Genomic DNA, 280,439 nt, shown 5'->3' on the forward strand with positions numbered 1-280,439 from the left:
CAGGTTTGTCGAATCGATATTCTCCTAATCAAAATCATTCTTACAATTTTAAAGTCTCCCTTAATGTGTTTTAAACTTCAACTTCAGGTCTTATAAGCAACCTTCATCAAAACAACAAACAGTTCGATCTTTCGCAGAGAAGGAGCTAAAACCTTTGAAAAGAGAATCCCTACGTCAGTCAACTGGATCCATTCCCATCGATGAAAAATTTCACTATTTTCCTGATGTGACATTACGGTCTTAATTATCACATTTAAAGAAGGATATAATTTCGGCGCGGCCAATCATGGCCCCTCTAACCGCACAGCCCATCTAATTGCTTATGCTTCCTATCCATTGAAATGATCGCAAGATTTGGAACTTTACCTTACTGAGCAAAAACCATCGATCTCAAACGTCGTTTACTGAACACTTCCCTCTTTTTCCTTTGTAACAATACATCTCAAACCATTGAAAAGGATAAATTTTAAGCCAGAAAATCCAGTGGTACAGAAAGAGAAGACAATTTTAAACCAGGTCAATCAAGTACTATTAAGTAACAGCTATTTAAAACGATATTCAAATTGCACTAATAAGTCAGTCTTCTTCTAAATGAATACAAAAGAAAGAGAGGAATCTTATCTTCCATTTTCTTTTAGATTTTTTCAGTTTCTCTTCCTTAATCTTCATTTCCTCTTCTAAACGAGCACCTTCTTCATTCAAGCCTGCAATCTTGCGATCTTGCATCTCCAAAGCACGGGACATTTCTGCATTAACATGTTTTTTCTTTGCAAGCTCTTCGTAGACATCCACAAATTCTTTGTCATTCTTCAGCTTATTCATCAGAATTTTCTCACGACTTTTTGCCAAGTGCCCCATGATCAAGCTCTTTTTGTCTTTTGCTGAATGCAAGGCCATCTTAAGACGGGCAAGACGAACCTGCTTGGTGTTCAGCTCTTCCTTGAAACTTTTCCTCTGCTCAACAAGTTGCGCTTGTAAGCATTCAAAATTTTCTGAGCTTTGCCTATTCGTTTGGTGAAAGAAGAGCAACTTGCCAGCGTAAGTCTCATTGGCCTGGGTCAACCCAATTTTGAAAAGCTCCAGGTTCATTGCTTCTTTGTTCAACTGAGAGCTTGCTTGGTTGAGGTCAAAATTAGCCATTTCCGTGTCAAACTGGGCCCCTCTAACCCTATCGTTAGATATGAGAACTTGGCGCCTTAACGCATTCATCATGTTGATATGGTCGTTCTAAAAGGATATAACAATTTGTTAGGCGCACAGCGGACAACATGTAATTCAGACGCACAAATTTCCAAAATGTAGATTTTACATGTTAGAAGGTGTCTATCTTAAGGGAAGCACAATTTATTTTTGGAAAAATTTTCATAAAACGAAACGATCAGAAAAACCTTATTGCGATTGCAGAAAATATCGCATGAAATATAGAGAGTATAATGATTGCAAAGTTTAAAGATTTTCTAGAAATAAGAATTATGGCAAAAGTAGCCATCAAGGTTAAAAATTGTTGAAACTTGATAAATAAATAGTAGAAAAACATGATGCATATTGCTTGATGAAATTTCCACAGATAGAACATTTCTGTTAGAAGAAAATAACTATTTTTGATATCTCATAACTTTGCTGAATTTAAACACATGAGGATGTAGATCGAAAGTGCATGAAAAACATGAACATGTTACGAAGTTGTGAATAAAACAGGATTACAATAAATGTTAGACTTACATAAACCATTTGTGAATAAAAACCTAATTTCTTATTCGTTATTCTTCTCATGTCTTGGATCCTATCAACCATCACCGCCTTTCCTCCAAAAGAGATGAAAATGAGGAAACATTGTCATAACGCATCCGTTTGTAGTATGGTGAGAACGACATTTTGATAGAAACTGCCCTGGTTACCATAGCCTCGTAAATCCGGGGGAAAAGTATTGCAGACAGCAGCGGTGGCAAAGAATGAATTTTTGTGAATAGTTTATAACTATATTTCTGAGTCTGAATAATGGAGACTGCGGTACCCAGGGTAGAAAGAAACAGACATAAACGAATACATGAACGAACAGAGAGTAAATAGAAACGAACACAAAAAGAGACATTAAAAGACTGTCTGTTGTACGGTGGCGTCCGTTTTGAAGTCGCCCTAGAAGGCTTTAGCCGATGGAATAGAACCCTGGAACAAATTTGTCCGTTTTTTAAAGACATCAAAAAATGAAAAATTTTACTGCGTACACATCGATGGGCTGTCGGGGAAATGACTTACATTTAGATTGTAATCAAATTAAAATAACCCAACTGAGGTAAAAATATATCACAATGGGAGTAAACATACCAAATGTTCTTAAATAAAGGGAAAAGAGTCAATAACTTGCAAAGCAGAGTTGAGCGAGAAAAGCTGAATTTAGACTCACTGAGACTCTCATGAAAATGTTATCAAAACTGGACAGGAACATGAGTGCAGATACCAGGCTTTTGAGCATTTCAAAGTTCTCTATTTCTTTTTTTAATTTACTTATAAAATCGTTTTTTGATAAAAAATTGTAAATCACGAATATGGCTAGTGCTAGAGGGTAGTGATGATAAATTGATTCTTCTGGCCGTTCTTATAACGTAGTATAATAGTCTTTGTAAGGTATAGTTTACGGTATTTTGTTTGCAACTTTATATATCGAATATTTATATATATAAAGCTTGCGGCATTTTACTGAAGGATGATTATTTTAAGTCGAGAAACGAATAAAATTACCTTCACCAAAGAAAAACCTTGAAGTTGGACTGGGAATCTCTAACAACAAATGATACCAACTAAACTGTTAACGGTTTTTTACAACCCTCTTAAGAAACACTTGGTAGTATTTGATTGTGCGCCACTGAAATTAAAAATTCTAGAGTACATTCATTTTATTTACTATATTTCTTTCATAACAGTTGTAATTACCTGAAAAGTTCTGCAAGTCTTTAACTTTGCATGTGACTCTTCTAGCTGGTCAACGTTTGGTACTCGACTAAGGTCGATGATTTCTTGAAAAAATCGCCAGCACAACGACCTTGCTCATAAGCTCCAGTTTTAGTAGCAGCTGCAACTTTGCTGTGAAATGTTTTGTAGAAATAATACGAATTCGAAGAAAAAGGTTGATGAAAAATGTATCACACGAGCTATTTACAGAGAAAATCACACATGACGAAATGAATTAGTCTCTATTGATAGAGAAATTGACTGTGACGATGGCTTTGTTTCTTCGATAAAAAGAGGGACAAAAAGCCTAGTCTTGCTATTGCTCATGCAGGGGAACTAAGATAACTCAATGAGTTTGATGAATAGGTCTCTGAAATAAAACTGTTGTTTCATCAGTTCACTCTTTAGGTTGGATGATACTATTGAAAAAAATCAGTGATGGCATGAATAAAGCAAAGAGGAGCGCAAAAAGGTGTCCATAAAAATCGCAAATTTTGGAGCAACGCGGTTTTTAATCTTGGGTGTCATTAGAATGCTTTTTAACCTATTTAGTGACAGCAGTTCAAAAACATGTTGGACGAAAATGAACGAATGTGGTTAATCGCTAGTGCACGACGCTCTTCAAATGACCTGTCCAAAATATTGCGACATCAGGATTAAAAAAAGCAACAACTTTCTGATAATGCTGCTGCGATGACATAAATCCACCACAATATTCACCCTCGGATAGTTTGGTACTGTACGGTACTTCGCCATCACTTCAAGGCAAGTCCTCTTCATCGTTAGACGGGATAGTCTCCTCATAGTCACTACAAGAAAATAAAATCTAGGTCGAGCAGCAATCAAATGCTTTAAAGATTTACTCTAAATTCATAATTTTTTCTCTATAACATCTCGATAATACCACAGTCTATAATGCAATATCAAGTCAAGGCTGAATATCAGGGATCTACGAGCCTTATTTAGAAACTCATTGCAAAAGCCATATAAAGCCATTTTAAAGCCACGGAAGACTATGCCTGTAAGTGTACGGTGCTTAAAGATCCGTTGAAGAGACTGAGGTACAGACTCATGTGCTAGCCTCCGTTCTTCATCAGAAGCCTTGCCAAATTCGTAGTACTTGTCAGCATCTTCATAGTTTGATTAGTGTAAGGCAGCTCCAGCACTGGACGACTCTAAGGGTCTATTGCTAGAAGAAAATCGTATATCTCGAGAAAATAAACTAGAAACTACATATAAAAAACCAAACAAAAATGACTCACTAGCATAGAGATAATGGAACCCTTAAACTGGTTAACACGATGTCCCCGTCTAGTCGTTTTAACAATACTTGATTTACTCAATGTATATTTTGCTTCAAACTTTTTACGGGTAAAAAAAAGATTTAAAGGAAATAAAAGAAAGGAAACACGCAAAGACGATTAAAGTCCTTGACTGTTCAAGAAATCTTCCTGTGGACCGCCAACGACAATCTTTAATCATTCTAAAGTTTAAACCAATTAAAAGACTTATAGCTTTTAGCAAGATCTTCAACCCCAACAATGAAGCCATGACCGTACACGAAAGTCACTTTGGCATAGTATCACTTTGGCAAGATATATATAAAATCTATCTGATTCTGAATCCAATAAAATCAGAAACAAAATCTTACCTTGGAGGTTTTGCAGTGCAGTTCTCTAAGGCAATGGAACACCCAAAAGCATGACCCTTTGATCGAAGGTTTCCACCAAGGTATGGTTTTTTGAGTCAATTTTCTCTAGATGGTCTACCGGTTGGGCAAAATATTTCTTTGCTTCGTATCAAAAGGTCTCTTTTTGTTGGAAATAACTACTTTCAAAGCTTATCTCCTCATTACGAGAAAAAGTAAAAAATTTTCATATTTGCTTAAGCAATTTACTATCTGGCAGCTATTTTTACCAGCCCGAGCTAAGTTTTGTTCATTCGAACACAAAATTGTAACAATGCGCTTTCACTGCGGCGCTATTGTGTGTTACAAGATCAATCTGATCTAAATAAATATACATATAATATAAATAAACATAGATCTTCTGTGGACCTTATCTTCAGAAGCAAGATTACATTCCAGGAATGGGCGCTTTTTTTCAAGAGGTAATTTATTCGGGGAACTGTATGCGGAAATTTACCGTATCGTGGTTCACGGATGGCCCAAGCCGGGCCCAACTGCTGTACGTAAATCAATAATTACTCATATTATTGTAAGTCTGTTAGAAAGTGCATAAAACAGGGTATCTAGGTGAAAGTCTTTGAAACATTTAAGATTCATCAGCCATAACATTAAGTGTAGAACAGAAACGACTACAAAAATGAGGGAAGTTGTTCGGAAAAGGTGAAATCTACGCGGAAGATCAGTTTGGATTAGCCATTGGACATCAATTTTGCAAACTGTAAATGTTACTGCACCTTGAGACAAGTGCATTTCATATTCGATTATCAGTATTTCCGAATTGGGCCTAAACGGCCAGATACTTCAACCGACTTCGTATTCTCTCATTAGTATGCAAAACAGGTGTTTAGCGGTTAATTCATATAAGCTTTAACTGCGAGTTATACGCATGGGCGGACACAAAAAGATTCTTATAAGCAAAATCCTGAACTTCAAGTTATGAAAGAACATGTATTATAGGTAGGCAACAATTGGCATGGTACAACTTAAATAAAGGCGTGCATCGTTTTGACGTGCAAGTTAGAAGAATTGGAAGGAAATATGAACATAATCTGGGTGCTTTATATTCTCAGCTATGTAAGGGCCGGATATAGCGAGCACAAACGCAGTAAACAGGTCTCAGGCCAAAAGGTATTGCTTATAAGCTTGGACGGATTCCGATGGGATTTTATGTCAAAAAATAAGAATAAGATACCCAATATGATTCAAATGGAACAACAAGGTGTCACAGCTAAATACCTTCTAAACGTTTTCCCAACAAATACGTTCTCAAACCATTACAGCGTTGTGACTGGACTTTATCCGGAAAATCATGGAATCATTGACAACCAAATGTATGATATAAAGACAAATGAAAAATTTAGCATGAAATCCACGAATTCTAAGTGGTGGAACAAAGCTGAGCCAATATGGATAACAAACCAGTTGAATGGACACGAAAGTGGGCTTTGCTACTGGCCTGGGTTCAACGTAAAAATAAAAGGAGCATTGCCAACATATGCGCCAAAAATGGACAAATATGCTAATCCATTAACAGACTTTCAATCGAAACATATGCCCCCAACAGAAAGGATTGACCTGGTATTAAACTGGCTTAGCAAGCCAGCTGTAACATTTGCAGCCATATATTTTGAGGATCTCGATTCACAGCTTCACGACTCGGGAACAGAAATCAGTGATAACAAATTCGCAGATATAGATAACACCTTTGCATATCTGAAAAAGAAGCTAAAGAGTCTATCTCTAGAAAAAAACGTCAACGTGATTGTTGTTGGTAAGAACAATGTTACTTGTGTGTAATCACTTGTTTGATGCATCTTACGGTATGGTAATACACAGGCAGTAGTTTACAGTCAAAGATAAAAGGAACAGCTTGGTGTCCATTAATTAACATAGAGATATAGCTCAAATTTTAATTGAGAAGTATATAAAGTCTGACTTCAGTCGCAAACGATTGACGATTTGCTTTTTGACATTTACAATTTTTAAACACTGACATTTACAATTTTGACATGTACAAAATTAGAATTTCTTCAAGTAATTGCGTGAATTTCAAAGTACCGCTTTAAAAATCAGGCTAATACAACAAGCCACCGGTGTTACTGACCAATTCCAATCCACATCTGACCTGAGACCATTTTGGCCATCTTTTAGACATCATCTATCTTGCCCTTCTTCAATATGTTTCATAAATTAAGAATAAAAACTCCTTTTAGAATGTGGCTAAAAAAATTTTCCCCTTTTTGAACTTAGTGCGGGTATAAATTCTTTCTGCTTTTCCACCTCTAAAGTACTAATTTGGTAGTGTTATTGGATTGTTTGTGCAAATCGTTGTTTGGAGGAAAGTTGAAACCAAAATGAACAATGTATAAAAAACGTTGAATTGGTCGTAGATCCAATGCCGTCAATCTATTTCTGAAGGGCGTGATTCTGACTTGGGCGTGGTTCTATAAAAATGATACATTTAGTTGCTTGTCATCTTCTCGTTGCAGGGGATCATGGAGGAAAAGATGTAAATCATAACAAAATCATCCGATTAAAAGATTATTTTGATATTAAGCAGTATATTAAAACGGCATTAGGAAAAACATTTGTATCAATTTATCCGAAGCCTGGTCAGTTGCAGACTGTTTACAATCAGCTTGTGCACGCCCACCCAAACATGACGGTATACCGCAAATGGGAATTGCCTACTTACATGCATATCAAAAACAGCGAGCTCACTGCCCCTTTGCTCCTTCTTGCTGATCCTGGTTGGATTATAGACACAGGCTTTGAGACGGGAGTTTATTTTGAAGGAAATGAGTTTTACAAAGGAGAACATGGCTATGATGTTTTTCATAGGGATATGAATCCGGGTTTTTTCGCGTTTGGTCCTTGCTTTAGAAAAAGGAAAGCTATTGAGAAGATGGAGACAATCGATCTGTATCCTATCGTGTGTAAAATAATTGGGATTACTCCACACAAAAATGACGCATCAGTCGAACCTATGAAGAAATTACTGACAAAACACTGTCTCTAATATTGGCAGCTGCATTTTAATAGCAATACAGAGCTTGCTGATTCAGAGGCTATCGAAAGACGTTCTGAGACTAGAAGTTGTAAGTACGCCAGAATAAGGCTTTAACTAATGGCTCTAGCAGTACAGTGCAAGTTTTAAGAACAACAACAAAACATATCCTATGATTATGCGGGAACACATAATTAGTATATGCGACAGAACAAAAGAGAATACACGACAGGCCGAGATACTTTGCTAGCGAGGGATCTTCGCAATTTTGTCTCAATTCCTCGGCTTATGCCCTTTTTGATCGACTCAGCACGTCACCCAGCATTCATCAAACATTTATTTTGCAAAAAATATTGGCTCGTTTGAACTTTCAGATGGTCGTAAAACTAGCTCTAGGTCGAAAATTTCGGCTGCTTAAAGAAATGTCAGGAAATATTGGAAAAAATATTAATCCCTGACTCTTAAGGATGCATTCATTTTTATGGAAACTAGTACAGGAATATTCGTTACGGATTCGGGATGCTACATCAGAAAAAATGAAGTTATTGCTAAATTTCATTAGCTCTAAATTTACATTTTACCTTACATCAAAACGTGATTAAATTAAAATATTTACGTATTTTTCAACATATCAAGTATATGAAGGAAATACAACAATATTAATAAAGATATACAAATAATTTTTTAACGATATGTACCAGTAGATTTCATCATTACACTACACAAAATCCCTCTTCAAAAGCATTACATAATAAAACCCTTTTGCATTGCCTTATACAGTCTCACGCACTTACCTGCAATACTGACATCACAAGGCAATAATGAACCCTTAAAAAATTCATAAATATTTTCTAACATTTGAAATACTATTGAAAATAGCAAGAGCTATTGAGTTTCATTGCAATTCAATACGTTGAGGAGCTAATATTATACTTACAATGCACGAATGTTTCGCTGAATTTAATACATTTTGCGAAAAGAAAAGTTCATTTTACAAATTGATTACCTGAATATCTATCACCATTATGGAACCATATAGCGAGGGCCAACCTTCAGTCTTGCATATGGCATCAATAATTACAAAAATACGATTTAGACTATAAAATGGACAATCTTATCTGATTTGGCATTGAAGGCATTTTCTTCGTTATTCGGCTTTTTCAACGCGCTCAATCAGCTCGTGCAGTTGCTCTGTTGGAAAAAGATCAGCACATTAAATTTTGAAAAAGACATTTCGGATATTTTCCATCTTAGGAACGAAAGCTTGAGATAATTAATTTTCGAGAAATATTCAACTTCTACAATATATTTTAGAGCTTTTAAAGAAATGTATTTCCAATAAATGCAGGGAAATTTCCTAACACCTGCCAATTCCAAAGTAACTTGACGAATTGAAAAATGAAAAAATCACGACACACTTGAAAAAGTCGGTAAGACCATTTAATTTTACAGTTAGAATGCACTACCTCGATTAAAATGTAGAGGGTTCTTCATCTAAACATCTGAATATCGACAAAAACTTTAACGAAAGTATCTACACTCGCAGCTCGCAGAAGTGGCTCTATACGTCTATTGAGGCATACCTTGACTTAAGTTCTCGATGGTGCTTATCTTTGATATAAAAACCTCTTTCATCTCTTTGGCTACATTCAACGACTTCATGATATAAAGGAATGTCCTGTGAAATAAAAAACATCTTGCATTAACACGACTGACTCGATTACAATGACCGAACTGGCAAAGACTGTATAAACAAAACTATGAAGCATCTTTGTTGTTACTGTAGCATTTGATGCTTTATAAAGGCTGCGTTCACAACGATGCAATTCATTAGTTTCGCAATGAGAGCTGTCCGATAATCGCATTAAATTTTAAACTCTGAGTTGCAACTTAGAGCCGTCCTGTTATATACAACAAAGCGTGTACAGCCCTGCCAGCAAGGAATCGAGCACTACATTACACTACATTTTTGCCATAATACAGAGAAGGCCCGGTATTAAAGTTAGATTCTAGAGGAAAAACTAGGAAATATCTCCAATCCAATCAACATTGCATCCAAGAGATAAAAATTCAACATATTATATAAATTGGTTTTTTACTATGTGGTAGATGATAACTGGGGTATAGGATATAAGATTCATAAAAAAACGGTCGGTTATAGTCACACCAAATGTAGCTTGAAAATCTTTGAAAATAAGCCGAGTGTGACTGTAAACAGAGCATGAATTGAAACGTTTTGCGTATTTGGGTCTAGACATTATGTGAATGAAGTTTTTCTCACATCCAAAATAGTCAAGCAAAGATTGTTTACCCGAGATGAGCAAAGGCCGAATATTCTTCGTTTTGATTCAGTTCTCGTTGCTGTTCTTCATTCAAAGACCGCCAAGACCTGGAATTATGAGTTATGTTGTAAATAAAGCATCTCTCCAATTACAAAGAGTCTTATCTACCTTTTCCCCTGACAAATACTTATTTGGTGGTACAAAAAATTGCTTTGAAAAAAGCAAACATATAAGCAAACAAACATGAAACTATAATGGCGACATGTTTTGGATTAATGGCAAAGCCTGATCTTCGTTCCATCTAGCAGTTTTGGAATCTATCTACATAAACACAAAAAACCGCTTTTGTGTAGACAAAAGGAGTTCGCTTTCACCTCAGGACTCCATTGGTAACATTCTCAATAGGCAAGGGGCACTGATTCGTGCTCGCGTTTTTGATTGGCCTATTTTGCAGCGTAGAGTTTTCGACCTATGTTCTGACGTTCTATACTCGGAAGAGTGTCGAACGAAAAGCTTCAGTATACTCAAATGTTTGCTTTTTTTAAAGCCATTTCTAACAAATACTGCAAACCTCAAGGTGTAATATAGATGGCTACATAACAAATAAATTTCTAGTCGACTTAAACAAGAAACGTAGTGCGAAACGCAGGTATATGGAACATAAAGCACTTTAAAGTGAATGAGACATTGTTTAGGGGAGCATACACAGGGCTTTAAAAGGTTCAAAGTTTTTTGAAAAATGTGGACTTCCAAGAGATCAGAAAAATAAGTGGTTCTCGAAAAGTTTGCGACGAAACGTTTCTTTTGATTAAGGCTCATGAGAAACCATCGAGTCTGGAGGTAATCATTATGAAAGTTGTTGTGACAAAGTTTTCTATTGCGTATAACATTTTTATTATTTTCATACAAAATTATTTGTTTCAGACAGTGGAGTTAAATGACCATTGAAACCAATTTTATACTCGCTGATTTGAGGTAACAAACGGAATGTAAAGTGACGGAAAATTTAAAGAAAATAGCTAACATCTACCCAAATTTAGGTCTCTTTTGCCTCTCACTATCGACTGCGAATAAAAATGCTGATGTCCAGAATCGCATGGTTTTCCTATTAATGAAGAAAGGAAGGAGGATAAAGATATTTGGGCAACATCAGCAAAACATGATTTATATTGTTGTAAATTGGGTTCCAAAAAATTTCTCAACTCGATGTTTGCATGTTGTCTTCTATAAAAAATAAAACATAAGCTATTATTTCAAATCAAAATTTGCATGGTTGACAATTGAAATTTTTTCCAAAACGGCTGCGTTTCAGTGGAACAATATACAATAATACTTTCAAAGAGAATCAAAACATCAAAATAAAGTTGCAAAAGTAAAATGGAAAAGTAATTTACCAAATAGCTTGATCCTTTAAGTATTCAAAGACATATAACTTCGACGGAGTATCAGATTTCTTGGGTGAATCATGAGGAACTGTACAAAAATGAGAAATTTGTCAGCTTAGTTTTTGAATAGATTAACTTAAATTAATCAATCACAAGTCCCAAGGTATTTGATTTTCCCCCTCGGCTTTCATTGGCTAACCATTTGAGGTTCATGCTGATATATAATGTCAATCCTATAGAATTTCTAGAATACATGAGAAATCTAGAAACTTGATTTAGAAAGTAAGTTGTGAAGTTTTTCTCTTCATTTAAATAATGATAGGATAAAATGAGAACATTGTCGAGTATTACATTAATGAAAATGGTTTGTTGCTTTAACTTTACATCAGTTACAGTGAATCAAATCCATGACCCATAACTAATTAATGAGTGAATACTCATCAATGAAGAATAACACTTACGTTCTGAAAATGAAGACACATGATAATATGTGAAAGACATATTCAGCAAACTTGCTGCTGGTGCAAAATCATCTGCAATGTAACATCTGAAAAGAAAGGAAAAGAAACTTACTACTAAGAAAACATGACTTTCTTTTCAACAAATGAGTTATAGAGATATAAATTTCAATGCAGAGTCAACTTACTTACGCGGGCAACAGAGTGTTGAGAAAAGTAGGAGGGAGGCTAAAACCAAATAGGAAGGGGCTTGACTGGTAGTCCATTTCTAAGTTTTTCAAATTCATGGCCAAAAGTAAGAGCTTTAGCTCCCTGAGGCCCCCCTGCTCTGTTGTGCTTTTACTTGAGTGAGCCAGTAAATAAACTGGATAGCCAATCTGCACAAAGGTCAAGGATAGCAAATTTACAGGTTCTCTAATTCATCATTTTATCAATGTTCCGTTCATTGAAGAAAAATGGTATTTAATTAAAGTATGCTTTCTACAGAACTAATGAAAGAATTTGAGATATCGAACTTATCACAATCATTTTGAAACTTACAGTGGATGACATTTGATTGTATGGTTACTAAGTCATGTATTAAAATGTTGCAGCAGAAAGCAAGCTCTGATTGTGTGAAATTTGTATAATGGTAATTAATAAAGGCTGCCATAGTAAATACTTGGCTTTCTTAGAAAATAAAGCTAATAATGTGAATGACTGTGTTCATATACGAATACTGATATATTCTATAAATGAAATACGTACTCAAATAAGACAATTGCATAGTACTGCACTAAGCGGAATAATATCACTTCTTCTACTTCCTTAATCTCCACACGCTGCAAATGATACAAAAAAAGGAACTATAACAATATGGATATTGCAATTGAAGAACTTTATGTTTAGGTACAAAGCATCAGGACATTTTGGTTTTCATTATGTTCCTTTTAATGAGACCATCTTTTGTGTTTATAATTTCTTCCTTATAAATTATTTATTCTTACTAACACTTTGAATCAAAGTGACTTAAAAACTAAAAATTCATTTTGGAAATTTGTTTAGAAGACAGGTGATAATAAAATCTTCAAATCCATGCCTGCAGGAGATTTTATTAAATGTGATAGACATTGATTCTCCACATGGCTTTATTTTGAGTTTAAAGCAATAAAAGAAAGAAATTTCTTTGAGATTAATGAAACATAAAAATCAAATGACGTGATATTTCCTCAATTGGCCAGAAAAAACTATTTTTTATCTAATAAAAAAAAGGAAGTGATGTCTACATGAAACCAAAGTACAAAAAAAATACGATTTATATAAATGCTATTTTTATACATGCAAGAAAAGCAAATCTAATTTAAGAAATAATTAATCAAAGTTCAAAGCCCTCTGATTTAAGAAAACTCTTTGCAAGCAACGGTGGTAATTCAGGTGATTCACTTTAGTTTGTACATAAACATTATATGAAAGAAAGTGTGCTTTTGAAATGTTTTATAGACAAAGAAAAACACCTGGGCATCCATGAGCCTTGCAAACCAACATCTGCCTTCATTGTGCTGTGAAACAAAGATTCAAAAAGTTAGAGCATATTGAAGTATTTAATGTATAAAAATAAAATTCCATAGAAAAAGACATTTTGCTAAACTACTACTTTGCTAAAAGATTTTTCATAATACAGGCCTTCCTAGGAATAAATTAGCACAAGTGTGTCATTTTGCACTCTTAGACTGTGGTAATAGTGTGATGGAGTGCTTTTGATGTTTTGCCTGATTTCTACAAAAGTTCAGTTGCATTGTTTATGGAGCCATTAAACCTCATTTCTTAACTCATTTCATCAGTTCTCCCACAACTTTGACAAAAAATATATGTGGTTTTGACTAAAGCAATGTAAGGCAGAAGAAATATTGAAAGTAGTGTGTGTCAGGTTTTTAGCTTTCATTTATTTCTATTAGAAAGATGTGTCTGGTAGTTGATCATGTCATGTTGTTAATCATATCTTTAGAGAAGTGTTTGAATAAAAAAAATTGAGAACTTATCAAGCTGTGTTCTAAGTTGAAGTAGGGTCTCTTTGACTGTGATAACCCTTGTTAAGCCTGTGGCAAATGGGACCAAAGATTAAGATTGGCACACTTTGTGCTGGGCAGTTGTCATTGCATTGAAAAAGCTTTTTCAATACTTCATCATCAACATAGAAACAGCCATAAAGAATTCATTCTATCTCTTATCAGAAGGTAAAAAGATGCGCTCTGCCTGGCGAGCCTCTATGAAGAGAGGATATAGTGAAGAACTTTACAGTCCTCAATTAAAAAGTGCTTCCGCTTGTAAGGAGTTATCCTTTTCTGCCGGGATTTTTGTCAATTGGAATGAAAAGGGAAGGAATTACAAATTAGAAAGAAAAAATAAAGATTCTCTAAGAAATTGAGATGACATATCTGATTATAAATTAGAAAATGGTGTTGCCAGTCAGTAAGCAGGCTGGTCACATTGGAATTATTTCAAGGTTTATGCAAACTGTGGCTAGTAAACTGACTTGGCAAATTCAATGTTCTAACGGTGCACAAAGCTGTTTTTACAATTTTCAAATTGGTTCACATAATATATTTATGTGTTAGAAACTGGTTAAGATGTGGCAATTTGAGCACAGGCTCTGCCCTGTCAAATCACACTATTTTTGTATCTGTTCTAAATTTGATAAACCATGCCAGAATAGCAGCAATATGTAAACTTAATATCATTTATTGGCCATTGCTCATCCAATTTGTATCATATCTAACTGATATTGCATATTTAGAGATAATTTGTGTTATTCTATTCAGTAATGTGGTACAAAATTAAAAGTTCTTAAAATATATTTTTATGGCGTCCACACTTAATAACTTCATTGTCACTACTCTCCAATTCTAAATGCATCGAAAGTTTCGAAAAGTAAAGTTTCGAAACTAAACTAATCAAAACTAAAGAAGGGAAAGTTTCGAAACTAAACAAGGAAATATTTAAAACTAGACAAAAGAAAATAAGTTAATGAAGCTTGTGTGTTCAAGGCAACACCAGGAACAATTTCTTGAGTAAGTTGAAAGCGAAAATAAAAAGTGAAAGCAATTAATCCATAAATGTCTAGTAATAGAAAGATCAGAAGAACTTTCATCCATTTTGGAAGGAATTTTAAGCAAATAGAAGGATATTTTCAAAAACCTAATCCAGTAAAAAGTGGAAGCACTGCAGATTTAACATAGTAAATAACTTGATTCAAAGTCATTCTGTCGCTTTAATCATGGTTTCCATTAAATCGCAAAGTGTTGCCAAGTGTCAAAGAGTGTCGCAGAATGTCGCAGAAGTTTGGTTCTGCAACACTTTGCGACGAATGGAAACTGCAGTACTAAAATACTGCAAAAGATTTCTATCTCTGCGACACTCTGCGACACTCTGCGACACTCTGCGACACTCTGCGACACTTTGCAACACTCTGGGATTATTTGAAACACCTAGAACAAAAGAGTCACACGATGTTGTTGCAGCAGCAGAATTAACATTCTTTTTAAAATGGTGACTTTAAACGAAGGAAACATGGCATGAAAACATGGCAAATGAAAAAACGCCTGCACTAAATGTCATGAAATCGAAGCTTCTGCACTAAAGTGTAAAAAATTCTATGCGTGTTTCGCTTATACAAAAAATTTGATCCAAAATCTTGGCTTCCTTCTTTTTCTTCTATTTAAGACCCAAATTTTGATCACATGCCTTGCCTAGGAAGGCCTGTAATAAAATATGATAGAACGCTGAAAATCATAAATTTCTTAGCATGCATACCTGACATAGCAAGCCAAATTTTGATTTTGCTTCTTGAGTTATTGTAACGCTGGAATATTAATGGCCAATTTGTTTTAAGGCATTAATGAAAAAAGTAAAATATCACTAAGTGGTAAATATATAAAATTTCTACCACAATATCAACTCTATATGTGCCTTCACTTAACAATCTAAACTCTGCAATCCTTCACTTGTATACAAAATGTATTAGATAAACTCTGTGTTTTAAAACATGTACTCCTAAAAACATTTTATAAAAACACTGAAAAGGAGTCTACATTTACCTTTCTGAAAACACATCAGCCACAAAGCGTCGCATAAATTTTTCACATTCTTTCTCAAAGTGATTAGTCTCTCCATTGTAATCAATGCAAAAATCTGTGAAGAGATTTATAATATACAAACAGTGACAAACACTATGAATTGGCAAATATAATGGTGCCATTTTTCAGAAAATACATTTATTGAACCTCCAAAGTTATGTGTTAAGTATTGGCTAATTCATTTACATACCAATCGTAAAAATTAAAAAACATTTCTGGGATGAGAAAAACCTTTTGTCAGTTACAAAAGACTTGGTAGGGGTGGGGGTGGGTCGATTGACTGCAAACATGGAACTGAAGTCTTGTTTGGTGGTTGACCTAAATGAGTACCACTTACTTTTAAGTTGATCAGTTTGTTTCCCCAGTGACTGAATGTTTTTCATTTCTGCTTTCAGCATATTGATTACTTGACTCTCTCTGCAAAAGAAGAATAAATACAATTTAATATAAAGAGACCAAAGCCTGAAAATCACTTATCTCTGTCATGACTTCCCATCACAACTGCCCTTTGAGAGGAAAGGACGGACTGACCAACTGGACCAACTTTACTTATTTCAGAATACAGGGGAATCTCACGAGTAGCTGTTGGCTAAAATGGGTTTTAGCCATTTGAAAATTTCTGGAAACTATGTTTGAAAAATATAAATGAACAGATAAAGGCACCAAGAGGATATTTCGATTTAGGCCTAAACAAAGGCAATAAATATTTACCTTTATACAATGAGTCCTTTTGACTGCTGTTAACAGTGAAATCAAACTTGTTTACAAGATTGAAAATAGAAGCTCATGCCCTCAATAGGTTTATGAGTATAGTTCCTCAAAAAACACCGTCTCGCAAATCTTTAGTCTCTACATCATATAATATGCAACCGCATTTGCCGTCATCAAAGATGCAGCTCCACCTTAATCAAGATTGCCACCTCTAGGGGTTTTTTCTAAGAAACTTTCTTGTTCCGCTTTGCAGCAAGCGATCGTCTACTTCACGCCTACATAATTTAGTTCGTCTATTGCCATTTATCTTCCCTATACTGAGTTTAAAATTTTTTATGGTTGACAATTACGCTAAATTTGTTGTTCTTTATACAACCTATCATAGAACAGCCTTTGAATTTGCAGTTGAGTCGATATCTCCAACATTGGTTTCAGTTTTGTTAAAAGTTTTCTTAATACCCATTGTGAGTCGTACGAGATTCAACCAGATTAATTTCGAATCACATGAAATTTGCTTATGACGTAATACGTGATCAAAGGACTCTGTAGCTTGGTTTCCATATGATCGCTGAGGATATCTGCAGTTTTTCAACGACCACAAACGATCATATAAAAACCGCGTGTCGAGTTTCTAGTGATCCCCAGCGATCGTAAACGATCCTTGGCGATCCAAATACCCCATCAACAATCGACTAAGGAACAACGAATCACGTTGAAGAAAATGGGGGCAATAACAAGACAATGTTTAGGGTCGCTTAGCTGCAATTTCTGCGTGAGTGTTGAAACACTAAAATCCTTTCTGATATCGAAAATTTCTCTGACTCAGAATCGATCCTTTCGTCTCTTACATTCATCTATTTCCCTTTTCAACGTCGTTAAAATCGTAAAAAATAGTAATGTATGAAACTTTATGCTTCTGGTCTTTGACATATAAAGTCTCGTGTCTTATCTACCACATTCAAGGACCTCTGGGGATATTACGTACTGAAGCAAAACGTTATGCGGTGCTAAGCATGCTAAAAGCCCAAACAAACAAGCATTTCATTTCTATACATTTCGGTAATGCCCCCCCCCCCCCAAATTATCCCATAAGTTATCAGAATGTGCTGTAGTCAGTGCTATAGAATCTTTCCTACCAACAAATCTTTTAGCGACCTTTAGTAGATGTTAGCTAGTTATATACATTTCTTAGAATTACAAGAATTTCTTGCTTTCCCTTATCAGACTTATAAGATCTGCAAGGTTGATGTAGAGAACTGGTTGCAAATTTTTGGAGAATGTAATATTGTACACATGACTAGGAATGCTTTGCAACGTATAATTTTTTTACACGCAAGGTTGTTTGCACTGTTAAGTTTGAGAATACAACTAAAGGCAGTATCAACAATACTGGCACGAAGCTGTCTTGACCTACCGTACCCCAGATTTACAGAATACAGCTTGGAAGATGCCCTGCTATTCACTTTCCATCGAGCCTTTAAAAGACTGTAGTACAGAGTATGGTTAAGCTTCTGTTCCGTAAGACGTTGTCCTCATCATGTAGGTTGAAGCAGTATATACATAGCTCTTATCAAGGCTATCTAGCCTTATTTACGCTTTTACCAAATACTTTCAAACGAGTTTGCTGTCAGAAAGAATACAAACAGAATCATATTACTGATCACTGGTTGTTTAGTTGAGCTGCCCACATTAAGATAAAATTTCGATCGATAAACTAGACGAAATATTGATAAACTAAGGAAATTGGATGGTGCTTCGCTGCCATAGGCAATAGGATCCATTGTTATATGATATCAAGCGTGGCAAAATGTGACGTGATTTTATGGCATTTTCGAGCAAATTTGAATTTATCGCCTTTACATACTTACCTATTCTTGGTTAAGCAACATCATCAGTAATGTTGTTTATCTCCACAGTTGTTTTTTCTGAACAAATTCCAATCGAAAAGTATAGTATTTTCTAAGCAGGTCCACCACATTCTCGTCAATCCAGCACGTGTTGGATACTGAATGGGACCAGTAGCCCAGGCGTCTTTTATACTCAAAATTCACAAGTCTAGACCATCTAGTTTAATCCAAGTGCCAATCAACCTTAGTATTTCGAAAACCACTCGATTTTCTGGCAAGAAACTTTTCCATTATTGATCAAACATCATTCACCGTAGATAGTAAAATTGTTATCCTGATGTTACTAAAAGTTTACTTCTAATTTTAGGAATAGTTTCGGCATATCGTGAAAACGGAAAAATATTAAAAATTGCAAAGCAACGAGCCTGAAAAGAGCTCTCCAGATTATAGTAGAATATTAACACAAGTTTAGTTTCGTATTTCAGATTAAAAATAAGATCGAATTCCGATTTTTATCATACCAGGCAGGGCAAAGCTTGAATGGTTGTAAGCGAGATTCCCCAACGACATCCACCACAGGTAATACTTGGAAAATATCATGCCTTTGAGGCTTTTGTGAATCTCAAAAAATTGATCATTTTACTAAGCTGGACCCAGAGCGATAACAAAACAGATAAAGAGGAGGGTTATTAAAAGTTGCAAAAACAGTTTATCACAAAAAAGATCGATTTATATAAAGGACCATTGAAAACGATATAAACGTTATTTTCAGCGGCGATCTTCTACTATTATTGTTTCTGGAGGATGGCCATCTAGTTCAACAAATATGTATCTGAATTCAAACCTTCCTCTTGAAATCTAGAAAGATAGAAATGTAGCGTGTTATCATCAATCAACTGTATTTAGCACTAATCGGGAAACGTTATTAGGTATAATTATGATCATAGGCGAAATTTGCCAGCACTGTTACAATACTCTAACGAAGAGAGGCAGCTAGGAATTAGCATATTAAGTTTCGCATTTGTGGATATTGATATCAAGATGAGTTTGTCACTTGAACGTGAATAGAAGCGTCTAGTAAAAGATAATCCGCTCCAAAATTGCATTTGAACTTTCCTTTTAAATAATGCCGCTTTAAGGGGGGGGGGGGTGTACTTGGGCAAACTGTTGTTAAACTTCCGATTGCAGGGCTGAGAATGAATCCCAGAATTTTTAACAAGAAGTGCCAGAACTTGATGTTGTGTTGGTGGCTCAGGTAGTAAGTATTGTTGTACTTCAATGGGAAATGAGGACAAGGGTTGTATGAGGTACAATCACAAAAGTGTTTACCAAGATAGCTTCTTTTAAGGGACTTCAGCTTAATGGCCAAGCCTTTGCTTTTACAGAAAGGAAGCAACAGTTAATTGTCTGTAGCAAACAAATATCCTCCGGATTTTATGTTTAAAAGACCTTGTTGACTACTCAATAATTTCGACAAAATCTTGGGTTATCAATCTTTTTGTGGTACCAACATTAAAAATGACATTGAAAAAGCAAATATATTTAAAAATATACTGAAGCTTTCCGTCCGAAACTCTTTTGAGTATAAAACGTCCGAACATAGATTGGAACGTCAAGGCATATCAGAAACCCAAGCACATGATTGAGCAGCCTTTTAACAATTAGCAAAAATTCTGCAACAGTGACTTTGGCTTGTCACTAAATCTAATATATAAGTCTTTGCCCCTCGCCCTTTTCCAATCATCTGCAATCTATAGCCTGTATCGCTCTTTTATATTCAGCAAAAACCTCTCGATTATTGACGGACTGTTACAGTCTACGAACAACTTAATGGTAATCTTAATAAACATTAAATTAAACAATCAAATCTTACTTCTTTAGTGTCTACATGAACCGTTCCTTTTCGTTTGCTTCCAGCGATGTAAAACTTCACTCGCATGTAATTAACACCATCTACGATATATTCTTGATGGCTGAAAAAAACCATCATCAATGACTGAAAAGTTAATAAAAGAGAATAAAAATCAGCTTGCTTCGAAATGTTTTACAATTAAAGAGCAGAGGCTAGATGTAGGGCTCTAAAAAGAACTGCCTTCGGGGCCATTCAAAACAAAATATTGTTAGTTTATGCAAAATTAAAAAGTACAGATTGACCCTTAAATTCTTGATGATACTTGAACAGAAAATTTTAGACAATATTGTCTATACTTGAGACCATTGCTCGACAAAAAAATGTTGCTTATCTTTTTTTTAAAATCTATGAAAAATTTGGCATCGTAGAGATCTGAATGCATCGATCGTTCAGAAGATGGCCCTCATAAACCAACTAACGATGTTGTTTAAAAGGATAACAGAATCGATATTAGTGATATCAAACTAAGAACATTTTGAAGAATTTAAGCAAAAAATATAACTTTTCATTTCAATGATCAAACATAAAGAAGATTTTACGTGACATGTCTTCTCCTTCCCCTTGAAGTCTCTTCGCCGTATGCTTTTACTGGCTCTCCAATGGCGTGCAAAACCTGACATTAGATAAGTAAAGATGCTAAATAACTGGTTGAAACTCAAAACAACTTAAAACACCGTACCAAACCAAACTGCATTACAACACCAATCACATACCAATCATGCTCTCAAAGTATGTTCACATACCAACCATACCTTGAAATTATTATCCACAATTAAGGGTTTCACCAGAAAAATTCAAAATACTAGGGAAACCCTGGTTTGACTGCTGTCAGTATATTTCATATCACTTTTAAGGAAACATACAAGACATAAGCAAGATAATCGAAGTTACAATTTAATCTATAAGCTGGGGTCGATCCCGTAGAAACATTCTATGTGCAGATTCACACTCCATAATCATTAACTACAACATTATGCAATTGAGGATGTCTAGGCGCGTGGTAGGTTAACTGGAAATCACGCTGAAAGATGGACCCCTTTTGGTCACTTTTTCACTTACGAAACCTATCATAACAGGCTTGGTGCTAAGTTTTCTGACCCTTTTCTGAAAGTGTGCATCAGAATAAAGTGAGTAAACGTTTCCACTATTGAATGTAAAATAACCTTATAAAATTATATTGCACATGCGAAATGTTTATGTTATGTCTTTCAAAAACTTTATGCTAATCAAAGATAATGGGACTCTTTGAGAAATTCAAGAACAAGACTCTCGTTTATATCAATTTTTCAGGTATACTAGATGTGCAGACCATCAGAATTAAAGAAACATTAGATATGATAACTGATAACAACATAACTGATAAAAAATAACTCTAAATTCAAACTGCAAATTATCTTGCTAATTTGTTATACACTAAAGTGCCTGTCTTTCCTTAAGGATGGGCCTGTCTTTCCTTAAGGCTGGAAAATGAGATTTAATTAAAAATACTCACTGATGCATTTTGCTTGACCACTTTCAAAGCTTTTGAGTAAACAGAATTTGGGCTGAAGCTAAAGAGGAGCTCACTGAGAACATACCAAATAAGAACACCTGGGATGAAAAAATATGGGTCATATGAAAACCACAAAGAAAACTGATATCAGGGCAAAGGAAAAACAAGAACACCTGAGAGAGATAGCAAGAACTACATTGAAAAAACTAAATCAATAGCAAAGGATGCTTGGAAACCAAAACACAATACTTGAAACTAGTGTTAACAAGAAATACATAATAATTGACTTTCAAAAGGCAATTTTGTGTAAACATCCATCAAAAAGAATACAGACACATGAAGTGAGCAATCAGTCCAATAAAAGTTGAGGTATTTGCTGTTTTAAGAAAACACAAAAGTTCCATAAACAAATACAAAAGTTTTCTTATTTAAAAGGGTGAGATCTACACAAGATCATTTGGTGGTGTCAAAGAGCTTCTGACATGGTAGCCTGGCAAATTGACAAGCCAACATTTTCACCAAATAAAATTGACGTCAAATTGAAATTTTTGCAAGGCTGAAATTTTCACTCTATCTTCAGTTGAAGAAATTTGATGTGTACCAGCTTTTTTTCCACCTGCAACATTTCTAAGCAAAACTGTTGCTGCAACAAACACAGAAGAAAGAAGAGCTAATGTCTTATCTACTTAACAAATGTATCTGATTAGATTTGGAATTTTTTCATTCTCTGTTTATCTTCTGCTTTAAGAACTCATTCAGTAAGTTCTCTCCTTCTCTCCAGTGAATAAGCAATTTTGCATGAAAACAGGATTATATTAACAGAGTACCACATTTTCTTTAAAAGGCATTGCATTTACTTGATTTCTGATTAAGAGAACTATCAATACAGTTCTAAGGCTCTTACAGTGCAGGAACCTGTACATTCCAGGATTACTGCCTCCACACCCCCTCCTCCCTAACAAGCTTTAGGAATGCTACCTAGTTCCCGTTCTATTGGCTTCTTCACATCAGTCTGTGCCTTCATCTCTGGGACAGGTAACTACACACAGGGAACACCTGAACTGTTTCTCACATTTTGTTTTGTTTATATATACTTCCATATAATTATCATGTTGCTGATAGGCATCAAAACACACTTAAAGATCAAGATCATTTTCAAAAGTTAACCTCTTGGAAAATGCACAGAGTGTGTATAATAAAGGCAATTGGCTTAATAAGCTGAGCTATGGAAGAAGCTGATCTCAAATAGGAACACCTCCAAGGCAGCAAATGATGACATGAACTTGATCATAAAGAATCTTTGGTGAAAAACAATGTGATTCAGCTTTTATATAGAATATGGTGGGGTCCCCTAACAAATTTTTATAGCTGCAAACCAAATTATAAAAAAGCAGGGGAAATATATATTCAAAGATGTGTACAAATAATGAAATGTGATACAATGAAAAAATTAATGATTTGGCAAACTGCTACTGATTTAACAAATTTATTGCTTAGGTAACCTGTAACTGCAAATCCAACGAGAACAATGCCCATGTAGCTTGCATCTTTACCAGCTTGTTTCACTAAAAAGAAATAGTGACGTAAGATGAGATTTTCTTGACAACTTCTGAGCTTTGTAAAACTTATCAGAATTGTATGTACATAGAAACTCAGGTATCTTCTGAATACATAAAATGTATTCATTCACAACATATGGAGATTTTTTTAGTGCATAATAAGGCTTTTATCAGTTTTTTGCATCTGCATTTCAAGCCAAGTATCTCTGCATGGTTTTGCTTGTGCGGCTAAGAATCAAGGGTGGCTCACATTTCTTTAAGAACCTCATTTGCTGTGGATTATAAATTAGGGTGGCGTTTAATCATTGGTGACTTATAACACAGAATTATAATTAAATAAATACAGCATTCAGGTTATAAATAAATTCTCAGAGAGTTTCAAATATTTCAAAATTTCAAGAGGTAACCCAATTTAAGTGTATCTTAACAAGGTCAAATGCAGATAGCACAATGTGCAAAAACAAGTGATAGTTTCCAGTAATAGTGTTCACCAGAAACTTTTCTATAACATGGTTGAAATTTGAGCTTGTGTGCCTGACTGGAAACTTTGCTTCTTGCACAGCAAGTTTATTTTGAAAATCTGTAAACTGTGCACCAGAAATCACTCACATTTAGAAATTTATTTTGGTAATAATGTAAAATGTTATCAAAAACAGGCAATAAATTGCAGCCGCGTGACATAGTTTCCAGTCTGTCTTGACCTGGCCAAATTTTATATGTCAACACAGTTTGGCATGACTACACCCTTGCCATGCCTTTTATTGGGATAGTAACAGGAGGAGCCTAGACTGCAAAGTGTGACAGTTCTACATGTCTCATAATGGGGCAGAAGGTTGCACACCAACTTAAAAATTGGTGGAACTTCTGCAGATTTGAGGCTTGGTGTTAGGAGTGCAACTATTGGTCCATCCACGCATGTCCTGCAAAACGCTCCCTTGTTAGGCTGGCTACACCTCAGTGGCGGATTTAGACCGGAGCAAACGGAGCAGCTGCTCCAGTCAGAATTTTCTAAATTTATTATAGTGCCTGTTTGATATTAACTTAGCTCTGTTACTTCATAAATCATCAATTAATACTTCCTGATGCCCCCCCCCCAAACAACCCCTGTGGACTAGATAGGTGCCTTAGAGAACTGGTTTACATTTTGTCGTCTGAGTTGCTAATGTGTTGACTGTGGAGGAGATGTTCACAATTTTGCTCCATATGAAATACGTCATGGTCAAATAAACCAATCAGACCACTGGATTTCGCTCGAGTTGATGAAAATTTGCTCCAGGAAGTGCTGGTTAGCCAATCAGACTACTGAGCAACTGGAGCAAAATCCAGCTCTGCGATTGGTTTGAACCCGTTATCGGGAGCAAGTTGGAGCGCACTCTCTCGAATTTGAGCTTTCGTAACGTTCTGTGTGTAACGGCGCTTCGAAAAAAAACTGACGACAAGGATTTGAGTTTTTTGAAAGAGAGACGGCAAAACAGGTATGTTTACTAACGTTAATAATGTATGTCGTTTAAGGGAGCCCTCTTTTTGATGCTATCGTTGTGAACGTTTATAAACCCAATGAGATAGGGTTTCATTTAGGCCTGTAAGCAAGTCATGTTATTCAACAGATTACTTTCTCATCACAAAGTTATTTGGAAGTAATAATGGTACAGATGCTTTGTCTTGATCGTTTTGTCTAATCTAAAAGCGCAAAAGGTCCTTATGCCTGGGCCGCTGGGAATACTTGTAGGAATGTAGCTAGCTGTAATAGAATCAAAGCTCTTGTCAGAGGCGAGGGGCAATTCACTCTTTCAGCTGCCAGTCTCCCTCCAAACAAAAAGATTTCTGAGGATTTTTAAAAAGAGCTATAGGGTTTCAATTGTTGATTTGCCCCTCAATCAAGAGTGTTTGTCTCAAGCACGGAGCTCTGCTCTGAATTCAGGAGTTTTATGTAATTTTAATATTATGATTTTCTTTGAATATACGAAGAGAAAGGAATTGGTATCAAACGTTGCTAATTTGGGTGGGTCGCTAATGACTGATATAATATAATCGTTTTTCAATACTCCATGAAATGTCTTTCAAACTAATGTTTGTCTTCCTTCATCTAAGAGATAATAAAAGCTATTCACAAATGCAGCATGTGTTGATTGAATTCGGACCATTAGCATTTTTTAGTATTACGATTACATAGACGAGTTTTTGAAACTGATAAGAATGACACTTCTACCGACGAACAAACTGCTATTTCCGCGAAAAACCACCGCAAAGGAAACTTTCAAAGGCATCAATTTGATTAAAGGGCACATGTCGCTTTAGTAATCGGCTAATACAACAAAAACGTTTAGTGTGAAATTCCATTCTTTCGTGACTTGTCATTTATACGTCATGAAATTTTACTGCCGTGAAAAGATAAAAGATTCAGTTTAGTTTATTTTTTTAAAATTCCGAGTTAGTTGCATGTTTCGGTTGAGAAAGAATTCCGTCAACTAAAGTACAGTTTCAAGCGGTTATTTTAACAAAATTTTAATAACCTCTAAATTGCTACTAGCTTTATTTAAAAGTTTGTGCCAGTTAGAAATTTTATCTGAGATTCGCATGAAATTAAAGTCGTTTTCAGAGAATCTAAAGGGCGTGGTCATAAATTTTTTTTCGGGGGCTCCGCCCCCCAACCCCCTTACGTTTTGCTCCACTCAGTATTTTCGCTGGATCCGCCCCTGCACCTTCATTGGTAAATTTGAGCAGTTGAAACCAAAAAATGCTACAGTGCAAAAACAGTTATCCATCTTAACGAAAATAAACACAGCTGATAATTTCGTACCTTTTGCGCCAACTGTGAGTTGACCATCCTTGTGCTCTCTGGCTTCAACTACATCCTGAGAATCAGAGCCTTTTTTCAACTGGAATAATGTGTTGGTGTTAGCTGTGGAAAATCTGCTAAAACCATATGAGTATGTGTGGTCTATGTGCTGTTCTATTAAAACACCAGGAATTGTTTTATTATACGTTTCATTACCATATGAGGTGCATTTCTTATAAACAGCCGAACAAAGTGCAGACGATTTTCTTAACCCGTAGTTTTGATTAGTAGCTGGATGTAGTCCATTTTTCCATGCCAGGAGGTCTATTTTTTCAAGACTCTTTCTTTTACATGTACTCAGATATTGTATTAATCTGCTTCTTGTTTCTATAGACTGGCGGCACGCATACATTTTACCATAACAATTTCAATCTCGATGGTAATGTTTTGTGCAATGGTGCCTTGGCCTCCAACTTCCAAAGAAATTTTTATTTTACCTCGGGGTCATGCGGAGCCTCCTTTAGACTACTGGTGTCAAGATAAGCTTATAAAATCTACCTCATTGCAATGGATTCTTGTCGTCGTGTTGCTTTGTTCCTGACTATTTTTCGTATTATTACTCATTGCAAGATTCACCGAATCTGGTGGAAGGCAGATCCTCCCTTTTATCTAAATTTTTATTCGTTTTAGCCGGCGCTTCCGGTCACCGAAAATGTAACTTTCTACAAAGGCTCCCCAGTGTTGAACTTTTGAAAAAGCTGACGTTTACGTTTGGATGACGTTTAAGTTGACGTTTACGTTTGAATGGCGAATATACACTGTGCCAGAGTTTTGATGCAATTCATAATATCATAATACCCAGTCCCATAATTTTTTCCGTAATAAGAAACCCTGTTCCGAGGCACATTACATCAGGTCCAGTAGGAAACGGTTTACATAAAAACAGAGGATCTCGACTTGTATGGACAGAACAAGATCGTTTTCTCTCTTGGAATCCTCAACTAAATAAGAGTTAAGCGCCCGCTGATTGGTAAAAAAAGAGGACCAATCAAGTGCATCCGTCTTCCTCTCACGTTGCTTTCGATCCAGACCTGGACATAAATTTTTAGTTTACTTTCTGTCATCATCTGTCATTTATACTCTGAAGAGTGTCATATAAAAAGTACTTCAGTATCATATGCTCTGCTATTTTGTGCCATCTTCGAATTTTGCATTACCAAACATTTATTTGATTAAAAAATAATCATTATATACATGGACTCCAGACTATAATCATAAGCGGATTTCAGAAACAGCTCCACCTCGTCGTCTATCCAAACAAAAAACTCACTAGTCCTTGTTTCTGAAGGTTTCTAAGATAAGATTTTCGCTATGTTCAATGTTATTATCGTGGAGCAGTATTAGTAAACAGAGCAAATGAAAAATTGGCACCAAGGTCCATGCTCATAGCCAAATTTCAATTGCTTTGGTTTGGTTTTGTGATATTTTTTATATAACACACCTAGTGTGGATGGAATTACTCTTTTACAACGGATAAAAATAATTGCGTTTTAAAAGATATCCAGCACCGTGTGGAAGGGACCGAAGCTTTTGCGTTTAATCCTGCATTAAACCTCCGGGGAAGGGGGCTTACTTTTCCAACATCAATCGGGTGCTAGATGGAGAAGGGCCCATTCCAAATATATGCTACTTAGAATCCATGCCAACCGGTCTAAGGTATTCAGGGGGTTTATTTTTTTTAAATCGCCTTTGAAGGAGGCATATACTATACTTGAGGGAACTATGTTCCAGGGGACTATAATCAGAATAGTGTTAATGTAATGCTTGCTGCTGAAGTTAAATGGTTAGGAAACAAGTACAATAGGCTAAACGCGTCTGTGAAAATCACCTTTTAATTTAGTCTGACATTATAAAAACTAAGTTCACCATAGATATGATCATATTTCTCAAAAAGACCCTCAACTTGAGGCTTTTCCCTGCCATCTCCTCTAAGATATTTCTGCATCCATTTTGATATTAAGTTTTGCACGCAATCCAGTGTTAAAAACAAAATGATAGTTAGGCAGACAAGGGAAACCAGCAAATGATAGGGAAAAGAAGCATCCACCCCATTGTGCATGGAGAGATGATATGACCCTGCTCTGGTGTTAGGAAATTGAGTGATAGAAAAGAAAGTTTAACAAAAGCATCTTGGCTTGATCCTCGATGCAAAATTCAACTTTCGATGACACATTAGGAAGGCAGTTTGAAAGGCAAAAAGAGGCATTGGTATGAAAAGATGTCTCACCAAATATGTTTCTAGGAACGTTCTGAAGCATATTTATAAACTTTGTGCGAAACAACAGATCGATACGATGACATTATTCTTAACAATAACGTTTAACTAGAAATGACGTTGAATATCACTAAATGGTTAGAACAGACCCAATACCTGACAGTATTGGCAGTAGCAGGTGCGTGAAGGACTGCAAGCAGTCAAAGGCTTTGTGATGAACAAGGCTGGGAGATTATCTATCAAAGAAGGTGCTACAGACGCTTATATCATTTCTGAAACTTGAAACAATCTGCACCTTAACATATTTATTGCAATTGATTCCATTGTGTGAACAGCGACATACATTCTCCGCTCACTTGTGAACAAAGATTATGGAGAGCTCCTTTTCCTAACCAGCTTTTTTAACACACTTTCTGAGCTTTTGTAGCGGTTTGTACTTGATATTTAATTTAGTAATGTCCGGCAACATGTAGTGTGACGTTCGTATTGTCCTGTAAATTAGCTTCCAAAGAAGAACCCAAAGAATGATACATTCTCTTCAATAAGATCTTTATTCTCATATATTCATTAATCTTCATGCATCTTTATTCATCTTCATTATCAATCTGCTTTATCCATAAATGAGATAGCTAGTGCAATTTCGATTAAGTGAAAATCAAACTCAAACTACTTCAGGCCCACAAAAAACTTGACATCTAATGATCGTGACATTGTTGGGGTAAAGAGGCTTACAAAATGCGCTTAAAATTTAGTTCATAATATTGACATCTATTGATGAAAACGAGCATTTTCTCCTTCACTGTACTTTGTTTGCAGCTAGAGGATCTCTTCTAGCAGCGGAGGAACTTGACGTAATGTCTTCTCTCATTGTGGATAGTGCAGGTGATTGTATTGTGGTTACAGTTTACTTTCATTATATAATCAAGATTCAAATCAAGTAAATTAACAGAGAAAAAGGGCACCTGCATGTTTTCGTCATGTTAGTATCAATAGTTGAAGGCGATGACAAATCAAAATGAAGTACTGCACGTCAAAAATGCTTTGGGCACAGAGATCTGTGCTTATACTGTACACACATGTAGCCATTGCAATGATGTCAATTGTTGTTGGCCAGCCAAATAATAGCAGTGGACACTTGTCAGAGGTTAAGTGTAGTTCAAGGTATCGTAGCATAGTATTTCACTACGTCATTCAGTAGAAGTTTGCATAAAGCGACTGAGGACTTATCATTGGCAGCCTAAATAGATTATATTCTGACATAAATCATGATAATTCCAGCCTTTAAATTTCTCAAAAGGATTACCAAATGAAGGGGGGTTCATAAAAAATTGCAATTTAAAAGAGATCTTTTCTACAAAGAAACTTTAGAAGAGTTGTTTTCCACATCATTGTCGTTAGCCAAATGAGATTATGACAAAAATCATAAATGCTTAACTTATCCATTGAATTTCGATTGAATTACTTTTGCAAATAAAATAGATCATTTTATAGATATTTTTAAGTGTAAAGGGGGATTAGCCAAGTTAAAAAATGTAGACAAAATTTATAATTGACTCATTAAATAAAAACCATTCCAAGTTTCAGTCTCTTTGAAACTTTTATCTGAAATAAACATTGCTTACCAGTTTGCTGAAATGAGTTTACTGTGAAATCAGGATCAAAGTGATTGATAAGCAAAGGCAAAACAAACAAAGCAGAGCTAACAGCAAAAAAGCTTTAATTCGGTCTTTTTCCTGCATTAACTTCTCAGTATGGCTTGGTTTTTGAAACAGTTGTAGCCAGATTGCTGTCTTCCTGGTGAGGGGAGGGGGGTCTTGTGCTGTATCAAACTATTCTATATTCCCAATACATGTTTATTCCAGGATATAAAATTAACCTTGCTGCAATTTACGTGATAATTATCGCTAGTTTCGAGTTGATAAGAAAATGATTTATTGCATGGAATAAAGAAATTCGGCTCTGGATTTTTTTATGTGGAGATACACTCTTTTTTTACAAGAACCAGTCAATTTAAGTTCAGGCCGACTGTTCTTAATCTTATTGAAAATCTGAGGCTGGATTGTTCTTTTTTGTTCTTAAATTAGTAGGGTGTAAGCAGTGTGATTGCTGGCCTTTTCGCTCTAGGTAAGTGTTCAGGCCTCAATTGCCAAAGAAGTGAGTGAGACAACCTTCGTTTGCCGACAAGTTTGAATATTCACCGAAAAAGCACCCACACGTCGCAAAAAACCCTCATTCTTGAGATAAAACATTGTTCAAAATTGCATTTTGCAGAAGCTCAGCCTCAGCTTGTTCTTAATGGCTCTTAACTTTTGACCAATTTTGAGGCTCGTGTTCTTATAAATTTGTTCTTATAAAAAGGAAAGAGTGTATCGCTTTTTAATAGGAAATACCAGCAATAATTAATAATCATAACCATTAAAAAAAACTTAGTTAAAACACAATTTGCTTTTAGATATGATATGGCAGCTGGTGTTGCGAAAGATATGTTTAACAATGTTTCTTGCGAAGTGACAGTTCCTGAATACTACCGAGTCTGCAAAATGGCTTTGACAATCTGGAACTATGACTTGCCTCCGTACGTTTACACTTCGCAAAATGGAACACTGGTTGGAATTCTGCCAGGTAAGCTACGAGGTATCTGAGTTGTGACATCGTAAAAACCTATTTTCAAACTTTTTGAATATTTGGTCGGGTAAATCATTGTGATTTTGGTTTGCTCTTAAAATATTTGAGGCAGGCCAAAAGAACAGTAATCTGTACTCTCAAGTTCCTAATTGTAGGGGGAGGGGGATAAACTCCATTTTCAGAAATTTTGCATACCCATTTCTATTTATTAACACCCCCCAAATTATTTATTACATGCAAAATTCCTATTTAAACACCCCCCAATTTAAACATAATTTCGGAAAATCTAAGCATTTTAATCTATTATGACCCTCCTCCCATTTAAGGGTTTTTTAAAAAATGCCCACCCCTACCTCTTTATTAGACCCTCTATAATTAGGAACTTGAGAGTATGTGAGATAAAGGCCTATCACCACAAACTCCAAAAAATTAATTTTTGATGAAGCTTGAGTCTTGCATTATTCTTAAATTATTCTTCTTAAATTTTCGAGATTTGGAGCCTCAATAATCTAATATACTTTATTCTCCTGATAAAAAAGTGCGTAAAATACAAGTCTACTGTGGTTTATATTTTTGCCAAATTGCAACAGATCTAACTGATTCTGAGCATTTAAAGGTACCTTATGGCTATTTATGGCTGTGTGACCAATATTCAGTTATTGAAATTGGTTTTTCGACTTTAACACTTAGTCAGTATAAGGAACAATGACAGCATAAGTAACTTTTTGCGAATCACGCCTCTCTTTTTAAAGTCGGTTCTCTTACTTTGAAATTAAATGATGATTTTTACTTACAATATTTGATCATTGTGACCTTTTCCAAGCATCCATAATTGGCGCGAATTCGGCGGCTAGTGAGGTTACCCGACACCAATAGAGCATCAATCTCATACTGCAATTATAAACTTGTTCGGGAGACCAAACCTAAAGTCCTCTGCTTCGAAACAATACCGTCTTAAACCAATCAGTGTTACAGGGTCATTGCACATGCGCATTAATAACAATATTCGCACAACGGTTCTGCCTGTGACCACGCAACTCTCGAACTTCCTGCCAGGGCTTCAAGTGATAATACGCATGTGCAATGACCCTGAAACGGGGGCTAGTGCTTGTCTGGAAGACAGGCATGATTCATCTCCCGAACAAAAACGACGAAATAAATCGGCTACGCACATATCTATGGTCTATGACGCAGGCTAATTTATGCAGTTTGTTCTACAAGACATTGATTCTTTGATAAATTTTCAGCCATACTCAAAATTTTGGTGAAAATCTGTTGCTTTGGTTGTACGCAGCTGAATTACCAGAAGCCGTTCAAGACAATGAAGGAGCTGACGTCAAACTTTTACAACAAATCCTATTACCAAATTTTAATGCCAGCCATTGGAACCAAAGATGCTGCTCTCTACCTTGGAAAACCGTATGTGAAACTCATGAACAACCCTGGTGTGGCCTACCTTCAAATAGATGATTCTCAAGAGCTAATGCTAAAAAGGCTCGTCAGTTCGCTTGGAGACACGTTGCCTTTGCTTGCAATTATTGTGCTGCTGACCATCGAGGGTGGTGTCATCATTTGGCTTCTGGTAAGATGCTAGCTAAAACAGAGAAGAGCCAACTTTTGGCATATCAAAAATTTATAGAATTGAAAGCTCTCAAGACGGGGAAAGCTAAATTTTAAGCGGGGGACAGCAGAAACTGGGCCAAGTGGAAACAGTGAAAACAGCGAATGCATTTTCAAGTAAAAAATTCGCCGAACAAAACATAAACTGGCTTTTTAAAGGTGGGCTTAGCCCAGCCTCACAAAAAATCCCTATTTACTTTGACAAAAGAAGCTGAGCTCTCCTAAAACACAATACTATGTAGAAATATTGGAAATGTTAACTTTTTACCAAATTCATAGTTCATCAAGGACCACAAATATCAATAACCATATCCAAATTAAGGTTAACATCTTTTCTTTAAATTAATCTACCAAAACCAAAAAGCCAGTCTGTTCTTTTTTCGTCCCTTACAAGGATACAAGACAAAACGCAGAGGAATTCCCTCGGTCATTCATAAAAGGTTCTCTTGAAGGCTGCTGGTGGGCTTACGTCTCCATGACAACTGTCGGGTAAGCATAGTTGGTTTATCCTGATTTAAAAAATATCAGTAGCAATTATTCAAGTCATTCGGTACAAATATATCACCCCTAACTTCCCCAATGCTTATCTAATAGATTTGAGCCCCTAAAGGATATCTGTTACAGTAAAATTCCATGCACAATAAGCATTAAACGTTCAGGCTACCAATGAATTTGATTGTTCCCTCTCCCCATTATCATTTGGGTCACCTCTTGTGTATCACTATTTAAACAAAATCTGCAGAAAACACATCACGTTTACACACCCCTTGCGCACATTTTTATGTGCATTATTAAGTATTTCACGCCAAAGCAATGCTTTAGAAAATAAACATTAACCTAATTGTGAACTCTAACCTAAATTTCATCTTTCTTAGTTATGGTGACAAGTCCCCGCGCTCGTTTGCTGGTAGAGTGTTTGGTGTGCTGTGGATAACCTTGGGAATTGTCATTTCAGGGTTTTTCACAGCTTCTATTACGTCGACTTTAACCTCGGCAACAATTAGTGAGAAGACAAGCCTAAACGGCAAAAATGTAACGTTATTCCTTTGATAGCCCTATGCCTTCAGTTAAGAGAATACTGTCAGAATCAATTCATCATACTTATCTAATCCTTAGTATATCATGTTATTTCTAAAAAAATCAGAGAGTGATCAGTTACGAAATGTCACATTACTAGACATCTTTTAGAAATAGATGTTCTTACAACGTATACAGATGCAATTTTAATGGCAGGACAGGGTAACTTAAAGGTTTTGAAAGGTATTGCATCGTGTCATCATCTGAAATGATAATTCTAGATTTAAATATTGATGTTTTAGTTGAAAGGTAATTATAGGTTCTTTATTAGGTTGGATTTTTGGAAAAGATTACATATGGTTTTGAGCAGAACATCATCTACAGGGATGGCGGAAAAGCAACTGGTAAATAACAACATTTCTTTTACATAACATGAAATGATAAAGTACACAACACAACATTATGTTTAAACATGATTAACAAATTTATTCAAAAATGCTATCCAAACTACCTTTCAAACCTAGAATAAAAACTTCACAGCCTTTTTCTTCTTTCTCTTGTTAGGGCTTTTCTATAGGATCCCCATGCATGGAAGCCATGGCAGGTGGCTCGAGGGGGGTTTAGCCCACCCCCTTACAAGCTTGGGGATGTAACTAAACCTTTATTTTGCTATAAAATTTCCAAGAATGAACCATCATCATCTTTTAGGGTCATTAGGCAGTCTCAATGATTTCACATACACAACAAAGAGTCGTGTACTGTAGCACATGTACTGGCTGTCATCAAGGATGTGGGTGTGGTTACCAGATGTTTACTACAGTACAGCCCGTCTCTAAACTTTATATTTACCATAATCCAGGCTCCTCTATCAACGGCGCTATACGGGAATAAATTTACGTGGGCTTCCTTGTTTTATCCACACTTTTGGCAGGAGAAAACTAGTCGTTTCTGGTAAAATAATGTTGCACAAATTGCTAAGAAAATATTCTGAAAAAAGAATGTTCTCTTGTTTGGGATTAACGATTTATTTTGTTTCACGACACCAGCTCCGTAGTATTTCCTGGGTCCTCTATTAATGCTTGGTTCGAGGGCCAGTAGATTCTCAGCCAAAGGAGAATTGGGGTTTTACTGAAAGCTCTATACTTAATCCTGGTAAAATGCAGTTTTTTGTCATAATTCTTCCAAGCATGTCATTGTGATCTCAAATACAGTGAAATGCAAGTGGATCACCGGGTTTTGTACCTCTAACCGATCATTGTCTATAATACTTTCTTGCCGGATTTTATGGATTCTCTATGTCAAAAAAACATTGTACACCCTGGAAGGCATAACAGGGCAATGACCAGGAACACACTGACATACTGTAAGGCCTTGAACACACCCCCACCTCCGAAAAGCCCCTCTCGATTAAGCCCCTACTGTGACAAAAGCCCCCACCTCGAGCAAGCTCTCTTGGGCTGAGGTATTGTTACGACAGCAATAGCTTAGGTATTGCGGCTAAAAGTAATTGGAATGATATGAACGGATACTTCAGTACGATTATATCGTTTAAACTTTTTTCAGTTGAGATTGATTTCATGTTATTTCAATATGCTTTAGGTTATCAAAAAGTGTCTGACCTGATATCTTCATTGAGGAGAAGAACAATTGACGGTATGCATTCTTACTGCAACCTTTCACAAATACAGTTCATCGAGTAATAAGACAAAATAATCTGTTTTACAACCAGGAACTATAAATTAACGTGCCAATATCAAGCCTTGTATTGTACAAATTGCTTGTATTCCTCCTGACTCGAAATTATCAAAGCTTGAGAATAATTCTCGCATTCAGCCAAAATATATATAATTTTTGTATAATATAAAACTTATAAATATAATCGAAAAGTTGTCTACTCCTCTTTACGCAAATAGAGTTGAATTGCTTATTTGAGTACTTTGACTCTCCCTCCACCCCGCCCTCCCAGAAAAAATATACCCTTCTTACTTGAGACGCAAGTTTAAGTAGCTACGAGGTAATTTATCAGAGACGAAAGGTACGAGGCAAATGGAGTTGCTAGAAACACGTTAGCTGAAATGCAAATTTGAAAGCTCAGTTTTGTATAGTTCGTCTATCTGTGAAATTTGTCTTTTCTGTAAAACTTTTTCCTTTCTCTCTTATGCTTACTGGCCCGTACTGTGCATTTTTTCGATTCATCTCTAGTAAATTCTTTAAATGTTTCTGTCTCCATTCAAACTCTTATTTATGTATCCTTGCTATATGGTTGCTTCAGACACTTCTTATTACAGGTATTCTTATGGATAGGCTGATATTGAGATACCACTGGAAACAGTTTCAGGACTCTGGTATCAAGCTGGCAGTAAAAAAAGACGTTGCAAGCACAGACATCAGCTTTGGCATGATATTTTCAGATAAAAGTTTAGGTTACTGGGCGCGTTTTTTGAGTAACTTTCAGGCAGTAAATGATGATACTCAGAGTCGTATAATGTTTGATGCGATAGAGAGCATGGAAGAGAAGGTATGCTTCATTTCTTTACTCAATTTAAAGAACCGTAGGCTAAGTTCTCCACTTGTTATCTACCGTATTTCCTCTAAAGAACGCCGCGGCGTTTATTACAAACTCAAAATTTTGAATGCGGCGTTCAATAGAGGGCGGCGTTTATCAGAGGGCGGCGTTTATTAGAGGAAATGCGGTATATGCCCCTGCTAGAGCAAGAGCTTATGAGAACCTCCCCTCAATACACATGCGCCTCGTCCTAAATTTTCCGTTTCTCTATTTTGCATATCACAGAAAAATTTAATGCCATTGCTTGAAATTTGCAACATGATTCCAGGTAATATGATTATACAGGAAAGTAAGAGAAAGTAAAAGTAAATTTAAAAAAAAGTTCTCTTCACTGTTATTGTACGAGAAATGAACCGAATGGAACTTAGTGGCGTCAAAGATGGTGGCGTAACGGATTATTCAAGTTACTTTTAGTTAAGAAACCCAAGGGCTTCTCTTTTTGATATTTTGCTTTGAAGCTTATACTCTGGATTAGATAAAACAGTTGAAGGATCCCCATCCCCAAAACTGTATGATATATACTTCAAAATAAATTGAAAGTCTGTTTATTAGCATTTGGTGCTTTATAATTTCGGGGCTCGAACTGACAAATCCCTAGGGATGCCTCCGTTACGCCACTGATGGTGATGAAAATTCCCATGCTGGTATTTGTGAGTGTGTTCATAAAATTTTTGATATGATGACGAAAACAAAGATCAAGATGATGACGTAAAATCGATGGCTTGATAATGATAATAACGAAAACCATTATTGTTATTATGGTTTTTAAGATTGTGATCTATGGTCATAATCAACATGGAAAATTTGGATAGGACCCACAACCCCTCTACCGTCTCTTTAAATGTGCTCATGATCCGCTTCCTTGACTGAGAACCTGAATTTTCAAAAGGAAATAAGAGTCCCCAGTATCGAATGTAAACATATAATGTGATAAAAAGCCTCGAATTTTGTAATTTCGAGGCCAGTTCGTTTTCGCGATGACATTTTGCTTGATCAACAATTAGACACGAGTGATATTTGCTCTATCTTTTTCCTAAAATCATAATCGAGATCTTGTAACACCTTGAAAATTTTGAATAAACTTGCATTAGCCCAATAGGGGATTGAAGTCAGAAGTCAGACTCAGAACTTTCAATTCTCCTGGCTTCGCCGGGGGATTCCGGGTTTTGCTTGTTTTTTCAAATGTTCTATTTTCTTTCAACAGAGGTATTCTTGCATTAGAAATTATAGCACTGGCATCCTTCGTGACAATTTCTTTTGTTTGTTTTTAGAATTCACAAAAACAATTTCATGAAGAAAATTGAAACAGTTACTCCTATTCAATGAGTTACCTCATTTCGATGCAAACTGTTCCTTTTTTAGAGTGATTATTTGATTCAGATTTCTCGGCTTGCATCATTTTGAGCCCTTTAATGTCTTACAATGAATTCAAAGTAGCAAATTTTCACTAGTTATGCAAAATTAGCTGAATTAGGGGTAGCGGATTGTTTGTTTGATAGGATTGGCATCAAAATGACATGCAGTAGACCTCTTTTCTTGCTGCTCGACTGCTAGAAGGAATTATACTCAATAAGTTTGTTATTTTTTCCACGACATGTGAGAACAGCATTGGACTGGCAAGGTCATAAGTACTGGTTATTTCAGAATGATGTGACATGCTGTGAAGATAGCTGAAGATAGCTCGATTTACTAGATGCGTGATAAATTCTTAAAGTATCATGTTACTTAATATTTTCACTGTAACATTTGTAAATTTTGAAGAAACTTTACACAGGTAATGACTTGTATATATTTTTATATACTAACTGATCATTATTCACCCGAGATTATCAAAAATTCAACATTAAAAGATTGATTATGGTAATGTGGCTTCATATATTTTTCTAGCTTCCAGACGAGCCTCCGGAAACATTGGGTTTCGAAAATGGAATATTTGGATCAGCTGTGATTTCCAAGAATGTACTAATAACACTGTTTGGCTGCTGCGCCGTAACGGTTTTGATCGGCCTCGCAGCTACAGTTGTTTATAAGCTATACAGACAAAAGAAAAGAAAACAAGGAACAGTTCAAAACACTGAACTCGCAGTATTTAAAAATGGTAAGAATTGAATATTTTACTATCGTATCATTTATAGTTTATGTTTTCTTGGCACAAATACCAACTCATAGACATAATGGAAGCTCATGAACATCTTAAATTCTATTTGATAATCTTTATTTTATTTGGCTTATGTTTCTAATTGATCCATGGGTTTATATTTATTGCATATAGTCTATTGGCAACTAGACCATCTTATTCTCTAAACGTCAGTGACACATTTTTGTCCTTTTCTTTTGATGAAATACTTGAAACATCCAAACATACGAGAGTTTAGAAGTAATTATACAGATTAATGTCATCTTTGAAAAATATTTCTTACATCTCTTGCGAAACCAACCACTTAAACGTTCAAAACTTTTCTAGGCCGATTGGAAGATAGATTTGAAGACTTTTCAAAGACTGTCGAGAGAGCCGTTCTTAAAGATTTAAGAGAACAAATTGAGCAGCTACGAGAAGACATACTTGAAAAACAATTAGATGTTACATCCAGAAAATAAATTTTCCAAAGTGAACAAGTAATATTATTGAGTCAGGGCTTTGCACATTTGCTTGATTGTCTGCACATAAACAATGTAGTTGGTAAAAATATGGCTTTGACGAAATTAGAATTAAAGTTTTCTAGGTGCATAATTTATTTCTCAAACATTCTTTTGAATGAGACTAATGAATGTAAAAATGGATTCTATACTAATCATATTACTATTTATAGTATATAGTTACTTTTTACGTTCTGTCTATTTATCTAAGCTGTCTACCTTCGCATTGCTCATTTCAATTTCAGACACTGTGTCTGAAATTCAATGTTTTTTTCTAAGAAAATTGTTTCTTCCGCTTTGTAGCAAAGATCGTCTACGTCACGCCTGTATTATTCAGTTCTCTTTATTCTCCTTGCATTGAGTTTTAATTTTGCTATGGTTAACATTCACTCTAAATTTGTTGTTCCTTACACCACCTATCACAAAGAAGGATATGAACTGCCAGTTTAGCTTATGCTTTTAACTTTGTTTTCAATTTTGATAACAGTTCTTTTAATACCTATTGCATTGGGGGCATAAGAAAAGAATCTTCCCGATACAGTGTTGAGAAACCTTGGAGAATAAATCCCAGAATTTTCATTTGTGGCACAGGAAGTAAGAATAATCCCAATTAATAAGGAAATGAAATAAAAGAATTGGGCTATTTGAGGTACCATCGATGCATCATCACTAAAATGTGAAGCACCCTTTGGTCTTAGAAAAAGGGGACAACAGTCTTAGAGCAAATAAATTTTCTCAGAATTCGAGATACAAAAGGAACTGTGGACTATTTGAAACTCCACAGAAAAGGTAGCTTAGCAACCACTGTACCATTTCACCGAAGTTTTCAATTCAATTGAACTTTTACAGATTTGCTTATCTCAATTAGAATTTTTCCATACTTCCTGCACCTGAGAAATAACCAAGATATAACATAGCAGGGCAGGGTAGGATAGAACTAATCAATAGGGTCAGCATGTCATAAAAATTAGCTCAATGGTGCAGTAAATTTGCTGCAATCCTGACTTTGGATTGTCACTAGATCTAGATAGGAAATAAAAGGCTTTTTCGTTTCTACATACACTGCACCTATGCCATAACCACTCATCAATCAGCTGCAATCTATGACCTCTACCGTTCTTCTATATCTAGCTAAAACCACTCGATTTAAAGGACTGAAACAGAATACGAACGTTAAGGTAAACTTAAAATGCTATCAAGAAAACAGTCAAAGTTTATTATTTTATTGTCTAGTTGAAACGTTCCAGCGTTGTAAAACGTTAAATGCATAATTGACACCATCTACAATGTATTCTAGATAGCTGGATAAATGACAGTCAGTATTCAAGACTAAAAAGATAACTCAATTGAAGAAGAATCAGCTTGCTTCGAAAAATCTTGTTATACAATTAAGAAAGATGTGAACAATTTTTTTGCAGTACAGAAGTTGAAAATGGCTTTGGAAAAGCAAACATTTCATAACATAATACTAAAAGCTTTTGCGCCTGACACTCCTTTGAGCATAAAACTTCAGAATAAAGGTCCGAAAGAAAACGATGGAAAATATATATCCAATTGTTAAATACAATAATTACCAAAAATTACCACTGGAGTCCAAGAGAGACAACGACTCTTTCTGTTATAGAGTTTTTGAGCAATCTGGGTTATCTTTCGTCTGACACTCCTAACAGTATAAACGTCAGAACATAGATCAAAACACTACTTTGGGGAAAGTATATGCCCAGTTGTGGATCGAAATAGGCCAATCAGAAAAAAGCAAGCACATGACGGGCATTGTTGTCCAATCAGTGACGAATTGCCTCTATCTTAATTTACCTTCATTAACTGTCATCTTCATTAATGAGATAGCAAGTGAAAATTTGATAAAGTAGTTCAAACCTAGTTTACTTCAGGCCCATCAAAACTTGACATGATCGTGACATTGTTGAGGTAAGAAAACTCACAAAACTACGCTGAAGATATGAACATACATTTGGGCATAACTTTGACTGCCTGTGTCCAATTTGCAATTGCGTGCGCGGGAAGAGGAAAAGAAACATTTTCTCCTCCTACGTTGCCCTTTGTTTGCAGGGTGAGGATCTCTTCGTAAAATGGAAACTCGATGATGCAATGTGTTTTCACGCTGTTTAAGGTAATTGAAGTGTTGCAGTTTTAATTGAACACACGGTTATTCATTATTTACAAGATTTTGCTGTTTTTATTTGAAAGTGCTGATGGTAATATCACAGAATAAGGTTCATTTGTTGTTTTTCAAGCAGTTTCTTTTCATTACTTCATCAAGATTAAGCTACAGAAAGTTAATAGAGAATTAGGGCACCTGCATATTTTCATCATGTTGGTTTCATAAGTTGCAGACGATATCAGATAAGGATGAAGGGCTGTGCGTCTAAAATGTTTTGGACACAGAGATCTGTGTTTATACTGTACACATATGCAGCAATTGCAATGATGTCATTTGTAGCTGGGCAGTCAAATAGTAGCAGTGGAGACTTTTCAGAGGACGTCAAGTGTACTGTAAGGTATCATAGCATTGTATTTTAGGCATTGATTCCACTATACCATACAGTAGAAATTCGCATAAAACGACTGAGGTTATATCATAGGTAGCCTGAAAAGATTCTTCTTTAAGAAATGCCTATATAATTTTCAGCCTGTAACTTTCTTCAAAGGGTTTTCAAATGAAGGGGAATTCATAGAAAGTTGAAATTTAAGAGACATCTTTTCTACGAAGTAACTTTAGAAGAGTCATGTTGTTTTCTAAACCATTATCGTAAACCAAAAAAAAATAGCAAAAATAAAAAATACACAAGCTTATCTACCATATTAAGATTGCATTACGTTTGCAAAGCTAAAAGGTCATTTTATAAATATTGTCTGCATTTTAGGTAAAGAAGGATTAGCTAAATTTTTGGTAAAGTAAAGGAGACAGCTGCTCCTCTTTCTTTAGTAGAACGGGGGCTTCACGGGGACAGCAAATTGCCTTTTCGAATAATTGGTTTTCGAGCAATATAAGTTCATATCAATATTTAAATGTCAAATAAATCTAGGTGTCAAGAGTCTCTTGATACCTATGTGCATTAGGATATAGGTACATTGGGCACCAAATTCTCTCTCAGCTCATTCCTTGTCACCGCAGATGTCTAAAATACTTTATCCCGAATTTAACAGACTCTGGTAGAAAATGTAGCATATAGGATAACAATATTTTCCTTTTTGATAAAAACTAAAAATACATTTGCAAAGCAATTAGGGGGAAAAATTCTCGTTGATCATTTCTCTTTAACCTTCATGATCATGCTGAATCATAGACGTGGGGATCGGGGGCACAGGGGCACTTGCCCCCTACTTTTAAAAACTTGAGGTAAATGCCTCTTCGCAGCTTACCGAGTTGCCCTTTTTGGCAAACTACAAGATCAAAAAAGTGCCATCGAAATGCTTAGATGCTTTACGAAATAGGCATACTGAGTAGGGGGGGGGGGGGGCTGTCCTTTTGGGGCCATGATCTAAATTTTTTCTTTGCAATCTGCTTTCAGAAACACCAAAACAACAGACTTGATAACTTGGAGATACTGTTGGTATCTACTGTGCTTTTCTAGAGGCAACACCAAGAGCTAACGGCAAATAAGCCTGCATTCGGTCATTTTTAAACATCACTTTCTCAGTATGAATTGGTTTTTTAAACAGTTGTAGCCAGATTGCTGCTTTCTTTGTGTTATATCAAACGATTCTATATCTTCTTTCTACCAATACCAGCTTATTAAATCCTATAAGAATGATCTTGCTGCAACTTTTGTCATAAGTAGTGTTAGTTGAAAATTGGTAAGAAAATGATGGGATGGGATAGAGAAATGAATTAACAGGAACGATCTTGAGCACTTTAGCTCAGCAATAATTATTTATCATAACGATTTTAATAACTAAGTTAAAACACAATATACTTTTTAGGTATGATTTGGCAGCTGGTGTTGCAAATAATCTCTTTAAAAATGCTTCTTGCGTAAAGAAAAATCCTGGACACTACCAAGTCTGCAAAATGGTTTTGACAATTTGGAACTATGACTTGCCTCCATACGTTTACACTTTGCAAAATGGAACATTGGATGGAATTCTGCCAGGTGATGCTACTAGTAGTCTCTCAGGAGTGACGTCATGAAAGCTTGTTTTTAGAATATTATGTATTTAATGGCGGCTTGAAAATACCGTGAGTTATCGTTCAATTCTACATGTTGTAAGGCAGTTAAATCTGTTATAGGCAGGCTAGGATATTGTTGCATGAACACTAGCTCAATTATTGTAATTTGGCTCTGGTTCTGAAATTTGTGAGCCAGGCAAAAGGACAAAAATCTGCATGTGAATTTAAGGTTTATCACTGGTTAAATTTCGGTTTATCACTTGCAAATGACTCTGAGCATTTGAAGGCACCTCAGAGGGATTTTAGTTGTAGGAGCATAAGTTCAAATTTCTAAAATTGGTTTTTTGACTTTCTCATTAATTCTTTGCTTTATTTTTAGCCATATTCAAAATTTTGGTGAAAACTTGTTGCTTTGCTTGCACGCAGCTTAAATATCAAAAACCCTTCAAGACCATGGATCAGTGGATATCGAACTTTTACAACAAATCCCATTACCAAATTTTGATGCCAGCCATTGGAACCAAAGATGCTGCTTTTTACATTGGAAAGCCATATGTGAAACTCATGAATAACCCTGGTGTGGCATACCTTCAAATAGATGACTCGCAAGAGCAAATGCTGGACAGACTCTTCCATTCGCTTGGAGACACATTGCCATTGCTTGCAATGATTGTGCTATTGACCATCGAGGGTGGTGTCATCATTTGGCTTCTGGTAAGTCGCTTTCTAAAACACCCTCAGTAGCACCCCAAACAGGCATTAGAGACAGTGCTGATTTCCAAAATTTCCAAAATTATAAACTCTGTCGGGGATCAAAAACATCGCGACAGGGAAGGGAAAACTTTTGGCCATTAAAACATTTTAGAATTGCAAGCCACTCAAGACGGGGAAAACAAAATTTTTAGCAGAGGAAATACAGAAACGGGGCAAAAAGATTTTCCCAACTCAGTCATGAAGAAATACAGTTTTTCTTGGGTCACCATTTATCTCAGCGAAGAACTGTCTAAGGGCTAGTTTCCATTTGATTCGCTGCGCGACTGAGTGAATGGAGTTTTTTAAACATATATCGATTGGCCTAATTAGCAATGGCGTAACTAGGGGGAGGGGGTGCCTGGCTGTGAATTTTTTAGGGAATGTAATCATTTCATTTTAATTGAATGAATATGCAAGAAAAGCAATAATTATCATTATATAACCAGCTTCCTTCTTCCATTTAAAATTAATAATAGTTTTACCGTTTGATTACGTGTGATAGCTTTTTCATTAAATTTGGGTGTGCTTGTAATGTCCTGTGTATTTAAGATGATGTCCATGTTTTTTATTAAAAAAATTAGAAGGTGAGGTTCCAAGGTCAGTTCTAAGATCTTTTCAAAGCTTGTGAGGCCACTCCCACACTTTGTGGGTCCCCCATCGTCCAAAAACCCAAGCTTGTTTTTTGCTCGCTTCACAATTTTATCCTGACCCATGAAAAATTGAACCCAATTGAAAACATTTTTGGTAAGGGCACTGAGAATAGGACCATATTCTATAGAAAACGACAACAAACTCTTCGCTTACCGTATTTATAACATTACAAGATTTGATACTTTCCTTGATTTTGAAAAAGCATTAAACTATGAAAGAGTCTCTATACTTGCGAGGCAATCTGCTGTTTCGCAAGGGTACATCCTGAGCAATGTTCTTGGATTTAAACACATATGAGCTTTTGTTAATAACAAAGCATGTAGTATTTCATTTTTTGCTACTGCTTCTTTAGAAGCATTTTGCAAAGCCCCCTTCTTCTAATAAAGTATTAATGCCTCTGTAAAAAGTAAATATTGCTTAGTATGCGCAAAGAAAGCTATTGCTTGTAAAAAGTGAATACTGTACCGAGATCATAAAAGCTGAGTTTTAGTCTCAAGTTTCCTCGGCTATTTTTAGACATAATACTCTGTAGAAATATTAACTTTCTACCGAATTCATAGTCCATCGAGGACCACAAATATTAATAACCAACATCCTTTCTTTAAATTGTCTAAGCTACAAAAACTGATAAATCAATCGGTTCATTTTGTTTTCGTCCCTTACAAGGATACAAGACAAAACGCAGAGGAATTCCCTCGGTCATTCATAAAAGGTTCTCTTGAAGGCTGCTGGTGGGCTTACGTTTCCATGACAACTGTCGGGTAAGCGTGTTTGTTTATCCTGATTTAAAAAATATCGGTAGCACTTATTCAAGTTATTCGGTAGAACTTTATTACCCCTTATATCCCCAATGCTTATCTATATAGTTTTGAGCCCCTAAAGAATGTCTCTTACAGTAAAATTCCATTCAGGCTCCCATTAAATTTGTTTGTTCCTTCCCCTCCATTATCAATTAAGTCACTTGTTGTGTATCATCTGCAAAAAAATTATATCACACGCCTTTTGCACACATTTTTATGTTCATTACTAAATATTTCACGATAAAGCAATGCTTTAGAAAATGAGCTTTAATCTAATTGTGAACTCTAACCTAAAGATTTCATCTGTCTTAGGTACGGAGACAAGTCCCCGCGTTCATTTGCTGGTAGAGTGTTTGGTGTGCTGTGGATAACCTTGGGAATTGTCATTTCAGGGTTTTTCACAGCTTCTATTACTTCGACTTTAACATCAGCAGCAATAAGTGGGAAGACAAGCCTAAATGGCAAAAATGTAACGTTATTCCTTTGATAGCCCTATGCCTTCAGTTAAAAGAATACTGTCAGAATCAATTCATCAGAATCAAATCAGAGAGTAGTCAGTTACGAATGTCACATTACTAGACATCTTTTAGAAATAGATGTTCTTACAACGTATACAGATGCAATTTTGATGGCAGGACAGGATAACGTAAAAGTTTTTGAAAGTATTGCATTGTGTCATCATCTGAAATGATAATTCTAGATTTAAATATTGATGTTTTAGTTGAAAGGTAATTATAGGTTCTTTATTAGTTTGGATTTTTGGAAAAGATTACATATGGTTTTGAGCAGAACATCATCTACAGGGAAGGCGGAAAAGCAATTGGTAAAAAGGACATTTCTTTTACAAAAACATGACATTATGAAACATATAATATAACGTTATGTCTAAATTTAAGCAATCTTTTTTGTAAATACCGTAAATTCTCGAATTGCCCCCCCCCCCTCGAATAAGCCCCCACTGCTACCGTAAGTTCTCTAATTTGACCTCTCAAGTTTCAGTTTCCTTTGCGTTTTATCGAATTACCAAGGAAATTCATACTTTCGGTAAAAATCAATTAAATGCTCATATTCTTACTTACTCAAAAATTCTTACTTAAATAAACGAGGTCTTTTAATAATGTCTTCTTAATTTCTACAATAATTTTGCAAGCCCCCCCCCCCCTCCATTCGTACAAGCCCTCCTCTAGAATAAGCCCCTATCCAAAAATATCAAAAATAAATAAGCCCCTAGGGTTAGCCCAGGGCTAGCTTTGAGGATTTTCGGTGAAATACTTTAAATTTTTCTTAGTCTATTCGAAAATGCTATCCTAACCAGCTTTCAAAACTAGAATTAAAAGCCTAATCGCCCTCCTTTCTCAACCTCTTCTTTCTTTTCCTTGTTAAAGCTTTGCCATAGGACAACCTAGACGCTATGATTGGGAGTTCAAGGGGCTTAGCCCCCCCCCCTAAATGCCTGGATATTGTGCAATTTTTCTCATCTTTTAGATTCTATAAACAGTTTGAATAATTTCACATTTACAACAGAATGTCTTTAGCATAAATACAAGTATACTTGGTTTTATCATGGGTGTGGTCTTGATTGTGGTTTTTAGAAGTTTCCTACAGCACAACCCCCTTCCTAACTGTATAGGACGGCACCCCTACCCTGAGGCCCTTTTCTAGCTTTACCGCAATCAAAAGGAGGTATTCAGGAATCAATTTACGTAGGTTATCCTGTTTTATCTAGACTGTTGGCAGCATTGTCAAATATATTATTTTGCCAGTGTTTATAGATAATCTTTGTCAAAAACATTGTGTACCCAAGAAAAGATCATAGCAGGGCAATGGCCCGAGATACACTGACATACCGTGAGTTTTTTTATACGCCCCCATCTTCGATCAAGCCCCCCACTCTCGAAAGAGCCACCACCCTAACGTAATTATTTTGAAAAAAGCCCAAACCTCGAACAAGCTCCCATGAGCTGAGGTACTGCCTTGACAGCAATAGGTTTATCTCAATTTATTTGCATTTTGAAGATTACTGACCAGCCTAGAAAAGAGGAAGAAAATCGACCGGATACTAAATGACCCCCAACCTTCGAATAAGGCCAAACCTCAAATAAGCCCAGATCCAAAAATAATTTTTGTGAATTTTTGAGCCCCCAGCGGCTTATTCGAGGATATACGGTAGCTTCTTTGTTTGTAACCCAAGTCTCATTTTATGCAGATATGCGACTAGAAGCATTATGTCGTTTTAAACTTTTGTTAAGAATAATTTCATTTTATTTTAAAATGTTCTAGGGTATCGAAAAGCGTCTGACCTGATAACATCGTTGAGTAGAGGAAAAATTGACGGTTTGCATTTTTACTCAACTTTACACCAATACATTTAATCCAGTAATAAGCCAATATAATCTGCTTTACATTCAGAAATGAATGTGCCAATGTCAAACCATGTATTGCACAAATAGCTTGTATTATTCCTCACTCAAGATTATATAAGTTCGAGAATAATACTTGCACTCTGCAAAAAAGATATGGTGTTCGTAGGTCTAGAAGTTGTTCATTCCTCTTTATGCATATAGATTTGAAACTTTTGTTTAAGTACTAAGACCCTCACCCCCCAAAATTACCCCTTAATTATCCCCCCTCCCAAATTACGCCCCCCCCAATTACCTGACTTACCTAAGGCATAAATTTACAAAGGTACGAGCAAATTTATGGTATAACTCTCGCATTCCTTTCCTATACTTACTAGCCCATACTGTGGATATTATCGATTTGTCTTTAGTAAATTCTTAAAATGTTTCTGTCTGCACTCAAATTCTCATTTATCAATCCTTGCTATATTGTTGCTTCGGGCACTTTTTGTTTCAGGCATCTTGATGGATAGACTAATTTTGAGATACCACTGGAAACAGTTTCAGGACTCTGGTATCAAGCTGGCAGTAAAAAAAGATGTTGCAAGCACAGACATCAGCTTTGGCTTGGTATTTTCAGATAAAAGTTTGGGTTACTGGGCAGATTTTTTGAGATACTTTCAAGAAGAAAATGAGGACACCCAGAGTCGTATAATGTTTGATGCAATAGAGAGCATGAAAGAGAAGGTACGGAACGTGTCAATATTCACTTGAAAAACCAAACAAAATTTGTAACACTTGCTAAGTATGCGAATTTCCTGCCTTTGCTTTAGAATCTTTCCATTTTCTTCTTACCTACCTACTTACCTACCTACCTACCTACCTACCTACCTACCTACCTACCTACCTACCTACCTACCTACCTACCTACCTACCTACCTACCTACTTACTTACCTACCTACCTACCTACCTACCTACCTACCTACCTACCTACCTACCTACCTACCTACCTACCTACCTACCTACCTACCTACCTACCTACCCAATTTCATGTAATCATTTTTCGTACATAAAAACGAAGTTTTGAGCGTAGCTAGCCTGCATGCAGACCCCCCCCCCCCCCCCCCCCGCGTTTTTCTCCTCCATAGAGTCTGGCTAAGCATAGTCCATTATCAATTGACACATTATATTGTACGAAACACAAACTAGTATATTTATGGAATCGCAAGCTTCAGTTCTTTAGTTCTATACAAACAGCAGTAATGTCATCTTTTCTGAACTTTCAGCAATATTTGGCGATGTCTTTTGAACGACCTTTGCAAATGGCAAATTGAAACAGAAATATTGTCCTTTGCATAGGAATTCAATGAGTTACTTTAATTCAATATAAAAAATCTTTGCCTTTGATTCTTGAAGACTAGCCAGATCAGCCGAATCTTCATTAAAATCTTTGCCTTTCGATACGAACAAGCTTGGTAAATGAAAACTTATGTGGCATAATACAAGCCAGGACAGGTAACAGTGATAAGCGTCTTCATTTGCTAAATTAAACGAGAAAAATTTGTAATTTAGCGATCTTGGATGGTCATGATTCTTTTTTGATTGATAATTCGATTCAGGAGACTCTGCTTTCAGCCACTTGAGCCTTTCCCGTGGTAACCGAATGTCTTCTTTCTTCATTCAATGAACCACAATATCGTGGGTGCTTCTTAATGTCTTACATTTAATAAAAAGTAGCAACTTTTTATGCAAAATTAGCTGAATTAGGGTAGCGGATTGTTTGTTTGATAGGATTGGAATCAAAATGACATGCAGTAGACCTCTTTTCTTGCTGCTCGACTGCTAGAAGGAATTATACTCAATAAGTTTGTTATTTTTTCCACGACATGTGAGAACAGCATTGGACTGGCAAGGTCATAAGTACTGGTTATTGCAGAATGGTGCGACATTGAAGATAGCTCGATTTACTAGATGCGTGATAAATTCTTAAAGTATTATGTTATTTAATATTTTCACTGTAACATTTGTAAATTTTGAAAAAGCTATACACAGGTAACGACTTGTATATATTTTTATATACTAACTGATCATTATTCACCCGAGATTATCAAAAATTCAACATTAAAAGATTGATTATGGTAACGTAGCTTCCTATATTCTTCTAGCTGCCAAATGAGCCCCTGGAAACTGGAAATGGAAATGAAAATGGAATATTTCGATCAGCTGTGATTTCCAAGAATGTACTAATAACACTGTTTGGCTGCTGCGCCGTAACAGTGTTGATCGGCCTCGCAGCTACAGTTCTTCATAAGCTATACAGGCCAAAGAAAAGAAAACAAGTTCAAGGCACTGAAATCACAGTATTCAAAAATGGTAAGAATAAAATATTTCACTATTGTGCCATTTTTAACTTATGTTTAATTGGCACAAAACGAACTCAAAAATGTATTTGAATCTCATGAACATCTTACTTAAAATCTACTTGATTATCTTTACTTTATTTGGCTTCAGTTTCTAATTGATACCATGGGTTCATATTTTTTGCTTATAGCCTATTGGCAAATAAACCATCTTATTCTCTGAACTTCAATGACACTTTTTGTCCTTTTTTCCCGGGGGAGGGGGGTGGTTTTTACAGTAGGCAGAGGACGGGGGTGTGCCACTTTGAAATATGAAAACAAGTATAAGATTGAAAGTAATGACACAAATTAATATCAACTCTTGAAGGACACTTTTTCATTCCCTGCGAAACCAACCACTTCAACCTGCGAAACTTTTGTAGGCACATTGGAAGATAGATTTGGAGACTTTTCAAAGACTGTCGAGAGAGCCGTTCTTAAAGATTTAAGAGAACAAATTGAGCAGCTACGAGAAGACATACTTGAACAGCAATATGATATCATATCCAGAAAATAAATTGGCTAAATTGAAGAAGTAATATGATGGCATCACGCACGTAAACAACGTAGTTGGTTAAAATATGATTGTGACTTATTCTCACAGAAAGTTAAAAGCTTTCTTAAATATTTGATTTAGTTCTAAAACCTTTTTTCTGGCTGTAACTAATGATTGTAAAAAAAATCTATAAACTGTTACTATTTACGTTCTATCTATTTATCTAAACTTTATACCTTCGCAAAGCTTATTTAAATTTACAAAAATTTAATTGAGAAACCGTGTTGCAATTCAATGTCTTTTTCTAAGAAACTTTCACGCCTACATAATTCAGTTCGTTTATTCCCATTTATCTTCCCTATACTGAGTTTTAAATTTTGTTACGGTTAACATTTACGCAAAATTTGTTCTTCCTTATGCAGCCTATCATAGAGCAGCCTATGAATTATCAGTTGAGCTGATATTTAATGACTTTTGTTTCAATTTTGTTAACAATTTTTCCTAATACCTATTGTGAGTCGTACAAAATTCCACTAGATTAACATCGAATCACATGAATTTTGCTTATAACTAATATGTGACCGAAGGACTCTGTAGCCTGGTTACCATATGATCGCTGATGATCGCTGATGATCGCTGATGATCGCTGATGATCGCTGATGATCGCTGATGATCGCTTATGCTCGCTTATGATCGCTTATGATCGCTGAGGATATCTGCAGATTTCACCGGTGGCCGTCACAAACGTCCGCTGGCAAATTCTTCCATACCCGGTAAGAACAAAAGACATTCCAATTGCTAACGAATTTGCTATGCCTAGATAAGAAATAGCCTTGACGAATTGCTGGATGCATACATTATCATAAAAACGTAACCAAAAACCACAAACATTTAAAATTAGGGTAAGTTCAACAAACATAAAAGTTTTGACAGATACAATTATATCTTGCCAATCGTCATCAGAAGGTCTTCATCTTTTCGTGTGGCTGACTGTGTCTCAAAGAGAAAAAGATGTCTAGGCAAATTTCTGCGATTAACAACAGTATGCTTCATAAATTTTTCCTTGTCAATCTCCGCAACAATCACCACCAATGAAACAATCTGCTTTTTTTCAAATAATGACGTTACATTGGATAAAAACAACAATTAATGTATGATCCTGAGGCTAGGTCTATTCATTATTCACAAAATTTGGCAATTTTCATTTCAAGTTACTGAATCAGGATTATTTATTGTTGTTGAAGCATTTTCCTTTCATTAATTTTATCAAATAAACCAACAGTAATTCGATAAAGAATTAGGGCACCTGCACATTTTCATCGTGTTGGTTTCATAAGTTGCAGACGATATCAGATTAAGATGGAGTGCTGTGCGTCTAAAATGTTTTGGACACAGAGATCTGTGTTTATACTGTACACGTATGTAGCAATTGCAATGCTGTCATTTGTTGCTGGACAGTCAAATAATAGCAGTGGAGACTTTTCAGAGGACGTCAAGTGTACTGTAAGGTATCATAGCATTGTATTTTAGGCATTGATTCCACTATACCATACCGTATTATCAGTGCTGACGAGAGGGGGTCAGGGGGGTCACTGACCCGGGGGCCCTTGGCTATAGGCTTCCATAAGTAATACCTCAATTAAAAAATTATAAGTGATAATCTTCTTTCTCTAATATCACAAACTGTCAATAATAGAAACAATAAAGGCAAAAGTCTATGAATGAAGTGAGGTAAAAGCAGTTTAAGTATTTGACGGCTTGAATGTTAAAAAGATACTGTATTTTTCTTAGAGTTTCTCATCTTCGTGGGCTTCGGCTGAAGAAGTTAAAAAGCTTCTGAATGTGTACCAAATAATGTGATTACAACAGGGCAACATACAGCATTATGAACAATCATTGCCAAAAGTACTTGGAACACCCAACAATTTGCTTTGTGTTTTTATATTTTTCAATTCTTTCCCCAAATACTCCTATTTCCGCACCCCCTTCTCCCTTAAACAATGTTGATAATTTAGAAAAATAGCATTGAATTAGCAGCAAAAGCGTACTTCCTAATCTCCCACGTCATTTTGTAGTAAACCAGAATTGTTCAAAGGGGGAATGAGGAATAACTGAATTTGCCCTTGAAACTAAAGTTAGTGCACGATAACTTTTGGCAGGCATTGTACGTCATACAGAATTATACTTTAGCACGTGCAACTGTTTGCAATATTGTGTCGAGTTTAGTTGACGAATTGAATGTTTTCCATTTTGTAAGACTTTTAGAAATTTCTAAGAAACTTTCATTTTTATGCATTTTGATGGTGGTGAAACGTATAGGTAGCCTGAACAGAGACCGCAAAAGCGGGGGAAGGCTTTAGCCCCTCCCCCAACAATTTCCAAAATGTACTTGAAACCATACAAAAATGGCCCTGCTCTGGTTTTTGCCCCCTCCCCAAAATGTTTTTGTCCCCTTAATCTGTGATATGCTGCGTGGTCCTTGAGCCTGAATTAATTCTTCTTTAAGAGATGCCTTAAAAAATATCAGCCACGAAGGATTTATCACAAAAATGAAATCCAAAGTATATCTTTACTGCAAATAACAGAAAAAGTCAAAAATGATAAATACGCACACTTTTTCGTGAAATTTGCAGTATTTAAAGACCATTCATAAAGATTATCGGTTTTTGTAAATAAGAAAGAACAGGTACAATTTAGACCCTACTGTAGACACTATTAAGGCTCAAAATTGTTGAAATTTAAGAAAAACTTAAGAATAATGCAAGACTCAAACTTCATCAAAAATTAATTTTTGTCTGTTTGAGTTTTTTGGAATGCAAAACAAATGCAAGTTATATGTCTTGAAATAGACGTATGGTGTCTGTTGTAAAGTAAGGACTGCGCCCACTGATCAAGCGGTCTGCGCCATAATGATACTGTGCAGCAGGGTGCGCAGCGAAATAGAGCGCACACGTCAGCAATAGAAAGAGAACCGTAAAGAGATTGGAACACGCGGTTATGGATGAAGGTGTGGATTAAGTTAATTATTTGGTTGTAGATAAAAATTAGCATTTTTATGATATGACATGGTGTTGTTTTTCTCTTCAAATCCTGCAGAGCTCGGCCAAAGGAAAAAGTTTATAACAGAGTGATTATAAAATACGATATAAAATTACACCTTCTGTCAAATAAATTTAAAATAATCTTAGGCTCAACGTAAAAAATTAAGAGTCTCACAAAAAGTAGGTCTTCTCTTAATTGATAAATCCTTTACTGGGCCCTAAATGTTGGTTTTTCGAATGCAAGCTTTGAATATTATCTTGTAGCAACTTTCCTCGCTAATATTATTTGTTGCAAATGGGTAAGAAGTTGATGTATGTGATAAAGAATTTAGTTAACAGAGAAAATAATTGAGCACTTGGGCTTTGCTATTTCTATGCATGGACCTTGCTTTTAAACAGAAAAATACAAGCACTGATTATTTACTGAAGATTAAATCAACTCAAAGACCACGGAAAAAGGGGGACTGGGGGCAATTATTCTAAAAAAATTCCTTATCTAAAGCATAAAAAGATTTGCCTTCCACTTGGCTTTAGCATGCTTAGAACTCTCAAAACATTTTGGCCCCTTTAATATTTAGTATGATCCAAGTTCTTTGATCAACTTAGCTACTCTATGCTATGTTTTCTGACAAAAGAGATAATTCACACATAATGCATTTTAGGTATGATCTGGCAGCTGGTGTTGCGAAACATCTCTATGAAAATGCTTCTTGCCAAACGACATCTGAGTACTACAGAGTCTGCAAAATGGTTTTGACAATTTGGAACTATGACTTGCCTCCATACGTTTACACTTTGCAAAATGGAACCTTGGATGGAATTCTGCCAGGTGATGCTACTAGTATTCTCTCAGGGGTGACGTCATGAAAGTGTTTTTAGATTAATTAGGTATTTAAGGCGGCTTGAAAGTACCGTGAATTATCGTTCAATTTTTACATGTTGTAAGTCACTTAAATCTGTTGCAGGCTAAGATATTGCTGCATAGGCACTGGCTCAGTCATTGTAATTTGGCTTTGGTTCTGAAATTTGTGAGCCAGGCCAAAAGAACAGTAATCTGTATGTGCCCACTTTTTTATTTAAGAATACCAAATTTTTTGCCGAGCCCCAAGATTCCTAATTTTCTTATTTTGAGCCTAGGATTATTCTTGAATTGAACTTGGATGACATAAGGTATAACCGGATTGCATCATCGTTTTTGTTTATTTTAACACTCAATATCACTGACTTTATCAGAAAACAGCCACGCCCAATTCTAATCTTGTAACAAATGATTTTTTTTGACTAGTTCTTTCTCTACATAATGTTGTTACAATCAGTCTTTAACAATCGTTTTCAAGAAGTTGCATATAAGCGGACACTACAGTTAACTGATAAAAGGTCTGTCAAAATCTGTCTCTGTAGAACGAGATGAAAGGAGAGAAACCATTCTTTGGTCTATTAAGAGAAAGAATTTTGAAATAGAAATAAAGCTTAAACTGTTTAATGTTTGGAAACATTGGGAAATTAAAGTCTTTCGCTGAAGAGAAAGAACTTCAAATTTGTCACAAGCATGTCACAAATCAGCCATCATGAACCAAAGGAGCTTTTTAGAAGCTGATGAGTTTTTTCTTAGCAAGGAAGCAGAATTTATATTCCTAGCTTTATCAAATCTACGAAGTCTAAAACTTTTCTAGAAACCATTAATTATTTGCTTTATTTTCAGCCATATTAAAAATATTCGTGAGAAGTTGTTGCTATCCTTGTACGCCGCTGAAATATCAAAAACCATTCACGTCAATAGACCAGATGATGCTAAATATTCATAACCAATCCCATTACCAAATATTAATGCCAGCCATTGGAACCAAAGATGCTGCTTTTTACCTTGGAAAGCCATATGTGAAACTCATGAATAACCCTGGTGTGGCATACCTTCAAATAGATGACTCGCAAGAGCAAATGCTGGACAGACTCTTCCATTCGCTTGGGGACACATTGCCATTGCTTGCAATGATTGTGCTATTGACCATCGAGGGTGGTGTCATCATTTGGCTTCTGGTAAGTCGCTTTCTAAAACACCCCCAGTAGCAACCCCAACCAGGCATCAGAGATACAGCACAGAAACTCCCAATATGGGGTTCGTCACAGACATCGTGGCAGGGAAGAGCAAAAGTATATAGAATTGGAAAACCTTTCTCCACAGGGAAACAAAAGATTCAACGGGGAGAGCAACAGAAACCTAGGGAGGGGGGAGCAGTTTTTGGTGGGTCAGCGTTTTTTCTTGGCAAGAAAGGATCATAGCGGGTTCGCTACAAGGGGTTTTCTTAACATCTGTCGATTTCAAAAGCAGAGTTGGGGTACTCTGAGTGCGGATCGTCTCTAGTGATTCAATTACTTTGCATTGAATGAATTCGCAAGAAAAACGATAATATTTTAGCTCTGCCCTTACAATTTGACTCAATGATAGCCACAAAAGGTTGGGGTGAATGGCCATCGATGAAAACTATGTAAATTGGTGAAAACACCGTTAGTAAAAAGCAATTTTGTTTTAAAACGCTATATTACTTGTAAAGTCCTGTTCCAGGACCAGTTTCAATATATCTCTCAGACGTGTGAGGGTTCCGCCACCCTTAGGGTCTTCAAGTGTCCCAAGACCCAAGCTTGCTTTTTGCTCGCTTAACGATTTTACCCTGTCCCATGAAAAATTGAGCCCCATCAAAAACATTTCTAGTAAGGGCACTGAAAATAGGACAATTTTCTATAAAAAAACAACAAAAACATTGCCCTTGGATACACCGCGATAATATCCAATTTTATTATCTGTGCCTAGTGTTAAACTCTTGGCTTAGCATACTTAATAACCTTACAAGATTTGATTCTTAACAGAGCCTTTGATTTTGAAAATGTATTTTACTATGAAAAGGAATCTATTCTGTTTGTGAGGCAGTCTGTTGTATCGCAAGGACTCATACTGAGCAATGTTCATGGATAAAACGCACACATGCACTTGTTAATAACAAAGCATGTACGTGAATATTTTCTGCGACTGCTTCTTTAGATGCCTTTTGCGGAAGCCTTCTTGTTCTTATAAAAGTCCTCATGCCTTGGTAGGAAATATTTCTTGGCATGAGCAAAGAAAGTTATCATGACAGCTGAAATCTTATCACAAGTTTTCTCGGCTATCAACAGACAAAATCCAAGAGCTTACTTTACAGATTTATAGCACATCAACATCTTCTTTGATCAATAATCAAATCTAAGATAAGCCTAACATCATCATCCATAAAGACTGAAGTCAGCGGCCGAAATTATGGAGGACATGGGCATGGCAGGTTCTGGATGAATTGCGCCCTTGTCAGAAAATTCCGGCTTTCGTCGGATTCTTGACGAACGTTTAACATGTCAAAACCCTATGCAAGTTGTGAGGAATCCGAATGATATGCAATAGGTCTGAACCCCCCCTCTCCCCCCCCCCCAAAAAAAGTGAGGAATCCGAATAAAAACCTGAACTTCCAAACGTTTTGCTAAATTTTTACGTCATTTAGACAACTAATCTTCCAGAACTGTTTCAACCATTCTTTTACTTCTGTTTTCATCTCTTACCAGGATGCAAGACAAAATGCAGAGGAATTCCATCCGTCGTTCATTAAAGGTTCTCTTGAAGGTTGCTGGTGGGCTTACGTTTCTATGACAACCGTGGGGTAAGCATAGGGCCTACTACGTCTTTCTTTGTCTACATAATACTACAGTCTGATAAAAAAAGATGATGTAATGTCACCTGCCTGGTAGCCCTCAAAGTTTTGGACCAACCGAACGCGCTTCTGCTCTCTTTTTTTTATTTTGTCATGTACATATCATTTCCAAAAATTCATGTAGCAGCCAAAATTCCTTGATTGAAGCTAGATTTAAAATTAAAATGGTTGCACTGCTTTAAAAACAGTTAATAAAACTAACCCGAATCCTTCAATTTTCCTTTTTTTTCCAATTTTCAAGCCATTAGGCACTAATCTATCAGCCCGAAAAACAACGAGCGTATATAGCTTGAAAACCCCAATAGCTATCTTTTACAGCAAACTACCAAAACATGAAAATAAGCATGAAATTGGTATGTTCTCTCTCTCATCCCCCCCCCACCCCACCCCTAATGTCATTTCATTGCACAACAATCTGTGCCGTTTCGAGCATTCCATGCTAGAAGTGTGCTCTACAAAATAAAAATTTATTTTAACCTACACTGTAGATGTGAATTAAATTATACAAAATATTTGAATCTTTAATCTAAAAATGTCATCTGTCTTAGGTATGGCGACAAGTCCCCGCGTTCGTTTGCTGGTAGAGCGTTTGGTGTGCTGTGGATAACTTTGGGAATTGTCATATCAGGGCTTCTCACAGCTTCTATTACTTCATCATTAACCTCAGCAACAGCTAGTGGGAAAACAAACTTAAATCGCAAAAATGTAATTTTGTCCTTTTCATAGCCTGATACTTATCACTTCAGAAAAAATTATCAAATCCATAAAACTACAATATAGGAACCATACAATACACTTTTTATATCTTACCTTTAAGGAAAAACTGATATTCTTATAACATTATAGATACAATATTGATAGAAGGGTAGCGTTAAAGTTTTTGAAAGTATTGCTTTGTGTGATCATTGGAAATGATAAATCTAGATTAAAATTTTTAAAAATATAAGTTATTTTTAGGTTGGATTTTTGGAAAAGATTACATATGGTTTCGAGCAGAACATCATCTACAGGGAAGGCGGAAATGCAACTGGTAAATTAAGAAAATGGTTTTAACTGCAGCAATCTCCATGCTATGATGCAGCAATTTGAATTCAAAAATGTAGCATAAATTAACATTTTCCTGAAAAATGTCTTTTCCTAAAATTTTTCCTTGCCTATTCAAAAATGTTATCCCAGACTACCTTTCAAATGAAAAACCAACAAAATTCGACCTCGTCTCCTTCACTAAACCCTTAATCTAGGGTGCCGTAGAGAAGGCTTAGGAGGCTCAGCTCCCCTTGGAAAATTTTAGAGAGGTTTCGAAGGAAAGGCACAGCCCCTTCTTTTAACAAGAATGTGTATGTTTGGTTGGACGAGCTTCTTTCCTGGCAAGATACTTATTTGTTTTTCACGAATGAGCAAATTTTGTCAAATTTTTAGAGCCGGTGAAAAGTTTAGAGCCGGAAGAAAATCACATTCACAAAAGAAACTATTTAACAAGAATGCACGTGTGCAGGGTGTGACCATTAGTGTAATCTTTCATTATGCTTCTAGAAGTTTCCTACAGCACAGCCTCCCTCTTAACATTTTACAACGGCACCCTCTACCCTCAGCCTTACACTAACATACCCACTTGTAATACAACAAGGTGAACCAAGAGTTTTCTATCAACGGTGGTATTCCGGAATCAATGTACGTGGGCAAACTCGTTTTATCCATAATGTCGGCAATAATTTTAGTGGCGGGTTTTTGATTATCAATTAAGATATGTATGTTCAAAGAGGTAGAATGCTGGTAGGCAATTGTTACATATCTTTCTAGAATAGAACCCCAAGAAACGTTTTCGAAAAGAAAATTTCCGCTTGTTCTGGATTCATGATATAAACTTGTTTCAGGGCACCATCTCCGTAATATTTCCTAGGCACTGGGCACGATATTTTGCAATAATTTTTGAGTAATAAGAAAACCATTTAGGTTTATGGGTGCGAGGATGTACAATGAACTACCGCTAGAAATTCGTAAAATTGAGAGCTATAAAGAAATTGAGAAACAACTCAATGAACATTTTAAATGATACTTATCTTAAAACTATATCTGTAACTTTGGGGGTGAATAGTTTAACTTCCTCTTTTATATATATATCTGTATTCTCATTATTTCAAATATTTAGGGTAATAGCATTTAGCCCTGTATGGAGCTCTGATGAAGCCCTGTACGCAGGGGCGAAATATTAGTATGCATTTTATCTAATTTACTTTGAAAATTTATCTAATTAAATTGATTTCTCGTGCTTGCTGTCCGCCGGAATTGCTTTGTTCCTGTATTTTATCTCCATATTTATACTCATTGCAAGATTCATAGAATCTGGCGGACAGCCTATCCGGCGGTTCTTCTTTCGCACACATTAATAGTATTTAGGCGTAGAACACAGGTCATTAATAACAGCTAATTAACACGTTGAAGTGTCTATCCTGTATAAATATTCGTTTTATTATTATTATTATATATAATTCTATATTGTTAATGAATAATTCAATTAAGATCTTAAAATTTTCTAGGGTATTCGAATGTGTCCGACCTGATAACTTCATTGAGAAGAAGAACAATTGACGGTATGCATTGTTACTGCAATTTACTATCCGTGCAAATTATTCTGTGTTGGCTAAATTAATCTGCCTTGAAAGCAGAATTTAGGCCCACTCTGCTACTCTAAATGGATGGGGCGAATGCCCAGGGATAAAAGATAATGCATCTCTTGACGTCGCAATGGACACTAATTAGAAAAAACCACTTGATTTTTTGCACTGTACCAAATTCGATTACCTCTATGATTACATTACTTTTAAATACCTGAACCACGTACGCACAGGTTACTTACATTAGCTGTGCTGTGTCATATTTCTTTTTGCAAACACTTTCAAAACACTGGATCTTATCAAAACAATATTTGAGAATTCTATAAATGCTTCTGACTACATTCGAACACTGATTTACAAATCCTTGCTTTAATGTAGCTTTGGAGGAAACTTCTTGTTTCAGGTATTCTTATGGATAGGCTGATATTGAGATACCACTGGAAGCAGTTTCAGGAGTCTGGTATCAAGCTGGCAGTCAAAAAAGACATTGCAAGCACTGACATCAGCTTTGGCATGATATTTGCAGATAAAAGTCTGGCTTACTGGGCCCATTTTTTGAGTAACTTCCAAGCAGAAAACCTGGATGCTGAGAGTCGTATACTATTTGATGCAATAAAGAGCATAAAAGAGAAGGTAAGGATGCTACATGTTTTTACTCAACTGAAAGACCCACAGGCTTGTTTTCCAATTATATCTATAGCCATTGCTTAAGATATAACTGGAAAACAATTATATTTCCAACTATGGCGATTGCTCGAGCTGGAGCTTGAGAAGCCCTTCCCCGTGCCTGCAATGCAATAAGCCTTGATTGTTTTCCTAAATCTGTCGCATAACACAGAAGAAACTCATAATCGTTGTTCAAAATTTTCAACATTAGTCCAGAACATTTTACCATCCTTACAACTGAATTTAATGGCCTACAAGTATAGAAGGCCCCCACTGACAAAATGCATCCTTAAACTATACCGACAACAATGCAATCTTAATCGCCTTTTCTAGCGTTGTCTTTTGAATGCAAATGAAAATTGAAACAGATATATCTTTGCATAGGAATTCAATGAGTTACTTTAATTCGATATAAAAATTCTACACTTTTTAATCTTGAAGACTAGTCAGATTAGCTGAATCTTGATTAAAATCTTTGCTTTTTGATGAAAACAGACTTTGTAACTGAATATTATAGGTCGGAACAGGTGCTAACGATAAGCGTCTTCTCTTGCTAGAAGAAAGGAGGAAAATCAATAATCTAGTGATCATAGGTGTTCAAATTTCTGAGCACAGAATTTGATTCGGGAGACTATGCTTTATATGCAGTTCCATACAGTTAGATTTATATGCCACTAGATCATCTGTTACCAAATTCAAGCATAATTTATCCACGTTCTCAGAAATTTTCAGGAACTTGCCATTTTATCCAAGATATTCGGATTACTTGTAAAAAATTGTCTTGATAAGCTACATGAGAATTTCTACCTTTCCCCGTAGCACCTCGCTTAGTTAGAGCCTAGTCTAATAGAATACAATAACAACTTGTCATGGGTTACTTAAGATGACTAGAATTAGAAGCAGTGGATTGTTTTTTAAGAGATGGACATCAAATTAATGTACTGCATGCCATACTCTGGTACTCGAATGTTATAAAGAACCATACATATGAATAAAACATTGATAATAAAACACTGGCAATTTCAGAATGATACAATATTAATCACAGCTCAAAATACTAGATGTAAAATAAATCTTTAAAATATTATGCTATTTAACATTTTTTCTTGTACAGTTACTACTGAATATTTTAATATACCAACTGATAATTATTTAGTAAACTAAAGCTTTTCGTCTGACACTCTTCAGAGTTTAAAACGTCAGAACATAGATATTTTCAAAGCCATTTAGAAGTTTTGTACCACCAAAAGATTGCTTGGTAATTATTTATCTGAAATTGTAAGTTTAGAATAATTACTTTAGTTATTGTAACATGACTTCCTTTGTTTACTAAAGCTGCCAGAAGAACCCCAGGAAACATTGGAATTTGAAAATGGAATATTTCGATCAGTTGTGATTTACAAGTATGTACTAATGACACTGTTTGGCTGCTGCACCGTAACAGTGTTGATCGGCCTCGCAGCTACAGTTGTTCACAAGGTATATAGACAAAAGAGAAGAAAACAAGCAGCAGTTCAAGGCACTGAAATCGCAGTATTCCAAAATGGTAAGAATTGTATATTTCAATATCGCATCATTTTTAATTTATGTCTTATTGGCACAAAAACCAACTCATAGATATGTTGGAACGCGACAGGCCTAGGCAGGGTCACTACAACATCTTACATAAATTCTATTTGATCATCTTTTTTTATTTGGCTTATGTTTCTAATTGACATCATGGATTTTTTTTATTGCACATTTCCAGTCTATTCGCAACTAAAATATCTTATTCCCTTTAGGCCTTTTAAAAGATAGATTTGAAGTCTTTTCGCAAACTGTCGAAAAAGCCTTCCGAGAGCAACTTGAGCAGCTACGAGAAGACATACTTGAAAAGCAACATGATATCATATCCAGAAAATAAAATGGCTGAAACAAAGATGAGTGCATCAGAGTTTTGAACTCTTGCTTGCTTGCCTGCACGTAAACATCGTAGTTGGTAAAAATATGATTTTGACTGAATAAAAATTGAAACTGTATAAAGGTATAATTTAGTTCTCAAACTTCTTTTCTGACTGTAACTAATTAATTATGAAAAAAAATTCTATAAACTGTAACTATTTACGTTCTATCTATTTATCTAAACTTTATACCTTCGCAAATCTTATTTTAATTTACAACAGTTTAATTGAGACACGGTGTATGTCATTCATGCTTGAAGGTACCCCTTACTGTCTATCTCTTATTTGTTGTACTGCCAGCAAAAGAACTAATATTTTTAATAGTGGGTAAGGGCAGAATCAAGGCAGCAGTCGACAAAATGCATAGTCAATTTTCTTTTTCTGCATCCGTTCTTTATGGACTCGAAGGGAAGAAGAAGGCAAGCTCATTTTATTTAAAGACCCTTTAGATGAGCTTTCAACCAGTGCAATAATAAATATTTTATTGCTAATATTTGCTTTGATGAAGCACTGAAGTTTGTTGTTAGTTTGCTTATGTTGACAATGTCATCACATCATTTAAATGACAGCATGTATGCATTAGCATTAAAGTAGCCCTTGTACTTAGCCAAATTAAGCTACCCTTTGTCACCGGTATTACGTCGGATGGCATTCAGATGTGGAATGGTATGCTTAATGGTAATATATAATACAGCAAACAAATTTGATGTAAATCCCATTGAAGGTTGATCGACCACAAAACTCCTGGTACTCTTTTAAGCAAGCAAATACAAAATAATTTATGTTAATTCATATCTGTTTGCGCAACAGGTAAAATCAAGAAGCAAAGTAAACTAGAATTTTTGAGTCATGTGTGGAGCATACAGTTTGCTGATTGGCTATTTTGCAAACTCTGCACACAATGTTTTAGCCCCATAATGGGTTAGATTCCACAAATTGATAATTGGTCACATGTTGACAGAAAATCCAGAAGAAGACATATACAAAATTTGCGCGAGTTGCTATTATGCTATGTCAATGCTTTCAATATTTGGAAGCCAGTTTTAGCCCACTAGCATTCTAGCAACAATGGACCATTGCTTTGTATTGTACGTAATATGGCACCTGTCTATTCTTGCTTTGCTGGTAATAGCTGCAGATCAAGTAAATCTAGCAGGGAAGTGTGAGAGATATATCTTTACGCATTATTACAAGGAATGATGCACAAGCTATACCTTTTTTTATCCAGCTTTTTGTTGTGTCTTACATTAGGGAAAGGACACAACTGCACCAAGAAAACATCTTTCAATGAAGAATGCTCCATAAGGTAAGAGCAAGTTTGATACTATTGTATGCAGCTGCAGCTGTGGCGTATGATACCATTACTGCAAAAGCAATAATTTAAAAGCGAAATTTCACTTTGTTTGCGTGCATAAACTTTTCAAATATAGCTAGTTCCAATAAGCCAGATTACAATTTGTACCGGAAATCTTTATCATTTATGTACAGTCTTTTCTTCTGCGTTGCAATTGTGTTATATTTGAACAGAGATTTGTTGATATCGACGGGATATACTCAGTAAAATAATCGTTCTTTCTAAGTGAACAAGATTTTGAGATATCATTTAAAAAGCCACGATCTTTTATTCAGGTATGACTTGGTAACAGGACTTGCGAAATCGGTTTTCGATGAAATGAGCTGCGAGACTTGGTACAATAAACAGTTCTGTATTTGCAATAGTGATTTAACTATCTGGTACTTCAACTCACCTCCATACGTGTTTACGTTGCCAAATGGAACTATGGATGGCATTCTTCCAGGTAATGCTCTTCTCTAGCTTAGAAGTGTCTCAAAGCGTTGAATACATACGAATCTCATAACCCAGCTTTCCTTGACCCGATGCCTTTTGCTACAATATATTATTTGGTTTTTTGCATTCTTGGCCAGTCATTTTGATTACAAATGAAACAATTAAGACAATTAGATTGCTGAATTACCGCGAATACTTGTTGCCAAATTGTCAACTAATTCAAGAATCAGTATTGATTATGACGAAAATTATAACGAAAAGCCTAAATTAACGCACTCTAAATATGACGCTGACTTTTACAGACAATGCATCAACAGCAAAAGTTGTCATTACTGCTAGCCAACATGTTCAATGTATTCCCATTTTTTCATACCAAACTGCATTCGAAACTGTGATTATTTCTTAGGAACAAATCTTGCTCAAAATGATCCAATGTGGTATGAAGTTTCTAGGAGTTTTATGGTGCCCTCTATAGCAAAATGTATTCCACTATGTAATCTATAGCAAAATTTTATTCGCCGTATTGTACATCCTTTTTAGCAATGTTAAAGCTGGCTTTGAAAGCATGTTGCAAGAACTGCACACGCCTGTTTTATCAGAAACCATTCAAATCGATGGTGGAGCTGTCGAAACAATTTTACAATGTTTCATATTACCAAGTGTTAATGCCAGCGATCGGCATCAAAGAAGCAAGATACTACTTTAGCAATCCGTATGTGAGATTGATTAATAGTCCTGGAGTGGCATTTATCTATCCTGATAACATTGGGGATGTCGTCATGAACAGGCTTCTCAAGTCTCTATATGAAGCATGGCCCCTGTTTGCACTCATTTTGCTGTTGACTATTCAAGGAGGAGTCATCATATGGTTGCTGGTAAATCATTTTTTGCAAATATTGCACAAATTGAAAGCTTTTAAAATGCCCTTTCAAACAAGGCTACCATTGCTAAATCGTCTCACAGGTTTTGAAAATATTGCCGAATTCTTATAATCTTCGCATGATTTATGACGTCATCGATCACGTGGTATCAAAGCACAATTTTTTGGTCACATCTTCGATTCTGAATCTCCATACATTAAAGTATAAAAAACCGTTGAGACCATCTCGGTTAGGTGAGAAATCAGATTTTCACAGCTGTAGCCCTGGCTTTTCGCCGGGTTTGAAACAACCCGTTAGTCATGGAGGGATTTATCTAGTGCCTACATCGATCGTTGTTCTGATGTGCACTAAATATGCAAATTTTGCTTAACGCTTCTGTCCTAGAGCCTACTTACATTAGAAATCTAAATATCGCTTTCTGAGAAGCAGGGATATCAGAGTCTATAATCTACTGGTTATATGCAAGTTATTGTTGCGTCTGGTACAGTGTTATTTTCTCCATGTGTTTCGATTATCTTTCTGAGTTTCTATTGGCTTTCGAAAATGCAAGCGAAAAATTTGATTGGCTTAAACATTTTCTCATCCCTATCCTGCTTATTGAAAATGTCTATCAAATTTACGATATATACTGCTTGTTTCCATTGCTCAGCTTCTAACTCACATTTATGTAAGTTTTGACTGCTGAAAATGTCACGTTATTACTTGAGCATTCCTATGTTTTGAAAATTATGTATTTAAGAAACTGTATAATAAAACGAGTCGATAACAGGCTCGTTACCCTCTGTTTTTTCAATTAAGTCCGAGCACGTAATTGATTTTATTTGATTTTCAAAGGATACAAGAAAAAACCCCGACGAGTTCCCACAATCCTTCATTCGGGGATCTCTTGAAGGAAGCTGGTGGGCATACATCTCCATGACAACTGTCGGGTAAGCAATAGCCATTCAGTCAATTACTCTGGTCATTTCAAATTTATATCTGGTCATAGCCTTAGAAACAATTCTTGAACTTCTAATGCAAAGGATTGAATTTATCCAAAGAGCTTTTTGTCCTCTTTTATCTCTTTTCTGTTTTCTGATTTCTTTCACTTGCATACAATGTTGGATATACGTTTTTTTTCTTCTCCCTCCCATTATTCTTTTGTATCTTCTAATCCCTGGCTATTTCAATCCTTGCTCCAAGTCCAGTGTATTCTGATTTCTGATTCATTGGTAACTCTTCAAGAGATCTTTTTGTTCTCATGAAAGTTTTCTTTCGTAATTCCACTCTTAACTATAGAAAACTATCAAATGTAATACTGCACAGACACAAGCTGTTCTCTAACGTTGATCAAAATGTTCCAAAACCAGCGATAAATTCTTGATAATTTAACGCAAGTTCGATCAAGTCAACTAAATATATCTGACTCTGACATTGTTGAAACGCTATATGAAAGTGCTTTAGAATTTTTATTATATTTCGACAACACTTACTGTTTATTCTTTCCTAGGTACGGTGATAAGTCTCCGCGTTCTTTTGGAGGCAGAGTCTTTGCTGTATTCTGGATAACAACAGGAATTGTTATATCAGGGATTTTTACAGCTTCTATTTCCTCAACTCTTACCTCAGCAGCTATTGGCGAAACAACGAAAATAAATGGCAAAACTGTGATTATATCATATTTTTATATACCTAATGCATTTAAGAAAATAATATCCTTATAAGATTTAACTGATAATAAATTTGGCCAAATTTCACAAACAGTTTTGTTTTAAGGCACAATACGTCTGCAAATGGTTGTACTTATACAGTAAAACACAATCGAGGGCCCCGTTTGTATAATTGGGCATAACCCGAGAGCTTACACACTTGATCCTAAGATTAAATATAGACAGTCATCGCTATAATTGTTATCAGACAGAAAAGCCCTTTATGTGTAAAGTATTTTGTTTTGTCATAATACAGGTTGGATTTCTGAGGCATGTTGCAATCGGGTACGAAGAGAACATAATATATAGAGACGGTGCAAACGCAATAGGCAAGTTTTTATGATATACTTTTTATGATATTCCTTTTCAAAACTTACTGGTAAAAACTATCAAAATCTTTCCAGAAGATAAATTTTCAAGTCTACTATTATAAGTGTAAAATTTTGATGTTGCTTATTTCTACCAAGATCATATTTTTCGAAAATTTCTTTAGGGTATCGGAACATATCTCACTTGATAAATGCTTTGAAAAACGAATCAATCCAAGGTTTGTAAATTTTATTGTAAAATGCACTTCATGATTTCTTTGATATCTTTTACTGCGTTGTACAAAGTTTCATGAATACGTCTTTGGGATGTTGCATGAAAGGGAAATTCTGGGTTAAATGCAATTATTAGTAAATATGTACTGAAAATGTTTGCAGTCATATTTAAATAAAGTCATAAAAGCTTGTATATCTACAGAACAAGACGGTAGGGCTTTCAGTTCGACAGGCAAGGGGCTGGCCATTATGAGGCTGATTTTTAGGCAGGACATTCAATGGCAGCCTCCAAATAATTTACCGAAAATAACTGGGCTCTTGAAAGCCCTGCAAAGGTAAAAATATTCTCCCTGGTCTTTTGGTAAATACAAAATGCAGACACCGGGCCCTTGAAAAAGGTACGGCAACTTTGGGCGGTAGGCAAACTTACCCAGCAAAAATTCGTCTCATCTCATGCTCTCTGAAAGTGCCTTAGTTATTAATCTCCTTTCGACGACCGCATGCCTGTGCCAAACAGGTTTTGTAAGGGGCCTAAAGGTTTATGATATTCCAAATATTTGAGTGCACACGTGGTACAGCTACAGTTAGCTATTAGCACACTGGATATAAGCATAAGCGTACGGCGGAATTTTTACAGGGGGGGCGGTAGGATTTTTGCCCGAGTACAGAGGCATGCATATATTTATGAGCCTGTTGGTGATAAGGAGCTTGACATGAAAAATATTTACATTACGAGTTCTTTTTTACCTAAATATCTAAAGTAAAAATAGTCAGTTGAGAGTTGAGCAAACCAATTAGAGACATGTTTGGTGAACATGCTATCCTTATCGATTCTTCTATAATGTCTACTGTTCAGATCTAAAAGTTTGATGTAATTTTCTCATAGATAAGGGCAGCAATGTATAATTTTTTCCAATATTTTATGCAATATCAATTAAAATACTACTTTTAACTCTTGAATTCGACTACAGTGAAAAAAATGTGAGTCCCGACCCTTTCTATGTCCAAATGTATCAATCATCGCATTCATGTCACTTTTCAAAACTTCGTTTGAAAATTTCCTCTCGATGCTAAGTAGTGCCAATGTGAATCTCTCAGCCGTTCTTGGTCCATGGTTGATCTGAGATATGTTTTCAGCCGTTGAAGGCCACTGAATGATCTTTCAGCTGATCAATATGTTGCTAGAATCGTTGCTAGCAATGATGTTGTTTCATACAGGAATGGCAGTATTTGATGCAAACCTTCTTGAAACATCTTCTGGACAAGCATTGCTGCATTATTACCATAAGATTCAGAATCGCTTTGCTTCTTGTAATTTTCAAAAACCATCTTATCATTTTTAAGGCACTTTTGGTCGATTGGATAATGCAACGATATTGACTCGTAGCTTTCAGTCTTTGGGTTATTTGAAGTCATTTCTGCCCGACTATTTGCGGAGAATTTTTGAAAACTTGCCCGACTGACATGGTTTTTCGAAAACTGGGGGGGCTATCGCCCCCCAGCCTCCCCGGCCCGTACGCTTATGGATATAAGCCCTCTAAGACTGAATGTTTGTTTTCAAGATAGCAATTTACCCCTTGCGCCTATAAAGTTTATGTATGTTGATATAATAAGAATGAAAGGATAACCAAGCAATTAGAAGAAAAATCTTGCCACAACGTCCAACCATGCTACTGGTTTATCAGAATATTAGAGAGGGTCATTTAAACCTCAGGCCTTCTTCCAAAATAAATAACGTTATGTTTCAGGTATCCTGATAGATAGATACACTTTAAGATACTACTGGAAACACTTCGCAAATTCTGGTATCAAACTAATAATAAAGAAAGATATCAAGAACACGGACACTGGCTTTGGATTGACATTTTCTAGCAAGAGATATGAGGACTGGGCACATTTTTTGCGAACATTTATCGAAGAAAACAAAGATGCCGAAAGTCGCCTTCTTAAAGATGCAATCAGTGAGATGGCATGGAAGGTAAATGAAAACCCACTTTCAATTATTATCTCAACCACTAAAGAGCTTCCTTTTTAAAAAACTAATCTTCAGACACTAGAAGATTGATGTTGAGCTTTTCTTCCGTTTTTCATTGTGTATTACATTTACTTAGAAGCTCCCTTATATCCATCGTTTTCCTGGAAAATGTTTGTCTTAGCGCTTGTTTTGGAAGTTGGTTTTGAATATTTTCAGTGCGTAAGACTTCTTCTTAAGCCATCAAAGAAAATCAACAAATTATTACGACGAAATATGTGTTATTCGCCAGATTATTGATGAGGCCATTCCACTCTGTTGCTAACGTCCCATTACATTATAGCTACCAGAGGAATCTACAGACGATACGGATGTCACAAACAATGCACTTGGGTCAACCTCAGTATATCAAAAAATGTTGGTAGCCATGGCTATTTCTTGCAGTATAACTGTGGGGATAGGCCTAATAAGTACAGCAGGACATAGGCTATACAAATCAAAGAGAAGTGTGCCAATATCAGTGAAAGATCGTGAAATGTCGGTGTTTAGCAACGGTAAGCGCTGATATGTTTCCAGTTTCAAGACAACGCTAAAATTTACATGCACCATCATAGACGTAAGAGCAGGAGGGTGCTGGGGGCATGTGTCCCCACTTTTCAAAAATAGATGTAGAGTACCTTTTTTGGAGCTCACAGAGTTGTTTCTTTTTTGCCAACATATGCCCACCACTTCTAAAATGTTTGATTTGTTTATGTGCATCATATAAGAATAATGCGAACATCTCTCTAAATTTTGTTTTTTATGCGATTGACCGATACCAAAGTGGCTTAAACCACTGGCCAACCATCGCGCCTGTTGACAAGCCAATTATTGATTTGCGAGAGTATCTGTCAAGTGCCTTTAACCATACTCTCACTCGATCTCCATCTCTTTTATCATATTTATTGACAATCAAACTTTTGATCCCAATGTTTTTATATATTTAGGTACAATATCAGCAAGGTTTGATGAATTCTCAAAGGAAGTGGAGAGCAACGTCCTTGAAAATCTTAGAAACGAAATTGACAAACTTCGAGAGGATGTTGTGAAGAGATACAAAGATACTAAATCTTGAAAATTTTAAGCATACTATACACATTCTCACCAGAAATTTATAGTAATTGCGACTAAACATAAACAACATTTGATCTCGCGATTCAAACCCAAGAAGTATTTTTCAAAACCTGATCATCAATAGTGGCTTATTGAATCAAAGGGCCTACAAAAGTCATGTTGTCAATCTGAAACTTAATTACCGCTCTCCTTCACTACTTTATTCATCAATAACAATTCATATTACCAAAATTTGGGAGTTGATAAATGAGAAACCAGGCTTTTCATTCTAGAATGTCAATTTAAAGGCAGAAGCCCCAGATTCACATCAGCTATTAGTTGCCTAAACCCTGACCTGTGCCAACAAATCAAATCTTGCTTACTTGCTTATCAGATTGAGCATTTGCTAATGCTAAAAAGTAGAATAATCTATGCACAAAAACAATGCTTTGCTTTTTAAAGATTAGAGAAATGAATTAATAAACCACATGCTACACAAGGCACTTACCATTTAGTCTTGTTTATCGTTACTGTCTTTGCTACTGAATCTTGAATGAAAATCATAAGACACAGCAATTGCTTCCTCCCTCAATTTTTGTCTCCTTTTATTCTCTGCTGACTTTTTCTTGTCCCGCTGCATTCTCTGCCCAACACTACTGTCTTCTCCCTTTATCATATACTCAAGCTTTTCAAACAAGATCTTTCTGGCAATCTTTCTGTTCTCTAAAAGTGATCTTGTCTGATGACACTAGCAAGCAAAATGAGTCAAATTTCAGTCTTTTTTATGAAGGATTCATTAGGGTTCTGTAATTATTTACAAATGAAAAAATTGCTTTGAAAGAAAACAAAAATTTCACAACACACTGAGAGTTTTTTTATCTAACACTCTACAGAGTATAAAATGCCAGGATAAAGGTCTGAAAGAAGACAATGAAAAATATATACCCATAATGGATCAAAATAGGCTAATCACAAAAATGCAAGCACATGACCAGCATAATTGTCCAATAAGTGCCAGGTGCATACAGAAAAAATAACCATTGGAGCACAAGAGAGAAAACATACTTTTTCTGTCTACACAATAGACGCTTGTTCGTTTGTATGTAGATCAATTCCAAAACTATTAGAAAAGGACCACTGGACTCTGCCAATTACCTGCAAAATGTCATCATTATAGAGTTTTGCAGTAATCCAGGTTGTCTAAAAGGCGTTGTCTGATTGCAGAGTCACTAGTTTTTACTGTGTTTTTAGATCTACAAGGTCAAGGAGGCTGTTCTCTTTGAGCGACAATTTTGTTTCTTATTTTGCATTGGAAGGAACATGTTGTTTTGTCCAATCCCCCCAAGATTCAAGATAATTTTTTCCAAAATATAGTAACAAAGGAAGATGGCATGTGTCTATTACTGAATTTGGCAGGATTCCTGTGATTTTCACACCTATAGAAATTTTAGAAAAATCATAGTCTCTGTGCTTGCAAATTTGGTTATTGCTTTTATGGACATTATTTGATATGATCTGATCACCTTTACAATGATTCCAGTTGGTAAGTGCTTCAGCTGAACACAGTTGCTTGATTTATTGACTGCCTGACCACCAGGACCACTGCCTTTAATAAACGTTTCTTCTAAGTCTTTTTCATTCAGAGTAAAGTTTTCCGTGGGATAGTTTGCTGATATAACGTTCTTGATTTCAATAGAGCCACTGTTAGTGGGCCTAGGCTGGACATGTCCGTTATTGTCTGTTACTGCTTTATCTTTTTCGTGGTTTTCATCTCCAAAAAGTCTTAACTGGAATGCACCAGCTCGATGAAAATTTTTCAAACAGTACAGTCTAACCAGTTTTCTCAGCAACATGTAACCAATTTTCCCGGCTACAATATATCATCAAGCAACATTTCAACTTTTTTATTGACAAACCTCGTTTGCATAACCAGCCTCTGTTTCAGTATAGGTCACATTTCTGCACAAAATGGCTACCGGACCCACATCCCATGTGTCTTGTGGTCTTGACCTAGCATGCACTCCCGATATCAGAGCTGCTCTGCAGACATCTAACCAGTCTGGGTATGCATGTATTTATTCTAAATGCTACAGATTTTTGTATTTTCTTGTTCGTTTGACTTCATCTTTATAAAAAAATTGTCAACTTATAATAAGAACTTATTTTGCTCAGCTTTGTTGATTAGAGAAATGCACGAAAAACTAGGGCATAGAAATAGTAGGAGACATTTAAGTTCCCATTTTGTTTCAAGGGTATACTCTCCGTTTATTTTTCTATGAAAATTGGATTCGACTGATACCGGAACATTCTACAAACATCATCAGGTGAAATTCCCATTTGAAAGCTTATAGGTACCACTAAGATCATAATGTCAATGGTCAGTAGTCTACAGAGGTGATACTTCGGCCGTTTTATCAGCAATTGAAGCTTAACAGCATTGTAAAAAGAAGCCAATAAGCCATAATACCACAAAACTTTATCTTCTGAAACAACCACGTAGCTGTAGATGTCGGCAAGGGTGGGCAAACTAAAGCAAGAACCATACCTGAGAGGGGGCAGGCTTTTAAACAAGAGGGCAGATATATAACAAACAGATATATTTGGACCAAATCAAGCTGACAGAATTATAATTATGCCAGCTTTTCAAAATATCATTGTTGTCAAAGTTTTCATTTGTGGGGCACAGTCCCCCCCCCCCCCCCCGCTTCCCCCCCCTGCAGCTATGTGGCTGTTCTGTAACTTACTGGCCAGCCTGCAGAATATGGCAGTTCTCTATGAAATATCGTCAAGATATAATAAGGAACTAAGATAGTCTAAAACAGAAGTGATTTTTAGACATGGAAGTGAGCTCTTGTATAAAAAATTCTTTAACATTAACTAGTGTATTTTTAACTTAACTTCAAAGTTCTTTTGGCTTTTTGATAGAGGGAATCTAGTTAAAATCATTTTCTTTAAATTATATCGAGATCTACCTAAAAGTGTCTCAGTTACGGTTAACAAAAAGGAACTAAAATTTAATAAGCAATAGTTTCCTGACACACAAAGAAGCTATATTCATAAACTAGTTGAATTGTTAATCGTATTATCTGACCTTTATTAGTTTACAGCAGGATGTGCATGACAAAACATAGAGTCAAATGATACTTAGTTCTTAAAAAGTCCTGAACGTTTCTTTTTTAGCAACTTGCTCTGGAAAAACTGCCTTGTTTCGATAGGTAGCACTTTGTTGTAGGATTTATAGGAATGATTTTCTAAAATCGGCACATTTATCCCTAGGCATAAATGACCTAAAATATTATGAACGCTTTTGATTTTGGATAAGAGACATAGCAATCCCTCACATTAATAGAATCACATTTCTATTCATGCAGTGGCTATCATTAAGAGCAGCCAGCCGTCACACAATAAAACCATCCAACGGCTGTCTACTCCTAGGTACAGGCTGTTGCATGAATAGAAATGCCATTCCATTCATGCCGAGGGGTTGCCTGGCTAGGAGTCAAGGACTGTCTTTAAAAGGATCAACCATTGACCAAAGAAAGAAAAATTACTCCATATAGTTTGGGTTTTAGTGCTCCATAATAGAGAAAATACAACCTTTGACAAATCATCTTTGATCAGATATGGCAAATAGAAATTTGTATTTCCAACTTCATCGCCACAAATCCAAGAATACTTGCTTGTTTGAAATGAAAATGTTGCTCCTATATTAAACTCCGTAATGTAGTGAAAATACCTTCTGGTATGTTCCATCATATTCCGTCATAATCATTTTATTCATTATAAGAAAGCTATGTTAACAAAAGAACAAATGAAATGCTTTTGGGTCCATAAGGTCACCTATATAGCGGATGAATAGAAAAGCAAAATTATTAATGAGGCCAACAAGCAACGGCCACAAGGCATATTTTTTTCAGAAAATCTGTGACGCATAGCTGCTGTAGAACATAAGGTCAAATCCTACACATTCATGGTATTTGAAAACTATGAGCGTGGCTGTTTCTTGATTTTGTGGCAGCCAAGAGATAGGATCAAAGCAACAAAAGCGTTTTGAGACAGAATACAGAGGTACAAGCAAAATTATTCAGATTGGGTCAAAGGACGACAGACTAGACTTGGAAAAGAGGCCATTGTGCTCATTGAATTATCTTATCTCAGACTTTTCTTTCTCTGGAAAAAAACTTGCTCATAGACTATTCATACTATGAGCGGTGCTCGCCACCCCTGGTTTCCAGCCATTTTTCCTTTGACAACTTTCCTGTTTTGTACGGTTTTGTATGCCCTTTGCAAAGTGACGTTTTGATATATTTTTGAACTACTGTTCAAGTGCTCAAACAATAGATTCTTTTAACACGCATAGCTGAGAACAATTAAACTTGTGACCAAAAATAGATCGTGAATAGATCAAATTGTCACTTTGATCTGTTTCTGTTTTATTTGAAGGTTTGATTTCATCTGTGCCCCGATTGCCCATCCTCGTTTCAAAAGAGAATATGAAAAAGATGCTCCCATTAGGCCTGGTGCTTTTACAAGATCCGATCTTCTTCTTCCTGGGTCAGGTTAGTCCTATGATCATTTGTTCATATTATGTGAAGTTACCCAATACAGTTGCTTAACTGCATAATCTGTATATAACTAATTATAATTGCCTCCCATCTCTTCATAATATGCAAGAAATTGTTGCCATTGAAAAGTCATCTTTGTGGATTTGCAAAAAATTTTGCTATATTTTTGCTAGTCGTGCCTTTTCGTGGATAATTTGATTGACAAAGTTTAGACACTGGATGTAAAGACTACAGTCATGATATCATTTCAAGCCCAATGATTTATTTAGTGGTTGGACAGTTTTAAAAATTGTGTATGAAATTTTGCTTCAACTTGTTTTGCAGCTAATTTAGCATCAAAGTCCACATCCAACTTTACTTTAGCTTGTGCTGCATTTATCCATGGTGTATGACTCAGTTCGGGCAAAAGCCTCATGGTATTAGAATTAATGGGCTAATACTTTGGGGCTTTAGTGCCAAGCAAAAAGCCGCTGTAGCAAAAGACGAATTTGCTTGCGTATTTGGCAGTAGCCATCCTCCATGTGTACTGCATAGATATCATTCACCCAGAACTAGCCAGATAGTTATGACTAAATTTCAAATTTAATAAGAAAACTTTCAAAAGGGTCACTAGCGTATTTGGGGGCTCTTAGGGTGAGTGCTCAGTTTCTCAAATTCAGCAGGCTGATACAAATATTATTCTATGCCCAGCCACCCCTGTTACAGCCCTAACTAAAAGGTTACAGCCCTAACTTAAAGTAGTATTTTTTCATATAAAATTTATGGAAATGTTTCTTGTTTTGCTCTGCTTTTGCATTACTCCTCTGTGAAAAAAGCACATTTGAATGTGCCCTTTTAAAACAAAGTAGAATGAGACAGTTTAGAAATAAACCCAAATATTCAGTAGATCTGTTTGAAAAGCCAGAAAATGGTTGAACTGAACTGTTTTAACAGAAAATTTCTTGTTTGCATTATTTTCCTGTATAATTTTTGATCAAGATTAAAGTGATGAAATAAAGTCAAAACATTGTGGATGTTATCTAGAAAGTTTTTCAGGAGGATCTTGATGACTTTCCTTTTTAGTTCCTGTTGTAAGATGAGCTATGTGTTGCCTCCTTAATTGTAGTTTCTTGTTATATGTAGTTCTTCAATACATCTAAACTAGAAATATAATGTTTTTTATTTTGCAGACTGGAGTAGTTTAGTAGTAGGTAAAGTCTCACCTTGGATTGACTTAGAATCAAATGACGAAAGGGTGCAAAAAAACTCGTTAAAGGTACATTCAAGTTTTGACTTAGACTTTAAAATGTGAGCCTCTTCAGTTGGTGATTGTTTAAATATCCTTGTTTTATTTAACTCAGATGACATTTGTTAATGATGTTGGAGGAAATCTTGCTAGAGAATTCTAAATGATTCAGCAACAACTTTTTATTTGGTGTATGTGCCTTTTTGCAAGCGGGAAAAATTAAATTAAATTAAATTTTCTTGGATCTAAGCTTTTGAGGCTCTAGCTGCCCCACTTGTGTTCTATATCTAATCATTAAAATTTTGCACAATCAAACACAGCATTAAAAGTAGACTTTACAGCCTATCAGAATTTTTATGCAAGGAAATTGGTTCTTGATAATGGTGTATATTTTTCTTAGATTCTTCTTCAAGAAATATCATTTGCTTGCCACCTCAGTATGCCATCACTGCTTATCAAACTGAAACGACCTGACAATTTTCAACTAGCTCAAGTTTTAAACAGCAGTGTACTTGGTTCCCATCTACAACAGGTCAGTCAAATTGAAATTGTATTGTTGAAGATTTTTTTTAAACATAAAACTTTCGTTATCATTTATTTTTTTGCTAGCACTTGAAATTATAAGGTTTTTTTAAAATGGTAATATCTCATTGAGGTTTTGCAAAAAGGCAATGTTCTTAAACATTTAAAGCCCCAGTCAAACGAACTGAACATTTGCAAGTCTTGCTAAGCTCTGCTCAGCTCTGTCACGCTCGCTGCTCAGTACAGAGTGGTCAAACGAACTGAACATCCCACTGAGCAAACGAACTCAACATTTGCAAGTCTTGCTAAGCTCTGCTCAGCTCTGTCACGCTCGCTGCTCAGTACAGAGTGGTCAAACGAACTGAACATCCCACTGAGCAAACGAACTCAACATTTGCAAGTCTTGCTAAGCTCTGCTCAGCTCTGTCACGCTCGCTGCTCAGTACAGAGTGGTCAAACGAACTGAACATTGCACCCAACAATTCTATGAGCAAAGAATATGACTAATATGTGTGCCTCCGCAATGAGAAATAATAATTTTTCGCAAAACTGTTGCAAATCAAAAGGCTTTCTTTATGTTGTCAAAATAGCGAGCTTTCATTACACGATTAAACGGTTTTAGTGAGCCAAATATCAACAAAAACTCAAGGTATTTATGGTGCAAAACCTGAATTCACCGTGCAAGTTAGGGAAGCGCAAATTGAGCACCACTAGGGCCACTGGCAAGCCCGCGTAGCGGGCTTCGTTGGGGAGCTAGTCACTTCTAAACAACATCTCGAACAAAAGAAGTGTTTAATGACTCTCAATGTTTTTGATCGCCGTCAAAAATCTCTGGGCAGGACTGAACAGGGCTGAACAAACCTGAGCAAGTGGTCAAATGAACTGAACTTTTCACTGAGCAGGCATGTTGAGCGTTGCTCAGTGAAATGTTCAGTTCCTTTGACCGGGGCTTAGGAGTGTTCTCAATGTTTAGGTCATGTGACAAAATTAAGCAAGTTACTATCAAAATCTTAGAATCCACTGCCAAAAATTTTGTAGCTGTATTTGATAAAATTATACAGAGGTAATAATCTTATGAAACAAGTGGATTTTTGTTGCCAAGCACTGACGTCACATCAATACAAACATAAATTTGCCCCTTTTTATTGTTTTAAGGTTTGGGTGCAAGTTCCAATCACTTCATGCCAAACAAACAGAGATTTTAGTATTATCAAAGATGAACCAGATGTACGTATTTTTCTATGTAGCTGTATTGTTCAACTGAAAACTAATGAATCTTTCCTGAATTCCACCTAACAACAGCAAGCATAGCTTACTGGATATTAAATGTATTTTTAACGCCGTTCCAATTCAAATCAATTCAAATTTATTTGTATACTACAGAAGATGAGTACTTTATTAAATCTGTTATAGACACGACTCAAGAAAAGTATGGACTTATCTAGCTTGGGCCGTTAACAAAAGGTACAATTAGAAAAAGAGCAAAGCAGTAATTACAATAGCAAAAACAAGGTTGGCTATATACTCAATAAACTGGAACAAGATAATATAGCCTGTGGATTACGTTTCATTTTTCTCTCATTTAATAACTCTATTTTGACAGATTTGTTCTTCGAGTAATAAGGTAAAATTTCTTTCTTTTTGTATCTTTTATAGGCCTTGGGAGATTATTCCATAGTTTGTGCCCCCTAATTTTGTAGCATTTAATCACCCCCAACGCTTATTCGGTTTACTTTTCTGAAAATCATTTATTTGCCGGGTTTTATATTTATGTCTACAGTTATTTGTTTTCATAAGGTTACACAGGGCTTGTGGCACATTTTCATTATTATGTTTTATTCCATGCATTAGCTGGAGAATCTTTAAGTCATACAGTTCTCGTAGTTTTAGGAAGTTTGATAGCAAAGCTACAAGTTCGGCAGCTTTGATTCTTAGTTGCACCTTAGATCCTAACTAATAGTCGCCTTGATTATATTTGATAAATAACAATCCTCTCTGTTTTCTAATCTCAATTAAAATCTTTAAAGGTCATAATAGGTAGTAGCAAGAAAGATGACACCTGGTGCTGGTAAGACAAGAAGATTTTTTTTATCATCTTTTTATCTAATTTTGTATTTGATTATTACAAGGCTGTGCATTCATTACCTTTCTTTGCTTTTCATCAAAGCCTTTTATTTAATTATTTGCTTTTGATCTTTCAGTTGTTCAATTTAATTTCACACGTGGTACTGCTATGCAATATAGGTGACTTTTTATCAGTATAATGTTGAAAACTACCCGTGTAGTATCGCAAAGACGATAGATTCAAACTTCATTGATACGGAAGAAAGGCGAGCCTTGACGGAAATTAAATTTCTGAAAAATCACATAAGTTTCTTAATGCAAAATTGGAAGAAATTACGGGAATGCATAAAAAATTTATTGAGGAAATATGTTTAGCAGTTTTTTTTAAATTAGACATTGAAACTCAATGACAAAAATATGGCCTCAAAAGCTTTGAACAGGTTCAGAAACGCTATTTCTCTTTGTTAGGTGGAACCAGCTACGTTTTCTGTGTGATCAAAGCCGGAAAATTGCACTTGGTATGTTGTATGACAATCATTTGAACAAAAAGTGTTTTCTCTTATCTTTGTTTAACTTCAATATTGAGATATTTCTTAGAAGTTCTTAGGTCGATAAATGCATTTTCATCTAGAACGTTTTAATGAAGTCTTGTTTTAATAAGTTGAAATGTTTTGCAAATATATTTGCCCTTAAAAGATGAAAATATATGCTCTTGCGTGCTCTGCAGTTTCGTGGTAAAAGATGCCCACAGCTTTGTAGAAGTTTAAAGGGACTGGTGGAGAATAGTTTTCAAACCCTTCTGCAAGGGTCTTTCATTTTCAACTTCGCATAATCAATAAGTGTGATTTTGTTTTCGCAGATTATCTTTATTCTGTAGGGATTTTTTCGTACGATTTGACCAAATCAAAAGACACCAGGAAGATTCTGTACTCTCTTATTTTCGCCAGTTTCTTGAATATTTGCTTTTGCTTTAACAGTTCTGGAGCTAAATAGCAAAGAACTTCCAAGTCAGGAAGAACTTGACAGATGGTTTGCAGAGCCTGTGAAGGCAGTTAGCATCCCAACTAGCGTTTTCCTTTCAAATAAAAAAGGTTTGTGGTCTGATTTCATGGTCTTTTATTCTTGTTTATCTTTTTTTGATACGTGTTTAAATTTTCGTTTTGCTTCATTATTATTTTCGATGTTTGAATGAAAGGTTCCAAGATTTTGAGAAATCTTCTTAGTTTTCAGGTTAGAGTATGTTATAGAATTTTTTTCAATAAAACTGCAATTTACAAACATCTTTCATGGCTAACCTTCCCACTAAACTGGCAGTTGCTTCGTGGATGTTTTTTAGTGTACCTCATCAGTACAATGATAATTACATACATTTAGCAGGTTCCTTATCTGTGCTGTATGTTTTGTAGGATATCCAGTTTTATCAAAAGCTTACCAGGAATTTGTTCGAAGGCTGTTTAAGGTAATACATTTTTTCAATGGCTGTAGCAACTTACTTGGTAGTGTCATTTCTAGTTATGATATTAGGTGACACATAGAGACAAAAGACTTTCGACAGGTAATGAAGTTATTGAGTTTCTTCTTGGGTCGTAATGTAAGTCTAATAGTCTTTAAAGTGGCATTAACATTTTATGTGCAGTGTGTGCAGTGTATACAATGGCATTGAAATGACATTTTAACATGTGGCATTGATATGTTACAAATTATTTTGATACTCTTTTGACTATAAGAATTTTTTGTTGTCTTACAGTTAAATGTACAGTTTATCATATCTGGTACTGCACAAATGAAGGTATACAAATTTTGAAGTATTCTTGCCATATCTATTTTTCACAAAATAACCAGAGAAACAGACTTTTCATAGAACATATATTTTCACTGTTGCTTTCTCCATTTGATATTGAGTGTCATATGCTTAACTTTTGCGTATAAGCATTAATTTTTTCACCAAGTTATCTGATACACAAAACAATTTTTAAGAGAGGTTTTAGTGGTACTTTTGGGAAATATTATAAAATGGATTTGAACAAGCTCCTTTTTTGACAACAATTATCTTTGAATTGTAGAATATTTCTTCTTATTACCAATACCTTGACCATCTTTATTTGGTAAGTGATGTTTTATCTATAACAGGTTCTGCATTTGTTTCATTTACAGCGTGTTTTTGTTTGATATTAGAACTCAATGGGGAAATTTCCCGCTGTGTTTTTCATTGAAATAAATTGTTGTTTGATGTTTGATGTTGGAGCTCAATGGGGAAATTTCCCACTGCACTTTGCATGGAACTAAAACTTCATTACAGGACATCTCCCAAACAACAGGCAACGCAATAATAGAATCCCAAACAGAAAAATGGCTTTGTATCTAATGTATTTTTCGTTCTGCATCCAAAAAGCCTTTAAAATATAATCTCTTTGCAGTAGACAATAACCCAAAAGGATCCGCTGTATGGAGATTTCACTGACTTGCTTGAAGAATATTTACAGATTTATGGTGTTTGTCATCTAAAACTATAATTAAAACGGTGTTCAAAGGTTGCGGGTTTTTTATGCTGGTGTCTTGTCCACATAGTAGCTAATTTAGGGTTTTTAATGTAGCTGTTAGCTCGCACTCCACATTCACACTCATGAAAGATTCGTGTTTATCTAAACCTATCAATCATCTTTTCCTAGTATCTACAAAGCAATCAGCTTCCTAATCCAACTTCACTGATGTGACACCTTCAGTAACAGATTCCCCCCCCCCCCCCCTAAACTTTGAATACTTGTTTTATACAGTATTATAACAGTTTTATATGAATATTGAAAGACCAACATAAATTAGAAGAAACTTCCTGGTTCACGTAGTTTTTATTGGTATTTCTTGTCAGACGCAACCACCAGCTGATCCAGTTGCACAGTTTGCTAAAGGATACGAAGATTATCTCCAAGCACCCCTTCAGGTTTGTTGGTATTCACTGTTCGTTTTTAACTTTTTGCAGCTTTAGTTTTATCTAGTCTTTTTGATTGGTTTATTCTTCCTGGAGTAAACTGTTTTTGGGATGGATGAATATTCAGTATACAGAAAATGCATGTGCAGTGGTGGTTAATTTTTTGGGGGAGGGAGGTCTGTGAAACTTGCATTTTAGCTTTCTAGAAGCTGTTATTTCCAAAAAACCTGTCACGATTTGTAAAAGGGAGCCATTGCCCTACTGGCCAAAATGCCACTAAGAGAAAAAATAAAAATATTTTATTCAGCAAAGTCCAAGCAATCAAACGGTGGATAAGAGTTTAATGAGGCCATGCTTCTATCGAATGAGCCAAGCCAAAAATGAGCCAAGCCAAAGTGTTGCTTCCATGCAAACAATTGATTCATACCTTTACCCTCAGTGCATGATATTCAAGCTTCTTTCATCTTCGTTTCTTTAGCTACTGCTGGTTTACTGCCGGCAGCGTCAAATCTTTCATTAGCAATTAAAAGATACATACCCATTCAGTCATGTATACATTATAGTGAACAAAGATTGATGGCAGGCTGTCATGTTGATGCATTTTTGTTGTACACTATTTGTTAAAGCGTTTAATTGTAACCTTTGTGATTAATTTGTAGATTTACGATATCGAATTAACATAGTTAAACAAAATTATTATACTCTGTGTACTTATTATACTCTTTATAAGTGTACTTATAAATATATTTTTCAAGTTAATGCCAGACATATTGTTATTTTATTTTTAAAGGATCAATATTACTTTATTTCTCCTGCTTGTTTATTTCTGCAGCCTTTGATGGACAATTTAGAATCACAGACCTACGAAGTATTTGAAAAAGATCCTATTAAATATGCACAATATGAAAAGGTAACTGGTGTGATTTCGTAATTAAGTTTGGCTTGAACATTTCCCAGAATTTTTAAAAACCTTTCTTCTTCACAAAGAGTTTTTTTTCTCGAAAACTTTATTTTTTATTGGGGTATTGGTTATAAAGATAATTGGGAGACCCTGTATGCTAGGGCGAAATGTAAGTCATTTGTTCTTGAATGTTGGTATAACTTCCTCTTTATTTGTTAATTTTTGGTTTTTCAAATATTTCTTTTTCAAAGTTTTTCAAATTATTTGCATTGGATTGCTCTTCGTTATATTGTGCTGCTTCTGACTATGTTCATGTGCTGCCCATTTTAACTCATGTGTGCATTTTTTTGTTATCCTTTTTACCCTTTAGGCAGTCTACCATGCCCTACTAGACAGAGTTTCAGATGAAAAGAAAAATGAAGTCACCAGGTGAGCTAATGCAACAATTTACTTAACTTACCGTTACCTGAGTCGAATAAGCTCTATATTACATATGTATTCATTTATAAACGTAAGTCAGAAATATCTGATCACCAATGAAAAATAGATTTGTAACAGAAGTGCTGAAACCTTTTCTCCTTTAGAATTGCCAACCAGGCAGAAATGATTATTAAAGTTGTCAGTGCAGAAATTATTATCTTTGGAGTTGGAGGCACAAAAATAACGATTTGAGCTTACATTCCAGCATTCGGAAGTTTAAATTTTTTTCGAGGATCAAGCATTGCATTAATTTCATTTGTTCATTGAGCGGCCAAGATTGGTGACCATCTCTGGATTATAGAATGTTTCTTTAATTTTTTTAAATTTTCTCAAAACCCATCAGCAGAGTCTGCGTAGATTATGCGTTGTGTTCAGTGTGGTAAATGCCTTTTGTGTGCAATCAATTACTTTGGAATGATATTTTCATTGGCCAAGTAGTTGTGGATGTGAATTACAGTGGCTATATGAATGTATGTAGCAAGTAAGTGAAAGATTTGTGTATCGTTTTCACAGTGTCATCATGGTTGTTGGTGCAGGGCGAGGCCCTTTAGTGCGAGCATCCTTCCAAGCAGCAAAAATGGCCGACAGAAAAGTGAAACTTTTTGCAATTGAGAAGAATATGAATGCCATTGTAACGTAGGTTATCTGCTCTGCTGCTGTCTTACTGAGTTTTGATTTAGGTTTTGTTAGAACCTTGCAGAACCTAATATCTTGTGCAGCCCTGCTTCAGTTAGGCGCTATGCTTTTTCTTAACATCTCTGTGTAACAAGCACGGAAGTCCCCTTTCGAAAAAATTGAATGACTCAGGCATTTTTTCATCCTCTGCAAGCTAAGAATTTTGGTCACCAGTCAGTCTAAAGTTCCGTTTTTGACACGACATAACAATACAGGAAGTTTTCTAGAGTTTTAAACAATTTTTCCTATTTGACAACAGGTGCTGGAAATATTATTGCAAATTTTACCCATTCCTTGCCATCCAAAGACAAATTAGGCTACCCTTGTCATATTTAACTGCTATTTTCTCACGAAGAAAGAACTATCCGCACTTGTTACACAGGGTTGTTTTTGTATTTTTTGTAATTTTTGAGTGCCATCTTATACGAAATCAACTTGAGTAGATTTAAAGTTGAGATAAAATAGCATTTTCCCTCTATTACTCGTTCCACGTTTATCAACAATTATAGGTCATTAAAGTTTGTTGACAGTCGCAATTTATTTGATTCACTGGCCATTCGGTACATGTCTGGAAGTATTTAATTTTGCTTAAAATTTTCCTAACTAAATATTTTTGAAAGTTGCAAGAGATGGTATTTTAAATTAACTTGTGTTTACTTTGAATCGTTTTCATAATACTTTGCTGTAAAGTAGGCTTGTTTTTATTAGTTAAAGTAGATATTTTGGAAAACTTTATCTTTATTAATCTAGACTTGAAACTCTGAATGAAGAAGAATGGAATGGAGCTGTTACAGTTGTGTCCAGTGATATGCGAGATTTTAATCCTACCGAAAAGGTGTGCTTCCAACTCATCTATCTTGAATCCTTTTTCTTATTGAATAAGCTGTTACAAATTACCTATGTAAAAGAGAGATTTGTAATTGTAGTTTCAACTGAAATTCAAAATAAAAAGTTTCTTAATTAAATGAGCCGTTGTTATATTTATTTATGCTATGAGCTATTACATTACTTTAACAAGACTTTTAAAAAACTACAAATTGTCATTTTTAGGCAGATATTTTGGTCAGTGAGTTGCTTGGTTCTTTTGGTGATAATGAACTCTCTCCTGAATGCCTTGATGGCGCCCAAAAATATCTTAAAGGTATGTCATGTTTTTGTGTCATCTAGCGACTAGGTTCTTTGTTATTTGACAAAGTAAATCTGAAAAAGATTTTGTAATTATTACATAGATGTTTAACTCGAATAAGATATCAAACAAAATATATTTATGTTAGCAAGCTTTTAAGCAAAAGTGATATAAAGCCTGATTATTTTTATCCATTTCAGTTTTTTCTTATCTCAAATATTTCAACTACTTTCTGAAGACTGCGTCTAATTTGATGGATAGTTGAAATTCCCGCAAGCAACATAAAAATTGATAATCAAAATGAAAACTGAATATGCTCTTCGTATTCATAACCTATAAACATTTATAGTTTCTTTGCTTCTAAAGTCGTGGGCTGTGATAGGTCACTTTGATACGATTTTTCCCATTTGCAGAGGATGGAATTAGTATTCCATGTGAGTACACGTCATACATTGCTCCTATGATGTCAATGAAGTTGCACACCGAGGCTAATATGTGTCGGGAACCTGGGAAATCTATTGAGGCAAGTTATTTTTTTATGAATGAAACGAATCTTTCTTTTACTAAAATATATTTCTTTTATCCCCGTTTGTACCTGTTTGAAGCGAAGAAAATTTTAAAAATAACGCTTAGGAAAAGTTAGAGATAATGGTAATTTTCTTGAGAGGCAAGCCTAAAACAAGGTCTCATTTGAATTGAGATAAATTAAGCCTTTTGCATTGGATAATTTCAAGAGGGCTCAAAATGGCAGGGCCTTTTTTGCATTCTGAGAGTTCTTTCTCCTCCAACAATCGGTTGAGGGTAAGCATTTGGCTATTACCAAATGAGTACTGGGAAAATGTATCCGCGTTTAGAGTATGGAACATAAATCGTTTGCTCTTGCTTTCCCAAATATAAGGCGGTTTGTCCCATTTTTAAAATTGTTTAAATGTGATAAAGCTTTGCTTCTGCTAACGTAAATTTTCATCTAACTTATCTAACTTTTTAATTTGCGAAAAGTTTTCAAACCAGGATTGCTGCCAGTAGAGCTCTTAGAAGGCAGTGAGACGAAATTGAGCTTTGGAAATTTCAACACCAAAAAATTAGAAAAAAAACAGCAGTAGAGATTTCTGTGAAATTTAGGAAATTTTGCTTCAGAATAGACAAAACTTTATTCAAAGGGTTTTACATCTTGCCATTATAAGTCTGTATACAATTTTTGTAACAACAGAACTTCAAATTGAAATTTATGATAGCCAGTTGGTATGTGTGAGAGTTTCGTTTATAAGCAAACTGCTATCGTGAATCTTCACAGGCGTTCTGCTTTTTATGAAACATCTGATTTTACCAGGTCCACCTTTTGACCGAATGTATGGTGTTATTAAACAATGAAGCAATAATAAAGTTAGCAACCATGTTTCATATTTACAGGCATCATTTGAAACGCCATATGTCGTGCGGCTACAGAATGTTAATGTTGCAGCTGAACCTCAGAGCTGCTTCAAATTTGTGCATCCTAATCCAGGTTTGTTTCTTAGTGATTTTTGTTTATAGTTTCCATCTGCATTGATAAAAGCAAATATATTTCCTGTCCATAAAAGGGAAAACTCTGAATAAATAAGAGCTATAGTAACAATTTTACTTCTGCCATTTTTGGAAAACAGTTGGTGAAAATTATATTTGATTTGCTGTCACCAATTGGAAATGGCCTTCTTACTGCAAATAAGTTCGGGTTTCACAATGGCAATACGGTTATTAACCAGTTTTGTGTTCAAGAAATGTATACACCAATTAATTGTATGCAATTGTATACAAATGCTTTTGAGCATACACCAAGTAGGTAAGCGTGAGATGTGGTCCGTGATCTATTCCAAGTATTTGGCAAGGTGTGACTTAAAGGCCTATCGTGCAGTTTCAAAGCAATGGAGTGTGTGATGACCTTCTCAAATTGTTTAGAGTTTTTTAGTCAATAGAAAACATTATGTCGTACAGAATGGCAGAAACTCAGAACGGGTAACATTATCTGCTAGGGTACCGCTGGTCTATTTTTCGGGTCCGTAATTTTCTCTCATCGGTATCAATGATCTTGTTAAAAATGTTGAGTGCGATGCTAAAAGAGTCTGCAGCTTTATTTGCCTTGATTTCCAGGATTTAATTTATGTCAAGTATGGTCTTAAGATTAGATATCACGATAAGAGTTGAGAGAATCAGAACTCTGTAGCACTTTCCATGTATGTATCATTTGCAGCGGCGATTTTAGGGCATTTTTTTATTTTAAATTTTCTATTTTTTTGCGGGACATGGCCCCTTTGGCACTCCTAAAACCGCAACTGGTCATTTGCAACAATATCTACAAATATCTACAACTTTAAAATGTAAAGAAATATCCAACGAAATTTTTAATCTAAAAACGTTAAGATAAACACCCCTTATTACAGTGGCAGGGATAGAATTGAAAGGACCGGCTGGCCTTATTTTCATAATAGTCTCTTTAGTGTTGTTTGTAGAACGGGAATACTAAAGGAAAGAGGAAATAACAGAGACTGCATAAATATTTCAATACCAAAAAGGTCCTTTGTAGAAGACGTTTATGTCATCTTTCTATTTGTTTACGAAGAGGATGATGTGGAGATTATAATTGTAACAAAGAAATGGACATTTATAACAACTTGAGTAAAGAGCTTAGATCGATTATAAATATTATAATGAAGCTTAGATGGAACTGATTTTCCATACAATCTTTGAAAGTGATGAACAACTTATCAAAACCCCCTCGAATGAAGCCCCCTAACAATGTCAAACATTTTGCGAGCATAGTGGAGATTTCTTCATCGTAAAGGCAAAGGCTACTCAGTGTCCAAATACTCTAACACTCCTCTTAAGCCCACTCACCAACAATCTGCAAAACTCAAGCGCAGGCCCGCTGAGAAGGGGCAAGGGGGCAATTGTCCTGGGCCTGTAAGCCCTCTTGTAATTAATCTGCTTTTTTAGAAATCATTTCTGTAACAGGAATGTTAAACAATGCTTTACGAATATAAATTGATAAAAGATAAAGAAAATTCTGTCCATTTTGAATCCATATTAATCGCATTTATGGTTTATTGCTTTGGCTAGGAAGGAGCTCAGGCATTGGGCCCACCCCTGGGCCAGTCGTTGCTCTTGGCAGCCCTGCTCAAGCATTTATGAAAAATTGCTTGAATTTCCACCCCCCCCCCCCAATCATCGTTCTTTTCGGAAATTTTGGGCTTTTGTTGGATAATTGACTTTTGGCTTGCAGAACTTTTCCTGCATTGCCACTTGCTTAGTCCAGTATATGGATTTCTCCTTAGTCAACTTATTTATTATGTGAGATTAGATATCAGGGATTCATTTTTGAGTTCCTTATACAATCTGTTTCTATTTTAAAGTTCCTATTTAAATGTTGTATTAATTCGAAATTTTCTTTAAGCTACAATTGTGTTTGTAAAAATGTCAATCATTTTGTTTGAATTACACCAGGTGATCTGAAAAAGTACCAACTGAAACAATATTGATTTCAGTTTCCAAGTGCTATATGTGATATGGCACACTTTTTATTCAAGGATGCTGCATTGGGTGGGAAAGTTTGCTCCCCCAAAATTTGGTAGGATGGATTTTTCATTATGACAGAAGTTTTGTTGTGGGGTGGTACTTAGTGCTTTGAAATGGCTTGATTACAAAATGCCATATTTTACCAGATGTTACAGCATATGTTTCAACTCAACTAGGATTATATTTGAAATGATAAAACCAAAATTGAAGCCCCTATAACTTTGTGTGTGTTTTGTTGATGTGTTTTTAGTTTTCTGGCATTTGTTGAAGTTGAATTCAAGGGTCAACCAGAGTTTAACCAACCGGATGCCTTTTCCTGCTACCATTGGCACAGAATAACATACATTTTGAAATTGTTTTGATTTTAAATCTAGAAACAAATTTTAAATGTTAACTATGTCAAATTTTATATTGTAGATGTTCCAATTGATAACACCCGTTACAAACGAGCAAATTTTCAAGTTGCAACTGCAAATGTTATTCATGGAATAGCTGGCTATTTTGATGCAGTTTTATACAAAGATGTCATGATAAGTAAGAACTATTCTAAAAGCAACTAACAAACATATTATGGTTATGATTGATATCTCATTACATAACAATGTTTGAACATGACACATAGAAATTATAGGGTACAGTAGCATGACCTGCCTAGATTGGCTTTGCTAGAAATGCCCATATGGTAAGAATGAATTGTTCCCATAAGAACTTTTTGTACAACTGATTTATATATCAAGGGACTTCTGTTAAGTAATTTTCATATTATTCTCATAATTGCTAGTCATAATCGCCTCTCCATGACTAATATTGGACTGTCTTATCCGAGTGAATGAATTTGCACTGAAAACTTTGTCACAAGAGGTAACAGTCTATATTTGTGTTCAGGTAACAGTTCACAAACATTTATGTTCACTTATTTTTGCAGTTTTGTCATTTTATTAACATTATATTCCAGGTATACACCCAAAGACACACTCTGAGGGAATGTTTAGCTGGTTTCCAATCTTCTTTCCCATCAAAGTATGTAATTTCAAGGAGGAGTTATAAGGCTCATTCAAGCACCCTTGTCATCATCAATCAATGTCACAATGCTCATCAGACTTATTATATCATATTTATTACTATAGTAAACATCCTTGTTGTCACTTTTCAACGTTTTATTTTCTTTTTCATAATAATAATCTAGAACCCATTTTCATCAAGCATCATCATCAACTTCAATGTCATCAATCATGTTGTCATTGTCATCATCAGCATCATAATCATAAAATCATTCCAATCCATCCATATATTTTGGATATGTTTCCCTTTAAGATATTAAAACGGCACATATCTGTTCAAATGCTTTTATCTTGAAGGAGTTCCAGCACAGTTGTTTTAAGCTATAGTCTTGAGCTGAACTCAAATTTTGCCTGCTACCACTAAGTTTTCTTATCTAGAAATCCTTGATATGAATTTTTCACATGCATTGAATGAATACTGACTGCAAAATTAAGCATTTTACATCTCAAAAATTTTTTTTTCATTTTTAATTAGAATCCAATGTATGTTCCTGATGGTGCTCTAGTTAGCATTCATTTTTGGCGGAAAATTTCACGCACTAAAGTCTGGTATGAGTGGTGTGTTGAGTATGGTCAACATTGCAGTAACATCCATAATGCAAATGGGAGATCATACTTCATTGGCTTGTAACAGAGGTTCTTAGCCTTTGTTGGAAACTTTCAGCTGACCCATGACACCTTGCAAGGGTGTCAGCTCTGGGCAAGATGAAGTAAGAATAATGAAAAAGAACAAATTGCCCAGGATTGCCAGAAAGCACAAAGTTTTGGTCAGACAGACATAAGATCTATACAAGTATTCAGATACTTTCTGGCAGTTGTTGGGATTCAGAAAAGGAGGGCAGAGTTATTTTCTCTAACGTTGTCTTTTATGAAAATTCATTTACTTAGAATTTTTTAATCTCTTTCATCAACATTCCCTGTCAAAACCTTTGTCAGACTCCATCATCTTAGAATCAATGTTTAAAAGTGATACAAATTTCAAATATATTTTGATGAAAACTCCATGCATGCCATTAATTTAGGTGGTTGAAATACCTTAGGGTCTATACAATTTTGTAACAGTTTGTTTTAATAAATACCAGAATTAGTTGTCGATTCTAAATCATTTGATAGCTTTAGAATTTTATTACTATTTTTATTGAAGCTACTAATTTTAAATGGCAAAGTGACAGCTAAGATGTATAAGATAATTCGGCTAAGAGATTTGGCCTTTTCATTAATGGCTTAAGAATATATATAATATTTTACTTGCTTTTACAAACACCAGACTTTTGTAGTTCTTATCTCTTTTGTCTTATAACTTTATTACAACTTCATATCAAAAGGCATTTTTGATTTTACATTGTTCATAGAAAAAATAGCAAATGATTATTGTGTAGTTTTTTATTAGTTCTCAACTGGAGCTAAGCATAAAAATAAATGTGATACATTAGTTCAATGGTGATACAGAGAAGCGTTTTAATGCTTTCAAGTAATATATTGGCTTACAACCAATAAACTGCTGTGTGTTATCTTATTGATTCAAATAAATCTCCCATTTTTATTTTGAAAGAGAATGTATTTTAGGCTGAAATGTTTTTGGCTGAAATACCAAAATTGTCTGTTTCATGCAGAGGAAGCATATTCACTTTCATCACTGTATTCAATATCTACATTTTCAACTGATAATTATCTTATTCACAATCAGCAAAAAGGGATAATTTGAAAATGCTTTGGACAGAACCTTTTCTTCAATAGTAAGGCAATGTTTGATGCTAAAATAAACAAAGTAATTACTGTGAGACTTTATAGTTTGTTAACCTCCTTGTCTGAGTGGAATTAATGTTACTTAAGATGGAGATTTTCATAATTTCTTTAGTGCATTGGCATAAAAGGAAGAAAAGAAGAGTGTTAGTGTAAAAATGTTTGTATAAAAAAAGGAAATAAAGAACAGTGTTGGTGGTTGGCTCCGTGTTTAAGTATGATTCATAAAAAACAAATTTTGGTGAAGGTCTAATTTACAGTTTTTGTCACCCATTATATAATACAAACTTTTAACATTAGCATTAAGCTGTAAAACCTTTGGCGAAGCTATTTCACTGACCACAATCGGGTGTGAGGTTTACATGGACTCCACCCTGGACTCTTGGTTCACTGCAACTAATTCAAAATGTTTAAACCATTAAATATTCCGCATGTTTAAACATTCAGTGTAAAATTTGTGAAAAATTGAGTGTTTCAGAGCTCATTTAAATTGGAGTGCCGAAACAATTGGCTGACTTGTTATTTTGACCCAAGTTGGGATTTTTCTTCTTGGCTGAGTTGGATCATTTATGTCGTTTTTGATCCCTATATTAGCCACCATTAAACGTTATGCTATTCATCTTCCTCATCAAATGATAAAAGCTTCTTGTTGTCCAACTTTTTGCTCTGTTTCTTCTGTTTTTCTTTACTTGTTTTCGTTTTCTTATTCGATGACGCATTTACTTCATGCTTTTCTTCGTCTGATTTCTTTGTTGGCTTCTTGAACATAACTTTTCCAGCTGATTCTGTAAATTCTGTTTCATCTTGTTGATTTCCTTGAAGCCGCTTGAACTCTTCTTCTGTCAAGTCCCCTTCTCTTAAAACACAAATAACTGGTTTCTCGTCCTCCCTATCATCTCTTTCGTCATCACTATCATCAATTTTTCTTTCAAGTTTCTGCCTTTTCGTGTCAATGGTAGGGCCCTCCTTAAAATTTGCCCTCGCTTTAAAATCTTTCAAAAACTTTGGTGTCGACTGCTCGACATATTGCAGTTTATGCTTACCTCCTCCTGCCATTTTAGACGATTCCCCATTTCCTAAGTCCTCGTTTTGAAGTGTATCATCGCGTGGCCACTGGAAAGAGGTTGCTCATGTTTTGGTAAGAATGTTTTAAAACTTGTTGATCACTTAGTATATGTCTGTATTCAGAAGAAGTTATGCACCCATCTTTAGCTACACATTTGCATTCAGAATGTAAAGAATTCATCGATGTATTGAACAGCTGCCATGACGAGGTTTGTGATTGTTCTCAAATAGTATATTGTGTTGCTGTTGCCAAAAGGTTTTTGTACATATAATATACAATATTAGTCGTTAAAGACAGTAACAGTATGTAATATATCCCACATAATTCTTCAGTTTCGCCGCTATATTAATACCAAATATATACAATTTACGTCGACATGTTCATAGATACAACGTCTAATGCTTATCATTGTTATGTAAGATAAAACATTTTTCGAAAAACCAAAACAAATTCTTGTGAACTTGCCCCTCACCCTGAAATCTAATTTTCAGCCGCAACCCAATACTTTTCTTCCAGCTCTCTATTTACCCTGCTAGACTGGAAACTTTGCCCAGCAACCACCAAATTCAGATATTCCTATCCACTTCTTGATGGGTTGTATCACTTAATGGTTTCTAATCATATTTGTGTTCAAATTGCTATAAAAGTACCATAAACATGCATTTTTGACAAATACCCAAGGGCGTCGTGGTCAGGGAGGCAGGGGGGCTGTGGCCCTCTCTGGTTTCAAAATTTGACGGATTTTCGGAAAAATCATTGTTGTGTCGGAAAGTTTTTAAAACTTGAGGTGTGGGTAAAACTGAAAAGTGAAACAAACTTCTTAGCGACATAAATTACCTGAACGAAAGTACTTTCCATATTATTGAGGTGCAATTCATTTATGAGTAAGATTTTACCAATTTCTACTACAGAGTGATTTGTACCCTGGGTACCAAAGCCTCATGAATCTGGGGATACAGTATTGTAGACGTCTAATCCTTGCTCAAAAAATTTTTCTGTGACTTTTTTCAAATTATATTTCTGAGACTAAAGAATTGAGACTCTGGCACCCAGGGTAAGTGATTTGCTGCTCAGATTTTGTCAGTTAAAATCCAAATCTTCAATGACCAAATTTGGTTATGGAAATTGGTCAATATTGGTCATAAATTATAACTTCATATGATATTGCAGACTGGAATAGTGAGTGCCATGTTAGAATTCTTCATACCAAAGGCTCTAATAAAGAATGGAAAGCAAGAACGAAAACTTTCTCTACCAAAAAACTTTGATCACAACAACAGAACAACTTTACACCTGGAAAACAAAACGTGCTATATGGTAAAACAAAAGAGGTGTTGGTGATAGCAATAACACAACAATCAAAAGGCCCTCCATTGTTTCTATGATGAGGGTAACTAAAACATCGCATCATCATAATTCCAACATGCCAATCTTGTGCCTATCACCAGATTTGAAAATTTTGTCCCAGACTTGAAAATTTGAAACATTTGACATTTGAAACGAGAGCAAGGAAGTCAATCAATACCATTGCTTTCGACCAGTAGGATTCATTTTAAAATAGGATTTTATTATTAAAGTTTGCTCATAAAATTGCAATTTCTGGCGAACTTGAAGCATTAAGATTATTAAAAAAAATTTTCCTTCTGGCGGCAACCATGATGCTGCCTCTGGTAGTAACACTCTTGCCCTAATCTACGGATCTATAGGGCTGCAAGGTGCCAGGAACGTTCACAGTATGTATGAGGAAAATAGAGACAAGATAAAAAGTGCCTTTTAAATATATTTCCAGCGAAGGCAGAAGTTGAACCCCCCCCCCCCCCCCCCCCCCCACCTTACACTAACATGCAATGCTTTTCTTTCATTAAAAGAAATCAAAGAAATTTTGTCAGAAAATTTTTCTTTCTGGCCCTTTTTAGAGTTCATTTGCCACGACACCCCTGCAAATACCTGTTTGCACTGGAACAGATCCAGCACTGTTAAGCCCACCACATGGGGGTCTGCCAACTAAAATCCTTATCTTCCAAGGGAGAGCTGTATGCTGATGGCTCAAAGATAGAAAGTTGTTGTGTATGATGGAATTCAGGCTTCGCTTTCACAATAGAGCTGCTGGATCTGTTTTAATATGGATCTGCTATCCATAATAGTGCTAGGCTGTGTTCACACTGCAGTCTTTTGAAAGCGCCTCTAGTCGCTATCAGATAATTTCTTTAGACTCTTTTTAAAGACACTAGTTAATTATGTTGAGAATGTTGTAAATTACATTGGCAATTAAAGACTAGTTAATGCAATTTTGCTTGTTAGTTAGCTGCTAGGTTAGTTACAAGCTGGCACAGTCAAGGAGTTTCTCACTGCAAACGATAAACAATCTACTTTTAGGGGCTAGTTGAGAAGATGGGATGCTAGATCCAGTGATTTCTCCCTCTTTGCACCTCATTTTATCATCTGTTTTCTGTTAATGGATGATTGTACAGCCCATTTTTCACGATTCTGTTAACAGATGATTGTACGCCTCATTTTTCCTAATTCTTGTGTTTCAAAGTTGGCAGTCTCCGACAAACATTAACACATTTTAAACAAACGAATTCTTATGAACAATGCTGTTGCACAAGTTTTAAATAGCGACCAGTGTGAACAGCCAAAGTGGGAACAAGCAAGCATAAACTCACACACTTCAACAAGCGCCCAGTGTGAATTCAGCCTTAGAGTGCAAGTTTATCTGTGTAAGGATAGATTCCAGTTGATTCCAGTGTTAACAGCAGTACAGAGAAAAATGGGTAAGAAAGAGGTACAAGATTTAAGGAAGTAGTGGCTGGTTACAGTATCTATAATCATTCTAACCCATGCAAAAAAACATAATGATATTGATAGATGTTTAGAATCAGTTATTTTACCCTTTCAATGTATTCTGTTTTACTATGGAACAGCAGAAATCATTTTCAAATAGCAGAATCAGCTTTGAAATCCTCATTCTGATGGCCCAGTCCCAGGAATATAGCTTGTTCTGTTTTCTAATAGAAAAACAATGGCAATAGAAATTTCCTTGTTGTCTTTTTAGCATCCATATGGCAAATTCTTTGGAAAATGCAATGATGCAAAACTGAAAATGATGAAATGCTTAGAAAAGGAGGTTGGTTTTCAAAAACATTTCAACTCTATGGTGGTGGAACCTTTTTCCAGTTGCTAAGAATGTGTGTTTACTTGGCACCATATTTTAAATATTCATAAAAGCCAGAGAATGTAGGTGGATGGGGCCTGAGTGGAAATTATTGTTTATTAAAAAGCAAACATCTTGCTTGTTTGCATCTAATTAATGCATCATATCATATTAACCCCGTGAGAAAAGACACTTTATGTTATGAAATATAACTGTGAATTTTATGTCTGTGTTAAGTGAGTTTGACTCTACTATGCCACAAGATTTTTTAGGAACATTTAAGTCCTTGCCAAAAAAATCGGGAAGATAGTATTTCTATAATTTTATAAAAGTAGTTCTAGAGAATTGAATTTATTTTACTTCATGTTGTAAAATTTGAAGTTTCTTCAAATATTGAATTATATAGGCTGTAACAAAATCAGATTAGACAGAAAAGGGACTTTTTAAAATGGCAACTTACAAACTTACATGACTTTATCTATAGTATCATCACCAACATTTCTTGCAGCTTTCAATTTCATGTAATTAATTTTTTTGCTTGTAGGACTTGAAAAGGCGCCAACAGAACAGAATAAAAGCAAGAGAAAACGTAGAAAAAACCATCAGATTCAGAGAATCGTTGAAAGAATCAAATGAACGTGTGTAATGACTTTTTTCTCATTTTATTTATGTTTCTTTTATCTTCTGATGATTTTTATGAGTGATGTACCTTGATAAAACTCCTTAGAAATATATCAGAATTCCTTTTAATATTGCAAAAGGAGGGGATTTTCTTATTGATGGGCAAATTTGCCAATTTAAAGTACATTATACTAAAACCTTCAAGTTAAATTAAAGTTGTATTAAATATAACTTTTAACATAAACCTTTTTTAAACCCTTCAAATAGTGGCAGACACCTGAGGCTGAGGGGGGTCACCCTCCTCCCCCCAATATTTTGGAGGACATTGAGATTTTGTCCTAAAACAATGGGGAAAAGAGACATCATCTTAACAGAATAATAGGCTTGTCTCCAATATTTGACAAAGTGTCCGTCCCTCTTTTAAAACACCATGAAACCTTTTTGAATGTCGACAAATCAATTTTAATGTAATACATCAAAAACCCAAGGATTTAACAAAAAAGTGTGTCATTTCTTTGTAAAACCTTTTTAGATATTTATGTATGATATGTGTTTTTTATCAAAGTGTCACCTAGGAAAGCAGTTAATATGTACCTGAACTTTAAATTCTATACATTTCTAATGTTTTATGAAAGAATACCCTTAGTGTGGAGAAAGAGGCAGATTATTAGATGATTGCCCTCAATAGCAACCTGCTATGTTATTTGCAGGCTTTATGTTTACAAACTGAAAGTAATTAGAAGCCAAAAAGGTAGAATAACAATCAGTCTTCTATCCTTTTTTCTTTATAGTTTTTATCCATTTGGTAAAATCAAAAAGGTCCATAGCAAGGTGAACAAAAAGCCTTGAAGATGCAAGCCGTTCTCTTCATTTATTCCTTATCATATTTCTTTTGAAACAATAGTTTTTTGTCACCTAGTTGAAATTCAAATTTCTTGCCATTCTAATAAACAATTTAGGAATCAAATTGTTATTTTTCAAGTGAAAATTTATTATAATTTATTAAAGTTCACCTTAATGAAGAGAAACCATGTGAAAATAAAGAGGAAGTATCTTTGTTAAATCAAAGTAACAGGAAGCAACTTAACAAGAAGCAACTTTTGATCAATAATTACAGGTTGACATAAACACATTACTTCATCTTGAAGCTATTTACATTGGACAAAAGTTTCTTGTAAATATAACAAAGCTGAAGCTACATGCTCTTCCTCACTGGAATTCACTTTAAGTTTTTACAAGGTATCATTGTTAGGCTTCTTCTCTGTTTCTCTATAACAAACATTTCCATTTGCTACCAATTTTACTGGCAACAATAGTTGAATATGAAGTTATTACTTTTCTCAGTATCCACCTCTAAGAGCTAATACTAAATGTAGAACAGATCCTCCAGTAACTTTATAGTCTTGAGCTGTCTTTTCATCGTTCCTAAAAGGTAAAAAACTTGAGGGTTATCTTCCAAAAAGCCTGTAAGTCAAACATACTCATCAATTTCAACCCTTTACTGAAGCTTTAAACTGTAAAAAATCCAAAATATTATTTGGCTATTCAAATTAGTGCTTTTCTTGGAGAAATAGATAAACACCTATGCAAAACGTCATGTCAAAAAGAAAATATCTGAATTCTGAATAGTTTGTTCTATGATTCTTCAAATCTTTGGATGACAATATCAATTAAAAGTTGACAAGAACAATTTTAACAAATAAGGGAAAATTAATACTTTGATTTTATAAAAATAGAGGTTTTCAGAAATCAGACAGGTACAAATTGTATCTAATATCATTTTATATTTGTTTTAGAACAAGTTCTGCTTTCAAAAACTTACATTTGTTTTCCACTGAATATTAGTCTACAAAAAAACAAACATGCTGATTAACAAAAAAATATTGCTTTAGTCCACATGTTTTCAACAAACCATTCATCAAATCTTTTCTTATTTGCTTTTCAAATTGGTAATTGTTGACTATGCTTTAGACATAGTTTTCAATTATATGTCATTGTACCAGAGCAAATATTTGATGGTGAAACAGGCTCAAAAAAAGATATCATTTCAGTGAATAAATTTAAGATAAAAAGCATATTATGAATTGTGGGCCTACATGAAAAATCTGCTTCAAGTTGTGCAATCAGCCCACACCAGCTAAAATCTTTACTGAGAGACCTGGCTTCCAAGATTACAGTCTTGTGCTAAACTTACTTGAAATGGTATTTTCCCTTTACACTATTATTATTTTGAAATTGTCATTTAAAAGTAACCAAATATTTATTAAATGTATAAAATCCTCTTCTACTTCCAAAATATTTTCATGCTAGGCTTTGTGTGTGAAGGGGCTACAGGCATCTCTGAGAGTCACCTGTACTTTGATCATTAAAGGCTAGTATTGAATGGTCCGGTAGAATTATCTCATCATGTCTGCTGCTTTTTTTCCTATATACTTGCAAACAATATATGGTACTTAATGAGAAAAAACTGTTAAAGAATATTTGCAACAGGGATCTTTTAAAAAAAACCCAGCTGGAGACAAAAATAACAAAAAGTGTATTGCAGACCTTTGCTGTGCAGGTGGGATGCCTTCCTTTTCCTCAACCCTTTCTTTTATTCTTTCTACCTAAATTGATAAAAACTAAATCAATTAATAAATCATCAATGAAGAAAGGTACAAATATTTGGTTGCTTATACTTTTACAATAAGCTTCAATTCATATAAAAAACTAACTGGTTCTCATTAACAAAGAGTAAGAAGGTACCAACATTCTTCCAGGACCTCTTTTTGCTTCATCTCTTCATTCATGGCAGATCAGCAATTCTCCTTCAAATCACTCTTCTCTGAAAAGTTTGCAATCAATCTGCTTTGCTTCTGCATACTAACTTTTTCTACTTGCATTAAGATTCAAAAAATCATATACACATTGTGACAGTGTTATCTTGTTTTGGTCGTTTTAGACAACAGTCACCTATTTCAAGCAAGGTTTAAAACATTTTTTGATGCATGTGCTTATTTCATCCAGTATTTTCCCATTGAATTTATGTTTTCTGTTTCTGTGCCCCACACCCTTGCATAGATTCTCAGGCGAAAGCTAAATCTAGGGTAAGAAATAGGTACAGCAAGAGAGGTCATTTCATCTCATTTTTTAATCATCATATCCGGGTAAAAAAATTTTAAAGCAAATGTAGAATACCCACCTTGTCATTTGGCTCTATGTCTATTTCTATCTGCAAAAGACGTAAAATGCCAGGTAAGGAGACGAAGGTATAGCGGATTAACAAAGCACGTAGGTCTGTCATAAAACCCCTACGTTGCTCAGTCCTCTATTAATAAATACAATGATCTAACATAATAATGTAGCCAACGTTATTGTGTAGGCCACATCTCTTCTGTGTGCATGAACTTGACAATCGTATCATGGAATTCATTTTAGTTAAATCAGTTTTTCATTACGTGTTTGAAGACTTACCTCTTTACCAGTTAGTGTCTTGACTTTTATAAGCATGGTCTTTTTGGTACGGTAATATTTTGTAATGAATTGTTTTTGGTCTACGACTTTCTGTATCAGTTAGAGAACTGACAAAATTCTTACGTTTGATCCCTGTGTTCCCTGAAAGGCCGAGAAAATATGCGCCTTGTTCTGAAAGAACGACGGAACCTCGTTCCAGATCTTTTTTACCCATTGCTCTATGAGAACACGCCTTTGATTATAAAATTAAATTTGTTCTTCTTGTCGAGACTCCTATTTAAAAGTTGATTTTGTTTGCTAAATACCCCCAAAATTGGCATTAGGATAACTAGTCAAGGTTGATAACAAGTAAAGAACGGTAGCAATTTTGTATTAATGCACTGAAAGCATAGGCGCGTACCTATACATTTTCCACGAGGGGCCTACTATCTTACTTATTCATGAAATTTTGAATTCAAGTTGCGAAAATTATTTTCTCTTCTAAAGACTAGTGTTTTTATATTACCACGGTATATATATAGGATGCAAAATCGACTTGGGCACCCAGGGAAAACAGCCAACCCACCACTTTTCGTCTTTTGTCGTTGATTTTCATTTGTGAAGCAAAACCTTAGAGGGACCCAAACATGAGCATAACGTTTGAAAAAAAACAATATATGTTGGGTCAAAGGGGCCTACCAGGGTTAGGGCAAACAACTGGTAGCATCATAGGAAATTTCGTAAATTGGCGTAGATAGGAAATTTCATAGGAGGGGTTTAAAACTGAGATTTTCCGACAAAAATCTAACAAACATTTTTAATTTTTAATGCATTTGAACACAGTTCAGTTCAGATCAGTTCAGTTCAGTTTTTTATATTTTAAAAATTTTCTACATACAATATCTTACTACACTACATTACAACTAATCACATACAATATTCACACATAACATAAAATACATATTATAATGTGAGATGTTGTTTGCAGGGGAGTTTCTTAAAGCTCTCTCAGTAGAAGAGCTAATCGAGGAGAGAGCACACCTTTTTGTAAGGTGACTTTAAATGTAATTGATCATTTACATGAGGGACAGAACAATAAATTTCGCTTCAGAATAAAATTTGATAGTTCACGTTGAAGAAAAAGGCTTCAAGCTTTTGACAAAAACTGACAGACATTGATCTTCTTCTACTGGAAAATTTTCCCAAAAATTTAGCACCAAAGAAACGCACAAATTTGAATTCAGATTGCCAAATATCTTTCTTGTTAAAAAATTACCATATTGATCATAAGACACAAATTCAAAAAAGTTGTGACACAGATTCAAAACATAACACAACGAACATTAGAACCTAAATATAACAGGAGATAAAGTCTAAATATTTACTCAAAGTCATGTGTCATAAATCATACTAAGTGAAGATTTATGGTTTTCTCTTTGTAAAAGGCATTTTTAAGTGGCCCATCTGATTCAGAACAACTGAAAAATAGTTATAATAACCTTTAAAGACTGTTCTCTCAAAATGTAACACTTTGATAAAAATAGAAAATAATGTTATATTTCCAACAAGATCAGACATTTTCCAACAAAATATCTGTTTGGCTTTACAGGGAGGTTTTTGGCCACCCCCTCCCCCTGAGTCCCCTCTTTCTACGCCACTGGGTAGCATGTATCGCCTGATACGACCTCCTTGTAAGACTAAAATGTTGTGATACAATATTTGCAAATAAAAAACAAACACTTCAGTTAATTCACTTTAGTGATTTTAGCCACGTCCATTGTTCAAGACGCAGCTACTTATCCAAATTCTGGAATTTTTGTTTTGTTTAGACAAGATAAGTACATTTTCATTCCATTTCATTTTCAATTCAAGTAGGCATTAAAGAGATACTAACCCGAGAACAAGCTTCGTATTATCGCCATACAATTTAAAGACATTTTGCTTATTTTGCACTAAAGTTTGATGTAGCAGTTATTCCAATACAATAACGCACATCATTTTTCATTCTCCACATGCTAAAGCTATGCATTGGTTTTTTATTTCTTCACATAGACGTTGGTTAGAGTTATCCAAGTTCTATGGCTATTCCAGATCTAGTATCGTTAGGCTAGAAAACGAAAAGGCCATGAGCCCTGTAGCACACATAATTAAAATTCATTTGGCTCAGAATTTGCTTCACTTTTACAAAAAATTGATGCCTTATTGTCTCAATTATTTTTCTTATATTATCTAGAAATAAAAGGGCTGTTTGGTGCTCTTTTCCATCATACCGGTAACCAAAGCTCTTATGAAACCTAAATAGAGCTAAATAGAATTTTCTAGAGTGGCTATTTCTAACCTTAATACATTAATTTTTTCAGCTAAATTTACAATAATTACAAGGAAATTATTCCAAAAATTTCACAAAAAATATACAAGTCAAATAAAAATCAACAAGAAAGACAACTTTAGGTTCATTCCCTATTACCTTTGCGAGGCAAAAACGCTATCTTCAAAAAACATAATACAGAAATGTACATTTTAGTATGTATGCATTTGTAGATGCTCGAGATGGAGGGAGAAAGACAATTACATAGGCCTAGGTCTCATTTGATTTTTTGCTACTCTAAAACTCTTCTTAAATCCATCGGTAATATGCTATCTGCATAAAAATGCAGAGATTCTGTTAGATTTTCAAAGGTGCTCCGGAAAAATAGGATATAGGGGCCAAAAATAATACAGAATTAATTATTTTAAATTTGTATCAAGTACCCCGTTTGCTGTGATACATCTTTTGACCTCTCAAGTAGTTCATATTGGAGGATGTGTAAATTCCACTAAATTTGTGTTAATGCGAAGGAGCCTCGCAGGGCTACCTCTCTGCCTCTTTTCGGTTTTATGAACAACAAAGGTGTCTTTAGGCCATAAAGCAACGTAGCATATCCAGCTGAATCACTGGCATCTTTCTGGAACAGTAGCCAACAAGATGTTCAAATTATTTTCAAGTCTTTTTGTACTCTCCTTAGTTATTTTTCCAGCAGTAGTGCTTTTCAACAATGGTAAGTTCCTGCGTTATTTTTTCTCCCTTTCAGGTTTTTTTCTAGACAGGTAAACAAAGAACTCTTATGGGCCTAAGTCTTATTACACGTGTCACTATGAGATGCAGAAATATGATATGAGCCCTTTAATTCCCCGAGGGTCTACATTTGAATACTCTATCATGATTAACTCATCTTTATTAAATATTTTTTATCTAAGACTAAAGAAGAACTCGTTTTCGTCGACTTACGTGTCAGAATGTAACACGACTAACAACACTGATTTTTCACCTTTTCATTCACTCAATCTGTTTCTTATCAGTGTTCTCAACAATTTAGCAAAGCAAGGGAGTTCTTTATTTTAATATCTTTACCTTTATATATACTTTGTATCTTTTTCATAGACAAATAATATTTAAAAGTCGTCCTTGCCTTTGTTTAATTGTAACCTGTATGCTTATTGTTTTCAATGTTGAAACTTGTTTCTCGTTGATGTTTTGGTATGAATATAAGCAAACAGTATAGCAACATTACCATGAAAATTATTTAAGGAGGATTGTATTGTCTCACCTCTCACAATAGTATCCAAGTGCCTCCAGCCAAAAACTGTGTTCATTTCTGTTGATGTAAGACATTCCAATTATTCATAAGACATATGGTTGAAAAATTGCTCCTTTCTGATAAAATAGCCTTGCTGCTTTCCCGATTGGTATTTTTGCTTGTATATACTTGTAGGAAGATTTTGATCACCATTTTCAGTATTAGAATCATGTGAAAGCTGTATATTTTCTGAAAACCTTTACTTGACTGGCATGCCATTATACTGCAACTTCTATGAATTGTATTTGGAATAACCAACTGAATCCATGGTTTCTCAAAGTATTTCACACATCTGTAACCCAAAAATAGGGATCAAAATTAAGAAATATGTTTTTATATAGGATGCGCATTAGCACAGGAAGATCAAACTGATGATGAGATAGAAACTGGTGACCCAGAGGCCACTGCAACAACTGATGAAGATACTGAGTCCAAGGTTTGGAGCAAATTATAAATTGTTAAGATAAACATGAGCACCGAGTAAGAAATGTTGGAAAGGGGGTTTCAAAGTCGATCACATGAAATTTGAAATGTCCATCTTGCATCATAGGCACATCGTGTTTTATTCTATCGGTTTTGGGATATTTTATCATTTGTTCATTTTTCCAATTACTGAATAAGATTTTCTGGATAATTGTAATCTTTGGTTGTGGTTGAATGGCCTCTATCAGGCCTTGCCCAGAAAGTGCACCTAAATATGAATACCATGGAGAGCAGTTTAATGGGTGCCTGAAAATGTTAAATGATATATATTTCACCAAGGCAAAATATTGTTTGAAAATATATAATGTTGATAAGGCATAAAATATCTTCTCAAATCACCAAAATATTTTGGTTAATAAGATTTATATATACCACAAGTCTTTTGATGACTAGATTTTGTATCCAGTTCCTCATGAGACCATTCCTACATTAAATGTTTTTTTGAATAAAAAGAGTTATATACTTTCCCTTCATCGTAAATACAAACAAAAATTCGATTTTGAGATTTAGATAATTTAAAATTGCAATGATTTATACTTTAAATGCATTGTTTCCATTTGGATCATTCCATTTGACTCGTTTTCATAGAACAGCAATTTTACACAGAATTGTGAAATAAAGCGCCTTGAGTTTCTTAGGAGCTTGTTTTATGGAGCTCCTTCATTTTGCTTAGTGCAAGGCCTGCTTTATTTTAAAATGGCACTGATAAAAACAGAAATACGATTGATAGCACCAAGTATGGTTGTATTTATGTATTGCAATGTGTTTCTGTTTTTTATGCCCTTTTGAAATGTTGTGGTATAACTGGTCCAAGTAGTTTCATATAATGTTTGTGTGTTAAAGTTCCACACACCATGCTTGGCCCAATATACCAATTTTTTTAGTCATCTATTTTACAACTCCTTTTTCATGTTTTCCCATTTTCAGTCATTGACAAAATATAAATATATGTAATATTTGGTTATGATTATAATGAAAGTGATAATAGTTATATTTGCATAAAAAGTTGCAAGCATTTTTATGACATGTCACATCATACACGAATTGTTCATATGCTTCTTCCATAAACATTCAGACAAGGTTCTTGACTGGTAAATAGGCCATACCCATGTATGTAAGCCATTCCTGCAACACTACTCAACATCCATAAGGCTTTTAACATAGACCATCTGTCCTAGCCTTCATGCAGACTTGACAAATAAAGAAAAAATAATGTCTGCAATGGCACAAATCTTCTTGTATCCACTTATTTTGCGAGAATGTTGCTATATTCAAAGCTATTTGTCTTAAAATCTAAAGAAATGTATTTCGACGATTTTAAAGAACAAATCATAACTTTTCTTTTTCATCTTATGCCTTTGGGGATATTTTTGCATGCCACCCTACCACATATGTGCCCTAGGACCAAGGGCCCCTAACAGTGCATTCATCAATGTTAGATATTGAGTAAGGGACTAACCTTTACCTTTACATTTAGCCATTGAATAAATTTGATCATGCAAGACATGTTATCATTATTCTGTTGGCATCCTTGCAACCACTTTTGTGTACAAATAATCAGCATCCAATTTGAAGCCACTGTACCAAAGACAGTTTGTGAAGTATATATAGATAATTCCCTGAAGAAATTGTGAAAAACTTAAAACAAGAAAATAAACAGGTCTGCACGCAGGCCACATATAGTCCATGTGTTTTTAGTTATTCATGTGAATGATAGTGTGATAACCTTTCATCATAATGCATTGCATTTATTTTATTTTTTAGCATTGATATGTTTATTTTTTATCTTTTTACATCACTGTTTAACTCGATGCATTCACTTGAATAACTTTTTGCATGCTGGACCTGTAATTTTTTTGTTATTGATGGGAAAGGGGAAATTTTTGTAAAGACTTTACATGGCTAGGGGAATAATGTTTAACTTTGCTTGGCATAATGTTAGGGCTAAAGGAATAATGTCTGAGATTTATACTTCATCGAGAAGTACATTTTCACCCAAAAGCAAAAACTTTGCTCAATGGGCCATTTGGGCTTTCTGCTGAGATTTAGGCACTATATTTGGAATTATCCTCAACTGAAAGAAGAGACAGAGTAAACCAAAACTAAATGTTACAGCAGGTGAATAATGAATCTTGATGAAATTGCAATTAATGAATCTTAACTAGGCATTAAAGAAAAAAATCCAACCAAATGAGCATGAACAGTTATATGTTTGGTTTGTTTCTCCTATAAGATTGAATTGAGTGAACAAGTGAACAAGTTTGGAATTTTAGCGTATGTGATGTCTGGACACAGGCATGATTGATTGTGCAATGTAAACAAAGATGCTTTTTTGAGAACTGTTTGTTAGTAGAAGAAATGAAAATAGTCAGTTTATATTCACAACCATTTACTTAAGGTTCACAACATAAAATTTCACTTATTTATTATAACAATGATGGAATGGTTCTGTTCTAATTCCTTTAGTTAAATTCAATAAAATTGATTAAATATCACCTTCTTCTAGGTTGAAACTGAAGATGATGGCACAGAAGCCCCTGCAGAAGAAACTGAAAAGGTCATTCCTCAATATATCTCTGTTTTCACCACATAATTTTTTAGATTATTACATTCCTACATATATTGGTTAACATTCAAATTTTATCTTGAAATAATGCCAATTTTACTTGTCTGTCATAGGCTGAAAGTGCGGAAGATGAAAGTGAAGTAACTGGCTTAAGATCTCATCCAGATGTTGAACTTTCTGTCTTATTCCCAAGTTTTCCTGATAAACGTAAGTTTTTTCCATCAATCTTTTCTTATGGACTAAGAAGTTTTTAAAACAGATTTTAGAGCTAATGTTGTTTCCTGTTTCTTCAGAATTGCTACATATTGCTATATACAGTTCTAAACTGGGCTTAGGAACAAAGGGCGTAAATTTGTTGCATCTAAGTAAAGAGTTCTTATATGTCATGATACACAGCAATAGCTTCTATTGTGATAATTGAAGCTGTCTTGTAACATCTTATTGTAAATTATGCAGTTGCCAATAGACTCATAACCACAGTTGTGTCAGCCGAATATTTCCATCTTGTTATGCAGAGCTCCCTGCTGGAAAACCCATCAATGCCCTTATTGGTTTTGCAAACAGAGGTCTTCGAGATTTTACATTTGAGACCATTGATGCCTCATTCAGATACCCGCAAGATTACAGTTACTCTGTACAAAACTTCACTGGATATCGCTACAACCGACTGGTTGAGCAAAACCACGAGGCTGCTTTCGAGTACAACTTTCATCCCCATGAATCTTACGGAGGACGTCCATTTGGTCTAGTCATAATGGCAACATATAAAGATGATGTAAGTAACACAAACCCTCCACCTTATTTTATATTGTCCAAATTCAAACTTTTTTGGTTTGATCTTCTGAGGTCATTGGAGTTTCATTGCTGAACATCGTCTTTTTAGCTTGGCACTGAGTACGGAGGAGCTGTCTTCAATGAAACTATCACTTTCCAAGAATTAGATGAAAGTTTTGATGGGGAAACGTGAGTGTACTTGTAAAAACTTTTTATTTATTGTAGAGAAATGTAATCTGGCCTGGAAAATGTGTCGTACAATTTAACTTTTTTATTCTAATGAGACAAAATACTATTTTGAAAATGAATTGTGCAGTCTTTATACAAAACAACTATTGGAAGCAGTTGTAAAGGGCAGCATAGATTTAAACCATCAAAAATGCTTTAAAGATAAAGGTTTGCCCCCACCTATGCATTTTTTTAAAAGTAAAGAGCTTTAGAGAGAAGAAAATAGAAAATTTTATTTCAATTATCTGGCATGTTTTCTTGCAAGTTATAAGTTTGCTTTACAGAAGGTGCTGTTGTATTCAAATTTCAAATTCACAGTAATTTCCGTTCCAGGTTCTTCTTGTATGTGTTCTTGGCTGCTCTTGCTCTTCTAGTCATTTTTGGAGTTAATTATGCTTTTTCATCGGCAAAGGTATGACATTTTTGAAGATATATTTTAAAGCTACTTTTGAATTTTCTGCTATTTGGTTCCGTCTGTTCCAGTAGGTGCTCTTTATCAGAGCCCTAATTGCATTTATCAGAGCCCTAACTGTGGCTTGATGCTGGAATCTGACCAGAAATTTGCAATGAAATTTTCAAATCCGCAAAAGCATTCTATCAAGACGTATTCTTCATGGTCTTTAAAGTTATGCCATGCATCAGGCCACTTTTTAAAACAAAATATGAGAAATAAATACAATAATAGTTTTGTATGTCTAGCAACTACTGTGATCGGACCGGAGTTACACCTTGGTCGCGGTCAATAAAAATGCAAAATCTAGCCTTAATGAGAATAGTAGATTGAAATTGTTTACTAAGGCAGGAACCTCAGACTAGCAAGGCAGCATGGCTGGGAACTAGAAATATTGCAGAAGTGGTGGGCGTATGTCTAGATTAACTCTTTAGGCTTGTTTAGCCCTATTAAAGATGGCACTCGAAGATCTCTCAAGATTTGCATTTGAAGAAGATAGCTGTTTGCAAATGTTTTTGCGAACGTTTTTGAACTCTTCTTCAGTATTGTTTTGTTGCAACTGTTGTGCATATAAATTCTATCAGATTTGAGGATCGTCAGATATTGATTTTGCGTTTCTGAACCTTCCAGGGAAAGAAGACACAATCCAAATCGTCCCCAGTTGAGGTTGGGACTCAGCATGGTGATGTGGACTATGACTGGCTGCCAAAAGAAACTACCACCGATTTCAGTAAGTCATCAGTGACAAAAAATGATTGAATATTCCTCTGTGGTACTGCTGGTCCAATGTGTTATTTTGATGTCTTTTCTGGTTTGGATTTGTACCTTCTGGGGTTTGGTGACTTTGAGCAGTGTTTTAAAACTGCAAAACAGGGAGAAAATCTTGAAGAATAATTTTCTTCATCAATAATAGACAGCAATATCTTAGGATATGGGTAGTTTTAATAAACATTCATTTCATATTGTGTGTGACTTAGCATTTCGCCAATAATTTGTTGATAAATTGTCCTTTTGACGAAGTTAATTTACCCAATTTTCTTTTGCAAGGTAAATCCTCTCCAAGAAGATCACCAAGACAACGAAAGGTTAAGCGCAGCTCAGGATCTGGGGATGAATGATTACAACTTGATAGCTATTGAAATATGAACAATTTTTTTATTTTTTGTCAGAAAGAGACGACAACGAATGTCAGACGGGCAAGATGTAATTTCCAAAACCTTTTTTGATCTTTCCAATTAATGTCTTTTTAAAAATATTGTGGCTAAATTATTAAATTTGTTTAAGACAAGAGATAAAAAACTGTGCGAAATTGTAAGTGTTGAAGCAATATCAGGTAATTTGACTCGTCTTATCCAACACAAAAAAACTCAACCTTGCTATTTGATCTACTTTTCCTTCCCTTGAGGTAGCACTTTCAGATTTTATGCTGTTGTAGCTTTATCAAGTATTTTTAAAAACATTTTTTTGCCTTTTATAAAAAGTTGAGGAAGTGTCGTTGCGAAGCAAGATAAGTAACAGAATGTTTCGATCTTTGATCTTCGTTGCTTTCAGGGTAAAGTTCTCACTTAATGGCGAGAATATAACTTCTTACTGCTTTTATGAAGTTTTACAAGGCCCCTTTTTTGTTACGTAGAAGCTGGCCAATACTTTTATAATTACTTGATAATGTTGTTAAGAAATATTAACTGTTATTTTGCTTCCAATACAGAAGCTTTTCGTGCACCCCTGTCCCCTTTATTTTGTTCTGAATACCCAGTTCATTTTCATATTTGTCTTGATTCTCGTTACATAAACATTCATTTAATTACAAGACTATTTCCTGTAGGAAAATAATAACACAAATATTGTGGTAATTGAGTAATCGTAGATTGCCGCTTATTTTGATGGATTTACAAAGAGTATTGTTTCTTTCTGATAGAAATGTGTTTTTGTGTACAAATTCTGCTTATGTTGGATTTTCTCGATTTTGATTATGAAGAATGCCCCTTCTGCATCACAAGGTACCACTTAATGGTAAGAGAAGCCCTATATACCAAGTACATCACAAAAACGACACTTGTCTGTTCCAGAAGTTTTTGTCAGTTTCTTTCAACGCTGCCTTTAGCATTCTCTTTTCATACGATGATTCTACCAGTCAACCGGTTACTGCTGGGCAGAGTTCGAATCACGTGGGACGAACAAGCCTTCAAATCACGTGGCCGTTATTGTAACTTTCTGTCGCCAGGGTAGGCTCTTTTAGGCAATGCTGAAAAGTTTCATTAGAAACTGATATTGAAAACTATCCTCAAAGGAACAAGTAAAAGTGACTAAAGGTTCTGATAGCAGCCAAAAGATTCTGAATACTTTTGAAGATATTGGTCTGTCATAGTCTTCTGATCAACTCCAAGTTACCAGAACAGTGTATTCAGGAAACCAACATTACTGGCCAATACATTTGTTGAAATTCTTTGAGTCCAAAGGAGAGGAGAACTGGCCTCATAACTACTTTATTTCACAAGAGATAACGATTTGCTTTTAGATTAGATTTGGTTCCCGACATGAGGAAATAAAAGAAATTCTTTGAGGTAATGGATTTTCAGAAGCCGTTGTTTTGCTAGTTTCTCTGCAGGAAAATCTTTGGCCCTTAAAGTGTCATACATATCTCAAATTGCCGTTGGTTGACGTTCCATCACCAATCTCACAAAAAACATACTGATGGTTTTTGTTATATGATAATAAACTAAGTGACATTAAGTTATGCAACATGAATAATGAAACAATATATGTTTTAAAATTGTTTTCTGAATGTATAATTGTCGTTTTTGTCAATGCTTATAAGAGGTAGACCCAGAGACTTTAAACCTTTGAAAATCAATTTATAAAGAAAATATTTTTCTGCAATTTTGCATTTTCAACTACACAAACAATAATACGATATCAACGTATAACTTTTCAAAGGAAACTTTGTTTTTAATGTTCCGCCTGTACGAAGGTGTTTTCTTCAGCGAATCAGAGCTGAGTTCAGTTTCTGATAAGCAAGTTTACAAAGCGGAAATTTTCTGTATAGATCATGATTTTGAGTCTATTGAAGACGTAAGGCTGTCTTTTCATTAAAAGCTCATGGAGTCTGTCTACATTGAAACGAAAGATCTCGACTTGCGTAGACAGAAAGAATTATTTTTCTATTGGTCTTTTCAGCTGTTCGTATGGATAGCAGCCATCGATTGGTATAAAACGAAGAATTTATAAATCAATCAAACGCGCCATTCGTCTTCTCGCGTTACTTCTTATCTATATATCGATATTAATTTTCTGCTTAATTTTTTGCTCATTATCTCTGGGTAATTTCAGAGAGAACGTTTGCTTCGGTAGATTTCATTATCTGTAGTTTAAAAGCCGGACTGACTGTTTAGAATTGCTAGTAATTGAGTTACATGCACGTACATTTGACAACTCAGTTAGTTTCAATGTGTTTTACCTGTTAACAAGCCGCTTTCATTTTTATATGCTTGGGAATTTCAAACAGTTTGCCCCAAAATATCCAGACTTTTGTTTGTGGGCTTAGATAATATTATTTTCTAATTCGAAAGTGACTCAAACAATGGGCAAATGTTTTGTGGGTTATGTAATTTGACTAGGTGGACGATCTAGTCACGGATGAATGAGCACGTGTCAATGTGTAGTCCTACTTCCATCTGAACGAGCCATTGGAATGGTGTTGGGTTAGCCCTATGGAAGCTGTGATTGGCGTGAAACATGGCAAATTGGCGTTCACGTTGTTTAACGTCAAAGTGGTTGGTGGTGGCGTGTCTAGCCAATCAGGAAGAGTAGAATAGTAAGCTGCTGCATGACGACATTGTTTACAGTGGAGGGTTAAATCTTGTCTGCAAAGCATACCCAGAATATGGGACATCAAACAGTCTCTGTTGTCTTAGTGACCAATTTGGGCTATTATCGATTGTAATTTATAGGTTGCCTATCTTGATATATAAACATTGGTAGTAAGGCTGTCTGAACAAGCAACATACATGGAAATAAGTCAAGACACCTGCTACTTTAACTCGTGAGTCCGCAAGTGTTTTATCTTGTTTCTAAATGTGATAACCAGTCGGTTGTGAAACCCCAATACGCGTTGTGGTATATCTGTTAATAATTGAAAGCTAAAGCAGTCCAAGCTTGGTGCATATCTTGAGCAGTTTCATTGTATGTTATTTGAAGTCAGCTAAATTTGAGAAAGCAAGGACTTTTGGACAAGCACGGCTTCACATTTACTTCTCGTTGGATTAGGGTTCGAATGTAACTGTGGTTTTAAAGCAGTCCAAAGATCATTTAACCAATATGCGTTTTGTGCTATGGTCAATATGACAAACTTATTCTATCGTTAATCACACTTAGCAGCAGAACTCTAGCAAATTATAGCTAAATGCAGTCCGTGACTTTACCTTGAGTGGAGCGACAAGTTATTTGGAAAACGTGTGAAAACTCTATAATGTAGAAAACTCCATAATTCTCTGCCTTATTAAAGAAGCGTCCGTGGAATTTTCAGATACCTTTTATTGCTTTGCAAGTAAATTTACATCATCAATTGCATTCTAAAGGTAAGAGTAATTACAAATCAACATGTGACGTAATGACACATCTATTAGATCCTACGTAGTCAATCGACATCATGACGTTATGCGAAGAAGAGGATTACGGAGGAACATGGCCAAATTCCTTGATGATTTTTACGAATATCATATTGGCTTTCGTTGTTATTGGCAACAGCATTGGAATCTATTTGTTGAAATCACTTAAAAATCGAAAAACCAACCAAATGATAATTATGATGAGCCTGAGCTGTGTTGATATTCTTTTGGCCATTCTATGGTTCTGTAATGAAATCATTGTGTTTGCTGGCTGCTTCTGTTGCGATATTAACTATGTTACTTGGTCTTTCCGAGCAGGTATCTACCTGGTATGGTATGCAATGATCTTCCTGATAACACTCGATCGCCTTTTAGGCTGTAATTTTCCAATCAAGCACAAAGTGTTCATCAGAACTAATTTTATCTATGCATGTTTGGTGGTCTCCTGCATCATCGCCATTTTGTTCATCGTGATTGTTTTAATTGTTAACAAAATATCACTGCGAGTATTTGTTGACCGTTTTGTCTGGTCAGTGATCGACTTTTGTTTTTTGGCACTATTTATCGCGACATATGCCTCCATTTTTTTATACCTGAAGCGCCAAAGGAAGAGTACCGTGTCCAATAGTCAGGACAAAGACCATCACAAATTCATTTACACTGTTGCAGGCTTGATAACTGCCTTTTTATTTTTCGAAATTATCCCTTCAATGGTAAAACTCTTCCATAGGAACGAGTCAAAGATACTGGACAAGACACGTACGATTTTGTACTCATTAAATCTCTTATGTGATCCTATACTTTATGTGTTTTTGCAACCAGCAGTTCGTGAGCATGGCTATACTTTGTTTCGCAGAATTTTTGCACGATTGGAATCTCCATGTGTCACCTCATTAGAGGAACAAGAGCTTGCTGCAGCGCGATTATAGAACGGGTGTTAGTGAATCGTCTTTATAACTATGCCTTTTTCTGCACTCCTGGGCGTTCCTATATAAGGTGATAGCAATAGCATGTGTTGCAGAAACTCTCGACATGGAGGTACTTAAAGCCAGGTAACAGTATTGCGTGAAGATAAAGAATTCCAGCATAACTGGATGTTATTGCCAAAAAATCTTTCGAAAACAGTTATTGCCAAAAAATAATATGTACAACTGTGACCGCTTACCATACCTTGTTACAAGACTTATATATATATATATTTCTACTAACAATTTGTTTATTAACCGATCTTTGTAATGATATTTTTGTTGTGGAAAGAAACCATCCGTTGACTTTAATGAAAGTGACTCCAAGCAATAACGACTGTTTACTTCCAATTAGTAATGACAAGAGACAAACAGTCGCATTTGAAAAATGGCATCAGCAGCATCAGCAATTACTTTTGCTGTTAAATATTTGCTTGGATTTTAGCGTTTCTTAATTTTTTCTTGAGAAATTTGTTTTCTTTTAATGCAGATCATTAACTTTTTGAGCTTAGAAACTGTTCAAGTTACTTTTTCTATTAAACTATTGGCGTCTTCTGATTATAGACATCTAATAATGACTATAGGTTTCTGCACCAGTAGATATGCACTAATTAAGATTACCATTAATTGATTTCGTAGATAGCACGAGGCAGTCAATTTGCTGCAAGTGCATTTGTTCTCATGGAACCAAGTTTTAATTAAATTTTTAGCTGTTTAGTATCTTATGCTGTTGCAATTTTTCTATTCAATTTTTCATAGAAGAATGAATAGAAAAATGCGCTTGTCATAATCCTCTCATTTATTTTCTCTAGTTTATTCTGGCTTCCTTTGCTGCTTAACATTATTCTGAATGGGCAATAGTTAAAAATGATAATAATCTTTTTTCTTTTGTCTTGTCATTTATAAAACTTATAAATATATGTCAAACTTAAATCAATCTTAAATCAATCCAATCAATCAACCAATCAATCAACCAATCAATCAATCAATCAATCAATCAATCAATCAATCAATCAATCAATCAATTTTAATCAAAATAATTAAATCAATCTCAACACTAAGAAAGTTATATTGCTATCTACTGTTATCTTGAAATCATTGTTAAAAATTTCCAGTACATCAGCTTATATGTTGTCATCAGCATAGTGACCCAATTACTAAGGTATTGAAAATGTCACATTTGAAAATATTAAAGTGAGATAGACCAAGTATGAACCCTTTTGGTACCCTTTGTCTAATATTGCCCGAGTTGCCTTAAGAGTAGGCAAGAATATCGTAATCTCTGATTTTGGGAGGTCCTTTTTCTTACATTTTTATAACCCATGAAGCAAAATTATTTGGAGGCGTTTACAGTTCGCAATATTTCCAATCATCAATTGCAACGCGGGGATTGGAAATTCTGATCGATTGTGAGTTAAAATTTGAAGGGTTCAATCGAAATAATTGAGAGAAATTATGACAAGCTAGAAGAAACATGAGATCAGCCATAGTCAATAGAAAAAACTATTGACTATGGCTCAGCCTATAGGGAACTGAAACTTCTTGTATGTAGAGGGCGAAAGAGATGAAAGTGAAGATGAGCTGGATATCTTATTTGTGGATGACAAAGGAGAACCAGGAACTGAAAATTGATATACTTTGGATATATGCTAACACCCAAACGCTACCAAGGTAAAAAGATCTTTCCACTATGAAAGTTTATCAGTGTAAAGCGAGATTTTTTTTAGCGTTTGAAAATTTTGGTAAGAAAAAACTCCCGTTTCAAAAAAATTCGGTGGGATTAATTTTCGGATGCCCTGCTTCACAGAATATAAATACAACCAAAACCTTTGGTACTTTATGTACACCTTCACCTACCACAATATTTCATCAAACTATTTTAAATATCAAATGCACTGTACACAAGATCGTTTTTAATTTCATAGCTCAAAGGAAGTCCTGTACTCTTTCTTCGGCGAGATATCAGTTAAAAACATCAATAATTTATGTGTTGTCGATTTTGTTTATCTTGCCTTCTTCTTTGAGATAGTGGTGCACCTGCTGTTAATAGCCTTCTCATGAAAAAGTTCAAAATGTTATAACGCAAGACAATATTTTAGACAAAAGAATAAACGATGGTTCACTAGGTTGCTATTTCAGCTAATTTTGTCGCTGTCAATTTGCATAGATAAGATAAAGTTTGTTGATATATCGTTCAGATTCAACTATTATTTTAACAGATATCGCTTGAATCACTAATTAGTTTTTCAAATTGCTAAGAGACCAATTGTAGTGCTGAATGGACCGGTCAATGGGCCAACCTGAGCATATAGAAGGGGCAGCTTATCTTCATATTCAACACTTTGTGTACTTCAGTCTTGTAATCTTTCGTAGAAAAGTTGTTCTCTAACAAACAGGACGTACAGGTGAAAGGTAGAGCTAAACTTCGGGTTTGTGTGGCTATCATCTAATAAAGCAGGCTGGTCCATTAGATATCGACAAAATTGTTAATCTTTAAGACCTATATAAAAAAAAGGATCAAGCCAGTTGAGAAAAGATATGCTGCTGTGGAATGATGTTTGCAAATCTTTTGCTTTGTGTTCTTCATTTCATATATTCATTTGGCGACTATGGGGACATTGACCATGTTTTTACACTAAGCGATAGTGGAGTACTTATACGGCAGCGTCACTCTACGGAGAGACATTATATTAATAGAGTCACTTTGGTGCCATGACCATATTTCTTGCAGTACACGCTATTTATACGGCATCACTTTATAAGGAACGTACATGTAGAATTCAAGAAACTTACACTTTTAGAGATAACATCCCTGGGTAACTTACCAATATAAATTCAGAGTCTTATACGAACATGCGAATAAAGACTATCTTGTATTAAAGATATCAATTACCTAAGTAATAGACATATTAATTCTTGATGGGTATTGTAATTGTACTCTTGTAAATCTTCTCTAATGCCTTCTTTGTGCTTGAAAGCGCTATTAGGGTACTTTTGTGTTACAGTGTGAACAAAAATGTCCAGAAATAAAGAACTTAACAGATAGGCCCCAAGCTAGGTTCTGGGCCTCAAGCTAGGTTCTTTAAAAAGTATGTGTGTTTTTTCGTCTTTTTGGTGAAAAGAAATCTATAGTGCGGGTTACATTCACTTCCTTGTAAACGAAGGTTTTTTGTATAATAGGATGTATCAGACCGGTCAATTGAAACCCTCTTTGAAAAACATCTGTTTGTTAAATAAAGCATTGCCAGTTTAATTTTTGTTCACAAGTAAACCAAGAAAGACAATTCATTTCAGGCTACAGTAGCAGAAGCCAATATTTGTTTTCATCTCAAAGCACAGTAAGCTATTATTTTATAATGCTTTCGTTAATCCCCAAAGGACCGGTGTTTGATTGAAAGCAACCGAAGCTACCTGTCACAGACTAAACCTTTTTGATGGGTCATGATGCGCACATGAAAGATTTATTTGTCGAATGAGTGCAGTATCGAACGAGAAGAGGATATTAGCTCAATCTTGCTGATTGTGTATACTTTAACATAGCATGACTTTAGATACTTCAGTACCCACAGCTTTATACACAACACTTGTGCTAGCTGTTTTCTTTAACAGTTTCGGGATTTACTTGCTAATATCCCTTGGAAACGAAGCAAGTATACAATCTATGATTGTCATAAGCCTCAGTGCTACTGACATCACACTCGCAATTAGCTGGATCATAGAAGAGCAAGTGGTCTATCATGGAGTGCCTACAACAAGCGTGGTATTTCATGTCATTTGGTCATTGAAAGCTGGGGTGTATCTCACCTGGTATACAATGATCTATTTGCTTACTCTCGATCGCTTTTTCGGGTGCAATTTTCCGCTGAGGCATAGGATTCTTATGTGCAGAATGATTGTCCGCAAAATTGTCATTGCTTGTTGGATTGCAGGATTCCTGATTGGCATTTTTCAATGCTTTCATCCAAGTGTGCCTTTGCGTTATGCTTACAAGCAGTATGTTTGGGCAATCTTAGATTTTACCTTCTTGGTGCTCTTTGCCGTGACCTACTTCTCAATATTCACCCGACTCATAAAATCAAGGCGAACAGTTGGTCATACAAATAAAGCAACACAAAGCAATAAATTTTTATACACCGTTTTTGGACTTCTTGTCGTCTTTATACTTTTTGAATGCATTCCGACGATCATTGTGGTGTTCTGGAGGCAAAGGACATTGCTTTTTGAGCAAATCAAAACTTGGCTGTATTCACTAAATCTCCTTTCTGACCCATTATTATACATTTTTTTACAAGCAGAAGTTCGTAACCTTGCTGGTAAAAAGATTTGTTTGAGCTGTAAATTTAGAAAGAGACGCAGGAAATACGACATCGAGGCGATTGAATGTGATGCCTTTACCATATGTAGATGACTCATTAACAGGAAGTTACGAAATCATCAATCTTCCGCAAAGACATGTTCAATGTTGAAATCAGTAGACTGGGAATCATTGGTTTTATCATAGTCATCCTTCTTGCGACTATGGTTTTGTGCTATTTTAATTTTCACTTTGAGAACCTTAATTATGTCTAGAAATAAACAATGAACAGGTAGAGCTCTTAGCGCCTGAAATTCTTTCAATGAGATTTTCCAAAGAGAACAACAACCTCATGGGTGGTCGACGAATTGGATTTCATTCACTGTTCGAAGTAAAATAACCGGGAACAGTCTTAGGCCACGTTTACATTGCTCCGGATTCCAATGAAAACGGATGAAAAAGTATCCGTTTTCAGCTTGCGCTCACACTGCTCCGCGGCAAAAACGGAGACTTTTGAAAACGCACTTTGAAAACGGAGACTTTTGAAAACGGAGACTTTCGAAAACGCAAAACGCAGTGTGAACACCGAAAACGGATACTTTTGAAAGGGATAAAAACAACAACAGCACAGCAAGATGCTTAGACCACGCTAATTTGAACAACTTCTCTTAACATGGTTGATTTACTCGAAGTTATTACACTACTTGGAGGAATATTAGTGGCAGTGACTTGATTGAAAAGTGTATTAGCAGTCGCAAGGTCTGTAAACCATTTCGTGGCGTTTTCCTTTTTTCCAGAGCGGAGCAATGTGAACGCTTCATCGTTTTCACACCGTTATCAAATGTATCTGGAGCATTGTGAACAGGTAAAACGGGTCGATATGAAAACGAATAAAATCGAATACGGAGCAATGTGAACATAGCCTGAGCAATGTCAATAATAAAATCGAAGATATAGCAAAATGATGTCATTTTCTACGTCAAATTGCCGTAAGATATTATATACCTTCTACAGATTACGGTGTAAAGAGGGCAATATATTTTTTAAGCGTGTCACGTATTTTAAGATGGAGAAGTTAAGAATTAAATACAGTCTGCGTCATATCATATCATATCATATCATATCATATCATATCATATCATATCATATCATATCATATCATATCATATCATATCATATCATATCATATCATATCATATCATATCATATCATATCATATCATATATCATATCATATATCATATCATATATCATATCATATATCATATCATATCATATCATATCATATCATATCATATCATATCATATCATATCATATCATATCATATCATATCATATCATATCATATCATATCATATCATATCATATCATATCATATCATATCATATCATATCATATCATATCATATCATATCATATCATATCATATCATATCATATCATATCATATCATATCATATACATTACTTCAGGGCCCACGCCACCGGGTGGGCCGGAATGGCCATGGCCTCCCCCCCTCCACTTTTTTGTGAAGCAGATAATTGCAAAGCTACAATCAAAGGTGGAAGTAGCCTTGGCCTCCCAATTTCATAAGCCTTGGCCCCCCCCCCCAATTTCAAATTCGCGGCGTGGGCCCTGTATTTGTTACAGCAGGTTAAATGTAAGGCAACCAAAGGTTGATGTGGACCTGCAAAACAAAATAAATTCTAATTACAAACAAAGTAAAAGCCCTAGAAATTATCAAACCACTTAAAATGCTGCGTGGGTAAATGCAAGAGAGGGGTTGCCCCTTGGCAAGTTAAAAATCTGTCTGGCAGCTCTTGAATGAACTGTCTCAAGTTTGTGAAACAAAGCTATTGAGCAGTTTCCCCAGGCTGATATACAATAAGTGATCCCTGAAATGATTTTTTTGTAATAAATTTCTTCAAGGACATTTGTTGTTGTTGGTAAGAACTTCATCCTCTTTAATGGTCCTAGCATATGATTTGATGAAAACGTTTTACAAGTTGTACTTATGTGCTTGACCCAAGTTAATTTATTATCAATGGTAATGCCAAGGTATTTGACAGAATCAACAATACTGATCAGGGCCTGCGCCACTGGGGGGGCCGGGGTAGCCATGGCCCCCCAACCTTTTTGCAAAGCAAGTAGTTTTAAAGCTGCAGTAAAAGGGGTAAGAAGCCGTGGCCCCCTACATTTTAGCCTTGGCCCCTCCCCCATAACCAAGCTCGTGGCGCGAGCTTTGCTGATGTAGTTTTCCCCGTAATAGGATCAATTTTTTAATTGAGATTCTTTATCAAACTGAGGTGACCATAAACACGTTTCAGTGAGGATTGATAGGCCCTCCAAAACCCACCTGTTTCTTTGAATTTTTCCCATTTGGCAGTTATCGCGTACCATGAAGAAAAACATTTTTACATGCGTGAATATGAAGTTATCATTCTATTGCGTGGTTATCATTCTATTGAAGAAGCAAGAGCCATTTACACCTTACAGGAAGCGAAACCCGCGAAATTGATGTCTATTTGTATTTCACGTCGTCGAAAACTGGCACAAGTAATATCTGCTGGAAAAGACTGCAAAGCATGAAGCTGCTTAAGTGCGTGGATAACGAGGCATGATTATGATTTTATTGACACCTGTTGTCAGGTCAAGGGACTGAAGCATGCAATGCAGTGTAGTGAATATGCTATACACAGTTGACTCTATTAACATCTAGAATTGCGAAACCGCTATTTAATTGAATTCAATTTGCAGTGACGAGATGCTTTAAAACATATTGATGATAAAAATGTAATCCAACAGGTGTATAATGACCAACATTTCTCGCGATCAGATAATTCTGGAAGCGCGTATGAAAGCATTATGCCGGCCATTTATTCTATGACGTTATACCCGCTATTTGACGCCAATAGTCTCAGGTGTGTCTAAAAAGGATAACCTTTCAAAATCACACTTTTTGAAATTATCAAACTTGTATGGGAGATGAATCATGCCCGTCTTCCAGACATGCACTAGCCCCCGTTTCGGGGTCATTGCACATGCGCATTATCACTTGAAGCCCTGGCAGGAAGTTCTGTGTGGTCACAGACAGAACAACTGTGCGAATTCTGTTATCAATGCGCATGTGCTATGACCCCGCAACACTGATTGGTTTAAGACTGATAGTTTCGTCTCCCGAACAAAAACTAGGGTAGGTAGTGGTAGAGGTAAGAGACAGCCAAAAATATAACATTTTACACACAACTGAAATAATTTGATGAGTACAGAGATTTACAATGGTTTTGTCTGCGACAAAAATTCAAGACTAGATTGTTGGAAATTCAACAACAGAAGAGCAAAAAATTGCTATAAACACAAATATATGCAGTGATGTTAAAATTTGTTACAAATATAAATATATATGGCTTGAAATATATTTTAGCATTTTAGCAAAATGTATTATTTGCCAATCAAAAACAACAGAAGTCTTAAATTTATCGTTTTTGAGCTTAGGAGTTTGTTGCAGTCCGACGGAGTTTTTAATGCAATAGGGTGAAAGACACTTTCGCGATGGTCCTCCTGAAACTCAAACCTCTGAAGTTCAGGAACAATATCCATGTCGCCAAATGGTCCTTTAACAGCGAAATATTTCAATTCAAGATTGCATTTATTCCTGCAGACCAGTTGATAAGCGAATTTCCTCTCGATGCTTTTCTCGTCACCTTGAATCTTTGCCTTGATGATCCAAGTTTGGTCAAATGCACTGAAACGGTTTGATTCGTAAAATAATTTTGGAATGAAGTCATCGGTTCGACTCGGTGAAAGCTGCAAGTCTAAAACAGAACAAGATGATAATTGTTGTCAACCAGAATGTTTTATATTTTTTCTCAACGTAGCTGATATTCACGTAGCTAAACGAAATATTATTTATTCAACTATAACGGCTCAAAGTTTTTTCTTAGTCTATTCGTATGCAGATATTTTTGAATCTGCAATCTTTTCTTCTGGGGATCTGTCTAAACGTCTTCCTCGAATACGCTATCGTATCCGCAAATTTTCGATATCGCTCTACAGAGTGGAAATTTTTGAATGCGCTACAAATCCGGTTACGTGTGAACGCTCCAATTCGGATATTTTTAATATGACGACGTAATACTAGCTCACATGCCTGATGGCGCATGCCTGATGGTGCATGCCTGATGGTGCATGCTCTACAGAAAATGTTCACTGAGAAGCTCTTAAGTCTAGGACGGATTTGACTACACTATGCGGGGACACGTGCGGTATCTATATCCGTGTGGACGAGATCTTGGATGATGGTATATCTGTAGCACAAATTTGAGGCAGTAGCCATGAGGAGGTGACTAGCAGCTGCCGAAAAGTGGTTTCTTAGCCGAATGCTAAAAATATATTCTGTTACAATGATAAGAAATAAAGTAGGAGTACAAAGCGCTCAGACAAGCTGGCAGCTCTTAGCGAGAGTTCAGCTTCTTTGAGCTTGTGAGAAGATGAAGCTTCTTAGATTTGTGCAATGAAGCTGAACATCTGGGCAGTGAATTCCATGGTAAAATTGCCAGGGTCGAGGGCAAGATAGATAGAGTTATAAAACGAGACACGATAGTGAAGCATCTTGCAAAACACGAGGGTATGTCAGCAGTAGAGCAGACACGGCTCTCGATCGAAGAGAAGCATGAAATAGAGTAACAGAACATCAAAATCTGAGGAGACAACTTTCGACAACAATACATCTAAATGAAAACTATTGAGTGTGTAGGAAGAACGGAAACCTCTTTGTCGGATGATCCTCAAAAAACAAAGGTCGTGTAATGATTAAGGTCAGCAGAAATCTACATCCAGATGCGCATCGAAAATAAAGCGAAAGGGAAGAATGGCGAACAGTTGGACCTACATACGAAACAGTAAAATGCGTTAAAATGATATGAATAGAATAAGCAGTCGGTATTCATCAATTCTATTTTATAAAAATCTTTGTGATAAGACTTAACTTTGAACCATAATAAAACAATAAAATATTAAGATTTAGATTCATATAAAATATCATGTGAATTTTTCTAACCACAAATTGATATTTTTTCACAAGACATCATTTGCACCAACAGTTTTTGATGAGACATGGCCTCATTCAGCTTCTCGAAATGCGATACGACAGACGTAATCAGCTCGGAACCAGTTTTCTTGGGAAAATCACAAACATTCTCGTGCTCTTCTTGTTTGGCCTTAGGCCCTTCCCAACAGCAGCCTAGAACAGCATACTTGCAATTCGAGATCCTAAAAGCAACCGTACATGAATAATGAGGCTGTTATTCATAATGTTCTGTCAACGTACATCTAAACATGAATACCAGAATTAATTAAATACAACTTCAATACGTCTACGAATACACCCTGGGGGAAATAACCCACCCACCCGCTTAATGTTACAAGATAACTAAATAGAATATACTTGCTTCACTACTGTACCTGGTACACTCTTTGTTGCCCTAGAGAAACGGTGTCTAATTCTCCAGCGCTGTAGGTCCTGATATGGATGAAACAATCAAGGAGACATTAATACGAATAGTGTGATATTTTAAGGCAAAGAAAAAGGAGAAATTTACAAGTAATTTTTATTCATCTGCAACTAGGAATTGATCGGGGAACACTTCTCTCAAAACTCTATGGATAGAAACTATAGCAAGTACTTTTGAGCACAGAAATGTATTTCTTAATTTCCGATTGAAAGCTTTTTAGGGGTCTCTCAAGATCAGAAATAAAAACCAAAAACTTCAATGTAAAAGATGGTGGTAAAGGAAAATTCGTGAAACTTTTTCGGCGATAATTTTTTCGTGAATAAATTTTTTGTGAAACATGAATAAAAACATTCTCGATTCCATGAAATAAGAGAAAGCAAAGATCTTTGATATGAAACGGCAAATTCAATATTTTCATGGTTATGATTCCCCTTTACCACCCTCTACCATTCGCAATGTTATATTTCGAATATAAAAGCACAAATTAATGTTTTCTTAAATTCAGTGAATATGCTTCCGCCACTGTTTTGCTTGAACATTCGGACGTGGCTAGAGCATCAAACCCTTCGAAAAACTTTATGGCAACATTTGTGAAGCCTTATCACATCGAGCCTTGCCAGTATTTTCCGAAAATGATCAATTTTGTTGCCAAGCAAATAAGAAATAGTACAATCAGATGAACACGCATATGGAGTCTTTATATGAATAGTCTAATATATTTTTTATCAGTGTTTAGTTATTAGTGAAGACATTCCGAATCTTCCTTTTGCAAAATCTTTTTTACAAAAAAGCGTATAAGTGCTAGGAACTGTGTATTTCTAGAAACAGAAGTATGCACTTGCATAGTTTCCATCATTTCATAGAAATAGTAAAATGTACACATCTTCTCTTTCTTTGAAATATAAATTTAAAAACTTAGAGCAAACTTTACTTTAAATTACATGAATCTTAGTTTTAAATGAAAAATGAATATCAGCCCATCAGATTTCACTCTGCACGATTTAGTGATGACAATTCTAAGCACCCTTTGAGATAGCCAATTTAACACAGCATGTACACCCCCCCCCCCCCGAAATTGAAAGTTGGAGTGCACACGTTAAACAGGGTCAAAAACTGTTTGTCCAGGATTGTAGTAGACCAATGCCTTTGCCAACCTGGGCAGGGTTGGCTTAACAGGTTTATCAGCCATTTACTTATTAAAGTATTTAAGCACAAAATTGAAACCTAGAGGTTGATGCTGAAAGGGTTTGAGAGGGCTCTTCTCTCACCAAGTGTTGCTGCCAATTATTAACCACAAAATTAGAATAAAGGAAAGTACAAAAAAATACCACAGTTGTTGATAAATTTCAATATTCTTATCCATAAAGCATACAAATGTGATAGAATACATTGGTTATAGAATACATTTCAGCAACTGGGTCTATGCGAAATACAATAATTGAAAATTCTGGTTAAAGCTGAAAAGAACTAGAAGGACAAGCTGCCAACAGTTAATAAACTGACATAACATCAAATAGTCAACTATGGCCAAGCACAGTTTAAAACATTGAAACAGGATTCTGTTTGTTTCTGAATTCTGTTTTTGCAGGTACACTGTCTTCAATAATGGCAAAGGACATTTTCTAAAGATAAATTAACTGAAGTGCAAAATTCATTATAATTTGTTGTAACCCCTCCCATTCTTAAATGGGCAACAGGTCCTCTGTGGCATTAATCTAAGGCTTAATGGAAAAACAAGGAACACCTGAGATATTAAAACGAAAAAAAAATTATATGTGCCAATACAGGGGCGGATCCAGAGCAAACTTGAAGGGGGGGGCAGTTGGTAGCGGGGGCGCTGAAAATTTTTCAAAAATTGATGATGAGAGAATGCTGTATACAACAACTTTAGATCCATTTTTCTGAATAAACAACATATCTTTTAAGTAATCCTTGAAGCAAATTAACCTATTGGTCTCACAAACTTTTTCACTTGATTCTCATTCTTCAAAAGGGGTGCACAATTTCCAAAAAAGGGGCACCATACTTGCTTCAACTCGTGGAGGGAGGGGCAACTGTCCCTAGTTGCCCCCCTTTAATCTGCCACTGTGCCAATATTTTGTGCAGGAAAGCCTTACAGCTAAAAATCAATGTATGTACAATAGATTTCCAATTTTCAAAAGTTTCATTTGATTGGCAGGTGGTGAAGGTATTGTGCTGCTGCTGTTGACTTTACACCTGTTGTTGACAATTAGACTGACAAATAATTGTGTAAATCAACAATATCTCTCAGGAACTTACCTTTACCAGCCTGAAAAATCCTAGTTTTCACTAAGAACTGAAAGAAAAACTTTTTCAACTGTAATAGATATTGAATACCTTGTAAAAATTTGATCGACTGAAAAGAAATAAAACAAGAATGTACCTTTGAAGGCATTGCTCATTTTCATGCCAACGAATCTGACTTCTTGAAAACTCTGTGTGACAGAAGTGACATTCAATAGGCATCTCTAATACTGCATTTTCAACAGCCAAATTTCGTGAGCATATTTTGTGGCTGATCTCAATACGGCAGCTAGGGCAGGTGGCAGGCTCATTTTTCAACCTCGCATCAGCAAGCACGTGGCTCAAGCATCCACTGCAACTGAGATGGCCATTTGGGCACTGCATAAAATAAAAACCTAAAATATATTTCAGAACTAGCTTTTCATGTATCTGAAGATAATTGTGGTACTTTACTCTCTTTACTGTTACTGACCTATGTAAACAATGTTTGAACACTTTAATTGTGTTTTGATCCACAACATTCCACCACAAACGATTTCAGGCTCACCTTATGCATAATGTCTTAACATACAGTTGCAAATACTATGACAAGCAGCTTTTTAATTTCAACAAGAAATGAAAACTAAGCTGTATGCAGCTGTAGCCAAAGGAAAAAATTGATGGGAAATAAATAAGGCTGATGATGACATCTTTACATTACATATTCAAACAAATCATATTAAAAAGAATTCAAAGCTCCAGATGGCAACTTGTGAACCTCATTATTGCAATGGTTTTTTTTGAAAGCCTAAACAAGTTAAAAATTAATAGCAAATGATAGAAAGTTATCTTGTTTTGGTGTGATATCAAACATATGGCTTGTTCCTTTAAGTCAAGAAACAGAAATTCTTTTTATAGAGGAAAAGGATACTTATTGATCTTTCATTGCTGAAATTTTCAAAAATATATCAAAACGTTCATGCAGTTTAAACATTATTTCACAGAAAACAACTTTTTTCTGTTGAATCAAAAAGCAAAAATGGCAACTATGGCCAAAAATATGTCTAGAGCTTAAAAATCAGATCACTCTGAATTTATTTAAGTTAGCATTGAGATGGCATTTAAAATTGGATTAATTTTTCTTCTTTTTTTCTTTTTTCTTTGTTGTGGCGTGTGGTGAGTTTTCTGGGACAAAGTTGATTCATTAATTCATTAATCTATTGTTATTTTCATTATTTTGTACTGTCTATGTTTAGCCATATAGGGACTGATCACTCAACCTGCAAACATCATATCCAGGTTAGTCATATACCCACTCCAGTGAACAGTTGTTTCCATGTTCAGTTATTTTGAAATTTGTTTGCAAGTTTAGTGACCAGAACCTCATCAGTGCGATGCTCTTTACGGGCTTTACTGATTATTGTGATAGATGTAGATGTATCCCAGCCCCTGACAGTAACCCTAGGATCCAGTTCTAATCTCACCACATCTGGTAACTCAAGGAGCATAAAAAATAGTCGAAAATATGGATAAAGACACCGCAGCTTGCTCTACCGAAACCTATAACCAAGACTCAAAAACAATAATGTGAAATTCAAAGCATTCTTGCAACTCAAATTGAAAACAGATCCTGCCTCAATTTGCGGGTCACGCGACACCTTCACAAAGCAAATCATTTAAGCGTGAAGAGGGCCACCGAAATCACAAAATGACAGCCAAATTTTTCACCCTACAAGGTCAAGTGTTGAAATAATTGATCTTTCATTGTTGATACATTGCTGTACCCTTGTAAAAAGAGAAAACTTGAAGGTCAGCCTGACGCGTATCAGCGAAAGGAAGGTTTTCTTTCGTTTTGAAACTTCATTGGCACCGAAAAATTAGTTGCAAACTACCGATGTTGCTTTTAAACTGACGCCTCTGACTAAAAAAACACTTCACTTGCCAAAGGCTCCAGCAAGCAAAAACAAACTAATTTCATCATGCGTACATGTGCCTAATAATGTTTTGGTACAAGGCTGTTACATCACTATGAAGCAAATCTGCCACCCGTAAAAACAATTGAAAAACTGCTAGAAATGAAAAGCAAGAATTAAAAAGGAGCTAGTTTTATAATTACCTGATATGTGGATCCTGAGGGCAAATCAAGGCACACCGAGCAAGAAAGAACACGTAACAATCTTGTCTCGAGGTCACTTGTACTTCTCGCTTGGCTGTAATCTTGGGCTTTTCTTCGCTTGAAGGGCGGCTGATCGTCACTGACGCCGATCGTTTGGCAAGCGGAGCTCTCACCCTCTGGCGTTATCGACTCTTCAACATCTGCCATCACTTTGAAAAAAATTCGCTTTAGTTTGAAAGATGCAGTTCACAGCTCTTTCCTTTTGCGATGCAGTTCTAATACTAAGTTGCTGCTTCAAATCAGGTTACCTCCCATCAGCTGACAAAAAATTACCACAGATCGTTTGTTTATGATGACGAAATGTTTTGGCAACCTCGTTTGCATAATTCTTGCAGGTTGGCAGCTCCTCCGCAAATGGCCGTAGCGAGCGCTCTCAATCAAATAAGCTCCCACTCAGGGGCGGACTGGCTAATTTTTTTGGCCTGGGGAAATTTTTATCAAACCGGCCCACAATAATAGCAAATAAAAAACTCCTCGGAAAATGCAAGTAAATGTTAGTCTGTAAGGAAAACAAGTTTTTAAATTCAGTAACTTTGTGCATGGATGAATGCTGGTTAACAGAATATGGTTAACAGAACATGTTAAATATGTCATTTGCTGACAAAAGAGTAAATAAACAAAAATTTTAACTCATTGGTTTGACTTTGTTTCTAAATACAGGATCTTATATGTTGATAATGTGATCGTTCTGGATTTCATCTAACAGGTGTTTTTCTAAAAACATTAACATGAAGGACTCCAGGTTTGGCTGCAAAAAATGACCACGTAATCTGTTCTTTATATATTTAAAGTGGAAAAGCTTCTATCACACTCCACTTGTGACAAATAATTTTCTAATCCTCCGGAAAACCACAATGATTTTCAGCAACCCAAGAATATCAATTTATCAATTTCTGACCCCAAAAATAAAACATGGGGACCCCTGTTGAAACTTTACCGTGTAGCACCACACCCCTGTTGGGCGGGGGGTCCATTTGACTTATGATAGTATAGGCCTAATAAATCTGCCATAACTTATATGAGTTTATTGAAAGGAGCAAGAGCAAGACCCTGCTGTTTTTTGGGAAGTTTGTGGCTTTTGCTTGATAAGAAAAGCTTTGTATCGTAGCTGAATCCTTTTTTAAGTCTCGCAGCTTTTCCTCAGGAAATTTCTGTGCACCACCTTTGGTTGGGGTCTTCTTGCTTTTCCCTTGTTCTACGTATGTCCTCTTCATTGCTTCTCATCACAGAGCAAATCGCTTAGTGAACTCTAATTTTTGTACTTTTAAATTTATTGCATTTAGCAAAAGCTTGTGCTTAGGCAAAACACGACCAGCTTCAAGCAAAAGCCAAGTAAAAAGACATCAGGGCCGGTTTAAATCTTATGTATCGCATTGAAACAGGGGTTTTACAGTAAAGTATGTCGCCAAAAAGGAAATACCGTCAAGAGAAAATATAACAAGATGTCAATAACATGTTTCCTGAAGAAGTGTGTCTGGGCTGCGGTGACAATAATGAATTCATAATTTTGATGGTTTTGGAGTACTCGCGTGTATATTTATTCTTTCCCACAAAGTTTCTGAAAATTCATAGCAAGCAGATCAACGCGTGGGTATACTTTTTTGCTTCGCATTCACTTTCTAAGCTAATTTTTTTTGCACTTTTATCAGCCGGCCCTTAAACCGACCGACCCTTCGGGCGATCGCCCGAATAGCCCGACCAGCCAGTCCGCCCCTGCTCCCACTCTTGAAGAAAATTTTTTAATAAGCCCCTACACTCCTAAAATGCTATTTTTCCCCTTTAATAAGCCCCCATGGGAACTAAATCGAAATAAAACAGAAAATATACCATTAGTGTTAGCGATTAATAATACATACCGTGATTTATTTATTCATATAATTATTTGAATTAGGCAAAAAATTAAAAAAACTGTAATCAACGAGGAATTGGCGGAGAATACACCGAAGACAACCAATATTGCTGAAAAAAATTATCTTTAGTACTTTGAATTAAACTTTATTTGATATTTAAGAAAGCTACTAGGTAGAATTATAAATGAACTTGCGAAAGAGCTACATTTCGAGCTATTTGTAAACTTCGAGACAAGACCCTCTGAATTAGGCACCATCCAAAAACTTCTTGAATTGATTACACCCAGAAGCCTTATTGGAGGATATACCGTGTTACCCATATGTCAATTTTTTCTTTGGTATAGAGATTGAGTGTCTATCTCAAAACGAAATTGTAGCCTCGTTTTTTCTTTTTATGGAAAGAAATCTGAAGAGAGCGTAACAACGCAACGATTTTGTTTACTGCAACAGTTTCGGCGTGGGAAATTTTCTCGTGTCAAGGCTCTTTGGCTTTAAAATAATTCACCTTGCCATTCGCCGACAAGAGTTGGTCTTGAGCTTGCTGTATCACCTTCTAGATGAATGCAATATGTGTATATTTTATCGCCGCAATTTTGATACACAATGACACTTAAGAACAACAGAAGCAGTAGCAAACACTTTCTGCGCGATAGAGGAGAGGTTAATAGTGCGACAAAGGCGCTTTTACTGCAACACCCATCTAAAAGCCAAATGTGTCGCGCAGGAAACTTATCAAGTTAACATATTTTAAAATAACAGTCTATAATATCAGTCTATATATCTGACCAAAGCCTAATCATTGGAAGCATCTTTTTAATACAATTTTTCAGCCTACTGTAGAGACGCGTATGTGTCTATCAGTTCTCTGATGGTACAGAAAACTTACTATATAAGCCATTAATACTACGATTGAACTTTTCCATTCGAAAAAAAATTCGATAAAAATATGACAGATGTACAACATAAAGACGTTTCATTCAGTCGGAGCATGTAGTCCAACAGTTTTTCCCACAAGAATTTTTTTCAGTGCAACTTAGATCTTTAAATTCAAATTCTCGCATTTCCTTGCGCTTTTGGCATCAGCCAATTTGTGATTTTGAAGCCATCTTGAAACAGATTTTTTCGACTTCCATAGGAGAACAAGAGGTCTATTGATGCTGTTGAACATAAGTAAAGAAAGATTATCTACACTTAAAATCGCACAAATTACGGTACAGGTTAGACTTATCTGTGAAAAGCTACTTTCGGCTTCAGCACTGCTCACAGGCATTAACTGGACAAATCATCTCAGAGGTCTTTCCGCTATGATTGTTGGAACAGTTATGGGGTCGCTGAAATTATACGGTAAGCAGCAATCAGATTATAGGCAACAATGCAAAAGCTGATGCAAAGTGTCATGACGTCTTAGTCTCCCATTAAGCTACATAAGTATATATATTAACTATATAAGCATACATTAGAAACTGAATGCAATGAAAAATGCAAAGCCAAAAAATTAATTGCAACTGCCAAAGGAGGCTGCCGATGGCAGAGGGTAGCAAGAGGCCTTCTAAGGTGATTTTCTTTTACATTCAAATTTGGTCCATTTATTTAAACAGCCAAAAAATGAAAATGCAGAGGCATATATAGAGAGAAAGTAGAGAGGGGTTGACCCCCAAGAGCTCCTCTTTTACACCACTGGTTATGACCATTTACAGGAGCAGTTTCTTGCAGGAAATGGTATCAAACAATTTAAAAGGACTTCTCACACTGGATATGATTTGGATATGATTAAAGTGGATTCTATAAATCTGATTCTTTGCTGAGTACACTTATTTTATCAGATACTTAGTATCTAAACAGTCTTTACATACCTATTGCTAACATGCCTTAAGTGTAAAATGTACAATGCTATATGATATTGGGTCTCAATAGAAAGTATTTTGAGCAGGATCAAGTACTCTTTTATGCTGCAAGTCCTTTTCCAAGTGCCAAAACACCCATGGAAAGTGCATAATGAAACCAATCAACATTGGCTAGCCCCAACAGGCCATGTCCCCTAGTGCCAATCACTAAGCCACCAATGATGAAGGCAAGACTCCCAAACACTCCATAAAAATTGATTCCCTTCTTTGAAAAGAATAAGGAAATGATTAAGATAGAGAGTACAGCCAATGTGCTACTGAATTCTCTTATAAAGCTCTTTGTGCAAAGTCCAGATGCATGCAGAACAGGTCCAGCAACACTTGTGATCAAATATGCAGTTTGAAGATACTTTATCCCCCCTTGCATACAATAGCTGCTTGCAAGAAGTGGAAGACCTGTTAAAGAATAGAGAGAAGAAAATAAATTTAAAAAAGGTTTTGCATAATTCAGTTGCTACTGACTACCAAAAAGTGCTTTTAATCAAAATTGAAGCAACATTACAGAAGGAAACCAAAATATTGTCTCACCCATCCCTGGGTGATCATCAAAAATATTGTTTCACCCATCCTTGGGATTTGTTTCCCTCAGTAGTTTTGCTTCAATTTTGATGAAGGCACTAATAGCAGCAAAATGAAGCAAAAATTACTTAATTTATTTTCTTACGCAATCCCTTGTTCCGGTGTTTCAAACCCCTTACACATATGGTTAGGGATGACACTTTAGATGCAATGCAGACTATCAGTAAACATTAGGAGAAAAACACTAGGCAGAAACATGTCAGAAGTCTAGGGTCAGGATCCAGCATGGAATCTGTGTGGCTTAGGCATGAAATATCAGACATGGACGAAAAATGTTATATTTCTACTGTTGTTTGGCGCATATTCGGTGTGAGCTTTACATGGATGTCACCTTGGGTCAGGGTGGCAACAGATCCCAGACTGGAAACGCCTGACTGCACGACTGCGCGCCTGAAATCAAGCACTTCTAAGAAATTTTTATTGTTATTAATGTGAAATGTATTCAAATAGGGACTTTGCGCGGTCAAAATGCAAAAGTGCGTGGATGGAAAATGTGAGTGCGCTGGCAATATATCGCAAGCGCGCGACAAAGTTTCCAATCTGGAACAGGTCAAAGGGCCAGTGGTTCCAATCCCTGACATGACAAAACTTTGACTCAGAGCACTGCACTATGGTATCTATCCGCAGGCATCTCTCTTATAAAATCGCACATGTTGACAGGGTTTTGGTCAGCCTCAGTGTGTTTACGAGGTACGCTTGTCGCTAAGTGCATTAGTACCCCCTTTATTTAGTAATCTTCCCACCCTAAAAGCTTTCTTTGGCATCTCAGTCTGGCATGCAAATTTTGATAAATTTAAAATTTACTGAATAAAGCAACACGCATGGAAAAATTCCAAGAATTACCTATTGCTGATCCTAGAAAAGAAAAGTACTCGTGAAGCTTTAGAACGGCATGTTGCTGTTGAGGAAAAGCAACTGCAAAGCGAAAGCAACCAAGCCCGCTAGCAAGTGCCAACGTAAAGAATCCAAAAACTGTTGACGTATAACCGTCATTTGCTACCTTAAAGCCAGCAACTGAAGCAACACAGAGTACTAAATCTGAAAATGCAGTTAAAATTGCCCTCTCCTCCATGACTTTCACGTGCAGTGCTTACAACAAAAACTCCATAATACATTTGTCTCGTTTTCACAAATGAAGCCATTTTTAAAAAATCTCGTTCGTGCTGTCCCACGAAAACAACGAAAATATTTTATGGGTTGAAGAAGAAAACGCATTAGGTAGGAACATAAATCCAGAAGATGAATATTCTACCAAAGAAAAGGTCAGATATCTCTATGCGTCATTTATTATTATATTTCCAAGACTCTTTATTTTACCATAGTATCCAATTTTTTTTCTGGTGTTGAAATTGAAGTGCTAAAAGAACAGTAAGCGTTCCTATTACATTTCCTCAAAAAGCTACCGAATTGTTTAAACTGGATGTTGCATATATAATTTTCCAGCATGACAAAAATCTGTCAAACAAGGAAGTCACAATTTAAAGAAGGTAACGAGGACTTCTTGATAAGCAAAACTTTCAATCCTACATACTCCCTTTTAGCTCTGCACTGCATAACAATAGTTCAAATAGGCCTTAGCAAATAAATAAATATAAATAAGAATGAAGCTGAAGCTTGAAAACCTGTCAGTTTTTCTTAATAAATTTTTCATAAAGCTTTTGTTATGTAAAGTGACTGTCACTTAATTGACCCTTTTGTGAAGTTTGTACATTATTTTTTGTTTACAGTTAATGTTAAAGTATCTCAAGATTTCTTTTAAAAATGCAGATGTTTAGTGTGCATTGGAAAATCAATCAATGCAGCCACTAAATAAATCCATTCATCAACTTCTGTGTTTTTCCAACCCTGCCATTCCTGTTTAACATGTGGAGGACACAGAGCCAGTAAAGAGAGAATGTGCCTACTGTGTGTCTTGATTCTAACTGAGCTAAATTACATACAAATTAACATACACTCCCCTCACAAAAGTATTGCACCACCCCAACTCGAAGGAGGGAAAATGGCGCAACAATTATCGAAAGCTATTGTTGCGCGAATTGATTGTGTTTAAGTGGCGAATGGGAATGTGTCGGAAGTGAAACAACCACCAATCAAAACTTCAATCTTTTTAGAAAACGTTTTTCAAAATAACAGTTTCAAAACGTCTTTTAACAGTTTCAAATTTTAATATTTTGACGGGAGCTGTGAACTTTGAAACCGCTTTATGCCTCCTTGAATTGGCTGCATATAATTGGGCAACGTATTATTGTGGAATTTCATTCCAAACCTGAAGAATTATTTTAATTAACGATTCTTTAGTTCTTCAAGAACCTTTAAAATCATGGTTCGGATTGTTTTTCATACGAAGCCAAACATTTTCAACGATGTACAAATTTGGACTTGAACGACGCCACGGAAAAACTTGAATTTATCTTGTTCGGAAATAAATCGTTGTAAAAATGGTTTCCTTTTACGCAGGTGAATTTTTATTTTATATTTGTGTAAGACACTCATTATTTTTTGTTTGGAAGAATTTTGAGCTGCAAAACATTGCTCAGCGTCAAGTTGCATGTCTTTTACTGTACCTTGGTGTAAACATGGTGAAATAAAAAAGACAGAATCGCTACCCCTCTAACATCAATTTTTTTTATTAACCCACTTCTCGGTTTATTACTACTGAAGCACCCTTGAGAAACCTTTTTTGATTTATTGAAGCTGTTGTATGGCTGCATCTAACATGGTCAACAATTTTTCAAAAACTAAAGACCACTTCCCTGTAAAAATTTTGTAGGGACTCGCATCTCATTTGACAAATTTTCTCCCTTTGGCATGGTCTACACTTTTTCAAACAATAATGCTTTTGCGTTAAATTTACATTTCTAACTAGGTATTATATGGCGTCAGTAAAATTTGCAAACTTTTCCCGCCGAAATTTGCTATAAAATATGCCACCTATTTCACCCAATTCATGCATTCAAATGTTTTGTATTGTAAAAATATTGACAAAAAGTGCCGCCATTTTGAACAAGGTGGTGCAATACTTTTGTGAGGGGAGTGTATGTATAAAAAAATCAAATTACTGACCAACGATGAATTAGGATGACGAAAGGCTGACGTAATATGATTGTGAAAAATCTAGTCATAGAATAGGAGAAGCTGAGTCAGCAAAACTTAGAGATTAGAGAAGGTGTAAACATTGGTGAAGGGAATGTCCGATGATAAGTGATGCCATGAATGATCTTGGTGATGGCATGCTCAATGAATGAATGGGAAATTATAGAAAATGGCCTAAGAAGATTCACTCTGTAGCTTCTCTCCTTGAAGGCAAGCGGTAGCAAAGAACTGGTACATATGAAAATTACTTCAACATTCGAAAGTCCAGTGTATTTGTCAACTTGCTTTCATATACCATGCAAGCAGTGATTAAAATTTTAGTTACAACAAAGTCCAATATTGAGCAAAGATTTGTGAGTAGGTTTACCAGGAACCTGCAACAAGTGAATTGCCAAAAGGTTTTATGAGCTGGATGACCATGAACCGGTAGAGCTGTTTTGAGTACAGGACAGTGTGTCTCTTGGTACCCAGTTGAAGAAGACAAATGAGAATTACACTGTGGTTGAGTGCTGAGTGCTGCCTTGCATTGTTTGCCAACATTTTCCAGGAGCAGAATTTTGTCAAACTCACAACAAATACCAACTTTTGAGAGTGTTCATCGAACAATGTTCGACAGCAGCTGTGATGAGGCATGTGTTTAATGCCCTCAAAGTATTGATGTTGTAAAAGAATCAGGATTAACCAATGATGGTCACCATTTTTGGGTGCTTTGAGATATCGATCAAAGCAGCCACTAAGTAAATCCATCTATTGACTTATGTGTTGTTTCCAACTCATTCCTGTTTAATGTGTGAAGAACAGGGAGCCAGAGAAGAGACAATATACCTATTGCGTGTCCTGATTGAAGCTTAATTACATACAAATAAACATTATTTTATAGAAAATCAAATTGCTGACTAAGGATGAATTAGGAAGACGATGCAGTAAAAAAATAGAGAAAGATCTAGATATAGAATAAGAAAAGCTAAGTCAACATGAATGAGAAAAGCTGTAAAAGAATGATACAGGGAATGTCCTATGATATGAGATGCCATGAATTACCTTTAATAGGTAATTCACTTAGAAGTGGTGATGACATGCTCAATGAATGAGAAGGAAGTTGTGAAAAATTTCCTATTACATAGAGTCACTACAGATTTTTAAAAAATTAATGTAAATTGAAAAATTGATTTTGAAAAAGATTTATTTTAAAAAAAATGATAATTGTATGGATTTGTGGTAAAATCCACGAGTTTAAAAGCAAAATGTCAGTGTACCAGCAACTTTCTTTAAATTCCTTGTTCTTTTTTATTATTTTTCATTTTTTAATTGCCTTTTTTTAAACCTATTGAGGAGGGCTTGTTTTAGTTTTATTTTCTTTATGGTAGCACTGTGGGCAACAGAGACTCCTAGGTTAAGCAAGAGTTGGCAGATCTGATGCTAAAAAGATAATCACCATTCTTTTTTAGGTGGCATGTTCGTAATAAGGATAATGTTGCAAGAGTTAGAAGAGATGAACAGCAAGCTAAAAAAGAAGCAGAGGAAGCAGAGAGAAGAAGAGATCTTTCGGTTGGTGACACTCTATTTAGTTGCTAAAAGTTGATAGTGGACAGTTAATTTCTAGATTCTAATAAAGTTTGACTTAAGTACACATAGGTCAGCATTTGCAAGTGCTTTTCAAATAAATGTTATTGGTTAGTAATCATAGTTACATGTTCATTTTTCTCATTTTTATTTAGCTCAATTTATACTTTTTCTTTTAAAAGAACATCGCTTCCATCAATCATTTTGTTTGTATGATTTTCTGGCTCACTTTATTAACTCATTAGCATTTACGCTTTTTATTACAAGATACATATTAGTTAGCTGATTGAAATAAAGCAAGAAAGCCTTAAACTCACTGGAAAAGCTCAGCTAAGCTTTTGAACCATGTGACCCTGCCCGTGTCAGATGTCTGCCAAGTCTGGGTTCTTGTACCTGTTGAAAAGATGCTCGAATTACTGAATAATAATTTGACTTTACTTTGTTCTTAGCAAAATCTGTGCTGTGTTCTGAAATGTTTCTTTTTGTGTCCAAGAATGGAATCATCTTCCTCTATTGCCCTGTTGTTATTAATTACAACATTTATGACTGACTTGTTTCATCTGAAAGCACAGTGCTGGTTTAAGAATTAAATGTACTAATTTATTTCAAAAGAAATTCTGTGTAGTTGAGTGACATATAGCTTTTGTTTGTAGGAAAAAGAAGCTAGACTTGAAATATTGAGAAAAAGACTGGTGCAAGAAAAAGGAGACAGTTCATTGGAAGGCTCATTTGAAAATTCTACTCATTTAAATCTTTTCAGAGAAATAGAAGAAGGGGTATTTATTTATTTCTATAACGATAGCAGAATACTGTACATTGAAGCATTATTTTATGCTATTAATATGCAACTAGTTAAAGAAGCATGACAAAGCAAAAAAGCGGAAGAGAGCAGTGCAGTAAATAATTGTTTCTCATTTTAAATAATTATTAAATCTGTTTGACTATTGACCAGGAATTATTTTGAAACAGAAGTTGATTACCAAGCCAAGTATTTGAATAGTTACCAAATATTTGCTGTTTCTGTAGTCAAAAGGAGCAAAAGTTGGAAACAAAGAATATGAAAAAGAGAAAAAGGAGCAGCAAGAGTCATTTGAGAAAAAAATCGGTTTATTGACATATTTGGGGCAATCTGTTACTAAAGGTAATTTGTTTCATTTCATAATGCTGTATATTTTGTTTGTAATTTGTTGGAAAATTGCGCAAATGTTAATAGTAGTATCATGCTTGGTGTATAAGAGTCAGCCCTGTCAAAAAAATGAAATTAGTAATAAGCTCTCTCCAAGCCTCCATAGCCAAACTCAAACAATGAGATAATGTTAAGAATAATGTAGTATGAATTGTCATGAGAATTTACTGCTATAGTGTACCACATACCTGTTTCTGTCAGGGTCTGCATTAAGAATTTTGTGGCCCTGGACACAGAATATAACAAGAGCTCTTGTGTAGATGTCCCTACCTGATAATGTGATACTGGCTGCAAATGGGCCTGAACTAAAATGTATTTGTCCAAAAGTTGGAATCTCATCAATTGTCATAAATTCTTTTCCAAATGCATCCCAGAAAATCTCCCAAAGCATAGTTCCTATTGTGCCCTGTTGTTAACGCTGCACTTGTTGCTGTTATCTATACAGAAAGGGAACTATTTATTGGTCATCTTTTGTTAACCAATGTTTCTGGAAATTTGATTTAATAAACTTTGATTTTAGTGGTTGTCATATTGTTTATTTTGAAGATGAAAGTCCATGGTATCTAAAAACTGAAACAGGAAAAAAGAGAGACAATTCACTTGAGTGAGTTTATTCATTTGCTTCTAGCATTAAAATTAATGAACAGTTTATTTGTGTATTTTAAAAAAGCCCGTTCACAGTTATAATCCTGCATTATCAACAAACTAAATTTAATAAAGTCCTGTTGCAGTGCACCAAAGCACCAAAGTACCAAAGTGCAGTGCAACATTTTAATCAAATAGGCTCAAAATATGATGAATCTTCTTTGTTGTGTGGAAAAATGTCAAGAATTGCGCTGAATTGACTGATACACTTCTTTGATAAATCTGTTATGGGTTTTGATGCACCAAGAAAGGAAGGCTCAAGCATTCAACAACGTCGAACTTTTATAGAATAATCAGCTGTTACATTAAATAATAGTATGCAGTAGTATAACCTTGAAAACTTATTTGAATAATGCCATCATGGATCATGGAAATTTGATAGAAGTATATCTGTATGCTTTCTTTTTACGCATTTAGAACTTTGGATCGTGTCGAGGAAAAGAAAAAAAGAAAATTAGACCCCATGGTAGAAGTTGAAAAATATTTAAAAGCAAAGACGAAGAAAAATACTGAAGATAAACATAAGAAGCACAAAAGAAAGTATAAAGAGGTGAATTATTTTATGCGACTTTAGAATTACAAGGACAGCGCACGATTTCATTTAGAAGTCACGTTGTACTTTTGGGCTTCAGAATCCTAAATGCTAATGTATATCGTTGCTTCCTAAAGATCGACGTCTTACCCTAGATTCCATGAAATTTCTCGTTATATGCGCTAAATATCTTGCTTTTGTGGCCCTTGGAAATCTCTTATGAAAAATAACACTTCTGAATACCAACCTTTTCAAGCTGATCTCGCTAGAACTCTTTACAGAAACTGGCAAAGTGAAACAGGTTGTAACGTATATCATTTTAGCGATTTGATCTGTTGTCAATAGTTTCATGTATTGTTGCTGTAAACATTTTAGATTGAAAAGGCATCAGCTGCGCCTCCTTCTTCATCCATTGAATTACTCCGTGCAAAGAGGCTGAAGAGAGAGAAAGAAGAGAGGGCAAGAGCTAATCAGCTGACGAGGGAAAAAACTGGAAAGTCTGATCAGCTTCAAAGAGACAGCTATGATCCGTCAAGGTAATGTTGAATCTCAAGAATGAGGTTGTGTTATTTCAGACACACCAGGTAGTGTTTGTTTGCTAATTCAGTTTTACATCGTGTAAGGAATATGCAAATGTTGTCAAAATTCAATAATTTTAGTCAGCCATCAATATATACCGTAACCTTTGAAACTCTTTTTATTTTTTAAGGGACTTTTTTCGCGATCCATTCTTTGTTCATTTTTTCAACTCTAAACACAAGATGGATAACATCTACGAAGCCTATAGCAAGAACTTCTGTGCAGGAGCATTGTTAAACTTCATTCTTTTAATTAAATATTAGCCCAAAATTTTGTTCCCTGGCATATTGTTCTGTTAATAGCGTATAGACGGTTTCTGCATGTTGTCCTTGTATGATGTAATTGCGACGTTTTAGTTGAATATGTAAATCATTTATCTCTTAATTCACAGTTTAATTAGGAAACCCGCCGTCGAGTTTCGATATCTTTAACAAACCGAATTAGCAATCATCTACTCTGTAAGTCTGTAAGCTCTTTGTCATATATTTACTAAGTTTGGAATTTTTATTCTCCTTTCCTGTCAGGTATTCATCGCAATATAACCCAGAATTCGTGAGAAAACCAAAGACTTTTGCAAGTAGGCGGTAGTCACTGTCGTGGTGCAGACGGCAAAAACAGAATGACGTAAGTATTTATACGAGCCAAGTTCAACAATACTTAAGAACTGGATTGTTCGTCGTATTTTTCTTATAATATGTAGTTGAATATTTAGTATTTAGTTTTCATTCCTCATTATATTTGTGTGTGTGTGATTGTTTTTTTATTGAAGAGCCTGCAAAAAACATGTTTTATAAATGTATCCATTTTTTGATAGTTTGATCACAATATTCCAAAGCATTAAGTATCGAAATGGTTCTTTTATTAAGGCTTTGAAAATTAATTGTTTACGTTGCCTGTGTCATTGTTGTTGGGGGAATATATAAGAATAGAGTTCAAGTATATTACAGTTGAATCCCTTTAAGTTTGACCTTCAAGGGGGTAACGAAATGGTGTGACTTAGTGAAAGTCCGAGTTGTCCGAGCTACGATTATCACTTGAATAAGGTAAGAATACCCAATGGGAGTTTAATATCGGTCCTACTTAGTGAAAGTCCGAGTTTTCCAGAGTACGACTTAACGTGATTCAACTCGGGTTTGAAATTTTTTGTAGCACTTGAATGCAAGTGTTGTTTTCTGTAACTAATAAAATCCCCTGCTAACCGATTTTGATGCAAACAATATCCAATCCAATATCTTCTCCGGCAAACTTCATACATCACTTTCATTTTTGAATATTTGTAGGTCTTTGGATGATAGCACTGACCACGTATCTTTACGGCCAGATGTCCGTGTGCCACGAACGCACCATTGCATCACCACTATTGAATGTGCAGGTGTATACCATAGCAGACATAACGGTACTGGTATTTCAAAGACTGGCAAACATAAATTGTGTTATTGGATGGGGAGTTGTGCCTGAACTCACAGGATATATGAAGATCTGCAGTTTTAATAAGTTGTGACACTGTCACGGTGACAGTTAAAAACTTGCCAAGGCAGGTGCAATGAGATATTTTGGTAACTTTGCAAAGTTTTGATATTAAAAGATGGAATTAGTTACAATTATTTCACAAATGAGAATCAGTGTCATTTAATTTTCACGACTTTTGCAAGGTGTAAGCCCGTTCGAAAACCTTTTTAAAAGTCTTATTTGAGGTTAAGCTTCCACCTATAATTTGTCTCTATATTAAAAGTCAAATGTCAAGTTCGGTCGAATTCAGGGATGTAATATATATTTCATTCGTGAGCGAGAAAATATTGCTTCCAGCTTCGAAAGCACAAAAATGTCATAAGGCCGTCACCTAGAAAGTAATGAGGTACATTTTCGTGGGCCCTTTCTTCCATAATTGGACTGAATTAAGCCATAATAATCTTAATATTGCTGCTCTTCCCCCCTTTCAAAATATTTTATGGATAGAATTATGGTCAATGTTTCTAGTTATATCTTTTATTGGAGCAGAAATCAAGAAACACGTAATGTTGGGTATGCAAATTATGCAAAGAAAAGATCAGAAAAGTAAATATCGATTAGTTAGGAAGTTAAAACTACATGACCTTGAATTGTTTTTAAATACCTTCGTATGCTACTAGAAACGTTCGAAGAACTTTCCAGGTAAATTGGCGAAGATCCCCGCAAAGTACGTAGCTGCATGCAATTTAGTTTCACTGTTTAATCCAGGTTGCTGTTAAAACGCCATATCGCAAAGGCCCATGTGGTCACTCAAAGAAAATATTATGTACCAGCATGTGGTCACTCATACCAAACCAAGGTTTGGGTTTGGATACGAATTAGCGTTAAAAAGAGGTACGTAACTTTAGTATCGAGAATCATGTAGTTCTATTGGTCAATGCAGAGGCGCCGGAAGCTTCATGATGCGGCGGGGTCAGGAACTGCAGAAAGGGCACCGCCCATAATGATACGTTTGAATAAAGACTACAGTCAAATTTCATTCTCGAAATTTCTTTCACCACAACATCAACCATCAAGGGAGGCTGGACCCCATCCTACTTTACATAAAAAGAAAATTTTGTTCTTATGACCATCTACATGGCTTATAAAACTTGTGGATATAACTCCTCTGAACATACTGTTTTTTGTATGAAAAGAAAAAGGATAGGCTGTCCGCCGGATTCTGTGAATGAGTATCATATGAATACGTACGAAGATGAAATTCAGGAACAAAGCAAAACGGCGACGAGAATCCAATGTAATAAGATAAATTTTCAAAATGAATTAAATTAAACGAATACTAATATTTCGCCCCGGCATACAGGGCTTCATCAGAGTAAATGAAACGAAAGAGTGAATGAATTTAAAATGTAAGATGGTGATGCCGGATTGGGAGATGTTGGATGGAGTGAATGCCGCGCAGCGGAGAAGAAAAGGGATGATGGAAGTGGAAGAGGGAAGGGTGGTGGGTCATAGATTAAAAGGGTAAATTAAATTGTAGTTGTAGGTCTCTTTTAATTTTACTAGAACGTCTGTGGAATAGTTTCTTATTTAAATTATGACATGAGTAACTAATACTACAACATAAATGTTAAGTAAGGTATTGGTACAAGCATGAGAAAGTTGAAACCATAAAATGTTGAGGTGTCTTCTGAGTTCTGCTGCTGTTTGATGATGCTGCGCTATTAGAAGTTCAATTTGGTGTTGTGCATAAAAGAAGGTATTACGATGCGAGAGGAAGTGAAGTTGTGATTGTAGGGTGTAGTGACCATTGTCAAGTGTTCGTGTGCAGTTTTAGAACTAAGCCGTTCGGTACTATTGCATTGATGAATGCGTGCGGATGAAGTCCAGATGAAGTCCAACTAATTCAAATTACTAACGCTTACCGTAAAAGCTCTATTAAGCTCCCACTCTCTATTGAGCCTCCCTCTCTATTAAGAACCCCCCTGTTTAGTCTTTGATGTCAAACATAGAAATCATGCGCATTTAGTGGGTCGCTTGAAGATTGCGTGCGTTAAATACGGCCTATGTAAAGACTAACTTGTGCGACTTAGTAGTCAATCGAAATTGGTTTTGAAGATATCCGAGGGGTATCAATTTATCCTGGTGATATTGATGAAGATGATGATCTTATAATTGATTGATTAAACAGTGCGGTCGGAACGAATTCATATTGGGGGAGGCTGCCCATTGTTTTCCTTCTAATTCACTACACTGTTATAAAGGAAACATACTACAGTTTGACAATTATTGGGGGGCTCCAGGCCCCCCCCCCGGTTCCGACGGGCCTGTTAAACTTTCGAAGCTGCTAAATAAATGAGCCCTTAATAGAGCTTTTATGGTAATATGATTTAAATCAAATTCAACTGACGTTGCATACATATTCCTTGCAAAAATCACAAGTACTCGTACAATTGAACCATGAAAATTCTGAGATTTTTTTTAATATTCGTAAAGTTGGGGATACATTTGTATGACAAAATCTTAACAGCTAAAGGAATCATTTCATTCTGTCATTGGGACTTCTGAAGAGAGACAACTTGGCTTCAAAAAGGCTTCAAAAATTTGCTTTTGAAATTTCAGATTTCACCAGGGTTGCCACCACGGTTGCAATAAGGATCTCGTAAGAAACTCAAATCACTCAAATCTTTAAGAAGCTTTTAGTACTGGCTCATAAAAATTAATTCAAGCTAACCAATTCAAGTCGAGTCTTCAGGATATTTTTTAAGGACATTAACTAGTGGGAATTCAAAAAAGGCCAACCAGGACAAGCAAAATTTTGGCGAGCATGGCCTCTAGATTAGTTTAAAATCGATTTCAGAATATTTTTTGCAGTTATTTTGTTGCAATCGTTTAAAAAGTTGTAAAATTTTGTTATGTCTTACTAATTTCTTTCACAAACTGGAAAGCTCGAGGGCCCCCTAGACCTCAAGGCCCAAGGCCAATTTGCCATCACCACCACTTTTCAGTAACCCTGGTTGTGATCTTGCTGTTTGGTGTTACTAAAAGCAGATCGGATGGAAACATTTTAGATCATGGCCCCAAAATATCACTCCTTTGTTCATTTTGTATAGCATCTAAGCAATTCAAGGGCATTTTTTGGTTATGCAGCTGGCAAAAAAGAGCAACTTGGTAAGCTACAAAGGAGCATTTTACCTGAATTTTCGAAAAGTGGGGGCATGTACACTCTGTGTCCCCCGATTCCTACGCCTTTGCTTGAATTTAAGACATTATTAATGCCTTTACTGATATATCGAGCATCTGGAGTCAAAGTTGGCAGCAATCTGAAATCTCTTCAGCATGATCGTAAAGGTTAAAGAGAATTCATCAACGAAATCTTGTGTGTGGTCAAATTGCTTGGCAAATCGATTATCAGTTCTCATCAAAATGGAAAATATCGACTTTTCTCTTGCATGTAGGTAACAAGAGATATATGAAACCCAGATTTCATTAGAATTCAAAATATTGATATGAACTGATAATTCTTGGAAATCAATTCCATAAAAATGGCACTTTCCTGCCCTCGCTGCCCCCGCTGCCCCCGCTGCCCCCGTGACTCGGCGCCCTTGGGTCATTGTCTACCTTGAATAATTCCACTTGACAAAAAGTAGAAACGTTAAGCGATTTCAACTATTTTTCAAGCGAATTGTTCAACCGCTTTGCTCTTAAAGTTTTATTTTCTGTGCAATTTTAGACGCGAAATTTCAGATGGATGCTGCCAAAAAATGTCAATGAACTAGAAATGTTGTTGTTGTGGCAATAAGTTTCGGACACTGGGACAGATCGAGGGCCGAAGTGCATTGCTGGACAGCCTTGTTTCACTTCCATATATTCAAAATGGCGAGCCTCAGACAACTGTCAAAGCTTCCCGTGAGTCGTTTGGCCACGAGACATTTTTCCCTTGCCTCTCGTTCATCGGCATACATTCGAGTTGATCCTACTCCGTACGAAAGGGTAGAGGCAGATTCATCCTTGTCTGCACTCCTTGCGAAGGAAAAGGGACCGTGGTCGGCCTTGACTAAAGAGGAAAAACTACAACGTAAGTTTGTCGTAAACTGTTGTTCATTGGTAATTTGAAATGTTCATTTTCTTTTGTAGGCATTAATAATGAGTAGGTTAAAGTTTCGTATTAACATAAACAAAAGTGTCTCAGCCATATTTCCCTTGAAGTTATTCTTCTGATTATGCACCTCGCATAATCACAGCTTAGCTGCTGTTTCAACGCATAGCTCAAGTTATGCTGACAACTGTTTGCATTTTCTATATGTAGACCACTTTTCTATTTGCATTTTTCTTGTACAAAATTGTTGACTCCAGATTCGGATTAAGAACAAGAATTTAGTCACTTGGATGTTTTCATTATGTTGTTGCTCTCAATATATTGATATTATGACGACATAAAGATAAAATTTTATAAGGGATTTGACCGTTATTGACGACAAAAGGGGTAAATTTCCTCTAAAAATGACTTTGCAGTCAAATCCCTTACAAGTTTTTAAACTCAATTTCTCAGTAAAATCAAAAATATAAGCACAAACAATATGTAAAGTTGAATCTGGCCAAAAGTATGGTGATAAAACCAAATCTGATCTCAAAAAAGTTGTATAATGAAGTTTGGAGTAATTTCTAGAACAAGGCAGTAATTTTTCATAAATGACCAGTCCCTGCCCTGAGCATATTGGCCTTTGTGTAAAAGTTTGCCAGTGTAAATTAAACACACAAAAGTCATGTAACCAATGCAGTCATTTGTTTACAATTTTCTAGTTAAAAACATTTTTTTATTTTCTGTTTCAGTCTACAAAGCTCAGTTCCCAGAGACTTTTAAAGAGACTTTGACTGGAGAAGACCACACAAAACCTGTTGTTGGAGGTATTGCAATTGGCCTTGCTGCTGCAGTTTTGTTTTTTGCTTTCTTAAAGACTTACAGTAAGTATATTTTGGAAGATTTTATTTCTAGCTTTTTGCTTGAAATTGTTAGCTTGCTTTTGATGTAATTGATGATGAATAGCGTTTTTATGAAGGCAATTTGCAGGCAATTAAGTAACTACTTGAAACACACACACATACCCAGTCCTGGTAATATGAAATTTGGCGGCGTGCTGGTAATCGCACGCCTTGAAAAGTTTAGGCGTGCGATGACGTGCGATCAACAAAATGGAGACCTTAAGATTTTTATGAAGACCTGATGTCATTTTTGTATTAGAAAAGCGTATGAGGTTTTCGTAAAACCAAAAAGATTTCATCAGGCCTGGCCGTTTGTATTTTTATAGGTGAGCTGTGAATCGCTCCCCTCATTTGCTGAGGCGAGCTAAATCAGTAACACATAGAATGTACTTTAAAGAAAATCGACAGATGACTTAATAAGCCCCTCTAGTACCTGTCGGTTGCCTTGATGTAATAGCCGCAGTCAGGAGTATGCTGTTTTACTTCTTTCAATTTGCATTTGCTTTAACCGTGACTTAGGCACCCCCTTTAATTGAAGTATTTAAAAGAACAGACTCTTTCAGTTTCATGTAAAGCTGGCACAACACAAAAACAACAATTATCTTGCAAAACAATCTTTTTGTTGTACAGAATTTGAAAATGGCTTTGAAAAAAAAATTTAAAACAAGCTGAAGTTATACGTCTAGCACTCTTCAGATAATAAAACGTCAAAACATAGATGGAAAACTCTACGCTAAAATACCCAGTTTTGGATCGAAATAGGCCAATCAGAAAGCGCGAGCACATGACTGTTGAGGTTGTCCAATCAGTGCCGCTTTCTTATTGAAAATGTTACCAACGGAGTCCTAAGGTGAAAACGAACTCACTTATGTCTACACAAAAGCGGTTCGTCATGTTTATATAGTAGATAGATTCACAAACTGCTAGATGGAACGATGATCAGGCTTTGCCAATTATGCCAAACATGTTGCCGTTATAGTTTTCACCCAATTATGGGTTTTTCAGTAAATGCCGCTGGATAGTTGAATTCCATGTTTTGGTTGTCGTTTTTGATCTGCAAGACAGAGTACCTTGTTCTCTTTGAGGGATAGTTTTGTTTCTATTGCTGGAAGGGACCTGCTGTCTTAATATATCCCCAATCTACAATTCCTGCCAATTTCTTCGACTTTCCTTCCAAAAATATTCCTGTTTTATTAAGATTGAAAGGTTCTAACCGCTACAAACGTACTTTCCCGTTAACTATCCTTTTCAGAATAGATTGAAGTTTATGCCTATCATAAAAAACCGCCCAACAAGCAAAAAGTTAATTGCAATAAATGCAATGACAGGAGAAATCGCTGTTACAAAAATAAACCAATTAACCCTCGTGCGTTTTCATAATTCTCTGAATAGGAAATTTTAGGGGAGCGATTCTTCCTTCATGTTCTGTTTAGGAGAGCAATTCATAGCTCGCCTCAGGTTGCGAGGGGAGCGTGGAGGCGAGCGCGAGCTATCGCTCGCCTCAAACGGCCAGGCCTGTTTCATGGAATTTTAGAAGAAGTTTCTTGAAAACAAAATAATTTTACAAAAAGGATACAAGTTTTATAGGCTCTGTTGCCATTACTCCCTTTCCGTATGAGAACAGATTCGAGTGAATCTGTTTTTGAGTTTGAGTTTCATTGATACGCTCAAAAATGGTGTCATTTGATACCAAACCGAAGTTATTCAAAACCGCAGTTCAAAGTGGAGTAATCCGAAAACGGAACCATTTGAATATGCATCATTTTAATGGGAACAGGGAAGACAGAGGCATTCAAAAACGGAGTCATTCAATCTCAGTTTCAAAAAGAGCTTGAGCTAAGGATATGTTAACGGACAAATTTGGATTAATGGAAACACCCACGTTATCATTTTGACCAAAACAGAGTGGCCCGGGCAATGTGTTCAAGAAAATAAGAAAAGAACGGAGAGAGAGAACGGAGACATACAGTAACAGAGTAGCGTAAAAACGAAGTAATGGAAACCAGGCCTAATGGAAACGAAGTAAAGGGTTAAAATGCCTCCTGAAATGCTGTCAATATAACCCACACAAAAGAAATTAAAAGGAAAGAGGAAAAGAACAGTAATTCAAAACGTGGAACTGCCCGTGCAATAGAAAGCATGCCTCGAGAGTTCTAGGCGTGTGTGGAGGCGTGCACGTGCGATCGCACACCTAATATTACCAGGACTGCATATCCCTAGTGAGGCTTGAGCTTTGCAGGATGTTATCAAGCTTCAACATTCACCATTAAAAATTGACAGGGTTATTTGTCTTTTCCTACCTCATCACTGACAGTATATGCTTTTTAAGAGAAGCTAAGCTAGGGGTTAGAATTCAGTTTCAATGTTTTGTTGATTTTAGTGTACTAAGTTTCTTAAAGGTTTCTTACAAACATAATACACAATATCATGAAATCAAACACAGTTACAAGAACTTCTTCTTTCATTTATTCATTTTAATTGAAGAGGAAATAGTTGTCTAATCTTTGAAACAATGAACTCTCATCCCCCTCTTCGAGAGAGGATCGTAGTGTTCTCTCAATTGAATTTTTGGAGCTGTGGATTGCTCTCCTAAACTGTTCTAAAAACAAATTGCTCTCCTTGACATCAATTTTCCTTTGTTTCTTTTCTTATTTAACATTAAATAGCTCACCTGGAGATTACCAGAAGAGCTGTTTACTGCTTCCCTGCTATAAGTCTTATGGCCAGGCCCTTATAATAGCTATACATATATTTTTTTAGTTGGACCAGAGGCACCAAGAACTGTAAATCCAGAATGGAGAGCAGCCAGTAAAGAGAAGAGAAAATTGTATAGACAAAACCCAATCACATCAGCTGATCTGTGAGCATTTCTGACTATTTAGGGAATTCCATCAAAGTATAATTGTCAGAGACGTTTATTAGTTGCTTATGAATCGAAATATGAACACATGCATTGTAATGTTTTAGTTCTTCAAACCGTTGTTCAGTGAAAATTGAGTTTGATTTTTGTGTGTCAAAATGGCTTAGAGAGGTACTGTCTGTTTTTTGTCTGAAATCTTTTCCAACAAATTCTCTATTGTATCTGTAAATGGTTAGGTCTGCCCTGTTCTTTTTGTTTCAGGAATCAAGCTTTTTGTATGAACCATTGTTTGGCAAATCATGCATTGCAGTTTTTATGGCAATATCTTCTTACATTTTCCTTATTTTCAAGCCTTCATGGACAAAGTCGGTGTTGTAATTTTTTTTAGATTTTCTAACCTCCTTCCAGGTATGTTGTCAGTGCCCTAGTATGGATCCCTTGCAGTCTATAGGTAATATTTTATCCAAAACTTGACCTTCTTTAGGTGGAGGCTTATTTGACACAGAATATATTTAAAAAAGACATTAAAAAAGCTCAATATTATAACAGGAGAAGACCTTTATTTGATAATAGCCAGAGGCTCATTATTGGTGAGGTTTGAAATAGTAGGACCCCATTGTTTATGATACCAATCATAGGTGCTCCAATGTAAATAGCATTTTAAAGTAGTTGTTATCAATTTAACATCCCTTCTTATCTGCCATCATAATTAAGGGTTCATTCAAAACTAGACGCTTATTCAAGTGTGGGACTTGATGCGAAGGAGGAGGCTTTTTCTAGGGAGACTCTTTATTGAATTATTAGGCTATTGTTTTTGCTTGCTGGTTTGGGGTTTGGTTGGTTGAGAAGCCTGTGAGTTTAGCAAATTTTGATGTCATTCAAGCTTCGAGAAAACTTGGGAACTTTAGTTGAACTTGGGAACTTAACTCAGATCAGAATATGAATAAATTAGACAAGTATAAATGTAAATCAGGGTTTATAACAATCATCTATCAAATAGTTTCCTTTTTTATTGAAATTGATAAAAAACATTTTCAAAAATTAACAAAACTTTCCTATTTAGCTACCCAGACTATATACTTGCATCATGGCGAGGAAAAAAGTCTTAGCCAGTCTTTGAGAAAAATGCAAATGGTTGTAGAAATATTTTTCTAAAATTACTAAAATTCATAGTTCATCAAGGATCCCATATGCACACTTTTTATGAAAAATTTGTTAAAGTTATTCCCTAAATGGAAATAAACGCCAATGCTACTTTGCATGTTGAATGAGATCTCAGTGTACGTATATAGTGTAAGAACGTTACAGCAAGCGATTTATTTCAAAAAGCAATTTATTTCAATCCCGGAAAATATCTTGGAGTTGCTGTTCAGTTCCTGTGAAACCGCCTGACGGTATGTAAAATAGAGACTGCTGCGAGTCCTGAACTTGGAAATGAGATTTTCTTTTGGTTCTTGTTTGGGGGATGAATCATGCCCGTCCTCCAGACTATGCACTAGCCCCCCTTTTCATGCGCGTTATCACTTGAAGCCCTGGCGGGCAGGGATGCCTGCACAACATTAGGGCAGGAGGGGCAGTGTTAGTGCTGAGGGCAAATCGTAGAATTTTTCTACCAACATAATCGAGTATTCCTGGAAGGGGGGCCAGGTTGGGGTAACATAATAAAATATTAACATGGATATGTGCCACCCATACAGCTGTTCAATTATCTTATGAAGAGAGACTATTGTAAAGTATTGTAACGGACATATCAGGGAAATGTAAAAGATTCATCAGGGAAAGATTCTTAGGGAAAGCAGGCCTGTCGGAACCGGAGGGGGGGGCTGAAGCTCCCCTAATACCGAATGAGAGGGAAAACAATGGGCAGCTTCCGCTGCAAAAAAGATACGTATAAACTATACGTGAGGAATGGGATTTTGCCTAAAAATGCATATGTTCCAACCCTCCCGATATGACCAGGAGACTCCCGATTTCAAAGGTCATATCCCGACCTCCCGACAATTAAAAATCCTCCCGATTTTTGAAAAAAAAACTTATAATAAAAATAAAAAGCTGGTATAAAATAAAGAAGAATCAAGATCACTGTCAACAGTGCAACCTTTTCATAACGGACGAAAAGATTCGATGTATTCACAACATTACAATAGTTACGACATCGGATAAAACCAGACGCCAAACTGTGGAATTTTATTGCTCAATGCTTTTCGTAACAAATTCTTTTGATACTCAACCATCCCCCGTCTTGAATGCAGATTCTCCAATTCTTTATGAAACAATCCAGAAAGAATTTTGAAAATGAATCTTATTTTAAAGACCATATGGTTCACAACACGCGAACATTAAGGTGGCCAAAGTTGCCTTTTTCGTGGCATATATAAAAGAGGATCAGACTGTAACAGATAAACTTTGATTTTCCCGTTTTCTCGCTTTCCTCTGTCAGAATTATGCTTTCCGTAAGCTTCCTACACAACCATCTTCTTGGCAAGTATCTCTGAATAAAATTCCTTTGCTCTATCACAGAATAGAAATTCCTTTGCTCTATCTATTCTGGCTCTATTCATAATTTAAACGCCATTGTTCTTCAACAATTAACACGTGACTTAACGTACGATAGGCCAGATGGGTTGTTTCAAACCAAGTCATTCATATCCATCCTGGAGGCGTGAAAGCTGCCATCAAAGCTAAGGAAGGTGAGTTATTTAACCCTCTTAATCGTTCATGTCTTATGTTAACGGAATGCCAAGCTTCCTATTCACAAGGCAGAATGTATATTGGTTAGACTAGGATTGTATAGGGGATATGTAAAAAGCAGTCCTTCTAGAATTTTTTTGGCCTAAGAGAAACTTATTCCGGCCTAAAGCTACAAGAAAAGGGTCCTTATTCACGTATTTCTTAGCAAGGCAGTTAAGTTTTTTTGTTGGACCATATCTGACAAAATATTCACTTCTTTTATTTTTATATACAGTCTCTATCGATAAACTTTTATTTCTTTTTGCCACTGGCACGGGCATCCATCTGCTTATTATTGTTACTTTAAATTCATTGAATCGATTAATTCATCTCAAGTCAGTTAGAAAAAGTTCTTTTGACCAATCTTTCAAGTTATCTGCAAATTCGAATTTCAAGATCAGAAAACGGTGCATCAGGTTTGTTATATAACTTAAAAATCTGTGCATGGATGCATGACTAACACGTTAATTACAATTTATGATAGGATAGGACCTCGAAACATTTTGCAGATTTTGGGAAGGGGCCTTCATTAATGAGATGGTCAAAACACTACAATGGGGCTAAAGCAGTCCCTCTTTCTGGTGATATTTCTTTTTATATGCAAAGTAGATTCCCCTACATCTACACCACAGTTAAATCAATTTTCCCTAATTTGACTTGGTAATTAGTATTAATGTCCAAGGAAGAGGTGAATTACTGGAAATTATTTGTTCTTCAATTCCAGGGAAAGTAGGTTGCAATATATGGCCACATGGTTAGACTAGGTGATTTTTCATCTAACAGATTATTCTACTCTGTAATGCATGATGGATTTCAATTTCAGTTCAGAATCGTTTCCTAAAGTGAAATGGTTATCACAAAATCTAATTCAAGAAAAAGATCTGACTTCTATGGTGGCCCAGCATTCTCATTCAAAAAACAGAAACATATTTCATGAAATGTAAAAAAATCAAAGATATTTATGATAAATTTGACATTAAATCCAAATTATTTTCTTGAAGTTTAAAATAACATGCCAAAAAGCAGAATAAACACAATAAAAAAATTAAAGAAACATTTCCATTTCTAAGTGTCAAATATAATTTTTTCTTTTCGTTTCTGAAAAACACGTTGAAAGTGATCAAAAGAGACATCTCGTTTTCATTTTCAAAATGAAATGGCACGATCGGCCCAGCGTTCTCATAGACCACAATGCTTTGCAAGAATAAGCGCCTCAATTCCATGCAGCTTTTCGCGCCCTTTTTGCTTCTTCTTGCCACTTAACAGCGAATAACGCACACCTATTAAATTTGAATTAATCATGAAGAGGCATGATACTTGGGAAAAACTTTACAAGGTTATGAGTAACAAAAGAACAAAACAAAACGAGGCATCAAATAAAAATAGAAAACTCGGATCTGCCCCGCACGAGATTGTCGTCCAGAAGCTTTCTTCAGAACCCGACAGCAAGCAAACCTATCGTCCGATTCAGCCACGCGAATTTGTATCATTTGAGTTTGACGAAATAACTCTACCTAACTTGAAGAGTGCTTGTGCTGCTCATTTTGGCCTCCCTGTCAGTACGTGTGACGTGCTTGTCTCAAACAAAGGTCCCTCATGCACAAATATTCAACAGATACCACATCGGAAAGATAAGGCTTTTTCTCTTCTTTATTAAAACAATCTTTTGGTGGTACAAAACTTGTAAATGGCTTTGAAAAAAGCAAACATTTAGTAAACTAAAGCTTTTAGTCTGACACTCTTCAGAGTTTAAAACGTCAGAACATAGAGTCTTCTTTATTAATGAAATCTAACATCAATTAGTTTGAGGTTTGCGGTTCAAGCTTGTTCACTTTACTTGGATTGGGTTCACTGTCCGGGCTTTATAAATTAAGTAAATGTGTGATTGGGTCCCTGAAATAGGATAAATTAAGACAAAGAATAAAGAAAACAGATAATTTTCCTGAAGGTTCTAGTTTCAAACGATTTTTCTCACCTACCCACTAGGCCTAAGTATTATTTTATAGATTTTGTTACAGAAATTTTGTGTTTGACAAATTTTGGAAATGGCTATCTTGGCCCTTTACACCATTAATTCAAAAAATAGCGTGTCCAATTGCCAGTCTATGCAAAATGACATTTCACTGACTATACCCCAAGCAACCTTAAGCAATATGTTTTTTGTTACTTAAAAAAGTACAACTTGGATAATGATTTATATGTGTCACAATCAGGGCTGGCAAAATGGCTTTAAAAGTGGGGGGGGGGGGGTAAAAATTGTTTGCCACCAAGTGCCCAGCTAGAAATGACCCATGGAGACAAGCTCAGTTCCCGATCAAGCACAAAAACTTGCAGAAAGCTTGGTTACCACTGTTAATTTTGATCAAAAAGTTCTTTAGAGCTTTGTAAAAAATGAGGACATGGTACTCTATTTCGCCAGCCCTATGAATTCAATAACAAGTTAACCTCGCACCAATGACGTGAATGTTCCAACTTGACCCCTTCTTCTTCTTTTCCCAATCGTTCTCCGTTGAATTAGTCCTTTATTGTCATCAAGGGTCATTACATCGTAAACGAGTCCTCTGGGAACATGAAGGCCATACTGCTCTCTGATTCTCTTGTGCATAGCACGGTAGCCTAATAACTGACCGGGCCGTCTTTTTCTGCATTAAATGCCTCCCTCACTTGATCTACAGTTGTATCGTAGTCGACGAATTTTATTCCAAAATGTTTCATGCGCCTACTTAATGTACCAAGGCTCCAAGCGTACTGAGAAAAATCCCTTTGCAGAAAGTCAAGAATTTCAGCTCTTCGAAAGTTTCTGGCAACCATACAACGAATAAATTTTTGGAGTTCGTTATCCTCTGTCCATTCGTTATTTCTTTTATATTCTGCAGCCATATGGAGCAAAATCTCCCTTTCTTGTCTACATAAGCCAAAGGTAATTTATTTAGAAAATCAAAAAGGGCGCGAAAAGCTGCATGGAAATGAGGCGCTTATTCTTGCAAAGCATTGTGGTCTATGAGAACGCTGGGCCGATCGTGACATTTCATTTTGAAAATGAAAACGAAATGTCTCTTTTGATCACTTTCAACGTGATTTTCAGAAACGAAAAGAAAAAATTATATTTGAAACTTGGAAATGGAAATGTTTCTTTAATTTTTTTATTGTGTTTATTCTGCTTTTTGGCATGTTATTTCAAACTTCAAGAAAATAATTTGAATTTAATGTCAAATTTATCACAAATATCTGTGATTTTTTTACATTTCATGAAATATGTTTCTGTTTTTTGAATGAGAATGCTGGGCCACCATAGACTTCAGTAAACTGAAACAAACCAAACTGTTTATTAAAATTCTTGGGACTCTAACCCAGTAACCTATAGCTTCTCTCTGGAATGTAGAAAAAAACCTTAGACTCCACACAAAAGCTACAAATTTTCTAGCTGTCAATTTTTCTCTCAAATTTAAAGTTCAAATTTACACTGGCAAATTTTGTTTTTAATTGACTGCAAATATTGCAAAAGAATATAGTGACTGTTGGAAGAGTGCTTTATCAGAAAGCTTAAAATTTTAAAGTTATTTTTATTGAAAAAGCGATGGATACTGATGTAGAACAATTTATTCAGAACGTCTTCAGAAGGCAAGTTTCATCTTTGGATAAACATTTGCATTTGCATTACCACAAAGACTTCTTCAAATACTTTCAAATGTCACCATTTAAGCTTGCAAAGACATGCAAGATCCTGTTATGACATCTTCATCAAACAAATCTTGAGTCTTTTTTGACTGTAACTGTTGCTGTTGAGCAGGCAAATTAGCAGCCAACATTTCAGCGTTTTGAAGAAATTCTTGCCGATCCTTTATTTCATCAATTTGATCCATTTTTCATTGATTTGAAATTCAAATGTTTGAATAATAATCTGATATAAATCCACTGGCATGGATTGTGTAGGAGCGACAGGAAATGAATAGTTACCAACCTATTTTTTTGCATTGTATAAGTGAGAGTGTTTGAGAAAAAGAATGTGGAAAGATGCAGGCCATTAGGAACCAAAACAGAAGTCAGCTCTCTCTTCAAGTGCTGTTCTTATTGGTTCATTTTACAACTTCAATAATTTTGCAGGAAAGAAGGAAAGGTTTCTAATTTTTTCAAAGGGAATTATTTGCTGTTAATTCTCAGAGAATTTTCTAATCTCTACTTCTGCGCATTTGCAGTGAAAAATTATCTTCGTGTGAAACAATTTGTCTTGTGTTAATCAGGCTTAAGCCTCCATCCATATTTCCAGCAAACTTGGGACACCACCCCAAAGCCTAGAAAAACCTAGGTCTCCACCCAGGGCACAGAAAAACCTAGAAATTTACCCAAGGGCCAAATAAAAGTGAAATGTAAACAATTTTTGGATGCTGACTCACCCACCTGTACCCACTTTCTATACTTTGATCGGTATAATAGCAATCTCTTGGGCACCAGCACTTCATGGAATACTTGCTGTGCGGTGCTGTTCCCAAGAAGTGAGGAACTTGTACCCCTAATTGCTAATGAAATAACTCAATATTAAGCCCCCTCGTAGCATGAAATTTGTAAAATATCCCCCCCCCCGTATTTACAATAATTGGAGAAAAAATTCTCCAAAAGAGGTTCCTTGGACTGATCCCCAGGAGAAATTTTCAATTTGAATATCCTTAAGAATTTGCCATTTATGTTATAATTGGATTGAGAAGGGGAAATTGGATTGATGAACCCAGGCCAGGAACTCTGAAGAAAGAGTAATGCACATCACAGCTGACTCTTTAACATAATAATATTTTCACATGCGTAGCAGGCTTGTGCACAAATGCTCAGAAAACATTACAATAAATCTACTTCACCCTCTCGCATGAAGGCAACAGAATTTCCAAAAATTTCCTTATTTATGGTGAGGCTTTCCGGAAATTGTTTAGAAAACAGTGATGATTGAGAATAATAATGAATTATTTGAAAATTAATTGAAGGCTGATTAACATAATTCAGGGCTGGTTAACAGGGTGTTATTTTCCCTGCGACCACAAGGGTGGATAAATAATTCAATAGTTTTATAACTTTGCAAGAAGTTGAGCAGTTTTGAAGGAAAAAATAAAATGTTCCCAGGAAATACCTCATTACACTGAAATAGATCAAAACTTATTTAGCACAGTTTTATTGTGGTAGGGAGGCTCAAAGGGGTTCAGCTTCCCTTGCAAAAGTAACAAATTACTGTTGTAAGTGTTTGAGATATATTTTAATGCAGGCCATACAGAAAGTGCTATACAGAAAGAACTGACCTCCTGTATTCTGTATTTGTGCCAGAATTTCCTGCTTGTACCTCACTCGCAACACTATAGATTCATCTCTTTTGTACATAATTTAAATTTTTGGAATCAATCTTTTGTAAAATCGCTTCATTCAGCAAGACGCAGGAATTACCATTTTGATATTTCTCAGTTGCTTGTCTACCCTTCAAAAGAGTTTTGATAATAATGTCCTTTAAAAGAAGGGCGAGTTGCCCAGGGTCTCCAGGTCCAGGGAGCCTCATAAAGTAATGAATTCCATTTTAAGAATGGAATTAATCAAACGTCGCAAAAGTATGCGTAAGAAAGTAAAATGTTTAAAAGATTGCAAGAAATGACTGTAAGATTCTAAAATCCATTTTTAGCTTATCTTAAGGGCGTGGTCGCAAGAAATTTTCTGCTCGCTTCGCTCACAGTGGGCCACGTCTTTCACTTTTGCCCCAGGACGTCCGAAACCTATCGGCAGCCCCGATTATAATCATGGAAATAAGTTACTTATGAAATCTGAAATTTCGTTTTCTATTTAGGAAACTCTTGCTAGTATTCAACAACATAATTTTATTGTATAATTGAGATTTTCTAACCACAAATTCAAAACTATGTTCACAGGAAATTTTCTTCAGGAAGTTTACGGCCACAAGAGGTCTTTAGAATAATAACAGCCTGGTCTAATAATAACAGCTTGTTTGAAACCCTTCTTGCGATTTCTGTTCCCTTAAATCTTGTGTTTTTAAAGGTAGAAAGCCTGATCAAATTGGCCTGAACTGAATTTCAGCCAGCAACAATGATATGCATATAAGCTTCCAAAAAACAAATCATATTAACATTAGAGGTTTTCGATTGCTCTGGAAGACCTCCGAGCTATTAAGAGGCAATTTCAGTGGTCACCTAAATTCAAATTGGCTTTATTGTAAAATCGGCTACTGTTCATTGTCCAATCGAAAAACGCAAGACCAACTCTCATCAATTCCTTAATTATTGACGTAAACGGTTGACTGAAAGGACATAATGCCTTTAAGGTGTGCGCCAAAACTTACTCGTCCCTTCCTGATTGGTTGACTGATTGGTTTTTTATCTCCAGGCTGAAAAAAGCTGACGTCACATTGCACTAGCAACATGCAGCCCAAAGTAAAAGTCCAGAGCCCCAATGTAAAGTATACGAACGACTCAGTGATCAGCAAATACATTTATCAAACAACCCAAGTGAACCAAGATAATGGCACGTGTAATGTACAGCCAGTTGATGTTCATTTCACCTTTCACACCGATACCAAAGTGCCAAAAGTTGGCCTCATGATGGCCGGATGGAGTGGCAACAACGGTACAACACTGACGGCAGCCCTTCTTGCCAACAAGCACAACATCACATGGGAGACTAAGACGGGTGTAAAGAAACCAAATTTCTTTGGCTCAATCCTCGAAGCATCCACTGTTAGCCTTGGCTTTGATCAGAATGGAGAGGTTGGTATATTCAAGTTTACAAGAATACATCTTGATGATAATTGTTTTGTCGTTAGTTGTTATTATAAACCGCAATTCACAATGAATTCATGCTCTGTAAACAAAATCTACAAAACTACAAAAAGCATAGCTAAAATGATATTTAATTCAAGGCTACAAGGATACACCCAGTCCAATTTACTATCTATTTTAACAAACCCCTATTATAACAAATTTCTCGCTATACGAACCCACAACATCTTGTTATTACGAAGTGTGTGGTTCCCTTGGAATACTTCCTGTGAAACGAACCCTCGGTATATAAAACTCACTCTATTCAAAATTTTTTATTGGTCCCTACAGAATTCATAATCGCGGGATTCCACTGTTTGTCAACTGGCAGTTTTCTTTTTTTTGCTGCTAGGTTTTTGTTCCGATGCGAGATCTTTTACCCATGGTGAAGCCAACTGACTTGGTAATTGACGGCTGGGACTTGTCCTCATTAACTTTGGGTGAGGCAATGACCAGGGCAGCGGTTCTACACTGTTCACTGCAACAGAAACTAAGACCAATGATGAATTCCATGAAGCCGAGGAAAGCAATCTATCGCGAGGACTTCATTGCGCCAAATCAAGCAGAGAGAGCGGAAAATGTTCTAACGGGAACGGCGGAAGAGCAGGTAAATCAAATCCGTGCAGATATAAGGGACTTCAAGGCAACGAATAGCCTTGACAAGGTAATCGTTGTCTGGACTGCAAATACAGAGCGGTTTTGTGCCGTCCGCACTGGACTTAACGACTCTAGTCAAAATTTATTGAATTCAATTGTGAAAAACGAGAAGGAAATTTCCGCTTCGACTTTGTACGCGGTTGCTGCCATACAAGAAGGGTGTGCCTACATCAACGGATCGCCACAAAACACGTTTGTTCCAGGAGTTCTCCAGCTTGCCAAGGAACATAAAGTTTTCATTGGAGGCGACGATTTCAAGTCCGGGCAAACGAAAATCAAGTCTGTCCTTGTTGATTTCTTAGTCAGTGCTGGTATAAAACCTGTGTCAATTGTTAGCTACAATCATCTGGGCAATAACGACGGAAAGAACTTATCAAATCCTGCACAATTCCGTTCTAAAGAGGTCTCTAAGAGCAATGTGGTTGATGACATGGTTGACTCAAACAGGATCCTTTACAAGCCCGGGGAAAAGCCGGACCACTGCGTGGTGATTAAATACGTGCCGTACGTTGGCGACAGCAAAAGAGCGATGGATGAATACACATCTGAGATCTTCATGAATGGTACTAACACACTTGTCATTCATAACACCTGCGAAGATTCTCTTCTGGCCACGCCAATCATTCTTGATCTGGTCCTGCTGACCGAGGTTTTCCAGCGAGTGAAGTTCAGGGTTGGTGATAACCAAGAACTGCAATCTTTCCACACGGTACTCTCATTGTTGAGCTACTTGCTGAAAGCCCCGCTTGTGCCAGAGAAGACCCCGATTGTGAATGCTCTGTTCAAGCAAAGAGCATGCATTGAGAATGTCCTGCGAGCTTGCATTGGCCTTCCACCTCAGAATCATATGCTGATGGAGTACAAGGTTGCAGAGATGGAATCTTTTTGCAAGCACGTGAAGCAGCAATGTGTGACCGATAGTATGCAATATTTACCGGATGGGTTAATACGAAAATTCTAGAGCCATTTTCCTTAAGGATATATTTAAGTTCTATCAAGGACATACAACAAATAGTATATTTATTAGCAGATTCGTACTCATTGAAATTTTTTTAGTTTTCGTAGTCTTTGACGTTATTTATTCAACTTCATGGGGTCAAGTTTATTCAAATTTAGGTCTGCTCCGCGAGTTTAAATCCAACATCTTTCATTTAACCATGCCATGTTTCGATGCTGGTAAAATAACAAAAATTGTATTGAAGCAATGGAGAGCTGTTCAGTTATCCTACAAATCTGCTGTTTCTATCGTAGAATTTCTCGACAATGTACAAAGACTGTCGTCCTGTTCATGAATGTTTTGCTTTTTTGTGCCCATGATCAATTTGTCAGGCTGAAGGCATCAGACATTAGCGCACATAGTTTCCATTATTTCAATTCTTTTTTGTGCCAAGGCTAAGATTGAACCGCCAAATGAAACTTTAAACTGAGAGTCGCTCTCTTTGTTTAACAAACCTTTGGGCCTGGCTGTTGGACAGCAGTAAGATAATAAAATTTTGAATCCCTAACATCCGTTTAATATCACAGTTCTGCATGTCATGTTTGAATGAAGTTCCCATGCGGTTCTGATTCAACTGGGTTTCAATCTTGCTCAAGAATAGTGTTTTCTTACACATTAAAATCGGCACCCTAATTTCACATGGATTTTTCCACTTTCTTTTGTAGTCCAAAAGATTAATCTCCAGAGTTTCTATAATATCACTGAATTCAACAAAACAATTTGCCTTTCAAAATAGATGATAATCTTTTGGTAAAATTAGCTTAATAGTTCAGTGAAAATAAGCAGTATGCGATAGTAAAAATTAGTCGTTGGTAGCAATATAAAAACTTGATGCTTTGGTATGCTTCTAGATGAATATTACGAATTTGTTGATGGATGTCACATTCCTTTCTGTGTTAAATTCTGTCATGTATTGTGAAAGAATCAAGTACATTAAAAATCCGCAACTACGAACCAAAAATTAAGCGCCTGTTCGCTCATTTATACCCCCATAAACATGCAGCTATAAGAAATTTATATTTTTTAAAACCATACCAGTGCATTACAGCTGAATTATAAGAATCATATTTGAAGAAATGGAGGAATTTGCGATTGCTGTAATTTTTTAAAGAAAAGGGTGTGCAAGGTATGTAGATTGTCAAAGTATTCTAAACAAAATATAAATCAGCACAACATTATGCACTAAAGTTGATAATTTTTTTAAGACTCTTCATTTTATATATCATTAAAGACATAAAATTCTACACCCACTTTTATCCGGCAGTCTACAATTGGCGACTTATCTTTCGAACATAAACTGAAACTTAAAAGGACAGTTGGAATAAACATTCCTATGAGAAAGCTTTTTAGAAGTCCATTAAATCAGGATCAGTCAAAGGTTTATTTCTTTTACATTTTGGGCCCTGCTCTAAATGCTATCAATTTCAAATAACGAAAAAATTGTTACAGTTAAAGCATAGTACAACTAGGCAAAGCATATTAATAGATGTAAATGTATAAACTGACATATTCTTTATTGTTTTGGGGGTGGGGGCTGGGTTGGTACTGAAAAGTTAAAGATATAGGTTAATGACAAACTTGTTTGCAGCTGTGTTTAATTTTTTCTTATAAGGTAGGTTTTTACTTGCGGGTTTTACTTCATATTGTTACATTCATAACAAATCTCTTTGGGCTGTCCTCCTCAATGTTTAAGGCAGAGAGGACCCTATTTAGAGTCTCCTATTAGCTCATTAGCCTCAAAATATGGCTTTCTTCCCACTTCTGCCCCAGTCATTCCCTAGGTCTGCTATTTTTATTTGTAACTTTTATGGAAAAGATACTCATCTAAACGAGAGAAGCAGGAAATATCTGCAAGACAAGACCATAAAGGATATGGGGGAAGGGGTGCTTAAAGGTTTAGGGAAGCTCAACCTCACGGGCAGGGGTGTAGTGCTATCAAAATAAAAAGGGGGGCTCTTGCTCAAAATGCTGCAAAAAACAATAGCAAAAGTAGAAATTTGCCATTTTTCGGCATTAACAAGGGGGGCTCAGCCCCCTAGCCCTACACCCCTGCTCACGGGTCCATGACACTTGAGGAGAACCACCGATCGATTCAGGGCTGCCTCCCTCGATTGATCTCGGTCTTTGTTCGTATCATTTTTTACATTTCAAATTCAAGGTTCGTTCGCCTCTCCCTTTTTGGCCACAATTCAGTCTACAGTATTATATTGCCATATAATGGAGATACCAGTTGATTAGATATGTATCTTAATATTCAAAAAAGACCTCTTTTTCATTTTAAGGGGTGCAAACAGGGGCGCCTACGCCGGGGGGCTGGAATATTAGAAAGATTATAACACCAGCACAAAAACGCAAAGGTTGAAAAGTTTGTCGGTGACAAAGTGGGCCACTAGAGGGAGAGCAGTGACGTAAAGCACAGTGTGCACCTTTAAGCGCAAAACTAAGGGACCCCAAACGTTTGGGCCCTGAGGGGGCCCCCAAGAGGTTTCTCGAAAACAAATGTTTTTTATTGAAAGCAAGTTTCTTTGTAGCAACCATAGCAGCAATGAAATGAGCGTAAGACTGGGTATGATTTGTGAGCAACCACAAAATAATGATGTAAGATATAGTATGCCAATTAGGTTTTCTTCTAATGCACATTTCAAATGCCTTCGAATTCCAAGCGTGCTTATGAATCTGGTGCGAGCGAATGGGCCGAAATGAAACGTCAAGGCGATTCTGCTACATCAACTTTCACTGTTTTTTAAAAAAAGCAAAGACCAAGATCTACCAAGCTCAGGGAGTAAAAATGAATCTTCTGAAACCAGGGCCTAAAATAAGCGTGGATCTGACTCACTTTGTGGAGTCGTAAATTAAAATTGTGGACCTGTGATTGTAGAAAGTGTGGATTTGTAAATAATGCATGCTCTTAAAAGTGCAGCATAAAATACCAATCGAAACGCCTTAGAAAGAGATGGGAACATTTTTTCAACTCGAAGTGAATGCCCGATCCCAGCCTTATGTATTGCACTCATTTTTTATAAGAAAATTGCGATAAGAAATAAGCAATGGATAATAAAGAAGAATTAAGAAACTTCAGAGCTCGAAGCATCAGTACATGCGAAGAAAAATCAATTGCGCTTTATGATATTGTTGTGTGCTATTTTGAAGTAAGATGGAATCTGTATACAGCTTTAACTTCAAGACATCATCTCAATTTAGATTGCTTTTATGACTTGCTTCAAAAAAGACACTGAGCCTTAAGACCAAGACCGAGATTATGATTTCCTGCCCGTAATGTATTTTGGGGTTTTTATGTGATATTTTTCAGTAGATTTCAAATAAAGTTATAAACCTTTTCAACTAAGGTTTTTAAATTGGAAAAGCATTGGAAAAAGTCCCCTCAAGGCTACAGCAGCTGAACGATGATAAGCCTCTCGGTGGTAGCTGGGAGGAACATTCAATGGGGAATGTATAACAAGGACTATAGTCCTCCTCAAATAGTCCTATATTTCCGGTGTTTCAAAGGGCGTGGCCGTAAAAAATTTAGGGGCAAGCCTGCAAGTTCAGTTCCAGCCACTCCCTTGTGGGCTGGTGCCAGTGTGACCTGGTCTAGCGTAATATTAACATGAAATTGGCCAAAAATCGTCATTTAGCATAAAATCTAGCATAATTTGAAATCTAGCATAACTCTGGCATAATTCTGATATTATTTAGAAGAAACATTGTTTCCATTGATCCATTGTCTATCGTTACCAAATGCAAATACTTTGCACCAGCATCTGTGGTTTCATTTTGGGAGTAAATTGTGACTTTTCACCTTCGGGATATTGCCAGTTGTTTTGGTTGGTTGGCAGCCACATATTTTGTGGTTGGCAGCCAAATGCAGCCAGCTAAACGCAGTATACAAAAAAGCTAAATTTCGCTAATTATTGGGAGTGATACCGTAATCAAAATTTGCTTTGTAGGTTACAAAAGTTTTCACTTGCTTTGATCTAAAACTGTTTGTTATCTTTTGCTTTGTTTCATCATTCATCATTTGCAATTTTGAAATTATTTTAAAAATTTTTGAATGTTATCTGTGCAAAAATTTTGTTTCCTTTGCATTTTCGTTGTTTTTTGCAACATGCTGTCAGAATTCAGCCAAATGTTGCTTCTTCAGCCAAATCAATTTATGACGGCCAAGGGGTTTTGAGAAACTGCCAAAATGGAGAAATTTGGCCATCAAACCATGGATCTTAATTGCCTTTTTTTTATGAAGAATGAATACACTGGGTTGTCGAAATGGCCAAATTGCAACTCTGGCCACTTTTGATATTCTGAGCATGCATTAGCCTCTTTCTCGAGCAGATTGCCTTGATTTTAAATCTAGCATAATTTTTGCAAATCTAGCACAATCTTATGACAAATTTGGCGTAATTGAGATCTGGTGCGTGGTTTCTGCATTACAAATAAGATGGGGGTAAAGATCATGCTTTCAAACTGGGCGAAAAGAAAATAAGAAGAAACAAGCACAATTTGTACATCAGTGAGAGAAGAGTTTATTTGCCATCTGTAACGAGGTTTTCGTTTATAGTATCAAAACCTTTTGAAGAAAAGATTTGATGGCAAAGAATTTGATGGGCTGAATGCAGTTAAGAACTTTCCATAAGTAAACAAGACTTAAGAAAGTTTCACCCAGCTTTTGTCCCGGACATAGCAGCAATCCCTAATTCTGTCGATGCAGAGAGGCTGATTCCCACCTATAACAAGATAGAAGCAGGTGGGGAAAGCAGCATAGCTCCAGAAAACTTATCAAATATATAAATATTGCAATTAATATGCTTGATCTCGCAAGTTTCGATTTCCGAGAAAAGCTGCAAAGATATGGTTCCGAAAAACCAAAATATACCAAAAAATACCACAAGTCTGGGAAGTAAGGCTGATTTAAGGGAGTTTTTGAAGGTGAAAGGGAAAAAAATAACTTTGACAGAGACCCGAACAAACCAAGAAAAAGAGTTTTCTTTCGATAACTTTCCGCTCACATATTAAGACATCGCTATATGTAGCTAATTTTCTTATTAACCCAATCCATGTATTGTGAAGAATCAGCTTTTGCTACTTATACTTCATTCATTTAGGTATTTGCCCAATTAGGACATGCTATTTGCACTATGATGGCAGTTTCTATATTTGCCACCCCCATGATACCCATCAAAGCAAAGTACCACCCCCAATTTTTATAAAAAATGTGGATCTGTAAAAATTTCTTATTTTAGGCCCTGTCTGAAACTCCTGAAAGGGACGATGAAAGTGCGAGTCAACCTTTTACACAAGCAGAATAATGCCAGCTAGATCTTCCAAAGTGTTATTCAACTGATCATGGTCATCTTTGTGAAGATGTGCTTGATGCTGATGTTGATAGATTGATTTTGCAGCATGGGCCATGTTGACCAGGTGGTACATTCGAATATATAAAGGAGGATGGATCTGTCTTTACAAATTTCGTGCTAGATATTTTAATAAAGACATTAAAAACATTTCAGTTCAAAGGCTATGGCTCTATTTTAAAATAAAAACCACGCTTTTTGAATTATGGGAAATGTCAGTGTGTGTGTATTTTGATCGTGTGTGTGTTATTTTAATTATGGTTTTTAAACTTAATAAAGGTAAAAAGTTACCTAAATATAACATTCTCATGAAATTTGTAAAAATTGGATGATTGTGGGCCTGAATATTACATTACTCTACTTCTTACAGATCCTGTATTTAGAAACAAAGTCAAACCAATGAGTTAAAATTTTTGTTTATTTACTCTTTTGTCAGCAAATGACATATTTAACATGTTCTGTTAACCATATTCTGTTAACCAGCATTCATCCATGCACAAAGTTACTGAATTTAAAAACTTGTTTTCCTTACAGACTAACATTTACTTGCATTTTCCGAGGAGTTTTTTATTTGCTATTATTGTGGGCCGGTTTGATAAAAAATTTGCCCAGGCCAAAAAAATTAGCCAGTCCGCCCCTGATGGCTCTGTTATTCGATCCATGGAAATCCTGGAAAAGCTTGAATGAAGATAATAAGAAATACCTTAGACAGCAGAATTTATCTTCAGATGTTGTTGTTTATCATTTCTTCATGAGTTTTTGAAGCTCTAGAATTTGGCTCAAATTTTTAAAGTATCATTTAACAATTTTTTTGCGGTACAGAATTTGAAAATGGCTTTGAAAAAAGCACGACGTTTTATGCTCTGAGGAGTGTCAGACGAAAAAGCTTTAAGTATGTTGTAAAATGTTTGCTTTTTTCAAAGCCATTTTCAAAGTATCATTTAGTTAAGCAGAGGGGCCCTAAAACGCTTCTTTTAGTAAGGGTTCCACACTGTTCCGTTACGCCACTGAAAGAGAGCGGCAAATATAATAGATAATAAACAAAAGAATTGTTAGCTATGATATTTATAAAACCAAATATTGTGAATAGTGACAAGATAATTTCGTCAATATTGTCTTTATGTTAAGAATCTTTGATGGTAAAAAACCATGTGACGTTAATATATCCATGTTAATATTTTATTATGATACCCCCACCCTCGCCCCCCACCCAGGAATACTCTATGATGTTAGTAGAAAAATTTTGAGATTTGCCCACATCACCAACACTGCCCCTCCTGCCCTAATCTTGTGCAGGCGTCCCTGGGTGCAAGGTTGCCAATTTTTCGCGCGCTTGTGGCCTCGATTTGAAGTCGGAGTAAAAACATTTTTATAGATCAGTGGCAGCGATAGAGCATAGAGGAAGCTTCGACAGGTAAGCAATAATATGCAGTTATGATCTCGATGAATCTTCTCTTGATGAATCTAATCGATGAATCTTAAGGGATTTTTCATCCTAGCTTCAATAAATGATTCTGCACAGTATTGTAGACGATCTGATTTCCCAAAGCAACCATAGATTTTCAAGCAAACAAACACAATATAGCTAAATGAGTATGCTATTTACATAAATATCCTGTAATCTATCAAATATCTGCAATTTATGCTTTCCAATAAATAAACAATTACAATATAAATTCTGATCTCAAGTTTGATATAACTTGAAATTTACTCTAATGTTCAACAGAGGTTGCTTCAAAATGTGCTTGATCCATGAATCTGTTTAAAAAAATTTAACAGAGTCAAAACATGAAGTTTCCAGTCACACAATTTCATCAAATGAGGGATTTAAACCATGATCATTGGAAAAATATACTCTTGACAAAAAGAATAATGACAGAAAGACTGATATTTAAATTTCCTTATTGACAATAAGGTTGAAATCTCTTGCAGCTGTTGAACTGTTGATGTCTGGCCTTGCAGCTGTTGAAGAGTCCCTTCAGGCAATTTCTGGGTAAGCATTTTTGTTTTCTAGCAACTCACTCTCTGACAAAGACTTAATGTTGAAAGGCGTTAATTTTGCACAATAATTCAAGTTGGTTGAACTTTCTCTGGCTGTGTAGTATTTCAATATTAGTTTCCTTATATTTGGAATTAACATCATTCGATGGGTAGTTAACTGTTTGAATGATGCTTAAATAAGAAAACACATACTTTTCAATATTCTTTTCTTTAGCAGTGCTATTGATAACATGTCTTTTTTGATTAAACAATGGCACATTCTAAATGAGTTACAGCTTTTGATTAAACAGCAAAATAGTTTAATAATAAACTTGATTTCTTACCACTTCTGACAAGCTCATTTCCTTTTGGCTAAGGGAAGCAGCCCCTTCTTTTTCTGTAAATTCTCTTTGTAAGCTAGCACTCTCAATGTGCTTCCATTCCAGCTCCTATGTGATAAAATAATCATCTGAAATGTCTCTGAAAAATCACACTAGCAGCCATTTCTGTTTCAGCTATCATCATGTTTATAAGCTGGTAATGTATTGCATTCAGCCAACAGATATGGCAAAAGTTGACTATGATTTATTTTTTGCAATTTACTAAATATCCCCTATGCCTTACTCCCTAAGAAAACCCCATATATTTCAGAAAGAGGGGGTGTTACTGTGAGCCCTTAAGTGTTGCTGAATTGCGTGTGCAAACAATGCTTTTATCAGGTGTACAAATAGCTCATTAAGAAAATATCGTTTGATAATGAAATGGATAAGTTTGTTTCAAGTACCCCATTACCTCTGGCTATTTTAAAGTTACTATAGCATATGACTAATTCTCAATAACGTTTTCTTTACCTCAGAGCCAATTTTAATCTCTAAATGGTTGATTGACACGAAATTCCATTTAAGCAGTCAAGAAATGACCTCAAATGATTCTAAAAATACCTCTGTATTATACAAAAAAATTTTTTTGTAAGATCTTACCTTGAGCTGTTTCCTGATATCTGTGTATTTATCCCAAAGTTCGTTGTGATTTTCGTTTCTAATCCTAAGCCTGCAATATGGTAAAAGTAATGTGAAAGTCATTTGACAGATAAGGAGTTTTTCTGGGTAGAAAATGTAAGAAAATGAATGATTAGGAAGAAATGCTAAAGTTTGCATTGTTCTTAAATTCAACTTTTTGTTGTTGATCTCTCACGATTTCAGTGGCAGTACCAAAAGGGCCACTTTTCATAAAGTGAAATAAAGCAGATGCTCTTCTAAGTAATAAAATTGAGAACTTTGAGCCCATTGTGCTGTTTTAGAACAGCTTCTCTGTGCTGTCTCTTAATTGATTATTTTTCAAACCAAAGCAAAATTAGATTTTATAACTTACTGTAAGTCAAGAAAGTGAACATTTTGATTCAGTTCTTCGTTTTCCTTTGTTCTTTTGTGGTACATTGAATTCAGCTGAAAGAAAAGACAAGTTTTCACTATATTTTGTATGAAATAACTTTTTATTGAAGTTTGACATATCTGATAGACTGTTATCAGAACCGCGAAATGCTTATGTGCAATGGTATCATACCTCTTTGTATTCTTCATCAAGAAGGTTCATCTGTGAAGATAGGTCAGCAACCTGATAGAAAATTGAAGAGCATTTTGTCAAATCTTTTCTTCAAATATGGGAATCAATAAGCACATTTCTAATAATAGTTCTATCAAATTGATACCCTCGCTTTAATGTGATTTCAAGGCAAAAAGAACAACAGCTTCAATGAATTCTCCTCACAAAGTGTAATGTTATTACTTGATAGTTTTTTTTGTAAGCAGAAAATTTATTTTACACTATTTATGCGTGTTCAGTTTTTCTAGGGTTTCTATGAAAAACATCGTCAGTTTGGATGTGGATGTAGCTACAATTGTACTAGAAAACATATGCACTTTCTACATTAAAAAGCCCTTTGATATATCTTCTATTTTGTTGCAAATAATAAGGCCGTCGCTAGCTATTGTGCTCAAAGGGGCTGCTTAGGTCTTATTTTCCGACAAAGTGGGTGAAGGGTGAACTTTTCTTTTATTTGCTCACAAATCGAAGAAATTGCCGACGCAGCACTCCTACATGTCTAAAAAGTCGTTATGTAACGGACATTCTCCAAGAGGGGTCCTGAGTAAGTAGTGTTCATAATTTCTTATGTTAATTTATTCTGATATAATGCAATACCGTCAGTTCCAGGCCTTTGCTGTTGTACTCTGCCATGACCCGTTGTGACTGAACCTTGTGTAGGGAAATCTGCAAAAAACAGAGTAATGGCCCTCAGCTAAGCAGTTCAAGTTTCATAAACTTAGACATTCACTTAAATTTGATCAATTTTAGTTAACAAGATAAAAATGAACTGCTTTGCTGAGGACTCTAGCTTAGTGCTTGTTGTAGGCCCTTCATAGTAAGTTTCATCTTTTATTTATGTCCCATAGTTAATAGCCCAAGTTAAATGTTGCATGCACTTAGGCTTTCCCAAATCTCCCATTTCCTGTTTTCTAAGTAGTCTGAGGTGCATAATTTGCTCTCTTGAATCCTTGTTCAACGCTGCTTTGTTCCGTAACACATCCTTTTCCTTTATCATCCTTTCTCATCATTTCCAGTCTTACCTTTTCTGCCTTTTATCTCTTTTTCTTGTCCGTTTTCCTTTCAGTGGCCTAGCATTGTGCTGATTCAATCTATTCTTACTGTAATTTTTATCTTTTTTTCGTTTTTTAAGGGTAAGAAATGCTTCACTTGCTCTCCATTTTATTGCAATAAACTTACTGCCTTGCGTCCATTTCAACCCTAATCTTTTTACTCGTTTGTCCTTTTCGATGTGACTTTCAATGGCTCATTCACTTGTCTTTTCGACTATCTATGCTACACTATAATTTATCTTTTTCAGTATTGCTTTTCATTCCTCAAAATATTGTTTGATTCTGTAATGCCAATGCGATGAAAAACCTAAGTCCTCTGTTTCTGTGTCTATATAAATTTTTGTTTTGGCCCTTAAGCCAACGTGTGAAAAATCGTATTTACTCTTTTCTTGATCTCTTGCATTACAGTTCCCCCCCCCCCCACTTTCCCATTTCCCTTATCTCCCTTTCCCTTCTCTCCCTTTTCCTGTTTATTTCTCTCTAAGTATCTTGAGGTGCCTTATTTTCCAGCTTGGTTCTGTGTGCCTCTATGCTTTTTCCTTATGTTTCGTTACATCATTCGCCCTTTTCTTTAACACATGTCCTCGCACTGCCCTGCCTTAGCTTTCCTTATCTCTTTTCTCACCCTTTCCTCTTTTAATCAGCAAGTACCGTGCTATTCCAAATCAGCTTATTTTACATCTTACCCTTTCCCTTTCTTGCTAATAGGAGCTAGAAATGCTTCTTCCTTCTCTCTCTTTTCTATTTCAGTAACCTTCTTTCATACGTCTTCTTTAATCTCAATTTCTTTTCCCCAATTATGCCTCTTAATGCTCCTATAGATGGCTCATTCTCTTCATGATGTCTCTCTCCACAATGCACTATCATTGACTATACTCCAGTGCAACTTTAGACTCCAAAAAATATTGTTTCCCAAACATATTGTTTAACTCTTTAATTCCAATACTATGATAACCTAACTCCCATAGTTTCTAATTGTCCCTACGCCTCTCTGTTGTCATTTTTCCCATTTGACCCTAAAACGTCTTAATTTCCACTTGACGTTATTCTTTCTTACTGCCATCTTTTCTTCTCTTTCTTCATTTTTATCTCTTTTGTATCTTTTGTCTCTTTAACATCTTATCACTTATTCATTTATTTATTTATTGCACCTTACTTTTCTCCTTGCTCTGCTGTAGAGCATCAGCATTTCTCACCAGCTTTGACGATATGTCAAATATCAACTAAATTTTTATTTTGAGAGTTTAAATCCCAAACTTTCTTTTCATTTCAGGCTGTTAATAATAAATAATAGACTATTGTGTCGCATCTATTGTTTAAGCTGAATCTTCTGATACTGTTTATTCCTTGGTTATTATTCCCTAATCTTCCTTTTAAATGTATAAATGATCATCAATTTTCCGGTAAGCATGTTCTATAAATTTATAGAAATTCTTTATGAAGGGCCTACATTTGACTTTGAGCATTTCTTCTGAAGTTCATCTCTTTCTTCTTTCATTTCTTCATATTTAGCTGATAGTATCTGCAAAATAATTGCAATTATTTTATTTGCATATTTTCTATGTTATTTTGATTAGTAAAAATAATGCGTATAATGAACATATGGGTTACGATCATGCCTGGCAAGTTCTTTCTGGGAATTCTTAATATGGGATAGTTAGTAGCATCACTAAAAATGAATATGTAAAGCCTTAAATCAGCTTATTTTTTGTCATTTTAAGGTTGAAGTAAGTTTTCAAATAAAAAATTGCTGTATTCAATTCAAGCTGTGAGTATTCAATTCTTTGTTTTATTTGTTGTTTTATTTGTTGTTTTATTAGATTTATTCAATTCAGGATCGTATCAGAAGTAAGTTTAATTACTCACCAAATATTCGTTGCATTTTGCTTTAATCACTGTAATAAAAAAAACTTTCTTTCTTATAAAGATTATCCCATAATTGAATGGTTTATTATTTCTCAGGATGGTACATTATTGATAATCTACATATACTTATTAGTACCATTAATACTCATTAATACATCAATACTCAAATTCTAAATCATAAAAAGTCTAAAAAATTCATTGTCCAAATCATTTTCAATTAAGCTTTTTTCTATTTTATATTTAGTAAGTGTTTTCAATGTGTATCTTTTCTCTAAGACTAAAACAGTTTATAAATTTTACCGGTTTCCCTCATCTCTACTTCATGTTCCAGTTGTGTTATCTTCTCAATACAAGCTTTCAGCTGTTAAAAAAGAAAATATCTTTAAAAAAAATTGAAAGACTATCAAGGTAAAATTCTGTTATTTTTACGAGGATCTTTTTCAAAAAACGTTTCAGTTTTCTTTAGAGGAGCCATAACAAGCATTGATGAATCAATACTTCATAAACTACCAATTAAACTGTTTATAAATTCGTAATTTAGGATCAAATAAAATTCATGTTTACAGCTCACCTGTAATTTGTATTTGTGTATCTCCTGTGTGTTTTCATTCTCGTTATCAGTTTCTGAATAGGCAAAGAGAAATGTTTTAGCTTACTCTGTTTATCCGACTAACAGTGGCTAGATAGGTGACAACGTCTTTGAGTTGCATGAAATATGGGATTCAAACTGTTGCTTGTTGGATTGGTCCAAATATAGTACTTGAGAATGGTGATGTGACAAGTGCGAATTAATGGGTTAGATATTTCGATATCTTTATAGTTTTAAGAGCAGTATGCTTCTAATCCGTGAATTTGTCTTTTTTAAGCCCTACAGTACTTCACACTTATCACACATTCAATAATTTTATCTTGATTATGTTACATCCTACGGTTTGAAATATTTCCTAACACATATTGAAGTTATATTGTCTTTTCACAATGCCTTGTTTAGCTCTGACCTCACGAATCGGTTCTTAAGAAGCTAGTTATTGTAAGGAAACTATCACTGCTTGCCTTAAAGAGAAGTAAACCCCTCAAAAATCCAGTTTATACTTTTGCTATATAATAGCTTCATTGCATTCAATTTTAGCTCTTTGTAATGACTTTATTATTATTATTATTATCACTTCATACCTTTTGAATTGTTTACATCAATCTCCATCATCTAAAAAATTAAAAAGAATACTTTTTTGTGTCTTTTTATTGCTGTAAGTACATTTGAACATAGAATTCAGTTTATAAACTAGCAATTATCTTTAGCCATTAATAGTTTCAAAAGCATTCAAGTTGATTTTTGGTTCAGTTATACTTTGAACTTAGCAATAAAATAAAATGCTACAAGGCAAAATATATCTTCTTGGATGCATCGCATTTGCCTGTTTACCTCTTTAAAATACTGGTATCGATATTTTGTAATACTTTTTCTTTTTAAGTAGACAACTCATACAAATATTTCTTCTAATAATTATCTTACCATTAGCTTTCTTCGGCACTCTACAAGTTCTACAATAAATAAACGAAAATATGTTATTTCCAATATAGATTAAGTTGATTTTTTTATTCTGTCATAAATTTACTTCTTTGTCACCAATATCAACGTGAATCTACTCAAAAAGTAAATACATAAATTTTGGATAGCCATATTTGCTGCCTGTAAAATGTTAAATTACCAATGTAGTTAAATTTTCATTTAACAAACAGCATACATAAGTTGTTCACATCTCCAGACTCAGACTCAGAATTAAAGATATAGCGATGATTAGAATGTAAAAAAAGTTACCTTGTTGAAGTTCCTTGTTTTGAGACATAGCCAATCTTCGCTTATCCTCGAGCTGTAAATAAATTTGAAATAAACTCCGACTGTTAAATCATATATTGTTAGAACGTCTTCAAATTATGAGAACTAGAATATAAAGGATTAATTTTTATATACTTAATTTTTGTATTTGTATCCTTGCATTAAACTCTTAGTTTTTTATGCCTATCAAATTTATATGGTTTTAATTAAAGGAAACTTGTTGTTCCTTTGTTTCCATGATAACATGGACATCTCATTAAAAGTTTTGAAACTACTTTTATTATTCCGACTTTCTAACTTGAACGAAGCTATATAATAGAACAGGAGCCTTTGAACGTTTGAGCATGTTTAAACTCACCATTATTATTTGAAAAGTCATAGCCTCGTTCTCTTTCAAAGACTCCTGTAGCTTTGCTTCGATTTCAAATTTCTCTTCCGCTAGTACCACATTTGCTTTCAGGACATTCTCTAAACGCTCTTGAAAGGCATTTTCTGCGGAGTTCCGTCTTTTGTCTTCTCTAGCACCTTGAATCGGATGGACTGATTTCTTACTCTTTTGGTGGCATAAATCTTTAATTTCGTAGTTGGAGACTATATCTAGGATTCTTTGCTCCTTTATGTCTTCATTTGACAGAAGCTGTTCCTCGAATTTGTCATCATTAAGCAAAAAGTTATCGATATTAGATACGTCTTCCTCGCAGTCGGTATCTTGAGTTTCTATCCTAGTTGGTGTTAGAAAGATATCAACAAACTCCTCATGACTGATTTCTTGTGACTTTGCTGTTGGACTTGCAGTGTCTTCTTGATCTGCATCATTAGTATTGAGCAGCTGATCTCCGTGAACCTCAATCTTGTTTTCTGACAGTCGGATCTCATTATCATATTCAGCCTTGTTTTCCAAATGAGCTTGTTGCTGGCAGTCAATCCTTTTGCAAGTATCATTAAGGTTTTCGTTTTCTTTTTGTAAAATTTCAAGATTGTTTCTACATTGTTCTAGCTCCGAAAGACTTTCCTCGTACATTTTAACCAAATTGCTTGCCTCTTCTTTGGTGGTCATGTTTTCTTTTTCAAGGTCTGAAACTTTCTCTCTTGTTTCCATAAGAATACTATTCAGTTCTACATTTTGTTCCTTGATGTCCTCAAACCTTGAATTAAATTTTTTTAAATTTTCAATTTCGGTAGCCATCTCAGCTTTATGGGCTTTCAATACTGACGTTGTATTTTGCTGTTCCAAGATAAGTTTTTGAATTTTCTCGTTCTCTTTTTTCAGCTCTATCATGTCTTGTATTTCTGACTCGTGCTTCCCAAGTGTTTGACTTAATTCTTTGACTTTTTCCTGCGCTTCCAAAATCTCAAAATCTTTTATTTCAAGTTGCTCGTTTAGCTCTGCAATATTTTCCTGTAGTTTTTGCTTTTCTTCAATGTTTTGTTTCAGAATGATCTCGACGTCTTGCAGCTCATTGTGGAACCCTTGGATGTCATTTTGAGATTGATACTCAAACTTTTGACATTTCTTGTGAAGCATCTCATTTTCTTGTTGCAAGAGCTCAAGCATTTGCTCATTTTCCCTGAACTGGCTCGCTAGTTTATTGTTGTCTTTTCTTAGAGTTTCATATTCATCCAAAAGCGAATCGTGCACTTTTGCAAGCTCCGAAAATGCGTTTTCCTTCTCTAGAAGATAGTCAAAATCTTTTCTCATTGAAAAGCACTCACTTGACAATTTTTGCAATCGTGTTCTCAGTGCACTATTTTCCCTTTCTGTCAGAATTTGTCTTGATATGTGATGGCTATACTCCTTGTTCTGGATGGTCATTAAGTCGAATCTGTCCTGTAATGAGTCCATATCTTTCTTCATGTTTGCAATTACAGCAAGAATGCCGTCATTTTCGTCAAACAAGGCAATAATTTTCTGCTGTATCTTCTCCATGATAGTTGCAAACTTTGTTTCTTTATGCTTCTCATTAACACTAATTTCAGTGGTTTTATTTAAAATGAAACTTTCTGCTAGCCTCATATCAACAAAATTACCTATCTCAACCCATTTCCTGTCTGCCTTCTCCTTCGTCTCCATTTCCTTGCTCAATCTTTTGCATTCCACTTCCAGAATCGTGACTTTTTCACTTAAATCGTCCTGCACACTTGAATTAACGATAGATTCCGTTAGAGACAATTCTTTAACCTCTTCCATTAGTTTCTCGACCTCTTTTTCTAGGCTGCAGATATAATCGTCTTTTGCTTTCATCTTGATTCCTGCATCATAACTCTGTTTCTGTAAATCGTTGTTTTCCTTGAGTAGATCTTCATTAATTCTATTAAGATCTTTATTTTTTTCTTGATGTGCCTCCTTTTCACGGGTCTGATGCAATAAATCTTCATGGCGTTTTTCTAAGTTTCTTTTTAGATCTTCATATTCCATCTGCTGCACCTCATACTCCTCTATCTTACATTGAAGCTCGTTGCAACGAAATTCAAGATCACTAATTTCTTCTGTTTGTGACTTTGCATTTATTGTCATTGACTCTTTGGTTTTCTCAAAGGCTTCTATTGAAAGTTGCAATTTGACAATATCGGAAAGTTTATCTTGATATGTTTTCTTCATTGCCTCTAGAATCCACTCTTCATTGCATTCATCCATGCTTTGTCCTGTCATTGCTTCCCCAATGGAAACAATCTTGTCAAGCAAATCTTTCCTGTAATGCTTTGCCTCTGAATAACTTGTAACCGTGTCCTCTAGCTCTTTGGTCATAGCTTTCAGTTTTTCGTCGAGAGATTTGTTTTCAGTCTTGTGGTTTTCTATTTCTTCACGAAGGGCATTATTTGCCTCGATCAAACTGAAAACTTTGTTTCGTATTTCTTCTCCTATTATAGTCGTTTCTGAAGTTTCATCCCCATTCAAAATACACTCAGACTGAGGAGATTCACCAAAACAGTCGTTTTCAATCAATTTCATTCTTACCGACTCCCATATCTCGTTGGACCTCTTGTTTGCTCGTTCTAAATCTATCTTTAAGCCTTTATTATCATCTTCAACTTTCATTAACTTTTCTTTTAGCAGTTGTGTCTCAATAACGGCATCATCTTGGATCTTCTTTTCCAAAGATATTCTTTCAATTTCTCTTTTTAACCCATGGCATTCTTTTTCTAGCCTCGCCTTCGACTCAGATTGATTTTTGGATGTTTCTGTGACCTGGTCAAGTTTTTTCCTTAAGCCTTTATTTTCCTCAACCAAATTTTTGTTGCTGCTAGCAAGACTGTCTTTTTCAGAACTTTCTTGTTCCATGCGTTTCTGTTGTTTTTCAAATTTGGCTTTGAGATTTTGAAAATTCTTCTCCATTATTTGAAATTCCTCTATTTGCTTTTGCAGAACCTTAGAGTGTTCCTTCAAACTATGCACTTCTTTCGTAACAGTCTCTTTCTCTTTAACAACTAATGCTTTCATAGTTTCCAGTTCCTTTAATTGTTTTTGAAGGTTAGCAATTTGTGATTGCCTCTCTATGTATGATTTCTTTATTGCCTCGAGGGCAGTTGGCAGATTAAAGACTTTGACTCGTGAGTCTGCAATTGTTTCTGTTAGAGACTGAATCTTCACGCACAGTGCATCATAATTCTTTCTCGCATCCACATACCTTTGTTTCATGTCATCACTTTCTTTAGACACCGCTTTTAGTTGCATGACTGATTCTTCGTTTACCCTTTCGAGGTCAACCACTCTTTCTTGCATTCTCTTGCAATTTTCCTCTGCCTCTTTCAGGCTTTCCCTCAACCCGTCATACTCTTTTATCTTCCCAAGCATTGTATCTGACTTCCTTTTTATCTGAATATTCTCCTTTTCCAAAGTTTTATTTTTCTCTATCAGTGAAATGATGCCTTCAAGCTGATCATCTCCGCCGTAATTCAGTGATGTTCCTTGAATTCTAGAATCTGTTTTCATTTCTCTGTCAGTTTTACCTGTACCCTGCGAAGCAAGTTTTCGATTCCCATCTCCAAGTCCAACTTTAAGTTTTGCACTGTATGTTCCAGTCTCTGCCCACTGTGGCTTATGATTCGTAGATTCGGGTCTTTGCTGCTTCTCACCAATCAGGTCTTGAAGGTAACATATCTGCGTTATTAGATCATCGTTTGTCTTTTCCAAAAACGTTAGTTTGCTCTTCAGACTTTGGTTCTCAGCTAACATCAGCATAGTTTGGTCCTCGCTCTTTTTGCTTTTCATTGATTCATTCGAGCCGCTCTTGGCACTTCCTCGTTTGCGTGTGCTTAGTTTGCTCTGCTTGCGGTCTTTTGTGTCCAAATCATACAGCTCACATTCTTCACGTTCTTTTGATGCTGTGCTGCTTCCACTTGTGCTTTGACGAATGTACTTCGTCGAACTGTTGTCAATCATTTCCTCGCCACTTTGAGATGAGCTCATAGATGAGTCGCTGCTGCCTCTATCAAGACGGCTATTGGAAGGCCTGGAATCAGAGATTTTGGTGCCAGTCGGTTTGGTATTGCTTGGTTTTTGTATTTTGCTTTCTTTCTTTGCCATTTCATTAAACTGGGCCTGAAGAAGGCTGTTTTCAATTGCCAATCTTTCATTCTCCTCTATCACCTTCTCGACAGATTTCGCTGACAAATTACCCTTGGCCAGAGCAACTCTGCTTCCCTGGTTGCTCTCTTCGCTCATTCTTTTGATCCTTTTCTCTAAGCGTGTTTTTTCCCTTTCAATAGTCTCAAGTGAGCTCTTGGCATCTTTGGCCTCACGAAGAAGCTTCTTGTTCTCTCTGCAGACGCTTTCCATCTCCATCATGAGTTCATCTTTGCTGCCTCTTGTCGCTTGCCTTTTGTCCGTAGTATTTTCAAGGTAGTTTATTCGTTTATAAAGCTTCATGTTTTCCTTTGTGAGGGAATCTATTTGGCTATAAAGCTCCATGTTTTCGTCTGAAAGGCTTGAATTGCGTTGCTTGAAACGATTTGTGCTGAGTCTGGCATCCTCAAGTTCCCTTATGTTGTCAGCTTGACGACTGAAAGCTACAGCAAAGTCATTGATAGAATGGAGATGATTTGTTGAAGTTGGTGATAAAGAAATACATCAACCACAATCTTTTATAGAATTTAAGGGACGGTTTTCGATATCGGATAAAAGATACAATTTTAACGCCTATCCTCTTATAATGAACTAGAAAATATATGTTAAGAAAATCACTGCTGTGCTATCGGGTTTGTTGATAGTCAATTGGTTGTATTGTTTTTTCCTATAAATGGTATAGCTAAGTAAATTTTTTCTTTACTATTAAGCTTTGTTAACTGTTATAGAAGAATAATCATTTTCTTTTGCGATCTTAGAAGCAGATGCAACTAGCCTATATAAATGTTAAAAATTTCGTAAGACCAAATGAATTGAATTCTCTAGGAATTATTGAAGTTATAAAGGGTAAAGTACCTTGCATTCCCCAGTCAATATTTTCCGGAAACATCCCTGCATTTTGTCCCAGCTCGGTTTGACAGGATTTTTCAAGCATGATACTTCTTTGTGTAGCAGCCTCATCGTCAAGACACCTCGAGCTTTTACCTGCTTTCTTGATGTTGGATTTCTTGATAATTTCACTGGCATTATTCTCATTTGAATCTCTTCCACTTTTCCTTGTGGCTTGGGTAATACTGCCTTGTTCATTGGCGTCAATGGCTGACTTGTCACTTTCCATGGGGATCGATGTTGCACTGCATGGCTCTTTTGCATCAATGGCTGACTTGTCACTTTCCATGGGGATCGAGGTTGCACTGCATGGCTCTTTTGCATCAATGGCTGACTTGTCACTTTCCATGGGGATCAGGGTTGCGCTGCATGGCTCTTTGGCATTAACAGCTGATTTGCCACTTTCCGTGGGGGTCTGGGTTGCACTGCATGGCTCTTTGGCATCAATGGCTGACTTGTCACTCTCCATGGGGATCAGGGTTGCGCTGCATGGCTTTTTGGCATCAACAGCTGATTTGCCTCTTTCCGTGGGGGTCTGGGTTGCACTGCATGGCTCTTTGGCATCAATGACTGACTTGTCACTTTCCATGGGGATCAGGGTTGCACTGCATGGCTCTTTTGCATCAACTGATTTGTCACTTTCTGTTTTGGCTTGAGTTGCAATGCGATGGTCTGTGTCATCTAAGGCTGATTTGTCACCAGCACATGTCGATTTTCCAATGCTTGCATCCTCCGAAAGTAAATCATCACTAGTTGATTCTTTAGCAGACGAGCTCTCCGCTGTCTCACTTTGCGCTGCTACCACATTTCCCTTTTTGGCACCTTTTTTGCCTCTTTTGCGTCTTCTTTTGTTTCCACTTTTGGTGTTCACTGATTCATTGTATTTGTCTGCTTCATTCCTGCTTTTGAAGTCTGTTCCGTGATAGTTTTTTCTTGGCTCTTTATCCAGTATGTCTGTCTGAAGACACTTGTCACTCTGCCCTAGAGAAATTTCTGTTTTCTTCTCTGCTTTTAATGCGATGTTTTCCTTTTCAAGTGCCTCTATTTTTGCATTGGCCTGTGCAAGGGCCTCTTCTAGAAACATGTTTCGAGCAACAACCATGTCATGCTGCTGAAGACGTTGTTTTGCCTCCTCATATTTCTTGGTGTTGCCATTGTCTGCTGCACTGATCTCCTTCACTACCATTTTCAGTCTTTCGATTTCTACCTTGGCAGCTTGGAGCTTTAAACAAGAAAAGACAAATGAGTCATGACAATGTATACAATAGAATTTAACGACATTTGGTTATAATTATAGTAATCTGCAATTTAAGCAAACGTTAGAACATCTTACTTGTCGGGAAGTTAAATAAAAAACAAGAAAAATCTCACCTCTTCTGTTACATGCTCAATGTCTTTCTCAAGATTGCGGTTTTCTTCAGATAAAGCATTGTAGCTCTTTATGACAGAATTGCTTTGCTCTTTCATCTTGTCACTCATGACAAGAATTCTGCTCTTCAATTCATCTTTGAAAACAAGATGCTTTTCTCTGCGTTCTTGATGGGAAAGTCGGGTTTTTAACTCGAAGACTTCCCGTTTGGCATTTTCAAGTTTCTCTAGAAAATGCACTCTCAGTTCTGCTGCCAGCTTTCTCTTCTTTGCTTTGAGGATTTGCTCATCTTCCTCAACTGATGATTTCTTTTCCTTGTCTTCTGTTGCTGGAAGCTGACTTTTTGCTTCAACTGCTGCGTTTTGTAGCTTTTGAAGGATCCTGCATGATGGCGGTGTTAAAATCAGTATTTTTCAGAATAATTGGAGAAATGTATTTGTAAGAGAAAGGTTTAGGTTGGTGTGGTACGGAACATGAGTTGGTTGATATGATCGCTTGATTATCAGCTAAAGAATAAACCTTTTACTATGATTTCATTTATTTTTTTGACAAAACGTACCCTGCTTGTTTTTAATGATCAAGTGTTCGATAAAATTTTTCTAATCTTACCTTTTATTATTCTCCTTCATTGCCCAATCTTTAGCAGTTAGCCCACAGTTGTCTTTGGCATCAATGTTTGCTCCATGTGCCAACAAAACGTCAGCACACTCTGCCTGCCCTTTTGCAGAGGCCATTATTAGTGACGTGCTGAAATATGACAATAAATAGATTAATTTTATCTTTAAAACAAGTGATGGATCATTAATGAAAAAAGAAACTCAATTAAATGGTAAATTTGATATAGATTGATTCGCACGTGGATTAAAAGTGTATGAGGTAAAAACCTCTGTGTTCATTTTGATGCAAATACAGGAGTTCATTTACAATTTGCATATACTTTTTTCCTATTTTCTTTTGTTGATAATAGATCAAAATATTCTGCAGTGAACTGCCGCTTACCTCCCGTAAAAGTCTGTTGCTTCAATGCTTGCTCCGCGTTGCAAAAGAAGTTCCAGAATACTAGGCATTCCGAATATGCTCCCCAAATGCAGTGGTGTAAGCAAATACTAAATGAAACATAAAATATATTGCTATAACATTTTACTGTGAACCGAAACAATTTACTAAGTTTAATAAATTTCAATGTCTCAGAGGAAAGTCTATTTTCTTTAATCATAGTTTAGTCATTAAACATGTCTTTTTGAATCCGTTTAGTACTCACCATATCAGCGACGTTTACGTTCACATCTGCTTCTAAGATCAAGAACTTTGCAACCTCAGCTTGTTTGTTGTGAATGGCGAAATGAAGAGGTGTCATCCCGCCGTAATCACAAATGTCAAAGTTGAAATTCATGACCAAGAAGACTTTGATCACATCTAAATGACCATTCTTGATTGCCTGTTAGGAGAAAGTGCTCATGCTCAGTTTAGTTTGCAGCAACTTATTCTGCTTGTAAACTTGTCACGCATGACAAGAATTCTTCTCTAACTTGATTGAATACTGGTTAGGGGCAACTTACTCGTCGAGACAGAAATATTTATCGTAGGGCTTACCTAGTCTACCTTTTTGAAAGGTTTTTGTAGTGTACCTATCGTAGGGTTTTCTCTAGTGTACCTCTAATCTAGTTTACCTTTTTACTAACTACATTGGGTCATAAAACCAGAGTCTCCGGCTTTTTTAAGTAATTTTAAAAGTCTGCTGAAAGAAGGAATGTTTACTTACCAAATAGACTGGGCGTTGTCCATGTGAATCCATGGAAATCACGATGTTGGCTTCTAAAAGAAGCTTTACAGCTTCAATTCTCCCAGCCAGACATGCGTAGTGCAATGCGGTCCTGAAATGTATTTTCAGTTCGTATTGTTAAATTTTGTAAGCCTAAAGGATTGCCAAAAAACATTTGTGGTTTAAAACTTTAATATAGTTTGAGCGTATGGTTTTAAACTTCTATCGGGCAAGTAATTTCGGTACAAAGATCAATGTCCGTTATCAATATGTGATAATATTGGGGAAATTCGTTTATTAATCTAAGTAGAGTTCAGGAGAGCAAAGGTTCATTAAAAGTTCGAGATGTCTGCTACCTACTTGAGAAAATGCCGTGATTTGATATATTAACTGATTTCAGAATCCGTCTGTATGATTTGAACTTATTTATGTTTTCCATTCATTAGTTAATTTTTTAAAGAGTATTTGTATGAACTTCTTTAATTTATAAACTCGTTGGAATGTTAAGAAGCAGTCTTAAACAATTATCTTCCTTTTCTTATTTAAACTTCATTGATTTCCTATGAAAGTTCAATGTTGGTTGCCTTTTCAGCTTAAATCTGACAAAACCCCATCAAATTGAGATCTAATGTTTCCAAGTATCAAATATTCGCTTCTTACCGTGAAATACTAGTTTTATTCCACTTAGATTAATATTGATCTCGAATGAAAATAATAATGTACGGAAATAACTCGCAAAGAACTTTAGGTAACACACTAAGCGACTTACCTCCGCTTGCTGTCCTCTTTGTTGACATCAGCTCCTTTTTTCTTCAGGAGCTGCACCAACTTCTCAATTTGGTTTGAATAAGCGGCCCGGTGCAGTCTCGGGAGTCCCCAAGGATCTACACCGTCGCTATTATCATTTGTTGAAGATCTGCGATGAAATCTTGCGAACATGATCCCTTCACAACGAACGAATTCGACGAAAGAAGATTGATATCAAATTGTAAAAGGTATTTGTAACAATCTCAATCGTGACGTCAGATTAGACGTTTTAGTTTTGATTTGATGCATAATCATGGATGCGAGAGCCTGGGCGCTAGAGCCCAATCTGGCCACCTTCTTACTTTAAGATATTTGGATACATCTTTTATTTGCATTATAGCGTACAGAATTGAATAATTGTGTTGCATCAGATTACATTTTTTGATGAAATTAAAGCATTTCTTGCTTTTTTCAGTTAACCAGAAGAGGTTTCTTTGAGCTTTCTTAAATTTGTTTGCGTTTCAAAATGAAAATTGATGAACAGGAGTTTGTTAGAAAGACACCAAAAGGTTAAGGTTGCTTAGTTTATGGGGAAATTGCTGCCTTGTTCATTGGCAAAAGACTAATTTTCCTTTTTTAACATTTTCCTTGTCCCATCACTGACCTCCACTACTTTTCACTGAAAATTCGTAGAATATTTAGATGTAAAGAATTACTTCGTAGATGCGTAGTCTTATACTCATTTTCCCAAGTTTTTACCATTTGTTTTGCATATGTATATTAAAACCCCAGTCTTTAAAAACAGTTTTCGTAAATTGGTCACAAAGGGACGGGCAGGAAGCAATCAATCTTATCAATCAGGATTGAAACTTTTAAATCATAGCTTGATATAACTTCAATGTTATATTTAATAAAACATACGAAAGTTTCAAATGATTTGTAAATGAGTTTCGCCATTTTACTCGTTTTACTGGTACTGATAGGCATCAGAGTCAAGAAAGATATTTGTTCATTTCAACAATGCTTTGGATATATAGCCATTCTGAATTTTACGGCAACTTGGGAGAATACGAAAAATGTATCTAATTTTTAAACTCATCTAATTATGCAAAATATTAAATACACCATATTTCTTAACGAAATACTTTGCATGCCTGTTTGTAAATTGTTTTTTTTCCAATTTTCAAAGATTAAGAAGTTACGAAAGAAAAAACAACCAGATATTTTAACATTTTAAACTCAAAAGTCTCAAATATTGAATAAAAATCGTTTTTGAGCTGTTTACTTGACTTTGAATTGCTGCTGTGAAATTGATGGCCGTATAGAAATGTTTTAATACAAATGATAAGCCTAAGGCCATTTAAAACAGCTAGCCATTTTTGCTTAATAAACCCATGAAACTATTCAATCAGATATAATATTGATTGGCATTATATGACGTACAAAATATAGAAACTATATATTTAAACAAGCTAGAGCATTAGAATATCCATTGCAATATTACTAAAATACTTTAAAAGCCAGCAATGTTACAGTATGAAAATAGAGGATGCTAAACTAATACAATTCAGGGATCGCGGAAGTGGAGGCTCACCCCCCAGCATCCTCTAAATTTAAAACTACACAATGAATAATCTCTCTCAAAGCTTTTAGCAAGTTAATCCACAAGTATTCTAGACCACCTCACCCCCCACCCCAATCTGTAATGTGCTCCGCGGTCCCCAGTGGCCATGTTATCTTAAAATATTACTGCTACTTCTAATATTTCGCACTTTATCCTCTAAAATTATCCATAATTGTTTTCTTAATTCCCTCATACAGATTTCAGTAGCCAGTGGTTAGAAAACGTAAGATGAGCGACAAAATATGGGAAAGGGGTGAGTGGAGAGCAAACCTTTCAAGCTTTGTGCAAAAGCTGCAATGGTTTGGCACCTATTTTAATGTTTAATTGATACTTAGGCCTTACTGACCCTCAGCCTACAGTTTTAGATAACTTCGAGGCCAAACAGTAATGGCAGATATAAACATACTGTATGAACATTGATATTCTAAGTAGTTTCTATTCTAAACTTTGGACTTCCGTGCTTTCTCGAACATGGCGACCTGCAGTAGTCATGGTCAATTCTATCAAAATGCGAATCCGCAAACAACCTGACCCCCTCATAGTACATGTCCGCAGTTAACCGGCACCGAGTTTCCCCGTTTTCAATGCGATGGAAGAAGTTCCACATATCTAAAAGAATGTCTAAAAATCTCTTGCGTCTCCAGTGATGCATGTCTTTGCAAATGAAATTCATGTCATCATAAAATGACTTGTCACATTCAGCACGACTCCAGTTGTAGTGATGTCCCTGCGAAAAAACCACAAGATATCAGATGTGTAATAACTGGACACCTAACTGAAGCATGATTCCATCCTAACATTCGGTTTGCAATTTCAAAAATGTTTTTACTGTTTCTTTTAAGGAGATCAGATTATGATATTTTGAAGAGCATAGTGGACAGGTGTGGCCGGTGGCCGGTATACGCCGTTGCAAGAAATTGATTATCCTAGCAGAGTTAGATAAAGGTAATTGTTGCAGATATAATATTTCAACTTTATATGTTCTTTTATGATACTTTTCATATGGCCAAGGATGCTGATCCCTGGCCATTGACATTCAAACTCTGAAAATTTTCTTTGGTAATGCTTTTGAAGAACAAAAATTCAAAAATTTTCTTGGCATGCGTTAGAAAAACTTCAAGATGAGCTAGAAATTTTTAACGTCTTCATATTGATCACCCCATCTCTTTGTGTTGCCGTTAACAGTGATGCCAATGCGATGAAAATTTTAAATAAGTTTGCTATCAACGTTACGCTAGAAGAGTTCTGTTTATATTTTCATTTTACCTTTAAAACTTTCGGTGTATAAGGCAGTTGAGAAGATTTAAAGGAAGTTTTATTGAGTCTAATAAGTGAATCATTAAGCATTTACGCGCTTTTTAAAGTGTTTTATAATAGGAAATAACATAAAGAGCAAGAGGTAACAAAAAAAGAGCAAAATATCCAATTTTAACTAAGCGGTGTGCCATTTTAAACAAGTTTTTTTAAAACAAACTCACACATCCGTAACATATATCATGTTTGTTACATGCTGGCTTGAATTCGTCTTTAAATGGCGCGTTCATCCCAAGAGGAACAGAACAACCATTTGTGTGTTTGTCGGCTTTGCAGTGATTTGGGTTAGGCCAGGAAAACCCAATCGACCCAAAAAGGATAGCAACAAATAAAGTCAACTCAGCTTTACAAACTCGCCGTTCCATGGCACACACATGTCCATGATTCACAGTTGGTGTGAAATGATTAGTTTCTCTGTTTAAGCAAAAAATTCCCTGAAGTTTCCATAGTTTTTTCTTAAAAAATTTGATTTGTAAAGTCACAGAGATCGCATTGGTCATTAATTATTTATAAGCGCTTTGTTTAAATCCATTTGATTAGGCCAAACAGAATAAGGTTACCTGCTGCTCTCATTTCAATTTGTAAATATTGTTGCTAACCTCTCATTACTTAGTATTAAAGCATTTCCAAAATTTTAACTCGTTGCCAGTATTTAACTCGTTAAGAGATGTATCCAAAAAGATCAATTTTGTAATAACCAGCTTTTAATCTTGAAAATCATTTTCACTTTGGGGTTTTGTTTCATTCAAGTTTTGATATCCTGATAAAAAGATGATATCAGATTAAGACAGTTGTTAAATACAAATCAAAAACAAATTTGCAGCTTTTCGGTTTACAGCTCTGGAAAAGTAATTGTTAGTTTTTTTAACGGACTTTAGTAAAATAATCAAAGTTGCAAAATGGATTTATTTACTAAGAAAAACAATATCAGAGGTGTACTGTGCAAAAAGCACAGAGCTACAGATATCAAACTTTGATTTGAGAATCAATCCACCGTTAATCGTGTCCTGTTCGTCATTCCAGAGTAATTTTACATTCAGTATAAGCCTGATTGGAATATTTATTTCCAGTTGAATCCGAACTATTTTGAAATCTTTATCCATCTGATGGAAACTGAAAAGATGCAGCATGATCAAACAACCACTTAAAAAAGTCCTATAAGAAATTTTTCTCCTTTAACAAGTCAGGGAAAAGCAAAAGTAAATTGTTTCTTCAATGTTTCAAAGAAAATATAAAACAAAGCTTACTTAATTAAGTAATTCTCGTCCAACACTTTATATAAAATGTTGGATAATATAACCGAAATTTATATCTTTTTCACCAGTCGACGATAACGTGAGTGGAAGAATGGTGAGTTGATTGGTCCCTTGTTTTTGACCAATCAGCAATATCTTATCTCCCACGCAGTTGAGCAGTCCAACAGAAACAACAAACTCAATTCCGTCTACACTAGCCTGCGCAGGCCGGGGTTTTTATTTCACAGTTGGTGACTAAATCTTTTATTTATGAAGAATTTTTAGCATTATTTAGAGGCCTACATTATATAAAATCTTGGGCTAGCAATCCTGTCTTTTTATTAGCGCTTTTTGAAATCTGGTTTCATTAAAACTAGGCCTAGTTTGCTGGCCCTTACTCTGTCACATTACGCCCAGTTTCATTGTAACTGTAAACTGTCTCAGATAGAGGGAACTTTGTTTGAAGCTTACAACAGAAGCTAACGATTTCTTCATTAATTTTTTAGAAAGTTATAATGCATATATTTACTTGATTTTACTAAAAGTAAATATTTGCTTTAATTCATTGAATTGATTTATGTAACTAAACAACAATTATGAGAAGGGTTATTTGTCTGAGACAATAATTCAATTTTGCAAAAATTATTTCATTTGATGAAAATATTTATGCAAGGAAGGATTTCCCAACATTCAAAGGGACATTATGAAGACGTACACCTCTTGTCGACCATTACAGTATCCGCATTCGATTGCCAGTCCTACTTGAACTGCTAAAACTTTAAAGCAAGCTTCTTTTTATGTTTCCTACTGAGGATATTACACCATTAGAGTTCGTAAATTATTACGTCATAGAAATCTGCTTTTAGAATATTTGAATTTGGATCATATAATGAAAAAATATTTTGAAATTGTCCTAAATTTGAAAATATTAGCTAAATCCTTCAAACATTGGCTGTGGTTTTGTTCATAACCCTCTTTATGGCGCCCCCGGAGGCTTCTCAGGCCAATCAACCCCCTGAGATTTCTTTCCATTGTCTATGAGTTGTTTGATGACGGCCCTGCCCAGATTCTCTATTGTATTTTCATAAGGCGCTTTACCAACTTTCCGTATGTCAGAACGGTTTCTTTTTAATTTGCTGAGATCCACCTAATCCTTTACACGTAAAGAGATCAGGCTACATTTTTAAACAGTAATGCGATACGCGGGGAAGTTTTGTTGACTGTAGCTGCCATGCCAACGATGGTAGTTTCAAGGCCGCAGGACAGCTTTCATAAAACACGGACCAGAATGCTTTCCAGGTATCAATATCCTGTCATTTCTATTTCTCTCCTTTTAAAAAAACGTTTGGGCATTTTTATAATGTACATTAAATAGAGGGACAGGAGTAAATATTTGCTCTCAGTATCTAAGATTTGCTGATTTTTAAGCCAGTTTTATGTTCAACTCGTCTGGCTAAGCTGTAAGTAAAACCATGTATTTCAACACAGTTACAACTTAATATTGCAATATAGCGTTAATCAGGATAAGTTAATACAGTGATAAAATACAACATATGAAACACTGACAACATGCTAAGGAAACTAAGATAAATATCATAAAGATTCCACAAATATAACGATGAAGTAAATTTTATTAAGACCAGATAAAAAGATAAATAGATAATTTTCTTTATTAAGATTTATCATTAACATTTTATTTATTCCTGGTAAAATTTACTTGCATTCATAGTTATTAAAATATAAATACCAAGCTTTGTTTTATTTTTCTACATAGAACCGAACCAATAATAAACATACTGGCAAAATATCTAATGTGAATAGTGAAATATGTTTGAATGTTTATCCCAAGTTGTGTCATCATTTTCCAGTTCATATCTTTATAGAATTTAAAATATAAATTTTTAGGTGATTTTTCATTGGAACGTGAAAGAAAGGAGTCAGAAAGTAGTAGCATTTGGGAGTTGCGGAGGAGCAGTGGCTGATCTGCAAAATAGACGTCGTTTACCGCCAAAACAGGTGGAATTTTGTCAACAAACATAATGTGGGGGTGGCGTCAAGTTTACTGTTATCGACTTTCCCGAATAGACTGTGCATCTGACAGCGGTGGGTAAAATTGAAGGCAAAATGGAGACACTTTTCAAATCTTACTGCTCCTTTGGTGCCAAAGATGCAGCACCACTGATGGACAATGCAAAATTTGCAAAATTCGCCCGAGACACGAAGATATTGGACAAAAAACTCACTGCAACTGATGTTGACATCATCTTCAGCAAAGTAAAGGCGTGAGTCAATCTTGTTATGCTTTTTCATCATGATTCTTGCCAAAATTTAGCATTCCAAACAAAGCAATGCTTTTAAATATGTGAGGATATGTCATCGTTTTTCTGCTACGATGTTACAGATTGGTTGACAGTTCTCGAGAAAACCCAGCTTCAGCTAATTTTCCATTTTATTTTCCGTTTTGATAACACTACACGATTAAGGGCCATAAAATAACTTTTCTGATTGAAGGGATGGTTAGGGGCAATGACGAAATGAACAAAAAAGTGACTATCCTTAAACATTGTTTGAATAAAAACGGCCAACTCTACAAATAGAAATATATCTATTAGGGTGGTATTAAAAGACCGTTGAGCATTACTACTGTAAGTAGAACAAATAAAACATAAGAGGAAAGGAAAGTATTAAACCCAAGCCACACCTTTCATTCGTTTATTTTCCAAAGAAGCCTTTAAACTTGAGAAGAAACGATAGGAACTTCTACGTCTGTCAATCCGTAGCTTATATACCATTATCTTTATGTTATTTTCTCTTGCTGTTTTATCATTTAAAAACTAAGAAATAGGTTCACATTAAACAAAAGGGAAATTGTAGGGAAACAAATTTTGTCTAAAGAAACTTTGAAGGCTCTTTTTAATGACAGCATTACACTGAAGTTGCACTCTTGTGCCTTACAAAATGATATAATAGGGGAATCTCTCTAAAGTAAACATATTTTTGTGTGTTAATGACATTTAATGACAAATAATGGCAGCAACTATTAAAACTAAGGTGAAGGGCTTAGGATTCTTCTCTCTAGAACAGAGAGCAAAGCTTTCCCACAGAGAAAAGTGTATGTTATTTTCTTTTTAATACTGATTCTCTTATATTCCCGCTGTGGGTTTATTGATTAAACCACCTAATTAAATGTAGGATTATTCAAGAGGCAGGATTATAATAGAGGCGGAATTGTTTTTTCAATCTCCAGAAAATGGGCTTGAATCTTAAACTTGAGAATCAACAAAGGAAGTAGTCTACTTTTCAGGATTTCAATTTCTAAATTATCCTAGCAATTAAAAAACCAAAATATCAACTGAACATAAAACTGAAAAATGTATCAAATTTAGACAAAATAGAAAATTGTTCCTGTCAAGAAGTTGGGGAATGAACCCACTAATCATTGTTTAACTCCTTATAATCTTTCAAAAAAACTATGATCAATTTATTTGGGCAAAGGAACTACTGACAAAAAAGGGGTATTATCGTTTTTTGTAATTTTTATTAGGAAGACTGAAAGAAAAATAACATATAAGCAGTTCCAAGATGCCCTGAAGCTCCTTGCAGAAAAAAAGTATGGTGAACCAAATGTTGAGAAGTTGGAAGAGGTTATTCTAAAGACTAGCGGGCCTAAAGCAAGTGGAGTCACTGTAAGCCATTACTTTTTTGTTATCATTAATACCCTGTAATTGTTTTATCAACACCAAAATGGTTATTGATTTTGAAAAATGTTTCTTAATTATTTCATGATTTTTAAGCCTTAAATCACTTTTTCTTTGTTTGGAAAAGGCAGGAATTTCATTAATAGCATTTTATTGGGCTGGTGGTGCATCTATTCAGGCACCATGAAGCGTTGAAAAAAGTGGGGGGTCTAAAAAAAGTGGGGGGGGGCCTAAAACCGTATAAAAAGAGGCTTTTCTTGTAATTTGATACTTAAAATTTGGCATTTTTAGGCTAAAGCCCCGCCAGCCCTCCTTGCTCTGTGGTGCCTGCTATTGTTACCTGAGAGTTTGACTAGTGTCTAAGCAGTGGAAGCAAGATACTATGGTTGTCGAGGGGCAAATCACTCTAAGAAAATCTTGTACACCTTTTGTGAAAATCCTTTTGTTTTACCTGAAAATCCCCATCCTTGCTGAAAATCCCCAAAATCCTTTTGTTTAAGGCAAAATCTCATACATTATTTGCAAGAGTGAATCGCCCCTCGATGGCTGTAAGAACTGTTGCTGTTAGGGGGCTCCTGCCCCTCCAATAATGTAAAAACCTTGTGTTTCTTAAATTTTACTTTTGTTCAATCCTTTTATCTTTTGTGTATAATCAACTCAATTTTCCTTTCCAAATAAAAGAAAGCTGTAAAAGCTGGAGGTGTGGATAGACTTACAGATACTTCAAAGTACACTGGCAGTCACAAAGAAAGATTTGACGAATCTGGTAAAGGAAAAGGGCTGGAAGGTCGCAAAGATTTTGATGAAAAAGCTGCATCTGGTTATGTTGGCGGGTACAAGGGCAAAGACACATATGACGGAAAGCATTAGCAGTTTAGATTATTGTTTTGCTAGCTTTTTGCATCCAGATTTCATTTTTCTTTAAACTTTGTTTTTTCTTTCTGTCCTTCATGTGACTTGATTGAGGTAATTTTAAATTCATAGATTGCTAATGCAACAAAACCAAGATACAAAAAGTTGATATATTGTTTATTATATCTTTTTATCTGTTTTATCTTTCTTACTATTTACTTTTTTTACCCAGTAGTAATTCTATAATGATTGACTTCTTTTTATTTCATGTTACATTAAGCACATTGTAATTTTGATCTGTAAGTTGTATTTTTGAAAAGTTTATTTGCCAATGTTATCATGCAATTTTGTAAATTTGTTGTTTGATTAGATTTTGTCTTTTGTTTGCAAAGATACCATGAAGTTAAAAAGATCAAATAACTTGTATCTCACTTCTATATTTGATGTAAACTAAATGTAGAAGACCATCCAGACAGAAGTGTCAAACAAAACAAAAGTCAGCCTGATTGACTAGAAAATACTATAGAACACATTTTTGCGTTTATTTTTTTCAAAATCAGCTTGCTTAAGAAATTGCAATTGATACGTATCAATGCTCATATTTTGCCTGTGAATGGGTCAGTGGACCTTTCCGATATAAGTTTAAGAATCATAAGAAGTGTAGCCTTTGTATACTATAAAACCAAGAGAAGTACAAACTAACTCAACCCCAGAAACGCAAGGCTCTAGGCTTAGTATTGCATTTTGGGCATACTTTTTTGCTTGCATTGAAAGAAGGGAAAAGCAGTCTGAGTTGCATAAATAGCTCATATGTGTTTGTATTTAGAATTTTATATCTTTTTTAAACCATCATTAAAATCTGCAAAAAGTAAATTTAAAAATCTCTTTTATTAGCAAAAATTATTTTGTTAAAAAAACCTTTTTTAACCATTTCTTGTAAGAAGTTAGCAGCCTTAATTGTAGAATTGGCTCATATTCTGTTTACTGTTAGAGTAGTGGAACTTTTTAAACCATTGTTAAAAAACCCTAAAAAAAGAAGGCTGTAGACTCTGAAAAATTGTATTTTTAGGCAAAAATATTATCCGTTTAAAAAATCATTTCTAGGATGAAATTAGCCACCAGAGCTTTATAAATGGCTTATATTCTGTGTATTTCTTAGAGTAGTTGTTTTTTAAACCACTGTAAATATCTCCAAAAAAGTAGGGCTATAATAGGCTTTGAAAAATTGAGCATTTTTAGGCAAAAATATTGTTCTTTCAATAAACATTTCTAGGATGAAATCAGCAACTGGAGCTTTATAAATGGCTCATATTCTGTGTATCTTTAGAGTAGTGGACCTTTTTAAAACAACTGTAGGATTCCCTGAAAAAATAAGGCTATAGGCTTTGAAAAATTGCATTTTTAGGAAAAAATATTTTTCATTCAAAAAGCATTTTTATTCATATGTGAAAAATTAGCAGCCTGAACTGTATAAATTGCTCAAATGCTGTTTATTTTTAGGGTTATAGACATTTTTGAAACTGCTGTTAAAAACATAAAAAAAGTAAATCAATATGCCATGAAAAGTGGCACTTTAAGGCATATCTTTTTCGTTTAACAACATTATTCTATGGATTAAAGAAGGGAAAAGCAGTCTAAATGGTAACCATGTCTCATATTTCATGTCTGTCTAAACCATAAAACCACTATTAGAACCACTGGAAAAACATCCAAAGATTGATGCTTGGAAAAATTGCACTTTTTGACTGTATTTTTCTTGTTTCTTTACATTGTAAAAAGAAAAAAACAGCGTAAATCGTATAAATGGCTTCGATTCTGCAACTTTTAAGAATAGTTGACCTTCGAGAAATAACATAGCATTTGTAGCAAAATATTCGAGAAAGAATTTATGATATTAAAAATTGGGGTTATATTGAAGAACTTGAACTTATACATTGGAAGGCAATAAAATACAATTTATCTACTTCCACTGGTCCCATCTTTATTCCAAACCTTTGGATATGAAAGCCTTGTTGATTATAAAGAACTATTAAATGCATATTGTGAGTATGTTTAAAGGATAGAGCAATTATCGGAAGCCAAGAGACAAATAAACGACAAATATTGCTCATTTAAAGGCATTTTTAGCATGCCGATAATACACTTCTATATATGATCGTTTGTTTTCACATACTAACTAAAATAGAAAACAAGATCAGTTAACTTTCTGAACAGCTAACTAAAATACAAGATAATGCTTTAAACGGATAAATAATTCTATAATTGAATTGAACTGTATTCATAAAACAATATGCACAAAATAAAAGTATCTTTCATAAAATAAAAGACAGAACTTCCCTAAGGGAAAAAAGATTACTAATATTTCTTATCTTTGAAATATCTTTTCTAAATGTGAAACACTTTCTTTTGACAATTTGACTAAAAGAAGCAGAATATTATTGGAATTACAATTGGTTATTGATAATACCTTAACATATCTTTTACCCATGCACCTGTCAATAAAAATCAAAATAATTTTTTAAACAATTGAGTGAGACCATCAACCTAGTTTACTATGTTTTGATGATAAAAAGTAACTTCTTTCATTTGCCATTATAAGAAGACTTTCGTCTAAGCTTTTTAAAGCTGACATGATCTCTCAAAACAAGAATTGCTTTACCCCTAAACAAAGGGATTCTCTGCCATCTCTTATTTGACATACAATATTCCATGGTTGATTGTTTATAATCAAGTGCTCGTCATTATTTTAATATAAAAGCCCATGACATTCCCAGGCAAATATCTTATCTATTCTCAGCATCTACTAAGTATCAATAATTCTATATCTATATATTCTTATATCTCTATCCTTTATACTTTACAATTATACGTTTAATCATGTAGGAACAAGTAAATCAATAATGAATAATATCTGGATGAATTTCTATTTTTTCTAATTCTAAAAGGAGTTGTGTATTTGGTGCTGAATACATTCTATATTTGCAATTGACAGTCTATTGTGACAGCCCGTGACCTACGCTATCATAGAATCAGCGAACCAGTAAAAGTACCGGGAACGTGCATAATATAGTCATATGACTATGAAAACTTTCAAAGGGAGTTTTGTACATTATTTGACTTCACTGGATAAAGGTTCCCAGTTACACTGTATTGGATAGCGTACGGTTGCACCTGAGCGTTCCAAAAATTACCTGCTGTTTTCCATTGCAGTAACAAAACACAACTGCAAGAAATTTGCTTCTGTATTCATTTAAAAAATCTGTCAACATTGATGCCATAGAGGTATCAGAACTCGGTTTTTGATAACGATGGCAAAGTTGATGCTTGATATGAGATGGCATCGCATTAGGTGAACACATTTGAGTTTCATAAAAGAATGATATTTTTGGCACTCTTGGAGCAAACATTTTTCCAAGAAATATCGATGCTTACAAAACAGTTTAGCAAACATCGTTAAGATGTAAACTAAAGGCCTGTCCAATTTAAAAATCTTAATACGAGAAGGACTATCCAGTTAAGTGTAACTGAGGCCTAAAGCTTATACAGTCAAAATCCTAAATCTTTACTTGCAGAATACCTATATCTTAATACTTTGCAAGCAAAGATTTGGGATTTAAAATAATATGAGAACTCTTTGAAACTATTGACAATGAACATATCTACTATACTAAAAATGCAAACATTTCATGGCGGCAATGGGTACACTGTATTTGACATGGCCTATTACATAAGCCAAAAAACATAAAATGAATTTCTTTAGAATGAACCCGCAAATTTTCCATGTGCTTTCCTCACAAGTTCACAGTCAGCCCACTTTAAGAACCTGCTGATAAGGTATCTGCTAAAAGGGAAGTTTGGTCATTTCTAGACCCCTTATATTGCAGGTGTCAATGCAGGGGCATTTATGGAAATAAGGGGGCTGTCTGCTAAATTGTATTCCTTAACACCTTGCGAAAAATCTCTAAATTGTCAGTACGCAAGCTCATTGCTTCGGTAGCGTCTGGCTTAGGTCTATAAACGGTGGGTATTAACCTAGATTCTGCCTAGATAGGGAGAGACCAGACCAAAACATTAACCAGCATTACTTAATATGCAAATAGCATTTTATTACAAGGGGTCAGCCCCAAGTTGATTGTTAACTGTTTTAGTTGTCATGAAAGCACAAGGAAATTGGAAAACTTTAAATTTTACTTCTCTACATTTGTTCAGCTTCTTCGTCTGATGCATCGTCAGGCTTCATTTTCAATGGAAAACTTTGCCTTTTCAATCTACGAAAAATCATAAAAGATCAGTCATTACAGTATTCTACCGCACTGAGAAACTATGATATTATGACAGTTCTTGTGAATAAAAACCTACAATATAGACCTGGTCATTTTGCAAAACCAATAAAAGAATGCTGATTGTGTTACGAACAAAGTTTGACGTAAATCTTAGTAAGTATTTAAGAGAAAAAATAAAAGAAAGCTAGCTGGATCTTTAAAGAGAGGAAGGTGCAAATAAATTCAAATTGATACTTTTAAGATTCATAGAAGCATCGCAAAACGTCAAAAAAGTGACAGCGATTTGGTCTTGATATAAGTGGTGGTAATTTGGTAATGTAGGAAAACGATAAATGAGAAAAAGTTTTGGCAGAAAAAATTGCTAGTCAATTGCATTCTTATGTCTCAATTTCGAGCGGAACAAGTACTAGACAACTTTGATGTGTAAAGATTATCATGAAAACACTGTTGTTGTTTTTATATCATGGGGCACACATAGAAGTTACAATGCAGCTATGAAAATAAAGCAGAAGAAAAAAGAAGGCTAGTGTGTATAAAGCAGTTTTTAGAATGGGCGGTAATTACAAAGGGGCGTTAATTAGGAAGTGGGCGTTAATTTAAAATAACATAAAACACAACATAACACCTAACAACATAACATAACACAATAGAACATAACATAACATTTGGTGCGTCCAGTGGCGTTAAATAGAAAGGGGGCATTAAAAAGGAAGTGGGCGTTAATTAACTTTTTTCACTTTTAGGGTGGGTGTTAATTAGGAAGGGGCGTTAAAAAGGAATAGGGCGTTAAATAGATCAAATGCGGTATGGTAAAAATCAGTTGGGAATACCGATTACATACCTACTGCTTAGATGGCCAATTTCAGATTGCAAACTTTCCGCTTGCTGAGACTGTTCTTCAAGTTGTCGTTGCAAACGACGCACAAGGTTTGACTGGGCATCAGCCTTGAATCAGGCAAGTAAAAGATTCAGAAGGTAAAACATTCAAGTATAAATTGAAGTATAAATTGGTACTTCAAAGTTTTGCTAGTCGACTGCTAATAGTCACCACATTTTAAGTCAGTCTACAGATAACAAGTGCATTATCTTCTTACCAAACACGTGCAAAACCATTCAATAAATATCCGCTTACATTTACACTCCGCTTACAGTCAATGCTTTTTAAGAATTATTTAGTGTGCCATTAAACCATTATCTAGGGTAACACAGAAACAAGTGTCATGGCAAACAAAACTTGTGCTCAAACATAAGAAATTATTCGATCAAACTCCGCTTGAGTCATAGCCTACTGATAGTCATAGATTCTAAAGTTGCATTTTGGGGCAGTATAACTATTTATTGAAATGGCAGTACACACATTCAAAGAAAAACGTCAGTAACATAATACTTAGCTGGTAGCGAGATCATTTGTTCAATTGTCGATGTCAATAATAAACTTGCATCCAGGGGTTAAAAAAGAGCTACATGAAAACGCCAAATAAGTTGAAACACTTACATTTTCTTCTGTTGAGCATAACTTCTTCTTCAGCTCCTCGACCCTTCCTCTAAGCTTCTTCATTTCTCCCTCATATTGCTCTGTTCGCTTTTTCTCGTGATCCAGCTCGTCAATCTAGCAGTTTTAAATGTCATACTGAATTAAACTTCATTTCTAACATACATAAAATTATAGAAATAGAAAACATCGTAAAAATTTAGTGCAGTTTAAAACTATTTTCACAAAATCATGCCTTTATAAAACATTATTTTGTGGCTTATTAGATTTCCACCACAGAGAAGTAAGATTCATTTCAGAACACGAATCTGAACTAGAGTGCGCGAGAAAGGTGTAAAACTAGTTCTCTTTAACCATAAACTAGTCTGTTTCAAAGTATAAAAACCGTCTGAAAAAACGCAAAAAATTCAGTGCGATTGTTGGGCATTCAATTCATGGAAAATCCGATTTCATTAAATTTGGTTTTCATTTTTAATTGAGCTCTGGTAGAAATATTAATCAGATTCTTTAGTCATCAGGAATTCTAATCAAATGCTGTGATCGAATTTCTCTGGAAAAAGGTTATAGTCTGTCTATGACGATATTTCGTACAGCTCTGAAGACAAAGCTGGACAGAAAAAACTGACTTTGAAATAAAGTGCTGTTGTGCTTTGTGTGGTAGTCTCAATCCTTTAAGACTGGGACTATTGCACTTTTACGCAAGTTTACAAACATTGTCAATCAGTGTAATCCAGACAATGCCGCTCACCTCAGCATAACTGTTGACTAATTTTTTTTTTAAAAAGGAAGGCCTAGGCCTATCTACTTTTCGTATATGCAAGCAATTGCTTTGCTAAGAATGCATCTTCTTAATTTTTTGTTGGAAATTTTGAAATTCTGGGGTCTGAAATTGATTTTGTAACATTCGTTACATTATCTACAAAATAAGTGCTTGTTATTTAAATAAATCTTTGTTGACTGTTCTTGATGATCTTCACAGGAAGTCTTGAAAATCCTTTCAAAAAATAAGCCGGTTGGAAACATGTTGACAAGATATCAAATTTTCAAGAACAATGCTTCTACCTGACATCAAAAGAAGATCACAGGCTATCACGCTTAATGTAACTGCGCGAACCAATTAAGTGTCAACGATGCTATCAAATAAACTAGAGCAAAATAAATTGCTGTTTTACATAGCGACAGCAAGCTACCTTACCTTTTCCTGCAGCTGCTTTTGAGCTCTTTTGTGTGCCAATTTTAGTTCGAGAAGCTCCTGGAAGAAATAAAGAAGAGACAGCATTGATTTGATATCTCTGCTATATTAAGAAAAAGTAGGGTTATACTACTGGAGCAAAGGCATACAAATTCAGACAGAAATTCTGTCAACAGCAGAACTATTTTATGTTTACAGCTAAAATTTATTACTGTCCTGAACTGTTAAGAATTTGCGACGTTTGTTGGTGGCCTAAAGGATTTCGAACTTTCGAACTGATGACAGTTGAAATAAATGTGATTTGTTTACTTTTTTGAACAATCAGCTTTCTGCAAAATTATTTTTTAATCGATGGACCAAAGTACCAGCTTACATTCCTTGATTCATAGTGAAAACTGTTATGAAAATTTTAGCTAGAGAAAATATCACAAAACTGCAGCTGCACTTTCTGTGCAAGGTCCAAAACACTGAATTAAAAAAATGGGGAGACAATATGGTCCCATTGTCTTAAGCCACGTAAACTAAATCCATGTCTAAGGAACAGCATGGTTAGCGAGTATAAAAATTAACTTGAAAGCAAAATATGTTTGAAAGTTGATAATTTGTACGGAAATAAAAAATGATCTAATCACGTAGATAAACAAAGTTTGCTCTATCAAAATATAGACAGAAAGTGCAAAGAGTTTGGCGGCAACGTGGTGCTATAGTTGGAAAACTGACTCTGGTCGAGAAAGAATCTGGAAGGTAGGTTTAAAAACCGAATGAAGAAACAAGGTGCTAACTGTGGGAACATTTCAGCTGTTTGAGAAAAATCTTCAGAATTATCAATCATTTAACGAATGGACTTAAGATTTTGAAACGACCTGAACAAAAAGATTTCTTTAAAAAGCTTATCTTGGACTAAAACTTATATTCTTATTAATGTGAGACAATACGCCACACAAACTGTAAAAATAAATCTGTTTAACATAAGAAACAGTCCAAAACACCTGAAAACTCAAGATACACGCTCCGTGAAACCAACAATATCTCCCTACACATGCGGTGAGTAAAGATGTCACAAGATAAAATTTGTGAAAATTTGCGAACTGAACCTGAGATTTGTGTTCAAGCTCTTCTTGTAAGAACTTCGTGGCAGAATTTTGAGCATGGGCGACCTGGTCTGTCTTTTTTCGTATCTCATCTTCAAGATCCTGGATAGAAGAGAAAATAAGCTATAGTAAGCAGGCATGTGGGCGTATGATTCAAAAGACAGAAACTCTTTAGATGACAACTTGGGAGAGTTAGATAAATTGGGAATTGAAAGGAAACAAACAATTTCATTAGGAAGGATCCCTTTCTCAAAAAAATCTCCAAATACGAAATCATTTCTGGGAATCAAGATCAGCTGCTCACTTCAATCTGGGCCTTAAGTCTTTTGATTTCCCTTTCCAAAGACAATTTTTCTGTCTCCACCTGTTCTCGCTTATTCCATTCTTCTGCGTTTTCTTTTTGAAGTCTCTCGATCTGCAACAAGAAAAGATAAAAACATAAAAATTGATCTCGTATTATCAAAAAGCCTGATTTAAAGAAGACAATTAATGAAGAAGGTACGCTAATAGTCTGGGTTTTGTTACCTATGCTATGTATCATTAAATGAGACAGTCTAAGGGTAACCATTCAGGGTTGCAACACCAGTCTTTACAAAACTTTCTGTTCATTTCTTCAAATATTAGCTTAACGGATTTATGACGTAATCTAGAAGCGTTAGTTTCTAGTGCCACATCGAAGGTACAGGGAAATCGATGTGAACATGTATTGTATAAAATTTGTCTTGCAACTAATGTATTACCATAATTGGTAATACATTAGTTGCAAGACACAAAGTGTTATTCCATTACATTACATTAGTCCACAATATTTTGTCCAGAGCTGCCGTTAAATGGCACGCTCGGCACCTTTGTCTTAACCAGATCCAAATGTCACTTATTTTACCCTTTCTTTATTTAATTTGCACAGTGCCAGACAGTTATACACAACCCTCTAAAATCATCCCCTTAATCTGAAATTAACATCATTGAGGCAGATACTTGTTTCAATTGCAAAATCCAGTACGAGTAGTATAGAAAAACAAAGGAAATGCTCAATGTCACTCCAAGGAACAAAAGAGGTTTTCATAAAATTTGAGCTGACTTCTCATGACAGCAAAATCTCCTGTCTTCTGCGCTCTACAGTGCATCAGGAAATGCCAAAAAATATCTTCAAATTCATCCTCAAATAATTGAACAATACCCTTGCAACTAGGAAAAATGTCTGGAAGTGGTGACATCTGCAGATTTTCAAAAATCTGCATATTCTCAAACATCTGTATGCTCTTTCTGCTTCTAGTCTGAAACCCTGCAGCACGTTGTCTGAAACCCTCCAGCTGCAGATCATACCCTGACGAGTGTAGATTCACCTGGCGCCATATCTCAGTCCTTCTTTTCCTTGCAAAAACTCTTTTATTATCCAAAAGCTCTTAACTGTATGCTGATCCGCCCACAATTCAATCTCCATGCCTAATTACTGGTGCTTCTATCTAGCAAGATCTTATCCTAACCTCAAGCAAATCAACTCCTCATCTGCTTGAGGTAACTTTAGGTTTCGAATCTAACACCCAAATGATCAACGATCGTAAACCATTCAAATACAATCCATTACTTCTCAGTCTTAAACTACAATAATTCACTATCAACTTCATAAAAATATTAACGAGTGCACTTGGAATCATGATAAATTCATCTGACTCTTTGATATCTATACTCAAAGATAACTTCGATAAATCTGCCTAACAAATATGTAAATGAAACAAAGAATATGGCCTTCAGGTTCAGTAAATATCACTTTTATCTAAAAAACAGGACACTGAAAAATTGAGATTCGATGGAATTTCGATTAAAAATAATTGTATAACGTTGAAATAAAAGACTAAAAAACTGCCTTAAAAGTAAACTGCTTAAAAAGTGAGATGCATAGTTGTAACTGTAACTTGCAATAGGAAATAAAAGGAAGTTCGAGGAATTATACACACAAGAAATCCTTTCAGCATAGCTACATATATACAGCTAGAAAGAACGATATCTATATAAAAATTGATAATTTAGAGGAAGGGTTGTTTTGTTGTTTTGTTCAAGAAAGTTTTGTTGGAATTCAATTCATATTCTCGGAGGGATTTCGAAGTGGTTTTTAAAAACTACAGAGTAGAGAGAACCAAGATGGAGTTTTGGATATCGTTTTACAGACGATAATCAACCAGATACTTTTCAATCCTATCCAAACCCTTAATTATTATACCAAGCGCAATTACTATATCCACTCCTAAATGTTAAGCAGCTCCTCCTGAGCCTTTTCATGAGAGTCTTTCTTATCATGTAATCTTAAAGTAAATGTTTACCAGCAGCTGTAAAATGCCAACGGCAACTTTTCAAAATCATTAAGATAGATGGTGAAAAAGAATGGGCCCCGATAAGATCTTTGTGGAATGATGCATATAGCCAGGTTTTCACTGGACTTTTAATCATCTTAAAAGCAGTATCCATTCGGTCATCAAGCAACTGTTCGTTTAAACACCAAAGCGTGTACAGCTTTGTCTATAAAGCATAGAGCACTTCTGGAAGTACCTAAAGAACTGTTTACATTCTTTAACTACAAAGCATCAAAATCCTACTTCATTAGCAAACTCATCTCAGCTTTGAATTCAAGCCTTGAAGTCTCTGGGAAAATGTTTAGACTACGATAAACATTGAGAAACTCTCAGCAAAGCTCTTAAAATCCTCAGACACATTCCTAATGAAGACACTTCAAAAACATGAGTAGTAGCAGTGACTTTAGATCATTACGTAGATAGTTTGACTGCAAAGACGTGGGCATTCATAGCACGGCTAAAGACTACGCAAATCGTGACTAAATAGAAGGGAATGAGAATACAAACATTGATTCGGGGCTCTTTTACCTCGACTCGGAGTTCTTTTAGCTTGATGTCTTGGGCCTTTGTGCCTGCTGCGTCTGGAGATAAGACAATTTCATCGCTTTCTCCACCCTTCTCTTTTAACTTATCAATCTACAATAGAGACACATGGAGAACTCATTACAATCGCTTTAGGTTAAATCGCTCTCTGAAGCTTTGAATTAATGTCTATTTTTTTGCGAAGACCCACAGCAAACGTGGTCAGAGAATAAACTGCTGGCTAGGTATGTTAGGCATAATAATTTTAATATTAAATCGAATCGTAAACTCGTCATAAATTCACGCATCGAAAACGATCATAAACTAAAGTCAAAAATTATATCCTGATATCTGGATAAAAAGCAAACAAGTTTATACCAAGTTTCAATGTCCATTTCACGCATAGTTTCGAAAATAAGGGCTTTTTTGAGAAGTTTAATTTTTTTTGTAACTCTGTGCGATGGCATACAGCCCGCCAAAGCTTCAGCACCGCTTTGCAGTGCAGCTCTTGATGGATTTCCAGAAAGAGGCTGTCGAGTCTCTAAAACTCATGCGTACTTCCCATACTTTCTTTGAAAAACTTTGTGAAGCAGAATTCATATCAATTAGAGCAGTTTATTTTTCCATTGAGTGAGAAAAACATCGTCAATAAAATTATAAATTATTCAGCAGAGAATAAGAATAACGTCAGAGAGTCTTTGTCTGGACCAATCAAATCAGTGCCAGAATTCTGGCAGTGACCCAAGTCTTAAACACGTGGCCTTCGATTTCCGTCGTATGAGGCAAAGAGAAACGGCCCTAGAAAAATTTGCTAGAGATCATACAAGATTATATAAGATGCTTGATTTTGGGTTATTATTACCTCGGCACTCAGACCCTCGTTGACTGAGCTGAGCTCTATGTATTTCTGCTCTCTCTCTTGGATGAATCTTCTCATTTGCTCTAGCTGAGATCTCAGTGCTATGTTCTCCCTAAAATATAACGAGCCAATGAATCAATCACAAGGATTCAACATGAACACCAATTAACCGAAACCCTTTTATCTGATAAAATTCAAATTACACCAAGTACCTAACTTTACAAGATGACAACATAAAAGTATGTACAAGAAACTTTTTGTTGGGTATACTTGCCTTGTTTTCTGTCCAAAAGCTTTCTCGTATTCCTTGATATCTCGAGCCTTAGATGTTTCATCTCCTTTTCTTTCTTTCTTGCTAACCTCATGCGGCTCACTTGCACTTCCTCTCTGATCACCGAGAATCTGCTCTAAAAATTGCATTTCTCCACCTGACTTCGGCACAGTGGCTGCGTATACACTGTTGTTTGGTCGTGAGTCTACAAGCTCCATTTTACCATTAGTTACCCCTTCCATCTGTACAAGATGAGGCTCCACAACTGCTGTTCGTCGTTCTTTGTCTAGTTTCTTGAGCTCTAGCTTGCACTTATTCAATTCATTTCTCAGAGATTGGTTCTCTAGAAGGCAATCGTCTAACTCAGCTTTCGTCTTGTTGAACTCTTTCGTGAGTGTTTCATTGCGAACATGAAGTACCTTCGCTTCCTCTTTTAACTTGTTCCTCTCACCCCTAACCTTACCCCATTTTTCTCTCCAACTGGCAGTGCAATCCGACCACCATCTCATCGTCTTTTCCATTTGAGCACATTTTGCTTTTAACTAGAAAAAATTAAACAGATACATGAAGGTATAAATGGGCACATATAGCCACAAGGCCTATTATCTATCTATCAAATGAGCGTGAGGCTGCGCAACGCTGAAAGTTCAAGAATTTCACGATTTTAAAATGAGGATTTTTGTTAACTTCTTAAGGGCTTTTTCTTCTTCTTTCGTTGCAAAAAAGTCTTATCAAATAGGCACCATCATCTGTTTTGCTTCAGCGGAGAGACATTCGCATGCACACTAACCTCGAAAAATTAGATAATTTTTGCCAGCCAGTTTTCCAGGTCAGTCCTGGTAGTTCAAAGTAAATGAATGTAGCACGAGGACTTGAGATGAAAGGAAACACCACATAATTTCAGGGGAGCTAATACATTCAGAACTTTAGCAATATTAAAAGATTCAGTGCACTCAAAGGAACCAAAGGGGAAACGAGATTTTCTTTATAAGAATAGCCCCTCCCCCCGCGAATAGAGGATAACGATTTGAAAGTTCTGAAGCGATAGATGTTTGGGATCGTTTGACATGATGAAGACCAAATTATGTAAGGCCACATCATGCAAAACCATATGGCCATATCTCATCAACATTCCATCTCTGAAGGCAAATGTTTCTTGTCGCACTCACAGTTTTCCACATAACATTAGCGGACGTACAAAAGAAGACGAGCTGTACTCACAGAGAGAAAAGCGTCACCTGTTTCACAAGAGGATAATGAAACAGCTGTCCTTATTATGAATAATTAATCCAACATTATTGTAGCAATACAAAACACAGTTTGCAATTCGGCAAATCGCGAGGCGCAACAGATAGCTGTGGCAAGAAAATACCACATTTCAAAACACAAGCCTCTTAGGTCTACATAAGCTTGCAGTAACTGTGGCTAACTGTTGCGAGAAACAAGCGAGAGAAACCAGTACGGATGAATTTTTTGTAACCTAGTATTTTTACGGTCCGATGGTCATCAACAAAAATTGATTGATCATGTGAAATCCGAAAGTAATTGAGTTTGCTCTCGGTCGATGGAGATTTCTCGGTACAAGGCAAGCTTCTGCCTAACGATAATGGCTGCTCACATCGATGAAATTAAAAGGATTGAAATAACAAAGAAAGAATTAAATCAGTCAAAAATAAAGTTTCAAACCGTTCTCCAGGCCTACTAGGTATTAGATGCTAAACTTTCCCGTTATAAAATGAAAAGAATGGTGTTCAAACCTATGTATGATAGAATTATACTACTTGCTAACCCCCCTGTGAGAGCTTGTCCAGAATAGAAAACGTTTTTTCCTCTTTCATCCTTTCTGCGCTATGTTCGTTCAAAATTGGTTTGTTTTCAATTTTCAGCGAGCGTGAGGACAATCACGCACTCGTTTAAATCTTCCGATATAGGCCTCCAGACTACCCGCGTTCGCAGGCACCCGTACCCTTGCTCGCTACAACTTTCTTTTCCTAAATTAGACCCCTTTTCTGTATTCCAGACAACATTGAGCATTTTTGCGATAGTCTTTGCTGTTCACATAACAAACTAAAACTACGAAAAATATTTTTTGGCGATGCCAATTTTTTAGCGTCGATGCCTCTTGAAATGTCGATGCCTTCTTTCTGACATAATCTTAATGTTGAACTATAGCTTTAACTTTTGACCTTCACTTTCCGACACTAACTTTTCAACACGATCCCAGGTAATTACGCACATGAAAGAACTAGTGTCGTGTCACTTTCTATGTGAAACTAAGGCCAGACCTAGCTTGACCTAAGCTGTTCTTTACCATCCAAATCGCTATGTTTGCATTGTTAAATTGCGTCACATTCATCGTTTCTTTTATTTTAAATTTTCACTATCTCAAAAACGTTATGACTCGGCATCCCTTCGTAAAAGCTACAGTTTTTGTGCAAGGAAGAGCAATTTATCTATATTTTAAACATGGTTGCTGAAAAGTGTTCATAATTTTTCTAGCAACATCTGTGCCTCCACAAATGTTTTCATGATATAACAAACACGCAATTTTAAGCTTCTCAATCGAATCCTAAGATAGTTTTTGCATTTTTCGACTGTTATTTAGTAATTTAACCCTGTACCAACGACCAAAAACGTTAGATGTACGGGTAAACTCAGCACCAATACGTAAGATAACAAAACTTCGCCAATACCCAAACATAACATCTGTAGTGAAACCTCCAGTAATGGACAGCTTCATTAATGGGCAACTCCTGTTAACAATACATCACGACAACGGGTAATTTTCCCCAATAGCTTTCCGTCAGTCAACAGCTTTGAACAACTCATCTAAAACAACTTACCTCATTGGACACAGAAAACAATTTTGTCTCAACAATTTTAACTGAAGTTAAAAGGTGTAATACTACTCAGCTTCAGATATCAGATTCTTCCCTAAAATGGACTATTGCATTGGTTTGAGGAATATCTGCTGTTTTGTTCACAAAATCATAACTTATCTTTAGTAACACGGTTTACTAAAAAACCTAGCAGTTTTTGTCATTGTCAAGATGCTAGAAAATAAAATTAACAGCAATTAACTGCAATTCTCATCCACATTGAAAAACATGTAAGTCAAAAAAACATGTACCAATCTGCCAACAGTAAGGCTAAATCACATGTTCATCAGCGAAGCAGCAAATTTTGATGGCAAAAAGAATAACAAAAAAATTGCATATTTTATAAAACATATTGGCATTATTTAGGATAGTCAAGATATTTTTATTTTAAGAAGCAGTGATGGGCGAACAAAAAAGGCATTATTAAAAAACTTAAACAGCTATGCCAAAGATATTTACTGAGTTGTTACAGAGCAGTTGAAAAATCTGGCTATAAAGCCATCCTTTGTGTACTTGGATACTGCCAACAAATTCTCCCTTAAAACTTAAAAAAGGATACATACACCTGTAGATCTGGGATTAAAACATGCCCATTAGCAGGTCTCAATTTATCTTAAGTTGCAAATCTCATGGATCAGATTACCAATCATTTGACTCTACATATGAACCTGTAAGGCTTGATATAGTAAAAACAAAGGGTAATAAATGCATATAAATACTGGAAACAAGATAAATACTGTGAATCCAATGTAAGAAACCAATTATGGCAGATTAATTTGAACCATTACATTACAACCACATGAAACTATATCATTACACAGATAATTGATGAATTCAACTTTGATATCAACTCATTAGATATAAAGTAACAAAATGAGTATTTCCTGAGTTTTTATAGCCAAAAATGATAGAAATAAGTTTTCTTGTTGATAGATATAGGATAAAACTGGCATGATGTTTTAAGCAGTATGAACAAGATATCAACATTATATAATATTGCTGTTCATGATGGAGAAGAATGCTTTTGTTTAATAAATTGTCAACATATAACTGTAAAAGTCTTTTTATCTATTCAAATGAAACCAGGTCTACAACAGCATGTCATTAAGGGCACTGTTAGAAAAACATACTGTTTTCTTGACAAACTTCACAAAGGTTTCTTTACACTTACATTGATTACCAAACAAAGACTGAAAAATCACATTACTTTTCATCAGATTTATCCTTTTTCATAAAACCACATTTAACTTTTGATAATTACACTGAACACTTGTAAAAATTGATATATCATTTTTTTATTTGTATAATGTTTTTCATAATTTTGAGTCTTTTATTCAAACTACTACTGAAAAGGCTATGGGAAAATTTTTTACAACTTTTAACATGCAGCCTGGAGAATGTTATATAACTGGCCCTTCACCCAGTCTACAGAGTAAGACAGATGCATGCATGATGTCAGAATCCAGATTGGAAAGTGTGGGACAATTTGACAAGATCACGGCTGTGGCAGAAGTGCTTTAAAAAATGTATGGGGAGAAAATGGGCAGTATTTTCTTCATTTGCAGTTGGAAAGTGGGTGACAAAGTTCTGTCAAATATATTTGAAAGAATAAGCATGGTTCAACGACTTAGCTGAGTAACAAATTTCTTTACTGTGAAAAATAGATTAAATTACTCCTAACTTGAAGTGAGATTGTGAAAGAAACAAAAATGATGCCAGGCATGGTGTACCAGATTATTGTAATCTTTGTGAAGATTGGTGCACTCCTGATGTTTTTTCTAGTCTGGGCTGAGTTCACGAGGGCAGCAAAATTTGAAATTGCACAACATGTTTTCAGTTGCATTGAAATAGATCTTGCTGAGATCTGCTATACTTTAAAGACTGCTCTAACACTCTGTTAACTCACCACTTATGCTGTTTTCTTGACTCCGTTAAAAAATGTCAAGGCTTTTATCCAAACCTAGTTCAATAATGACTCAAAAATGCACAAATAGGAATCCTATTTTACAGACACAACATATCTACACATTTTAAGTCTTGAGCGTTTTATTTTTTTGTTCTATAAAATAGGGAAAACATTTTCGTTGAGGGCATATCAATTTCTATTACAAAATATAAAACCCCTGGAACAAAAAATGAATGCTACCTAGATTGAATCTAAGCTAAGATAAATATAAAAAAAATATATTCATACCTCTTGCAGGTCTTGAAAGAGAACCTTTTCGCGTTCTGTCAAAGGAGAGAAAGTCTCTGTCAGATCTTCCCTAGATTGTGAACGCTGATAAGATGGTGCCTGACCTTCATTTTCCATCCTTCCATCTTGAGATCCGCTGCTAATTGTGCTTGCCTTCTCGTTTGGTGGACTACTAGGGGAGCTTGGGTACTCACCAGATTCCATCAGACATTTTCTATCCTCTAAAACAACGTCGGTTGCCGTTGCTTCATCTCCAGTCTCTGTGGCCTTGCTTTTGCTCTTAGATCGTCTGAATGGCCAGCTGCGTCCTGAGGGTGGAAGCTCTCCACTAGATTTCCCTTTTTTCCTTTCGTTTGAGTTTAGGCCCATCTTTGGGTGATTTTTGTTGCTCATTCCTGGAGAACAGCGACTATATGAGCAACTGATCTATACATTCACGCTAATATCAGATAAATCTTGCAAAGAAAATTTTGAACCTTGAATTGAACTGATCTTGAGATAAAACTTTTAAAGACTGCGAAGAAGCGAAAAACAACATCTGCTCCTCGGATATGATTTTTGTTTTCGCCGCGAGAATGCGCAATATGGGAGAAAACTTCAGTACGAGGCCAGTCAAACATGTCAAAGATCAAGTAAAGGGGACCGCCCCTCTCTTGGTCAACTCATAAAAGTTATAATTTTATTCTATATATCTTTATGCATAGTCAATAGAAAGGAGGACTGGTCTGGAAGCCTATTGTTCTCTCTCTTTTGTTTTCTTTGTTTGCGCTTTAGAAACTCGGCAATCGGACAAAATCCAGTCACGTGGTCAAACTGAGTGCATGTTGTTTTTTTAAAATGGCGTTCTACAGTGGAAACACCACAAATGAAGAAGACTTTTTGGGTGGGGAAACGCTCGATTTTTTGTTCGAGTACATGGATGATGATGAATTCAAACTGCAATGCGATGATGCATTGGTTGAAGATCCTCAACAGGTGAAACATAGAACATTTTTTAACATTTATTACGTTTTCAATAGGCCTATTTACATACATCCATGAGACTGGATGTTTAGTTTCCGAAGATGATATTTGGAATGCCTCTCTGGCTTGTTTATCATATTAATTATATTTTGTACTTGAAATGTATTTGGATTGTTTTGGAAAAAGAGTTGTCAGCCGCTGGAGACTTTAGGCCTCGGGTAGACGTTTTTTACGAGTACGAACAAACTGTACCTATTTCCCCCAATAAATACCCAGGAATTTATTCATTTTTTGAATACGCTAGATATATGCAATGTTTCTAATAAAGGCCACCCTATGAACAGGTGGGTATTTATTGGAAGAAATACAACACTTCGTGCCTGAAACTATTTTCTGTTATCACCTATTTTCTTTTAAATAAAAGTATATGTTTATCTAATTTGAAATTTAAAATAAATATTTTTGTCAATAGTCTAAGCTGCCAATCTTTTTTTCTTGGCAGACAGAAAAAACTCACAGTTTATGTTGTTCCCACTGTGGAAAAAGTTATAAAAGCAAAGGAGGGCTGAAAAAACATCAGGATCTGAAACACACTGAAATAACAGGAACAGAGACTGAAGGAGATACCATAAGTTTAGATAGTGTGACAATTAAATCTTTTATTGAAGAAGCAAAAGAAGATATAAGCAAAGATGAGTGTTTTCCTGACGAAATCCGCAGTATTGCAGTTGCTTATGTTACAGAAGATGTGAACAATTCCTTGAAAGAAGAAATTCTGAAAATTTATCAGTCCTTGAAAAGAAATGGAGATGCAGAAAAATTTTATTCTGCATTTTATTCTGTTATTGTCAAAAATGCCAAAAAATATTTCAGCCAGTTGGAAATGCCTGTGTGCACTATTCTTGCATCACAACTTGCTGATAAAATATTAGCATTCTATAAGAAACCTGTTCAGCAACCTGTTGTGGTCAAGCCAATTTCAGAACGTGAATTTGATGGGCTGCAATACCTAGCTGGCTATGTAATTCACTCACTGGTCAGAAAATATAACAGAAAAACTGATTCCAAATCTGAAGCTGTCCAGGGTGTGCTTTTATTGCTGAATTCCTGCCGGAGTGATGATATTAGCACTCAGAGATTGATCCGATGCCAATCTAGAGGTGGTTTATGGGGAGTTAAAAGAGAAGTTATTGAGTTATTCAAACTTGTCGAAGAAGAATTTAGAAGAGAAACACAGAGCCATGTGGTGTCCATTAACTGCCAAGAAATAACACAAAAATTAATGAAGCACATTGACATAACAAGTTTGTTCAATACTATCAAAGAGTATGATGCACACACCTTGGAAAAGGAGACAAGTTTAAGCCTACTGGAGAATATGATCAAATTATACCTACGAGTGAGAGCCTTTTCTATAACAAAAACAAAAACACAACTGGAGAGAAAACGAGTAAAAGGATTACGCAAAGGTATAAAGAAGTCATCAGACAAAGATATTACAGGTGTTTAACAAAGTGCAAAGATAAATCAAGTTACTTTTTTCCCACAGCAAACAGACAGATAAATAAAATTAACTGCTTTCCCAACACACACAATTATATGTATCTGTGTAAATGCTTTTATGGTTCTTATTTATAAATTAGTCTATGTATCACAAATACATGATATCTTTTTTATGTTCAAAACCTTCCCTGAATTGTATTCCAAAATAAGTTGTTACTACTATATTTCCAGTCACTAGATCATAGAATTGGCATTAATAAAATAATTCATAATGAAATAAAAAAGGATGGGTGTTTATCAGAGGTTGTCATTTACAAGAATGTGGGAATTTATTCAGAAAAATAGTACTTTTGTAAAAATAAATAACTGAAGTGTCAATTTGATCTAAGAACCACTTTTTTATGATCTAAGAACCACTTTGCAAGAACATCCTCAGTGAAAATAGTTCTGTGTTGGGAAGTTAAAAAAATTATGGTTACATCATTGAATTTTCAGATAAATCAATTGCTGAAAAATATAAATATAGTTAAAAAAACTATATAAATGTATGTATGTTTTAACTACTTTATTTTCGCTTTGCTAAAGGAGAGTTGTCTACTGTTGACCAAGAAACTTGCCTTTTTTGCTTATGTCCACCACTTGTATTCCCGGTAACTGGTGTCACTGACCTTTGAATTCTTATTGTATTTTCGTTATAACCAAACTGCCACAAATTTGGGTTATCATTGCGTCTTCCCAGACTACGCTGTCTACCGAAATGCTCCTCAACAACATCCTGATTGAATCTGTTTGTGAGAACAAATTGCATTCCATCTTGTAAAAGATACTTAGTAGCTTCAATCACTGAGTAGCATGTTATTTGAAGGCCTTCAAATGTTTGCAATGACAAAAACATTTTCTCTTTTGAGCTTCCGCTGAAACTGCCTTCCCTGTCTTCAATGCTTCTCTTCCAGTCTTGGAGGTATTTAAGAAAATCATTCTCTAACCATGCAAACCGTGGGTCATCTACCCTTGTATATGGTAAAAGAAATTCTTTCCGTTTGATGGTGCCTTCTCTAGGACTGCGCACATTCAAGGCATCAAAAAATTTGTCCATATAGCCGCATAATTCTGCAGTAGCATGAGTATCATTGCTATAGTACTCTTTCAATATGTTTGCTGTTGTCTCACTAAGAGCTTGAGCAGCAAGACGTACATTCATAACAGAGTATGCAGTTAACTCTATATGCTCAGGAGTCAATTTTGGGCAAACTTTAAGACCATTCTCCATGTCATTCTTCACAATTTGAACCAAATGCTTCCAGATGATGTACTTGCCATTATTCCACATTAATCTAGTTTTTCCGAAGCCTGAATGGTACATGCAATTTCGTACGGTTTTCACCAAATGTGGCACATCAGCAAAAAACCATATAAACCTATTTGGTGCATATAGGTTTATTGTACGGTAAGTTATACTCTTTCCAGCTTCGCCATCAAGGTTTCTGTGCATCCTGAAAAACTTCCGGTTGGCAGATGCACCATCTGAAACAGCAGCAATAACTTTGAGCTTACAGGAAACTTCCAATAGGCAAACAGCTCTCCAAAATAAAGGCATTATCTGGAATGATGTAACACAGCTAGTTGCAAAGTAGCTGAAGCTATACTTCAGGTCAGTTGCCAATCCTCGTACATAGAACACCAAGACATGTGTGGCAAGTTCATCAGCTTTTTGTAATGATGCTTGATTAATTTCAGTAGTGCCGAGATCCAAAAATCCAATTAATTCATTACTATGCTTATCAAAAACTAGTTTTGATTGAACTTTCATTTCATCAAACGCTAATGTAATGTAGCGCTGTACTCCATTCAAACTTTGAGTTAATTTGCATAACTCTTTGATGACAGCAGGATTAAAGCCAACTGTTGGCTTTATGACATTTCTGTAGTCACGAAGTGTTCTTCTACTCGGAAGCAAAAGAACCCCAGAGTTTCTCAACTCGTCATATGCTGATGCAGATTTTGCTGCCAGTGAAAGGCAAAAACGAATAATCATTGGGTGATAACGTATTGCCTTTGGGTTTCCAGAAAAGAATTGCTTTTGTTGCTCCCAAAACAGTTTCATGAAGGGTGAAAGTTCCCCTTCAAAATTGGACATTATTGAGTACACATCTTTGCTCAGTTCTGAGTTTAGTTTCACACCAGATGTGGCAATCTCCTTCCTCATCTTATTAATTTCCTCTTCCAACTGGCTACACTTCATTCTTTGCTGTTGAATTGTTAGCTTTAAACGGTTTGGGTGTGTTTGAGATAATGGTGCATTGAGTTTTGCTGGCACATTTATATTCCTGCTTTTCTTTATTTCTTCTTTCTTCAATTTGGTCTCCACTATTTTGCAATTGTGACACTGGTTCTCATTCATCTGCAGCACCTGACACTGTTTTGTTCTACGGAACAATTTCACCTGAGCTTGTGATTCCATTTCCTGTAGCATGTCAACTTTAATGGGAACAGCATGAGTTAATAGCTCTGTTCCAGGCAATGAGACACCTCCACAAATATCATATGTCTCTAACTTATTTATAAGTTGTGAAACAGTTATATTTTGAACACTCCTCTCATACTGGCTGTAAATTTCATGGCTAAATGGCATAACCCAACCATATATAATGCAGGTATATTTAAAAGACTCCTCGATTACTAGTTCATACTTTGGAAGAATGAAGGGTTCTGCGCATAATCTTAATGATATTCTGTTTGATAGGATTTCTCTTTCCCACTGAGCAAGCTTTAGATGCTCTGTTCTGGAGCATAGTTCTTTAAAAGTGGCATAACAATAATTTCCTCTTGGTTCTCTAATTATGTCCTTGACTATATTAAGATGTCTTCTTTCTTTTAGTTCCTCCTTGGGATGTGATTTTTGTGGTAGATTTTTAGATGGCAGTGCTCCAAACCTCAGGGCCTTCTTCCCCATTTCTGTGAATTAAAGATAGAGAACGAGTTCAGATAGAAATAAGGTTCAATAAAAGGAACCTATAAAACTTTCTTTTTGGATTTAGGCCCTCCCCTGCTTTTCAATAATAAAGGGAAATTAACGAAAAAACTCAAATATACGTACTTGTGTACTCGATATCTTCATCCTTGTAATGTCTTTCGCAAGTTCTTACATTGTTTGCCTTGATTTGTCGTTTGAACTCCTCATCTACAACGCGATACTGTTTTAGGACCTCTACTACTTCCTCTCGCCAAGCGACATAGTTAGGAAGACTCCGCTGTGAGACTCGAAATATCGCGATCCCTTCGTACTTTTCTCCTCGGTTAGTGTGACAGCCTGGAAATGAGCAATTCGCTCCAGGCATAGTTACAAAAAACAACGGTTCATTCTAACAATATTCGAACATAAATTTACGGTTTTCCTTATGAATCCTTGTCTTTTGACTTAGCGCGGGAAAGTTCCTTGCACTCAGTTTGGCACGTGACCACGTAATCTTTGAACAAAGAGTTAGAACAATAGGCTTCCAGACCAGTCCTCCTTTCTATTGACTATGCTTTATGTAACGGAAAGATTTAACAGGGACTCTTGCGCAAGTTGGAGAGTGGAGGGGTCTGAGAAAAAAAAGTTATTTTTATTTGCAACAAGGGGGGATGGATCACGCTCCATAAGGGTTCACTTTGTATTGTAGAAAATAGACGGGTTTTTTCCTGCCAGAAAAGATTATATGACCCTATCCTAGAATAAAATTCTGAAAACATCATACCTTCAATTGGCATACATGCCCCGGATAAAAGAGACAAAAGGAATAAAAGTAAATTGAAAGTAAATTTTACGCAAGAGCAGGGCCGTCGCGAGGCAACCTAAGGTGGGGGGGGGGGCTACAAATTTACCTGATTGAAAAACAATTACCCTAAACTCTTTATTTGCTGACACAAACCTCTGCAAAACATTTTGGCAATCTAACTCTGTAGCTTATAACGCAACTTCCATTTTTATATGATAATAACGGACTTCTTGATAGTTTCTCAAATCTTCATATCAAGGAATATCATATTCAACCAACGAAGCAACTACCTTTGTTTGATCCTTAATTGATTTCAAGATATGAGGGCCTCTGAACTACCTAAAGCGTTTTTTCAACTGAGCGGATTTTACCTAAAAATTTCTGTTGAGATGCTATTGGGGGTGTGACAGCCCCCCCCCCCCCCCCCACATTTCCCTGGTCGCGATGCCCCTGGTAACTGCTACCCCAAATATCGCTCCAGAGCAAAAGTTACTCCGCTCCGCTCCGATTGCAAGCCGGTATAGTGTAACTCTAGCCTTAGCAAATTATGAGGGGATGCATTGGATGCAGGGGATGCTTCCCGTGTTCCAAATTTGAATTTCTTTAGAATTGGGCTCGTATTTGGAAAATGAGCGTTGCGAACTTCGGTTTAAGACTAAGTGGTCCATATAGTAATTCCCAGTAGATTGTCCATACAATTCGTATTAAGAGCAGTATTTATTAATAACCCTTCAGGCAAAATTTTGGAATAAGGTTCTCATCTAGCAAAGACAATGTTTGCTTAAAAAATGGAATAGCTGTTTATTCAAAAACTAGAAATGAACTAGGGGTAGAAAAGTATGTATAACCTTTTCAACAGAATAAGCAGGATTGCTAAGGATTGCTTAAAGCTTTAAATTTAAAGCAAAGTGTTGAAGAGATACATTTAATGAGTGTTACATTTTTATACTGAAGGCATTTGACGACATTGATACAAGAACACAAGCAAAGTTGATTTCCAACAAAACTCTTTAAAAAATTGATCTGAACTTTGGGATGAAGCAAAAGCCACCTTCAGTGCTCCGAAAGTCTTTTTTCATTCAAGTTCTTTATATTAAAATAGTCAAAGGTTTTTGTTTCTAGAAACCCAAAATATCAACATCCAGCAAAGAGCAGCAATGTTTTACCTAGTGTAAGAAAAAAAAGATTTGGCACTGAGGCTATTAGATTTATCGTCTAAAAAATATGGTGAAAGATTACCTACTTTAAAAATAAGAGAGTCCAAACTGCCGTATATTTTAAGAAAAATTTTAACTTTAATTGCAGCTGTAGATAATGTATAACATTTATTGTACATTTATATTTTTATGATAATGCCGTTTTATGTTTGCTGTATAAAAAGTTGGCTTAAATCAGCTCAATACATAACCAGGTCTCCTTGCCAGCTTAAAAACAAATTTTACTGTTATCTATTACGCTCTTTTTTATATAAGAACCAGCATATTTAAGTTCAGGCTGACTGTTCTTGTTTTTTTTCAAAAATCCGAGGCTGGATTGTTCTTAATTTGTTTTTAAAATTAAGGGGGTGTAAGCAATGCGATTGGTAGCTTTTTCGTTCTAGGGAGGGATTCAGGCCTCATTTGCCAACAAAGTGAGTGCGACAACCTTCATTTATCAAGAAGTTTGAATATTCACCGAAAAACACCCACATATGGCTAGAAATACTCGTTTTTGAGATAAAACGTTGTTCAAAATTGCATTTTACAGTAGCTCAGCTTCAGCTTGTTCTTGATTTGTTTTTAAATTTTGACCATTGTTCTTATAATTGTTCTTATAAAAAGAAAAGAGTGTATATCGCTAATCCTCGAATAAGCCCCCGGGAGCTTATTTGCAAAAATCAATTTTTGGGTGGAGGCTTATTCAAGGGGGGGCTAATTCGAAGGGGGGCTTATTTAAAAGGTTAGTATTTTCCTCAAAGATCGACATAAAAACGACATAATTTTCTCAATGAAATAAATTGCGAAGATCTAACAAATATATTATAATTTTTTATCATCACAAAGTCGCTTTTTTGCTTTTTGGTCTCCAGTCAAAGGAAGTAATACTGTATAGCTATTGTCCTATGGAGGCTTTCTTGAAATAAGATATTTTTCTGCAATTTTGCTTTCCTTGAATAAGCCCTCGAAATATTATTCGAGGGGGGGCTTATTTGCAGAAATGATTAAGGGGCTTATTCGGGGATTTACGGTATGTATCGAAGCTTATTCGAGGATGTTACGAAAAAGATACTTTTATTCGTGGGTGGGAAATCCCTGGAATTTCTTCCTTTAACATCTGCATACCCATACTCATACTGGGCATACTCATTTTTCTTGATGTTGCAACTTTACAACTTTATATTCCGCTAACATCGTTTAAAGTTATATAGTTTAAAGTAAATCTGACATCAAAACATTCAATGAGACTACACAGGCTTGGGAGCACAAAGACCTACTATTGGCTAGAGTGGAGTCACTGATACTTTTAAATTGTAATGGAGAGCTAGTGATGTTTCTGAACATAGAGGAATAGCAGATATTTTGATCAAAGTAATAAGAAATGAGATTTGAAATGCAATTGTTTGTATAAGAAATGCAGTACTTGGTTTGGTAGGCCCTAAAGCTCGGTCAACACTAGCGGCATAAGCACAAGCGCAAACGCAATTGCAAACGCAAACGAAAAGTATAATTTTAGTACTGTTCAGATATGAAGAAGCTTTTCAGGCGTTTTTTAGAAGAGTTGATGATGGAATTTCGTTGATGAGCAATATAACTTCAAGGAGAATCAGCAGACATATGTGCTGTATAAAATGTGAGCTATCTAAAAATAAATAATTCCAAGGAATGTCTGCCGACAAAGGGCAGTTTCGTTATGATTATTTCCCTCTTCCCTAAGAGGTAAAGGAAGTTTACCAGTTTTATATTCGTTGATTGTCTCTAGCATTAACTAATAAGCCAACAATTTTCAAATATTTTTGTCATATTCTGGTTACAATTCAAAGCGATTGCATCCCTGTCATGCTCTTTTTTATAAGAAAAGCCTTTGGTAGCACAAAATATGAAGCTACCATGAAAGTGCGGAAACATTTGGATATAATTTTTGGTTACCTTTGACTATTCGACGTTTATTCTCTAATGTGTGTCGGAGGAAAAGTAGCTTAGTATGTTATGTTGCCGCTTTTCCGTGATGCCTTCAAATTCTTTTTTCTTATTCTTTTTCTGCTAGCCCTGATTCTAAAGAATCTTTCAACAAACTTTTAGCTCTCGATTTGCGTCAACAATAAAAACTATCTGCACTCTCAGCATCTTATACAAGACTGGTGAATGGACTAGAATTTAACTGATTAAGAGCCAAGAGCAAACAACTTAATCAGTTGTTAAAGAATAGTATTTTGGGAGTTTTCATACGGTTTTCTATGTGATATTTTGATTGCAATTCCTAACAGAGATAGAAAGTAAACTGTTAACCTCAGTATGTGGCTATATTTCTTACTTGTTGGATTTCACGTGGCAATGTTTTGACTCTACCCAGCAAGCGTTCAGTACGACTGTGCTTGCGAATCTCACACGAAGACAGGTTTCTTTCCAGGCGTCTTATCCTTAAGACCCGTTTAGAAGCTCAATCTAGAATTTTGAAAGCTTAGAAAGAGTATGGATATTGGATAATATATCATACTCAGTGACGGTTGGGAGTCACTGAAATTCATGTTATCATTGGCTGTTAATAGCAATTAGGCCTACATAAACTGATTTTTTCATTTAAAAATATATTTTGTGAATATTATGTTTACTACTTCTCAGGATGACAATGCTGATGATAACAAACTGGAAGTATCATGTTCTAAGATAGATTTATGGCAGGCCTGACCTTATTGGAAAGGCAACCCCCTGGTTCGAGTTCACATGATAAGCTGTCACGTGACAGGAACAATTATTTTTTTTTTTTTTTTTTTTTTTTTTTTTATATAAGGCTTGTAGGCCGAAATGGCCCATCGCCAACACAATTACCATACATACAAGTTGACATAATTACAAATTAATAATAAATCTCAGAACATAAGTACAAATTAACAATAAATCTCAGAAAACAGCAAACAGAATTACTATACTTACAAGTTAACATAATTACAAATTAACAATAAATCTCAGAAAACAGCAAACAGCTAATACAAAGATAAACAGATAAAAAAATGATGACGAGCTGGAAAGTTTACGTTACGAGGATATGCACGTAGAGGACTTCCCAAAAGATTCCCGTGACTCAAAAGCCAGCGATATAAGATTGGCTATCGATATCAGACAATCCGTATCTTCTTGACTCATCAACCAAATAAACTTATCACAAAGGTCAAGGGATGATATTCTGGGAAATTTTGAATAAATCATAGATAACATAGAATTCCTAGCAGTCTCGTAAAGAGGACAAACTAATAAAAAATGAATTTCGTCCTCAACAGCAGTTTTATTAAAAGATTGACAATACGGACATTTTCTATCAATCCTAGGAATAGGATTCTTCCCGTATCTACCTGTTTCAATCCTGAGGTTGTGGGCACTGAGACGTAGTTTTGCAAAATTGGATCTTTTCTTTTTGCTAGGTATCAAGTCTAAGTAATGCTCAAACTTATAAACAGTTTTGAAAGATGCGTATGTACAAAGCTTTTTATTGAGAATAGCTTGTTCTTTTAAATTTTCCATAATTTTTGACCTAAAATGGGAAGACACTTTTGATTTCACGATAGTGGAGTTATCGGTTGTATGTATTCTGTAAAGGGTCATCAGGGAACGGGCAATACTGACCCAATTAGAAACACCGGAATCTGCATCATTAATTAACATTTGAAGAGCTCTGTATGCATATCTGGAGGAATCAAGATTTATTAAACGAATATAAAATTTTAAGATATTAATATGTCTATGTTCAAGCAACGAACAACGTCCCAACTCCGCATAAACCCCAAGAGACGTTGAAGATCCTTTAACACCTAGGGTTGACTTGCAAGCCATAAGATGAATTTTTTCCAGGCATTCCCATGTACCAAATCCCCATACGTCAGTGGCATAATTTAGAATAGGAAGTATTGTACTGTCAAATAAAAATAGAAACAGTCCTGGGTTGAAACCATCCCATTCGTTGCTTTTGGATAAGAGAGCAAAGTAAGATTTTTGAGCTTTTTGCTTAATTATATCAACATGAGCACTGTAGGAACCATTAGATTTAAAAGTAACTCCAAGGTATTTGTACTCATTGCATTCTTTGATCTCTTTATCACCAAATTTCCAAATTTTGCATGCCTTAGATCTTTTCTTGTTTTTTCTTATAACCATTATCTTGGTTTTGGAAGTATTTATCTCCATATTAATGGACAAGCAGAACTGGTTTAGCTCGTTCAACTGGGATTGCAGATCATCAGCAGAATTAGCTAATAAAACTAAGTCATCAGCATATAAAAGGGTGCAGATATTTCCATCACCCAATCTGACACCGGTAGACACAGCATTAATCTTTGAGTCTAAGTCATTAAGAAACAAAGTGAACAGCAACGGACTTAACAAACAACCTTGCCTAACACCACGATGGCAGGAAAATAGATTAATTAGGCTGTCTTGGCCCCTTACACAGGACTTAACTTTTGCATACAGGGAATTAATGACATCTAACACTTTACCATTAATACCATAAGACAACAGTGTATCAATAAGAATTTTGTAGTCAACGGAATCAAAAGCTTTCTTAAAATCCACAAAGCATAAATAAAGAGTTTTCTTACTAGCAAATGTGTTCTCAATTAAAGCATGAAGCGTAAAAATGTGATCGGAGGTTCGATATGATTTTCTATAAGCAATTTGATTCTCCTTGAGAATGTTAAACTCTTCCACTGTCTGATTCAGGCGGTTTAGAAGAATACCCAAGAAAAGCTTTCCAAAAATGCTAAGCAAGGTAATCCCTCTATAGTTGTCAAGATATTTTGTGTCACCACCTTTAAAAAGCAAAACAATGACACCTACAGACCATTCTTCTGGGAAGTCACCAGAATCTAGAGTTTTATTAAAAAGTTTAACAAAGAGAGTAAAATAACGGTCATTTAAATGTTTGAAGAGTTCAGCATTCAACAAATCAAGACCAGGTGCTTTGCCAGATTTGAGTTTTTCAACCATATTCTTCACTTCCAATAAATCAATTTGTTCATTTAGTTTAGAATCTATAAGAGTGAATAAGTCGTTACCGGAATCATCAGCAGCCGCAAAGTGACTTGGGTTTCAGGGGGAGAAACAGGAGTATTTTTACTAAGAAGATCATTAAAAAAGGCATAGATTTGCTCATTTGAAAAATCTATTGACGATTTACTGGAAGATGACATTGAAAGATTTTTCCAAAACTGCTTTGGACATTCATTTTTAAGCAGCCAAAGCTCTTCTTTCGCATTTGTAAGGTAGGAAGCGCGTTTTCTTTTCAAAAGAGCTTTGTGTCTCTTTTTCTCTAATTTGTAAACCTCATGTAAAGTATTAGAACGTATTGAGTCAGGTTTATTGAGTCTCAGGGCTGCTTGTAAGGCCTTACGTGAAGCACTTAGCAGTTTTTTGCTGGACTTACACTCGTTATCAAACCAAACAAAATGTTTCTTCTTCGGTACGTTACTAGAAAAAATTTTCTTAGTTCTAAGACAACCTTCCGCAATTTGAGTTAAATGTTTGCGCATTAATGCAACAGTATGACCAACAGGAATGGACTTGTCATCAAGATCAGTTTCCAAATTTTCCAGAAAAGCCAGGGTATTATCATTTTCGATAAAAAGTTTAATTTTCTGATGGGAATCAACACTGGGGATGTATTGTTTTGTGTAATTGCTCATAAGAACATCAACCGCCGAGGAAGATACATTGTCGGGCTTGCTAGAGCTAACTGTTGAAATATTACAATTAACACTTTGCTTAATTGAGATCTCAATAGGAGAATGATCGGACAAGCTACTCATGTTCCCAACTTTAAGGCCACTAATCAGACCAAATGTTTTCTGATTTGCAAGAGCGTAATCTACTGTGCTGTTACCATTGGACGTGAAGCAAGAAAAATGTGATGAGCGGTTTTTATCAGTACGGCCATTAAGGATCCGAAGGCCTGCAGTTTTACAGAATTCAATTAGCAATCGACCGCTATGGTTAATTGTATTATCACTAGATTGCCTAGTAATTAGAGCAGTGTCTGGCGAGTAATCATTAGCGACCGGTAGAAAATCGTCTACTGAATCATTTACGATAAAATCTGGCAATGTCCCAGTTCTACCATTGAAATCACCAAGAATTAAAATAGATCCTTTTGCGTCATAATTAGCACATTCGTCTTGTAAGATATCAAAATTTAGGCTTCTGCCAGGGAATATAAACAAAGCAAACAAAGAGATCATCGGCAAGGCCAAAGGCAATTTTATCAAATCGACACCAAAAATGATATGCATCCGATTGTAAAATATGGCACCATGATGCCAGAGAGTTACGAACGAAAAGAGACATTCCGCCAGAAGACCTCCCATAGCGAGAAGTTCTGCACCCCAACTGATGGAAGACAGAAAAGTTTTCGTTAAGATCACGAAATTCGGGATCACCTTGATCTCGCCATGTTTCAGATAGACAAACAATATCATTATTTTCCAGAGCTTGAGAAAGATCATTGTCACGATCACCAAATGCCTCGGCTACTTTTAACTTTTTTAAACCGTTGATATTCCAAGCGCAAAGCCGTAATGTGCTAGGAACAGAGTGACTGACCTTTTTTGGCATATAATATAGATTACGAAATGCACGATAACTATTTGATTGTGTATGTAAATGAAAATTAGAAAAACGATGGTGAGTTTTTATAAAAGGACCATTTCGGCCACCTCCCTATGCACTGTTTGTAAGACGGAAAAAATCGTTGTATGAACGTACCTCGTGAATGAACGAGTCGTTGAAATGCTTATATTTTATACGACCGTCAATAGTCCATACGCGCTCAATGTTAAGGGGTCCACGATTAGCGTTTATTTCATTAAGCATACTTTTTATGCCACGGGCGAGGTCCTCTGTTATTTTAATGCTCTTGGCTTCCTTTTTCTTTTTCATAATATGTCCCTTCGACTTGTGTGAAAGAAACTTTACCAAAATTGCACGCGGGTACTTTCCAAAGCGTCGTCCTACACGGTGGACGATATCAATTTCAGAAGCCGTAATCTCCACATTTAGCTCCGTCTTTAAATGAGAGATGACAACCTCTTCGACATTTTCCCCGTCAGATTCGATAACATTGTGAATCCTCACCGAGCTTTTTCTTGAATATTGTTCCAGGCGATCAAGTTCGAAAGCAGCATCCTTTACACGGGAATTTGTTTCATTTACATGAGAATTCAAACAATCAAGGTCTTTCTCAAAATTGACTTGCCTTGATTCCAGTTCCCCGACAGAATTTTGAACTTTTCTTATTTCCTTTTCAACCAGATCGACACGAGAAATTATGGCCTTTTGATTATGGAGAATTGATTCTTGGCCCACCTTTAAGCATTGTAGAACTTCATGAATGGCAGAAAGCTCAGATGCGAAATTGGATGATGAAGAGCCTTTTTTCCCAATTTTAGAGGTATCAATTGATACAGGCATAGTAATCGAAGCATCGGTTGACTTGGACGAGCTGCTGCAATTCGTTGTGGGACCAGGGTTGAGTTCAACATCACCGGATAAAATCAAGCACCAAACCAAGAAAGAAGCGGGAGAAGGCACAGATTTGCACCGATACTTCACCAAAATCTTACGGCACGATTTGGATGCTTTAAATTTGACCCATTGCTTTTTCCCTTTACCCAGTGAATCGACGATAGCATAAGAACAACAAGCATTATAATCACTATCCAGGAACGAGTATGTGGCCGAAAAACGATAAAGAAAAAGTGCGCAAGCCAAAAACATCAGAGCTCCTTTAAACACGACCATCCTGCGCGGAAGTGAAGCGACCAACCCAAATTATGCACTTTTCAATTAGACATTTTATTATGTTGAGTTAAGCACATGTTAGTCTCACACGTTTTATAAGTATGTTATGTTCTATTATATATAAAATATAAAAAAGACAGCATGATTTATTTTCTATCTCAAGCCCTCCATTAATAATCGATATACAGCAGACCTATAACCATTATATCAATGAAAGTAAAACGGAGCAGTATTAAGGTAATCTCTACAGCGATGAAACGATACTTTATGGAAAATCTACACGGAAAAAGTTTAGGAAGAAATGAGTTTTCGTATCAGTTTAAGAGCAATTTTTTCATGCTGACGACGCCGATAGCAACGTATTAATATCTAGCGACGAAAAACCTATTGAAAGTCAGAGCTGTTGCAAACAATTACGAACCAACTTTATCCCCAGAAACCTTGCAAAATTTTCCGATTTATCTTCGATTGACAATGTCTGTTTCAAATTAAAATAAAGCTATTATGAATCCGTATTGCTTTTCTTTGAATTCAATTCCTATCCTTTAGAAACAGCGTTTTTTTCAAGCAAGTATCAATTGAGTCTTTTCTTTTTTATAATCTCAATTACTTTTTTATCATCTTGACTTCTTTTTTACAATCTCGATTTAATTTTCTATTTTCTCGATTTCTTTTGATAATCACGATTCCAATTTTATAATATCGATTTCTTTTTTATAATCTCGATTTTTTTTATAATGAATTTTCTCAAAGAGAGTTTAAGAATCTTCTCCACCCCTACAACATGCATAGCATCTGTCGATAAGGAAATGTTTAATGCCTTGTAAATTCAAGGCTAGATCGGTATTCAATATCGAGCTGGGAATGTGCTATTAGAGGCGCATCGTCCTAAGCCACGACATTGTGCGGTAGGGTGGCCAGTTCCTTTCCAAGCTGATTTTATACCTCCCTAGTATGTTTACTAGGATCTCATTTGAGTGAGCTAAAGGCCTTCTGCGAGCCGGGATCGAACCCGGAGCACTGGCATGGCAGTGGAGCGCCCTTACCTCTAGGCTACGGCGGCACCTGTAAATTCAAACTGATTGAATTTTTTTATATAACATCTGCTGTCTCAAGTATGAAGACTAACCTTACATAAACAATTTTTCGTAAATCATTCGATTTCATATTTATTTTCATTAATCTTTATTAAAGATATTCGATCTAGTTACTGGACCTAATGTTAATTCAGCTAGAATAGATTGTTCAACCAATGTGAGATGGAAACATAAAATGCCAAATTTCAAATTTCTTTATTTAGCTGCTTGATCCCCTAGGTCAGATCCAAAAGATCTTTGCATTATTTGGCTAAAATATTCATGTTGCGTATATCTAATAAAAAAATCAATCTAACTTTGGTAAGACTGAATAAACTATACTTATTCTTATTGTTTAGGGCAATCTGTTTAGCCTTTCTCTTTAAATTGCAGGTGCTGCAAATTCCTTAACTGCTGCAAGTCAACATATTTTCCAAGTGCTGCTGACCCTACTATAATTTAAATAACTTGCATCGAAAACCTCTGTTTTTGATAATGGAGTATTTGCAAATGATTGCAGTTGTTTCGTTTGTTTTATCATTATGTGCTGCTTTATTAAACTCCATCGGCCTATACATTCTTTTCAAGTCAAAATTAAACTGGATAATCATAGGAATCAGCGCAATTGACATCCCTGTCGCGATTGGATGACTCCTCCGTGATGCAGAGTCAGCATTTGGCTTTAAGTATCCAGAAACATTTCGTAACCTTGTAATGGCAAGTCATATTGGAGCTTATTGTACTCAGGGGCGGATTCAGACGGTGGCACCGGTGGCACGTGCCACGGTCAGATTTCCAAATTTAAATTTTTGGAAAATGATGGACTGTTCCTAAGTATCCCGATATGGTCCTTGCTGTCTAACACTTCCTCTTCGCTCCAGCGTCTATCTACCACGCCCTCTCTCCGCTGTTAATTTAGTAGTACGCCATGTTGGATTTGCTTATTGTTTGCCTTTTGTTAACCACGGAATAATTGGCTCTACCAAATATGGACAGTAACAATCGTGCCACACTAGATATAAATAGAAGTATGCGCGCACATTTTTAAACAATATGTTTTGAGACCAAATGGCTGTGCTTTTGTTCTTGTGCCACGGTCGAGGCTCTGTATGCTTCTGTTGAGACCCGAGAAGTGTGTATTGAAATCAATTGCATCGAGATTCCGTATGTTCTTTCATTAAGTGGCACCGTGGCACAAATATTTAAAAAATGTGCTGTTGAGTATGAACTTGCTTAGGTGATTCCGGTGATTGCTGGGTAAACAAACAAAACGTGTTCGGTTTGCAGGAAACTGACGATTCAGCACGCAATAATTTTGTTGAGTTCGAATTTGAGTTTAATGCAAAGATTACCTTTGCTTTGGCAATGGATATTCAAAGAATAGTTGAAAAATCTATTAAATCGCGAGTCCATGCAGCTTTGAAGGAACTTTTCGTGGACGAGCTGTCGAAGCTTCACAAAAGTATGTACTGGCATTCTCTATAGTTCCTAGAAGAAACTCTGAGATGCCTTACAAGTATAACTTCATCATGGGATTTAACTTATTTATTGGCATGGTCATTATGACGATCCTCATCAAGCAAAAAAGATGGCAAAGTATATTCGAGAAGTATGTTTGGTCATTTTTTGACATTGTTTTCCTCGCTATTTTTGTTTCAATTTATTCCAAGATATACTGTCGCAATGCCACAAATCTTGTCGTCACACCCAGGAGCCACAGAAGCCATAAATGGAACAAGTTTGGAAGAATGGTCATTTTGATGTTGGTCGCCTTTCTATTCTTTCAGGTTGTCCCTGATATCAGCTTGACAATACTTTATGGATTTATGAATATAAGAGAAAGCAAGCCGTTAAATGGTATTCTATTTGTTTGCAAGTTCAATTTATTTTTTGATCCTTTTATCTATGTCCTGCTGAATCCGGTTGCTAGAAAACATCTTATGCAAACCGTGCGAAAGATTTTCGTATCAGAGAGAGCACATGATTTGAGGGAACAGCAACAAGAAACTGTAGTTCCTTATTCAACTTGAGAAGTAATTGCCTTGAGGATCAGCCTAAATTGCTGTCGAGCCTGTGTTGTCTTTGCCTGTTGCTGATTTTTGAGTTGTTCACAAGAAAAGCTTAGAGCTGGTGCAAACAAACAAATGAAATCTCATTGCTTTATGCTGGTTCAAATTTCAAACTGTTAAGTCAAACATTGTTAAAGGCGACTTCAGGATATGTGTAAAAAATGGAGATAAATATGGGTTTTAGATAAAATACAATAAAATGTCTTGTTAACAAATTCATGAAAGTTGAGTTCAAGATATGTGTAAAAAATGGAGATAAATATGGGTTTTAGATAAAATACAATAAAATGTCTTGCCAACTAAACATAAGCATATTTCATACAAGGATCATTTCATGGTCATCCACATCATTCAAGTAGTCTTTTGTATCGTCATCAGTATAAATAAAGAAATGCCAGTCTTTCAAAGCCCTTCTTGCAGTAGTGTGTGCTAATGCATGACGGCAGGTAGAAAATTAGCACTGTTGGCCTGTCCCATGTTTCATATTCTACAACGTAGAAGACAAAGTTTCCTCTCTTAACGATCTGTCCCATTTACGAAGGTGAAAGAAAATAGGTAACGTAGAGATACCTGGTAACGTAAGCATGTAAGAGAGTATGATCTTGTTCCTTTGAACATTTATCTTCACATAGCAATTTTGTTTCTTATTGTCACAGCACAACTGGTTTCTTATGTTTCTAGTAAAATCTCTTAGATTGCTGTTTTGGTAGTCTTTACATAGATCGATTTTTGTTACGTTGTACTTTTATATTTTCTATACTGTAGTTGTGTTTTGTTAACTAGAAGTATAAATTTAAATTGAGGGCCATCTCGACCTGGATTTCTTTCATATGATAAAAATTTCGTTATAAAGGAAGTTTCTTCTCTTGACTTGCCTTTCTTCTCAAGGGAAATTTAAGATCAGTTTTAGGCTCAGGATCACAATTATTTATAAAGATAGCGGCTGAGAAAAATGTACAATTATTCAATCAAAAAGTTTGTACCGTGAAAGGAAAGGTGTTGAATACAAACGGGGTTTCATTGACGAAGAAGCAATGAAGAGAAAATGGTTGTTCCTTGAACCTTTTATGAAGCGCATAGAGAGGGTATATCCCCACGACATAAGTCAATTAGAGAACAAATTTGACAAACGGGTAACATTAGCATTGATAATTAGCACTAGCCACCTGGAGTGCAGAGAAGTGTCCATCTGACAATATCAGGCTTTCAGAGTATGGGCATTGTACTTTCATTTCATTTGTTGTGTTGGCATCCCTCAACGTCGTTGACTGTGTTACCGCCATATTTTCTTGGCATTGGAAGGATGTTAAGCAAAGCTAGGAGGTTTTTGTTGCTCTATCAAAGACCATCCTTTTAAGGTCAATTAGGATTGCTTCCTTGAAAAGGTGAAGAGATAACTGGTAATTTTCTAACTAACACAGAAGTGGAAAATTTTGTAGCTGAAGTAGGACAGCAGAATATGGACTTCTTTTTCTAAGAGTCGCAATAGTAAACAATTTTTTTCTTTACAAGAAAAATATCTAATCTAAATTCCTTTTTTTTACTTGATTTCTTTTTTAGATTACTTGAAAATGACCTAGGCGTTTTCTTGTTGTCCAATTATTTCCTGGATAAATTGTGAAGCACGTAAATGAATGGAGCAGAGAAAAAATTTTTCGAAAAATGGACGGAGGAAAGAGCTTAACGAAAAGTAAAGAATGCAAAATCATCATAAAAGTGCGGCGATGGTCTTTCAAGCAAATTTATTGAATGAACTTAATATTAATTAAGAAATTCACAAAATTAGTATTTGCAAAAACATTCTAATTAAGAGAAAACATGACGGTCAATTAAGGCAAAGGAAATGAGCCTAGCAAGCAAGGAAGCAAACAACCAAATTTAGAAGATTTCAAATTCCGTCAAAAATCTATTTCAATGCTTAAAAGTACCTTGGACATCGCATTTTGATTGGTAAATAATTCAATTGAAAGGCACAGATGTCAAGCAATTGCTTGCCCATAGGTTGTTATGATATGGTCAATACTTCTGAAAAACGCCCATCATTGTTTGCCTCTGCTTTTTATTAAAGATGACATATCTGTTCAATTGCACTACATGGCTGGAGAGACGTCAAAGCTGGCATTCTGGAACAACTTTTCAAAGTCATAGTTTGAAAATGCACAGCAAGTTCAGGATTGCATGGGAAAAGATAAGAGAATGGCATGAACTTTCTATTCTAAAGAAATCAGAGCAATGACATTTCAGGCAATTTCATAAGTAGAAAGTACAGAAAATCTTGGTCTTGTCCACGGATAAAGAGTTTCATTTTTAGACATTTAGTAGGCGAGTGACCAAGATATTTTTTGCATTGGAAGATTGGCAAGATTGTAGCAATGACTGGAGAAAGCTTGACAATACTCTCCTTGACTATTTCTACTATTGCAATGTTTCTGAATGTATTTGGCTTTTGCATTCTCATGAAAACAGACTTTGAGAATTCTAATCAAATAACTATGATAAAAAATTTGAGCATCGTGGATGCCATGCTCTCTATGTTGTGGATGGTGATCGACATTTCCTTTTTCACTGGTGGAGAAATTGTCTTCTTCGATATCGTTTACGTCGCAGTTCATGGAACATCGTTCACATGGCTTTTGATAATCATATTTCTCACCATTGACCGGTTTTTTGGTGTCAATTTTCCACTTAAATACAGAGCAAATGTTAACTACAAACATTATCGCATTTTGGCGGCTGCTCTCTGGATCACAGGAGTAATAACTGCAATTTTACTTTATTTGCTTCCAAACATTTTAGGTGTTTTTGGATATATATATCTGGCAGTGGATGGAGTCTTTCTCCTCTTGTTTGTTGTGACATATTCGAGCATCTATTATCGGCTAAAAAGAGGAGGACCTAGCAGTAACCAGAATACCGGAAGCAGGGACAACCAGAAACTGATAAGAATGGTGACAATCATGCTTACTGCGTTTCTATTCTTTGAAGCTATACCCGAAATTTCCTTTTCTGCTCTCGTATCCTTGTCATACAAAAAACCCGAAATAGTTGAAGTTTTAATTCTTCTGTTCTTTCGATTCAATAATTTACTTAACCCTATAATATACGTAATGCTGAATCCAAAAGCAAGAACCACATTGATCAATATTTGTAGGTCAGCAAATCGAACATCAGTGCATCTTCACTCGGGAGACAGCGGGGTCAGCAATAGAACTCAGTTGGCTTGTATGCAAACAACTGTCGATAAGGCTCAAGAAAACAGAGGTTGTGAGCCTGACTGAAAGGACGATCAGGACAAAGAGAATACTGATAGCAAAGTGTAGCCTATTAAACACAAGGCTGTGATGTTCCTACATCCGTTGGAAATGCAGTTTATTTAGCAATTTAATTCAGGTATCGCGGGGCGTTGAGAAAAGTGGGGGTCTAAAAAAGTGGGGATGGCTAAAACGGAATAAAAAGTGACTTGACTGGTGATTCATTGGAAATTCTTTTTGCATTTTGGAACAAGGTGAGGGGGCTTTAGCCAGCCCCCTTCTCCTCGGTGCCTGTAATCTAATTCATTTTTTTCCGAGTTCGCATTGAAATTTAATCAATTCGCTTTACAGCTACAATAGTGAATCAATCGCAACAATCTTGTTAATAACTACCATTGCTGAAATAAGTTCTTTTTATGTTTTTTGTTTAATTATCCACAGGATGCATATTCCAGAGTCAGGTATACACTTTCTCTATTCTCATCAGAAGGTGCCGTAGAGCCTTGGAATGTTAATATGCCTGAAAGAAAGCGTGGTGCAACAATTATCATTTCAGTTTTATAGTATAAACTCATCACAAAAGCTTTCTTGTGAATGATTATGATTGGAGAGGCTGTTATAATAAACACTTTGATACAATTTAGTAATGTAGAAACATATGTTTCAGGAAGGCCAGAGAAACAATGTTCCGGGTTTTTACTCACAGAAAAAATGACGTCTATGACAGCGTGTGGACATACAAACCATAATCTCGCTTATTTACTGTCGGTATAATCAACCATTAGTTAAGAAGTACCCGATTTTAAAAACTAAATTTCTATACACAATTCTTAGATATCAGTGTATCTCCAAACAAAGAGTAAGTAAAAAGATTAGATTCCTCATAAAGAAAGCAAATAAAATATTATGATCTGATTCCTCTAAACTCCACATAGCAAATTTGTTTCTTACTATCACTACACAACTTGTTTTCTTATGTATCTAGAAAAATCTCTTACATTGCTGTTTTATTTCTCTTTTTCTTGATCGATTGTTGTTACGTAATTTTACATTCCCTAAACTATAGTTGTGTTTTTTGTTACTAGAATAGTAATTTCAGATTGAGGGCCATCTCGACATGGATTACTTTTAAAGGAAAAAATATTTTCGTAACGAAGAAAAAAATTAGCATAGACTTTGACCTTCTTCTCAAGGAGATTTTAAGATCAATTTAAGGCTCAGGATCACAATTATTGATAAAGGTGATGGCCCAAGAAAAGGTACAATTTTTTAAAAGAACGTATTGAATAGAAACGGGGTTTCACTTACGAATAAGCAATGAATAGAAAATGGTTGTGTCTTGAATCTCTAAGAAGCATATAGAGAGGTAGCCTGCGTCACAGACCATCACCACCAAGGAGGAGAGTGGTGATGGTCTGTGACGCAGGCTAATAGAGAGGATACATCTCAGGAACATAAGTCAATTAGAAAATAAATTTAAATAACAGATAACATTAGCATAGGAAATCAGCACCTTTATGCATAGATCAAAATCTAATAGTTGTCGAAGAAAAACAGCGAAACAAGCGGCCTAGAGTGCATAAAAGTGTCCAAAGTTGCTCCAGCGTTAGGACAAAGCATTGGAGTGAAGGCATGACTTATTTCTACAAGAGCAGAGACCATCCGCAGAGGGCAAAATGGAACAGCTTCCTTGAGAAGGTAAGGAATGAACGGGTAATTAACTCTGTAGCTGAAACACAGAAAGGAATATTTCGTGGCTGAAGTAGAAGAGTAGAAAATGGGCTTTCTTTCTCTAAGAATCGAAACAGTAAACATTCTTTTATGTTCTTTACAAAAAAACATCTAAAATGATTCCTTGAGAATGGCCTAGGCTTTACGCATCTTATCAAATTTTTCGCTTGATAAATTATGCAGAAATTGAGAATGGAACAGGGAAAATATGTTTTGAACAGATTCACTGAAAAAAATTTTTTTTCCTATCTGATAGAGCTCCGCCAAAACCACAGAGTGCAACAGTATTATGAAAATGTAGCAATGATCCTTCAATAATATTCATTGAATTTAATAATTATCTATAAAGAAAATTGACAAAGTCAATACCTGACAAACCTTTCCAATTAAGATCTAATATGGAGTTTAATTAAGGGCCTGTTTATTATGGAGAAATTCATCCCACCTTCCAGCCTGTGAGCTGAGAGGTGCGATCCCACTCTTACATAGAATCCTTTGTGTTTTTCGTCTTGCATTTATATGGAAAGCAAGCCAGCCCGGTTAAGTGAGATCCCACTGCAAGAAAGCTGGGATATCACTGAGGTGGGGGAAATTTTTTCAATATAAATGCCGGAAGATGGGAGGAGTTTCTCCATATACAGCTGGATGGTGGGGTAGAATCTGCATGTAAACATTCGATGATTTCATCCCACCTATCGGATTATGAGCTGAGAGTTGGGATAAATTTTTCGCATATAAACAGGCCTTAAAGCAAAGGAAATGAGCCTGGCGAACAAGCAAGCAAGCAAGCAAGCAAGCAAGCAAGCAAGCAAGCAAGCAAGCAAGCAAGCAAGCAAGCAAGCAAGCAAGCAAGCAAGCAAGCAAGCAAGCAAGCAAGCAAGCAAGCAAGCAAGCAAGCAAGCAAGCAAGCAAGCAAGCAAGCAAGCAAGCAAGCAAGCAAGCAAGCAAGCAAGCAAGCAAGCAAGCAAGCAAGCAAGCAAGCAAGCAAGCAAGCAAGCAAGCAAGCAAGCAAGCAAGCAAGCAAGCAAGCAAGCAAGCAAGCAAGCAAGCAAGCAAGCAAGCAAGCAAGCAAGCAAGCAAGCAAGCAAGCAAGCAAGCAAGCAAGCAAGCAAGCAAGCAGGCAAGCAAGCAAGCAAGCAAGCAGGCAAGCAAGCAAGCAAGCAAGCAAGCAGGCAAGCAAGCAAGCAAGCAAGCAAGCAAGCAAGCAGGCAAGCAAGCAAGCAAGCAAGCAAGCAAGCAAGCAAGCAAGCAAGCAAGCAAGCAAACAAGCAAGCAAGCAAGCAAGCAAGCAAGCAAACAAGCAAGCAAGCAAGCAAACAAACAAACAAGCAAGCAGCCAGGCAAGCAAGCAAGCAAACAAACAAACAAGCAAGCAGCCAGGCAAGCAAGCAAGCAAGAAAGCAAACTGCATCATTACAAGATTTTAAATGACGTCGAAAAGCTATTTCAATCCTAAAGGGCGCCTCCGACATTTCATTTAAAATGGTAAATAATTCAATTGAAAATGTGCAGATGTCTTTTGCTCATATGTCGTTATTACAGCGTAAATACTTATTAAAAACGCCTATCTTTGTATGCTTTTTTTGTTTTTTAGAGCTGCCGTTTGTCTTCAATAACACTACCTGGCTGGAGTGCATAATTTAACAAACTTATTAACTCATAATTTGAAAAAAGGCATCTTAGAATATTCAGCATTATTCGGGAAAGTCAAAGGCATCGTAACAACCACAGAGATGCCACATTTGAGGCAATTTAACGAGTCATTAGTGCAGAAAATCTCTCCTGAACGGATTCGCTAACAGATTGTTAATAGAGGACTGGGCAAGATCTTTTTTATATTGAAAGATTGGCAAGATTACTGCAATGACTGTACAAAGCTTGACAATACTCTCTGCAACTATTTCCACTATTGCAATGTTTCTGAATGTATTTGGCATTTGCATTCTTATGAGGTCAGACTTTAAGAAATCTAGCCAAATGACTTTGATAAAGAATTTGAGCATCGTGGGTGTGATATTTTCCATCTTGTGGATTGTGGCTGACATTTCCATTTTTATTGATAAATAAAAGTCTATTTTTTTATAGTTTACATCACAGCACGTGGAATGTCTACTACATGGCTTTTGACTTTGATATTTCTCACCGTTGACCGGTTTTTTGGTGTCAATTTTCCACTTAGATACAGAGCAAATTTCAACTACAAACATTATCGCATTTTGGCGGTTGCTCTCTGGATCACAGGAGTAATAACTGCAATTCTACTTTATTTGCTGCCAAACTTTATACGTATTTGTGATTACATGTACCTCGCATTAGACGGAGCATTTCTCCTTTTGTTTGTTGTGACATATTCAAGCATCTATTACCGGCTAAAAAGAGGAGGACCTAGCAGTAACCAGAATGCCGGAAGCAGGGACAACCAAAAACTGATAAGGATGGTGACAATCATGCTTACTTCGTTTCTATTTTTTGAAGCTATACCCGAAATTGCCTTTTCCCCCCTTGTATCCTCGTCATACAGAAGATCTGATGCAATTGATATTTTAATACTTCTGTTCTTTCGACTCCATAATTTATTTTGTCCTATAATATACGTAATGCTGAATCCAAAAGCAAGAACCACATTAAACAATATATGTAGGTCAGCAAATCGAACATCAGTGCATCTTCACTCGGGAGACAGTGGGGTCAGGAATAGAACTCAGATGGCTTGCCCTCATACAATTGCTTACCGGGCTCCAGAAAACAGAGGAAGAACAACCTGACAGGAAGAACGATCAGGACAGAAAGAATACTGATGTAGAAATTCAGCCTATTGAAACACAAAGCAGCTATGTACCTTCATTGGTTTGAAATTTGTTTTATTTCTCGATTGATCCCAAATCCTTTTCCGATTGGAGCCAAGGAGATTGGCAATTGCAAAAATTTAGCCAACTCAGTCATAATAAACTTGAGACTTAATAACTACCGTTGTTGAAGTCTGTTCTGAGACTCTGGTTTTCGCTGGTAATTTCTTTGCATTCTCCACATGGTGCATATTCAAGTAGCATCATAAAAGTAAACGTTGCCATAAAGTCTTAGAATGCTATTTTGCCTGAAAATGAGGGGTGCAACCATTATAAATCCAATTCTGAAAAAAAACTCATCATTAACATGTATCATTTATTAAGAAAACTTTTTGGTATATAATCATGTTATAAGAGGCTGTGGTAATCTAGCCTGAGCCTGAGAGGAGGCGGGGGCGGAGGAGTCTCCGTCCGAGCCTGATTTCAGGCCAGTGGTAATCAATCCAGTTGACAAAATTTTGTAATGTAAGAATCTATGCTTCAGGGAGGCAAGGAAAACAAGCTTCAGGGCTTCTACTCTCAGAAAAAAGCATGTGTCAACTTTTGGGCATACAAATAATAATTTAGCACTTGTGTACTAGTATAATCAATCCCTAGTAAAGAATTGGCTGCCTTTAGTAACAAAATATACACATCCATTCTTATATTAGTTATCTGCAAAGACTTCTTTTGAAGGAGAAATGTAGAAGAAAGGGGTGGTCAATGACAGAAAACAAATAGTTATATTGATTGAAGATGAGTATGTATATAGAAAAATTCTGTAAAGTTACTGTTTTAATTTCATGTAGACTAATTGTTAAAATGGCAAATTTGAATTAAAGGCAATTTCGTCTTAGATATCTTTGTCTTAGGTATCTTTTCATGGAAGAAAATTACTTTTGAAATGAAGAAAGACATTACCAAAGATTTGAACATTCTTCTAAAGAAGGATTTTAGATAAATTTTAGGCTCAGAATCACAATTTCGCGTGAATATTGTGATTCAGAAAAAAATACGGTTTTCATATCAAAAGTGTGTACTCAAAGCAAAAAGCGTAAAAATTCCGTGACAGGGAGAGTGTTGAATGAAAACATTGGTTTTATCAAGAAAGAAGCAACAACTAGGAAGTGGTTAAGCTTATATCTGCTAATAACCATATAGAGATGGTAAAATTTAGAAACCTTGGTCAATTACTGGACAAGTTTAATCAACGCCAATCACTATCCATTTATAGATCAATATCTAAAATTGTTCATCCTTCCTCTAGACAATACTAGGCCTGGGCATGAAAATCCTCCTTCGAAATAAAAGTTAAATTTATCAGGGTATAGGCATGGCATCCTCATTTCCTTTATGATTGACCTTCCTAAAGGTCGTTGATTTTGTGATCACCATGTTGTCTTGGCTCTGAAAGGCAGTTAAGCAAAGCTGTTGGGTTAGGAAAAGCAATGAAATGCAGGCAAAGCTTATATCTGCAAGATCAGAGACCACCAGTTTTTAGCCGACAGAATAGCACAGCTTCCTTGTAAAGGTAGAGTTAACATGACAATAAAGAAAGACCTAACGTAACAAGGAATATTTTATGGTTTAAAGACAACAGTAAAATTGCATTTCTTCTGAGAGTGGAAATAATAAACATTTTTCAATGTTCTTTACAAGAAATCAAGGAGCTCCGATTCCTTGAGAGTGGCCTTGGCGTTTTGCATCTTGTCAGATTATTTGTTAGATCAATTTTTCAGCAATTTGAAATGGAGTAGAGAAAAGATTTTTCGAATAAATTTGCTGAACAAAATAATTTCTTCTCATTTGATACGAGCTTAACCTCTGCAAAAGCATTGTGGAAATGCGGCAATGGTCTTTCAAGCAAAGATATTGAATTTACTGATTATTTAAGAAGCAATAAACGAAATTAATATTTGTGAACATTCTCTCAATAAATATAAAATACGAACGTTAATTAAAGCAAAGGAAATAAGCCTAGCAAGCAGGCAAGCAAATTTTTTAATTACAAGATTTTAAATAACGCCGAAAAGCTAATTAAACGCTGAAGTTATTATTTATTGTTTAAAATGTTTATGCCTTTTATTTGATAAATAATTCAATTGAAAAGCATAGATGTCGTGCAATTTGAACTTTATGGTCAATACCTCTGAAAAACGTCCATCATTGTTTGCCTGTTCTTTTAATTTATGTGTTCAATTGCACTATCTGCCTAGAGAGAAATCAAAGCTGGCATTCTTGGAAACCTCTCAAAGTCATAGTTTGAGAATGCACAGCAAGTTCAGGATTGCATGAGAAAAGATAAGAGAATGGCATGGACTTTCTTTTCTAAAGAAATCAGAGCATTGACATTTCAGGCAAATTCATAAGTAGAAAGTACAGAAAATCGGTATTATCTACGGATAGGGAGGTTCATTTTCAGACACTTAGTAGACGAGTTTTGCAACATTGCTGCAATGACTGGAGAAAGTTTGACAATACTCTCGGCAACAATATCTACTATTGCAATGTTTTTAAATGTACTTGGCTTTTGCATTCTCATGAAAACAGACTTTGAGAATTCTAATCAAATAACTATGATAAAAAATTTGAGCATCATGGATGCAACATTATCCATCCTGTGGATCGTGGTTGACATTTCCATTTATATTGATGAAAAAACAGCCTTCTTCTATATTGTTCACATCACAGCACGTGGAATATCTATTACGTGGATTTTTATAATGATATTTCTCACCGTTGACCGGTTTTTTGGTATCAATTTTCCCCTTAAATACAGAGCAAATGTTAACTACAAACATTATCGCATTTTGGCGGCTGCTCTCTGGATCACAGGAGTAATAACTGCAATTTTACTTTATTTGCTTCCAAACATTTTAGGTGTTTTTGGATATATATATCTGGCACTAGATGGAGTCTTTCTCCTCTTGTTTGTTGTGACCTATTCAACCGTCTATTGCCGGCTAAAAAGAGGAGGACCTAGCAGTAACCAGAAAACAGGAAGCAGGGACAACCAAAAACTGCTAAGAATGGTTACAGTCATGCTTACTGCGTTTCTTTTCTTTGAAGCTGTACCTGAAATTGCCTTTTCAGCTGTCGCATACTCTACACACAAAAGATCTAAAGTAGTGGATATTTTAATACTTCTGTTCTTTCGATTTAATAATTTAGTAAACCCTATAATATACGTAATGCTGAATCCAAAAGCAAGGACAACATTGATCAATATTTGTAGGTCAGCAAATCGAAAGTCTTTGCATCTTCACTCGGGAGACAGTGGGGTTAGGAATGAAAATCAGTCTGCTTGCACTAAAACAATTGCTAACCGGGCTCAAGAAAACGGAGGTTGTGAGCCTGATTGGGAGAACGATCAGGACGGAGAGGATACTGATAGAAAAGTATAGCCATTGGCAAAGACGCCATGTACCTACATCGGTTTGAAATTTGCTCGATGTTCCGATCCAACCTAATTCATTTTGCCAATAATGGAGCCAACGAGATTGGCAATTGCAAAGTTGGAAGGTAAAAAATGAAGAACAAGAGAATAAACAGCTTGACGAGAAAAAGTTTGCACGAACATCAACAAAGTACAGAAAGGGTAATTATAAAAATATAATACAATACGAAGTTTCCAAAAAATTGCTAAATTAATTTCAATTAATAATGATTGCAGCTAGAAGAACTTAAAAAAGAAGATGGCAAACTGCATCTCCTGGTATTCTCTATTCGCATATATGGCTGTTATTTTATCCCCGTTTTTACAGACGGTGATATTCAACGCTTAAAGCCATGAGCATGAATTAGCATCAGAAAAGTACAACAGGTTTTACTGATAGGGGTTTCCATTATGGAAGTATCACAAATATCCCAAAAGCATGCAACTGCTTATCCACTTCCAATCATTCGCTAGCTCTTTGCCGTAACGGAAAATAGAGTTGCACTACGCACATTGTACTGACATCCCAAACGTTTGGCTCGGATACATAATTTGGAAACAAGTTAACAAGCTCCAAACCACGAAAAGGATATTATGTATTGGTATATACACAACAAGAGCAGCGTTTTATACTTCTGTGTACATTCAGAAAACGATGGCTTCTCTTATACATGCAATGGGCACAATGCCCTTTACCTTTTGAATGAAGAATACCCTTGATAATCTTCAAGGTAGCTTCAACTCTGTACGTAGACGAAGGGTGCGCACGGCATTTGACCCCTCAACCAATGTAGAAATTGAAAAATGAATTGTATAATATCCAAAATAACAGTTCAAAGAAGTGTTAAACCAATCCCTAAACTGTCCAGGATTTTCTACATTCTACGACTGGTTAAATACGCATGGATAAAAAATATTTACATTATACGTTGACAGGCCTTGTACAACTGAAATTATTCGGCAGAAATCTCACAGGTGACGTCATTGACAAGGATTAAATCCAGTTCCTGAGTCAGAAGTGTTACACCGTGTAAAATTTGAGTATTCACCGATAGCTTTAAACTTGCGTCTTTTTAACCAGTTGCGTTGGTAGGCCATCTCCGGGCACCTTATCTTTGAACATGGCAGCGTTATTTCGGATCCAAGGATGTCGAAGAACTTCGTCCAGCGGTAATCGATCGGATGGATCATGCTGCAAGAGCTGTATTAAACAAAACACTATCATCAATATCACTATCATTTATTATCAATAAAAATAAACTGTCATTTCTTTACATTTAGAAGAAGAGATTTTATATAGATAAAAAAAAGAAACTTTTTGAAATTATACAAATGAAGTTGCGTCTGTTCTGAACACAAGAATGTATAGAAAAATTGCATGCTGCATAATTGTAATGGTAAGGCAACTAGAGACTAAAACTAGAGGTGAAGGAAACGTAATTGAGGGAGTTTGGCCGTCATTCGTGTAATTGTTGACATATCAGTTGATTCTTCTTTGGCACTCTAGAATAAAATACTGGCCGGCTTGCTTCGAGCTTTAAACATAAGCTTTTTTCTAAAGTCTTTAATAAAAAAAGTAAAAACCAGAATTGAATATAAAATGATCTTTTGGAGCAGCTCACCTTTTTAATCAAATCCCTAGCAGGCAAAGATACATGTTCTGGAAACTTGTACTTAACCTGGAAATATAACAAACCACACATTCGTTAGACGCGAAATAATTTTAAACAACAAGTGTAGTAATAAATGGATACAGCCTTGCCATTTAGATTGTGACACAGGCTGATACCGCTGACCAATATATGTTAAGAAAACCGAGAACAGAGAAGAGAGTCTTGACGTCATTCAAGTGTTAGAAACCAAAAGAAAGTTAATTTGGGGAACGCTTATACATGCAATAGGCACAATGCGCTTTACTTTTTAAATTAAAGATACCGTTGATATTCTCTGAAACGACTTCTTCTCCGGTAAATTTCGAAGATGGGAAAAACGTTGGACAATCAAAAACTCACTGTTTCTATTTCAATCCACCTTGGTATTATCAGACCATTTTATGCTTCATTCTTTGGTTAAAATGCAGGAAACGGCGCTCCAGTGAGTTTCAGTATTGTACCAGTAGTAAATATTTTAACAGATCTATTTTAACAAGTTCAAACATTACCATATCAACGAGACAGAGAATCCTGAATTGTTATATCTGGTCCATCCTTCTATATGGATGTGAGACATTGAGTCTCTCATCTGTTATGCAAAAGCGTTTGGAGGCAACAGAAATGTGGTTTTCAAGAAAAATACTGAAGACTTCATGGACTGATAGGATATCAAATGAGCGAGTACTCACAATTGCTAACGTGAAGTGAAAATTGTTACAGACCATCAAAAACAGGAAAACGACATTTTTGGGACAAGTTATGCGGAGAAAAGGCATAGAGAACCTATCGCTAACCGGAAAAGTAGAAGGTAAAAGAGCAAGAGGCAGTTAGAGAATGACGTATTTGAGCAACATCAAAGAATGGACTAACAAGACAAATGGAAATGAACTCATTCAAGCATGTCAAGATAGAGAAGTTCGGAGGAGCATGATCGTCTTAGCGCATGACATATAAAGAAGAAGTAAATACTATTTCCAAGTTTTTTGTTTTCTTAGAATTGGAAAAGGCTGCTTGTTAAGCTCCTTGGAAAAGAGCCTAACTGGCGCTTTTGAAGGAAAACTTATAACGTACCTCTGTTATTAGTTTGTAAGTGTCATTGTGTGTCTTTGTCTCAAACGGAGGGTGTCCAACTAGAAATTCGTAGCAAAGAACACCCAAACTCCATAAATCGACCTGAAATGATAAAACAAACCTTGAAGCATACATACAACTACAACATAACAGGAGAAAGTAGACAAAAAAAATTATTTCTGGAAATTTATGGCATTGACAGTTATTTGAAAAAGAAAAAAAAGAAAAAAAAAGAAAAAAAGAGAAAAGGGTAGCCAGTCGCCTGCCCAGTTAAGCCTACAACCGATCATCAAGCGTAAGTTCCTTCAGAATGTCAAAAAGTGTTTAAGGAGGATCAAGCTGTGTACACAACACTATATGCCTCTGAAAAGGCTTTCCACACGTAATGTTATCTGCACATATTTCTGGGAGTTACAAATACCTTTTCATCATGCAGTCCACCTTCAATCATTTCAGGTGGCAGATAATCCAGTGTGCCACACAGAGTTGTTCGTCTGGATGATGGGGCATGAACCGACCAGCCGAAGTCGGATATTTTCAGCTCACCCTGTAGATGAAAATAAGAAGTATGTTATTACAAAAAAGTGAACATCTTCAAAAAGCAAAAGAGCCAACATTGCAGACAACATTTGCCTCGCAACTTTTGCCACGTTGTGACTGCCAGGCGAAAGGTTTCAATGCTGCTGAGAAATTTGACAATCTTTGACAAGACACCATCTGCATGCTTGACAAGTTACTGACTGCATTAGAAACAAAATCATGGGTATAAAAGAGTTTATTTGCATGTTGTATAGCTGCATAGTAACTTTTTGCAACTGGATGCGACTTTTTGCCTGTGCAAAAACATGCAATACATATAACAATAAATATTACAGACCTTGTGTCCAAGAAGCAGATTTTCTGGTTTTATGTCTCTGTGAATGACCTTCTTTGAATGACAGTACCTAAGTGCATTGGCCAGCTGAGCAATGTACTGCAAAAAACATTTATATTTAAAACCAAAGAGTTCTCTGTAAAGAAGTTTTCATGACATTGAAACCTCTCAAGCCAACTTTCATGTTTGATATTTTAAAAACAAAATCTTTGAGATATCAATGACAAATCCACATGATCAAGAATCCCAGCCGGACAAAATTGTTGAGATAAAATGCAAATTTTGCAATTTTCTACTTTAAATTGCTCCTGTAAATCCAAATCCTCCCCTTTTCCCCGAATCAATGCTGGATTTGTAGTTCTATCATTTTCCCTTCAAAACCATGCATTCAACATTGAATTGGAGTTATTCTTCAAATAAAAGAGAAAATATCAACTTTTCTTGAAAAGTCTCAATTACTTTTGTCCAGGATTGTAGGACCCAATTAAGACTTCAAATCTGTAATGAACTACCGATTTAAAGATAATCCAGCCAACCGAAATTTAATCATAGAAAACTTGTCAATAACTACCGTTGCTGAAGTCTGTTCTGAGAATCTGGTTTTCTTGGTCAGTTCTTTGTACAATTCTCCTCCTGGTGCATATTCCAGAATCAAGTATACCCGTTTTTCATCATAAAAGTAGCCATAGAGTCTAAGAATGTTATTATGCCTGAAAAAATTGTTGTATGATGATTATCATTCAGTTCAATAAAAAAAGTCACTATCAACATTTACCGTATTTGATCAATATAATGCTCTCTCTCAAATGAGGGCCGCTATTCAAAAGCGCCCTCCCCCTATCAGACCAAATTTGTTTGAATGCCCAGAACTCTTTGCTCAAAAACAATTTCTAACAGCTTTGTTCAAAAACAAATTGTTTGCTTTGTTCTAAGTCAACTTAAATGCAAGTGTCAAATTCCTGTCTTTTTGTAATTGTAAAAAATGATCTTTACTATGAGCAAATATCTTTATTTCATCTAAAGAGGAATTTCAATCTTATAGTTTACTTTTGGTGTGTTTCTGAGCATCACCAACCCAACTCCTTTAAGTTACTTGAAGACTACTTTATGTCTCTTGGCAACTACTCTGTCATGAAGTATATGAATAATTTTGCAAGAACTATCAAACAGAAGCTAAAAGGATTACCGTAGGTGAGATTGTATTTCAATTTCCCTCCTCAACTGATGCTCAACATTGGCTTTGGACAACTGAGCCTTGAAAAGTACCTGAGACAGAGGAAGAGCTTATAGGTTTAGAGCTAAATGAAAGAAAAATATTTTTGTAGTACTGGTTGAATAGCACCGTCAAACTTGCAAAATAGTTTTATTTAAAAGCCTCTCTATCCAAAACCTGCAAGTCCCTGTTATTAGTTTATCTGATAAATTTCAAGATGGGGATTGTGAATTTTCCACAAAATTATTTGTGTATAAATATATTAGCAGCATCTTCTCCTATGCTTTCTTCTAACCCTCCAACTGAGTTATGTTAGCTCTATTTGATTTGTAAAGTATTATCGATAAAGACTCGGTCGAAACGCTTACATGAGAGACTCCTGTTCCAAACAAATGCTTTGACATTAATTTTCAGTAAACTGAAAAAATGTTAATTGTTGATTGCTATTTGTTGGTCACATGGGGATGCCAGTTTGTTTTCATTTGCTAAAGCTATGTTTAACTGTTTTTTCTTTAACTTTGTACAGAACCGAAATCCTGTGAATATTCAAAGGGTACTGAAACCTCTCTGCACCCTGTACAGTAATTTGATTGTTTATGGAAATCATTCTCTTTGGAATAAAGATGAAAGGGCTTTGGAATAAAGATGAAAGGGTCGATACCATTGTGAAAAGAATGAAATATAAATACTTCAAAATGAAAAGGGGAATGAAAATAAACAATAAAGAAAGCATCCAAACTTCAAAAGAAAGTTCATTCAATGGCTGATTCATCAGAGTTGGACAATGGTGATAAAATCGAGAAACTTGATTTCTTTGAGGAGCAACTTGAACATAATTAGACAACATAGCATTCTCTCCTTTTTGAAATATTTGTTGTGTGCAGGTTTTCAATAAAAAACTTTTTTATTTTGCGTTATCAAATAAATTTGATTTATGTCCCATTCTGATTATGCAAGCTTTTGGCTATGCCTGCAAAGTTTCTCAATTGTTACATTGTTCAAAGAGAGTTGATTAAAAGCAAAAATATAGCACTTACTTTTAAAGCAACAATGAATTTACTTTGTTTTTCTCTTGCAAGATATACTCTACCAAATTTCCCTAAAAAGAATAATTTTTATAAGAAATGATTCTATCATAAACAGAATGATTAAGTCTATACATAAAAGTACATACAACTCTGCCTATACAGCATTGAGCACTTCCACAGACCAGTAGACAGTAATTTTCACTAGAAATATATATACACACAAACACCACAACTACATACGTATATATACATTTTAGGGGGTTGATAATTCTCAATGCAGTGTGGTTTGGTCCAAAAAGGTGAAACTTCTAATAACGCTAGTAGCACTTTTTCAAGTTTCCTATGAAGAAACATCCTTACATGTTCTTATCAAGTTAAATAGCATACTAAGCATACAGGACCTTGTTATGTATCATCAGCATTAGACCCTGTCATGACGACAAAATTATGCTATCAAATGGGCAATGGATCAATTAAGCTAGGCAGCTAGCGCATCAGAACTGCAACACCAACTTGAATGTCCACCTCTTGTTTATGTTGTTAAAAATAAAAAGCCACAATACTGCATATGGTTTTGAAATGGGTTTTAAATATTTTCCTTGCATCCTTAACTTTGCAGAAGCCAACATAGTGGCATTATATATTTACTTATCTTTTTATTACTTTGATAGAGGAAAATGCTTTAGAGATGCTCAGTTTTGAAGATAAAGTCAAAGTAATAATTATGATCAAGTACCTCTTCCAAGGGGTTTACCAATATCAAAATCATCTACTGACCAACATTTTCTAAAAAAAACATATATTTCATAAAATTTCTTGGCTTCTTCAAAAATTTTAATTAACAAAAACCATGAAAGTAATTTTTAAAACATTCAGGCCTTTTCCTGAAGAAATATTCATAACGGTGACAAACTGCCAACACTATAAGACTATAAGAGGGAGATCCCTCATTCAAATATTTTGGTTTGTTAAAGGAGAAATCATCCAGGGCTTGAGGGGGGCATTAAAGTCTAAAGGCCCGTGATTGCTTTTTCTTTGAATCTTTAAGTGAGTGGTTACTGCTATTTTTCAAATAAACTATTTGGTGTAATAAAGAAACAATAATGCTATGCTCCCCTTTAGCAACTTGACCTTATATTCAGGAATGCTGCAATTTATAGGAATTTTTTTTATAAATTTATCTTCTTGCATCTTACACAGAAGACATGTTTTATGTGGTCAATAGCCTATAACAATAATTCACATATTATCCATGAATCCGTTTTTTCATTTTTTGATATGTTTATATTATTTCATGTTTTAAGAATTTGCCATTTAGATAAACTTGTACAATTTTATTACAGCATAAGACTATTAGGAAATGTAAACATACCCTTCACGTCCGTGCTTATGGTGACTATTCTCTTTATCTTCATTAGTAATCTTTTGTTTCTTGTGATTACTGTGGAGATGGTTAAGATGGCTATGTCCATCTGTAATGTGATCATGTCCATGCTTTAGCTGATCATTCTTGAGCATTTTTACTTCGTTATCTTTTCTCTTCTCCCCAGATACTACGAGCTTCTCAATATTTGACTGATTTGAGCTATCTTTCAGTGCTGCATTGTGAAGTGTAGTGGCCATTTCTGAAACATTGAAAGAATTGAAAGTCAGTTCTATTGATGGCGGATGAGGCCTGACCATCACGGATGAGAAAAAGGGCAGCCACTGGCCATGATAAGATGTTAACACCTTTATATAATGCATATAGGTGGCGAAAAAACAATTTTAAACAAATGTCAGAATTTATTTAATTATGATCACCTGACAAAGAGAAAGATCATTTTGGCGTGTGTCGTTGTTTGCTTAAAAGGACAACTGCAACCGTCTAAAAAAACAGCTAGGCGCTAAGGTAAATGCAATTCAGAGTGATAGCAGTTGACTATGCTGTGTGGAAATTCAACTGATTCCAAAGTTTAAAAATTTATTTGTCGAAGCGCCATGAACAAAGAAAATTCTTCATTCTGTAGAAAAAATGTCAGTCAACAACCCCGATAAGATGCGGCTGGGTTTGGGTTTTTTTCATGAAAACAGAAGCCTGATCCTCTATAGCATGATTTAAACAGCTAGTAAGCTTGTGAAGTATTGCAGCATCCAAGTTGGCGTCCTTCTTTTCTAAATTGTACAGGCCATGCCTCTTCTATCGGGAAAGTGGAAAATACACGCGCATTTCAACACATCAGTTCTAGGCAAATTTTGCAAAGTTGTAACCTGTAAAGGATAATATCCCTTTCTTTGAAAGTTTGTTATTTGTAAGAGTTATATTTATTCATGGACAAAATATGTTTTCTTCGGTTTACATTAAGAAATATGTTATGGCACAACGTGGCCTAAGTTAGGACGGTGGTTAACCTGAAATAAAAGCAACAGAAAAATCATAACTGCCCTTACCAACGGTACTGACGATCAATGATGACCTTGAATGTGAACAGAAATACCAAACTTTCAAAAACTTTGCCAGTTACTAGACTAAAAGCAGTTGCAACAGTGAATTTGCCGTAGGAATGTTCAAAGTAACCGAACAACTGACGCGAAGGATCCTGGTTATAATATTTGATTTGATGCGCCTAAAAACGGTTGAGAGAATGGAGGCATCTGATTGGTCCGTTTGAAGGTACAACAAAAGACCGAAGTATTTTCTATACCCTTTGTGTGAAAAATCATCAAATCATGGAAATAAGCCACCTGGGGTCCCAAAGCTAGACAATGACTTTTTGGCATATAAAGGCTTTGGATGTGGCAGAGAGAATATGTTGCCCCAAAGTCGGTCAAAATGGGCCAAACAATTTTTCAAAAACAGATCAGAAAGAAATTCGCAAATGTTGCGAGAATCTTGGGACACAGTGGAAAGAATGGCAACCAAGGGCCCACGCCACCTTGCGGGGTGGCCATAGCTGAGCTCCCCCACTTGTTTGCGAAGCAAATAGTTTTAAAGCTGCAGTAAAAGGGGTAAGAAGCCCTGGCCCCTATATTATTAGCCTTGCCCCCCCCCCCCCACTTTCAAATTTGTGGCGTGGGCCCTGCGACCGGACGCTAACAATAATCCGAAACATGTCGCCATTATAGTTTTTGGCACAATCTGGGTTTCCAGCAGGACTGTAGATCCCGGGGAGAAAGGGGGGACTGGAGCCCCTAACATCGTCATTTTCTTTTATCCTTGGTAGCTGGGTCAGAACAAAATTACGTTTTTCTGTTTTATTGTAACAAACTTCAGCCAATATGTCATAGCGCAAGATGACTTTTGTTGATGATTGTTATTTATGTAAGCAGAATGGTGTCGAGTTGGTGATTGTATAAGTCGACAAATATCTCAAAAAATCCACATTACATGAATATTAATTACACGCTTTTTATAAAGATCCTAGCTCAAGACCTAATTCCTAAAGTTCTTATTGGGTGGATAACGTTCTTTTATTCACAAGGAGCCATTTTTTAAGGGATCTACATGTAGAGGACCGAAGAAGTTAAAGAACTTATACTTCTAAAGACAAAATCTCTTAGGAACTTCCCAATTTTGAATTATTTTGTCGCTGCAAATAAGAATTAGAACGTCAGTTGAATTCAATTGCAGTCGAAGCTCGCATAAGTCTTTTATGCATCCATAAGGTTTTTAATCGAGTAGTTTGCTGTCTCTGTTTATAATACATATTTATAAGATAGTTTTTTATAAGAAATTCGCAATGTTTACAACAGAGACTCACAATACTAACATTTCTCGTTTTTTCAAAAAGCACGCTTTCTATTCGAGAGCGAGCGATGTTCTCCTTAAACCATATCAAATTTGAAAAATTAAAATAATCGAAGACTGTATTCAGGCTCAAGACAAAAGTTTCTTAGGAATATCAAGGATTTATAATATTTGTATAAAAAACAGGGTAGCCATTCACACTCTCTATATTAAATGCGAAGGTACTTCTTCATCAACATTGTACTTTTGCGCAAATTGAATTTCTTTCTTGCCCTCTTTGTCTTTTGGCCTTGCTATAGTTCAAGGCAAAACTCAGAATTTCTTTGCTTCTCTTGCATCTATGCTATTTTCATGGCACTAAAATGCAGAGCAATTCGATTAATATAATGGTCCAGAAATTAAGGATGTAACGGCATGTTAGCAGGGGGAAATAAAACGGAAGAAAAGCAAGAACAAAACTCTTAATGCGCCCTGCAAGTCATCAAAAATTTTGAAACAGTTTTCGTCTGTGTTTTCTTCGTATATGGAAAAATGAGATTTGAAACATGGCCTCCAAAATCCCCAAATAACATCGATTTTCAAAATCAGCAACCTCGAATTAACCAAAAGCACTTGGCTCCATAATTTTGCTCTCAGGCGACCATTCCCCTATTCTCCGCCTGCTCCATTATATTGTTAGAACTGCCAAATATGGCTAAATACAATGTAACCAAAATATAAAAATATTGTGCAAATATTAGCAAGTAGAGTTTTTAAATACAATTTAAAGGATAAAATCGCAATTCACAGAGATTTTCACATTCGGTTCTCCGCAAATTTTTGATGACAAGGACAAATACAAAAAATGACAACTTATCAACATGTTTTAAAATCTAAATTTTAATGAATCGCTAAAAAATGCTAAGACATAAGAATGATGATATGTTCTTGTGATGTCCTAAAAGAGGAAAAATGGTGTAAACACGATATTCCAGGTTTATAAATATCACATGAAGAATTTGTTCCTTGATAATATAAACATTGATAACTGCCAATCTTTCCTAATTTGCATTTCATAAGCTTGGTCGTCGGTTGCTGTTGGTGTTGGGATTGATAATTTTGTGTTTGTGATGGTTTAAATGATCAAAATAGTTTAGCGCTGGTTTGAGCAGATGGCGCTTTTTGTTTATCTCAATTTCAATTTTGTTCCTATTGTTTTTTCTATTTTGCTATTTCATTGCAACTCTATTCGACGTACTTGGCAGCTATGAATAACTTTTACATTTTTAAACAATACCTAGAAATTCCTGCGAATCGATGGCTGAAAGCTGGGTCGAAATCTTAATGAAACTTGAAAATTCATTTGTGACAACGACACCCTTCATTTTCGGTCATGTGACAACTGCTATTTTGCAAATTTGACTATGCATTACTATTTAGGTAGATTCGGTGTGATCCAGACATCCATCTCAAAAACAGATTTTTGGCCGGAAAAGATGTAAACAAATGGCCACTCAATTAACAGATTTGGCAATTTTTTCAAAGCAGTCTACATTAACGAGTAGCGATAAATTTGCGATGAGTTTGCATAGAAATTTAAACATCTGAAATATTTAGCTAACTCATTTCTATCAATAGACATCTCCTGTCTTTTCCACTTCACATCATTTCATCCTTTTCTTTGTCTTCTGAGAAAATGTCTAGGCTTGAGGTGAGGAAATTGCCTGAAGGAAGAATTAACTATTTTCTGGACTCTACTGTGTACCATAATTGATAGCTGATAATAGTTTTACGTTTGAAACTTTGAGGGATGCCCAAGACCCCTAGTATACTGTTAATTTAGCTTCATCAGTTCACTGGCAATATCAGCCTTTCTTTTCTTTACTGTTACTTTTTGAGCAACTTCCGCAAACGTAAAGAGAGAATGTTTGTTCTACCTTGTTTTAGTCTGGCTTTCATTTTTCTGCAGCAGTAAGCCGTATTAGACGGAATATATTTTTGTTGCAATAGACAAACATTGCTGATCTACATAAAAAAATACTTAACAAGAAAGGTCTTTGATAATGCAAAAGTTGAAAATTGCACGGAAAAGCAGAACTTCTCTTTAGCATCTGGATTTGATCTTATGATAACATCTTGTCAATTGCCGATGTTAATTCTTGGAGGGAGAACATCACTTAAATATGCCATGTTTCCGCTTTTCCGCGCTATCTTTATATATGTACCGAAAACAGAAATCGTTGTAATCAGTGATGTAGTGGAAGTGTAATGCGGCATAACGCCGTTATGCTTTCTACAATGTTTGGGCTGCAGCGTTATACTACCTACCCAAGCAAACAGTAGCGTTATGCTTCTTAAATATTAGTATCATACTAGATATAAGTACAAATAGCCAATCTTTGATTAGACAAAATAGCAAATAAAATTATTAGGCTTTCAATAATTGTCTCAACCAAGGTCCGAGTGAGTATGAAAGTGATTAAAGTCATATGAAGATATCGCAATTGAATTTTGGACATTTGCTTATGGAAATCAGGCAGGTGTAGTTCGAAGATCCTTTTGTTCGCAGTACCATAGGATAGATACTTTTTATTGGTCAAAATAGAGAGAAATATCATAGAAATGAATATGGTTACCTAGGTCATCTACTTGTATCCGATAACGAAACAAATTGAGAAAATTGACAGAAGGATAGCTGCAGGAGGGCAAAGATTTGGGCGATATGTCAATTCACCAGAAAAAGATCAATGCTTTTATTTTAGAGAAATGAATAATGGGTGAAGTCATACTTGCAGCAATAACATATGGTATTAAAACATGGACACTGGCGATGAAAAGAGGATGGAAACGACTCAAAAAGGGACAAAAGATGACCTGTAGAACATCGCATATATCTATAGGATTACTTTTTACGCGAACACTGAAATGTTCAGTGCTGAGATGTCTTAAAAAGACAAAATATGATATTTTTCTGATAAGCATCAATGAAAAGTGCTAACTCCGTTTTTTGACTTTTGCGTTATACTTCCTAAGAATTTACGACTACACTACTGGTTATGATCTTTGACAAAAAGCTTCTAATAATCATAAATATTAATTGTTTAGAAAAACTTACTGGTTAGCAATAGCAGGTTTCTTGAGATTAGGTTGAAAATAGTTTATAATAATCTCGTTGGCAGCGTCATTGCAGTATGGAGGGTGTAGAAGGGGGGTTAATGCTGGTAATTAGTTTGGCGAAAAAGAACCACATTAGAAAAAGCTAGTTAAGAGTTTTGGCTTCAGTTAGTCGTCAAATTTTATTTTTAGTACAAAACTCGTGGTTTTAACGTGTGTTTAGTACAAAACTCATGGTGTTCCCATACCCAATAGCCAACACCATAAAAGTTTTGGATGGGTCGAGCTATTGGCTAGTCTAATAAAGCATATTGCTATGGAAACTTTTACAGAAATATATCAAGTTATGAGATTTAAAAGACACACTCAATAGAAACTGCGGTCCCCCATCAAAATAATTTCCATTAGTCATAAGTCAAATAAAAGTATATTGTTTGTCATTAGTATTGGGATTTGCACAGATTTAGTCATTATTCAGTTGGCCAAACACTCTGTTAGTCAGCTTGTCGACAAAACCCCTTCTACACCCCCAGTATGATTTCATGTTATTGCAAGCCAGTGGTACACGATCACACTTACCAACTGCACCTCAAACTAAACACAATGATTGAGATGTGACAATTATTCAACTTTAATCTATAAATTAATCTAAAATATCTACAAGGATGAAGGAAGTTTTTTAAAAGTGGTGGGGGGGGAGGCACCCGGTTAAAGGCAACGTAAAAGATATTTCAGAAGGGCTTGGCCACTTCTGATATATCTTTTCTTAATATAGACTTCGCTTTCTTAATATAGACTTCATTGCTTATTTAGGCCTCCTAGACCTTGGGAACCCAGGGCAATTTGCCCCCGCCCCCTCTCTGGTTGTGAGTTTCTAGTGTTGCTGCTCCCAGAAGCTATTTGGATGATAAATAGGGTCAGCGGAAGGTTGGCCAAAACCTTGCGGGCGGGAGAACCCAAAAAGAGGCTCTCCTAACATTGCTTCTCAGAAAAGTCATCAGTGAGAAAAGTACAGGAACAAGAGCAGGGGAAACTAAACGGAAGAAAAGCAGAAACAAATCTTTTGTCAACATGCCTTCTTCTCAAAGATTGCGATCATTCAAACAGCCTATTTACAGTGTACGTTCCTTACTTGGTACAAGGATTTTTTATCCACCAAGTCAGTCAATCTTCGCGGGAAACCAAGGGAAAAGGAGTTTGATACTGACCAAGAATAATCCAAGATATTTGCATTCCCTATCTGTGAATGTAAAGTTCAATGACAGAATATTTTATTTGGAAAGACTAAAAAGCACACTGTGCAATAAACAATTTTCAACTACTTATCCTAATTTAGATACTGAATCAAAACAAACTGATAGGGAAGAGAAGCTTGGAACTGAAAATGACGGTTCTCTTGATGATAAACCATTAACGCAGAGGCAAAAGCTGTCGCGCACATTTGCTGCATATGGGACAGCAGCCCTGGTTTTTCATACAACTATAAGTTTGTCTTCACTGGGAACATGCTACATGATAGTTAGCAGGTAAACAATAGTAACATACCCTATGCCCCCAGATACTAGCACAACTAGATTGCGAACTAGAGGGTGTCATAGATTTATGATAGTAGGACACCTAGCGATGAAAGTTGGTTGCATAAACAACATTTTGTTTGCAATGGAAAGAAGAAGTTGTTCAGAATATTTTGCCATGCAAGTAAAATTATGTGCAACTTGTATTCATGTTAAATGCCAGATTGCAATAATAGCAACAAAGAAATACCTTTCCATGGTGCACTATGCATTGATTCTATTGTTGCTAGTAACATTCTGTTTACAACACATATGCTAGTATCTGAATCACAGTAGAATAGGCTGTTAGAGTAAGCAAAATAAACGACAACAAAAAGGGCAATGTGACTTTATTGAGTCTGGTCATTTCATTTTGAATTTTGCATTAATGGAAGTTTAAAAAGGGCTAAAACAATAGCTTATCTGAATGTAAAGATAGAACAGCTTCAAAATAAAGATAATTGTTTGCTAGTTAATGTATTTCTCAACGGGTTTTGAATGTTAAACAAAGTTATTCATTAATGATTAGATATTTTTATAAGAAAAAGACGCATTAATGTACATCAAATATGCTTTTGCTAAGTCCATTAATTACATAAATACAAGGGAAATGAGCAAATTTTCAAATCCGTAAAAAGCAAGCTTGCCTTAACAGCACATGTGCTAGTGCCTGGGGTAAAGAGGTAAGGATTTTTTAAGTGTTTTAATAGAAAGAATGTAACTAGAGATTGTTATTACAAAAATGCCCTGAAAGAAGGTCCATCAAGATAGGGCCCAGGAATAGAAAGTTTGATGTAATGTGTTTAAACTCTATCAGGATTCTATTTGGCAGCCTGTGGATTAAATCTATTTGACATACAAAGTCTGCTACTGGATACGATTTTGAAAAATTTGTCATTAGCAGTCATGTATTGCTTTTAAAATTGACTAATAAATTTTTATTTATATTTTTATATTTTTCAGTGGTGTTGATATGGTTGCATTGTTAGAAAAAGTTGGCATTGCATCCAAAGCAGGTTTGCAGTCAACTCTGGCAAGTGGAGCCAGTACCTTTGTTATTGCCTATGCATGTCACAAAGTTTTCATGCCTCTGCGCATCTTTTTGACTGTTACTTGCACTCCAATCATTGTGCGAAAGCTCAGGAACATTGGGCTGCTGAGAGCAAAAGCAAAGGAAACTTAGATTTTAACGAGTTTATATTTTTTAATTAATTTAGTGATGTACTTGATAAGAAAGCAACATTAACAAATTTTTTCCGGCCATATTCATGTCTAGATTCTTTACACAGTAGCTGATTGGTTCCAATATAGTTATTTATCATTGACGTAGCCAGTGCAAAACTTTTTTTAATGCAGCACAGTATTTTCAGTATATTTAATGTGATCCTGAAATTACTTGAATAAGAGTCGAGGGTTGCTCTGAGGTTGCATTCTCCAGACAATGCTGGTGAAATCCCGTAGCCACAAAAGATATTTGTTATGACAACATAGATTTGCTTTTCTTTTTTCTTTCACCCCTCTGAAACCTGACAAGGTTAGTTTCAGAACGTTATATACATGTGAAAATTATTTGATATGCATATGTACTAGGTATATCAGCATTTATGATGACATTATGGCAATATTTTTTGTCATCATAAGTGTGTCATTTTACATCATCAGCTAAACATTTGTAAAAGAAAGTGTCTTCTTCTGCAAACAAATAAATAGTTTGTAAAGGAAAGTTAAATTTGAAATAAGTTGTAGCTTCTCTTTCTCTTTTGTGAACTATTATTGTAGCTGACAGGCACAAACATGCAGAGCCCCTTCTTGTAAAAGAGGACTGCCTTAGTTTCTAAATTTATTTCTGTTGTTGTTTATATTCATAATTAGCAATGTAGCAGTACCTTTTGTGTATGCCATTTTGTGAAGTAAATCTGGCCATACAGTATCAAGTGTTGCTCACTCTATCCTCTCACTGGCTAATTGAGTTCTGTTCTATCAAAAATAAAAGGAGTAGCCTAGTGTACAAGTAAAATTCAAGCAGTAACCATCACTACAGGCTCTTATATGGGGAAGAAGTCAGGCTATTATTCCAAACACCGCTGAGAACCCCCCTCCCCCCACTTTTTGTCAAAATGCAAAATATTTCCCAATGAATCACCAGTCTAGCCACTCTTTATTCGGTTTTAGCCCCCCCCCCCCACTTTTTTAGACCCCCTCTTTTCTCAACGCTCGGCGGTGCCTGTATTCTCCTGAAAGAATAAAAATGAAATCCAGTACAATCCACGGGGAAGTCTGATCACATTTTGGAGTGACGGGAGAGCTGTGAAAAAAACGTCTATAGTTGTTTGCAATCATTATCTTCGATGCATTTACCATTATCGTTGATATCAGCAGACAGTGTTCAAGTTGATAAATATTTGAGTTATCAGGTGCTCGCACGTATTAGAGGAAGCAATCTGAATGCAATGCAATTTGAGTAATCAGGGGATCAAGTTATCTGTGCTTCAGGTTATCAGATTATGCTGTGTAGCATCCGAAATACACACCTTGACACCAAGAAAGATAAAATATGAAGTACGTTACCCTATATGTTACACATTTACAATCTATTGAAAATGATTAAAGTCGAAAATTTTCATGTGTATGTCATATTTCATCAAAATCTTTTTAGCCCCCCCCCCCCCCCCACTTTTTTAGACCCCCTCTTTTCTCAACGCTCGGCGGTGCCTGTATTCTCCTGAAACAATAAAAATGAAATCCAGTACAATCAACGGGGAAGTCTGATCACATTTTGGAGTGACGGGAGAGCTGTGAAAAAAACGTCTATAGTTGTTTGCAATCATTATCTTCGATGCATTTACCATTATCGTTGATATCAGCAGACAGTGTTCAAGTTGATAAATATTTGAGTTATCAGGTGCTCGCACGTATTAGAGGAAGCAATCTGAATGCAATGCAATTTGAGTAATCAGGGGATCAAGTTATCTGTGCTTCAGGTTATCAGATTATGCTGTGTAGCATCCGAAATACACACCTTGACACCAAGAAAGATAAAATATGAAGTACGTTACCCTATATGTTACACATTTACAATCTATTGAAAATGATTAAAGTCGAAAATTTTCATGTGTATGTCATATTTCATCAAAATCTTTTTAGCCCCCCCCCCCCCACTTTTTTAGACCCCCTCTTTTCTCAACGCTCGGCGGTGCCTGTATTCTCCTGAAAGAATAAAAATGAAATCCAGTACAATCCACGGGGAAGTCTGATCACATTTTGGAGTGACGGGAGAGCTGTGAAAAAAACGTCTATAGTTGTTTGCAATCATTATCTTCGATGCATTTACCATTATCGTTGATATCAGCAGACAGTGTTCAAGTTGATAAATATTTGACTTATCAGGTGCTCGCACGTATTAGAGGAAGCAATCTGAATGCAATGCAATTTGAGTAATCAGGGGATCAAGTTATCTGTGCTTCAGGTTATCAGATTATGCTGTGTAGCATCCGAAATACACACCTTGACACCAAGAAAGATAAAATATGAAGTACGTTACCCTATATGTTACACATTTACAATCTATTGAAAACGATTAAAGTCGAAAATTTTCATGTGTATGTCATATTTCATCAAAATCTTTGTTGCCCTAAAATGCACTACATCATCTATCGAATTTGGATGTAAAATTGGGTCAATTGTGTTTGTACTTACCATTAATTGATCCCTGTATTAAAGAATTAAAAAGTGCAAAATGTTGCCTTCTATTGCAATCTCCAGCTGGAATTAAATGAGAAAAAAGTCGCTATGTTCCCAAACCCGTGGTTTCTTTATCTCTTGACAATTTATTATTTTCGTCAGAGTCAGTCTATAAATAAAATAATCGCAGAGATTAATATATATATGCTGATTTTTCACCTAGATTTATTATTCTCACTAACGGTATTTCGTTAAATTATGATACAAATATAGATTTGAATACGATATATCTAATACATATATTTACAAGAAGTGAATTGAGAAGAAATTCCAAAGTGTATTAAGTGTTTTAACCTACTCATAATCAAAACTCATAACATAACCAAAAAGTACCTTTGAAATGCTTAGAGGTTTTACGAAATGTGCAAAGAGAAAAGGGGGTGACGATTTGGGCCATGATCTAAAATTTTTGCATGCGATCTGCTTTTAGAAACATCAAAACAATTTAACTCACAATCAGGGCCGCCGAGAGCGGGTAAGAGATGGAGGACTGCTTTAGGGCCTCCAGGTTGAAGGGGCCTTAAAGATATTGAATCCTATTTTAGGTAGGCAGTTAATCAAATTAATAAACATATGGCTAAAGGGTGCACAACGTTTTAAACGATTGCAAGAAAATGACTTTAAAGAGTTTTCTGAAGTGGATTGTAAGCAAAACTAAAGAGTGTGGTCGTAAAATTTTCTGCTTGCTTCGATTGCATGGGGCTTCACCTTACTGTTTTTCGCTAGGGCCTTCGAAATCTCTCGATAGCACTACCACTTAGCCAGAAAATGTTACCTATCTTGAACTTTAAAGAAACTTCCTTAAGGTTCATAATGCTTCCCATGTCCTCGGTTGTTCATGATCATGTAATGCACCAATTTCAAAACCTTCATTGATCTTAACGCTCTCGATTTTTGACATTTTTGGCTTATTCTTCACTTAAAGTTATTTCATTGTGCTGTGAAAAACGCTAACGTTAAACCAAAAAATGGATTTCATAATGATTATTGCAAATTCTGTGAAGGAAATTTTGCGTGGTCTTAAAGATTATAAGCCATGGTCAACATGTTATTTTGTTAGCACATAAGTACGCGGAAAGAATTCTATGCGCTGGTCAATTTAGTCCTTCTAATATTTGAAGTTTCTATTTGGGTAACCATGAAAAAAATCCATTCCTTACTAAGATGATTTGTTGATAATGAGCTAACATTTAGTTAAACTTTCCTTGTTTGCTATTTGCTTCTTCCCATTTATTCAGATGCTGTCTTTGGTATGATTCCCATTATGCAACAGAACACTTAATCTCTTCTGTGATAATGCATTCATTTTTTGTACTTGAATGTGTTCCTAGGAGCATGCAACAGCAATAACAAAATGTCAGAAGAAGTTGCTTGATTGGCAGAATGGAACAGGGGCTTTGTCTCTAAAGGTCTTTGCAAGAATTGTCATTTCTAGGTGCTATAATGCATTTATCAACTAAACAAGTGTACAGGTTAGGGAAAGTCTATAAAATTGGAATTGATGCGATAAGATCACTTTGTTGCTTTTTGATAGTTGAAAATCCAATGAAGAAGCTAACAAAATGATTTTAGAGTGCAGTCGGTTTGTTGGTTCACGCAAATCGGTTCATATGAAACAGTTATTGCACGATGAAACGAGCTGTTCCGTCTTGAATATTGTTTGTGTCAGGGGTGTCTTCCTGAAAAGCTACGAGGAGGGGCTGTACTGTAGGGAAATTCAAGTGACCACACCCACACTCTTACGACACCCAATAAACTGTGCTAAAGACTATCCATTGTGTGTAGAAACCATTCAAACTATTCGATGACACAAAAGACTGATAAGAAATTGCTCTGAATTTTGACAAGGGTGGTTAAACCCCCCTAAGCCCCCTCCACGGCACCACTGCTTTGTGTTGTGAAGTTTAGTACTTTTTATTTCGCTTTATACTATCCATTTAAATTGCAATGTTGAGTCAGAGGTGACCTGATAACGTTGAGAAATGTTTTTTACCTCGAATCTGTCATATCAAAATCAAAGTTGTTGTTTATGCTAGATTCAATTTCAATATTTCACCCTAAGGAAAAGAAATCAATGAATTGTTGTGACGGAAAGGTTAAAGAAAGCTACCGAATAGTGGTGGAAAGTTGGTGTTGAACGATAACTTTCGATTAGCGTCACGAAAGCGAAGTTGCAGGGGCTAAATAATTTATTTTAGGCCGTGTATCTCGATAATTTGAATTTCTCTTAAGCCCGATTGTGATGGACTCTGTTGTCCTCTTTGGTCGTTAAACCTCGATGTATATGCTGTTCCAGTATCAATATATCTTTCCCGAATGCTAGTAGGTTCGGCGCGTTTGGCTGAATGTGCTTGCCCCAGTTCATTAGCTGCAACTGGTGTGCGTGAAACTACCGATGCTTGTCTCTCAGAATTAACGCTGTTCTGCCAATGACAACAACATCTAATTTGACTCCTCCTAATCGTTGGCATCAAGAATATGTAGATTAAGGGATCAGCCAAAAGGTTTAAACTCCAGCACAGTTCAAATGCGAGCTGATAGAACTCTCGTGTGTCTTCACTTGTCATAAACAGCATTGAGCTTGCAATAGATGGAAATGTTTCAAAAACAAGGAATGTAGCCAACATTGCTGTAGTGACACCAAAGAATTTCTGGTTCCCTGTCCCACGTTTACTGAGCCCAAAGCGTTTGTCACTTCTTTGTTTCCTAAAGAAGATTGACAGATAAGTAGACACGAAAAAGGCAATAAAGAGAGAATCAAGAACCACCCAAACGTATTTGTCAATAATGATCCGAAGGGTGCGAGGTTCATTGAAACAGAAGATTGGGCCAATTAAAATCGGTATTCCCCAGCAGGCAAAAATGACATTTCGGAACCTCTTCGGCGTGCTAAAACGACGATGTCTGAATGGAAAATGCGCTCCAATAAGTCTTTCCAAAGTCAGAAGATAAAACATCGAGAACCAAAAAAAGTAGCAACTTGTTCTGATCACCCAGAAGTATATACTTTCGTTGTCAGCTGTCAAATTTCTTCCCAACATGTCTAGCACAGTTATTGTGATTGTAAGGCTGGACAGGAACAAATCGACGACACCAATGTTTAAAATAATCTTTACTTGACTCGAGGCTAGGTGTTTCAGTCTACTTATCAGATATACACCCAGAACATTGCACAAGATTGCTGCTGCATTTATAGTGCAGACACAAATAGCGATTATCTTTTTCGTTGATTCTTCCATTCTCTGTCTTCTTGATTACTGGCACTTGAAAAAAATTCAAATGCACCAGACTATACCTATTGGCAAACTCCTTTCTTTCTTGAACAAATCACATGTTCCAAATGATCTTTCGTTGAAAGTATTTCGATTGATTTCCTGCTTCACCGAGTTCAAATGAATCAGAAGACTGACAGCTTGAAAGAGAAGGCATTTTCAATGCATATGTGCAGCGAATGGTCCAGCTGCTTCCTTTTCGTAGCTTTAATTAAAAACTTTATGAAAAATCGGCTTGGCTGACGGGTTGACCAAAGCTGAGAGGAAAATTTAGACGATGCTAAAAACATCAAGAATCTATCCTCCTTGAAATTTCTTTTTATCAAGCATAGCATTTCTACTACGCATGCAAATGTTGCCGTAAAAATAATTCACAATTTACGGCAAGGGCCAAAGCTTTTAAATACCAACTCTAAACCCCCCTGGAAGACGTGATAAACTGTTTACTTTCGACAGTTTCACCTGCCTTGTCATTTGACAAACACTGTATATCTTTATTGGAAGTTTTTCCACCTTCACATTTTTCTTCAACTTACGACCTGCTCTGTAAATACTAAAAGTTTCCTCCTCGAAAAGATTTTGTCAATTTATTTGAAAAGCGGGTTCTGATAGATGAACTTAAAATTATGCACCTATAGTTAATAGGTGTAAAGAGTTTTCATTTCATTGAATTTTAGAATTTTAAAAGACGTTTTTGGAAATTTTAGGAAAGTCTCGCTATACACAGATTGGTTCTCGCAAAATTTTTGATCTGAAAATCTGCATATAGCCACAGCATCTGATTATGAAATTCATTGTCGCGCATAGCACGATTTTAATTCCTCGTTATTTGTCTGTTGAATGTGCGCCAAATGCCACCGGGCCGAAGATGCAAATCTCCCCAAGCTAAAATTTTAAAAAGACATCTCCACCATAAGCATTTAACATCGAAAAGATTTTGAAAAAAATTAGGAGAAGAGGAACAAAATATGTGCTTTCCAAGTACAAAAAGCGTACCGTTTCTCGTAAACAGTTGGCGTCGGGTGATCAAAAATGAAAACCTTAGCTTCTTTCAAATGAATCCTGATTGTCTCTACACAACATTTTTGGTTTGGATAAAACTCTACACAAATTTTTTGGTAAGGATGTCATAGCTAGTAAATTAAGATGACTGATTGGAAAAATTTCTTCTAGAGCCATGTGGGTTAACCAGAGAAGAAAGTGGATAAGTATGGGCGAACCCTCCTTATATATCATCATAAATTAATTCTCGCCATAAAATGATCTGGCGAGCAAGTTCAAACAACACAATTTTGCGGAATAACAGCGATGATAATATCTTATTTTTGTTTTACGTTCGCAGTAGCATATAATATGCCTTCTAATTTAGCAATTCAGCAGAGAATGCCTAATGGATTTTATCGGACAAATGTGTAATGATATAATTACACAAAAAATAAATGTGTAATGATAAATTCTCTTTCTTTGCTCCCAATGAATCTAGCTAATCTTTCAATGGTACTGAGCTGCGAGCAGATTTTTTGCAATCATGGCGATATGTGTATCAAATTTGAGCTTTACATCAAATTTAATTCAAAGAAGATTACTCCATTGTTTATGATTATTTTGAAAAGAATTGTTAACTTGGAATTGTTTATATAAAAGGCCAATAATTTATTATCATCTTTTTTAATATCAATATCATCACCAATTGTTAATGATTGGAATTCAGATGGATTCTTTTATTCTCGTTTCAATCATTTTTTTGCTTAACTTACACCTTAGACAACTTGTAGTTCTGTTATGCTATTGAACATGTATATCCAGTTAAATACGTCCTGGCTATGCCAAGGGCTTTCAAATCTTCTAATTACCTATTTATAAAGCGCTCAAGTCACGGAAAGACAGGTGATGGCTTTGTTGCAAAATGAGCATGAAAACGCAGAAAGGGGATAGTAATCTTTATAAGATTCATGAAAGAGAAATCCAATTCTGTAACGGTGCATCAGTTGAAACTTGCAGTTGAGAGAATACGAGCATAACGCGCATAAAGACTCTAAAAATTTTGATATGCAGTAAGAAAGGACAGATTTATACGGCAAAGATTGGGGGAGTATTAGATAGTGATTAGATTTTGGCGCCACACCCTTCAGGTAACTTAAAAATGATGGAAACGCCTATTTTTAAATTCAATTTTTTATCTTTAAGGTAAAGAAGATAAGAAGATATATAAAGTAACTTTTTGCATCATTTTGCTACTACTGGCTATCAGAAAATGCTTTTTACTGAATCGAATCGAAATTTACTGAAGGGTAAAAAAATATTGAGTGGGAGTAGTATGTCGCACAACCCCGGTAAATCCGTCCTGGTAGTAAGGAATATAGGGAACTAGAGATAAAGAACCACAGCAGTTTTAATCTGTTTTCATGGAAGACGTTTTCCGTTTGTCATTGGCAGAAAGGTATCGGTGATAGTAATAATAATGATAACAAAAATAATGATCATAATTCTATAAATTTAATGATGTTACTAAATGGTCCAAATATGGCTTTGTGAGCACAGGCTTTCATTTTCAAATGATTGCTTGTTGATAGAGCATGCTTATTACAGCTTCATCAATAACTATATAAGGAACATGTGACCAAAATTCATGTACCTTCATTTGCATTCCGTGTTAATCGACAAGACCATCCTATGTAAACATGAAAGAAATACGAAAGATTTGATTAAATTTTTAATTAAACCTTAGATATTTCCTACTGTTTACATTATTTGTTATTGTCAATTAATATGGATTGTCAAATGCTAGTGATGTGATGAGTTATAAAATGATTTTCGTCGCTTTCATCATTTTTCTATTTTGTCTTTTTCAAGATACTGAAACACTATTAACTAAAAGTGAGCCCCCGTGGTCACTTGCTTAATCTCAGCCAATTTGTTTTCGATTTGACTAATTTTGCCCAGTTGAAGGTATGCCAAGGTATTCTGTTGACTAAAATTCCAAACTCGTGAATTCTGAAAATACACTTTATTATCTCATAGATCTCATTACTTTGCTAGTTGCTACTCTACAGAAACCAGAGGAAATGCAAAATGCTACTTCAGGAAACGAAAAACTTTTATTACCAGCTTTGCTATTTAAAAGAAAATTAGACCTTCGCAAAGAAAAACTATACTTTGTGTCTAACATTGTTAGATTTGCCAAATCTAACTAAACACAATGTTGGAAAATATAACAATACTGTGCAAATATTGGCAAGTAGAGTTTTTAAATACGATTTTTAGGATAAAATCGCAATTCACAGAGATTTTCACATTCGGTTCTCCGCAAATTTTTGATGACAAGGACAAATACAAAAAATGACAACTCATCAACATGTTTCAAGATCTTAATTTTAATGAATCGCTAAAGAATGCAGACAGTAGAATGATGATATGATCTTGTGATGTCCTAAAAAAGGAAAAATGGTGTAAACACGATATTCCAGCTTTATAAATATCACATGAAGAATTTGTTCCTTGATAATATAAACATTGATAACTGCCAATCTTTCCTAATTTGCATTTGAAAAGCTTGGTCGTCGGTTGCTGTTGGGATTGATAAACAATTATGAAAATAGTAAAGATTATTTTGGCTGTTTGTGATGGTTTAGCTGATCGAAATAGTTTGGTGCTGGTTTGAACAGATGGCGCTTTCTGTCTATAGCTCTATATTAATTTACACTTTGTTCCTTTCGTTAATTCTATTGTTATCTTATCCCTAAATGCCTGAGACCCCAACTAAAAGTTGATGTACTTGCCAGCTATGAATAACTATTGCACTTTTGAACAATATTTTGCCAATCACTAAAAGCATCTGAGAAGCGATGGTTTAAAGCATCACATTGTGCTACATTCTGCAGTAACCAAACCCACGAATGTAAAATGCTTCTAAGTGACAATGTCTCTCATTGAGTTTTAGCCATGCGGTACCTTGTGTTACAAATGTAGCTATATTATGCTGTGTTCTTGCGATATTTTTGGTCGTTAGAACTATTGATAGCAACCATTTGGTGTTTGGACAGCATTCCCTAAGTCCGAATGGTCCGAGTCGTTTACCATTGCCAAAAGATAAAAGTTGCTTCAGCAATTTCAAAACAATTCAAAGGTAGTTTACCTAAACTGCCAAGGAAGCAAGCAAGCAAGCAAGCAAGCAAGCAAGCAAGCAAGCAAGCAAGCAAGCAAGCAAGCAAGCAAGCAAGCAAGCAAGCAAGCAAGCAAGCAAGCAAGCAAGCAAGCAAGCAAGCAAGCAAGCAAGCAAGCAAGCAAGCAAGCAAGCAAGCAAGCAAGCAAGCAAGCAAGCAAGCAAGCAAGCAAGCAAGCAAGCAAGCAAGCAAGCAAGCAAGCAAGCAAGCAAGCAAGCAAGCAAGCAAGCAAGCAAGCAAGCAAGCAAGCAAGCAAGCAAGCAAGCAAGCAAGCAAGCAAGCAAGCAAGCAAGCAAGCAAGCAAGCAAGCAAGCAAGCAAGCAAGCAGGCAAGCAAGCAAGCAGGCAAGCAAGCAAGCAAGCATGCGAGCAAGCAATCAAGCAAGCAAGATTTACTTGGTAACTCAGGTTAGGGTTCTGGCAAGTTCTAGCTGTTGTTAACCTACAGCTATCCCCCATCGTGCATTTTGAATACTTTTTTTAAAGGATTTCATTTAATTCTACCTAACTCTACCAGACAAAGGGACTCGGGAAAGGCAAAACACAGACAATGAACTGAGCTGACAGAAGTTTATAATAAAGTAAATGTTCAGTGGCGAAATTTACTGTTGTGTGGCTCTGAGACCAACTCCTATGCTGTCTACCAGAGCATGATGGTCATAGGGTCATTGACCGTGCAGAAGGTAAGCTAACACGTTTCTGGACTTCGCTGTCTACAATAATTGATAACCGACAATAGTTTAACATTTGAAACTTCAAGGGAAGCCCAGAGCCTTATTTCTTCAATCAGTAAGAGCGGTAATATACTGAATTTTATACTGAAATATATTTGTTGCAATAGACAGCAGACGTAATTGTTTTACTCAACGTACAGTAAAAAACATTGCTTGCTTCGACCAGATGACCTAAGCGAATAAACCTTTGGTAACTAAAAATTTGAAGATTGCACGTCGAAGTAGACGCTGGAAGCGCTACAACGGTTGACAGAGGATATCAAAGAGAAACAAATAACGAATGTTTGGAAAAAACCTACTCTTTAGCAATAACAGGTCTTTTTGCAATTTTTCTGAAGATAGTTTGTGAGAAACGGGTTGCTGGCGTCGTTGCAGTATGGTTTCATGCCATTGCAAGCCAGTGGTACAAGATCAATTCCAGCACAGCCACCAACTGCACCTCCAGCTAAACACAATAATCAAAATAAAAATTCCTTTCTTAATTATAAGACAACCAAAAAATCTATGGATATTTTCTTGGTATTTTATAATGCTATTAGCATTCGCGTTAAGTTGTTTAGCATCTTTAAACATCGTATTCAACTTCCTTGAGAATACTCTTTAACTAGTCTGTTCTTGTGGAGAAGTCTTATTTAGACACTGACCAGAAGTGGAATCATTAAAGCATTGACCAAATGCTAAATTGTTTACAAATGTACCTATTTACGGGCAGGGACGGATTTAAGTTGCAAGAATCGGGGGAGGGTGTTGGATAATAATTCAATTTTTGTGCCACACCTTTCAGTTTACTGGAAAATGATGGAAACGCCCATTTTTAAAATTAGGAGTTTATCTTTAAGAAAAAGAAGATAAAGAGATTGATAAAGTAAAATCTTGGCGTTATTTGATTACTACTGACTACGAAAAAATGCCTTTTACCGAATGAAAGCTTTTTACCAATTCGCACCCTCCACCATCCCCCTCCCAACAATAATAATTACTTTATAATGAGCTCAGCATAGAAGAGCTTCTTAGACTAACATGTGGAATATGATTTATTTCGATTACTGTAAATGAAAAATAGAAAGCATTCTGGTGAAGAATCACTAAGAGAAAGTTTCCATTAACTTCAATCATTGACTGGCCGATAATATTGTTGGTTGAGCAGAAGCAAATTACAGCTTGATTTTACCTGTGCCTGTTAGCTCTTCAACGGAGAGACTTTCTTTTCCTAAAACAGATTGAAGTTTCATATTATAATTAAATGACATTAACGAGAGTTGTTCTTAACATATGATAATTTTTTCGCACTGTGATCATGTCAAATTGCGTCAAACATTCTTAATAGAAAGATTTTACATCTTCATTACTTTAAATGAATTAATTGAATTTACAATCGCACTCGCCTTCTTTTTTAAATGATTAACAAATTATCAAGCTATAAAGGCTTAGCACTTTTAAGAGTGACTAGCAAAGTATGAATGTCGCTTTGCTTTCAAAATAGAAAGTATATCTCCCAAGTAACAGAACTAATATCTACCTCCTGCCTTCAATTTCATGACGTTCTTAAGAAACTGCATGCTTGTGTTGCCTTTTGGTTTGTACTGGCACACGATAATTGTGTGTATTCTTAAGTTCTTGTAATATAGTGCTTTTCCACAGCCAACAGTTGTAGTTGATTTCCAGATGACCTGAATGAAGATTGTTTTCGTTTATGAATCTATCTCGAATAACTGAATATAAGCTTAATTTCCCCTAAAGAAGTAAATGGCGACTTTTGGAGAGCACTGTGCATTGAAATCGTAACATCCTTACTTCTGCTAGATATGGTCTTAAAATCTGCGACGATATTGAAATTTTTGTTTAATATATTTCTTCCTCAATCGTGATTCATCTCCTTTTAGAAAGGCACAGGTAAGCCAATAATGGGCATTTTATAGCATAATATCATGTACCATTCATATTACGTATATCTTTAGCATCACAACCTTGCTACAGACATGATTCTTTTACTATTAAAGCTACAGATATAAATCCTTGGAATTAGGACATCAATACTATAGTTGGATATCAAAATTCGATGCTAATAGAACATCAAATGTGCTTTAAGATATTTTTGTCACTTTCTAGCAGTTAAAATTATGGCAGTTCCATGGTGTTCTGTCTTGTTCACTTTCAAACACCACTTCAAGCTAAACGTGATATTCAAATAGAATGTCTATGCATCATATTTCATCTAAATTGCTGCTTGCAATAATTTGTCAAATCAAACGTTTGTTCATTGGTGATTCGTAGAATTCATGCTGAGAGCCAACACAGTTAAAAATTTGCTTTTAAACGAGTTTTCTTTCCTTATAGACCTTTGAAGGTTTCTGTAAAGAACAAAGCAACTAAACCGATATTCAAATCATCATCAAACAAAGTGTGGAAAAATGTAGCAAGAGGATTCAGTGTAGCCAACCATATTAGATTTCCATTCAGCCTTGGCTTTGATTTATTAAACATTGGAAACATTAACGCGGACCTTTACGAGATAAATAGCATTTTTCATACCTGTGTGAAGTGGCCGGTAGAGGTCCATGGAGCAATGCTTTCATAATTGTACTTAATGCCTTCTCGGTACCTGAAAATGCAAATGATTTCCTCTTAGGTGCAAACTAAGAAAATCTTATTGATTTGTTATTGTCATTTTTGTAGGATTCTCTTAATCGCATTGGAACATCTTGGTTATCTTCAGACTCGATTTGTTAAGATAGCACATCTCAGTATGGGAAAATTGTACAGATTCTCAGGGATTTATAATGCGTCATATTATAACAAAATATTTTCATGCCATTTATCCATTCTGTTAACTCCTCCCCCTTCATTAGAAATTTCCTGCATCCCCACTTTTTTGTCAAGTACCTAACAGTAAACAGGCAAAGCGCTTAATGCTGAGCAAACTTGTGGCTTGTGATGCATAAATAGGGGCGCATTTTAAGATAATAGATGATAAGCGATAACAGAGAAGGCTTTTAGGGATAAAATAACCTTCTAGTAGATATAATAGCTGAATCTTGGCTTTTCAAATCTTTACAAGAGTTTAGGTATTAAATCATGGTTTAATACTTTAGCAGCCTAGAACATACAATCAATAACCACACTATGAGCTCACAATTACACTGCAACTTAATGACAAATGCTAGAGTGCTCGAAGAGCCAAAGAGCAATGCTTCATTGGTTTGGGAAACTCTCTCACACCCGACGGCATGAACAGAACCACTAACCGTTAACCTTACAGCACTTACGATGTCATTATTTTTCTACCACCTAAATATTATTGATATTACAACTATTTTTTGTCATAATCAAAAATAATCTTTCTTTATTTTGATTGTTATTATTACCGTCATCCATCGTCATTGCACTTTCATTCTGGCACCACAACACACTTGCTCATATCACTCGCCACCCTTGCAGCTTCTAGTTTCATTACCTGTTTCTTCTCCGCTGCGCTGTATTCACACCATTCCACACCCACCAATCCGACTCCAAGATCGTTAATCTCAAATTTGTAAATTGATTAGCCCGTTTACTTTTGCTCTGATGAAGCCCTGTTGAAGCCCTTTATGACCGGGCGAAATATTAGCTATTATTAATTTGCCTGTGCTTATTGTTGTTTGTTCTCGGTGTTTTGTGGTGTTTCTTATTTTCTACATTTTTATCGATTATTCGTTGCAACGCTAAAAATTAGTGAACGCTAAAAATTATGTGATTGCTATACGCTACATAACATTTATGATGATGCATTTTACATTTTGAATTATTACCAGAAATACATGGCATTGGCAATTTTCCTCTCATCAAGCCCTCCTGAATTGCCAATGTAGATATTCTCCCCATAGTCGCGTCCTGCTGCCGGTGAATGGTCCATAAGGTAACTGCTGCCACCTGACTTTTGGTTATCTGATGCCAATTTTTGGGCATAGCTTTCAGCAGAGGTTGCAAGGTCTGCATCCCATGTAAGGTCTGGTGTATCTTCATGCTGGCCTCTTGCCACATTGTGGGCAAAGAGACATTCACCAGCAAAGTCTGAAATATAATAAAATGGCTACCACTTGCATTGTATTTCAGAGTCTTATCTTCATCCATTACTAGCAAAAGTTTTTTTCAACACTGGTAGCCAATTTGTCAAGACAAGGAACACGCACACTTTGAGATCAAACTTTTACCCAAAAACCAATGCAGGACCCACGTCACCAGGGGGCCGGAAGGGCCATGATCCCCTACTTTTTGGTAAGCAAAAACATTTCCATAGAGGCCCTGTCTTGAAGCACTAAATTCAAGTTCGATTTATAGAACAGGGCCCCTTCACCTTGAAATTTGTGGCGTGGGCCCTACATTAGCTATCTGATAGGACGATGAAGGGTAGTGTCTTAGAAGAATAAAAGCTTTCTGTTTACTTGTCTTTTTAAGGAGTAAAAATATTTTAATGAATGAAGCAAATGTTTGTTTCTGAATGAAAGGAAATTTTCATTGCAAGAATAAAACTTGTATATATTCCCTTACCAGTCAGAGCGTTGATTATAATGTTTTAAAAATATATTGAATATGCTGTAGAAAAGCAGACAAAATCAACTTACCCGACTTAACGGTCATGAACAATCCAAAAGCATACACAACAAAAACTGCAAAAGTCATCATTGTTGCAATTCCAACAGGAGAAGATAAGGATCAGCTAGAAATGTTTATATATCAAAACGATTATTGGCATCAAGAAAATACATGCAAGACATAAACATAGAATTGGAAACATTGCTTTTTTTAACATAGCTACTAACGCAATTGTAAAATGCTAGATAGTCACCTTCTTTAAACTCCTTACCAAAGATGCAGCAGTTGTCTTCTAAAAGTTTTGGATTCGGTCGCAATGGTCTTTTATAACGATCGCAAAAATGCAAAACAACACAATGCATTTTGCCATGTCACAAATGAAGCAGAGGTCAGCAAGAGTGACCTTGTTGACTTCCCTTTCAAACAAAGACTGTTTGCTAAGAAGCAGCACATAATTTTGAGTTTGTTTTATGAATGAAATGCCGACAAGAAGAACAAAGAGAACATGTTTTGCTTTCTTCAATCACTTATTTAAAAGTTCCGTAGCTTCTTTTAATTAAGTGTTTAATTCGTGGAAACTTTTTCAAACCAGCTACAAAGAACAACAAACTAATAACAAAAAATCGATTTCGTATTAAACCTAACATGACACTTGCTTATTTGGTTACCAAGGAATATAGAATTAATTTTACATATAGAATTGCTAGGCTGTGGCTTCTATGACACCCTTTTCTTGATAACAAGTTTATGAAAGCATATTGCATCCTTCAAACAGGACTTCAAGCACAATGCAAGCTTTTGAAAGCTTCCGTAATCTCATACCACATTTCGTTTATCAGACATTCCCTTTACTTAGCTACAACTATGCATAGAATAGTAGCAATCTGTTTATTTCAATCAATTTATTGTAACTCTAAACATCAAACACAGAAGATCTTTAATTTACATAAAAAATTGGTTTTCTCTACATTAGTATAAAAGCTTTCCTGTTGTAAGAGATCAAATCGATACTTGAGTTATATCAGAAGATGCCATACAAATTTTCCGAATGATAGCCTTTGAAATTATGATTGTTGAAACGTGATGTAAGAAAATTTGGTTTTGTTTTAATATTCAAAATCGTGTTTTAATTAGACACATTTGCAAACCCGTCAGAGGTTTGGCAAAGCATTGAGGATGTACAGGAGTCGTTTTCGGGTTAGCGCTCCAGACACTTACATGGCTTTAAACAATCAAGTATAAAATGGATGCCTCGTTGTTCTTTCAGAATGGCTTTTGATTTAGAAAAGCCATACATGATTCAAGCAAGTATAAATGATGGCTTTACCTAAGGGAAAGGATGTCTTCAAACATTGGAAGAGGAACCAATGTGGTAGAGCATTCCTTAAAAGGGAGAGACTTATCAAGGATGCATCTAGGGGGCTTTTGGGGGCATATTTGGTCGGAAGAAGAAATGTTCACAATAAGAAAGTCAGCGCCGCAGACTACCCAGCCTCCTAGCTCGATGTTTATAATCGTCCTGTCATGGAGTTGTTGCTCATTTATAGCATATTTAAACCTATACATTATATTTAAATATTTTTATGTTTTAGAACGATTGTACCTCACTATGTTTTAACATCTCTTTATAGAATCAGCAACAACACCACTGCTCTGGAATCTGCACTATTAAAATTTTTTGGTCATATGTCAATAAAATTTGGTAAATGCTGAATGCAACAAAGTCTAGCCTTTTCTAATACTGTTAATATGTCTACTTTGCCACTGTTTTCATTGCACAAAACTGTTTTAATAGGAACTTCAAGGAGATAGAATGGATTTATTCTGTTAGAAGTCTCTGTGCAATAATTGCGCTTTCATTTTAATATTTGATAATGATATAGCCATCATGTTTTGGTTCTAAACAGGAAAAAACATCTTGAATAGAAAAAATATGAAAATCAGGTGTGAAACATAAAATTAAAAAAGGGTAAATTTCAAAAGAAAATCTGCCCATGACTCGATGTCAAAGCACTAAAGCAGATTAGATTGACTGTTGAATCTTGAGGCTGTTTGTATATGTTTTTAAGCGTTAGAGAAAAACAAAGTGATTGCTGTCCATGGAAACAAATTACATCTATCATAACTTTTCTCTTTCTAAAGGAGAGTTGCAACTAGCTAAATAAGGTCAACTCGTATGACCTAGTGAAGAAATTACACTTTTAAAGCGAAAACAAACAAAATTTTCTCATCAAATTTTTCATGAGAAAAATTTCAAATCTATAAACTGGACAGCTTTGGTCTAGTTTCAAGGTTCCGACGAGTGAATAAAATGAATGGGAATGGTAGAGCTGTTTCTTTACTTCGTTTACTAACTGTTCGGTCCATAACATTGTTTCTTTTTCATTCACACTGTTCCATGACACTTTTTCAGCCTACATTTTACCCTCCCCTATTTCATCTACATTAAGCTAGTCAGTCTGTCTTTTTTCAAGTTCTTTGGTCAACTTTTGCTTTACTTCCTTTTTATCTACTTTTCTTCGCTCTGTTTTCTGCCCGATTTTCGCTCTGTGTTTTTTCCTCAACTAATTCTAGTTAGTCCGCATTTCGTTTTTCCTGCTTCGTGCATCTTTCATTATACTCTGATGTTGCTAGATTTATTGTTTATTTTAGCAAGAAGCAACATATACCGGTGTCAAATCTACCATAAAACCCTTGAATATCATTAAAATGTTTCTTAATTTACAAATTTATATCATTGATTAATAAGCCTAATACAACTTCAAAGAAATAAGGTAGAAATATATCTTTCTCTTTTGCTGTTCAGTATGTTCAGTTACGTATATCAATATTTTCTTTCGTAGATATTTGTAGTAGTTTTTTCTGGTAGCTGAAGGTTGAACATATGTTAATGCAGAACTCACTCACCTTAGTTTTGGCTGTGGTTGACAGCGTTTGTTTGGCACCAATTGGCATTGACTTGTTCCAGTCAATGCTAGCTCCTTTTAAAGCCGCGTTTCTGGTGGCATTATCTACTAATTATTTTTTGTTTGATGACTCAAGTAAACCATACATTCTTCCTTTGTAGTCTTGCAATGCCACTGCTAATATATAATCAATGAAAGGCTGTGCATGATTGTTGTTGAAAACAACTTTCCCAAGTGCGATTTTTTTTGCCTTACAATTCATTACGTTTGAACCCCAAAGGAGACGTACAGAATTCAATAAAGACTACTATGTCATTCAAGTGGCTGTAAACGGGGGTTAAAGGAACCTCTTGCTAGGCTTGAGGGTAGGAGGTTAAACTAACAAACGAAAGGCAAAACAATTAAAAAAGAAGTCAAAGATTTACTGGTCCTAAAAAAAGCGGACAATGATAAATAACACTGAGGTCTAAGAGCTAGGAGTCCCAATGCGCAACTAGAAGACACTAGGGGTCAAAATACGAAGAATCCCTTTATGTAAAAGTTGATCTTGGTTCAGTAAGGCCTTTCATCATTTTGTACAGCCCCATTCTGTGCAGAACTGCTATGTCGATTCCTTATAGTTGACGTAAGGACCACCACCTATCAATTCTTAGTTGAAAGGATTCCTAATTTTAGAGAAACAGAGAGGGGGGGTAATGTTCGTAACAATTCTTTACTACCGTCACTATTTCAGAGAAACTGCCTCTGAAAAACTTCACAGGAGGGTCTATCGCTTCCCTTATTCAATTCCCCTATCCTCAATTGGTTTTTAAACAGGACCCTATATTCTTTATAGCTGCCAAATCACACTTAGAATCGAGGACTGAAATCTTACACGTACAAAGACATTGTTTAAAATATTCGTCTTTGTTCTCCTTCACTTAGAAGCAGGGAGAAGTTACTGAAACGCGCCATTGTAGAAATATTCTGTTATATTCAATTCGCAGCACCAGAAATTAAAATAAAAAAGCAAACTTGAATTTAGTGATCAAACGCTCTTGAAATACAAATACAGCAAGAATTTGCGAATTGAATTACTAAATTCGTGCAGAATGTTATTCTTCTTTTAACAGTTCAGGATCGTTTTGGATCTGCTATTCACCTGCTTTCTGTGCCCCTGTAAACACAAAGTCTAGTAAGATGAGCAATTAAGTTCTCATAAACAAACAGAAAAACCTCATCCACATTGCAGAATTATTTTCCCTCTATATTCACTCACTTACTTAGTTGAAGAAACCACACCCGGAACTCCTTGCTAGTGCTGAAACAACAAACTAAATTCCTAATACTCGAAAAGACTTACTGAAATCTCAAATCTGTTACACAAACTTAGGCCTACTGGCAAGAACTTTGACACTACAAATGCCTACAGTATTAAAGCTGACACTTACGAATTTGAGTGAGTTAATTCTTACAATCTCTTTCACAAACTAACTTAGCAAAAACTCTCAAACTACTAACGCCTATTAAGAACTCGAGTAACTTACTAAAATCTCGCACACACAGGGCCTGCGCCACTGATTCTTAAGTGGGGGGGGGAGGGGGCCAAAAAGGGGGTTAACTATTTAATACCTAAAGGGGGATTTGATACCTACAGTTAGCAAGAAAAGTTTGACGTGGGCCCTGACACATAAACTAACTGCCTTTGCAAAAACTTTTAAACCAGTACTGCCCACAGTATAAACTGACATGTAAAACTTTGAATGAATGAATTTTCAATTTCTCTTGGTAACTGCCACATATGTACAAAACTCCATTTGGTGATCGCACAATACTAAAAACATAGAAGTTAATACGAAGATATTTCATTGACATGCTTACCAATTCGTGTTAGCTTACTCACATGATCAAAATTGAGTAAAAGAGCCGAAGACACTACAAATATGAAACAGAGATAACCGCACCATGATGCAAAATCTTTCCATTAATTTGCAAACAAGTTCCAAACAAATAAACAAAGAGAAATAAACAGCTTTACAGCTCATTCCTCTTTGCTTTGCTGGTTCCAATAACAGAACTTTGCCGAAATTTATACGCTGTTGTCAAGAGCAACTGACTTTAATCGAGATACTAATTAAGTTGAAAGAGCCGAGTGTCAGACGCGAAAATTTTCGAAAAACATAAGACAAAACATTCGAAATCCATTGCACTGGTTGGTCAAGAATAATTTTAGGCTTTAACAACCAAATCTATCGGGTTATCGAGCCTCCTGTTAAAGTTGATGCGATTGTGTAATACGTTCTGCATTCACTTCTTAGCTTAATAATTTCCAAAATAAGTTTTTTTTCAAAATGATTTTTGAAAGATGAGTTAGGAACTCAAGAACAACTTAGAAGAACTAGTTTAAAAATCTTGATTCGACTGGGATTTTAGGTAAATCAAAATAGACCGCAAGTAAATGCAGGATTCGCTAATTTCGAGTTTTGTTCTGAATTTTTCAGCTGTATACACCTAAAACTGATAATTTATTAAAAGTTTAGTATTCTTTTCTGTGAGACCCGGGGTCTGTTTTTCGTAGAACTAAGGAATTTGTGGGTTGATCTTCTCAGCTTACCAAATAAATTTGGAAATTGGATGCCAAGTAATTTATCTATTTCTAGATAAAGACAAAGTCTACAAATCTCATGTATACAAATGACTTACACCACTATGCAGCGAGACACTGTACCATGAGAGATTGCTTTGTGTACAGTGGGAAATTATCTTTGCTGACTCAATTGGTCAAAGCTTTTAAAATCCAGTATAATTTGCAAGTACAACCTTATTGTTGAATAACTATACTCATATTTACTGAATAAGTAACTTTTGAAACTATGTTGTCATTGGTACAAAGTGTCATTTCCTAAAATTTTATTTGATGGAATTTCTTGGCATTTTTTATGTGTTTCGTTGCTGAAAAAAATTTGAAAAAAACTGTAAAGGTACTGAACCAGGTTCATTTCGACTTAATTTGAGGTTTCCCATTCCATAAACATAGGTCATAACAACACTGACTTCAGCCAACTATAATTCAAAATTTAAATTAATACAATGAAACTGGCTCATTTTGTCAACTGAAGCTGGCTCATTTCTAACAACTCCATTAACAAACTCATTTTTCTATATTGCTTTCTTGTCAAAAAGCATCTTTGAATTACCTGGACTTACTGTATCCAAAAAATTCTTAGAGAGTGGATTGCATTAAATTTTATAAACTTTTCAAATAACTTAGTACCTTTCAAACTTTTCAAATTACTTTCAAGTCAAATAACTAATGTTAGCATTTTTGAATTGCATCACAATCAAATTGCAATAGATTAATCTGATCTTAATCTTTGGCAAGTACCCAGAGATTCAAATGCCAGTTGGAGGATATTAATCAGAAAATTAGTAAATGCAGGCTCTATGTACTTTACAGGTTGGAAATAGCCTTAGAACAATAACTGCAATTCATACCCTCTAGTATATAAAGAAGACCCTAAAGAAGTAACAGTGTACAATACCAGGAAGGTAAGACAGAAGGAAAATTACATGTAGTCTTACAATTTATTTTTCATGAGCAACATCAACTACATTTATTGGGCATTTGAGTTTGGTCCCCTTCTTCGTCCAAAGCTTTGGACATAGTTGACAAATCGGGAGTTGTACTGCTGTCTTCTCTTTGCTCTGCCTGTTTTTGGTTTCTTCTTCTCTTGTTTGTCAACCTGAAAAACAACCATTATTACTCAAGGATACTGAAGGACAGGATAATTACATCTTTGAAGTTAGCACGGGGAAGCAGAAAATAGTACCAGGCCTGGCCATTTGAGGAGAGCCATAACTCTTGCTCCCCTCCAGGCTCTCCTCAAACACTGGAGGGGAGCTAGAGATTGCTCTCCTAAATTGTTCTAAAAAGCAAATTTGCTCTCCTTGAAATCAATTTTTCCTTTGTTTTTTATTCTTATAGCTCACCTGAATACTACTAGGAGAGCTGTTTACTGCTCTTACAGCCAGGCCTGTAGTACACTTCAGAAAATTTTAGTTCCAATTTCTCAGAGTAAAAATTTGGTATAAAAAATAAAGATAATCAGAAATTCATATTCAGGTTCAGATTAAAAGTAATGCAAAGCGTAGAATGATTCATTTGCATCTTGTTTTTGACCAATCAGCAACTGCAATTCTCTCACCTAGTTGAAAAGTCTAAGAGAGAAACAAACATGTTGCCTATGCAGTTAAGCAAATGTATGCCAAAACATTTAGTGATAGCAATTTTAAAATCATTGGGCAAGCACAGTCCTTTAGATGTCTGGAATCTGGAGAATTAAAGCAAAAATCATTAACTCACCACTAATAATATTCATAACTCTTACCTTAGGTGTCTGCCCTTTAACTTTACCAGCACGAGCCAAGGAACCGTGAACCTTACCTAAAAAAGCAACATTTATTTATCATATAAAGCAACATCAATATAAAAGTAAGAAGTCAATTAAGCTCCCACTGCTCAGCAAATGTAAATAAACTTTGCACATTTGCCACCATCTTTTAATCTACTTGACTTCTTGTGAGTACTTTTGCCGTGGTTATAAGAACAGTGGATAGAAACTTTTCAGAAAAACTAACAAAAACCTACTGTTGCAAAATAAACAATTACTATAAATCTGGTCAGTTTTTCAAGAAAATTTTAAACTTCAATATACGCCAAGCAGCCAACAAGTCCCCTCCAACAACTTTTTCCTTTAGTCTCTCTAACCATGTATTTGAGAGACTGTATTGAATTGGATGTCACATAAAAACTGTGAAAAGCGTAATCATCCTTGATTAAAACACTTGATTCACTCCACAACCTTGGGCATTTTTGTTTGTGGCATTAGATTGATGAATGATTAAAATAGTTTTTCTTTATCTGTTTCTTCAAAAAAATGGCCAAACATCTGCATTTTTTCAAATCCATCAAACTTGGTGCTTGGGCCTTCATAAATAAGATTCAAGTTTTTCAACTGAAGACCTTCATTCCCAACAAATTTTGAGGAAGCATTAGTGGAAAAAGTTTTTTCTCATTCATCAAAAGAATAAACATGAGAAACCTAGGCTTAAAAACCACAAATAAAAATATAAAAAAATTCTTGTGAAAAGCTTTGAAGCCTAAAGTATATGTCATGTTTAATTGGAGCAGGGAGAAGGGGTACACAGCAGTATAAACTGTGTGAGCCTCATATCATTTTGTTTCCAAAGGCTGCCCTGGAAAAATTCTTAAAATTTATCAAAACATTTCTTCAAAAGAACAAGGCATAGGTATAACCTGCAAAGGAATAAGAATATTCAATTCTTAATAATGTTGCCGTTTCTTTTTTGCGTTTTTTTTGTCTTTTTTGAAAAATGAAAACTTACTATTATATATCTTGTTCTTTTATTAATGGTTTTGGTTAGCTTTAACAAGTTGAAATGTGATTTTGAACAAAATCAAAAACATCATTTCTCAAGTTAACTTATACAGAGGCAACAAATAAAAATGGGGTGCCTGGAATCAGGTTGTTAATGGGGATTTTTCTCTTCACTTTGGAGACAAGAATGAAGCCTGTGGGGGCAAAACCCCCTGCTATTATTATTAGGTAAAACAATGCTCTGGTTTGGATTGTTTTTGAGCTGCTTAAAATTACAAAGAACTAATACAAAAAAGAAATTGACTCTTGGCCAACCCTTCTTTGGAGGTTTGCTAAAATAGACCTCTTAGAGGTTTGTGAAGAATTTTTATTATATAATGCAAAGTTTTGGCAACTTATAGCACACTTTATTATAGCAAATAAAGTTTAATAGCAATAGCTTAAGGCTGGTTTAAAGAAATTTCAGAAAGGTAAAATGAAAGCATCTCACAATGAACTTCGAAAGCTGTTGTCCCCCACACATAGTATCCCCAGTCCCCACAGTAGTGTTGCAATTGTATTTTGCTATGCATTGATACTAGCAAAGGCGCCATCCCCTCCAAAAACAGTTCTGCTAGAGCCAGTAACTTCCTTAACAAAACAGCAATAAGACCCTGTTTACACAGGATCAATCCAGGCCGGGATTAATCCTAAACTGGTACGGATCAGCCTTTTGTTTACACAGGAATGCTCTGGATCGATCTGCTATCTGTAACAATTTGGGTTTGCTTTGGAGAGCGTTCCAGTTTGGGATTCTTCCCAAATTGGCACGGATAGGAAATGAAGCTAATGTATTCTCCAGATTGGGGTGCTTTGAGCATGGTGCTTTGACATTTAGTCCAATGACGGACACTTGGGGGGGGGGAATGGTCTTTTGTTCTAAAACAATGGGAAATGTGACATCATCTTATTAAAATAATAGGCTTGCCCCCCCAATATTTGACCAAGTGTCAGCCCCTGATTTGGTCATATCTTGCGTGCCCTCTTTGCCCACAAGATGGAAAATACAAAACAAGATGGGGGAAGATATTTATCACAAGTTTATTGATTAACTTAGCAAACAGGCTCCAATTTATAATGATACTCCATCATGATATTGAGGAGAATGGCCCCTTTCATCGCTCCAAATACACATTCTGTTGCTACCATTCAAATTTGAAGCCATTTTCTTCTCAGCCATCCTATAAATTTGGCAATATTTTCTTTGTGTTGTAGATGGCATAAGCAATACACATGACCATTCTTTTCAAAAGGGCGTAAAAAGCCATGGGACTCAATCCAAGATCGATCCAGTGCAAACACAATATATTTTGGGACTGATCCATTGTAAACGTTTGCAAAATTTGGGGAACAATCCCAAACCATATCAAAACTGGATCGCTCCCATTTTTCATGCGTAAACAGGGTCTAGATTATTTAAACTAGAAAATGAGGGGAATCTCCACATGAATGGAGTACTCTCTTCTCTATCAGTTCATACAAATCCCCTACAAATTTCATTTTTTGTAATATCTAACATTGAGCTTTTTTGTTCTCTTGTTACCTTGTTATAATACGAGTTAAATGTTGTATGTTGAAAGGAAATGTGAATTTACTAGTTGAGTTTAAAAGAATGGATTAAGAAAACGCCCTTTCAAAAGAAAAAATTGATTTATTGACATGTACTTGTTATTTTTCCAAAAACTAGGCCTAGAAGAATGAGGCAAGTTTGTTTTTTTTCAAATGGAGGTCATGTGGAAGTAATCAAAGTTTGTATTTAGAGATAAAAAATCCACTTTAAAAGCCATGAATTAGTTGTATTTAATAAAGCCTACCTCCACGGAGAGCAACGCTGAGAGAAATCGTACTCAGTGCATTGACTCCATTTTCGGCCAAGGTCTGTTCACCGTCGAGAGGATGGCCTCCGAATGTTAAAACTTGCTCATCAGTAGTAACCCCGGTTGTGAATGCCAATATCTCTTTGAGATCAGCTACAGTAGCATTTGGGCATACGTCAAGCGTTGATGTTTCGCGTGCAGCTACAAAGATCTGCATTTTCGGCTTTGAGAGAGTTCGTCAGCTCACTATTTTAGCACGAGGGAAAGAAAGAAGTAGCGCTAAGATGGCGCAAGTAGAGTCCAGGTTGCGCTATGATGGCGCAAACCCGACCCAGGCTTTTTATAGTGATTGTGCGCTTGTGCGGCAATGATTGGGAAGAGAGTTCAAAAAGGTATGACGTCACAAACATTTATTTTTAGAATTTTTGAATTTAGATCCCATAGCCTGAAAGACTATCACGAAATACCTCTAAATGTGCAAAATCAGTCAAATGTTCTACGAACTCTAGTATATGATCAGCTATATAATCACCTTGATAGAAACAAGATAGAATCAGTCGAGCTTCCGAGGTTTACACTCGGTCGTAATATATTTGCTTAACTCCACTCATGACTGGTACGTTAACATCGATAATAGTAAAGTCAAGGCTGTAATATTCATTGATCTTAAAAAAGCGTGCGACACTGTTGATCATGATATACACTTAGCAATAATGCTTCACTATGGCATCAAAGGCGTGGAACATGATTGGTTCCGTTCCTATTTAAATAATCGAAAGCAGTTCTGCAATATCAATAGTGTCTCCTCTGAAATTCAGACCATAGAAATAGGAGTACCACAGGGTTCATGCCTTGGACCTCTTCTCTTTTTATTGTACATATATAAATGATCTGTCTTTTGCACTGAAAAGAGCCCATGCTACAATTACAATGTATGCTGATGATACAACCATATGTTACGCCTCTGATAATATCGAGGATCTAAATGCTATTGTCAATGCAGAACTTGCAAGTCTCAATGAATGGCTTCGCGGGCAGATTTGCCAGATGCTTGGAATGGTTGGCGGCCAATTACTTTACACTTGACGGCCAAATTCGGCCAGCCAAACAAAACATACGAAAAAGCTACATTTTGGCTTATTCTATGGAGTAACAGTGGAATCAAAAATTGGCTTTGTTTGTCACAAAAGCTCAAACTTGCTTTCATTTTTAATTTTCTGCTATCTTTTACTTTGTTTTTTGCTTCGTTATTTGCAGTTTTG

The 280,439-nt window shown here is 35.6% G+C and overlaps 29 protein-coding genes across 38 annotated transcripts; 14 read left to right on the forward strand and 15 right to left on the reverse strand.

The window, feature by feature from the left end:
• Positions 1-576: 576 nt before the first annotated feature.
• LOC148960356 (uncharacterized) lies at positions 577-5,345 on the reverse strand. Of its 2 annotated transcripts, XM_089114658.1 has the most exons (3): positions 2,932-5,345; positions 1,723-1,800; positions 577-1,227 (listed from the first exon to the last, which is right to left on the reverse strand). In XM_089114658.1, the coding sequence occupies exons 2-3, from the start codon at positions 1,792-1,794 to the stop codon at positions 577-579; spliced, it is 723 nt and encodes a 240-aa protein (XP_088970784.1). In that variant the 5' UTR covers positions 1,795-1,800; positions 2,932-5,345. The 2 variants fall into 2 exon arrangements, with proteins under 2 accessions (XP_088970784.1, XP_088970787.1); XM_089114661.1 differs by lacking the exon at positions 1,723-1,800.
• A 186-nt stretch (positions 5,346-5,531) lies between these two features.
• Positions 5,532-7,833, forward strand: LOC148960357 (ectonucleotide pyrophosphatase/phosphodiesterase family member 5-like). Its single transcript, XM_089114640.1, has 2 exons — positions 5,532-6,407; positions 7,126-7,833. The coding sequence occupies exons 1-2, from the start codon at positions 5,675-5,677 to the stop codon at positions 7,653-7,655; spliced, it is 1,263 nt and encodes a 420-aa protein (XP_088970766.1). The 5' UTR covers positions 5,532-5,674; the 3' UTR covers positions 7,656-7,833.
• A 352-nt stretch (positions 7,834-8,185) lies between these two features.
• Positions 8,186-18,603, reverse strand: LOC148960358 (uncharacterized protein KIAA0513-like). Of its 2 annotated transcripts, none has more exons than XM_089114647.1 (12): positions 18,460-18,603; positions 16,218-16,297; positions 15,842-15,935; positions 15,558-15,606; positions 13,262-13,306; positions 12,516-12,589; positions 11,772-11,857; positions 11,320-11,398; positions 10,956-11,030; positions 9,955-10,032; positions 9,227-9,321; positions 8,186-8,834 (listed from the first exon to the last, which is right to left on the reverse strand). In XM_089114647.1, exons 2-12 carry the CDS (start codon positions 16,276-16,278, stop codon positions 8,791-8,793), a joined length of 780 nt encoding a protein of 259 aa, XP_088970773.1. In that variant the 5' UTR covers positions 16,279-16,297; positions 18,460-18,603; the 3' UTR covers positions 8,186-8,790. The 2 variants fall into 2 exon arrangements, with proteins under 2 accessions (XP_088970773.1, XP_088970770.1); XM_089114644.1 differs by lacking the exon at positions 18,460-18,603 and adding an exon at positions 16,592-17,530.
• Positions 18,604-18,847: 244 nt separating this feature from the next.
• On the reverse strand, positions 18,848-26,682 carry LOC148960359 (mitochondrial import inner membrane translocase subunit Tim21-like). Its single transcript, XM_089114642.1, has 6 exons — positions 26,202-26,682; positions 23,345-23,407; positions 21,843-21,940; positions 20,890-20,963; positions 20,312-20,411; positions 18,848-19,296 (listed from the first exon to the last, which is right to left on the reverse strand). The coding sequence occupies exons 1-6, from the start codon at positions 26,590-26,592 to the stop codon at positions 19,207-19,209; spliced, it is 816 nt and encodes a 271-aa protein (XP_088970768.1). The 5' UTR covers positions 26,593-26,682; the 3' UTR covers positions 18,848-19,206.
• A 1,982-nt stretch (positions 26,683-28,664) lies between these two features.
• LOC148960360 (uncharacterized) lies at positions 28,665-39,236 on the forward strand. 2 transcript variants are annotated; one of them, XM_089115797.1, is made up of 11 exons: positions 28,665-28,703; positions 29,272-29,616; positions 30,908-31,077; positions 32,328-32,662; positions 33,095-33,189; positions 33,576-33,732; positions 34,049-34,121; positions 35,317-35,370; positions 36,006-36,235; positions 38,171-38,381; positions 38,748-39,236. In XM_089115797.1, the coding sequence occupies exons 2-11, from the start codon at positions 29,471-29,473 to the stop codon at positions 38,879-38,881; spliced, it is 1,605 nt and encodes a 534-aa protein (XP_088971923.1). In that variant the 5' UTR covers positions 28,665-28,703; positions 29,272-29,470; the 3' UTR covers positions 38,882-39,236. The 2 variants fall into 2 exon arrangements, with proteins under 2 accessions (XP_088971923.1, XP_088971915.1); XM_089115789.1 differs by having other exon boundaries at positions 28,665-29,616.
• Positions 32,537-72,301, reverse strand: LOC148960361 (mitochondrial translation release factor in rescue-like). 2 transcript variants are annotated; one of them, XM_089115882.1, is made up of 3 exons: positions 71,972-72,301; positions 70,957-71,196; positions 32,537-32,674 (listed from the first exon to the last, which is right to left on the reverse strand). In XM_089115882.1, exons 1-2 carry the CDS (start codon positions 72,299-72,301, stop codon positions 70,960-70,962), a joined length of 567 nt encoding a protein of 188 aa, XP_088972008.1. In that variant the 3' UTR covers positions 32,537-32,674; positions 70,957-70,959. The 2 variants fall into 2 exon arrangements, with proteins under 2 accessions (XP_088972008.1, XP_088972004.1); XM_089115878.1 differs by lacking the exon at positions 32,537-32,674 and having other exon boundaries at positions 70,461-71,196.
• On the forward strand, positions 40,832-50,975 carry LOC135690681 (uncharacterized). Of its 2 annotated transcripts, none has more exons than XM_089115802.1 (10): positions 40,832-41,439; positions 42,866-43,035; positions 43,432-43,766; positions 45,123-45,217; positions 45,569-45,725; positions 46,007-46,079; positions 47,537-47,590; positions 48,113-48,342; positions 49,762-49,969; positions 50,379-50,975. In XM_089115802.1, exons 1-10 carry the CDS (start codon positions 41,291-41,293, stop codon positions 50,510-50,512), a joined length of 1,605 nt encoding a protein of 534 aa, XP_088971928.1. In that variant the 5' UTR covers positions 40,832-41,290; the 3' UTR covers positions 50,513-50,975. The 2 variants fall into 2 exon arrangements, with proteins under 2 accessions (XP_088971928.1, XP_088971933.1); XM_089115807.1 differs by having other exon boundaries at positions 41,304-41,434.
• On the forward strand, positions 51,730-63,263 carry LOC135690672 (uncharacterized). The gene is made up of 10 exons (XM_065208290.2): positions 51,730-51,999; positions 54,195-54,361; positions 55,235-55,569; positions 57,118-57,212; positions 57,812-57,968; positions 58,221-58,293; positions 59,801-59,854; positions 60,282-60,511; positions 61,880-62,090; positions 62,326-63,263. The coding sequence occupies exons 1-10, from the start codon at positions 51,851-51,853 to the stop codon at positions 62,445-62,447; spliced, it is 1,593 nt and encodes a 530-aa protein (XP_065064362.2). The 5' UTR covers positions 51,730-51,850; the 3' UTR covers positions 62,448-63,263.
• Positions 63,431-70,480, forward strand: LOC135690676 (uncharacterized). The gene is made up of 10 exons (XM_089115819.1): positions 63,431-63,790; positions 64,114-64,283; positions 64,814-65,148; positions 65,989-66,083; positions 66,644-66,800; positions 67,099-67,171; positions 67,336-67,389; positions 69,133-69,362; positions 69,700-69,910; positions 70,343-70,480. The coding sequence occupies exons 1-10, from the start codon at positions 63,681-63,683 to the stop codon at positions 70,468-70,470; spliced, it is 1,563 nt and encodes a 520-aa protein (XP_088971945.1). The 5' UTR covers positions 63,431-63,680; the 3' UTR covers positions 70,471-70,480.
• Positions 72,302-72,364: 63 nt separating the features above from the next.
• LOC148960362 (protein arginine N-methyltransferase 5-like) lies at positions 72,365-90,907 on the forward strand. Its single transcript, XM_089115760.1, has 22 exons — positions 72,365-72,511; positions 74,892-75,007; positions 76,183-76,268; positions 76,639-76,770; positions 77,916-77,987; positions 78,788-78,828; positions 79,293-79,342; positions 79,802-79,915; positions 80,231-80,283; positions 80,572-80,613; positions 80,888-80,929; positions 81,691-81,762; positions 82,583-82,660; positions 83,022-83,080; positions 83,645-83,767; positions 84,557-84,641; positions 84,857-84,947; positions 85,346-85,455; positions 86,343-86,436; positions 88,899-89,015; positions 89,437-89,501; positions 90,018-90,907. Exons 1-22 carry the CDS (start codon positions 72,417-72,419, stop codon positions 90,171-90,173), a joined length of 1,893 nt encoding a protein of 630 aa, XP_088971886.1. The 5' UTR covers positions 72,365-72,416; the 3' UTR covers positions 90,174-90,907.
• A 990-nt stretch (positions 90,908-91,897) lies between these two features.
• On the reverse strand, positions 91,898-92,341 carry LOC148960363 (uncharacterized protein KIAA1143 homolog). The gene has a single exon (XM_089115541.1). It carries the CDS (start codon positions 92,339-92,341, stop codon positions 91,898-91,900), a length of 444 nt encoding a protein of 147 aa, XP_088971667.1.
• A 53-nt stretch (positions 92,342-92,394) lies between these two features.
• LOC135690684 (COX assembly mitochondrial protein 2 homolog) lies at positions 92,395-97,051 on the forward strand. The gene is made up of 3 exons (XM_065208310.2): positions 92,395-92,559; positions 95,407-95,478; positions 96,050-97,051. The coding sequence occupies exons 1-3, from the start codon at positions 92,482-92,484 to the stop codon at positions 96,149-96,151; spliced, it is 252 nt and encodes an 83-aa protein (XP_065064382.1). The 5' UTR covers positions 92,395-92,481; the 3' UTR covers positions 96,152-97,051.
• Positions 97,052-97,176: 125 nt separating this feature from the next.
• On the reverse strand, positions 97,177-99,732 carry LOC148960364 (ubiquitin-like protein NEDD8). Its single transcript, XM_089115910.1, has 5 exons — positions 99,580-99,732; positions 99,308-99,337; positions 98,674-98,732; positions 97,949-97,972; positions 97,177-97,551 (listed from the first exon to the last, which is right to left on the reverse strand). The coding sequence occupies exons 1-5, from the start codon at positions 99,613-99,615 to the stop codon at positions 97,467-97,469; spliced, it is 234 nt and encodes a 77-aa protein (XP_088972036.1). The 5' UTR covers positions 99,616-99,732; the 3' UTR covers positions 97,177-97,466.
• Positions 99,733-102,430: 2,698 nt separating this feature from the next.
• On the forward strand, positions 102,431-109,598 carry LOC135691213 (translocon-associated protein subunit alpha). The gene is made up of 9 exons (XM_065209014.2): positions 102,431-102,596; positions 103,517-103,611; positions 106,165-106,215; positions 106,338-106,431; positions 106,740-106,999; positions 107,108-107,187; positions 107,560-107,638; positions 108,308-108,407; positions 108,725-109,598. The coding sequence occupies exons 1-9, from the start codon at positions 102,524-102,526 to the stop codon at positions 108,793-108,795; spliced, it is 903 nt and encodes a 300-aa protein (XP_065065086.1). The 5' UTR covers positions 102,431-102,523; the 3' UTR covers positions 108,796-109,598.
• An 11,176-nt stretch (positions 109,599-120,774) lies between these two features.
• LOC148960365 (zinc finger TRAF-type-containing protein 1-B-like) lies at positions 120,775-127,772 on the reverse strand. Its single transcript, XM_089115834.1, has 4 exons — positions 127,414-127,772; positions 125,458-125,696; positions 122,600-122,811; positions 120,775-121,355 (listed from the first exon to the last, which is right to left on the reverse strand). Exons 1-4 carry the CDS (start codon positions 127,618-127,620, stop codon positions 120,982-120,984), a joined length of 1,032 nt encoding a protein of 343 aa, XP_088971960.1. The 5' UTR covers positions 127,621-127,772; the 3' UTR covers positions 120,775-120,981.
• Positions 127,773-130,710: 2,938 nt separating this feature from the next.
• LOC148960366 (uncharacterized) lies at positions 130,711-132,925 on the reverse strand. Its single transcript, XM_089115867.1, has 2 exons — positions 132,650-132,925; positions 130,711-131,623 (listed from the first exon to the last, which is right to left on the reverse strand). Exons 1-2 carry the CDS (start codon positions 132,876-132,878, stop codon positions 131,268-131,270), a joined length of 585 nt encoding a protein of 194 aa, XP_088971993.1. The 5' UTR covers positions 132,879-132,925; the 3' UTR covers positions 130,711-131,267.
• A 37-nt stretch (positions 132,926-132,962) lies between these two features.
• Positions 132,963-144,426, forward strand: LOC148960367 (leukocyte receptor cluster member 1 homolog). The gene is made up of 9 exons (XM_089115854.1): positions 132,963-133,068; positions 136,348-136,447; positions 137,116-137,238; positions 137,489-137,603; positions 138,195-138,252; positions 138,711-138,843; positions 139,201-139,361; positions 139,929-140,028; positions 140,685-144,426. The coding sequence occupies exons 1-8, from the start codon at positions 133,046-133,048 to the stop codon at positions 139,990-139,992; spliced, it is 777 nt and encodes a 258-aa protein (XP_088971980.1). The 5' UTR covers positions 132,963-133,045; the 3' UTR covers positions 139,993-140,028; positions 140,685-144,426.
• Positions 144,427-144,684: 258 nt separating this feature from the next.
• On the forward strand, positions 144,685-148,866 carry LOC135691219 (cytochrome c oxidase subunit 4 isoform 2, mitochondrial). Its single transcript, XM_065209020.2, has 3 exons — positions 144,685-144,931; positions 145,687-145,818; positions 148,597-148,866. Exons 1-3 carry the CDS (start codon positions 144,730-144,732, stop codon positions 148,698-148,700), a joined length of 438 nt encoding a protein of 145 aa, XP_065065092.1. The 5' UTR covers positions 144,685-144,729; the 3' UTR covers positions 148,701-148,866.
• A 2,410-nt stretch (positions 148,867-151,276) lies between these two features.
• On the forward strand, positions 151,277-160,757 carry LOC148960368 (inositol-3-phosphate synthase 1-B-like). Its single transcript, XM_089115780.1, has 3 exons — positions 151,277-151,386; positions 157,796-158,175; positions 158,579-160,757. Exons 2-3 carry the CDS (start codon positions 157,831-157,833, stop codon positions 159,842-159,844), a joined length of 1,611 nt encoding a protein of 536 aa, XP_088971906.1. The 5' UTR covers positions 151,277-151,386; positions 157,796-157,830; the 3' UTR covers positions 159,845-160,757.
• A 6,458-nt stretch (positions 160,758-167,215) lies between these two features.
• LOC135690927 (uncharacterized) lies at positions 167,216-178,633 on the reverse strand. The gene is made up of 13 exons (XM_089115552.1): positions 173,924-178,633; positions 173,548-173,599; positions 173,242-173,270; positions 172,902-172,932; positions 172,300-172,352; positions 172,029-172,089; positions 171,729-171,757; positions 171,313-171,384; positions 169,408-169,476; positions 168,772-168,822; positions 168,580-168,653; positions 168,189-168,258; positions 167,216-167,657 (listed from the first exon to the last, which is right to left on the reverse strand). The coding sequence occupies exons 1-13, from the start codon at positions 178,472-178,474 to the stop codon at positions 167,529-167,531; spliced, it is 5,271 nt and encodes a 1,756-aa protein (XP_088971678.1). The 5' UTR covers positions 178,475-178,633; the 3' UTR covers positions 167,216-167,528.
• A 271-nt stretch (positions 178,634-178,904) lies between these two features.
• Positions 178,905-186,329, reverse strand: LOC135690928 (uncharacterized). The gene is made up of 8 exons (XM_089115560.1): positions 185,998-186,329; positions 182,918-185,246; positions 182,119-182,266; positions 181,648-181,824; positions 181,386-181,492; positions 180,996-181,133; positions 180,389-180,767; positions 178,905-180,239 (listed from the first exon to the last, which is right to left on the reverse strand). Exons 2-8 carry the CDS (start codon positions 183,085-183,087, stop codon positions 178,905-178,907), a joined length of 2,454 nt encoding a protein of 817 aa, XP_088971686.1. The 5' UTR covers positions 183,088-185,246; positions 185,998-186,329.
• A 2,775-nt stretch (positions 186,330-189,104) lies between these two features.
• Positions 189,105-191,972, forward strand: LOC148960369 (tubulin polymerization-promoting protein family member 2-like). The gene is made up of 3 exons (XM_089115888.1): positions 189,105-189,350; positions 190,613-190,754; positions 191,448-191,972. The coding sequence occupies exons 1-3, from the start codon at positions 189,193-189,195 to the stop codon at positions 191,634-191,636; spliced, it is 489 nt and encodes a 162-aa protein (XP_088972014.1). The 5' UTR covers positions 189,105-189,192; the 3' UTR covers positions 191,637-191,972.
• A 1,747-nt stretch (positions 191,973-193,719) lies between these two features.
• On the reverse strand, positions 193,720-209,302 carry LOC148960370 (coiled-coil domain-containing protein 102B-like). 3 transcript variants are annotated; one of them, XM_089115776.1, is made up of 10 exons: positions 208,753-209,302; positions 203,683-204,221; positions 203,412-203,520; positions 202,556-202,663; positions 199,981-200,091; positions 199,680-199,778; positions 198,589-198,645; positions 197,397-197,510; positions 196,743-196,846; positions 193,720-195,886 (listed from the first exon to the last, which is right to left on the reverse strand). In XM_089115776.1, exons 1-10 carry the CDS (start codon positions 209,143-209,145, stop codon positions 195,814-195,816), a joined length of 1,707 nt encoding a protein of 568 aa, XP_088971902.1. In that variant the 5' UTR covers positions 209,146-209,302; the 3' UTR covers positions 193,720-195,813. The 3 variants fall into 3 exon arrangements, with proteins under 3 accessions (XP_088971902.1, XP_088971896.1, XP_088971899.1); XM_089115770.1 differs by having other exon boundaries at positions 202,535-202,663; XM_089115773.1 differs by having other exon boundaries at positions 202,535-202,663; positions 203,412-203,516; positions 203,679-204,221.
• Positions 209,303-209,589: 287 nt separating this feature from the next.
• Positions 209,590-211,225, forward strand: LOC148960371 (uncharacterized). The gene is made up of 2 exons (XM_089115829.1): positions 209,590-209,727; positions 210,218-211,225. Exons 1-2 carry the CDS (start codon positions 209,590-209,592, stop codon positions 211,223-211,225), a joined length of 1,146 nt encoding a protein of 381 aa, XP_088971955.1.
• A 558-nt stretch (positions 211,226-211,783) lies between these two features.
• On the reverse strand, positions 211,784-214,556 carry LOC148960372 (uncharacterized). The gene is made up of 2 exons (XM_089115754.1): positions 214,316-214,556; positions 211,784-214,173 (listed from the first exon to the last, which is right to left on the reverse strand). Exons 1-2 carry the CDS (start codon positions 214,554-214,556, stop codon positions 211,784-211,786), a joined length of 2,631 nt encoding a protein of 876 aa, XP_088971880.1.
• A 23,906-nt stretch (positions 214,557-238,462) lies between these two features.
• On the reverse strand, positions 238,463-246,772 carry LOC148960373 (aurora kinase C-like). The gene is made up of 11 exons (XM_089114974.1): positions 246,614-246,772; positions 245,556-245,808; positions 244,920-244,969; positions 244,193-244,254; positions 243,129-243,208; positions 242,514-242,652; positions 241,946-242,041; positions 241,490-241,615; positions 241,069-241,170; positions 239,968-240,024; positions 238,463-239,546 (listed from the first exon to the last, which is right to left on the reverse strand). Exons 2-11 carry the CDS (start codon positions 245,804-245,806, stop codon positions 239,403-239,405), a joined length of 1,107 nt encoding a protein of 368 aa, XP_088971100.1. The 5' UTR covers positions 245,807-245,808; positions 246,614-246,772; the 3' UTR covers positions 238,463-239,402.
• A 5,184-nt stretch (positions 246,773-251,956) lies between these two features.
• Positions 251,957-254,486, forward strand: LOC148960374 (uncharacterized protein C18orf19 homolog A-like). The gene is made up of 2 exons (XM_089114752.1): positions 251,957-252,529; positions 253,520-254,486. Exons 1-2 carry the CDS (start codon positions 252,075-252,077, stop codon positions 253,737-253,739), a joined length of 675 nt encoding a protein of 224 aa, XP_088970878.1. The 5' UTR covers positions 251,957-252,074; the 3' UTR covers positions 253,740-254,486.
• Positions 254,487-256,270: 1,784 nt separating this feature from the next.
• Positions 256,271-272,098, reverse strand: LOC148960375 (uncharacterized). 3 transcript variants are annotated; one of them, XM_089114745.1, is made up of 8 exons: positions 271,945-272,098; positions 269,067-269,161; positions 268,254-268,515; positions 266,998-267,067; positions 265,985-266,135; positions 265,637-265,675; positions 264,765-264,910; positions 262,920-262,999 (listed from the first exon to the last, which is right to left on the reverse strand). In XM_089114745.1, the coding sequence occupies exons 2-7, from the start codon at positions 269,125-269,127 to the stop codon at positions 264,768-264,770; spliced, it is 726 nt and encodes a 241-aa protein (XP_088970871.1). In that variant the 5' UTR covers positions 269,128-269,161; positions 271,945-272,098; the 3' UTR covers positions 262,920-262,999; positions 264,765-264,767. The 3 variants fall into 3 exon arrangements, with proteins under 3 accessions (XP_088970868.1, XP_088970871.1, XP_088970872.1); XM_089114746.1 differs by lacking the exon at positions 271,945-272,098 and adding an exon at positions 269,291-269,429; XM_089114742.1 differs by lacking the exons at positions 265,637-265,675; positions 265,985-266,135; positions 266,998-267,067; ... (1 more) ...; positions 269,067-269,161; positions 271,945-272,098 and having other exon boundaries at positions 256,271-262,999; positions 264,765-264,778.
• Positions 272,099-275,495: 3,397 nt separating this feature from the next.
• LOC148960376 (ubiquitin-like FUBI-ribosomal protein eS30 fusion protein) lies at positions 275,496-279,456 on the reverse strand. Its single transcript, XM_089114755.1, has 3 exons — positions 279,175-279,456; positions 276,311-276,366; positions 275,496-275,665 (listed from the first exon to the last, which is right to left on the reverse strand). The coding sequence occupies exons 1-3, from the start codon at positions 279,392-279,394 to the stop codon at positions 275,537-275,539; spliced, it is 405 nt and encodes a 134-aa protein (XP_088970881.1). The 5' UTR covers positions 279,395-279,456; the 3' UTR covers positions 275,496-275,536.
• Between the last annotated feature and the right edge of the window lie 983 nt (positions 279,457-280,439).

The sequence above is a fragment of the Rhopilema esculentum genome, chromosome 4, assembly GCF_057945365.1.
Source record: "Rhopilema esculentum isolate cy_ngs chromosome 4, ASM5794536v1, whole genome shotgun sequence".
In the NCBI taxonomy this organism is placed as follows: domain Eukaryota; kingdom Metazoa; phylum Cnidaria; class Scyphozoa; order Rhizostomeae; family Rhizostomatidae; genus Rhopilema; species Rhopilema esculentum.

What these genes read in the sequence shown, in the direction of transcription:
- LOC148960356 (XM_089114658.1), bottom strand. Translation starts at nt 1,794, where the DNA reads ATGGTTGATAGGATCCAAGACATGAGAAGAATAACGAATAAGAAATTA. An exon ending in TTTATTCACAAATGGTTTAT is followed by an intron (nt 1,228 to 1,722) that starts GTAAGTCTAACA and finishes ATATCCTTTTAG; the next exon opens with AACGACCATATCAACATGAT.
- LOC148960357 (XM_089114640.1), top strand. Translation starts at nt 5,675, where the DNA reads ATGAACATAATCTGGGTGCTTTATATTCTCAGCTATGTAAGGGCCGGA. An exon ending in CGTCAACGTGATTGTTGTTG is followed by an intron (nt 6,408 to 7,125) that starts GTAAGAACAATG and finishes TTCTCGTTGCAG; the next exon opens with GGGATCATGGAGGAAAAGAT.
- LOC148960358 (XM_089114647.1), bottom strand. Translation starts at nt 16,278, where the DNA reads ATGCTGAAAGCAGAAATGAAAAACATTCAGTCACTGGGGAAACAAACT. An exon ending in TATGCAATTGTCTTATTTGA is followed by an intron (nt 11,858 to 12,515) that starts GTACGTATTTCA and finishes CTTTCTTTTCAG; the next exon opens with ATGTTACATTGCAGATGATT. An exon ending in TTAAAGGATCAAGCTATTTG is followed by an intron (nt 11,031 to 11,319) that starts GTAAATTACTTT and finishes CTTCATTAATAG; the next exon opens with GAAAACCATGCGATTCTGGA.
- LOC148960359 (XM_089114642.1), bottom strand. Translation starts at nt 26,592, where the DNA reads ATGTATGCGTGCCGCCAGTCTATAGAAACAAGAAGCAGATTAATACAA. An exon ending in ACTCACAGTTGGCGCAAAAG is followed by an intron (nt 23,408 to 26,201) that starts GTACGAAATTAT and finishes ATTTCTTTTTAG; the next exon opens with TGAAACAAGCTGGTAAAGAT. An exon ending in TGGTCAAGCAAAATGCATCA is followed by an intron (nt 20,964 to 21,842) that starts GTGAGTATTTTT and finishes ATCTAATGTCAG; the next exon opens with GTTTTGCACGCCATTGGAGA.
- LOC148960360 (XM_089115789.1), top strand. Translation starts at nt 29,471, where the DNA reads ATGAAGTACTGCACGTCAAAAATGCTTTGGGCACAGAGATCTGTGCTT. An exon ending in GGATGGCGGAAAAGCAACTG is followed by an intron (nt 34,122 to 35,316) that starts GTAAATAACAAC and finishes AATATGCTTTAG; the next exon opens with GTTATCAAAAAGTGTCTGAC. An exon ending in TAGAGAGCATGGAAGAGAAG is followed by an intron (nt 36,236 to 38,170) that starts GTATGCTTCATT and finishes ATATTTTTCTAG; the next exon opens with CTTCCAGACGAGCCTCCGGA.
- LOC135690681 (XM_089115802.1), top strand. Translation starts at nt 41,291, where the DNA reads ATGAAGGGCTGTGCGTCTAAAATGTTTTGGACACAGAGATCTGTGTTT. An exon ending in CAAGCCTAAATGGCAAAAAT is followed by an intron (nt 45,726 to 46,006) that starts GTAACGTTATTC and finishes GTTCTTTATTAG; the next exon opens with TTTGGATTTTTGGAAAAGAT. An exon ending in GGAAGGCGGAAAAGCAATTG is followed by an intron (nt 46,080 to 47,536) that starts GTAAAAAGGACA and finishes AAAATGTTCTAG; the next exon opens with GGTATCGAAAAGCGTCTGAC.
- LOC135690672 (XM_065208290.2), top strand. Translation starts at nt 51,851, where the DNA reads ATGGAGTGCTGTGCGTCTAAAATGTTTTGGACACAGAGATCTGTGTTT. An exon ending in GTGTCATCATTTGGCTTCTG is followed by an intron (nt 55,570 to 57,117) that starts GTAAGTCGCTTT and finishes ATCTCTTACCAG; the next exon opens with GATGCAAGACAAAATGCAGA. An exon ending in TAAAGAGCATAAAAGAGAAG is followed by an intron (nt 60,512 to 61,879) that starts GTAAGGATGCTA and finishes TGTTTACTAAAG; the next exon opens with CTGCCAGAAGAACCCCAGGA.
- LOC135690676 (XM_089115819.1), top strand. Translation starts at nt 63,681, where the DNA reads ATGATGCACAAGCTATACCTTTTTTTATCCAGCTTTTTGTTGTGTCTT. An exon ending in AGACGGTGCAAACGCAATAG is followed by an intron (nt 67,172 to 67,335) that starts GCAAGTTTTTAT and finishes AAATTTCTTTAG; the next exon opens with GGTATCGGAACATATCTCAC. An exon ending in TCAGTGAGATGGCATGGAAG is followed by an intron (nt 69,363 to 69,699) that starts GTAAATGAAAAC and finishes ATTACATTATAG; the next exon opens with CTACCAGAGGAATCTACAGA.
- LOC148960361 (XM_089115882.1), bottom strand. Translation starts at nt 72,301, where the DNA reads ATGTTGCTGAGAAAACTGGTTAGACTGTACTGTTTGAAAAATTTTCAT. An exon ending in CAACTGGAATCATTGTAAAG is followed by an intron (nt 71,197 to 71,971) that starts GTGATCAGATCA and finishes TTTGCTTGCTAG; the next exon opens with TGTCATCAGACAAGATCACT.
- LOC148960362 (XM_089115760.1), top strand. Translation starts at nt 72,417, where the DNA reads ATGGCTACCGGACCCACATCCCATGTGTCTTGTGGTCTTGACCTAGCA. An exon ending in TTGGTTCCCATCTACAACAG is followed by an intron (nt 76,771 to 77,915) that starts GTCAGTCAAATT and finishes TATTGTTTTAAG; the next exon opens with GTTTGGGTGCAAGTTCCAAT. An exon ending in ATACAAAGATGTCATGATAA is followed by an intron (nt 89,016 to 89,436) that starts GTAAGAACTATT and finishes ATTATATTCCAG; the next exon opens with GTATACACCCAAAGACACAC.
- LOC148960363 (XM_089115541.1), bottom strand. Translation starts at nt 92,341, where the DNA reads ATGGCAGGAGGAGGTAAGCATAAACTGCAATATGTCGAGCAGTCGACA.
- LOC135690684 (XM_065208310.2), top strand. Translation starts at nt 92,482, where the DNA reads ATGCACCCATCTTTAGCTACACATTTGCATTCAGAATGTAAAGAATTC. An exon ending in TGAACAGCTGCCATGACGAG is followed by an intron (nt 92,560 to 95,406) that starts GTTTGTGATTGT and finishes TTGTCTTTTTAG; the next exon opens with CATCCATATGGCAAATTCTT. An exon ending in TGAAATGCTTAGAAAAGGAG is followed by an intron (nt 95,479 to 96,049) that starts GTTGGTTTTCAA and finishes TTTTGCTTGTAG; the next exon opens with GACTTGAAAAGGCGCCAACA.
- LOC148960364 (XM_089115910.1), bottom strand. Translation starts at nt 99,615, where the DNA reads ATGCTTATAAAAGTCAAGACACTAACTGGTAAAGAG. An exon ending in ACATAGAGCCAAATGACAAG is followed by an intron (nt 98,733 to 99,307) that starts GTGGGTATTCTA and finishes TTATCAATTTAG; the next exon opens with GTAGAAAGAATAAAAGAAAG. An exon ending in ATCCCACCTGCACAGCAAAG is followed by an intron (nt 97,973 to 98,673) that starts GTCTGCAATACA and finishes GTTTTTTTGTAG; the next exon opens with ACTAATATTCAGTGGAAAAC.
- LOC135691213 (XM_065209014.2), top strand. Translation starts at nt 102,524, where the DNA reads ATGTTCAAATTATTTTCAAGTCTTTTTGTACTCTCCTTAGTTATTTTT. An exon ending in ATGAAGATACTGAGTCCAAG is followed by an intron (nt 103,612 to 106,164) that starts GTTTGGAGCAAA and finishes ACCTTCTTCTAG; the next exon opens with GTTGAAACTGAAGATGATGG. An exon ending in CTGCAGAAGAAACTGAAAAG is followed by an intron (nt 106,216 to 106,337) that starts GTCATTCCTCAA and finishes TGTCTGTCATAG; the next exon opens with GCTGAAAGTGCGGAAGATGA.
- LOC148960365 (XM_089115834.1), bottom strand. Translation starts at nt 127,620, where the DNA reads ATGGCAGATGTTGAAGAGTCGATAACGCCAGAGGGTGAGAGCTCCGCT. An exon ending in AATGAGCAATGCCTTCAAAG is followed by an intron (nt 122,812 to 125,457) that starts GTACATTCTTGT and finishes GGTTGCTTTTAG; the next exon opens with GATCTCGAATTGCAAGTATG. An exon ending in TGAAAAAATATCAATTTGTG is followed by an intron (nt 121,356 to 122,599) that starts GTTAGAAAAATT and finishes GTTCTGTTTTAG; the next exon opens with ACTTGCAGCTTTCACCGAGT.
- LOC148960366 (XM_089115867.1), bottom strand. Translation starts at nt 132,878, where the DNA reads ATGGAGGAGAGGGCAATTTTAACTGCATTTTCAGATTTAGTACTCTGT. An exon ending in TTTTCTAGGATCAGCAATAG is followed by an intron (nt 131,624 to 132,649) that starts GTAATTCTTGGA and finishes ATTCTTTAACAG; the next exon opens with GTCTTCCACTTCTTGCAAGC.
- LOC148960367 (XM_089115854.1), top strand. Translation starts at nt 133,046, where the DNA reads ATGAATATTCTACCAAAGAAAAG. An exon ending in TCAGAGAAATAGAAGAAGGG is followed by an intron (nt 137,239 to 137,488) that starts GTATTTATTTAT and finishes CTGTTTCTGTAG; the next exon opens with TCAAAAGGAGCAAAAGTTGG. An exon ending in GGGGCAATCTGTTACTAAAG is followed by an intron (nt 137,604 to 138,194) that starts GTAATTTGTTTC and finishes TTTATTTTGAAG; the next exon opens with ATGAAAGTCCATGGTATCTA.
- LOC135691219 (XM_065209020.2), top strand. Translation starts at nt 144,730, where the DNA reads ATGGCGAGCCTCAGACAACTGTCAAAGCTTCCCGTGAGTCGTTTGGCC. An exon ending in TAAAGAGGAAAAACTACAAC is followed by an intron (nt 144,932 to 145,686) that starts GTAAGTTTGTCG and finishes TTTCTGTTTCAG; the next exon opens with TCTACAAAGCTCAGTTCCCA. An exon ending in TGCTTTCTTAAAGACTTACA is followed by an intron (nt 145,819 to 148,596) that starts GTAAGTATATTT and finishes ATATTTTTTTAG; the next exon opens with TTGGACCAGAGGCACCAAGA.
- LOC148960368 (XM_089115780.1), top strand. Translation starts at nt 157,831, where the DNA reads ATGCAGCCCAAAGTAAAAGTCCAGAGCCCCAATGTAAAGTATACGAAC. An exon ending in GCTTTGATCAGAATGGAGAG is followed by an intron (nt 158,176 to 158,578) that starts GTTGGTATATTC and finishes TTTTGCTGCTAG; the next exon opens with GTTTTTGTTCCGATGCGAGA.
- LOC135690927 (XM_089115552.1), bottom strand. Translation starts at nt 178,474, where the DNA reads ATGGAGCTTTATAGCCAAATAGATTCCCTCACAAAGGAAAACATGAAG. An exon ending in TACACAAATACAAATTACAG is followed by an intron (nt 172,090 to 172,299) that starts GTGAGCTGTAAA and finishes CTTTTTTAACAG; the next exon opens with CTGAAAGCTTGTATTGAGAA. An exon ending in AGAAATGCTCAAAGTCAAAT is followed by an intron (nt 169,477 to 171,312) that starts GTAGGCCCTTCA and finishes TGTTTTTTGCAG; the next exon opens with ATTTCCCTACACAAGGTTCA.
- LOC135690928 (XM_089115560.1), bottom strand. Translation starts at nt 183,087, where the DNA reads ATGTTCGCAAGATTTCATCGCAGATCTTCAACAAATGATAATAGCGAC. An exon ending in ATTCCTTCTTTCAGCAGACT is followed by an intron (nt 181,825 to 182,118) that starts TTTAAAATTACT and finishes TTCTCCTAACAG; the next exon opens with GCAATCAAGAATGGTCATTT. An exon ending in ACGTAAACGTCGCTGATATG is followed by an intron (nt 181,493 to 181,647) that starts GTGAGTACTAAA and finishes TGTTTCATTTAG; the next exon opens with TATTTGCTTACACCACTGCA.
- LOC148960369 (XM_089115888.1), top strand. Translation starts at nt 189,193, where the DNA reads ATGGAGACACTTTTCAAATCTTACTGCTCCTTTGGTGCCAAAGATGCA. An exon ending in ATCTTCAGCAAAGTAAAGGC is followed by an intron (nt 189,351 to 190,612) that starts GTGAGTCAATCT and finishes AATTTTTATTAG; the next exon opens with GAAGACTGAAAGAAAAATAA. An exon ending in CTAAAGCAAGTGGAGTCACT is followed by an intron (nt 190,755 to 191,447) that starts GTAAGCCATTAC and finishes TCCAAATAAAAG; the next exon opens with AAAGCTGTAAAAGCTGGAGG.
- LOC148960370 (XM_089115770.1), bottom strand. Translation starts at nt 209,145, where the DNA reads ATGAGCAACAAAAATCACCCAAAGATGGGCCTAAACTCAAACGAAAGG. An exon ending in TAAAAGAGCCCCGAATCAAT is followed by an intron (nt 200,092 to 202,534) that starts GTTTGTATTCTC and finishes TTCTTGTTGCAG; the next exon opens with ATCGAGAGACTTCAAAAAGA. An exon ending in AGCTTGAACACAAATCTCAG is followed by an intron (nt 198,646 to 199,679) that starts GTTCAGTTCGCA and finishes TATTTCTTCCAG; the next exon opens with GAGCTTCTCGAACTAAAATT.
- LOC148960371 (XM_089115829.1), top strand. Translation starts at nt 209,590, where the DNA reads ATGGCGTTCTACAGTGGAAACACCACAAATGAAGAAGACTTTTTGGGT. An exon ending in TGGTTGAAGATCCTCAACAG is followed by an intron (nt 209,728 to 210,217) that starts GTGAAACATAGA and finishes TTTTCTTGGCAG; the next exon opens with ACAGAAAAAACTCACAGTTT.
- LOC148960372 (XM_089115754.1), bottom strand. Translation starts at nt 214,556, where the DNA reads ATGCCTGGAGCGAATTGCTCATTTCCAGGCTGTCACACTAACCGAGGA. An exon ending in TGAAGATATCGAGTACACAA is followed by an intron (nt 214,174 to 214,315) that starts GTACGTATATTT and finishes TTTAATTCACAG; the next exon opens with AAATGGGGAAGAAGGCCCTG.
- LOC148960373 (XM_089114974.1), bottom strand. Translation starts at nt 245,806, where the DNA reads ATGGCCACTACACTTCACAATGCAGCACTGAAAGATAGCTCAAATCAG. An exon ending in AATTCATTGTTGCTTTAAAA is followed by an intron (nt 243,209 to 244,192) that starts GTAAGTGCTATA and finishes CCTCTGTCTCAG; the next exon opens with GTACTTTTCAAGGCTCAGTT. An exon ending in CAGAACAGACTTCAGCAACG is followed by an intron (nt 242,042 to 242,513) that starts GTAGTTATTGAC and finishes TGTTTTTTGCAG; the next exon opens with TACATTGCTCAGCTGGCCAA.
- LOC148960374 (XM_089114752.1), top strand. Translation starts at nt 252,075, where the DNA reads ATGCCTTCTTCTCAAAGATTGCGATCATTCAAACAGCCTATTTACAGT. An exon ending in TGCTACATGATAGTTAGCAG is followed by an intron (nt 252,530 to 253,519) that starts GTAAACAATAGT and finishes TATATTTTTCAG; the next exon opens with TGGTGTTGATATGGTTGCAT.
- LOC148960375 (XM_089114742.1), bottom strand. Translation starts at nt 259,536, where the DNA reads ATGGAAGAATCAACGAAAAAGATAATCGCTATTTGTGTCTGCACTATA.
- LOC148960376 (XM_089114755.1), bottom strand. Translation starts at nt 279,394, where the DNA reads ATGCAGATCTTTGTAGCTGCACGCGAAACATCAACGCTTGACGTATGC. An exon ending in CAGCGTTGCTCTCCGTGGAG is followed by an intron (nt 276,367 to 279,174) that starts GTAGGCTTTATT and finishes TTGCTTTTTTAG; the next exon opens with GTAAGGTTCACGGTTCCTTG. An exon ending in TTAAAGGGCAGACACCTAAG is followed by an intron (nt 275,666 to 276,310) that starts GTAAGAGTTATG and finishes GTTGTTTTTCAG; the next exon opens with GTTGACAAACAAGAGAAGAA.